The 288,358-nt window shown below is 38.0% G+C and overlaps 10 protein-coding genes and 1 pseudogene across 11 annotated transcripts; 2 read left to right on the top strand and 9 right to left on the bottom strand.

The window, feature by feature from the left end:
- Window positions 1-12,739: 12,739 nt before the first annotated feature.
- LOC100914749 lies at window positions 12,740-16,095 on the bottom strand (annotated as a pseudogene).
- A 9,184-nt stretch (window positions 16,096-25,279) lies between these two features.
- On the top strand, window positions 25,280-32,822 carry LOC100915011 (keratin, type II cuticular Hb6). The gene is made up of 9 exons (XM_003772220.3): window positions 25,280-25,696; window positions 26,568-26,776; window positions 27,573-27,633; window positions 28,365-28,460; window positions 29,321-29,485; window positions 29,734-29,859; window positions 30,192-30,412; window positions 31,686-31,717; window positions 31,864-32,822. Exons 1-9 carry the CDS (start codon window positions 25,325-25,327, stop codon window positions 32,079-32,081), a joined length of 1,500 nt encoding a protein of 499 aa, XP_003772268.1. The 5' UTR covers window positions 25,280-25,324; the 3' UTR covers window positions 32,082-32,822.
- A 17,330-nt stretch (window positions 32,823-50,152) lies between these two features.
- LOC100915269 (keratin, type II cuticular Hb3) lies at window positions 50,153-60,553 on the bottom strand. The gene is made up of 9 exons (XM_003772221.3): window positions 60,129-60,553; window positions 54,686-54,894; window positions 54,132-54,192; window positions 53,888-53,983; window positions 52,670-52,834; window positions 52,355-52,480; window positions 51,817-52,037; window positions 50,973-51,004; window positions 50,153-50,637 (listed from the first exon to the last, which is right to left on the bottom strand). The coding sequence occupies exons 1-9, from the start codon at window positions 60,510-60,512 to the stop codon at window positions 50,471-50,473; spliced, it is 1,461 nt and encodes a 486-aa protein (XP_003772269.2). The 5' UTR covers window positions 60,513-60,553; the 3' UTR covers window positions 50,153-50,470.
- A 31,100-nt stretch (window positions 60,554-91,653) lies between these two features.
- LOC100915530 (keratin, type II cuticular Hb5-like) lies at window positions 91,654-112,161 on the top strand. The gene is made up of 9 exons (XM_031937832.1): window positions 91,654-92,104; window positions 95,784-95,992; window positions 100,888-100,948; window positions 102,998-103,093; window positions 103,670-103,834; window positions 104,453-104,578; window positions 104,825-105,045; window positions 108,120-108,151; window positions 109,450-112,161. Exons 1-9 carry the CDS (start codon window positions 91,682-91,684, stop codon window positions 109,605-109,607), a joined length of 1,491 nt encoding a protein of 496 aa, XP_031793692.1. The 5' UTR covers window positions 91,654-91,681; the 3' UTR covers window positions 109,608-112,161.
- A 4,093-nt stretch (window positions 112,162-116,254) lies between these two features.
- On the bottom strand, window positions 116,255-144,934 carry LOC100932290 (keratin, type II cuticular Hb5). Its single transcript, XM_003772203.2, has 10 exons — window positions 144,753-144,934; window positions 125,939-126,490; window positions 124,389-124,597; window positions 123,449-123,509; window positions 123,209-123,304; window positions 122,331-122,495; window positions 119,978-120,103; window positions 118,486-118,706; window positions 117,992-118,023; window positions 116,255-117,351 (listed from the first exon to the last, which is right to left on the bottom strand). Exons 2-10 carry the CDS (start codon window positions 126,356-126,358, stop codon window positions 117,158-117,160), a joined length of 1,524 nt encoding a protein of 507 aa, XP_003772251.1. The 5' UTR covers window positions 126,359-126,490; window positions 144,753-144,934; the 3' UTR covers window positions 116,255-117,157.
- Window positions 144,935-146,499: 1,565 nt separating this feature from the next.
- Window positions 146,500-158,165, bottom strand: KRT84 (keratin 84). Of its 2 annotated transcripts, XM_031937831.1 has the most exons (10): window positions 157,958-158,165; window positions 157,602-157,825; window positions 155,658-155,866; window positions 154,781-154,841; window positions 154,196-154,291; window positions 153,234-153,398; window positions 151,596-151,721; window positions 150,325-150,545; window positions 149,717-149,748; window positions 146,500-148,030 (listed from the first exon to the last, which is right to left on the bottom strand). In XM_031937831.1, the coding sequence occupies exons 1-10, from the start codon at window positions 158,163-158,165 to the stop codon at window positions 147,660-147,662; spliced, it is 1,713 nt and encodes a 570-aa protein (XP_031793691.1). In that variant the 3' UTR covers window positions 146,500-147,659. The 2 variants fall into 2 exon arrangements, with proteins under 2 accessions (XP_031793691.1, XP_031793690.1); XM_031937830.1 differs by having other exon boundaries at window positions 157,602-158,165.
- Window positions 158,166-169,368: 11,203 nt separating this feature from the next.
- Window positions 169,369-181,875, bottom strand: KRT82 (keratin 82). Its single transcript, XM_023505292.2, has 9 exons — window positions 181,419-181,875; window positions 178,129-178,337; window positions 176,103-176,163; window positions 175,076-175,171; window positions 174,242-174,406; window positions 172,929-173,054; window positions 171,815-172,035; window positions 171,530-171,561; window positions 169,369-170,625 (listed from the first exon to the last, which is right to left on the bottom strand). The coding sequence occupies exons 1-9, from the start codon at window positions 181,821-181,823 to the stop codon at window positions 170,378-170,380; spliced, it is 1,563 nt and encodes a 520-aa protein (XP_023361060.2). The 5' UTR covers window positions 181,824-181,875; the 3' UTR covers window positions 169,369-170,377.
- Window positions 181,876-185,734: 3,859 nt separating this feature from the next.
- Window positions 185,735-204,235, bottom strand: LOC100916049 (keratin, type II cytoskeletal 5-like). Its single transcript, XM_003772224.2, has 9 exons — window positions 203,774-204,235; window positions 201,165-201,373; window positions 196,589-196,649; window positions 195,547-195,642; window positions 193,016-193,180; window positions 191,963-192,088; window positions 190,674-190,894; window positions 189,333-189,367; window positions 185,735-186,934 (listed from the first exon to the last, which is right to left on the bottom strand). The coding sequence occupies exons 1-9, from the start codon at window positions 204,233-204,235 to the stop codon at window positions 186,732-186,734; spliced, it is 1,578 nt and encodes a 525-aa protein (XP_003772272.1). The 3' UTR covers window positions 185,735-186,731.
- Window positions 204,236-205,863: 1,628 nt separating this feature from the next.
- Window positions 205,864-217,091, bottom strand: LOC100932549 (keratin, type II cytoskeletal 75-like). Its single transcript, XM_003772204.2, has 9 exons — window positions 216,530-217,091; window positions 215,645-215,859; window positions 213,586-213,646; window positions 213,081-213,176; window positions 211,191-211,355; window positions 209,880-210,005; window positions 208,933-209,153; window positions 207,665-207,699; window positions 205,864-206,744 (listed from the first exon to the last, which is right to left on the bottom strand). Exons 1-9 carry the CDS (start codon window positions 217,034-217,036, stop codon window positions 206,503-206,505), a joined length of 1,668 nt encoding a protein of 555 aa, XP_003772252.1. The 5' UTR covers window positions 217,037-217,091; the 3' UTR covers window positions 205,864-206,502.
- Window positions 217,092-243,988: 26,897 nt separating this feature from the next.
- Window positions 243,989-248,932, bottom strand: LOC100932812 (keratin, type II cytoskeletal 6A). Its single transcript, XM_003772205.3, is given in 9 exon segments — window positions 243,989-244,677; window positions 244,680-244,862; window positions 244,962-245,217; window positions 245,577-245,702; window positions 245,973-246,137; window positions 246,351-246,446; window positions 246,577-246,637; window positions 247,027-247,241; window positions 248,315-248,932. Coding segments are annotated over 9 exon segments (1,743 nt in total). The 5' UTR covers window positions 248,834-248,932; the 3' UTR covers window positions 243,989-244,555.
- Window positions 248,933-269,171: 20,239 nt separating this feature from the next.
- On the bottom strand, window positions 269,172-277,838 carry LOC100916313 (keratin, type II cytoskeletal 5). Its single transcript, XM_031937829.1, has 9 exons — window positions 277,177-277,838; window positions 276,278-276,492; window positions 274,288-274,348; window positions 274,091-274,186; window positions 273,245-273,409; window positions 272,611-272,736; window positions 272,192-272,412; window positions 271,201-271,235; window positions 269,172-270,317 (listed from the first exon to the last, which is right to left on the bottom strand). The coding sequence occupies exons 1-9, from the start codon at window positions 277,732-277,734 to the stop codon at window positions 270,043-270,045; spliced, it is 1,752 nt and encodes a 583-aa protein (XP_031793689.1). The 5' UTR covers window positions 277,735-277,838; the 3' UTR covers window positions 269,172-270,042.
- Window positions 277,839-288,358: the final 10,520 nt, after the last annotated feature.

Here is a 288,358-nt window from a genome sequence, read left to right as displayed (position 1 = left end):
GGCAATGCTAGGGAAGATACTTGAGAAATCCTAATCCAAAGTTAGTCAATAAACATTTATTAAGCTTCTACTATATGTGCAAAGCCTGATCTATTCAATGGTGTCCAGTAAATGACAAAAATTGGCAAATGACGATAAATGATAAAGTTTAATAGCTATGTCTCCTCCTTTTGTATTCTTACTCCCCATTCTCCTTCCATTAAAGCCTACCATAGGACCATGGAAAATGTCACAAGTATTTATGGACATGGCTAATCCTTTAAAGGTGTCACCTTAAATAAATGTTTAATAAATGTTTGTTTGGAAGTAATGTGGAATTATCTGTGCTCTACCTTCCACTCTCCCAAATGAGGGCAGAGAATTGAGAGTTGGCTATATGTAGGGCTAATGATTTAGCACAAAAACAAGCCCAAGGCATTTTAAAACACCTTCCTCTTTCTTTCTTTTTCTCTTCCTTCCTTCCTTCCTCTTCTTCATTCCTCTCTTTCTTGTTATTGTTGAGTAATTTCAGTTGTATTTAATTCTTCCATGACCTACATAGATACAAATCTGGTCTTATGTGAAAACTGTTTTATAGTGTTATATTTGTGTGGAGTTTACAAGCTTTGTGAGTCTGTATAAATTCTGAAAGCAAGAAATTTGTCATAAAAGATTCAGGAAGACTTGGAGTCATTCTTCCTTTAGAAAAGATGAAAGGGAAGGAGGAAGGAAGGAAAGGAGAAAAAGAGGGTTGTTGTTTGTCCTTCATTCTCGTAAAGGACTATGACATCAGGGAGTGATATCATGACATGCAAATGAATTGGATTTAAGTGAGAGAAGGCTGTGCAAGATCACCAGCCTTGCTTTCTCCTCCAGAGTCAGAACAACTGCAGATGATCTTGGATGCAATGGGAGACTTTGGCCTTTTTAAGCTAAGACCTCTAACAGGTCTACGTTTGCCTGGGGCAAAACCCAATCAGTGCTTGAGGATGGGTAAGAAATGAGGCAGAGAATGGTTTCTTTTACCTAATTAAAAAAAAGGGAAAAAATCAATCTGGAAGGAAAGACTCTTAGGGTTTCTTTTTTAAGGGAGAGAGGGAAGGAAGGAAAAAAGGATGGAAGGAAGAAAGGAAGGGAAGAAGGAAAGGAACAGAAGTATGGAAAAAGGAAGAAAGTGAAGGAAGGAAGGAAAGGAAAGAAGAAAGGAAAGGAATAGAAGAAAGGAAGGAAGGAAGGAAGGGGACAGAAGGATGGAAGAAAAAAGCAAAGAAGGAAGAAAGGAAAGGAATAGAAGGAAGAAAGGAAGAAAGGAAAAAAGGAAATAAGTACTATTATTATCCTTATTTTATACTTGAAGAAATGGAAGCCATTAGTGAACTTGTCCAAGGTCATGCAGATAGCAAATATATGAGACATCAGGGCCTAAATGCACTATGGCATCCCTTAGTTGGTGTAGCCTTATTTCCTCTGAGGGAGGCAACTCAGCTTGTATTTCTTGGAGGTCAATACAAAACTCTGGTTAGGGTTTTGAGCTCCAGAAAAAGACATACTGGGAAATTTAATTTCTGAAGACCTAGATTTCCCCTGGCCAGACTAATCCAGACTTTCCCTGGCCTGTTTGCTAACCTCAGCTACATTTTTTAAAAAATAGTATCTCCCCATCATTTAGAAGTTAAGACAATTTTTAGCATACATTTTTATGAGATTTTGAATTTCAAATTTTTCTCCCTTCCTCTCCTCCCCTCTTCCTAAAATGGTAGGCAATTTGATATAGGTCATACATATGGTATCATGTAAAGCATTTTTCCATATTACAGTTGTGAAAGGAGAAACAGATAAAAAGGAGGAAAACATGAAAAAGAGTAAATTAAGTGAAAAAGTATGCTTTTATTTGCATTCAGAGTTCATCAGTTCATCACTAGAGATCATTTTCCTTTGTGAGTCCTGGATCATTGTGTTCTTGAAAAGAGCTGAGTTATTCATCACACAATCTTGCTGATATTGTGTGCAATGTTTTCCTGGTTATGCTCATTTCACATTGCATCAGTTCATACAAGTCATTAGTTTATTCTAAAGACTGTTCATCATTTATTATTGAACAATAGTATTTCTTTACATTTATGTAACATGTCCTGTTCAATCATTCCCCAATTGATGGGCATCCCTTCTATTTCCAATATTTTGCCACTATGTAAAGAACTGCTCCAAATATTTTTGCACATGTAGATTCTTTTCTTTTTTTATGTTCTCTTTGGCATATAGACCTAGTGGTGGTATTGCTGGATCAAAGTATATGCACAATTTGGTTGCCCTTTGGGCATAATTTCAAACTGCCACCCAGAATGGTTGAGTCAGTTTACAATTCCACCAACAGCGTTTATCCCTATTTTCCTACATCTTCTCCAACATTTGTATTCCTCACTTCTTCATACATCAGTAGTTAGCTTTGATTTATTCATCTGAAATCTGCCTGTTTATATCCTTTGACCATTTGTCAATTGGAGAATTGCTTGAATTCTTACAAATTTTACTTAGTTCTCTCTATATTTGAGAAATGGGACCTTTAGCAGAGACATTTGCTATAAAGATTATTTCTAAGCTTTCTGTTTTCCTTCTAATATTGGTTACATTGATTTTATTTGTGCAAAAGCTTTTTAATTTAATATAATTAAAATTATCTACCTTACATTTTGTAATGTTCTCTATATGTTGTTTGATAATGATGAATCTATAACTCAATTAACTGCTCTTTTAAGGATCTGAATGCTAACAACAAAATTATACAATGATCAGTTCTGATGGACATGACTCTTTTCAACAATGAGATGATCCAGGCCAGTTCCATTGATCTTGTGATAAAGAAAGCCACCCATATACACCCCAAGAGAGGACTGTGGGAACTGAGTGTGGATCACAACATAGCATTTTCACTCTTTTTGTTGTTGTTTGCTTGCATTTTGTTTTTTCTCAATTTTTTCTTTTTGATTTGATTTTTCTTGTGCAAAAAGATAATTGTATAAAAATATGTGCATATATTGGATTTAATATATATTTTTACCCTGTTTAACATATATTGGATTACTTTCCATCTAGGAGAGGGGGTGGGAGGAAGTGAGGGAAAAATCGGAATACAGGTGTTTGCAAGGGTTAATGTTAAAATATTATCCATGCATATGTTTTGAAAATTTAAAAGATTTAATAATAAAAAAAAGAATCTGAATGCTATACCAGTTGGTACATGTATGTTTAGTATTGCTATTACTTCACTGTCTATGATACCTTTTAGCAAGATGTAATTTTCTTCCTTATCTCTTTCTATTAAGTCTATTTTTGTTTCTGCTTTGTCCGAAATAAGTATTGGTATCCCCCCCCCTTTTTTTTTTTAACTTCAACTAAAGTGTAATAGGTTCTGTTTCAGGCTTTTACCTTGACTCGGTGTGTGTGTGTGTGTGTGTGTGTGTGTGTGCGCACATACACCTCAGGTGTGTTTCTTGTAAAGAGTGTATTATAGAATTCTTCTTTTTTTTTTTTTTAATCTACCCTGGTATTCTCTTCCGTTTTATGGGAAAATCCATCCAAATAATATTCATAATGATGATTAATAACTGTGAATTTCCTCCTGTTTGTCCCCTTTTTACCTTTTCTTCCTTGACAGTGTTTTGCTTCTGGTCACTGCTTCCCCTGATCTGCCTTTTCTTCTGTCAATTCCCTATTCCTCAAACCTACCGCCAATCACACTTCCCACTCCACTTTACTCAATCTCTTCCCTTTCTAATTTCCTGTTGGTAAGATAGATTTCTATATTCAACTACTTGTGTATATTATTCCCTTTTTAAGCCAATACTGATGAGAGTAAGGTTCAAGTCATGCCCATTACCCACTCTCCTTGTAATAGGTTTTGTTTCTCTCCATAGCAATAAGTTTTTTGTGCTCTTCATATGAAATAAGGTCATTTCATTTGTTTCTCCCTTTCTTCAGCACCCAGTGCACTCCTTTTTCTCATCCCTTAATTGCTTTTTTGGGTCATTTTCTCAAATTATTGTATACTTGTACCCTTTATCTATATATGTTCCTTCTAACTATACTATTAGTGGTTGTATATAGGGTCATCTCTAATCCTGATTTATATTTTACCACGGGACCCAGATGGCTCCAGAGAAAAAGTTAGGCTGGTGACTTTGCACAGTCCTTCCTCACTTAAATCCAATTTACTTGAATATCTTGGCATCACCTCCCTTACACCATAATCTTCTTCAAGAATGAAAAGCAAACAACTCTTATTGGTACAATTTTATTTTGAATTTTTTTAGTGGTACAATTTGAAAGAATTACAAGTATCATTTTCTCATCTTCCCATGTATGTAAACAGTTCACCTCTATTGAATCCCTTATGTCTTCTTTTATCCTTTTCAGATTTCTCTTGGATCTTGATATTGGAGATCATGTTTTTATTCAATACAATTCTATTGTATTGAATTGTATACAATTTTTTGTATATAATTTTCTCCTTATGAAAGTTCCAATGAATGACCATTTGAAGTATTATGCTTAATTTTGCCAGGTAGATGATTCTTGGTTGTAGTTCTAGCTCCTTTGCCTTCCAGAATATAATGTTCCATAACTTCAGATCCTTTAGTGTTGCACCTGCTAATTGCTGGGTAAGCTGATCTTGGGTCCCCGATATCTGAATTGTTTTTGGCCATTTGCAGTATTTTTTCTTGACCTGATAGTTCTGTAATTTGACTGTAGTGTTTTTTGGGTTTTTTATTTTAGGATCTCTTTCCTGAGGTGATTGGTGAATTCTTCCAGTGCCTATTTTGCCCTATACTTCCAACATATCAAGTAAGTTTTTTTTTTTTTGACAATTTCTTGAAAGATGTTGTCCAAGTCTTTTTTTTTTTAATTGTTGCTTTCAGGTAGTCCAGTGATTTTGATGTTATATCTCTTGAATCTATTTTCCAGGTCAGTTGTTTTTCCAATGAAGTATTTCACATTTTGTTCTACTTTTTCATTTTTTAAAATTTGTTTGATTGATTCTTGATCTCTCATAGTCATTAACTTCCACTTGCCCAATTTTAGCTTTTAAGGAGTTGTTTTCCTTGGTTAGTTTTTGTACTTCCTTTTCTACTTGGCCAACTGTGTTTTTTAAGCAGTTGTTTTTTTCCCCAAACTGCTGGCTCTTTTTTCATAATTCTCTAGCACCACTCTCATTTCTTTTCCCAATTTTTCTTCTACTTCTTTTATATGATTTTTAACTTCTCTATGAATAATTTTTGGGTCTGAGACCACTTTCACTTTTTCTTTGGGTTGGTGCTTTGACATTGTTTTTGTCTTCTGAATTTGTGTCTTGATCTTCCTTCCCAACTTTCTGTGGTTAGTTTTTTTTTTTTGCTGTTTTTTGCTAATTTAAAAAATGTTTTCTCTTCTTTTAAATTTGACTTCTGCTTCTGGGGTGGAAGGGACACTATCTTAGGCTTCTTGCAAGGGACTGCTGCCCCTGAGTGCACTGATAATGATGTACTGATGTTTTCCTGGTGTCCATGGGGTACCCTTGTGCTGAGGGGATTAGGAGAGTAGTGGCTGGTGCTGATGGAGGTTGTAGAGATGTTTACAGACACTTTAACTGGTACTGAGCCTGAATCATACAGACATTTCTTATCAGTCTTCCAAGTTCATGGGCTAAAAGATTGTTTCACCCATCTTTTTGGTTCTGCTTTTCCGGATTTGTTTTGGGCACTATTTTATGGTTGTTTGGAGGTGAATGGGTGAATTATGGTAGTTTACAACTTACTCCCTCAGATAGATTGTTTCAAATCAACCAAGAGTCATAGAGTCAAGAGTCAGACATGACTAAAAGATGACTAAACAACAATAACATTGTTGTGCAGGGCAAAAAACACTCATTGGTTAAAACAGCATTTCATTACCAGAAATATGTCCTTCACAGCTCAAATTCATTGCCTCTCATATCAAATTAACATTTTTAAAAATTTCAGTTCTCTGATTTATGTTCTACATGTCTGGCTTTAGTGGAATTTGGTGTGTTGTGTACATAATTTACACATATTAATGTCAATAATATTAGTAACATTAAATATAATAATGTCAAGAATATTAATATATTTACATATATACTCTATAATTTAAGAATGTTTTTAATTGATACTTCTTGTTTCTTACATTACTATAATGTCTTTCCCTGAGAGCCACACTATATGCTAAAAAGTATTTTTTAAAGAAAAAAAAACTCAGCCTAACTGATTGATACATTGAAAAAGACTGAAAGTACATCTTTGCACTTTCTACCTTCATGAAGGGTAAGTTAGGGCCATCATCTCTTTTTATTTGATTCCTGTTTAGTCTTGATAATTTTTTACATTTAGTTTTGACTTTTGATTTGTGGCTATTTTTTTCCATTTACATTGTTTTAGTCTCTGTGTATATTGTTTTCTTGGCTCTGTCTTAGATCTTTCTAAGCTTCTCCATTTTCATCATATGCATCATTTCTTACCTCACAGTAATATTCCATCATATTTGTGTATTTCACTATTTGCTTAGCCATCCTCCAACTGATGGATGGAAATTTATGTTGTTTCTAATTTTTAGCTATCACAATAAGTACTGCTATAAATATTTTGCTGTATATAAGGACTTTTTTTTTTAATCAATGCTTTCCTTGGAATATAAACTCAATAACAGAATCTCTGTTCAAGAGATATGGACATTTTAGTAATTTTACTTACTTAATTCCAAATTGCTTTTCAAAGTAGTCTTTACCATTTCACAGTTCCACCAACAATGTATTAGTCAACCTATCTTCCTACAATTCCTCCAATTTTAACTTGCTATTTTTTCATATTTGCTAATTTGTGAAGTATGAGATAAAACCTCAACATTGTTATGATGTTCATTTTTCTTATTATTAGTGATTTAGTACTTCTTTCATATAGTTAAGAATACTTTTGAGAAGCATTTGTTCATATCCTTTGACCATTTATCTTTTGGGGAATAAGTATTATTCCCCACACATGATACATCCTAGATACTAAATCCTTTAAAATTTTTCATACAAAGTTTTTTTTTTCCATTTTATTCTATTTGCATTAGGGTTATCTGTGCAGAAGCTCTTCAGATTGAAGTTATCAAAGTTGTCTATTTTTGTTTTGAAATTGCCTGTATCTTTTATTTAGTTAAGAATATATATCCTTGCTCATAGATATGAGAGGTATATGATTTGTTTGTCTTCTAATATTAGTGTGCTCTTTAATGTTAAGGCTATGTAAACATTTAGAATGTATTGTGGAACATGATATAAGGTGTTGGTCTAAGCCTAATTTTTGCCAGGCTCCATGCTAGTTTTCCAAACAGTTTTTTTTAAACAAAGAAAGAGTTTTCCCCCAGGTAATTTATGTTTTTCACTGTTATCACACACTGGATTATTGAGTCTTCTTGTTTTTGAATCTCCCTTATCTAGCCTGTTCTACTGATCTGCCTCTCTATTCTTTAACCAACACCAGATGGTTTTAATGACTGCTATATAATATAGTTTGAGTCTGGAAATGCTATTCCCTCTTTGTCCCTATGTCTTTTTCATATCACTTGATATTCCAGATCTTTTGTTTTTCCAAATGAATTTTGTTGATGTTTTGTCAAGTTCTATGAAGTATCCCTTTGGTAAATTGATTAGCATAGCATTAAGATATAAATTAATTTTGCTAGTATTGCCATTTTTATGATTTTAGCACAGCCCAGCATGACCACTTAATATTCTTTCAGCTATTTAAATTTTTCTTTATATCTTCAAGGAACACTTTGTAATTGAATTTACATATATCATTTGTCTTCTATGGGAGGTTGATCCACAGATTTTTTTTTTTTTGCATAACTCTCCATTAGGCTAATCCCACAGGACTAGTGGGCTCCCCTCCTTTCTCTCCACTGAGAGGGCTTCTCAAATTCAGCTAAAAGCATAACAACTACAGTTACAAGACTCATGTACTTGTCCATTCAGTTACAGAAGGCTCCCTTTCCTGTATGTGGCTCCCTTTCCATTACAGCCACAAAAAGAACCATGAGGTCATTCTGATCTAATCTTGACAAGTAATGCCAAATGTTTTAGGTTTAGCCTAGCTCAGGCCAGTGCAGTGATTCAGGACAAAAAATCTTGGCTGTTAATTTTAACTATGATGGAAATATACACAATAATTACAATATAAGTGGAAAGAACTATCACACAAACTCTTCAAAAGTCAGTGTTGCAAAATCATGAAGAACCAGAAGCATGACTTATTAGGAAATCTATAAACATTGGATATTGTATATATTTGCAGACCTTTGATATATTGGTCAGTTATGCTGATTTTTCTTTTCTTTTTTGTCTTTAAAACCACTATTTTTATATGGGATGGCTCTCAGGAGGGGGAGGAATAATGGAGGAAAACTGTGGTTATATAAAAAAGCAATAAAAAGTATTTTAAAGTAACATATTTACTTATAATGAAGTTAAAATGATACAATTTCCTAATTCAAATGGACACAGCAATCCCTTTTTCAGAGCAGTAGTGCTGTATCAGGAATGCAAAGCACAGGGCAACAGGAATCTTGTTAATCCTCTGGGATGCTAGCTCCCTATAGTGCAGATATTTATAACTTTAGTGCAAGGAAAGCAATGTATTGTTCAAACTCTAGTTCCCTGGACCAACCATATTCCTGGGATATCCTCTTAGACTCCTTAAAGAGAAACCTCAGTCTATGTAAAAACAGATGCCAGTCCTACTCCAGTTTATAATAACAACAAAACAGATTGTTCCTTCTGAATTCTTCTACACTCACATGTTTCTGAATAAAGCTTCTTCTGACCCATATTGTATATTGTGAGCTATGACTTTTTCTATGACATTGGGTCACTTTGGGCAAATCTTTTTTTTTTTTTTTTGAGCCTTATCCAAATGTGGCCATATACATATGTCCATACACACACGTGTGTGTGTGTATTCATAGATTGATTAATTGACATTTATGGCTATTTAGATGTAGATATTAATAGATCTATTTATATGTATCTATACTTATATAGATCTACATCTATATAAATAGATTGATCTCTATATCTATCTAGATATAGATATCTACATATACATACATACATGTATATATTATATATGTAGTTGTAGCTCATGGTAGACATTTAATAAGTTCATGTTGATTGGTTGATTGACTATTTGGATATCTATCTATATGTATCTACATGTATGTAGATTCGTATCTATATCTATATATTAGATATAGCTATCAATCTATGTACATATATGTGTAAATACATATCACTCAATATCTAAACACATCTAGATATTATATATGTAGTTTTAGCTCATCATAGGCATTTAATAAATGCATGTTGATTGATTTGCTGATTATTTGGGTTATTTCCCCTGAAATACATTATCTTATCCACAGTGAAATCACTGACACAATTCCATTCATACCTATCCCACTCCAGACCTATTTCACAGCATTTTCCCCACATCCACATATCAATGTCCACAGGAGCTCATTGTCACTTGCAGATTGAAAATTTATTATCTTTTAAGTTCATTTATTTGAGGGGAAAAAAAGGAGAACTAAAACTTGTCCCAGGACTGATCTGTGAGTTCCTTACCCTTTATTCTTCCTTGTTCTCCCTGCCTTTTGTTTCTTGGGCACAGGTCAGTTTCCTATTCATGACAAAACATTCTTTATAAGCCAGGAATGACTCAGTTTTAGCCTTTGGTGTAAGGTACCTTGTTAAATATCCTTTGAAAGCCTAAATAAATTGTGTCCGCTTTTGTCCACATGCCTGTGTATACCCACAAAGAACTTTGTGCATTTTTCCCAAATGATTTCACCTTAGCAGGAGAAAATAGGTCATGATTGCTTAAGATTTTGATGACTCGACTTTATAACGATTCCATTAGATTATCCAAATGTGGCCAGGGCTTTCTGGATTTATCGAAAGTATTTTCCAATCTTTTCAGCCCTGCACTGGAGAGGGGAGGATTAAATATCAGGAAGAAAAAGAAAAGTAAGCTTTTTTTATGAGAAGTGTGTGTGTGTGTGTGTGTGTGTGTGTGTGTGTGTGTGTCTGTGCATGGTATTGGCAGAAAGAGTTAGGAATCTAATGCTGTTCCAAATTTAGCATAAAAAAGACCTTTCTTATTCTGGTGGCAGGGAATAAGGATATAGACAGCTGCTGTGAATAGTTACCTTAATTTATCAGAAACATAGATTGAGGGGGAAAAAATCTAAGACAGAAAAGGAAGGGAAGAAATGGGAAGGGGTCAAGGTGGAAGAGGGTGGAAGTTAGCCAACTTAACATCAATTCCTGAACTCTGGGAAGCTAAGCCTCTCTTTACCATGGGCATTGCTTTTCCCAGGCAGCCTATGCCAATCTAAAGGAGACTAGAGTTTAGGAGGAGGGAGTCTCTCATTCTTCACTGGATTCAGAATCAGAAGGAGTTTCAAAGTATGAATCAAGAGATTGTACAAAGGGTCCACACATCTGCCAGGCTTGGGAGATATTGAACAGGGGTCAGGGTCCCTGGCATCCTGGGATTCAGGGCTTATAATACACTCCTCTCCTAGAGCTGCTGACACAAGAGAGGAAAAGAAAAACAAGGAAAGTATCAATGTCTCTATAGAGCCGATTTTTTTTCTCCCACTTAATATATCTCAAAGCACCAGTATGTGCAGAGGATTATGCTAGGCAGTAAGAGAGATTTAGAGATGAATGGGCAGGAAGTGTGTGATAGAAAGAACAGAAATGGAGGTCCAAGACTTTTTGAGTTTTAACTCACCACCAATTTCCCTAGGTCTAGGTCTTTTTTCTTATATATAAAATGAGGGGCATTGGACTCAATGACCTTTAAGGTTTATTGTAGCTCTAATATTCAATCAATCATTCAATAAATAAACATTAAGCACCTACTATATGTCAGGCACTGTACTAAAGAATATTATTACAAAGCCCTTCCTTCTAACTTAAGCAGTTCATCAAGGGCCTCTTCTGTTCTAGGAACCCTTTACCTCCCAGTGAAAAAGTTCTTTCCAAAGGTTAATTTCATCTCCTTCTGTTGAGATATCAGTGAGTTTTCTAATTCTTCCATGAAGAAAGCCCTTCCTGCCATTAGACTTTTATTTTTCCTTTTAGAGCCTTGATAGTTTAGAGATACTTGTACTACTGACACCTTTACATAGCCTAGGTAGAAGGAGGAGGAGAGGGTTTTAGGTATCAGTTTCCCCTAGAGCCTTGAGAAAAGTGTCAGGGTACCAGGTTTGAAAAAAAATCTTTTGATCAGGTTGCATCCATATCCAATAGCTTAGACCAAGGGCCTGGAGTTATGGGTTTTATGGCACAATTGTGACTAACTGGAGATTTTTGGTACAACTAATTTCTAACTTTAAAATGATACAAAGAGATAGGTTTCTTTCCACTCTTTGAACTGCCTCCCCTCTCCCCTAACTCAGCTCTGAGGCATTTATTGTTTTTTGTATCTGGGCAAAGTGAGAGTTTAATTATCTTTGTGAGTTAGGCTCTCCAAATCTTATCTCCAGGTATTAATCGCCTATCACCTGATCACTTGGAGTTAGGACACTAAAGTTGCTTTCTCAATCAGATTCACTTACTGGGTAACTTTGTAACAGTCACAACTTCTGAGACTCAGTTTTTCTATCTGTGGAACAGGGTGAATCATTGTTACCCTGGAGGAATTACCTTTAAACAAAATAAGGCATTGGACTTCATCATATTTGGATCTCTTGGGACAATAGATGATTACAGAGAAGGGGTAAAATTTGAAATCAATATTGAATCTATGTGGGTTAGGGTCAAGTGGAATATGGAAATAGGAGGTTCCTACCTGTGTTCTTCACCCTTCAGCAGTCATTTATAGGTGGCAATCTCAATGTCCAACCTCAGCTTGGATTTCATGACTTCCTCCTTCAGTATCCTTCATGACACTCCTTCAGTAAACATGGCGTGTTCTGCTTGACTTTCTGCAGGATACCTTCTAGCTCAGCCAGTTCTCAGTGTACATTATTGAGGGCAGTCTCTCCTTACTCTTCAAAATAGGACACAGCAGTCTCCAGCTTGAAATTCCAGGGGCATAGGAATTGGAAAGGAGAAGAAAGTGCTATGGTTTTTATGGCCTGGATCCTTATTCTAAGTACTATCTGTGGGTCTCCTTTCATCTGTTACCTCCCCCTACTCTCCCATACCAGAGCTCAGGTATAGGTGTTATTGGAGATTTACCTAGTGAAGAAGTGATAACCAGAAGACAAGAAGTATAGTTGAGAGAAAGAACGTAATTGGGCATACATCTTTTGCTATCTTACTATAGAAACTTGAACTCCTCTTCCTAAATCCTAGAGCTCTCCCAATCCTTCATGCTAATAGAGGAGAGAGGATTCATAATAGGTGAACTATTTTCAAACATGGATAATTCAGAACTCTAGTCTTTAGGACCCAGTGAGACCAGATTAATTCTAAATTGAGTTTTGTGGAATAATAATAACAAGACTTGGTATCCTCCTTGGGGATTGTGGGTAAATATATTCTTGGAGGATTAACAGATCACATATAAGTTCATCTGGTCCAATCTTTTAACTTATTATTATTTTTTTAACAATTCAAATCCAGGCATAGGTAATTGAAGGTAAACTAGAAACTGGAGTTCCATCATGTCAAATACCAATCAAAGTTGACTTCTGACTGATGTCCATAGCATCAATAAACATTGGGGATGTTCTTATGCTTAAGTGTGCAGGGTCTTGTACCTGACTGGCATTTGGCATTCTCCACCTTGGTGGTCAACCTCTGGATCATGTGTTTCAGCTCACTGATTTCCTCAGTACCAGACAGACGATCCCCATGGCAGATCACTATGGTTTTCATTTCCTCAAACTGTAAGAGGCAAAAAAGTAGGATTGGTTACTCACACAGGCCACAGGAGAGAAAGGTGAGGAACTGAAATGAGAAAATTTCCCACAAAGTGGGACAGACTCTTACTTTGGAAACCAGGCCAGAGTTGAAATATCTGGGCACTCAGCTTTACAAAGAGGAAGCTCTCCTTTCCTCCACTGGGAGTCTGAATCTGTTGGTATTTAGCTCAGCTCCCTTGAGTTACTCAAGTTACAGGGAATCTGTATAATAGATAGTTCTAAATAAACCAAGAACTTTCATTTTAGCTATTAGCTTCCACTTTCTGTCACTACTGCAAATTTGGAAATGTAGTGGCTCATACAGACTCATTGAGCCTGGGGTGAAGATTGTAGACTAGCTCTTCCACTAGAAATCACAAATGGTTTGGAGCAGAGAGAGACAGAGATCAATGGAAACAGAAATAGATGGAAGAAAGAGACACAGAGAAACAGACAGAAAGAGAGAGAGAGAATTAGAAAGACAGATAGAGAAGCAGAGTGAGAGAGATAGAGATAAACAGACAGAAATAGAGAAAGACAGAGACACACAGACACAGAGAGACAAAGAAAGACAAGACAGAGAGACAGAGAGACAAAGGACAGAGAGACAGAGAGAAATAGAGAGAGACAGAGAGAAATATAGAGATAGACACAGAGAGACCAGAGAAAGGCACAAAGACAGAGATGCAGAGAAGAGAAAGACAAAGAAAGATACACATAAAGAGAAAGACAGAGAGACAGAAGACAAAGACACAAAGGGAGAAACAGAGAGAGTCAGGGAGACAGACAAAAAGACATAGAGACAGAGACACACAGAGACACAGAGACAGAGCACTAAGAGAGACAGAGACACACAGAAACACACACATACATACACACACACAAACACACACACACACACACACACACACACACACAGTCAGAGAAAGACCAGAGAGAAAGAGACAGAAAGACAAAAAGAGAACAGGGACAGAGATAGAGAGAAGTAGGTCTGGACAACTCATATGTAGGAACTTTAACCTCAGGTTAATAGCTTTCTGTCTGTCCAGGTCATGGTTACCACATTACAAATGCCTGTGGTATTTCTATTTCTCCAAGAACTATTCAGGTGCACAAAAACAGTTAGGGAATTCTTTCCAAGTTTCCTCTTTTCCAAGGCCCCTAGTCTAAGGTGAGCAAGCACAGGACTTACATATAGCCAGCCTGATTTAGGGGAACACTGATGACAGATATCACTGCTTTCCCTGTTCCCAGAACTCACTTCATGTAATCCTCTATCAGTTCTTGCATGCAGTCGAGCTCAGAGTTTGGGCGATCGCTTTGGACCTCCATGCTCTCCAGGACTGTATTCAGGTAGATGATATATTCCTGGAACATGGCATCCAAGTTGTTCTCGCTGAACTCCCCATTCTGGTAGAATGTCCTTGTGGTCTCCAGGAGCTTGTTCTGCTTCTTCAGGAACTGCACCTGCTTGTTAAGAAACTATACCTACAATCCAGGGAAAAAGAGGAATGGTCAGGGTAATTCCCAGGTTAATTATTCCTTTTTTCTACAGAGGGGAGCCATGAGGCAACCATTCCAGCCAAGAGTTTCAGAACTCACAAGGAAGTGAAGACTGGTGAATGCACAGCAACATCTGACCTCTCTGATCTGGAATATCAGCTAAGGTTCAGCCAAGACTTTTCAGAGAGCTACCAACCAAGTATACCATCTATTTCATCATCCAAAAAAAGTATTTAATGAACAACTGAACATGTGGATGTTCCAACCCACAGGAAATTCTGTCAGTGAAGAAATCTGGAAACTCAGTCTACATTAGTTAGTGTAACCAGATTTAAACCTGGGTGGGACCTCAGAGTCTTTAGTCTAGGTGTCTATCACACTTTTTGTGCTATAGACCCTCTTAGTAGTCTGGTAAGATCTATGGATCCCTTCTCATAATAATAGTGTTAAATATATAAAATAAAACACATAAAAGTAAAAAGAAAAATATATGTTAAAATGATTTATATCTACACACATATGGATATATATGTATATAAACATTTATACATATATACACATGTACATAGACATAACTCTGTATGTCTATTTATTAATATAAATTCATTAAAATATAATAGTATAAATTAATAATTTATCTGCTTTTCCATCTATCTATCATAAGTTCTTGGAGCCCAGATTTAGAATCACTGATTTGGTCCCCTTTCTAACTGAATAGGTTAGAAAGTGAAGCTCCAAAATTTTAAATGCTGATACTGGTGAGATGCACTCTATCTGCATAACCTTCATTCTAGGAACCTAAGTTGACAGTTGTTTGTCCCAGATGGAACAGCCTCTTCCAGAGAAGGACAAAAGTTCTGGAATCAGCTCATTTTGGGGCATTCCTAGAAGGTGAAATTTCCAAGGACTGATGCTGATAGGATATTATAAGCTTGGGAAAGAGGATGAACACCAGATTTTCCTACCCTCCCTGGTCTATTTTCTATCTAATCTTTTTTATTATTATTATTGTTAGCAAAGTGACATTGCCCTGAACTGTCCTTTGCCTTGGGCCTTGTAGGCAGAAACTCCATTTCCCCCATTTTCCCCAGGCTTCAAATAAACCTTTTTGGCAGGTCCCCTTAGCACTAAATTCTCATGGAGTATCCCTTTGCCTCTCTGTGTTGTAGGGTGTGTGTGTGTGTGAGACCTTTCCCATCAGAGTGGGCATTCCCCTAGGATAAAGCCCAGGTCTCTTTCTCCTCCAAGTAGTTGGGCAAAACTCAGGAACTGGTCAGAGAGGAATGGAACTGACCTTTGTCAATGAAGGCAGCAAACTTGCTATTGAAACACTTAATCTGTTCCTTCTCCTCATGCTTCATACACTTGGCATTTGGGTCAGTCTCCAGGTTGAGGGGGGACAGGAGACTCTCATTAACAAATAGTGATGATGCAAGAGGGGCTGGACCCTCACATCCCCCTAGAGCTATAGCCAAAGCTCTGGCTATAGGAGCCAGTCCTAAAGCCCCTGCAGGTGGTGTGGCTGCCAAAGCCAGTTAGTCCCCTGTAGCAGAACACTCCTTGGTAGGGAGCAGCACTGACACAGCAGCGGTCAGGTTGGGGTTCACAGACTGAGATGAAGCTAAATGCCTGGCTCCCCGATTCTGATCTGCAGATCATGGTGCTTGAAAATCATAGGGCTACATAATGCTGGAGGAAAAGAACTGGGGAGATTTGGGGATCCCAGAGATCAATCTGGGAAACCTCCTCAGCTCCTGGGCTCCCTATTTATTCCCCCACCTGAGGCTTGGTTATGCACATGGTGATGGACAATTTGATCCTTTATGAGCTTGTGTGGTTAGCTCCACCGCTCTCCTCTGAGAGTATGGGACCCACCCAGTGGGTGCAAATAATAGTTAGAATGTTTCATCTTCAAAGTGCTTCCCTAGCAGGGCACACCCCCAGCCATCGCTCTGAACTGGGGACAGAGGAATACTAGAGGCAGCAGAGGAGGTTGGCCATGTTTCAGAGGAGGTGCACAGATGACTATGGGGGGGGGGAAGACCCCTTGTTTCAGTCTTGGTAGAGGAAGCGAGACAGTAGAATTAAAGGGACCCCAAAGCAATTAGGGAGGAGTAAGGGGCTGCCCAGTCAATGAATGGCAGGGAAAATCAGAAGAGTGATGAATGTGACCAACCATGAGAGGACTGATCAGAAGAAAAAATAGGTTAGGTTGTCATTCTCTTGGTTATTTCAAACTACTGGCAGTCTCTGGGTTGGAAGGGAAATCTAAGTACTTTTAAGGCTGGAATTACTTCCTAGTACCTCAAGACATCTGTGATTCTCTGAGGACAAAGGTGGTAGGAAACCCAGAGCTACAGCTGAAGAGTAGAGGGGATTCTGTGGAGGATGGGAATGAAGTGAAGAGAAATAAACTCAATCCTGGGGAAGAACATACTAGATGGGGAGTACAGGTCATGAGGATGGAAAGTTAAGAATAAGAATTATATAGGTCATCTGGTGGTTGAGGAAGGGCGACATTTGCTATCATTTTATAGGTTTGGAGGTGCCAGGTTGGCATTTTGGAGTCAATTTATTTCCCCTGAACTTGCAATTCAGGGAGCTGCTGACAAGTGAACTGTGGTGGCTTGGGTAATTGAGTCAAACATACTTCAGTCAACTGAATTCTTCCTACCAATCCTTATTAAATGTTTCAATACTTCAAGGACTTATGCTTTGGTCAACGTGAATACTCTCCCAACCAATTCAAAATTACAGCCCTGCTACCACAGAATGGATGACTTCGTGACAAAGGTCAGTTGACAACTCAAGATCACCTCCATGATACAGTGAATCTATTTAAATAATAAGCATGACTAATCATTCATTACTAACATTTCCCTAATAATTTGAAAAAAAATTAAGCGCAAACTTTAAAGAAAAATAAATGTTATGGTATAAATTTAGGCCATAAGCTCTGGGAACAGCAGCAGCATCCCCATCGCCCTGCTTCCAGCTTAGCTCTTACTACCATCAGCATCACCACTACCAACACCACCCAGACCACTGGCATCCATCTAGACCATCCCCTGAAGCTATCTTCGAGGGGAGCAATTCTTATGGAAATATGACTTGGCAGTTTAGTCAGCCAGTAAACATTTATTAAGCACTATGTGCCAAGCAGTAAGTACTGGGGATATGAAAAGAGGCAAACTATAGGAATTGGCCTGAATCACCTCACTATTGAAAAGAGCCATGTCCATCAGAATTGATCATCATATAATTTTATTGTTTCTGTGTACAATGTTCCCCTGGTTTTCCAATACATCCTTGTCTTTTCCTTATTTAGGCTCCTGTCTTATATGCCAGGAGAGAGAAAACAACCACAGGGAAAAGAGACCTAAAATTCCTTGTCCCTAGGGAAGTAGGACACATATCTAAGTGATCAGAAAAACACAAACAGCAATATATTGATGTGTACAGAAGAATAGAGTAAAAATAGAGTTGTTTGTCCTTCCTTTTTGAAAAGGGCCAATGACATAACTTGATGCATTGACTCGTGAGTAAATTGTGCGAAGTAAGTCAGTAAGTACTGAATAATAAAGTTATCAAAGTTAGTTGGTTAATTAGGAAAGATGTGTGGGAAAGGCATAGATTGGAAGTGACTGGCTAAGAGATGGCAGAAGAAGTGGCCAGTGCCAAACTTGGAAGTGTTTTGCCACAGAATTATGAAATATTACAGTTGAAAAGGGAACTCAGGGGTCATCTAGTTCATTCTGCATATAAAGAAAAATCCCATCTAAAATGTTACTGATAGGCAATTAAATAGTCTTTGCTTGAAGACCTACACTAATGGGAAACTTATTACCTCTTATGGTAGCTCATAGCTCCCTAACTGTGGGTAGCTGCAATTGATATGTAGTTAAAGATAATGGTGATAATAATGATATGATAAAATGGACTGGAGTGTCTCTAGCTCACTGATCACTAGCCATTACACCCTTCACCCTGTGACTCAGTTTTATCATCTATAAAATAAGATTGGATTAAATGATATCTAAGATCCTTTTATAGCTCAGAAAAACTATGGTACATGTTTTTATAGACTTTATGGTACTAAAGTGTTTTATATTCATTATCTCATTGCATAGGTACAATAATCCTATTAGGTAAGTAGGGGAGGGCCTGTTGCTTCCTTTCCTCTTTTTATAAATTAGGTTCAGAGAGATGAATAAATCACATAGGGCAAAATGACAATCAAAATTCAATTTTTTTTGAAGATTTCTTTCTTTCTTTTTTGTATATATTCATTTACTGGCTATTTCCTCCCTTTACCTTTTTCTTTTCCATTTTACAACGTCCACTTGAGTTCTGAAAAATACTACTACTCAATAAATACAAATTGCTATTAATAATTACTCCTAAGCAAATGTTCTTGCATGAGATTTCCTTCTTTGGACTAATAGTTCTTATTTATTATTCAATAAATTTGGAAGTGGTCACTGTCGTTGATTTCCTAGTTTAGAAATTGTCAACTGAATTGCTGAATGACGGGATAATCCAATCTGTGATCCTATAATCAAGGGGGAAATAATAGCCCATGTTTCCATGTTCTTTTGTTACTTTCCTGGAAGAATTGAAGTAGGCAGTACAAATTATAGGGCCATAGATTTAGAGCTAGAATGGATTTCAGAGGCCATCTAGTTTAACTCTCATGTGTTATATGCCCCCAGTCATCTATCTTGTAAATGTCATAGCTTGAATTCAAAGCAGAGTTTCTTGATCACAAGTCCAGCTTTTCACTGTGGAATAGGTGGTGAGAGAAGAACAGGTTTGGGGGAGAACAGGAGAACAGGTATCCAGGATCAGATGTGTTTCCTGGATGAACCTAAAAGGAACATTGCTTATCCTGAAGAAAAATGAAGCAGGATTTACTTTGAGGCTCCTCCTTTTATGTAATGAAACTTCCTTTGGCCAAGGTGTAAAACAATAGTTGAGGGTGGGGTGGGCCTATCCCCAGCTATTACTGTTGCCCCAGCTTTTGTTGGGAAGTTTATGGCTTGAGTTGTGGTGATCGTGGTGCTGTTGCTACTGTGAGTGTGTTTGTGGGAGGAAGTAGGGGAAGACAAAGTTTCTGAGTTAGGGTTCTTTGCCTTAGATTCCCCACCTGTGGCCTTCAGTCCTAATCCATCCCCTTCCAACTGGCTCAGTGGGTATTCCCCTATTCTTCAAGTATCTAATTGATTGGTTGGGAGTATGTGATAAAAGACAAAGAGGGCTCCCTGGTTAGTCCCTAAAGGACGCAGAACCTCATAGACCGACTAGTCCACTGGCCAATGGGTGAGGGCTTGAAGTTTCTTGTTTAAAAGACCAAGTGGTACTTCTGATTGTGTAACAGTGCTTATCACCATTTCCTCCTCACAATGTGGACCATATTCCCCTCTTTGCCCCAACCTCCAAAAGCCATTTTCCAGCAGCTGAACTTTTGAGCTCACCAGTCACATCTCAGAGTTAGAGCAATGGCAGATCCTGTCAGTCCCTGTGTGCCTAGCATGGTGATATTTGACATCATTCAGATGGGGATGTATTGGTAGTCCTTTCCATTCTTAGCAATGGCAAATAATTCTGAGTAAAACTTATAGGTCCCCAATGACTACGTTGGCTACAAAAGTCATGGAATGGGGAAGGACCCCTCCAAAAATTGTGTCCACTATCAACCTTCCTTCCTTTGTCTTACCCAGACTTTTAACCCTTGCTGGATTATGTATTTCTGGACCCAATGCAATGGCCTTACACCCCTACCTCACCTCTGACTTTCATCATATACTCTTATTCATATAGGATGTTCTCTTTAAACCCCGTTTCCCCCTCATATCTAAAAATGTAGCCCCAGACTCCTCCAGGAAACCTTCTCTGACTACTCTCCTTGACTTGAGAGGGGGAAAAAACACATCAAATTACACAAGACTAATCACTCAGCAACCCTTCAAAACTTATGGCCAACTCTGCTTGTAAATGTTCTTCATCTTTCAACGTTTTTGGAGCATATATATGCTGTTTTCCCTATTGGACTAGGGGTTTCCCAATAACAAAAAGGCTCCCAATTTCCCTGTGTATCCCCTTCTTTCTCCAGAGTGTCCAGGAAAAGGTTCTCCATATAGTAGGATCACAAAAAATTATTGTTGAACATATTCCTTAAAACATACCTTAGCCAGGCAGGGAAATGGCTGATTGAGGTAGTTTATAATTCAGTCAAACCTCACTCTTCCATTCTTTTATGCCCCGTCTTTAGCCTTGTCATCTTTTACTCATTTTGAAGTATATCTCTTTAAAAGATGGAAAATCTTGTGCTTATAGCACAATTTTATTTTTTATTTTTTAAATAGGATTTTATTTTCCCAATTATATGTAAAGACAATTGCTAACATTAATTTTTCATAAGATTTTTAGTTCCAATTTTTCTCTCTCTTTTCCTCTCTCCCCTCTCCTCTTCCCAAGATGGCAAGCAATCTGATTATATACAACACAATTTCTTTATTGAGAGGTGCAGAGTCCTAATCCATTTTTGCCTTCAATTGTACTGAGAGTCTGTTGCTGATTATCCATGAAAAAATTACCTCTTTAAAAATTATCTTTAGCATCCTTCCTTCTACTATTCAGCTAGTTCCTGGGCTGCTGACTTCCAAGTTGAAACAGGAAGGAGAAGGGGGTGAGTGTATTTGAATATCTATGATAGAATCTCAGAATTAGATGAGACCTTTGAAGTAATTTAGTTCAATCAGTAAATGAATAAGATTCCTCGTATCCACAAAAATATTCTAAATGTGATCATCCAGTCTTAGAAGACCTCTGGTGATGGAGAACTTATTACTTCCTGATCTATTTGATTATATCTGATTATAGTGCAAAGCCAAATAAAAGTTACTTGTGAATCATGCATTGTTTGGAAATATCCAGAATGTTTTTATTATTCATGCTTTAGCTCCTTTCCAGTAATGCTATTAGCAGCATTTTCCATCTACCAGAAAGAGGTCAAATGAAGCCTTTCCTAAAATGGGGCCTATCCAAAGAATCTGGGATGGTGAGAATTTGCCTTCTGCACACTCAGGCACTTAGGTATTGCATGATAGAATTCTGGTCTTGGAGTCAGAAAGAGGCCTCAAATACTTACCTGCTGTGTGATCCAGAGCAAGTCACTTTACTGCCTCAGTTTCCTAAGTGTAAAATAGCATATATCTCATAGGAATATTGTGAGGATCAGATTAGATAATATTTGCAAAATATTTAATTATATGCATGGCATATATTATATAGTAGGCACTTAATAAATGCTTGTTTCCTTCTTATTTTTTCCAGAGAGAGAAAGAAAGAGATAGAAATAGAGAAAGAGAAAAGGGGGAGGAAGGGGAGGAGGGAGGAAGGAAGGGAGGGAACAAAGAAGGGAGGGAAGAAAGAAAGAACTCCCATCTCCTTATTTCTCAAGATTACAATGACTTTTCCAACTGCCACATCACATTGCTACCTCATAATGAGCTTCCAGTCCACTAAAATATCTTGTATCTTTTTTCAGGAAAATTGCTATCTAACCACATTTCCCCAATTTAATGCTTTTGACATTGAGTTTTGAACCCAAGTATAAGATTTTACATTTATCTCTATCATAGAGAGATAAAGAGATAAATCTTATTGGATTGAACTCAATCAATGTCAAGATTTTTCTGGATTCTAAATGTACCTATCTCTCTCCTGAGCTGCTTGCTAGACACATTTATTTGGATGTCTCAAACCCAACTGTCTAAAAATCTCTTAATTTCCTCCTAAACCCATCCTTCTCATTTAATATCTTTATTTCCTTTGAAGATTCAGTCATTCTTGAAGTTACCCAGTCTTACAATCTCTGAACCACGTTCAGACTTTACCTCAATTTCTCCCAACCTCCATATCTAATTAGTTACCAAGTTCTGTCAAATCTTCATAATATTTCTTAAAATCTGTCCTCTTGTGTCCACTCACACTATCACCATTTTAGTTGTCTCTCATCATCGTTAGCCTAAATTATTACAGCAACCTATTAATTGGTCTCCCCATATCCATTCTCTGTTCCTTCTCAGTTCTCCACATAGATACCAAAGTAATTTTCCTAAAGTATAGATATAGGTATAGTTTCACTGCTCGAGAAGCTTCATTGGCTCCTTATTGCTACCACAGCAAAATACAAACTCTTTTTTCGTCTAAAGCCTTTCACATTAATAGTATTTCATATATCTAATAGGTAAGCCAAAAGAGACTCCTGATTATTTTTTATACACGGCAATCTATGACTGGGTATGGCTGTTTCCAAACTTGAAATGATCTCTCTTTTGGAATTTCTACTTCCCTTTGAGTTTCAACTCAAGTGTTAGGTGTTTCAAGAGTCCTTTCCTGATTCCCCCAGTTGTTACTGCTGCCTCCCCCCCCACCTTATTTATTCTATCTTTATCCCCATCTCTGTCTCTGTCTCTCTGTCTGTCTCCCATTTTCCTTCCTTCCTTTCTTCCTTCCTTCCTTCCTTCCTTCCTTCCTTCCTTCCTTCCTTCCTTCCTTCCTTCCTTCCTTCCTTCCTTCCTTCCTTCCTTCCCCTTCCTTCTCCCCCCTCCATCTCTCTCCATAAATCTATATTCAGCATTTGCTTATTTTTGAACATATTATATCTTCCTAGTAGAATTTAATTTCTCAAGGGCAAGAACTATTTTCTTTTTGCATCTGTAACCCAGAGTTCCTGGCAGTTTAGCAAATGCTTATAGATTGATTGATTATCATTTAGGAATAAATCTCTCTAGGGAAGATTTTCTGGAGAAGGGGTTAGAATATCTAGAGAAGGATTTAACTATATAGTGTTTGGGGGACACTTTGTATATAGGAATAACATTCATTTTAATTGTTGATGGAAAACCAAAGGCATCAGGAGAGATCTGAGAAAAGGTAGAGAGAGACCAGGTCATAGATTGTAGGATTTTGAATTGGAGAAAGGTTTAAAGATCATCTAGTCCAGGGGTCTTGGCAAATATTTAACAACCAATTCTCCAAAAGTTTAAATTGGCATGAGTAATATTTTCTCCATCATTTTCTTAAGGCTGGACAATCAACAAAACAATAAATTAAATTCTTATTTAGAGTTTATAGTAATTTCTAAGGTGTAAATATTCAAAATGAACATTTAACAGTCAGCTCTTAAGAGTTATTTTCCAACTAATTCCTACATACCTTCATTCTACAGGTGAGGAAGACCAAAGTTCTTTTCACTGTACTCTAAGGCAAAGGAGGGACAATTTGATGACTTTTGAGGCACCTTCTTTCTTTAAATCCATGATCTTAGAATCCACACAGTCTTGGGAGAGACCTTAGCTTAAAAAGACCAAGTTCTTCCATTCTATTCACAGTCATTTCCAGTCATCTTGATCTATATCTTGCCACTGGATCTAGATAGACCTGGAGGAGAAAGTGAGGCTGGTGACTTTGCTTAGCTCTCCCTCACTTAAATCCAATTCACTTGTATGTGATGGCATCACTTCTCTGGTATCAAGGTCTTCTTTGAGAAAGGAGGACCATCAACAATTTTAAGAGGGACTTTGAAACAAAAAAGGCTGCTTTGTAGCCTTATCACCGAAAGGGGGTAGTTGTGTGTGTGTGTGTGTGTGTGTGTGTGTGTGTGTGTGTGTATGTGTGTGTGTGTGTAGCATCAGATTAAAGAATAGTTTTTTTTTTGGTTTGGTTGTATCCACAGGATCCTCCCCCCTAGACACCTTGGAATCCCCCTTTCTGCCTATAAGATAACAATTTTCAGTTCTGAGGTAATTTGGACAGCTCATTGATCCCTGGAGGAGAAGAAAGATATTTGTCTCTAAGTTCTCAGGAAGATGCCAAAGACAGAACTCTCCCGTTTCTGAAGAAATTCATAATAGGGTCTGAATGCTAGGACTCTTGAATAGGGTCTGAATTTACAATTTTTTTGGGAGAAGGTTCAGTATAAAACTTTGGGGAGCAAGAAGTATTTGGTGTAGCAGAAAGAGCACTAGATTTTTAACAGAAGACTTTGGCTTTGTTCTCAGTTCTGCATTTTAATTTCTCAGTGATTTTGGGCAACTCGACTTACTTCTTTGGATTTCTGTTTTCTCATCTGAAAAAATGAAGGGGTAGTGGATTTCTAGGTCCGTTCCAGCTTTAAATTCTGATTGAATGGGTGCATGTGGTCATGAATATATTCATAGGTATACACAGGCAATTCATAAATTTGCTTTGTGTGTATGTTGCATGTGATGTGTGGGAGTGAGTGTGTAAGGAAGTATACATGTGTGTATGTGATGCCTATATGTTGCTAAAGGACCAGTCACAGAAACATGATAAAAGATCTAACATCCTCCCCTATTCCCCCAAATAATGTCTAGTTCTTGATTCTCCCTCATTCCCAATTTAACACAGAAAACATTTCTAGAAAAGGGGACCCCTGTCTCGAGAGCTTGAAGTTCTGGATCCAGGAAGGGAGGAGAAGGGAGGGAGGGAAGATGAAACCTCAATCACATTCATTGGCCCTGTCTCAGTCCCCTGGCCTGAGTCACTGCAATCTCTCAGTTTCCACACCTGCATAATGGGAGGGGATGATGTGAGTTGGGCCCTTTGAAGATGAAAAGCGGGCATTTTGGGGTGAAGGTTCATAAACATCTATGCTGCATCTGGCCCCCAATTAAGCAAATTAAGGGAGGAGCTGAAGCAGCAAAATGTCCCAAGCCCATTAAGGCTGTTAATTGCTCTTGACCCAGTGGCAGGGACCAAGCCTGGCTCCCACAGGTATAAAAGGACCATGAGACCAGAGACTTGTCATCTTGTTAACAATTCCTCTCCTCTTCAGACAACCTTTCCCAGAAGCAGCAGCATGACTTGTGGATCTTATTGTGGAGGCTCTGTGAGAGCTTTCAGCTGTGCCTCAGCCTGTGGGCCCCGACCTGGCCGCTGCTGTGTTACAGCTGCTCCCTACCGAGGAGTGTCCTGCTACAGGGGACTGTCTGGCTTTGGCAGCCGCAGCTTCTGTGGAGGTTACAGGGCTGGCTCCTGCGGCCGTAGCTTTGGCTACCGCTCTGGCGGAGTGTGCGGACCCAGCCCCCCCTGCATTACCACTGTGTCTGTCAACGAGAGCCTCCTGACCCCCCTCAACTTGGAAATCGACCCCAATGCTCAGTGTGTGAAGCATGAGGAGAAGGAACAGATTAAGTGCCTGAATAGCAAATTCGCTGCCTTCATTGACAAGGTAAGTGATGAAGAAGTGAGCTCTCCTCTGTGGGAATGCCTTCTGGGGAGAGGAAGCAGACAAACAGAGGGAGAAGTCTTTTTGATTTCAGTGTAGGATGGTTCTTCCTTAACCTTGACAAAAGGGGAATGAAGACTGCCAGCTAGCTACCCTTTCTGTGGTGACCCACAATATCCCAATCAGCACTGGTATCCTAGAAACCCATCTTCCTCAAACCTTCTCCTAGTGGCTTATCCTTTGTGAGGTGAGCAGAGGGGAACTGTAGAGTCCCATCTGAGAATAGGAGTTTGCCTTTAGAATGAGAAAGCTGGGTCTTTGGACTAAAGCAATTTTCTCATTAAGGTTCAGAGGACCAGATATTTCTATTTGGGGACTCCAGATTTCTCATCTACAAAATAGGCTGGACTAGGTGATCTCAAAGGTGTCCCCTGGCTCTAGATTTTATATTCACTCCTTCTATTCTTAAGTCATCTCTGTGTTGGAAAAATCCAGATGTTCAATAACTCATTAGATAGTTTCTGGATTAGAAAATTATGATTTCTTTCTTATCTATCCTTGGAATTACAAAATACAGAACTTTAGCTCTTGGTGAAAATATTCAGGGATTTTTTTTGATAATTAGTTGTCCTCTGATCTGGACAGGACAGATGTTCAGAGAATCAGCCTTTTATTGCTTTTTAAAAATTATTTTTGGTTTATTTTATTATTTTTGCAACTGTCCCCTTTTGCCTTCCCTACTGTCCCCTATCTTCCTTCTCTTCTTTTCCTGTTGAATTCCTGTCTGGTCTTACTCCTTTCCGGAGCACTCTCCATGGGATATAAGAATAACTAGGAACTAGCCTGACCATTCACCTTCCTCCTTGGACAATAGGTGCGGTTCCTAGAGCAGCAGAACAAGCTTCTGGAGACCAAGTGGCAATTCTACCAGAACCGGAAATGCTGTGAGAGCAACCTGGAGCCCCTGTTCCAGGGATATATTGAGACCCTGAAGCGGGAACTGGAGTGTGTGGAGGCTGACAGTGGGCGCCTGGCTTCTGAGCTCAATCACGTGCAAGAAGTCCTGGAGGGCTACAAGAAGAAGTGAGAATTTGGCAAAAGAAAGGAAATAGGCTTCTACTATAGAACCTCCCAATAGTAAAAGGAGTTAGAGACTGGAGCACAGCGTTAGAGACTGGAGCACTCCCTTTTTTAGGGAGACTTTTAATAGGAGGGAGATTCAGGGGCATGAATGCACCTGGTAAAGGAGGAAGGAAGGGTGTTAAAACCCTCTCAGTTTTGGTGTTAGGAAGGAAATAAGGGTCTTCTGGATATTTATTATTTTTCCATTCTAGATTTGCTGTTAATTTTCTATTGAAGCTATCACTATTTCTCTTGATATTATAGTCAACTCTCAATCCCCACTGTACATTCTCATACTCCAAAGACTCTTATAGACCTTAGAAAGAAAAATTTTCTGTTACTGTTTTATTATCTCTCTGTATAGCCCAGGAAAGCTAGTCAGTTCAGAGAAAGAAGGCAGCTCAACATAGGCTGATGATTTGATGCTGTTTATCTTCCTTTTATGAAAGTACAGATGAGGAAGATGGACAGCATTTTAACTCCTCTAAAGAGAGATATACAGGGAGGCTTTCTGAAGTGCTGTGCATTCCCAGATTATGGCCAGTGTGTCTCAGGTTCAAACAAAGGATGGTTTTTAAATGATCTGCATTGCTAGTGGACCCATCATTGATATAGAGAACCAAGAGTTAGATCTCCAATTTTCGATCCTGAGTCTAATATATGGGATTTTTCCTAGTTAATATGCCCCCCCTTTTCTCAGAAGGACTTCAATCTACCTTTCACTGATCTGGGTTCCCTCTCCTTTATTCTATTTCAGGTATGAGGAGGAGGTTTCCCTGAGAGCCACAGCTGAGAATGAATTCGTTGCTTTGAAGAAGGTGAGTGACACTGGGCATGGGGTTTGATTTGAAAGAGAGAAAGAAAAGTGCTCTGAAATATGTGCCCACAAAGCTTTCTTCAGGGTATAGATATTTGTGATCTTCAAAAGGAGGATAAGATAATCTTTCCAAAGCAAATCTGATGAATTTTTAAGAAAACCAGGATACTGAGAAACACAATTAGAAACTGGGAAGTGATGTTTGATCAGGGAGTAGCATCCAGCCCCAGGGAAAGGACAGGTATGAATTGACCTCTGAGGGAGCTTTCTAGCTTCAGATTTTATGATTTACCAGCTGGAGAGTGGTGGAAGTTCTGCCAAGTCTTATAGCAAAGAAGCGTCTATACATCTGGATCTTTTCCTGTCCCGAGTTTCTTCTTTGTTTCTTGAAGGTGGAAGCTAAAATTGAATCCATAAGCAAAGATATGACTAGGAGTAATAGGACATAACTTAAATATATTGGAACTTAAGAGTCAGATGAATTCTTGGTTGGAAAGAAAAGGAGGAAGATCTCTGAGGATATTCCCCCAGATTGGGAAATGGCCTCTGGGAAATCTACAGATGGAGAAGAGCACATTTTGAAATAGAATGAAATACATTTGCCAAGAAGGAAACCCAGATTTATGTTCCACTTTTGCATCTTGCTATCTATTTGACTCTCAAGTTTCTTCATTATAAATTTGTAAGCTTTCATTTCTATGTATTCAGTGTTCCTTCTCCATTTCCCAATAGGATGTCGATTGTGCCTACCTCCGCAAATCTGACCTGGAGGCCAATACTGAAGCTCTGATAGAGGAGATCAACTTCCTGAGGGCCTTGTATGAGGAGGTGAGAAACCAAGAAGGAGCACCTGGGAAACACACAGACCATGGAGAAAGAGAAAGCCCAGGGGCAGGGAAGGAAGTTCAGGATCCATGGAGCTTATTCATGCCAGACTAGAGCAGCAGCTCCTCTCCAGATCTGAACTCTTCTGAATACATAAAAGAAACATATTCTCTCCAGGATAGGAGGCCTTGGAGTAGGGGAGCTGAGGTTCAAAAGCCAGTTGTACTCAGGAATTCAGTCCCATTGCTGGTTCAGGAGGCTAGAGTCAAAACCCTTAGTTAAAGACTTCTTATCCCCTATAGAAACTGGTAAGAAGTTTGCAAGAACATGCTTGTAGGACTAAGTCCAAATGATTGTCAAATGAAAGATAGAAAGGAAATTAAGTCTATAAAATGAGAGCAGTGGACTAGATCTCTAAAACTTCTTTCCAGATCTAAATCTTACAATTATTCTACATGTCCCCCCCCCCCTGCCCTAGTTTAGAAGATTTAGAGATAAAAGTATTTACATGTCCATGTGGATCTGGAAGAAAGGAATGAGCTAGAGCTGAAGATGATGGATCAAACTAGAAAATCAGATAGCAGGTCTGCTAGATATGTCAGGAGAAAGCAAGGAATCTATAGCTCTGAATAGAAATCAGCAAGCAGCATCAATTGAAGTGGAAACAGCCTGGATGACTCCTCCTGCCTTTCTGTTTGTCTTTCCTGGGACTGTGTATCTGAAGTGGGAGATTTGGACAGGATGGACCACAACGGGCATGTCTGAAAGGAAGATGGAATCCTGAGGAGTTGTACAGAGATAGAATTCCATTCTCCACAAATGTTTGACCATCTCTTTCTTTTCTCCTTCCCCTGACTTTGTAGGAGATCCGAGTCCTGCAGTCCCACATCTCAGACACTTCCGTTGTTGTGAAGATGGACAACAGCCGAGACCTCAACATGGACTGTGTCATTGCTGAAATCAAGTCTCAGTACGATGACATTGCCAGCCGCAGCCGGGCTGAGGCTGAATCTTGGTACCGCAGCAAGGTGAGTGAGCATGGATTCCTCACCTTTTTCTTCCACCTGAACTGCAATGGGAAGGCTGGTGGGTGGATAGCTTTGGGAAGGACTTGCCTTTTTTTCTGGAGATACTCATTTTCCAGGCCTTTATGGAGGCTCCTTTCCCATTGTGGTTTAAGGGAGGAACAGATGATTGCAGCAATTGTTGAGATAAGTTGATGATTTTTTTCTTTCTCTAGTATATAATTCCCCTCTTTCTCTTTTTCCCTTTATAGTGTGAAGAGATGAAGGCCACAGTGATCCGCCATGGGGAGACTCTACGCAGAACTAAGGAGGAGATCAATGAGCTGAACCGCATGATCCAGAGATTGACTGCTGAGGTGGAGAATGCCAAATGCCAGGTATGGACAGAGATCACATTTGGATAGAAAAGAATTAGGTTAAACCATAGCAGGAGAGATTCAATATACATATATTTCCATGGGGAACTCCCAAAGAACCAGAAAAGATAAAAGATAAAGGGGTTCTGTAGAACCTTTTCCCTTAGAGAAGCCCCTTTTTATATGAGAGAGACAGATAAGAGATAAACACAAAGGCAGACAGGCAGAGAGATGGGTGAGGGAAGAATTCTGCATAAAGGCAGGGAAAGAGTTGAGTTTGTCTCAGGAAATATGATTCCCCAAACACTTTGCTAACCTGACTTCTCCTCATGGGTTCCTGTTGCCCCTTCCAGAATTCCAAGCTGGAGGCTGCTGTGACACAGTCTGAGCAGCAGGGTGAGGCTGCCCTCAATGATGCCCGCTGCAAGCTGGCCGGTCTGGAGGAGGCTCTGCAGAAGGCTAAGCAGGACATGGCTTGTCTGCTGAAGGAGTACCAGGAGGTCATGAACTCCAAGCTGGGTCTGGACATCGAAATTGCCACCTACAAACGCCTGTTGGAAGGCGAGGAGCAAAGGTGGGTGCCTTGGGCAGTCTTTCCTTTTTCCCAATCCAGCCAGGTCTCCCAGATTGCTCTGTCCCTAACCATTCTGAACTAGGGCAGAGGAAACAGTCACTCGACTCTCCTTTACAAACTTCCCTCATCCTGCACTGGACAGGTAATTTGAACTTAGTCCTATGCATATTCTTCCCACCCCTTAGAAGCTTTTGAGTGGGGGTTCTCAGTTGGACTCACTGGCTGTGGGTATGGGTCCTCAGCTCAGGGCTTACTTGGAGCTTCCTTTTGGACCTCCTTTGCACCTGGTATCAACAATCTTTACATCCTCCCAAATCTTTTCCCCACATCCATTGGTGGCACTTACCCCCCCTCTTATTCCTAGAACTCTACCATCCCTTTAATATGATACTTAGTCCTACCCCTCCCTGATAGTTAGCACACCCCAGGCTCTTAGCTTCTCAACTCTGACATTTATTCCATTCTCATTCCATCCCCATCAATGGCACCAGTTCATCCCTCTCTCAGCCTTGACATTTAATGTCTATCCCATCACTGTCACTTTACCATTTATCTCTAGTTCTCTGGCTCCACAGGTACTTTACAAAGGCTTTAATCACATTGGTTGGATCCTGGCAAATCCAGCCATAGCTTTCTATCAATTTAATTGTGTTTTATACTTGAGGACTTTGATGGGAAGCTTTCATTGGCCTGTCCAGAGCCACTGTACTCTGTTGAGTTCCCCAAACCGGAATCAATAATGGAAGCAAGGGTTGCAGCTAAATACTAAGAAGAACTTTCTGTTGAGATACTCAAAGGTTGTGTGTGTCCCCTACTGCATAGATCTTTACAAAAAGAAATGATCACTTTTTTGGTGATGGTGAAAATACTGTCTCATTGAAAGGAGGGGAATGATTCTAATGTCTCTGGCTGGGTCATTCAGTAGTAGATGAGACAGAGAAATATAAACCAAGTTACAATCCATGTCTCTTGGGTCTTTTGGTCAGCCAGTCAACAAAGAGTATATCTCTCCCTATTGGGCATCTTCTTTCTATGAGTATTGGGAAGGAATATTGGTAGAGATTTGGCTTCTGTCTTAGCCATCTCACAGTCTAATGTAGGAGTTAGGACTCCAACATTTATAAGGAGAAGTTCTAGAATTTAAACACAGGTCTTCTGATTCCAAATTCAGTGCATAGTGAATGACTTTGAATTTTATTCCACCTTAATTGAGTGAACTGAGGGGCTTTATTGACATTAAACTGACTTTTCTTCCTTTTCTTCCCCAACACAGGTTGTGTGAGGGTGTTGGTGCTGTGAATGTCTGTAAGTAATTTCAGCTTTCCCCTTTTGCTCATACTGGGGTTGCTGGAGCGTCTCTAGTGGTGGGTGTTGCTTTCTGGATGTTCTCAAGCAGAACAAGCTGCAGCACAGACTTGACTCTGTCTTTCTCTTGCCTCTCCCCATCCTAGGTGTCAGCAGCTCCCGCGGTGGCGTCGTCTGTGGCGATCTCTGCACCAGCACCTCCGGTGCCCGTGTTGTCAGCAGCGGCAGTAGTGGCCCCTCTGGTGGCAGCGTGGTGGTCAGTGCACCCAATGCCTGTGCCCCTTGTGGGGGTGGCAGTGGTGTTGGCACCGGCTGTAGCATCCGCTCTTGTGGTACCAGCTGTTGTGGAGTCAAGAGGTGTTAGGAAGTCAGGAAGAAACAGAATTGAACTTCACCCCCAGAAATGTCACTGCAACCTCACCACATCCTTCACTGCTCTTGGACAGCAATGTATTCTTCAGTCCCATCCACTCTCCATGGCCCAGCCACAGTTTCAACAGAGCATGAGAACTTGCACATTTTATGCCTCTAAATGAAATTTCCCAAGGACTTCCATCTTCTTTTTCTTCTACTATCTGATATTAAACCAGACCTTAGTAGCTATTGGATGGCCTGATCTTAATACCCAATCGGATCTAGTTCTCTGATGGGTGGATGGCTCCCTTTTCTGAATCTGTTGCTTATATACCAGGCAGTTATTTCTTAGTAGTTATCTCACTGTATTTCTTCTCCAACTGTCTGTCTGTCTTCTGCTGGATTATTTGGCTCTGGCAGGTCTGTTACAATAGTAACATTAAGGTCTACAGAGGGTGGAGGAGAAACCCCATCTGGGAGCAAAGGGTTTCTCAGTAGCTTTAGGTAATGATCCTTGGTTGTGCCAACAGTCACTCTGCCTATGCTGTCATTATGGCTGCTGCCTCTGGAATGGGAAGATGAGAAACACTGCTGTATTTTTGTTTTCAGTTGACTCTATGGTATTCACACCCCATCTAATTTCCTTCCCCTGTCTATACCCCAAAGTTCCCAGAAAGCCAATAATTCAATTTCTTGTATGTTTGTCTTTGTTTCATTCTGCCTCTCCAATAAATTCAATGTAGTGAATCAAGTCTGATGTCTAAGAGTCTTAAATGTACCAATGATACTGATTCACAAATGTGATTTAGGGGATTCATAGAATTCCTTATAGAGTTACCAAGTATTCCAAGACTGGAGGGAGTTGGGAAATTCTCCAGTTGGTAGTCAGCTCAGTTCTAATTATCTGTCTCTGGGTGATATGATTTCAAAGATAGGATATTCTCCCTAAATAATACAGGCTGATTAGATGTGCTGCCTTCCCATAGATGAAGGATGGACACACACATAAAAATAGTAACTAATGAATATCCATGAAGATAGCCCCTACCCTCAAAGGAATTCTACCAACACCTGTGTTCTGTTATATTGGACCAGCTCAAGTTTGCTGCATTCGTGAGTCCCCAGTTACCTTTGTTTATATAACAGGGGTCAACAGGAGACTTCCTCCCACTCCATTCTGATGGGTATAATCCTCTCCATGGACCCAAATTATTCATTTGTGAATCCATTGGAGGTCCAATAAATCAAGGATTCCTGTTGGTGCCTGTTTCATGTAGTGCAAAACTGCACAGTCCCTGAAACAGGAAAGTTATCTAGATGGACATTGGATTATTTGTTATGTATAGATCTGACCTTTATGATAGATCAGACAAAAATGGAACCCAGAGAATGACAATGACATAGATATATTTCTTATAACCTTCTTGTATGAGTGTGTCCAGATGGTTTGTATACTTTCTAGAAGTTAGCTTGATCTATGTTTCTTGAAATCCCCAACACCATTAATAGGACTATCCTCAGGTTCAGGTACAGAGGGTTCTGGGACCCAGGACTTAGCTTCTCCTTTTCTTAACCCCCAACCTACAATAGAATTAAGAATCTCTGGGGTAATGGCCACACTGAAGTGAGAATCATAAGATCACAGACCTCGTTTTAAAGAGACAGAGGAAACCTGGGTTTCTGACTTTATCATTGATTCAATGGTTAGGTTAGGCAAGTCTTTTTATCCTTCTGGGGTCTTTCCAGCTCTAAGATTCTGTGTTTTAATAAGCCCACTTCACCAACCACTGAGTGATTCAGTCCACCTGAAGTTTATGTTCCTCCTAGGTTGAATCTGAATTTTCATAATTATCCACAATTTTTTAGATGTCATAGAGATCTCTTTCCTTGAAATTGAAGCACATTTCTTCTAGTGTTATGTAACACAGTTCTACACAGAAGTCGAATTTCACAGTTCTAGAATATTGAAGTCCTAGAACAATAGAATTCTATAACACTGGACAAGGCTTTTGAGGTTCTTTAGTTAGATCTCTTTATTTAATATCTGAGGAAACTGTGGTGCCAAGAGAGAGGAACTGATTCCCTCAAGGTTACACAATGGAAAAGTTAAAACTGCAACTTGGGTTGTCTGGTTCCAGATATTTGGCATAGCTAGGTGGTTCAGTGGATAACATCCTGAAGTTGGAGCTAGGAAGATTTGAGTTCAAATATTATTTTGGATCTTTACTGGGCAAGACTGCCTCAGTTTCCCCATCTGTGAAATAAAGATAATAGCACTGACCTCTCAGAACTGCTATAAGGATCAAATGTAATAATATTTGCGAACTTTAAAATGCTATAAATTCTAACTATCATTATTAGTATTACTATATGAGAGTGGGGTGGAACACAATGCTATTTGAAGTCCAAATGAAGAGTCTTTACTGGCTAGGGAATCAAAGCATTCCTAGGGAAGGTAGCTTTTAAGTTAGGTTTTAAAGAATGGGCAGAAATTCCTGATTGAAAGGGAGGAAGAGTCTTTAAGATATGGGGAATAATGTGAGCAAAGGTATAGAGATGGGAGAAAAAGATGTGTTTGGAGTGAAAGAGAATTATGACCAGGTTAGCTGGGGGCATAGAAAAAATTAGTATGAGACAAGGTTGGAAAGGTAATAGCAACTGGAAGGAAAAGGAGGATGCTGTCAGATTGGGATGGGCCATAAATTTAAGGCAAAGAAATTTGACTTTTACTCCATAAGCAACAGAGAACCAGTGAAAAGCTTTAACCAATGTAGAGACAAGACTAAATCCTTGCATAAGATAAAAAATTTATAAAGTTGTATGAAAATGGCTTATAATGGGACCATACACAAGCATACAAGCCTGCAGGGAAACTATGGGACTGGTCTAGGAAGGTGGTCCTGGCCTAAGGTAGTGGTGGCTCTAGGAATAGGAGTCAGGGGATGACATGGGGCATCTGACCCAGATCTAATAGAGATTTTATCTGCTACTAGGGACACAAACAAGATTCCAGAGAATCATTGTAGCATAGTACAAAAAAATTTGTGTATTCAGAAGACCTGGTTTCAAATTTCCCTTCTAACTATGAGATTGGGGTAAGTGAATCATGCTTGGGTTTTCAAAGACTATGCTATTAGAATACAGGCGACAGATTCTGGAAAAGCTTCGAGTATGGGCTCCTTTCAAGGGCCCTTGGTAAAGAATCCTTTGATCTTGGAAATTTTTAAAATAGAGAAAAAAACACAAAATCCTATTTTGCCCTTCTTTTGCTTTTGCAGTGATGGTGGCAGTCAAGTGGATGGCAGGTGGGGAGAGGTGCTAAGAAATGTGTTGTTGTTAAATCACATATAAATATTGTGTGAACTGTGAAGACTCTAAAGGTGACTCCTTCACCCAGTGACCAAAGAAGGAATGTTCTACTGGAGAAACTGTATTATTTTAATATGGACATTATTGCTATTAATGAAACCAGAAGACAAAAGGAAATCACAGCTAAATAGAAAGGTCTCTCAGAAGTTCTATTTTCTAAGAGAGGCAAACAAAGGAGTTGGCAGAGTTGGGTTTTATTGTGCATCCAAACACAACATGAAATATCATTTCATGGGACGCTTTGTCATTTTGTATTGTATTGCTTATAACAAGCTTTTATAAAAGGATTTCTGTGAAGATAATTATAGCTTATGTGACATTTGTTGCAGGAGATGAAAAGCAAGGGAAATGGTGGGAAGAAATGAATGAGATCTTCCAAAATAAATTGACACACACTTTAATATTCAATGAGTTCAATACAAAGACGGGCATAGAGGAAGACAGAAAGTATTTTTGAGAATACACTCAGGAAGAATGAATAAAATAGGTCATAGCCTTATACACAAGTCAGGAATTTCATTTCTCTATAGGGTATCCCAAGAGCCTTATATTTTTCAGACACCCTGTATATCATTAATCTTTTTTATTCAGGAAAAAAAAACTGAAAGACATTGAAAATGGGAACCTCTAAATAATGTTGCAAAAAAGGGAATTGTCTATATTTCAGACAAGAAATAACTGGTTACCAATGTGGGAGCTATGAATCATCAGACAATTGGCTTGTTAGAATGAGGATCAAAATCAACGCCAAATTAGAAGAACAAAAATAGAATTATATGGTGTGCAATTAAAACAGCTCCAAGCTGAAATGTTTAAATAAACTATCGATGCAAAAAATAAAAATAAAAAATAAATTGACATCAGCACAGACAATTACTATTTCCTAAGGAACTAAATTTATTACTGAAAAGAAGGGACTAGGAGAGCCCAGAATCTGCCTTAGCAAGAAAGCATCTGATTCCTGCAAATTAGTGAGTCAATAAACATTAAAAAGCACTTACTGTGTTCCAGATACTATGGTAAAGGCTGAGCTTGTAAGCTGTTGTTAAGTCATTTTTCAGTCCTGTCTAACTCTTTCTGACTCCATAGTAATTTTCTTAGTAAAGTTACTAGAGTGGCTTGCCATTCCCTTCTCCAGCTCATTTTACAAATGAGGAAACTAAGGCAAATAGGATTAAGTGACTAGCCCAGGGTCACACTAGTAAGTCATTGAGGTTGGATTTGAACTCAGGTCTACCTAACTTCAGGGTCTGCACTTTATCCACTGTAACACCTAACTTTCTAGGGATATAATGAAAAGTAAAAGACTATCCCTTTCCTCAAGAAGTTCTAACATACAACAACAATTTTGTAGAAACAAGCCATACATAGGAAATATAAGAAATAATTAGTGCACAGCAGAGAACAAAAGAAGTAAAGAAAATATGGACAGTCATGAATATATAATCTTTTCTATTATTATATATTCTTTCTTTAAATGGAAATTTATTGTTACATATTTTAAATCCTTCCTGATGTTTTGTTGTGCATGACACTGTTTTTAAATTTTTTTTTCATTTTCTGTCTTTTTCTATTTTGTTTTTTTCTCATTTTGTATTTAGTTTTAAATGTTAAAGAAATTTTGAAAAAAAAAAGAAATAATCAACAGAAGGAAGACACTAGAATTGAGAGGGATTGCAAAAGACTCCCTATAGAAGATGAGATTTTAGCTGGAAATTGAAGGAAGTCAGGGAATCCAGGAGGTGGAATGAGGAAAAAACATTCCAGGTATGAGGGATAGCTAGTAAAAATGCCTAAGTTTGGGAGATTGATTTGTTTTAGAAACATCAAAAAGAACAGTGTAAGTGAATCAAAGAGTAGGGTTAGGTTGATTGTAAATTTGATCCTGGAGGTGATGAGTCACTAGAGGTATTTCAGAAGTGGGGATGTGTATGTGTGTGTGACATAGTTGGGGAGTGTGATATAGTTGGACCTATACTTTAATTGGGTGAGTGAAAGATGGATTGGAATGGGGAGAGACTTAAGGTAGATATATATATCAATAAATCAGACTATTATAGTGGTTCAGGTGTTAGAAGAGGAAGGCTTGCACTAGGGTGATAGTGATATTGGAGGAGAGAAGCAGATATATTTGAAAGATATTAATTACAAAATTAATTACAATAATTACAAATATTAATTACAAAATGACATTGATAGGCCTTGTCAACAAATTGCAAGCCAGTACAAGCATGAAAAATTAACCTAAATTGTGAGCTTGAGAGACTGGGAAGAGGACGGTGCCCTTGATAGTACCAGGAAAATTAGAAAGAAGGAGGAATTTTTGGGAAAAGATAATGACTTGAGTTTTGTTGAATATAAAATGTTTATGGGACATCAAGTTTAAATATCTAATAAGTATTTAGAGATGCAAAAATGGAAGTTGGCAGAGATTAAAACTAGATAAACAGATCTGAGGAGCATCAACATAGAGGTGACAACTGAATCTGTAAAGTAAAAAAGAGTAGATGGAAAAGAAAAGAAGACCCAGGACTTCCCCATCTAGAATTAGTAGGCACGACCTGCATAAACATCCAGCAAAGAAGATAGAGAAAAAGTAGTCTGAAAGGTAGAAGAAGCAGAAAATATTAGTATCTTGAAAACCTAGAAAGAAAAGAATATCAAGGAGGAAAAAGTGATCAACAATGTCAAAGACTGCAGAGAGAAGGAGAAGAATGAGAACTGAAAAAAGGCAATAAATGTTTGAATATATTCAATCAATGAATCAATGAATATTCAAATATTCAAATAATTGAATATAAAGTCTGTAAAAATATAATGGTATGGGACAGGATTATAAAAGTATCTTTTAAAAGAGCAAAAAAGTGGATAAAAATTATGAAAAGTTTGGTGAGTAACAGATTAAACCAAAATATTTTAATAACATTTAAGGAAACTAGAAGGATTTATTTTATGTGTTGCTATTAATTTTAATAAATTAACTTCAGAATATTATTTTCTTTCAGGATATTACTCTGGAGAAGTAGATAGAGCTAGAGAAATTCCATTAGAAATAACAAAAAAGTTGACTGAAATATGTTGGAATTAACATACTAAGACATACTCAGAACTTAGAGAAAACAATCTTTGAAGAAATAAAGCAAGATATAATTGGAGGGATAGTCTTTGTTCATGGCTAAATTTCACCAATAATAATAACAACAATAATGGTAATAGCCTTTTTATAATGTTTTAAAGTTTGCAAAGTGCTTTACATATATTATCTCATATAATACTCAAGATAATATTGTGAGGTAGGTGCTATTATTATCCCCATTTACAGATGAGGAAATTGAAGCTGAAAGAGTCACATAGGGTCATATAGCTAGAAGGTGTCAGAGAAAGAATTTGAATTCAAGTCTTCTTGAATACAAGTCTAATGCTATCTAGCTGTCTCAATATAATAAAAATCATGATACTTCCTAAATTAATTTATAGATTTTGGATCATAGATTCAGAATTTCATTGGATCTGAGAAACCATGTAATCCAACCATTTTCTTTTACAAATGAGACATCAAGTACCCAACAGGTAAGTTGACTATAGTCACATTAGTAGTAAAAGGTCAGCACTGAGGTTACCAAGTTTTTAAATTCAATATAAAGTGACTTTGGTAGTTTGATTATTATGGCTTTGCAATGCCATAATAATCAAACTACCAAAGTCACTTTATAAACAAGGCAAAATTATAATAAAATTCATTTAGAGGAACACACAGTCAAGAATTCTGAAGGAAATAATGAGAAGAAAAAACAGTGAAGGGTTTAGCATTACCAAACCACAAACTATATGATAAAGTCATAATCATTAAAGCCATTTGGATAAAAAATATAAAAAGAAAAATTGAGCAAAACAAAGAGCAAATAATTGGAAAGCAACTGAACTGATTGTGGCACTGTGAAATGAACCATTCCTTTGGGAAAACAATTTGGAATTATACTAGAAAAGTGACTAATCCTTTGACCTGGTGATGTCCCTTTTGGGCAGATACTCTAAGAAGGTCAAAGTCAGAAGAAAAGTACAATTATTATCTCTCTTCTCCTAACACTATCATGGTTTAATAATTGTCCAAGAAAAAAATGACAAGAAGTATGTTTCCAACATACTGGGTTCGCAATGATAGCAAAATGTCTGAAGAAATTATGATCTACTAACGTATTACTAATGTAATAATAATAGTAATGGAATATTGCTATGACTTTTAAGAAATGACAAATATGAAGAATTCAGAAATGCTTGAGAATATTTTTGTGAGTTCATGCAAAGGTAAGTAAGCTAAATCAAAAGAGCAACTTACACAATTATCAACAATATAATGAAAAACAATTTTGTAAGATACGAACACTCAAGATATCAAATTCAATGACTAATTATGACTTCAGAGGACTGATGGCAAAACAGACTTCCATGTTTTTAGCAGAGAGATAATAGACTATAAATAAAGAGCTATACCTTGTCAGATATAGTCAGTATATTGACTTCTTCATACCCACATTTTTATAAGAAAAGAGGGAGATCATTATAAAGTGATGGTTACATAAAAGTCAATAAGTCATTAAAAAATAAAACTAAAGAAGCAGGAAGAAAATGAAAAGATTTTAAAAATGGAAAAGATCTCTTCAGATTTTCATTAATGATAGTGGTACCACCATGTGTTGACTCTAATTTAATGGTTACTTATATACTACATGAGGAGATAGAAATTGCAATAAAGAAAATAAATCTGAGAAAAGCAACTGGACTAGAAAAAGTATACATAGTAGAGTTTCATGCTGGAGGTAATACAATTTTGGGGGCTTTAAAGGATCAATTCTCAAATATCTGAGAGGAAAATACTAAATGCTTAGGAAAAAAAAATTGAGGACCTCATTACTACTGAAAAAAAGGATGATCCAGAAAACATCTTTATGATATTGAAAACATACAACTGGCTTCATCACTTCCTGGCAAATAGAGGGAGAAAAAAATTAAAATGATGTTAGATTTTATATTTTGAAGGCTCAAAAATCACTGCAGATGGTGTCTGTGGCATGAAATAAAAAGATACTTGCTCCTTGGAAGGAAAACTATGGCAAAACTAGACAAAGTTAAAAAACATAGACATCACTGACAAAGTTATTGCTTTTCCAGTAACAATGGATGTCTGTAAGAGTTGAACCACAAGGAAAGCTGAACACTACAAAATTGATGCTTTCAAATCATGGTGCTGGAAGAGAGCTTTTGGATAACAAAGAGGTCAAATCTATTAATACTTAAATAAATTAATCCAGACTATTCTTTGGAAGGATTAATATTAAAGTCTGGCTGTGTAAGAAGAAAACAGGACTCACTGGAAAAGACTGATGCTGCAAAAGATTGAAGGTAAAAAAGGAGAAGAGGATGAGATTGATAGTGTCACAGAAGTAATAAACATGAGCTTATATAGACATTGGAAGATATTGGAAGACAAAAAGACCTGGTATGTTGGGGTCCACAGGGTCAGAAAGAATCAGAAACAATTAAAAGGCAGAACAACAACAAAAACATAACAGATCATATATAATCATACAATTTACTGACAAACATGGTGAGTACAAAAACCTACTGTGATTATGGCTTATTGACTTAAAAAAAATCTAATTATAAAGACTATGCTGCCACTTTAAATACTTTTCTCCGGCAAGGTGCATTCCTTGCTTATGTCAAAATTATATAAGATTCAGTGAAAGATGTATCAAGTTAACAAATGCTTATTAAGCACTTTTATGCCAGGCATTATGCCAAGTACTGGGATTACAAATACAAACAAAAAAAAATAACAGGACCTCCTCTCAATAAGCAGACACCACACAGAGCAGACATTGGTAGAAAACATCACATTAAAAGAATTTGAAAGAGGAAGGAGCAAGATACTTAGTGTAAGAGATGATGGAGAAACCTGGTGAGAAATGAAGAGATTATTGGTCTTCCTCAAGGAAAAGTTCTGGGAGGAGCTCTGAGACTAAGAGTGCTTATAAGGTACAAACTCCAGAGGTGAAGGATTCTTTTAGGATGAAGAGAAGTATAAAACAGGGAGATATACACTTGCCAGAAGTTTATGCTATTGGTAGGGGACATCCAGGACTCAGACTACATGGATAAGTAGATCTGTTCCATCAGTATTACTTCATTGGAGTAATAATAACAGCTGGAATTTACACCATGACTAAGATTTGGGAAATATTTTATATGTGTTCTTTCATTTGCACATTTAAAGGATATGTGTCAAGGTTGTTGGCCTTCATTCTCAAAGAGGACCAAAATAACATCAATATGTTAGAGTTAAATTGCAGTGTGTCTGACATGGCTGATCAGACTAATATGAGCTCAGAATGTTCTGCAGCAGATCAGACACAAACAGAAGCTATGAAAATTTGGGGTGGATTCTCTGATTTTGTGTATCTCATGTTTCTTCTGAGCTACTTCAATTTTGCGTTGCTCACAGAGTATAGTACCTTCTCTGATAAAGGCACCCCATATTGGTTGGTCCTGTGTCACTGTCTCCCATGTCGCGCAATCAATTCAAAAGTTCTTCAGAGAGATTTTGAGAGTATCCTTGTATTGAGGTTTCTGACCACTATTTGAGTGGTTACGCTGTATGAGTTCTCCATAAAACAGTCTTTTTGGCAAGCATACAGCTGGCATTTGAACAATATGCCCAGCCCAATGGAGTTGTGCTCTCTGCAGGAGAGTTGGAATGCTTGGCAGTTTAGTTTGAGAAAGGAATTCAGTATTTTGTATCTTATCCATTAGGTGATCTTCAGATGCTTTCTAAGATCATTCAAATGTAAGCAATTCAATTCATGGCAGGGTGCTGATATACCCCTGTCAAGGTTCCATGGGCATGCAGCAATGAAATCAGAATGACAGCTCTGTAGACATTTAGTTTGATAGTTAGTCGAATATCTCTCCTCTCCCATATTTTCCTTCAGAGTTTCCCAAACTCTGAACTAGCTCTGGGAATGTGTATTTCAACTTCATTATCAATGTGGACACCCCTGGAAAATATACTGCCAAGATAAGTGAACTTAACCACAGTATTCAAAACTTCTCTATTTGCTGTAACTGATGGTTCCACATATGGATGATGAGGTGCTGGCTGATTTTTCTTGGCCTGTGTTTTCTTGGTGTTAATTGTTGGTCCAAAATTAGCACAAGCAGCAAGAGAATTGATCCATACATCTCAGTTTTGGAGGCTGAATTGAGCGCATGATCACTTGCAAACAAAAAAACCATCCACAAAAACTTCCTCCACTTTAGTTTTGTCTTGTAGCCCTTTCAAGTTGAAGAATTTACCATGTGGGCAGTAGCTGACCTTGAAGTCATGTTCATCCTCATTGAAGACATTTGACGACATGGCTTTAAAACATCATGTTAAAAATCATGGGAACAAGCATACAGTTTTGTTTCGCTCCATTGGTGACTGAGAAAGTATGAGACCATCATCCATTGTCCAGATTCCTGGAAAAGATACCATCATGAAATTGAAATAGATGCTGTATATGAAGAGAGAGGGAGATTGCATATATGATTTCACTAATAAAAGGATATGTGTCAGAGGTGAGACAAACCCAGATCTCCTTCAAAGCCAAGAGGCACACAGGCACACCTCATTTTATTGCACTTTGCAAATATTATACTTTTTACAAATTGAAGGTTTGTGGAAACTCTGTCAAGCAAGTCTATCAGTGCCATTTTTTTACAACAGCATGTGCTCACATCATGTCAATGTGTCACATTTTAATAAATCTAGAAGTATTTCAAAATTTTTCATCATTATATCTGTAAGGTGATCTGTAATCAATGATCTCTAATGTTACTATTATAATTATTTTGGGGTATTACAACCCATGTCCATAACTAATGGTGAATTTAATCAACAAATATATATGTGTTCTGATTGCTTCACCAACTGACTGCTTCCTTGTCTCTTTTCCTGTCCTCAGGACTTCCTGTTTCTTGAGACATAACAATATTGAAATTAGGCTAATTAATAACTCTACAATGACCCGTAAGTAATCAAGTGAAAGGAAGGGTCAATCAGTGTGACAAACTTCCTTGTCATCTTATTTTAAGAAATTGCCAAAGCCTCCCTAATTTTCAGCTACCACTACTCTGATTGATCAGCAGCCAACACTAAAGCAAGATCATACACCAGAAAATTGATTACAACTTGCTGAAAGCTCAAGTGATGGTTAGCATTTTTTAAACAATAAAGTATTTTTTAAAGACATAATAGTATTACACATTTAATAGTCTACAGTATGGTATAAACATAATTTTCATATGTACTGGGAAAGGTAAAAATTCACAAATTGCTCTGTTGTGAATTGGCTTTACTGTGATGGTCTTAAGCCAACTTTGCAATTTCTTGAAGGTATGCCTTCTTAAAAATTGAATCATAGGAGAAAATCAAGCTTGATTACATTTGGCAAATTACACAATGTTTTAATAAGCTCAAGTTTGTCTCTGAAACAAAGGGCCTCCTCTTTTAACACAAATTTTTTTACAGTGATGCTATTCAAATATGAGTCATATACCAGTCTCCAAGGAATTAAAGTTACAGATATTACCTAAAGGCCAATGCAGAAATGATATACAATTGAGGTGAGTAGCCTCCAGAATGTTGTCAGAGATTTTTGCCACAAAAGTGGCATAAAAGATGCCTTCAAACAGATTATGATCAGAAAATGAGCTATTCTGGTTATATAGAGAGAATGAGAGTATTACTGATTGATAACCTATAAGTTTCGTGGGTATCCAGGCAATGTCAAAAGATCTCCTGTCCTTTATAATGGAGTGGGTGTGTGTCAATGGATAAAGGATAAGAAGACATTGTGGATTGTGATTTTCACTATTGGAGATTCACTTTTCATTGATAAGATCATAGATAAATTAGAGCACTGATGATTGTGATTATTGGAGGTAGGAATAAATGTTGCCTAATTTAAAATGTCAGTCATAGTTGGCTCTACTTATATATATGGACACTTACCTCTAAAACCCCTTAGTCTAAGAGGGGCACAAACACATGGTCAGTAGGCAGATGTAGAAGGGACACAGAATCTCAATTAGAAGAAATAGCAAAAGTAATTTAGATCAATCTTAATCTGAACACAAATATCCTGTAATATCTCTACTTGTAGACTTCTAATTTTGAGCAACTCACTGTCCTTCAAGGCAGGCCATACCCCTAAGTTCCAGTTGTTAGCTTCCTTACTTCATGATTAAAGCTAGATTCAAAGGAGTTCCAATTATTCAGTAATGAAGCGAGTCATCTACACCCAGAGAGAAGACTATGGAAAATAAGTGTGGACCACAACATAGCATTTCCACTCTTTTTGTTATTGTTCACATGGCATTTTTATTTTCCTTCTCAGGTTTTTTCTTTCTTTCTAGATCTGATTTTTCTTGTGCAGCAAGATAACTGTATAAATATGTTGGATTTTTGATATATTTAACATGTATTGGATTACCTGGCATCTAGGAGAGGGAGTGGGGGGAAGGAGGGGAAAATTTGGAACAGAAAGTTTTGCAAGGGTCAGTATTGAAAAATTACCCATGCATATGCTTTGTAAATAAAAAGCTATAATAATAATAAAAAAAGACTAAATCTAGTTTTCTGCATCTTCTACCCTTATCTTTTGGGTTTACTCTCTAAGGAAAATCTTTCACATGATGGCTCTTCAAATATTGAAAGACATTAAGATATGCTCTGTGTCTATTTATTTTAATTTTATCATTTTTAATGTTATAAATTTAATAAATTATTTAATAATTATTTATTTGATGTTAATATTATTAGTAATTTATTATATTTAAAAAAATAAAATTAGTAAATATCAACAAACAGGAACATTTCAAAATGCAAAAAATAACAAAAAAAGGAGGGTAGAAAGTGTGAATTGCTATGTGTAGTTTTTTCCTTTTCCACTAAGAACAACTTATAGTTTTGTTTTCATTTTTTTTGGTAATATATAGATTTAGTATGATAGTTAACAACACTGTTCTGATTGTCCCCTTGTAAAGGAATTTCTATACTCTTCTGTTTATCTTTTTAATGATTCATTGATACTTCCCCTACCAAGTCTTATTTTCTGACTTGACTTCCAGAAGAACACTTCCAGAGTAGAAGTTGTGAATATTAGAATGTACCGGGAAGTACTAATCATGGAAAGACCAGGGGAAAAGGAATACTGAAGAAGGCCTACCATCATAGGTTAGGCAATGGATAGCCTGAGTCAGCATTCTTTTTAAAAAACAAATCTGTAATGATTTCCTGGAGAAAAGAGGGAGGGTGATGTTGAATTTCAGGAACTACTAGAATAGCAAAGAGCTGATGTTGCATGATATCTCATGATGGAGGTCAGAAGATGTGTCTTCTGAAGCTACCTTTACAACATTCCAATGACTTACTTCTATTCCTGAAGTCATTAATTATCTGTACAACTCACCTAAATTGTTCACCAGTAAAGAATAAAAGTACTCATATGATATGAATTGTCTCTGGAGTCTGGAGAAATGGGTTTGTGTGGTTGAACTAGGGGTAGGATTCAGAAAAAGGGAGCTGACTGTTGGCTTATGTCTTTGGTATTTGAATGCAAGATGGGTTCACTCTGGTGAAGATGGATATAAAGGTATCTAGACATCTAGAAAGACAGACAGATATGGGTGAATAGATGGATGGATGGATGGTGGGTAGGTGGGTGGATAAATAGAGCAGATAAATAGTATTAAGCACCTACATGTGCCAGCCACTGTGCTAAGTACTGGGGATATAAAAACCAAAAATCATGATAGTGTCTGCCCTCAAAAAGCTTATATTCTAAGGGTAGAAGACAAAACATGAAAGGGAACTTGAAAGGGGTGGGGGGAGGGAGGAGTCATGACCCTGTGTGGGGGAAATGTCTCAGGCAAGAAAGAGAAAGATTCTAGAGTGAGTCTAGAGAGAGTTAGAGTGGGTGGATCTTTTTAACTAACTGGTCAGGAACAGCTCTGCTTTTCCTATTACCCCTCCTCTAATTCCCAGGAAACTAGATAATTGAGGTGAGAGGACAAGAAGAAAAAGTCAACACTGCCAATTGTGGTCAGATACCTTCTTTCCATCTTCCATTCTACAATAACATTATATTCTTACATTCTCCTTTGGAGAACCTAGTAAACGACTCAGCTACAAGATGGTTCTACTCTTTCTACAATTTTTCTCTCTGTTCTTAGGGTCTACTTATCTGGCATACACAATAATGAACTAGGGTTGATCTGATTTCACCACAAATCTCAATTTAAAAAAATTTTTAAATTTATTTTTTTCTGGTTATATATGTACATTCATTTTAAAAACCACATTTTCTTATGAATTATATTGGGAGAGAAAATTCAGAACAAAAGGGAAAAACCACAAATGAAAAAGAAACAAGAAAAAGGAGGAAAAAGTGAACATAGCATATGTCGATTTATATTTAGGGTCCATAGTTCTCTCTGGATACAGATGGCATTTTTCATCCAAAGTTTATTGGGATTGCTTTGGATCACTGAACCACTAAGAGGAACTAAGTCTGTCAGAGTTATCATTCATTGTACACTATTGCTGTTACTGTGTACAATGTATTCTTGGTTCTGCTTGATTTGGTCAGCATCACTTTATGTAAGTCTTTCCAGGCCTTTCTAAAATCAGCTTGTTTATTTTTATAGAAAAATAATATTCCATTACTTTCAAATACTATAACTTATTCAGCCATTCCCCAATTAACTGACATATACACATTTTTCAGTTATTTACCACTAAAAAAGAGCTGTTAACAAACATTTTGGGGTATATGGGTCCATTTTCTTCTTTTGTGATTTCCTTTGGAGACAGATTCAATAGTGACATTGCTAGATCAAAGGGTACACACAGTTTGATAGCCCTTTGAGCATAGTTCCAAATTACTCTCCAAAATGGTTGGATTATTTCACAACTCCACCAGCAATGCATTAATGTCCTAGTTTTCTCTCCAACTTTTATCAATATCTTTTCCTATCATTTTAGCCAATCTGAAAGGTATGAGGTAGTACTTCAGAGTTGTTTTAATTTGCATTTCTTTACTCAAAGTGCCCAAATTCTAATTTTACTACTTACTAGCCATCTACCACTTATTAACTATGGAATTTGAGCAAACTTCTTTGTAAAAAACAATATAAAGAGAGTTATGTTTGTAGTCAGAAGACCTAGATTTGTGTCCCAGTTCTGCGGTATACTACCTATGTGATTTTGGAAAAGTCACTTGATCTTAGTTTCCTCATCTATAAAATGATTAGATTGAATTGCATGATCTACAAAATTCCTTTCATTTTTAGTATTCTATGATCACTTTCTTGTCTCTCTACATTCCCTGGATTATCCCAAACCATAAGGTTCAGGACAGTGGGAAATGGAAAAGTTGCTGAGGGAGTTATAATTTCTGATCCCTAACTTTATGGCCAGGTAGAGTCAAGGAAAAAAAACCCAATCCTATAATACCCATTTGAAGAGGGAGAACAGAAACTAAGACAAAGATAAAGAAAAAAGCACTGGCTGAGAAAAATGAGATAAACTAGAAGGGGAGGGGAATCTGGAAGAGGAACACCTGTCCCTGTCCTCAGAGAGTTCTCCATCTAGTAGAGGAAATGGGACATGAATTCAGGGGAAAAAAGCCAACATTTATTAAGTTCCTATTATATATAAGTCACAGAGAAACAAAGGCAGAGTAGATGGTCCTCAGTAGTGGGGGAATAAGATGAAAGTTGAACTGGGTGGGGGGTTAATAAGGGAAGGTTTCCTGGAGTTTGGATCAGAATTGGGATGGAGATTTATAAGGAGGGAAGATGGGAAGAATATCCTATGCCTGACAAGGGAAGACTAGCTTGTGTGGCGATTCAGAAGTGGGAAGTATTGTGGTGATGCTGGTGATAGGAGGAAGGGAGAAATTCCTCACAGAGTGCTCAGGATCTGTGTTGGGAAATCAAGGAGATGAGAAGAATAAATCTCAGGAAAGTAGAGAGGTTCAGAAGCCCAAGCTGAGGTGTTAATTCTAAAGATTACTAGAAATGCGTGTTATATATCTCCTTAGTATTTTTCATTTTCTTCTTTATCTTATTATTGGTGTTCACATTTTATCTCTTCATTATTCTTCACTACTTCATTATTCTGTTCACAAACATTTATTTTTGAATTCCTAGGATAATGCCATGAACATGGTAGAGTTATACAACTAGTTTAGCAATGTTAGTTAAAGCTCATGTCCTTTTGTGAGGAACTGGATCCTGGGTTTGGAGCTACTCACAACCTCATGCTGTCCAGGATTAGGGATATGACAAAGAACCTCAAAATAGTCCTATAGTTGGGAAGGGAAGAAAGAGAAATAGCCAGAGTCATAACTTTTTCCTTCTCAGAAGCTAATGAAGGGATTGCTTTACTATCTCAAAGTGTAAAAGTCCTTCAGTGCTAAGTCATGAAGTAAAATAATAAAGGGAATTCCTACAAATGTTCCCTTAAACCCCCCAGTAATATTGATTTTTGGTTGATCTGCACTAAGTTCTTCCTTCAGTTTTATCTAGGCCAAGACTTCTTTCTTTTTTTTTAAATTTCTTTTCTTTCTTTTTATTTTGAGGCAATTGAGGACTTGCTCAGGGTCATATAGGGCTAGTGCTCTATCCATTTGCCCTAAATCAGATTTCTTAAATTCCCTAAGGTGAGGGTTGTCCAGGAAGGATCCTAAATCTATTTAAGTGCAGAAAGTCCTTTAGAAGACCATTATGACCTTTCCATCAAGGGGTGAAATGTGATGAATAAAAAAAAAAATCTGGTAAACTTTGCCATTGTAGGTTGCCAATTTTTTCTTAAAATGTTTTCTTTTCCTTAAAAGGTTCTCTTTTGCACATAATAGCTCCAGAGTATTAAAACTCAAGTCATTGTATATTATAATGTGTTGGTATCTTATGCCCCTTACTCTTTTGCTCCTTGGTATCAGGGGCTGCATTTTACAGAAAATGATTTTATTTTCTTTGTACCTTACACAATCTGTATATAGTAAGCCCTTAATAAATTGTTGTTGAATAAATGAAGAGACTTTTTAAAGAGCTATGTTGCCTTTCAATAGCTGTTTGCCACCCTGAAACCACTCTCCTCTTTCCTTGACCTCCAACAAAACTTCCCAGGATCATGGTTATCTTTTCTCTGTTTTTATTTTCTAGATTTGACTTTCTGTAGCTAAATCTAAACCAGGTCAGACTGACAAGTGGTACCTAATTAGAGTTTTTTGGCCTATAAAACACCTTACTCCCTAGGAATACTAATGTCTGAGAATTTGTATGTTCCTGAGACTGGGGCAGAAGATCCTTAAAGTTTTAATTTGGTATCTAATTTGCTCTTATCCCAGAAGGAGTGTAGCAGAAATGACACTCAATATGGAGTCAGAGAACCTGAAGTTGAATCTCAGCTTTGTTCCTTGTTACATGTGATGTTGAGTAATCATTTCTGTTCTTCAGTCTCCTCTTCTTCGAGGAAGTCAGACTAGATGATCTTTTATAATCCTAAAATCCATACTAGTGCTCCTACCAGTAACATTCTCTGGTTCCAGAGAAGATTGCATTCACACTGGACATCACGTAGATGAGAAACCATAAGAAAGCCATACATTTCAATGCCAAAATTTGGCTTCCCAAGTTTATTGGATAAGCATAAGACAATATGCATTGAGAAGGATCTGGGGCAGGTTAGCTATGCCCTGTATTCAAACCCCTTTATTCCTAAGGGGTTCAGAATTCAAGAAAGGACTGTGAGATCTATTTCCCTATTTCAGATCAAGGGTGGAAAAGGATGGGAGTTTGGTGTAGTTTCAGAACATGAGGTAGGAAAACAGCTGTTTTAGAGGCTGAGATCTGGGAATAGGTGGGAGAGGGTAGGGTAGTGAATAGGGCATATCTGGAGCTGATGGAAAGGATGTTTGACTCTCTCTAGCATCTTCCACAGCTGGTGTTGAGGGTTCCACAGGGCACACAGGTTCCAGTGCTCACTACCAGGTTCCCACTGCAAGAGGCACCACAGACACTGCCAGTGATGGGTCGAGAGCCGGACTGGCAAATGTCACCACAACTGACACCACCTCGGGAGCTACTCACACCTGCAGAAGTAAGAGAGTAGAAAGAAGAGGATTCAGGGCAAGATCACAGTTTCTAGCTCTCAACTCTGAGTCAGACCAGTTATTTCTCAGCTCAGACAATTCTGGGAAGGGTTTCTCTAATTTGATCAGAACCAGTAGCTGGTTCCTTGATGTTGCTTTGTTTCAGTGTCTTTTCATTTTTCTATCTGGACAGTTCTTCCTGAGGCTAATCCTAGTCTCACCCATGACTTACTTGGTCTCCTATGGCACTTCAGAGCATCTTCCCACCCTCCCAGGTAAGAAGTCCCCCCTGCTGTCTAACCTCAACTCTTCCTTTAAGAATCAAAATTACTTACAGACATTCACAGCACCAACACCTTCACAAAGCCTGAAAAGAAAAGAATGAAGGAGAGAAGAGATGTCAGGATAGAATCTTATCTCACTAAATTTCAGTTGACAAATTTTCAGGAATGGGGAAATGAATGAATGAAGATAGAGATAGGACTGGGGTACATGGGTACACCTAGTGGAAAGAGCCCTGGATCTGTGGGTTAGGCTGAAGTCTATTTTTTATAATATCTTTTTTATTTTTCCAAATACAAAGATAGTTTTCATCAATCACTTTTGCAAAACCTTGTCTTCCAAATTTTTCTCCCTTTCTTCCCCTCAAGATATCGAGAAATCTAATATAGGTTAATTGTGTGCAATTCTTCTAAACAAATTTCCATTATGTCATGCTGCACAAGAAAAACCAGATGAAAAGGTTTAAAAAACTGAGCAAATAAACAACAACAAAAACACTATGCTGTGATCCACATTCCATCCCCATAGTTCTCTTTCTGGATGCAGAAGGCTCTTTCCATCTCAAGTCTATTAGAATTGGCTTGAATCACCTCATTATTGGAAAGAGCCAAGTCCATCACAGTTGATAATTGCATAACCTTATTGTTGCTGTGTATAATGTTCTCCTGCTTTTACTCATTTCACTTGGCATCACTTCAAGTAAGGCTTTCCAGGCTTTTCTGAAATCAGCCTAGACTCGAGTCTTGACATTGCTTTTTACTATTTGGGGGCTGTTGGGCAAATAAATCACTTAACCTTCTTAGATGTCTAAAAATTAGATTTAGAATTAGAATCCTCTCTGTCCAATACTTGGGAATTCCTTGGAATTTCTCTTGGAACTTGTCTAGGGGTGCCTACCTGTATTCCTCGCCCTCCAGCAGCCGTTTGTAGGTAGCAATCTCGATGTCCAGACCCAGCTTAGAGTTCATGACTTCCTGGTACTCTTTCAGCAGACATGCCATGTCCTGCTTGGCCTTCTGTAGGGCACCCTCCAGTTCAGCCAGCTTGCAGCGGGCATCATTGAGGGCAGTCTCTCCCTGTTGTTCAGATTGTGTCACAGCAGCCTCCAGCTTGGAATTCTGGTGGGGGTGGTCATGGTGTCATAGGTTGAGTGTGAAAAGAAAATTATTAAACTGTCTTGAACTCATGAATTACAGATTTTATAGTGCTAGCAGAGACAACCTAAGTGACCCCCCACCCCCCTGGGGTGCCTACATAGGATTCTTCCAAGAAAGAAGGTTTTTTAGGGTCTGGTGTCCTAGAACATCTGTCCATAGTAAAGTCCAGCCTTCTGTTTTTGGAGAAAGCTTTAAGGACACCTAACTTGAATTCCTCTAGTTTTAATTGAACACATTTCTGGTGGTGGAGAGACAGAAGGGCCATGTTGTGTCCTTACCTGGCACTTAGCATTCTCCACTTCTGCAGTCAGTCTCTGGATCATACGGTTCAGCTCATTGATCTCCTCCTTGGTCCTGCGCAGAGTCTCCCCATGGCGGATCACTGTGGCTTTCATTTCCTCACACTATGGGAGGCAGGGAGATTATGAGTGTCACTGCATTCATGCCCTTGCCAGAACTAGAGAAGGCATCTGTGCTACTTCAAATACCCCCAAGGAAGATTACAAGTCTGTGTCCATCCTGACATCTACTCACCATGCAGCGAATTCCTCTCACTGCACTTTCTGGAGCATGAGGGAGCCAGACTCACTCACCTTGCTGCGGTACCAGGACTCAGCCTCAGCCCGGCTGCGGCTGGCGATGTCATCGTACTGAGCCTTGATCTCAGCAATGACACAGTCCATGTTGAGGTCTCGGCTGTTGTCCATCTTCACCACCACGGAGGTGTCTGAGATGTGGGTATGGAGGATTCGGATCTCCTATAAAGTGGATAAGAAGAAGAGAGGATGAAAAATTCATCTGGACTTCGTTCTCATATCCAGACTGCTTTTGTCTGTTGGAAGCAAAAAGGACCTATATCTGGAGGTAATGTTCCCTGTGAAATAATGTAACATTCTTTGTAGAATGAAAACTTTCTTCAGGTCCAATAACATTTACTAACAATTAGCTCATTGTAGAGCTTGTATAGTTCCAATTATTCCTGGAAAAGTCTCCCTGTGAAACAATGTAATATTCTTTATAGAATGAAAACTTTTTTTTTCAGGTCAACTAACATTCGCTAGCAAGTATCTCCATTATGGATCTTGTATAATCCCAATTATTTCTAGGCTGTTTTCTAGACTTAGCCTGTTTTCCATTTGGCCCGGTATTCATGGATCCATCTTGACCTTTTCTCAGCCCCAAAGAATTAGGAAGGGCAACAAATGTCAGATGAATCACATTAGCCTTCCCTAAACACAACAGAATTGCTCTGGGGATTTTCCATGGCATGAGGTTATACATTCTACTGCTCCTATTTGCCAATACTGAGAAAGGAAAGTTAGCTCTAGCTCAAAGAAAATGTTCTGCTGGTCTCACTGCTCAATGCCACAGGGGAAGTGTTCTCAGTTGACCCCAGACTCTTCTTTGCTAGATCCAGAGAATGAAACCCTCTTGCCCTTCGCCACTTTCCATTTCCACCTATTATTTCAAACCTGCTTAACTGCCATGGCTGGGATATGAAATGTCCATAGTCAGGGGAAAGGAAACTAGAGAGGAAAGAAAGAGAAAGAAAAGAAACTAGAGAGGGAAGGAAAAAAAGAAGTGGAAGATTGAGACTTGGAGAAACAGAGAGAATAAGGATAGAGGAAGTAAAATAGGGAGGGAAAGGGGTAGAGGATCAGTAATAGTGCTGAGAAGAAGATAGTAGAGAGCACAGTAAGAAGCAGTGGGATGTCTATCACTTAAACATCAAAACATTCTCTTGGGCTGCCAAGCCCTCTACTACAATAATGCTCTAGATTCCATGACCCTTAATGCCAGGTCTTCCTCACCTCCTCATACAGGGCTCTCAAGAAGTTGATTTCTTCTATCAGTGCCTCAACATTGGCCTCCAGGTCTGACTTCCGTAGGTAGGCAGAGTCTACCTCCTGTTGAGAGATTGGAGGGGAGATCACTGAGCAAAGTCCATCTACTTTTTAGATCAGAAAGATGGATGTGGGTCACTGGCCCCTAGAGGCTGGTAGAGGATGGGTGCAGGAAGGATCAGCTTCCCAACTGTGGTTCTCAGCCACTCACCTTTTTCAGTACCACAAATTCATTCTCGGCTGTAGCCCGAAGAGCAACTTCTTCCTCGTACCTAAGATGAGAGAGAAGAGGCCCAGGCCTTGTCTGAACATATCTCAAAAAATGCCTTTAAGTCATCTAGATAGGTGAGACCAGTCTTCAGAAGACTGATGCCTCAGTCTCCCAAGACACTTCCCTTCTCTCCCAGAATTGTGGTTCATAAGGAGCTATTGAGCTTGGATGATTCCCAGTGCAGCTTTTTCTTTTGGATAAGCCATAGAACCACAGGGTAGAGAGTGGTTTGTAAGGGAGAGAGAAGCAAGAGACCAAAAAAAAAAAAAGTACATAAGGACCGTAGCCCTGGGAGTTTTTTGTCTACACCCAGTCAATCACAAAAGTTTGCTTATTTCTCCATTCCCCAGGGAGCTGCTTCTCTGGAAGCAAAATTCTATGATTCCCCCACAGGACCACAGTCCTAGTAAAATCTGGATTAAATATTTGGGAATTACAAGTTGATTTAGAATAGCATTCTCATAAGATACTAGCAAATTTTCTTAAACACTCACTTCTTCTTGTAGCCCTCCAGCACTTCCTGCACATGGTTGAGCTCAGATGCCAGGCGCCCACTGTCAGCCTCCACACACTCCAGTTCCCGCTTCAGGGTCTCAATGTATCCTTGGAACAGGGGCTCCAGGTTGCTCTCACAGCATTTCCGGTTCTGATAGAATTGCCACTTGGTCTCCAGAAGCTTGTTCTGCTGCTCTAGGAACCGCACCTATGATGTCAATGGCAAAAAGTCTGAGATCTGCTTGGGGAAGTTGCTCTGTACAATTGCATCCATGGTAAGGAAAGAGCTATTGATCTGATGTTAGAGGATCTGAGTTCAAATTGCCTCTGTAGACTAAGGTAACTCCTTAAGCATCTCAGGGCATCAGCCACTTCAGATAAGAAATGAGAAAGCTAGCTTAATGTTTCTTCTGTATATAAAGCTTATGGCATTCTTAGAAGTTATAGAATGTAATAGTAGCTAACATTTATATAGCATTTTAGATTTGCATAATGCCTTGTATCTCATTTGATTCTCAAAACAACCTATGGAGTAGTTGCTATTAGTATTTCTACTGAGGCTGAGGGGAGAAAAGTCAGTGACCCAGAGTCATCCAGCCAGAAAACTCTGAGGCAAGATTTGAATGCAAGTACAACACTTTATTCATTACACCATCTTATGGTTGTCAAGAACACTTATTAAGTACCTACTGCATACAAGGGGCAGTATGGTTGTTGGGCATCACATGGTCCTTGCTGCCTAGAAACTTGCAACTCAATGAGGGGACAAGGTAGGCACACAAATTAATATGGTACATGGCAAAATGTGACAGGCACAAAGATTCAGATAAAGGATTCAAAGGAGTTAAGGAGGGAAAGATTTTCTATTGGGAACACATGAAAAGAATTCCTAGAGAAAGTGGTAGCTGAACTGAGACTTGGAAAAAAAAAGAGAAAGATTTCAACAGGTGGAGACGTACATACATTTTTTTTTTCATGTACATCATAGGCATGAGGAATTGGTGCCCAGGACTGCTGGAGATGGAAGAAGCCAGAATAAGATTGGGGAATCATTCTGAATCTATTCTGGCTGGAGTATAGAATATATAAAACGGAATTGTGATGGAGTAAAGATCAAAAGGTGAGATAGATTGATACATCACTTAGGAATGATATAATAATAACCCCCAGGCTATCTGGCCAAGGGAATGATTTAGTACAGACCCTAGGTTATCTTAACTCAGGAATGATGTTTTTCTTGCTTTAGGCTATCTTGCTTTAGTTTACTTCGTACAACCAGGAGGCCAACTCTAAAAGATTGTTGACTGTCAGCTCTCAGTCTGTTAGCCAGTGACAATAGGATGCTTGAGCTAATGAGCATCAATAAAAAGGTACCGAAGTTATTGCAGGTGCAGAACAAAATTGTAAACCTTCCACTTGACCTTGTGATGTTTCAGACCTAAAAACATCCCCCCCCAAGATTCCCCTACTTCAAGCTCTGCCCAGGCAACTATAGGTAGGACACTTGCTCATAAAGTAAGAACTTGACCACTCTTTAACTCCAGCTGTAAACTATAAAATGAGCATATCAGTGACAGGAGGCACCTGGTTTCGCTCACCTTTTCCTATAAATTTACCTACTTGCACCTTGCTCTTTGCTGTCTTCCTCTTTTGGAATTTATCTCATTTTAATTGGCGCTGTGATTATAATAAACTTTTCTCCTTTAATTTGCAACTGAAAATTCTTTTGAGACATCGTGCAACATCAATTTGGAACCCTAACATTTTGAGGTCCCTTTTGAACTTTAAAAATTTGGGGGTATCCTTCACCCTATCAAGATAATGCCAAATTATGGCACTTCTCAAATACTGGAATATGGAGTTTGTATTTTACTCTTTAGGCAATGGGAAGTCATGGAAGGTTTTTGAACAGAAGTAATATGGTCAGACCTGTGCTGGCTGGTCTATAAAGTATGAGTTACAGACTTTATATTCCTCCAACAAGACCCTCAATCGCCTGACTCCAGGAATTTTCTCTAGCTGTTCCCATGCCTTTAATTCTCTCCTTAATCAGTCCTACCTCCCAATTTCCCTGGCTTCCTTCAATCCCCAGAGAAAAACCTATTTCCAGGGGCAGCTACGTGGTGCAATGGATAGCTCTGAAGTCAAAAGGATCTGAGTTCAAAAGTGACTTCAAACACTTAACACTTCTAGCTGTGTGACCCTGGGCAAGATACTTAATCCCAATTGCCTCAGTGCACACACACAAAAAAAGTTTATCCCTGAACCCCTTAATGCCAATGTGCTCCCTCTCAGATCATCAAGTTATCCTACATTATTTGTACTTCCTACATAGTTGTTTGCATATTGTCTCCTGTCATTAGTCTGCAAGCTTATTGAGACCAAGGACTTTTTTTTTTGCATTTCTTGCATTTCTTTTGCATTCCTAGTGCTTAGCAGAATGCCTAGCACACTGTAGGTAATTAATAAATGCTTATTGACTTGTTATTGAGAGGAAAAGAGGAGAGACGATGATAATACTAACCAGGGGCTCTCAACAAGATATGATGCAACCACATGAGTAGAAAGGCAAAAAGGAGTTTAGGAAATACTGACAAGGAAGGGGGCAGTTTAGAGTAATGAGAAGCATATTGTGGGATTAGAAGACCTGACTTTGAGAAGAAGGTCTACAAAGTCTGATTCTAACTGTCTGATCCTGAGCAGACTTCTCCCTGTGCCTTAGTTTACTCATCTGTAAAATGGTTACATTAGGGTTTGCTGCACAGATTGCCTCACTGGCTTGTTGTGAGGAAGATGATCTGTCATCTCTAAAGCTCTATTAAATGGAATTTATTATCGAGTCAGATTCAACAAAACACAACTCTCAGGGGTGGGGGTGGGGAGGAGAAGGAGCAACTCTGTTGGTTTTTTTTTTTTTCATCTTTGGGTGTCCAGAATTCAGCTCAGAGTTGACATAATGCTGTTCAATTAAACCAACAAGTAAACTTCCTCCCATGCCCATGCCAGAAAGGTGAATAATAAGGCTGAATAATGAACAAAGTGTTCGGTTGTTTCATAATAATGCAATTAGAATCAGTAGCCATTGAATGGGAGTGTTGAAAGGGACATCAAAGATAATTCTGCCCAACCCCTTCATTTGACATAGCTGGAAAGGGAGACTCAGAGGGGCTGGGCACATGCCTTAGGTCACACAGCACTTCTTGGAAGAACTGCAACCTAGTTCTCTAGACTCCCAGTCCACTACGTTTTATAACCATAGACTATAGAACCTAAAAGCAATTCAATAATACCATCTCCTCCCCTTGCTCCAGACAGAATTTCATTTAAATTGTTGAATACATAGAAATCTCAGAGAAAGGATTCACAACGACCCATTACCTCATTTAATGAACCTCCCTTCTTTCCTTTTGTCTTTTCTAAAATCTTCATGTTGCAGTTTTGGGAATGGCAGTCCTTTCCTTTCTAGCATGAAATTCAATATGATTCAGGAAAAGGCAGTCAAGGAAGACAAGGTATAAAAGAAAGAATTCTCCACAGTGGCTGAATGAGAACTGAAATGTGTAATAGAGACCTGGGTTAGAATCTCCACTCAGCTACTTAAACAACTGTGTGGGCAAGTCATTCTCAGCTAGATGGTCTGAGTGCTGGTTTGAGCAATCAACAATCTGAATTCAAGTCCCATCTCAGACAATTCCTAGCTGTGTGATCCTGAGAGCGAATCCTTTAATCTCGATCTTAGTTTCCTCAAATGTAAAATCAGGATAATAAAAGTATCTACCAGCCAGGGTTGTAGGGAAAATCAAATGAAATAATATTTCTATAGTACTTTATCAAACTTTTAAGCCTTATGTAAATGTTAACTAGTGTCTCACTTTTCTGGTACTCAATTTCCTCAGCTATAAAATGAAGGACAGATTATCCTCCCCATTCTGGTTTGGCTAAAGACACTTGGACCAAACACTTTCTTTGATACACATTTTTATGCTAGAAGGTAAGTGGTACCTTTCTTAAAGAGAGTTTTGGGGAATATCCCAAGGTCATGAATCAAAGTTCTATTCCATAGGAACACTATAGCCACTGGTTCTGTTGTTGTTTAGTCATTTCTATCTTTCCATGACTCCATGAACCATAGCATGCCTATAATGTCCATTTTTTTTTTTAGCAAAGATTTTTTTATCAAAGGTTTATCATTTCCTTCTGCCACTCATTTTATAGATGAGGAAACTGAGACAAACAGGTCCCAGTTTTTCTAGCCCTGAGGCCAGATTTTAACTCGGGTCTTTTTGCCTATCCACTGAGCCAATTTAGCTGTCTCCTAGGTTGCCACTAAACTCCACTTCCAAACTTACAGAAGATTAAAAATAGCAGGTTCCAATTCCAGGCTAAAAATGACCACCACCAGGAACCTGAAGTCCAGCAGAGTAGATAGAAAAGTAGGAGGACCATCTTGACTAGTTTATATCTGGTTCAGAATACATAGTGCTCTCTCTCTCTCTCTCTCTCTCTCTCTCTCTCTCTCTTTTCTCTGTATATATATATATATATATATATATATATATATGTATGTATATATATACACATACATATATATATAAAACACACACACACATACACACACACACACACACACACACACACATTCAACTTCTCTATGAAGAGCTCCAGAAATGGGAAACTCATTATTTCTCAAAGACCAATAACTCAGCTTTGGAATAGATTACTCCTAGAAAGTTTGTCACAGTGGAAATATGTCCCTAATCAACTTCTACCAATCACTCCTTATTCTATTTTCTGGGGTCAAAAAAAAAAAAAACAAGTTTAATCTGTCCTTCCCATATCAATCTCTATCTAGGCTCATAGGCTTATAAACCTAGTGCTGAAAGGAATTGCTAGTCTAGTCCAACCCCTTATTTTAATAGATGAAGAATCTGAGACACAGAGAGTAAAGTAACACATCCTCCCAGCTCACCCCTGTTCATTCTTTTCTTCTTCAAACTAAATATTTCTGATTCTCAACCACAAATCACAGAACAGAACATACTCTGCAGGTCTTCAGACTTCTTAGCATCCTAACTCCATTTCTCTCTTTCTTTGTCTCCACTAAGGCATTGAGATGTAGTATTCTGTCCAGTTGGGCCTAAGGCTGTTCTGGTCTTCCATCTATGTTTGTATCTTAGTATCATAGATTGATCAAATGAAGAAATGGGCACAGAAAGGGTGAGTATTTCATCTGGGAATTCTAAGTTTCTAAGCAAGGGGTTTAATTCAGGTTTTTTCTGACTTGAAGTCCAAGTCCCTATCCATTGTACCACTGTACACCACCTGCTCAATTATATTTCACTCTTTTGCAACCAGACTAAAAGATGTCCCAAGAGTAGCAAGGTCTTCCTTTAATGTCCCATACATAGGGTACTTGAGAAACCATGGGACTATGACACTCACCTTGTCGATGAAGGCTGCGAATTTGCTGTTCAGGCACTTAATCTGTTCCTTCTCCTCGTGCTTCACACACTGGGCATTGGGATCGACCTCCAAGTTGAGGGGGGTCAGGAGGCTCTCATTGACAGACACAGTGGTGATGCAGGGGGGGCTGGGTCCACACACTCCGCCAGAGCGGTAGCCAAAGCTACGGCCGCAGGAGCCAGCCCTGTAGCCCCCACAGATGCTGCGGCTGCCAAAGCCGGACAGTCCCCTGTAGCAGGACACTCCTCGGTAGGGAGCAGCGCTGATGCAGCAGCGGTCACCCATCCTGGGCACAAAGGCTGACATGCAACTAAAATTTCTGGGGCGGAATCCACAGCCCACTGTGCTGATTCCACAAGTCATAGTGAAGGTGACAGGAGGCGGTGGTGCAAGTGAATGAGATTCCAGCAGATACTTCTGGGATCTGGGTAGTGGCTCTGCCTTTTTATTTGCCAGGGGGAGCTGCATTAAAGGGGGCAGCAAAAAGCTGATGATAGGTGTATTTTATTGGCTTGGCATCATTCCTGTCTTCTTAAGAAGAGACTTAGCTTGCCTCTCTGCTATAGCTGTGTCAACAATCAGTGTTCATCGACCCACAGATCCCATTTCATCTTCAAAGCCTTTATAAGCTTCTCCCCTTCCCAGTCACACTTTCCCTTCTCAAGTGCAAAAGGCAAAAGGTTTCCTTGTAGTTGGCAGTTGTAGTTGGCTCCCCCACACCCTTCCCCCTTCTTCTCTCTTCTCTCCATTACTAGGATCAATATCCCCCTTCATCTAGGAATAAGATCCATAAGGAGGAAAAATGGATATTTTTGCTCTTCTTTTGGGTGGGAAAAAATGTAAATGGTGATTTAACCTCCTACGGAGGGACTTAGACTTCTTTGGGGAGAACATTCCTTCTTGTTTGGGTCCCATAACTAAAAAATCAAGTTTAGGCTCTTCTGCTAAATCCTTGCTCCACTGGCTCACCATAATGAGGGAGTGAACTTGGATTCTTCAGGGCTTTGGTGAAACAGAAGGGTGTCACAGGGCCTTGAGAAACTGATTATTCCTCTTTTTCCTCCCCCAGTTAAGGGAAATACAGGATAAGAGGATATAGTGAAATATACAGGAAATACACAGATAAGAGGATATAGGGAAATATATATGGAAATACACAGATAAGAGAATATAGTGATGGAAGGAATCTTAGAGATTGTTTTGCAGAGTCATTAATTTTTTTAATGGCAGCCCAGAGGACTTAAATGATTTGACTAAAGGCACATATATAGATAAGCAATAGAAGTGACCAAATATAGGTAGAGATTCTCAGAGTTATTTTCCAGGGTCACTTCAGTCAACTGGTCCTCTGAATCCAATTATCTTTATGGCCCAAGGGAGGAGCAAGCTTTGATACTCAGACAATGGAAGCGTGCCTTGAGGTTTTTCTTTTGTCATCAGAGCTTCTCTTTCTTGAGTGGCTGAGCCTATAAATTCCTCCCCAATAAACCTCCTCTGGCTTATGTCTCTTTTGCCTCCTGTACATTTTGGGTTATTGCTGACTGCTGGCTTTCCTAGACCAGTCATTGTCAAGTTCCTGTTGTCCTTTGGACCGAAAATACTTCACCATGCATCCTGTTTAGGCATTGGCAGCCATCTGGCTTTATCCCTAAACTCTGGCTCTCTCTCATCCCTCTTATGATTAGAGTTTCCCCAGATGAATGGAGGAATGAGTGGGAGGGCTTGGGAAAGAGAAACCCTTCACAATATTTTGTGAATCCTGAAAGGCTTTAGATGCAAACTTAAAGACCAGGTAAGAAACCTAAGAGGAATGGAGTCTCCCTACCTTTCTTCCTTGGGATCTCCATGTTGACTTCCCAAGGACTTTGAGTCAGGGTCCTTGAAGACCCAGGCATCATATTGTGTAGATGTAAAGATATGGAGAAGCAAAGAGAAGGATGTGTCACATGGAAATGTAGATTCATAATAATGCCTACTGAATAACTAATATGATTTTGCATCTGCCCCCATTTTGAAGAATTATTTTATGGGACAATGGGCATAAAATTTCAGCTTTCTTAAATTCCCAGATCTTTCTGGGATTGTGTTAAAAATATAAATATGCCCTAAAACTCAGGAGACAAAATCCAAGAAAACAAAAGCTTGCACAAACAAACAAGATGAACTGCAGATAACAATCCAAGGGGGTATATCTATGTCATGGATATCATTTGGTGGAATAAAATCCTTGCCAAGAATGTAGCTCAAGAATAGTATTCAAAAGCACAGGATGAATAAGAATGAGATAGATTGGGGTGGAGGTTAAATAACATTTTATTTTATTTTTTTTTGTTTTTTAATTTTATTTTATTACATATGTTTAAAGTTTTTATCATAGCTTTTTATTTTCAAAATAAATGTAAAGATAATTTTCAGCATTTATCCTTGCAAAACCTTGTCTTCCAAATTTTTCTCTCTCCTGTCCTTTCCCTACTCTAAATAGCAAGTAATCCAATATAGGTTAAACACGTAACTTCTTTGAAACATATTTCCATATTTATCATGGTGCATAAGAAAAATCAGATCAAAAAGGGAAAAAAAAGGAGAAAGAAAAAAACAAGCAAACAATAACAAAAAATGAGAGAATATTATTTTATGATCCACATTCAGTCCCCATAGTTATCTCTCTGGATGTTGATGGCTCTCTCCATCACAAGTCTATTGGAATTTACCTGAATCATCTCATTGTTGAAAAGAGCCAAGGCCATCACAGTTGATCATCACATAATTTTATTGTTGCTGTGTGTAATGTTCTCGGTTCTACTCACTTGATTTAGCGTCAGTTCATGGAAGTTTCTCCAGGCCTTTCTTTTCTTTTCTTTTCTTTTTTTTTTTTTTTTTAACAGGCTTAGTATATTTTATTGGCCTACTTATGATCATACAGCTGAAAGATTCTAACATCAGAATTAGACTCCAGCTTTTCCTCAGAATTTAATACAATTTTTTTCTACTACAATCTTTTTTTCCCCAATTATTTATTTATTTTAACACACATTGATTTATGAATCATGTTAGGAGAGAAAAATCAGAACAAAAGGGAAAAATTATGGGAGAGGTTAAAAAAAAACAGAAAAAAGAAGTGAACTAGCATGTGTTGATTTACATTCATCTCCTTAGTTCATTGTTTGGATGCAGATGGTATTTTCTGTCCAAAGTTTATTGGGATTGCTTTTAATCACTGAACCACTGAGAAGAACCACGTCTTTCATTATTGATTATTGCACATTCTTGCTGTTATTGTGTACAATGTATTCCTGGTTATGCTTTTTTCACTTAGCATCAGTTCATGCAAATCTTTCCAGGCCTTTCTAAAATCAACTTGTTCATCATTTTTAATAGAACAAATGTATTCCATTGCCTTCATGTACCACAACTTGCTCAGCCATTCCCAAATTGATGGGCATCTACTTATTTTCTAATTCTTTGCTTCCATGAAAAGAGCTGCTACAAACATTTTTGCATATGTGGGTCCTTTTCCATTCTTTATGATTTCCTTGTCTCCAGGCCTTTCTGAAATCATCCTGCTGATCATTTCTTATAGAACAATAATGTTCCATAACATTCATATGCCATAACTTATTCAGTAATTCCCCAACTATGGGCATTCACGCAGTTTCCAGTTCCTTGCCACTACAAAAAGGGCTGCTCCTAACATTTTTGTCCATGTGGGTCCTTTTCCCTTTTTTATGATCTCTTTGGGATACAGACCCAGTAGAGACATTGCTAAAAAGAAGATTTTTAAAGTTATATTGAGATATGGGGTGATATAGTGCATATATGAAGTCTCCCACTTCATCCAGGGGCATTTCCAATCATCTTGCTCTATATATCTTGCTACTAAACTCAGATGACTCTGGAGGAGAAAGTGAGGCTGGTGACTTTGTACAGCCCCCTCTCCCACCTAAATCCAATTCACTTTCATGTCATGGCATCACCAATCTGATGTCATGGTCCGCTTCAAGAACAAAGGACAAACAACAACAACAACATGTACTACATGCAAGTGTATTCACACACAGACATGAAATATGTATTTATATCTCATAAAACACACACACACACACACACACACACACACACACACACCTGTATTAGTTCCCTGATAGGGAATGATGGATTCAGAAATACTAAGATGTCCAGATTCAAAGATAATTTGATGTCAATTTGAAAGAAGATTTCTAGTGGAGTTATCCAAAAATCTGTGCTTGTTTCTCTGTTTATAACTTTTGTGCAACACCTTTTCTGGGAGTATTTCTACAACTCACTTTTCACAATTAAGCTTTGAATTCCCTAGGAGGGTAACTACTCTTAGTACTGTAGGGGTATTCTTTGTTAAAAGTGTTAAAATCTTTTTATATTATATTAATATCTCATCTTAACATAAATGACCAACTACAATTCCAGAGGACTCAAGATAAATTATGTTACATGATAGAGAGATAATAATCTCAGGGTATGAGTGAGACCCTTTTATGAGCAAGCAATTTGTTTTGTTTGTCTACACAAGTTTAGAATGAAGTTTTGTTTTTCTTGCTTTCTCTATTTTTGCTGGAGGTGAGAAGAGTGGAAGGGAGAGAATTTGAATCTGAAAACAAAATAAAATTTAATTAACTATTTCATCCTTTATGATTACATTCTGTAACTACAACAACTGAGCCAGGGACAGAGAAATGATGGGAGAAAATTAAATCTTCCCCTTTATATTTGAGTTAAAGCATAGGTGATATACAATTTTCAGATGAAAACTAAGAGAGGGCCAACACAAGGTCATGATTCAAAAAGCTCTCAACAGATTAGACTATTGGGTCAAATTTCATAAGGAATTTAATAGGGATAAATGTAAAGGTAAATATTCAACTTCATAAGAACAAGATGAGGAAGACATAATAATAGAGTAGTTCATCTGCAAAAGTACTGGGGTTTTAATAGATTGCAAGTTAAATATAAATCAAATGAGAAAATATTTGTAAGGCATTTAACACAATGCTTGGCACATGATATATACTTAAATGGAACTTCCCTTCCCTTCTCTTCTTTCCCTCTCCTCCCTTTCCTTCCCCTCCCTCCTCTTCTCATTCCCTTCCCTTCCTTCCTCTTCTCTTCCTTTCCCTTCCCTCCCCCTTCCTCTCTCTCTCACTCCCTTCTCTCCTTCCTCACTCCCTTCCTCCCTCTCCCTTTCACACAAATCCAGGAAACAGGTGCAGTCAGTCCACATAAAAGAATATACAAATTCAAGGAATCCTATACGGGGGCCATAACAGCTCTATTTAGCTACATGAAGGAGAAGCAAAAGGAATTAGACCTGTTTTTACCTGTCCCTGGAGGGCAGAATTAAAAGTGATGGGTAGCAGATAAAGAGGCAGATTGATCTTGATAAAAGGAAGCACTTCTTAACCATTAGAGTTACCTAAAAGTAGAAGAGGTTGCCTTAGGGTGTAGTGATCCTCTCCATCCCTGGAATTCTTTAAATACATACTTGATGACTCTTTCGTTGATATAGATAGGAATCTCCACATAGCCTTAGAGGCCCCATTTTGAGATAAAAAAGTAAGATAATAAGAAATGTGGATTTTCTCTCCAAATATTTAAGTTTTCCATGTTTTCTCTCTAGGGTCCTAGTGTAAAGCTTCTTAAACTGTGGATGTAGGACTGTAATTGAATGCAGAGGTTGTGAAAAAATGTTTCTCTGTGCTTTACATTCTGCAGTATCAAATATTCTGTTGAGATTTTATTCTTCATATAAAAATAAACAAGCTCATCTTTCTCATTAGCATGCAAATTTGTTTTCATCTTTATTTTTTTGAGGGAGAAATTTTATTTATTTTAATAAAATAACAAGAAATACTTTCTATTTGGAGACAAAATATTTCTCGGGATCATTACCGACATAACTCTATGGTGTATTTTCTATCTATTAGAATTAGATAATTTGTAATTTCAGAATTGTAAAAGTTATCAAAAGTCAATTAATCCAGCCCATTCCTAAATCAAAATCACAACAACTTCCCTGATATGTATTTTCTAGTAGAAGCCCTCCAGTGAATAGTAATCTATTTTCTCTTGAAGCAGTCAAATCTATTTTTAGACCTTAATATTTGTAAAGTTTTCTTTGCTCAATCAAAGGATCTGTGACATTTGTGTGCCTCCTCCAACAACCTAAATCACAATCCATCATAACAAGCCTCTTTGTGTAGCTCTTGCTTATATTGTCCCTTAAGTTCATAATGGCACTTTTACCTAACACACTGAAGGCTTCACTTTCTCTGAACTGTGTGGGGATACCATTGGATGCCCTTATCCTTTCCAGAGTTCTAGCACATCTTATTCTATCATATATTTTCTGATTCTCCTTTAAAGTTCTTCATTTGCTGCATTTTAAAGTCCATTTACAATTATTATCTTCATTGCCCTCTTCTCTGATATCATTGCTTAGCAATTATTCAGTCTGTGGAGTTGAAATATAATTATATAATAACATGGTCATCTCATAATCATAGAACAACACTGGAATAAAGTTGGTATTAAAAAGATAGATCTTTGTTTCTGAAACATTTAGTGTCCTTTTAAAAAGTTTATTCATTTTTAATACACATTGTTTTGTGAATTATGTTGGGAGAGAAAAATCAGGGCAAATGGGAAAAACCATGGAAGAGATTAAAAAAAAAACAGAAAAAAGAAATGAATTTAGCACATGTTGATTTACATTCAGTCTCCATAGAACACCTAGGCTTTTCTATAATCAGCTTGTTCATCATTTTTTATAGAACAATAATATTCTTATTTTCATCTTTAATAAATGATAAAATAATATGTATATCAAAGAATTATTTTAAAATAATTTTTTATGATTTATGATTAATAAATGTTGGATTTATATACCTACTTTATATCTCTATGTATCTGTGTTGTATAAAAATTTCTCAGGAAATCTCACATATATAAATTTTGCAACCCACACATTGTTATGTGACCCTATAAAGTCATGAGCAGAAGTTTAAAAAGTTTTTTCTACAGTGCTTGGCTAATTTATTCCCCTTCCCTTTTTCCCCACCAAAATAACAACAAAATGTAACAAACCACAATAGTGAGGCAGTACTATTCAGAGGAAACATATCTAGACTAAAGTTCTGGACACCTGCTCTAGTCTTCCATTAACTAGCTAGGTGTGAGAACTTAGGCAAGTCATTAAAATTATAGATCATTAGATTATAAGCTTTGTAAGGGCAAGATTATCTTTTGCTTTTTTTTTTTTTTTTTTGTATCTTTCAGTTTTACCAGGCATATAGTAGTCACTTAATAAATGTTTATTAATTGATTGGGAATACAATTTCCTTGAGGACAAGGACTACTTTTGAGTAACACAATGCCTAGCATATGGTGTGTAATAAGTGCTGATTGATTGATAGATTCAGTCATCTTTAGTTGCCTCATCTGTAAAATGAGATGTTTGGAATAGGTGAATTCTGAGGTGTGTTTAAGATCTAGAAATCTAAGAATTCCATGAATACCTTCCTTCTCTCCACAGATTCACCTGGGTAGGTATAATATGCACACTCATGAATGAATCCTATAATGCAGGCTTTTCTTAGCTGTGAGAACATTTATTCAATGATTTGGGCATTTTCATGTTTCAACCCTTTCCTACTTGATTACTCTATAAATGTCTTCCCCCTCCACCAGCAAAATATAAGCCCTGGACAGCTATTCCCTGTTGAACAGTTTTCTGTAGAACTCTGGTGCAGAGTTAAAATATGAGGACTGTCTCAGATAAATATGGAATTTCATCACCAGTATAGTAGATATGTGATGAAGGATTCTTTGGTCATAGCAACTCATTTAAAAAGCAAAATACAAAATGGTTCGCAGTCCTATGCAATACCCTTTTATTTCTTCAGTGATGGTGACAATATGGTAGAAAAGGGGATTGAGGATAAGAAGAATCACAGAGTTTTTAGGCCATCTAATAAACTTTTCCTAAACTATTGTTTCTCTAAATATGAGCTTCTTATCCAACAATCAATGAATGGAATATTGGATTAACTGAATCATATACATCTTAAGAATCCCACTATAAACATACAAGTAAAGTGATGGAAGGATACCTCACAGGTACTCCTTGGAAAGGCATAGAAAAGCACTGGTGCAATTAGTTTTCTCACACACCCAAGGGTAAAAAGGAAACGTCTTTTCATGAAAGATTTGGTTGTCATATTTTGCATTTAACATATATTTTAACATATTTAACATGTATTGATCTACCTGCCATCTAGGGGAGGGAATGGGGGGAAGGAGGGGAAAAGTTGGAACAGAAGGTTTTGCAAGGGTCAAGGCTGAAAAATTACCCATGCATATGTCTTGTAAATAAAAAAGGAAAGATTTGGTTGTTTATTGCAGTATTTATGATACAGATGGATAGATACACAGACTGATAGACATTTAGACAAACAGGCAGACAGGTAGATAGGTGGATATAGCAAGAATTACCAGTATTAATAATGATTGGGCGGCATTTTAGAGAAAGAAATAGAAAAAGCTATTAATCAACTCCCCAGGAAAAAATCCCCAGGACCAGATGGATTTACATGTAAATTCTACCAAACATTTAAAGAACAATTAACTCTGATACTATATGAACTATTTGAAAAAATAGGGAATGAAGGACTCCTACAAAATTCCTTTTATGACACAGAGACAGTACTGATACCTAAACCAGGTAGGATGAAAACAGAGAAAGAAAATTATAGACCAATCTCCCTAATGAATATTGATGCAAAAATCTTAAATAAAATATTAGCAAAGAGATTACAGAAAATCATGCACAGGATAATACACCACAATCAAGTAGGGTTTATACCAGGAATGCTGGGCTAGTTCAATATTAGGAAAACTATTAGCATAATTGACTATATCAATAACCAAATTAGCAAAAACCATATGATTATCTCAATAGATGCAGAAAAAGATTTGATAAAATCCAAAACCCATTCCTAATAAAAAACACTAAAGAATATAGGAATAAATGGACTTTCCCTTAAAACAGTCAGTAGCATTTATTTAAAACCATCAGCAAGTATCATATGTAATGGGGATAAACTAGAATCATTCCTAATAAGATCAGGGATGAAACAAGGTTGCCCACAATCACCATTACTATTCAATATTGTATCAGAAATGCTAGGTTTGGCAATAAGAGAAGAAAAAAGAGATTAAAGAAATTTAGGGTAGGTAATGAGGAAACCAAATTATCACTCTTTGCAGATGATATGGTGCTATACATTAGAGAATCTCAGAGAATCAACTAAAAAGCTATTAGAAATATTTCATAACTTTAGCAAAGTTACAAAATAAATCCATGTAAATCATCAGCCTTTTTATATATCACTAACATAATCCAACAGCAAGAGATACAAAGAGAAATTCCATTTAAAATAACTGTTGATAATATAAAATATTTGGGAATTTATACACCAAGGAAAAGTCAGGAAAACTGCAAAACTGCAAAACAGTTTCCACCCAAATAAAGTCATATCTAAGCAACTGGAAAAATAGCAAGTGCTCATGGATAGGTTGAGCAAATATAATAAAGATGACAATACTACCCAAACTAATCTATTTGTTTAGTGCTATACCAATCAAATCCCCAAGAAACTATTTTACTGATCTAGAAAAAATAACAACAAAATTCATCTGGAAGAACAAAAAGTCAAGAATTTCAAGGGAATTAATGGAAAAAAAGCAAATGAAAGTGACCTAGCTATACCAGATTTAAAACTATATTATCAAGCAACAGTCATCAAAACCATTTGGTATTGGCAAAGAAATAGAGCAGTTGATCAGTGGAATAGGTTAGGTTCACAGAACAAAATAGTCAATGACTATAACAATCTAGTATTTGACAAACCCAAAGGCCCCAGCTTTTGGGATAAGAATTCACTATTTGACAAGAACTGTTGGGAAAACTGGAAACTACTATGGCAGAAACTAGGCATTAACTCACATCTAACACCATATACCAAGATAAGGTCAAAATGGGTTTCATGACCTAGACAAAAAAATGATATTATAAATAAATTAGAAGAATATAGGATAGTTTATCTCTCAGATCTGTGGAGGAGAAAGGAATTTGTGACCAAAGAAGAATTAGAGATCATCATTGATCACAAAATAGATAATTTTGATTATATTAAGTTAAAAAGTTTTTGTACAAACAAAACTAATTCAGACAAGCTTAGAAGGGAAGCAATAAACTAGGAAAATTCTTTACATTCAAAGATTCTGCTAAAGGCCTCATTTCTAAAATATATGGAGAATTGACTCAAATTTATAAGAATTCAAGCCATTCTCCAAATGATAAATGGCCAAAGGATATGAATAGACAATTTTCAGATGAAGAAATTGAAATTATTTGTAGTCATGTGAAAAAGTGCTCCAAATCACTATTGATGAGAGAAATGCAAATTAAGACAATTCTGGGATAGCACTACACACTTCTCAGATTGGCTAAGATGACAGAAAAAGTTAATGACAAATATTGGAGGGGATGTGGGGAAAACTGGGACTCTGATACATTGTTGGTGATACTGTGAACGGATTCAACCATTCTGGAAAATAATTTGGAACTATCCTCAAAAAGTTATCAAACTGTGCATACCCTTTGACCCAGCAGTGTTTCTACTGGGCTTATATCACAAAGAGTTCTTAAAGGAGGGAAAAGGACCCACAAGTGCAAAAATATTTATGGCAGTCCTCTTTGTAGTGGCAAGAAACTGAAAATGAAATGGATGCCCATGAATTGGAGAATGGGTGAATAAATTATGGTATATGAATATTATGGAATATTATTGTTCTGTAAGAAAGTACCTGCAGGATGATTTCAGAGAGACCTGGAGAGACTTACATGAACTGATGCTAAGTGAAATGAGCAGAACCAGGAGATCATTATACCCGGCAACAAGACTATATGATGATCAATTCTGATGGACATGGATCTCTTCAATGAAATGATTCAAACCAATTCCAACTGATCAATGAGAAAGAGAGCCATCTACACCCAGAGAGAGGACCATGGGAGCTGAGTGTGGACCATAACATAGCATTTTCATTCTTTCTATTGTTGTTTTATTGCATTTTGTTTTCTTCATCAGTTTTTTCTTTCTTGATCCAATTTTTCTTGTGCAGCAAAATAATTGTATATGTACACATATGTTGGATTTAACATATATATTTTTAACATTTTAAACATGTATTGGACTACTTGCCATCTAGGAGGTGGGGGGAAGGAGGGGATAATTTGAAACAGGAGGCTTTGCAAGGATCAATTTTGAAAAATTTCCATTGCATATGCTTTATAAATAAAAAGCTTTAATAATTTTTAAAAATTAAATATTAAAAAAATAGATTATTGAATTTCCAATTAGTTTTAAGTGTATCTTTCCCTGTTCCTTTGAATATAATTTTTATTGCATTGTGACATAAAAAAGAAATATTTACTAAAGAAATAATGATTGGGAGAAAGGGCAAATCTAGGGCAAATTAAGGACACATCCAGCATCCAGATTAAGGTGAGGGTGAGGGAGACAGTGACAGATTAGAAGATGAAGAGGAAACATTCCTTTCCTGGAAAAATCACAAAACCTTCGTGTACATTTGAGTGTTCCTTAAATAGCAGAGATCACTTCAGCTAATAAGCTGAAATGAAAATACACTCCAGACTAGTAGAAAATGAGCTCTTTGAGGCAGATGTGAGCCAGGAATACAATAAGGGGAAAGGAGATGTCTTCTAGACATGTTATTTGTAGCCCTTTTTGGATATCTTTGTTTAGTACCTACTTGAGGTTCTCCCTATTTCTCCTTTTTAGCAAAATACTAATAAGGGAGGATATACATGGAGTGAAAGGCTCCCTATACCTGCTAGAACTTGTTTCTATCCTCCTACTTACCCATAGAGCATCTACTGCTTTATCTTTATTACATCCCTTATGAGACAGCATATTACCATGTTCCATTCATTCAGTGGGATTAATGTATAATGCCTTCCTCCGAATATATCCAGAATGCCCCTTTTCATAGATAAGTCTTATTTCCTAAGATAGCTGGTGACATATTCTAATCTCTGTTTCAATGTTTATCAATTGATCTGCCCAATTCTGTATGATGTTGTGGCATGGGAGGCCCATACAAAAAAACTGACATTATTTAAGTGGATTCAGACTGGAAGGAAGTATCTAATAGTACCCAATGTAGGTTAGTCAACATATCTGGGATGGAAGGGAGAGCTATGATGGAGCATCCTAGACTCAATCTACCAAACCCAAGGGAATGTTATTCTTTTCCTTGACAGTCTTCAATAGGAAACTAGATGCAAAGGAAATTTCTTTTTATGGGTTCAAGTAGATACAATTTTCTATAGTCAAACAAAAAGAGACAGAGAATAGTCCATATCTAGGGCTTCTAATTGCTGATTCAATTGGTTTTGCAAAAATTTATCCCCTGGCTAATAGAACTCCACATTTGAGAAAAATTCCACATTGACCCTATAAGACCATGCCCTTACCAACAGGAAGTTGGTTACACAATGTTATTTCAGTGAGTCATCAGGTCCTTCTTTAAACTTATCCCAAATTTGGTAATAAAGACTCAACTGTGGAGGAAGATCTTTGGGAGATAGTGGGGCAAATAGTAGGGAGAGCCCAACACTCTCTTACTATCTTTTTTTTTATTCTCAAGCTCATTTTTCTATTATTTTCTTCCCTTAAAGCCCTTATCTCAGCAAATCTTAAGGCATTTTCCTTCAAATTCTTCAGAGAACTTTTCACCTGTAGTCTGCTGAATTCCAAGAATATTGCTCCTTTTATAAGTTGTTACTAACTCCAAAAGTTACTATTTATCTTCAGGGCACAATATTTAGGCAACAAAAGTACATTTATATATGCTTCTACTTATTGAATGCATAGATTACTTCTATTTCTAAAATATTATTTTATTTTTTTCCAATTACATGTAAACACATTTTTAATATCCTTAAAAGATGTTTGAGTTTCATATTTTCTTTCTCTCTCTCTCACCACTCCTGCCTAAGATAGTAAGAAATTTAATATAGATTATGTATGTGCAATCATGTAAAACATTTCCATATTAGTCATGTTGTGAAAAAACTATGAAAATAAAGGAAGTGAAAATAGTATGCTTCAATTTGCATTTTGACTCCATCAGTTCTTTCTCTGGATGTGGTTACCATTTTCCATCATGAGGCCTTTGGAATTATCTTGTACTATTGTATTGCTGAAAGGAGTTAAGTTGCTTACCGTTGGTCACTGCATAATATTGCTGATACTGTGTACAATGTTCTCTTGATTTTGTTCATTTCACTTTGCATCATTTCATGCAAACTATTCCAGGTATTTTAGAAATCTTCCTACTCATCATTTTTATAGCATAATAATATTTCATTGCAGTCATATGCCACAACTTATTCAGCCATTCCCCATTGATGGGCAATCCCTCCTTTGCCACCACATAAAGAGCTGCTCTAAATATTTTTGTACATACATCCTTCTTTCCCTCCCTGGCCCTTGCCCTTTAAAAAAAATATTTTTTATATAGAAACCTAGGAGTGGTGTCAAAGTTTAGATCTGACTTTATTTATATGAAAACTGTTTTGTAATTGCATTCATATATATATATATATATATATATATATATATGTTCCTGGCCAGTTCCAATGGTCTTGTGATGAAGAGAGAGATCTGCATCCAGAGAGAAGACTGTGGAGATTGAGTGTGGATCACAACATAGTATTTTCATTTTTTGTTGTTGTTTGCTTGAATTTTGTTTTCTTTCTTATTCTTTTCCTTTTTGACCTGATAATTGTAGAAATATGTATAGAAGAATTGCACACATTTAACATTATATTGGATTATTTGCTGTCTGGGGGAAGGAAGGGAGAAAAAAATTTGGAACAGGAGGTTTTGCAAAGGTGAATGTTGAAAACTTTCTGTGCATGTGGTTTGAAAATAAAAAGCTTTTAAAAAACAGATAGTTCCTGAGTTTGTCTTGACATGTAGATGCCCAAGTAGTTTACCTTGCCCACAATGATTTTGAATAGAATTTCTATTTCTTTTTTGCTGCTGGGCTTTGTTAGTAATATAGAGAAATTCTGATGATTTCTGTGAGTTTATTTTATATTCTATTAATTACTTTAAGTTGTTTTTTAGTTTATTCTCTAGGGTTCTCTAAGTATCCCATCATATCATCTGTAAAGATAATAGTTTTTTTCCTCATTGCCTATTCTAATTCCTTCAATCTTTTTCTTCTTTTATTGCTATAGCTATCATTTACCCAGTAAAAGATTGAATAATAGTTCTTCCTTCACCCTTGATCTTCCAGCTTATCCCCATTACAGATAATGCTTATTGAAGGTTTTTAGATAGATACAGCTTATCATTTTAAGAAAGCTCTAATTATTCCTATGCTCTCTAGTATTTTAAATAGAAATGGATGCTGTGTTTTGTCAAAAGCTTTTTTTGCTTTTTATTGAGATGGTCGTATTATTTCTGTTGGTTTTATTATTGATATGATCAGTTATGCTCATGGTTTTCCTAGTATTGAACCAGTCCTGAAAAACTGATTTAAATCTTATCCAGTTATAACATATGATACTTCTGATATATTGCTATAATCTCCTTGCTAGTTTGCATCAATATTCAGGAAGAGAAATTGATCTTTAGCTTTTTAAAAATCTGTTTTAGATCTTCCTGTTTTAGGTATCAGTAAAATATTTGTGTCATAAAAGGAATTTAGTAGGACTCTTTTGCCTATGTTTTCCAAATAGTTTAAACAGCATTGGAATGAATTGTTCTTTAAACATTTAGTAAAACCTTTGTTTTACTATTTGTGAACCCACCTGTCCATAGGAATTTTTTTCTTAAGGAGTTCACTAATGGCTTCTTCAATTTCCTTTTCCAAGATGGAATTATTGAAATATTTCATTTCTTTTGTTAATCTGGGAAATTTAAATTTTTATAATAATGCATTAATTTTGTTTATATTGTCAGATTTATTGGCATATAATTGAGCAAAATATTTACTAGTAATTGCTTTAATTTCCTCCTCATTGGTGGTGAATTTGCCCTTTTCATTTTTGATAATGGAAATTTGGTTTTCTTCCTCCTGTTGCTCCAGGACTGTGGAGATCTAGCAGTGCAGTTTACTTGGTGTGGCACTGAGGCCTGAGTGGGTGACAGTGATGTCACATCATGGTGTGAGAGGTAGGGAGTGGTCTAGCCACTTTTGCCCACTGATGAAATGGGACTGTGGTCACTGACCTGTACTGGTACTCAGGGTCTTCCACTGGCTTGTTGAAGTAGGACCTGCTGTTGATTTGTCAGGATGCTTCCTGCCATGGACTTTGCTCCTCCTTACCCAAGTGAGAAAGATTTTTCTTACTGACTTCCAAGTTGTCTTTGGCTAGAAAATTGCTTCACCCTGTCTTTTTGTTGATCCTGTAATTCCAGAATTCATTTTGGAGCTCTATTTTATAGTTGTTTGAAGGTGAATATAGGAGAGTTTAGAAAATTTCCTTCTAATTCTTCTTCTTGGCTCTTGAAATCCCCTTGCATTTAAAAAAATAATATGTACTACAGCCTTTTTAGAACTATTAGCTAAAGTCTGAGATTACTTCCCCTTGCAATTTTTTTATCCTCTGTCAGACTCCTTTAAAATCCATTTTGGCTAATTCTGGTGAGATGGTTTACCAGGTATGATCACCACACAATACCACAGTTTTTTAGAGCCACATGTGAGAGTAGGGTAAATCAAATGAACAGCAAAGGTGTATGAACAGCCCTGAAAAAAGACTAGGTAAGCCAGAGGTGCCAGTCCTCTTGAACACTCTGCACATCTCTCTGGTTAAAGTAACTGACAAAGTAACTCACCTATTGGTGAATTAGAAAGATATCTACCCCAAACATGTGAAGACTTCCCCTGTGGGAATTTGTTCCAACAGTCATGAAGATGGCCAAAGCAGTTGCTATGAACTCTTATACTTTGGTTAGGTATTGAAGAAATCAAGGTAATTCACTGTAACTTGGATCATTGCCAGTTATCTTGACTTTTGTCTTGCCACTGGACTTTGATGACTCAGGAAGCTAATGAGGCTGATGGCTTTTTGCAAGTCTGCCTTACTTAAATCCAATTCATACCCAATTCAAAACATCACTTGTGATGTCATTGATCCTCTGCCAAAACAAAATATCAAATCAAATAGGCAAATGCTACAGGATCTGTAGGGACCTTTCCTCTGTTTCATTGTTAAGACTCTGTATGCAACTAGAAGGGCAGCAACAATGTTCCAGGGTCTTGTCCTGGGCCATCCAATCTCCCAAAACTCTCCTTTACCCACTTTACCCTACCCCACTTCAACCACAAGGTCATCCCAATCTAATCCTATTGACTGAACTACATGTTCTAAGTTAGTTTTAATTCAAGTTAGTCCAATAGTGCAACTTCATGATTAGAACACAATGAAACATTCATTGCCTGCATAACATGTAATAATAAGTTTATTTGACAATAAAAGGAGATATTTAGCAGAGATGCAGCACTGATGCAAATGTTTGCACTTCTTCTTTGACTCTGCATTGTCACAGTGCTGGCTTGTGGCCAGAAATATGTGTTGACTCAAATGAAGGTGGGGATTTCATCAAGCCCGAGGAGCACTGACTCCTCCTTTGTCTGGTTGGCTTGTCTAATCTCTAGGTGAGGAGGAAACCATACTAATGCCCTGGACCAATCAGATTTCAAGGATAATTTCCTTGCCCTTTTAAGGAAAGATTATTCCAGCCTAAATGAAGTAAATGTCCCACCTATCACAATGGCTCCAAGATGTCACCTTCCCAGAGCTGGGTTTATAGGCTGCCAATCTTTCCCTCTTAGTCATAGGTAGCTTGGAATAGTACTATCCCCTGTAAGCACCATACCTGGAATCAGAAAAATTTGCTTTCAAATTCTACCTTCTATACTAACTAGCTGTGTGAAGGATCACAGGAGTGCACGTAATTTAATTTCTCTCTATACCAATTTTCTCCCCATAAAAGGAGTAGGTTGGATTCCATGATCTAAAAGTACCTTTCCCTTGAAACTTATCTATAGCCTCAGCTTCTCTTCACAAATAATAGCTGCTATTTTCAAAATAATAGCCTTTTCAAAATGATAACTAATAATAATAGCTAACATTTATATAGCATTTATTATGTACTATGCACCATGTTAAGCACTTTATATATTATCTTAATTGGTCCTCACAATAACCTTGAAAGGTAGGTACTGTTATTATCCCCATTTTATAGGTGAAGAAATTTAGGCAAACAGAGGTGAAATGACTTGTTCAGAGTTACCCAGCTAATAAGTGTGTAAGGTCACATTTGAACTCACGTCTTCCTGGATTCTCTAACAACTGTGCCAGGTAGCAGTTTCTTGTACTTTTCTGTTAAATCTTGAACTCATCATCTTTTGGGAGATATGGTTCTATCAACAATAGCATCCATTGTGGCTGGATGCATTCCCTTAAAGTTTGGCACCTGCTTCATTTTGTCCTCACTTTGAACAATGTTACACAATGAACAACATTTGAACAATGTTGACTAATCCTATGTTTACTTCTTTTGGCTCCTGACTCTCCTTGACCCATAAGCACAAACCATTCCACAATATGTCTTTTACCCATATCCTTTGACTGTGTCCTGACTCACCCAGTCCAAGCTTCTGAGAGGCAGTGTGACCAAGTCAATAGGGAAGTGGACGCAGAGTCAGGAAAACCTTAGTTCAAATCTTGTCTCAGATAATTACCAGTTGTGTGATTCCACGCAAGTTGTGTCATGTCAACTTTCTATGTCTCAGATTCTTCATCTATAAAATAAAAGTTTGGACTGAGTGACCTCTAAGGTTCTCTCAGAATCCGTGATTCTGGGATTCTATACTCATTTTTTTTATATACCTCTTTTTTTTTAAAAAATTTAATAGCCTTTTATTTACAGGTTATATGCATGGGTAACTTTACAGCATTAACAATTGCCAAACCTCTTGTTCCAATTTTTCACCCCACCCCCTCCCCTAGATGGCAGGATGACCAGTAGATGTTAAATACATTAAAATATAAATTAGATACACAATAAGTATACATGACCAAAACATTATTTTGCTGTATAAAAAGAATCAGACTCTGAAATATTGTACAATTAGCTTGTGAAGGAAATCAAAAATGCAGGTGGGCATAAATATTAGGGATTGGGAATTCAATGTAATGGTTTTTAGTTATCTCCCAAAGTTCTTTCTCTGGGCATAGTTGGTTGGATTCTATACTCATTGAAGATAACTATGGTCCTAGAACCAAGAAATTCAGGATAGAACTGGAATGAAAAATATTAATTCATAAATATTTGTTAAACCCTTACTATCCAAAGCCCTTACCATACATAGCAAAGCAGCTAAGTGGTGAAGTAGATAAAATAACAGACCTGGCAGGAAGACTTACCTTCATGGATTGAAATCTGGCTTCAGACACTTATATGTGACCCTGGACAAGTCATTTAATCCCATTGCCTCAGTTTTCTCATCTGTAGCATTATCTGAAGACGGAAATAGCAAACTACTCTAGTATCTTTGCCAAAAACCCCATATGGGGTCTTAGAGAGTCAGAAATGACTGAATAACAACAATCTATATCACTATTTCAAACACTATTCCAATGGGGATGAGAAACAAAAGTAGAATTCTCAGTTCTGTCCTCAGTTAACCTAGATTCTACATGAGGAGGCCAGATATATATATATATATATATGAAAGGATTTTTAAAATGAATATATGTGTATATCTATGTACATATGAGAATCTGTATAACTTTGTACTTAATTATGTGATCTATAATTATATATAATGTACCTTACATCGTTCAATAGTTATTTCAGTAAAGTCTTTTTAAAAGTTTTATTTATATCTTTTGTTTTTATATCATGTTTCCCCTCATGTTCCTCCTCTCATATTCTTCCCCTTAAAACAAAGAATAAAAAAAGAACCAAAAAAGTTTAGAAAAAAATAACAAACATATCAACTAAGTCTGACATTGTATGCAGTGTTCTGCACCCATGGTCTCCCACCCCTGCAGAGAGGGTGGAGATATTCATTCTCACTAACTTTTTTTTGAGATACAATCTTCATGATTACAATTCCCTAGCCTTCAGTTTCTATTTGGTTGTTTCTGTTTTTTTCCATTTGCATTTTTCCTTTTACTTCTCTTTTCTTTTATTTACCAGTCTTCTCCCACTTCTCTGAATTCATCATGTTCATTGTTTCTTGCAGCACAATTCTGAATTCATAAGTAATGCAGCCATTATCTAATTGATGGGCTTCTACTGTGTTTCCAATGCTTTTAGCATAGACGGCTTTCACATGAATATTTGCTGAGAGATAATCTCTTCTCTTTTTTGGAGAAGGTAGTATGCTTATAATAATACATTAGGAAGATTACTTGGGCAGCAACATGAAGGGTTTATCACATATAAAAATTTAACAGCTAATAGAAAACAAAGACGCCACAAGGCAGTGGTGACACCAATATTGTATTGTAAACTCAGGGAAGGCAGAGAATGCTATTAGCTAGAGTGAGTTAAAACGGGAAGGGACATTTCCTAGAAAAGATGAGATTTATGTTGGCCTTTAAAGGACAAATAGACATTTGGGTAAGGGAGAGAAAGGAGAAAAGGGAAAAAGGAGGGAATTACAGGAAGGAAGAATGGGAAAAACACAAAGAAGACAGTGAATTGGGCAGGTGTTCTGGGGTGGAAGGTGTTTAAAGAGATTAAAGCTAAAAAGGAAGGTTTCTAAATAATAACTAACAAAAATAACTAATATTAGATAGTATTCACTATGTTACAGGCACTATGCTAAACATCTTACAATTAGCTCATTTGATCCTTAGAATAACTGTGGTATATAGGTGTTATTATTACCCCCATTTTACAGATGAGCAAACAAGGCAAATAGAATAAGTGACTTGCCTAGCATCCTCCTCCTCATAAGCACATAGAATTCTGGGTTAGGGAGTATAGATTTTGTTCTGTAAGCAGTGACTTGTCAATAAAGGCTGTTAAGCAGGAGAATTACTTTGTTTTAGTAAGATTAATCTGGCAATGGAGTGGCAGAGACAGAGAAATTCTATTTAGACAAAAGTAGTAATAACATGAAGCAGAATATTGGCAGTGGGAATGGAAAAATGGGGGATGGATTTAAGAGACATCATTGCACCTATGTCAAGAGAAACATAGATTAGGGGTGGAGCTGCATCACTAGAAAGGAGAATGGGTCAAAGAGAGACAGTGAGAATTTCATATCCTAGCCTCATGGGATCAAGGGAACTATCCACTCTCCTTTGATCAATCTGGGAAAGCTTCCTGGAAGAAGGAGGAATTTCAGGAGCCATTAGAATAATGGTGATATTTGGTGCCTCCTAGATGCCAGACTGGAGTGCCCTCTAGTGGACATAGAAAAAAATCTGTTGTGACTCCAGAGATTTTTTTTTTTTTCTGAAGCATTATGAGTGGGAAGATTTAATGACTCTCTCCAGCTCTATTGAATGAATTCCAGTCTTCTGGTCTGTGAAATGGGAACATTTTCCATTTATATTAGGAAACTGATTGGATGCACATGTGGATCATTGGGTCAGACAGAAGAAAAGAGAGATTGCTTGAAGAGTTTCTGAGACAAACCTGACCCTTAATGTATTACTTCACATTTATACCAACCTTTCTTTATAAAATCATAGTTTTAGGAAGGAACACTGGGCATCATCTGGTTCAAACACCCATTGAACTCAAGTTAACTGGTGTTTGAACAGGGCATGTGTAGAGTTGCTCTTCCTGAATGTAGTTGACCACATGTGAGGAAGCATTTGACTTCCTCTAAGATGCTAATCTCCTTGACTGCTTCCTATTTGATGGTGGCTCAATTCATTAGATTCTCCTCTCTCCCAAAATAGCTTTTCCACCTAACTTCCCTTTCTTCATCCAGAATGTGCTATCTCAGAATCACTTATAGATTCTTCACTCTATGTTCATTGTCAAGGCTTGTAATTTCTGTCTTCACAATCTCTTTAGCAGCAATCACTTTTTTTTTTCCAATCACAGGACTACCAACTCCTTGTTCTCCTCCCTTTTAAGAACCTCATCCACTTAGCCATCAAAATTATCTACACAGCACAGGTCTGATTGAGCTGCTCCCAGAGGGAGGGTGAGGGACACCTTTCTCCCCAGGACAAGGGGGAGAAGAAGGAGAGGAAGAAGGAGGAGAAAAGAAGTGGAAGGAGAGAAAAAGTGGGAAAGGGAGTGAAGAAGAGGAAGAAAAGAAAAGGGAGGGAGAAGGACATAGCCAGGGAGAAGGAAAGAAGAATAGAGAGGGAAGAGGGAGAGGGAGTGAAAAAGAGGAATAGAAAGGAAAAAAGAGGTGAGAGAGAAGGAGGAGAGCAAGATGGAGAGAAGATAATGAAGAGAGGGAAAAGAGGAAGGAGAAAGAAAAGGAAGGGAGAGGAAAGAAAAGAAGGGGAGGGGAGAGAAGGAAAGGTTAAGAAAAAGTAAGAGAAGAAGGATTGAAGAAGAGGGAAAGGGAAAGAAAGGAAAGGAGAGGAGAGGGAGAAGGATTGGGAAAGAGGAGGGAGAGAAGAAAAGGAGAAAAAAAAGAAAGATTAAGAAAGGAAAAGAATAAGAGAGGTGGAGAGAGGAGGGAGAAAAGAGAAAGGCAGAAAGGAGGGAGAGAAAGAGTGGGAAAGAAGAGGAAGAGGAGAGAGACTGAAGAAGAAGAGGAGCGGGATTGAAGAAGAGGGAGAGGGAAGAAAGGGAAGAAGAGGGAGAGATGGGGGTAAGGAGAAAAAAGGGGATGGTTGCCTATTGCCTCTAGGCAATAATGCTCTGTCTTTCTTGAACTTATGCTGTCTTTACTTATCTGGGGAGAGTTTATATTTTATGGCTTAAAGATTTTCTCTCCCTTTCCAAATTCTTGTGACTATTAGTTGAAAGCTTCCTAAGTGAAAATTCCAATTCCTTATCTATATCAGCCCAATTCCTCCGAAGTTCTTGTCCAACTTGGCCCTTTGTCTAATGACTCCTTATTTTCACATTCCTTCCATGTCCAAATCAGAAATCATTAACTTCCCCCAACCTGTTGTCCTTATTTCCCTGTTTCTATCAAAAATACCATCACCCTGACAGTCACTCAGGTTCACAAATCTGATTATCTTCCTTTACTCTTCATCATTCCTTGCTCCCTCCTGCACCCAATCAGTTGCTAAATCTCACAATTTCTATATAAACTCTCAATTTATCCATTTTATTAGTGGCCACCACTCTAGTTCAGACCTTTATTTCCTCTCATCTAGATGATTACAGAATCCCATTAATTGGTCTTCTTTTCTCAAGTTTCTCTCCTCTTCTATCCATCTCTGACACACCTGCCAAACACATTTCTAAAGTACAAGTATGACCAGGTCACTATTCATCTCAAAAAACTTTTGTCTCTTGGATAAAATATAGACTTTGCTGTTAATTAAAGCCCTTCACAATCTGTCTCAGATTCCTTTTTGAGACTTCACATCATTCCAAATCCTGCAAGCTACAGTCTATCCTAGATCTTGTCCAGGGTCACTGGCCAAATTTACTTATTTCTCATGCGTAATATTCAGGCTTCTAGGATTTTGCCTAGCTTGTATCCATTCTTCCTTCATCTTTGTCATTTAGAATTCCTCGTGTCCTTCAAAGCTAATCTTGAGCACTGTCTTAAATCTGAGGCTTTTCCTGGGTACTCCCCCTGTTGCTAGTATCACCCCCCTCATTATCTTGTATTTACAAACACACATGTATATAAGTATTCATGGCATCTATTTATTTATATTTTTGTAATTGATCTTTGGTCATGTCTATGGGTCACAATGATTTAAGATATTTGAGGGCAGGAACTTACATTGATTACTAAAATGGGTGAACCTAGACTCCCAAAAAGCTTCAGTAAAAGGGCTTATGGGTAGCAGAATCTGAACAGAAAGTAAGAAAAAGATACCAAGTAAGCAAGAGGCAGTTGTAGATTGATAACTCTAAGGTATGCTATCTGTGGCATCAGAAAAGAAATTTAGCTGTAGAAGAACCAGGTTCTTGAGAAGGAATTTTTTTTTTCTTTTTGAGGCAAAGAGAAGAGATCTCTCTTCTTCCCCCAATACCATGGCATCTTGCATCAGAAGTACTCATCTAGTTGTCAACCATGACTAATAAAGGGTAGGCACAATCAGTCAAGGCATGAAACCAGAAGTTTCATGAGGAGCGAAAGAAAGAGAAGAAAGAAAGGAACACACACACACACACACAGAGAGAGAGAGAGAGAGAGAGAGAGAGAGAGAGAGAGAGAGAGAGAGAGAGAGAGAGAGAGAGAGAGAGAGAGAGAGAGAGAGAGAGAGAGAGAGAGAGAGAGAAGAACTTCCTGGTTGTTGAGAGGTGAATATTGAAAAGAACAAATTCAGAAAGCACAGCTGAATGAAATGCTCAGCAGCACAATGAGTGCAGGAAAAGCAACATGAAGACACCATGAGAAAACAAAGGAAATTGGTACTCAATGGTGCCAGAAATGTGAATCATATTCTCTAAATGTGTGTCTATTCTTACAACAGGATCTGTATGCAGTTATGTAAGAATGTGCCCCAAGTTTAGGTGTGTGTGGGGAGGTAGAGATGTAATATTTTGTTACTAATATTCTTACAATACCATCTCAGTACATTCTTTACTTTGAACTAATTGTGTTTATTGGCTGACAGCTATAGGTAAATACACTAATGGGGGATTGTGAGCTATAGTTCTAGGAACACATACCTACTGAATTAGATATGACTACAGAAAGCACTTTGACAGTCTCTCTACTCACATGATATTCACTTTAGTATATAGGCTTTCATCATCTTTTGCCTGGATGACTTGACATCGTTAATAAGTCCCTCTCCAATCTGTCTCTAACACTGTTAAAGTAATTTTCCTAAAATGAAGATCTAACCATTTTATTCCTCTGCTCAATGAACTACAATGGCTCTCTACAGCCACTAGGTCCAAATATTAGGATTTTTTTGTTTAGCTTTTAAATCTCTTTACCACCTACCCTCAACTTATCTTTCCAGTCTTGGTTCATTATTCTTTTCCCACACTCAGTCAAATTAAGTTTCTTGTTCTTAACTCACCCCTACTCTACCTGAGTCTTTGTACTGACTGTTTCCTTGTTATAAGTTATAATTTCATTTCCTTCAAAATTCTGCTCATGATATCTTGCATGAGAAACCCCCCCCCCCGATTTCCCCAAGAATGGGGCACATTCTTACATAACTGCATACAGATCCTGTTGTAAGAATAGACACACATTTAAAGAATATGATTCACATTTCTGGCACCATTGAGTACCAATGTCCTTTGTTTTCTCATGGTATCTTCATGTTGCTTTTCCTGCACTCATTGTGCTGCTGAGCATTTCATTCAGCTGTGCTTTCTGAATTTGTTCTTTTCAATATTCACCTCTCAACAACCAGGAACCAGTTCCTAGAACTCCCCCCCCCCCAGTTTAATTTGTCTTAATTTTGTACATATTTCCTACATTTCCTACATATGACAATATATGTTTATGTCTCCACCACTAGAATGTAAACTCCTTGAGTTCAGGGACTATTTCACTGTTGTTTTCATATTGCTAGCACTCGGTACAATATTTGGTATTTTAATATTATTATTATTGTTGATTAGTTTGAGTCATGCCTGACTCTTTTAGGACCCCATTTGGAATTTTCTTGGCAAAGACCAGTGTCTTTGATTTTCATTTCCTCCTTGAGCTCATTTTACAGATGAGGGAACTGAGGCAAACAGGGATAATTGACTATGTTTGAGCATATTGGATTTAACATATATTTTAACATGCATAACATATATTGGATTGCTTGCCATCTAGGGGAGAGGGTGGGGAGGAAGGACAGGAAAATCTGAAGCACAAGGCTATGCAAGGGTCAATGTTGGAAAAGTATCCTTTCATATGTTTTGAAAATAAAAAGCTTTATTTAAAAAATTATCAAGGGACTTCAAGTCTCCCCTCTGCAAGAAATCTTATCCATACATTCCTCCCTTTCCCTGTAGGACCATTTGCCAGTCATTCCCTTCCTCTGTGCCTCAATCACCTCTTCTATAAATGAGGAGGTTGAGTTTGATAAACTTATCATCCATTTATCCTATTTATCTCTTTCATGTACATAGTCATTTGCATGTTGTCTTCCTATTAGATTGTGACTTCTCAAGTTCAAAGACTGAGCTTTTGTCTTTGCTTTGGTATCTCCACCATTTAGTACAGTGCCTGACACTTAATATATGCTTCTTGACTGACTATCTGACCTACAGATCTTGCAACCATGGAGGAATTTCAATCCATTCAACAACACTATTTTTTACCTCTCCTCCTCCAAGCAATCTCTCTAGGGAGAAGTTATATTTTTTGCCAGCCAATCTTATTTCCTGCTTTTCCCTTAGTCCCTGTTTGGCTGTCCTTTTTGCTTTTCCCAAGGGCACCCCAGAAAGGGCAGACTTCCTCACAGTCCCTTAGCATGTTAGTCTTGTCCCCAGAGGAAGAACTAGATAGCTTTTGCAATGCATGAGCCAATTTTTGCCAATTAACTTTCTCAAACTGGAGACTCCTGGCTTTGCTCTTGCTCTCCCTCTGGTGGGGAGACATAGGACCACAGCATGGAGAACTGGATGGGATCTTCCAAATTATGAAATCCAATCTTCTCATTTTATAAAAGAGGAAATTGATATACTGATGAAGAGAGTGACTGGCAAATGGTCACACAGGAATTAAATTGCTGAGGCAAGAGTTTGAATGAAACAACTAAAGATCAATACTAGCTAGTTTTCTTCTAGGGTAATATTCTCTAAGCTTTTTTGATTTTATACCTCATTGGTATTCTAGTTTATTTATTTATTAATTATATATTTGTATATATATTTATTAAATATATATTATATTACCTAAATATTTATATATTTATTTATTACTATATTATATATATCTCTATATATATTTATTTGCTATACACTTCGTTACATGTATTTTGGCTTATTTATAAATTCTTGACAGGTACTACTGTTTATGTTTTGATCCTTATGCAAAAGTAAAAATCAGAATAGAATGAGAATAATATTTTAATAGGGGTCTACTGGCATTTATCACATAGGCAATGATATGGTCACAGATCACTTGAAGAAAATCACTTTGAAGTTGTATGGAGGATGGATTAGAGATGGGGAATAGCAGGGTAGAGATTTGAGGCAGGGAGGCCAATTAGAAATCCATCATAATAAAGCAAGAGTTAACTGAACAAGGGTGGAGACTACGTGAGTAAATTCGGAGAGGACATGCAGGAGAAATGTAAGAAATTACACTGATCAGATGTGTGGGAGTGGGGTAAGGGAAAGATGTTTAGAAAGAAGGTGATGTCCTTGATAATAATCTGACACTTTGGAAGATAGGTGAATTTGGGAGATAGGGAAGGAAAAGTCATGTAATGTTACCTATGATCTATTAACAACTTAGTCATTCTTTGTGACTCACTCTGTCCCACCCTATGTGAAAGGCACAGATAGAGTTCTTTCTCACTTGTCATTGTCCCCCTGCTCAGAATTTATTCTCTTAGAGTCACTGGTCATAGTTGAGAGGTGATTTAGGATACAGAATTTTCCTTGAGTGGTTATTATAGGTAGTCTTGGTTTAGTTTATAACTGCCCTGAGGGCCTGATAACCAGTTCAGAAGGAGGATGGTTGGAATGTAACATGGCTTTATTTCTTCAGACACATCTTGACTTATGACATACCCCTCGGGGTCAGGTCACATCATCTTGGGATAATGTCTTGTCCCACTTTGAAAACTGAAATCTTTGAAAGCTCCGAGGAATCTTTTCTTAATACCAAATATTTCTTGTGCCTTGTGTGGAGTCCTAAAACATTATATTTCTTTTGCCTTATAATCTACAAAATACATGTCTTATAATAACCCTATGAGGTAATTATTTGAGAAATATCATAATCTCTATTTACAGATATGAAAACTGAAACTCAAAGAGATGAAATTATTTTCCTAGATTAGTGGTAGAGCCAGGAGGTGAGCCTCCCTCTTGGGAAGCTCTGAGAGCTCATGCCTATAGCTTTTGTTTCATTAACTAATTCTGTAGCACTTATCAGTATCATTAACTGATTTTTTGAGCAGATAACTTTATCTCTATGGGCCTCAGTTTCTTCATCTGTAAAATGAGGCAGTTGGACTATATGACCTTTATCATCTTTATCAGCTCTAAATTTGTAATCCCATGACCACCTGCAACCAACTATTATAGCTTCTTTTCTTTATCACCTATTCTTTTAAAAATAATATTTTATTTTCCCAAATAGTTTTCAACATTAATTTTTGTAAAACTTTGTGTTCTAAATTTTTTCTTCTTTCCTACCTATCTCCTCCCTCCTGAAGATAGCAAGAAATCTGATATAGGTTAAATATATGCAATACTTTTAAACACATTTCCATATTTGTCATGTTGTACAAGAAAAATCAGACTAAAAAACCCACTAAACAAACAAACAAACAAATAAAATGATGATAATACTATGCTTCATTTCACATTCAGTCTCCATAATTCTCTTTCTGGATGTGACTAGCAGTTTCCATCCCAAGTCTATTGGAATAACCTTGAACTACTGCATTATTGAGAAGAACCAAGTTCACCACTATAGCTTTTTAACAATTGGAGTTGTACCTGTCAGATTGGCTAAGATGACAGGAAAAAATAATGATGATTGTTGAAGGGGATGTGGGAAAACTGGGACATTGATGCATTGTTGGTGGAGTTGTGAACGAATCCAACCATTTTGGAGAGTAGTTTGGAACTATGCTCAAAAAGTTATCAAACTGTGCATATCCTTTGATCCAGCAGTGTTTCTACTGGGCTTATATCCCAAAGAGATCATAAAGAAGGGAAAGGGACCTGTATGTGCACGAATGTTTGTGGCAGCCCTCTTTGTAGTGGCTAGAAACTGGAAACTGAATGGATGTCCATCAGTTGGAGAATGGCTGAATAAATTGTGGTATATGAAAATTATGGAATATTATTGTTCTGTAAGAAATGACCAACAGGATGATTTCAGAAAGGCCTGGAGAGACTTACACGAACTGATGCTGAGTGAAATGAGCAGGACCAGGAGATCATTATATACTTCAACAACAATACTATATGATGACCAGTTCTGATGGACCAGGCCATCCTCAGCAACGAGATCAACCAAATCATTTCCAATGGAGCAGTAATGAACTGAACCAGCTACGCCCAGAGAAAGAACTCTGGGTGATAACTAAAAACCATTACATTGAACTCCCAATCCCTATATTTATGTCCACCTGCATTTTTGATTTCCTTCACAAGCTAATTGTGCAATATTTCAGAGTCTGATTCTTTTTGTACAGCAAAATAACGGTTTGGTCATGTATACTTATTGTGTATCTAATTTATATTTTAATATATTTAACATCTACTGGTCATCCTGCCATCTAGGGGAGGGGGTGGGGAGTAAGAGGTGAAAAATTGGAACAAGAGGTTTGGCAATTGTTAATGCTGTAAAGTTACCCATGCATATAACCTGTAAATTAAAGGCTATTAAATAAATTAAAAAAAAACAACAACAACAACAACAACAACAACAAAAAACAAATGGAGTTGTCCTAAAATGAAATAGGCTGTCTTGAAAGGCAGTGATAGGGAAATCACTATCACTAGTTTTTAAGAGAAAGCTGAATGACCGATTGTTGAAGATCTTTTAAAGGGTATTTCTGCTCAGATATGGATTGAATCGAGCAGTCTCTAAAGTCTTCTAATTCTGTGATTCTCTGACACATTTCTGTTATTCTAACGAAGAGTCCCTGTGTCAGACTAAAGTAGCATTGGTGTGGTATAGTGGGAAGAATATAGGCCTAGGGTTGAATGATTGCTTCAGGCACTTCTTAACTCTGTGACCTTAGGCAAGAAATTCCTTTTTCTAAGCCTGAGTTTTCTGCTGTGTAAAATATGGGAATTAGATAAATCATCTTAAGTTTCTTCCAGCTCTCAGTTCTATATTCTTGGCTTTCTTTTGTATATTTTTGTCCTCAATTTCCAGTTACCAAGACAAAACTCTAGAGATTTGTGGGTGAGGCTCAATATCAGTGATGGTCAATAGAAGGATGATTTCCCCTTTGTGTATTTGTGTGTGTTAGAGGGAAAAGAAAGAGGCAGAAAAATGCCTGTGTCTCAAATACTGGGTCTCTTCTGTTGTTTATTTGATGTTCTCCTAGGTAGCCATCTGCTGGTTATTTCCCCATTTGGTGTTTCTGACACAGACCCCTTGCTCATACAATGAACAATTCTAATGAGCTCTTTTCTTTAAAAGCCTGAGGGGTCTGGAGACACTGAAAATCAACATGATTACAGCCTTCAGACTAATTAGAACCACATCAAAAGGGAAACCACCTCCCCAACTCAAACCCCTTTCCCATGCTGACTGACCTTATGTGTTGTGCAATCAAAGCTGTTCAGGACAGACTGGAAGCAAGCATTGGAAGGACTGTGGAAGGAGATACACTAATACATTGACCACAGCATATCTCCCAACTCTTGACTCAGAGAGGGAGGCATGAAATGAAGCAGACACGGCTAATGCATCAATGTTTTCCTTAACCGTAATGTTTTGGTACAAAGGATGGTTCTATCAGGGTTGGAGATGAATCACTGGGAGTAATTATAGCTAACATTTATATAATGCCTTAAGGGTTGCAAAGCACGTTGCATGTGCTACTTTGTTTGAGTTTCACAATAATCCTTGAGCCTGGTATTATTATCCCCATTTTACAGATGAGCACAGCAAGGCTCACTGAGGGTTAAATGATTTGCACAGAATCACACAGCTATAAAATGTCAGAGGCAAGATTTGACTTCTGGACTCCAGATTTCATGTTCCATCTACTGTGCCTATAAAAGACATAATAATGGTGTAAAAATAGAGCATCAGCAAGATAGTTTAAAAATAATTTGAAAAGAACCAGAAAGGGGAACAAACTATCAGGTATGGACCAGGTAGGTAACAGTCTTTTGTAATATTAATCCTTCATTGCATTCTCTGATTTTTTTAAAATTATACAAATTTAAACATTTTCATTCCCAGACTATCCATTGAATCACCTAGATACCTCTCATTTTCTAAGCCTTTTATTTTACAAATGGAGAAACTGATTCACAAAGGGGTTACGCCTTGCCTAGAGTCACACAGAAAATAAGTGGCAGAAGTAGAACGGGAACTAAGGTCCTTTGACTTCAAATCCAAATATGATTTATTTTCATCCCTCCAGTAACTCCACCAATGTTTTCCATATAGGAAGTGCTCATTGTGTGCTGAATGACAGGCTGATGGGACGCAGTGAATAAAGAGATCTGGATTTGGAGTCATATTCAGGTGATACGGGCTTACCTCCCAGCACACCTAACTGTGAATTTGGACAAATTCCTTCTGCTCCCTGTTGTTTAGTCATTTCAGTCAGGTCTGATTCTTTGTAATGTCATTTGGGGTCTTCTAGGCAAAGATACTAGGGTGGTTTGCCATTTCCTTCTCCAGATCATTTTATAGATGAGGGAAACTAAGGCAAATGGTTAAGTGACTTTCCTAGAGTTATACATCTAATAAGTGACTGAATTCAGGAAAATGAATCTTGTCGACTCCCACACTGGGCCTCTATCCACTGTATCATCTAGCTGTCCCCTTCTCCTCCCTGGGCCTCTGTTTACTCATCTGTAAAATGAGCCTTAGATTAGATGACCTTTAAGGTCTCTTGTAGCTCTGAAGCTAAAGGTTGTTGAACTTGGTCCCCTGTTACAGAGTATGAAGGCATGCTTCTGTGTCCAACATTTGTTCCTGTATACTGGTAATCCAACATCAATGGGGACTGGGTCTCTCCCAGATTAGTACATGGGACCCTTCAACTCTTGACAATTCTCCATTTCCTAGGCCAGGTCTATACTTGCTGTGGGAAAATAACCCTCTGCCCACTCACAGGGGATGATTGTATATTAATGGTTCAATAGATATGTCAGGGCATGTGGGGTTGAAAAGGTAGGGGTAATGTTTATTGTAACCAGGGTCTTTCAGATAGGCTTATAAAAGGGGCAAGTTTCAGCTTTGCTCTTGGCCAGGTGAGTGGGAGAATCCCACGCTCATAAATTGCATGAAACAACTTTCCCTTCCCTTTTATGTTGTCTGAGCCCCCTTCCAGGGCACATAAAAGGGAGGGATGCTTTTGAGGCAGGTTACAAGTCAGATTGCCTTCTTTCCTGATTTCATTTTTCTGAGGGACTTTCACCTAAGGAGATAGCATGGCCTGTCGGTCCTCCCACATCAGCTGGAAGAATGGAACCAAGAATTTCAGTTCTTGCTCAGCTGTGGTTCCTAGACTTGGAGCTCGAGCAAGTGGCAATACCCTCTCCTACCGAGGGGGAAGCCCTGGAGGTCTGGGATCCAGGAAACTTGGGGGCTTTAGCAGCTGGAGTCTTGGTGTTGTTGGGCCCCCTCAAATTTCTGTAGGCTGTGGACGCCCTCTGCGTAGTGGGGGCAGTTTTGGCTACCGAGTTGGGGGCCTGTGTGGGCCCAGCCCCCCCTGTATTACAACTGTTACCATCAATGAAAGCCTTCTGACCCCACTCAACTTGGACATCGACCCCAATGCTCAATGTGTGAAGCATGAGGAGAAAGAGCAGATCAAGTGCCTTAACAACAAATTTGCTGCCTTCATTGATAAGGTGAGTTCAGGGTCTGGGATCACCTGGGAGCCAGGAGGATGGACAGATGGAAAGTACACACATTGATTTTCTATAATATCCCATTAACCACATTGTGTCTTTTATGTGGCAAACATTGATTTCTCCTTCTCATCGGATACTACCATCTCTTCAAACTTAATTTTTCTATGAAATTCATCATTATTTCCATAAATATTCTTAAGGAAAACTTAGGGGCACTAGGAAAGAAAGACCGTTAATGCAAAAACTCTTAATTCCTTTCTCCATACCTGTATCATGAGACATCAGACAATTGATGTGGGAAGAGGATGATAGATGACTCTACTCAGACTGGTTCTATCCATCTAAGAAGTGATGCTGTAAACCTAAGCATTCATACATTCACTCAACATTTACTAAGCAGCCTATTCTATACAATATTCTTCTGAGAAAAATATAAACTTTGAGCTGGCCTCTGGCACTGATATGGCTACAGTCTAGTAGGGGAGCCCAAGCATGCATGCAAATAGCTATAGTATAAAACAAAGCATAACTAATATGTGAGAGGTAGGAAAAATGTGTTCTGAGAAGCAGGAAGGAGCAAGCCAGCTTTTCATTGCCTCTCAAGAATAGCCCTTAGAAGATGATTTTAGTATTTGTCATGAAGGATTTTGAATTCCCACATCACACATTTATCTATTATCACCTGTACCTTTTAGGTTTCTTTGAGAATTATAGGTTAACATTTTCTTTCTGTTATGATGTGTGTGTGTGTGTTTGTGTATACATAGCTTTAGATCCCAGAAGCCTATCATTTGGGGACACTGGTAAATGCTTAGCAACCAGCTAAGGAATTTTAGATAAAAAAATGAATAACATAATAATTATAACATAACATTTAAAAATTTATCTACATAATTAAAATTTTATTTAGCATGATTAATATATATATAATTTAGTATTAGAAATGCATATTTTTCTAAAATCTAGCCAATTTTTAGAAATTCCAATAGATTAAGTCTTAGTTTGTAGGATTTGCCATTTCTAAAGTGGAAATGCTCACAATGAAAATTTAACAATCAGCTTTCATGACCCAAGCTGAAGGAGTCACAGCTGAGGAGAATTTAGAGCTAGAAGGGGCCTTAGAAGTCATCCAGTTTAAGCTCCTCAATATATAGTGAGGAAACTAAGGTGGAGGTCATATAATACTTTTCCAGGGTCATTCAGGGGGAACATAACAGAACTAGTATTTGATCCCAGTCTTGTGGCTTCATCTAGTGCTCTTCCTACTATACCATGCTGCTGAGGCAGGAGTTCCTTTTGGAGGGTATGTTCTGGTCTATATCTTTGGCATAGAGCCTACATGAGAATGCATGTCCTCACAGAGGTGGTGGGATGGGGATTGATCTGTCTGCATGTATGCCAGAAGGATAGATGAAAAGATTTCACAAAAACACATACACCAAAGCATGATACAAGGGAAAGAGCATTGGGTTTGGAGTTAGAGGCTCAGGGTTCAAGTCCTCTCACTATTATTTAATGCCTGAGAGACCTTGCCTCAGTTTTCAAATCTATAAGATGAAGTGGTTTGGATTAGATGGTCTCTAAGCTTTCTTCATATTCTATATCCACAACCTTATGATCCAAATACTTTTTATAATCTACAACAATGGCTTCCTTCTGTAACTGGGGGCTCAAGTTTATCTGTATGAGACTCCTTAGTATTGGAAAATGGTTGTCTGTTGCTCCCTGCCTACCTTGAGGAAGTGGAGTTAACAACAGCCTGAAAGTGGAGAGATACAAAGTTTTCTGGTTTCTAATTTTAAGAGAGGACACATCTGGGTCCAGGATCCTTTCAGGAAGGGGTCCCTGGAAGGAGAGAAATAAGCTATATCTTAATCCAATTGGGTACTATCAAGGGTCTTCAATCTCTTGTATTTAGAGTTAGAGAGAATTTAGAAATCATTTCGAAGATAAGAAAACCAAGGCTCAGAGAGAGAAAATGCTTCATCTAATTTTACCTAAAGTTACACAGGTAGTAAGTTTAAGAGCCAGAATTCAAATGTAGGTCCTTTAGGTACAAGCTTAGTCCTTTTCCCACTGCTATATATGTCCTTTTCCCTCTACTACATATGTCCTTTCTCAACTAAGGTGTAAATACTTAGCTCTATACACTTAAAGATCCGTTTTTTCATTTGGGAATCCACAGAATTGAATCCCCAAAGTGGCTTTCTCTTTCCCTTTTTTAATGAAAAATATCCATATACTCATAGGCACAGCTGCATCCCTTGCTCATCTCCATGTGTTGAAATCCATCTTTTCTTCAAAGTTCAGCTTAGATGACATCTCTTCCAAAAAGCCTTCTCTGATCCTTAAGAGCTTTAATTTAGAAATAAAAGGATTTTAAGTCATTTAATCAAATTCTCTTATTATACAGAAGAGAAAATTGCACCCATAGAGCTTACATAACTTGCCCAAGGACATATAGGTACTATTAGAGACAGGATGCCCTGAATTGAAAGTTGGATTTTTCTAGAGTACTTTGCCTGAATTTCTCTCTCCTCTCAACATACCCTATCTTGCAACATGCTAATTTGAGAGTATCTCCTTGAAGAATTATCCAGTTTTAGAACCATGAACCCTTGAGTAAAGCAAAAAAGAGAACAAGCATTTATTAAGCATCTAATTGCACAAGGCAATTAGCAACTACTGTGTGTCAGGCAATTATCAAGTACTGAGCTAAGTACTTCACAGATACTTCTTTTCCTACCTCCCTCCTTCCCTCCCTTCTTTCCTCCCTTCCTCTCTTCCTCCCTCCCTTCCTTTTTGCTGAGGCAATTAAGGTTAAGTGACTTGCCCAGCATCACAGTGGGAAGTGTTAAGTGTTTAAGGTCAAATTTGAACTCAGGTCCTCCTGACTTTAATGATGTTGCTCTATCCACTACACCACTTAGCTGCCCCCACAGATATTTCTTAGTCAGAGTCAGAGTAAGAGATTCTGGGTTTGGATCCTGGATGTGCTACTTTCCCAGAAATCGTCTCAACTCTCCTGGGCTTCAGTTTCTGTATCTGTAAAATGAAGGGGTGGAATATATAACTTCTAGGTTCCTTTCTAATTTTAAATCTATGATATACAGACTGCTTTTGTAGCAGATTCTGTGATTTGAAGGTTGAAGGCAAGTTTTGGCCTTTCATTCAATTAGCTCAACATGAGTTTTTTCACTCCTTATCATTGATGATATAAAAAGAAAGGGTGGTGGTTGTAGTTGAACTGTCTTAGGAAAATTCAATTCCAGTGCTCAGTGTTAAGAAATAAGGCTATTCCGGTGGAAGTGATTCATAGAACCTATAACCTAATTAAAGCCAAGGGGTGAGAGAAGCCCAGAATTCTTGTAGTCTTCCAACTACAATAAGAATAGTAGTTTACATTTGTTGTGTTGCCTATAATCAAAAGAACTAATGGGGTTCCAAGAGTACTTATTTCATTTATCAGTATGACAATGGCAATGGGGCAGGAGTCCAGAGAGTTGACCAGTTTCTAGAAATCTGAGTTTTATAGTTAGGAGTCCTTAGAGATGATTTAGGCCAAAATTTCTCATTTTACAGAAACTGAAAACCAGGGTATTAAGGTATATAAGGTATATAACTGAAATAGCTGGATACAGGCTCTCCTGTGATATCTTTCTCTCTGGTGCTACAGGTCCGTTTCTTGGAGCAGCAGAACAAGCTGCTGGAGACCAAATGGAACTTCTACCAGAACCAGAGATGCTGCCAAAGCAACATGGAGCCCCTGTTCAATGGCTACATAGAGACCCTGAAGCGGGAGCTGGAAATCGTTGAGACTGATAGTGGACGTCTGTCCTCTGAGCTCAACCACATGCAAGAGGTGTTGGAGGGCTACAGGAAGAAGTAAGTCTTGGGTGGGGAAGTTGTCAAGAGGCTTTCTTGAAATATCAATCAGGCATTTTCATGAAATATCAATCAGGCAGAGTCCACAAGGGGAATGTGAAAATCCAATTCACTGATTCCAAATTACAACTCTATGATTCCCATGTTGTTTAGTCTGAGTCTATATAGGACAAAGGAGGGGCCACCAATTTGCCTCCCCCCCCATCCACGCACCATTATTCATAAAGCCCCTTTTTGAGCATTTGGGGGGAAATGTAGAAAGAGAAGGCTATATAATTCCTATCTTTGGGGAACTTCTAGCTAGACAGAGGATAGGGGACCTGCAGTTACAAACACAGATTAATATTATAGAGGATAATCGAAACAAAACCAAATGCTTAGTAGCAGGAATAGTATATATATTAGTGTTGAAGGGTACTTAATACTTAACTATGGAAGTTTCACTTCCTTGATTAAACAAGTAGAACCAATCAGTGAAAAATTCCAAAGCAAGATGATTTGAAAATGATCTAATTAATTTAATCAATTTATATTAAAAGGATGGTTCTTTCCTTTTTTCCTTCTTTAACTCTCTCCCTTCTGTCTTCCTTCTCTTCCTCCCTCTTTTCTTTTGTTTCTTTTTCTCTCCCTCCTTCCATCCTTGCTCAGATCTCGATATCAGGCCTACCACTCTATCCATCATACTACCCAGATGCTCTAGCTCAGAGATTAAGTATTTGGTATTGTTATGTCCAAACATCATTCTTAAATTTTCATGGGTGGTTGTTATGACCAGAAAATTGGGTCTAATGATATAATAATTGTGTTTGTTATGAGACTTGGTTCTAATACAATTTGTTGTCTGTCTTCTCCAGGATATGTTGAGATTAATATGGGGAGCTGTCATTTCATTAAAAATATTGAGCTTATAATGCATTATTCTTGCCATCAAGGTATTTCTTATCAAATACAGTTATGTCATTGTTGAGTTATTTCAGTTGTGAGAGTCAAATTTAGGAGAGATAATAATAGATGTAAATTGTCTTTATAAAAAATACAATTTATTGTATCTTAATTAAATTTTATTTCTTTTCAGGCCTGAATTCTCTATACCCCAATCAAGAAAACAAATAATGACACCATCAAAACCCTGATATAAAGATGTATAATAAGGCAAAACAAATTCCCAAATTGGCCATGTTCATACACACAGAAAGAATACACACATACACACATATATATGTATCAATGTATAATATGCTTATACATTTATATCTATATATATGAAATGTCTCAATCTATAATTTGATCTTGGCATTATTATTTTGGTGGTATGTTTTAAATAGAAAAGTTCTCCATGTGGATATCAAATAACCTAGAATTCACAATCTACTTAAGTCTATTTTTATAAATTTGTGCCACATGAATAAGTCATGAATATAGAACAAAGTCAAAGGTTTGTGATAATCTCTAAAGACAGTATACATGTTATGATACCTTTGGGCAGGTGTTCAATAATTACTGAGTACTATACATAACAAGTTGTTTTTTACAACTACCCCCACACCTGCCCGGGGCTTTGGGGACATACCTTTTTTGCTTCTCAAACAATAGCTTAATTTTTTCCTGAATAGGTATAATATATATATTTCATAAGTACACATATGTTATATATGTATTATATATTATATATCTATGTATGTTGTATGTGTACATATATCTATATATAAAGAGAAGCTGTGAATGTTTTGTATAAAGTATATAACATAAAATTGATTTATATTTGGAAGGGTCTTTAGTGTTTTCATTCAATACATATGTGATGTCTTTTGCTAAGAAAGGCATGCATCTAAGAATAAGTTGGTAAAATGATGTGCTAGTAATTCATGTACTACTGTGAAGCATTTAAAATGATGAAAATTGGTCTTAAATGCCCCTTTTGCTTTAGAAGATAGAGTTGCAGTTACCTCCTTTGATTTAACTGTCCTTCGTTATATTAATGGTGGTCAAATTTTTTTCTTCTCATTTGATCTAACTTATATTGGATTTCTTGAAGTCATATGGATAACTGGAAACATTCCACATTACTGAAATGGACCTCTGATTTCATCAATAGGGAATGACCTCCCCACATTGAAGGCCTGCCACTAATCTATAATTTTCAGTCTTAGAGGATTGCTTAGGAGGAATGTAGAGGTTAAAGACAAGAATAGGGACTTTCCTGTAATTTCATTAGTATAGAGAAAACCTGGAGAAAGAAAATTCCTCTACCAATGCAGATCAATCTTAGAGAATTGTTAGGGCATTGAGAGATCGAGAGACTTGTCTATCAGCTCACATGTACCAGGGGTAGGACTTTTGCCTTTAAGGTCTGTTGTCCATCCACTAGATCAGTGGTGTTGAAATAAAATAGAAACATCTTAGGTGGCTACATATTGACTGAGAGAATCACAAATTAACATAATCTAAGTTGTATTGTATTTTTATTTTTTAAATTGTCAGTTATACTTTAATTTGGTTTAGGCAATATTCAAAATTCTTTATTTTTTGTGTGCCCAGGGTCACACAACATAAACTAAATGATCAAACTAATGGCCTAAAGGCTATATGGGACTCAGCCACACAACTATAAACTAAATGGTCAAACTAATGGCCTAAAGGCCATATGGGACTCACAAGAATCTTAAGTGTTATGGGGCAGCTAAATGTCTCAGTAGAAAGAATGATTTCCGTGAAGTCAGGAAGACCTGAGTTCAAATCCAGTCTCATACACCTATGAGCTGCGTGTCCCTAGGCAAATCATTTAATCACCGCCTGCCTCAGTTTCCTCAATTTTAGAATGGAGACAATAACAAGGCTTATTTCCCAGGATTTTGGACACAATACAATGGAGTAATATTTGCAAATTGCTTTGAAAACAACATAAGTGGTAGTTATTACTATTACCATTATGATTACTATTGTTACTATTATTTTTACTATTCCTGCTATTACTGTTACCATTATTCTGTTACTGTTACTATTACTACAGCTACTGCTGCTTCTGTTACTATCATCATCATCATCATTAAGGCTATTTGATAATAAGCTTTCTTGGTACCCCTTAAACAGAAATTAACTCCTACACCTATTCTTCTCCTGACCCTTAATGTATGTTCTCTTATCTGATAAATTCCCTGGCTCTACTTCATCAGTCTTTGGAGAACAAACAGCTTCTGCTTCCTCAGAATATTTTTCCTTTTCAAGAAGAATTTCATGTCTTTTTTAAAGTTGTAATTGAACAGCTGTCCCCTTCTTTTCTTTTCTCATCTTCGTAATGTTTTTCTATTCTCTCCCATCCTGTCAGTATAAAGTATTCCTTCCTCTATATCAGATATTTTTTTCCTGTTGAAGCCTCATTCTTGTTTCCTTCAAAAACACATTAATTTTTCATAACAATCTGGAGAGTGACAAAGTTTTCTTCAAGTTCCTAAGTCAGCCTGCACTGGGAACACAGATAACTTGACTATGGTAGAAATATAGACTTATGGGTCAAAATCTTTTAGTCTTTTTCTATTTCTTTTTGAACTACATATAAAGATTCAAACCCTAACCTCAATACCGTAACTAAAAATTTTCCATGACTTGACATTTCCACTCAACTTCTTTTTTTTAGTCTCAACAATTCCATAGTCAAATCCACCTCTTCCTCGGTCTTGCATCAACCTATCTGTTTGCCCAATTTGTTCCATCTACCAATCCACTGAATCAATTTGGCCCTCTAATAGTTATCTTTTCTTCCTCATCTTGCCTTGTCTTGCCAACTAACTTTTCCTTTATTCTTCTTTAATCTACATCTCTAGGTTCCATTCCCTAATCCTTTTGGATTTTCCTGAATCTTTTTTTTTTTTTTTGACATACTTGATTGTTCTTGATCTTTTCGACATGAAAGTAGAATCTAGACTAGTATTTGGGCCTGGAAATTGAACTTTAAATTTTCTTCACTTGAATTCAATTTTGCTCACAATTTCCAGTTCCTGGCCTCACTTTATTTTGACTCCACCCCTGGAAGCCTTGCAAAATTTTCTTTACAAAAGCTATCCCTGACCTATCTATACTATTTCCTTATTATTGTTTAGCTCATCTTTTTCTCTTCTCCTGACCCTTCTTTAATAATATTATCCTGTAGAGGATAAGATATAAAACTTGTAGAAGTTCAAAATAAAATTTCACCTATTGTTTTTTGATTGTAAACTAACTGGTCTTTCTCCTGAGATGGATGTAGATCTTTGCATGGGCCTCCTTGAGGTATCAGAGAAAGACAACAGATCCTTGTTTAGGTCATGTTACTTTTGTTATTCCCAACTTTACTAGGTTGGGAAAGATAGAATTCTAGAGCTAAGTTTTACAGCAGGAGCCAAAATTACCCAAGATATCCATATCCTGCCATTTAACTGTAGTAGACCTTCTGCCAACCTGAGAAATTTGTGGGTTTCCACATCAAGTGGAGCAGAATTAAACTCAAAGTCACCTCCATGTTTTGTGAGAAAAGGCAGCAGACTTAGTATGGAAAAATCTCTTCAGATTAGCATGGACTCATCTCTATTATGTCAGAGGACAAGAATTCAAGTCAGTGGGGACAGAATTGGGAATGAGGAAATTGAGAAAGAATAGGGTTTTTGTGCAGTTGAGACTTTTTAGATCTTAAAGACATTTTGGAGGCCATGTATATTAATCCTCTCAGAATAGGACAGAGAGGGCCAAAGAGATGATACAGAAAGCTCCTGACTCCCAGTCTGATCTTTTCACTCAGTTCTTGGCATTTTCAATTTGTAAAAATAGAAGTTAAGTGAGACTTAACCTGTTCTTTTGATTTTGAGGCAATTCAGCTTGAAATAGACCTAGGTTTTCCTACCCTTTTTGTTATCTTTCTATAGGTATGAAGAGGAGGTAGCCCTCAGAGCTACAGCTGAAAATGAGTTTGTGGTCCTGAAGAAGGTAAGTCTTCCTTCATTCAGAGAAACTAAATTTCATTATAAGGAGAAATCTGAATTCAGAGGTATGATTAAATTATCACCCTATATACAGAGCTGTTAGCAGACATTATTCAGATTGACTGAGGGAAAAATAAAAAAACCAGAAGAGATTATCTTGTTTTCTTGGCTCCATTTAGGACCTTGGATACACTCTATTTACTGAACACCAAAAATCATTGATTTCATTCCAAATGACTTTGTCATTTTGTAACAACTGAGTAAATGGCCAACATTTTCTTCTTCCACTGTATTTTGAATTGCTGTAGATATGGGTCATCTAAGTCAATAATAGTCTGTATTGTCCTTTATTTGTGGCTCTGTGAATTATAGTCCTCTAAGATGTATTTTTTGAGAAACTTGTAGTGGTTTCCTTTCCAGAATGACAGACTAGCCCCTGAGTCAAATTTAGGGCATAATTTTATACACAACCATGCACAAATTTAATTAAAATTAGCCACCTCCTTTAATATATTGTTATGCAATGGATAGATAGGCAAAGGGAAAGGCAGACAGTTGAGTAAAAAGAAAGATCTTGGTTTTTTGGTCAGAAATCTCCACTTGATCAGAGTAAGATGATTGTCTATACAGCAGCATGGATCCACATTCACTCTTGAATGACAAATGAATGATGCATCAGATTTTCCAGGGAATCAAATTCTGGTGGCTTTGTTATAGACTTTTGTGCAGGGTAGCAGCTATAGCTCTCTAGGTATGAGGAAAACAGATTTCACTAATCAGCAAGTTCTCACCATCCTGATAGTAGGTTCTGCCTCCCATCACCAGAAATTCTACTTAGGAGAGGAGCTACATTGGGGAATGTTGAAAGCAGTGTTGGCTCGGGGAGGGTGTGTGTGTGTGTGTGTGGGGGGAATGGAGGTGGAGAATAACTGAGCAGAGAATCCATGTTGGGATAGGGGCAGTCTGGTGTAATGGCCTTTAGTTGCAACTTTGGAACCTTCCTTGATTGATTTCTCCTTAAAAGGATTCAGGTTTCCAATCTATGAAATGAGAAGGTTGGACTTCACAATCTCCACAAGGGAACTTCAAATAGTCCAACCCTCTCATTTAATAGAGGAGAAAATTGAGGCCTTTCAAGGCTGATTGACTGAAGGTTAGACTGGTAATAAATATATGAACTGGGGTTAGAGTCCATGTTTCCAACTTTAAGTACAGTGTTTCATCCATTATTCAATGTTTCTCTGAGATACCTTTTATTTTTGACACCCGTGTCATTAAAACAAACAAACAAACAAAAAAACAAGGTCAGTGATCTGGGATTGATGGGTGGAGAGGCTTTGAAAGTGAGACTCAGGAACTTGAATAAAATATTCTAGAGAAGAAATATTCCAAATTAACTATAAAGGGACATATGAAAGAAGACACTATCTGCATCCTAAGAAAGAACTAATAAATAGAAATATGTATAGAATGATTTATATATATATGTGTGTGTATATATATACATATATGTAATATATTATATATTATATAATATGTTATACAATATATTACATATGTATATATACATATATAAATATACATAACTATATATATGCACATATTTTTGTCTAATATAGCCACTTCTGGGGTGAAGGAGGAAAAGGGAAGATAAAAAAGAAAAAAAAAAGAAATTTATGCAATAATTTTATTATATATTTAAAAGAAATAGCAAGTTCTACAGTTTTTAGATTTATAGTTTCATGTACAATTATCTTTTTAAAATTATGAAAATGCTTATTTTATTTCATAAATTAAAAACAAAATAAATAAATTTTTTTTAAAAGATTCTGGTTTTGGGTAAAGGAAGAGCATTGTTCTTGGAAGATAACTTTTAAGAGCTGAGTGCAAGGCTTATGAGGGGAGAAAGAGCCAGAGGTTCAGCAGGAAGGCTAACAGTAATCTGGGGGTTAGCTAACAAGGATGTTGGCTCTTGAAGTTAGAAAGAAAAGGTGAAAGCTAAGACACATGAAGGAGAAAGAATAATGACTTCCTCTATGCTCTCCCTCCCAAGGATGTAGATGGCGCTTACCTTCGGAGGGCAGACCTGGAAGCAAATACTGAGGCCCTGATGGAGGAGATTAACTTCCTTCAAGCTCTGTATGAGGAGGTAAAACAAGCTTTGTATTAGGTCTTAACATTCCTGGCCAATGGCAAGTTCCCCTGTAAGTCTCACTTGAACTCTTTCTGCCACAAGCACAGCATATTTTTATAGTTTGCTTCTTCACATATGTGTAATATGGTTATCTACTTGATCTTTAGGATAATCCTCAATGCTAACAATTAAGGTTCCATCTAGAAAGATGTGGATTATTCATTCTTAAAGTAGAAACAAACAAAATAGTAAATCCCGAACCTCAAATCTAGTCAACAGTTGATTCATTAAGGCCAGCCACAGATAGCCAATTGGAATCATCCAAGTCTCAGAGGAGGAAGCTTCCATTGGACTGTCTGTTTGGACCAAGAAATTAGGATATCTAATCATGATTCTTGGCCATGATTAGACCAAATAACTCTTTAGCAAGCTCTTCCTCAGTTTATTTGATATTTTAAGACTTATTCCCCAAAAGCTCAAGGTTTAGAGCTTGTCTTTTTGGTTCTGTATGCATCAGATGAGAGTTTAACAATTGAGAAGGGGATGGGAGAGAAGCTACAAGGGAAGAGTAATGGCTGTCCACTCTTGTAGGAGATTCGGATACTCCAGTCACAGATCTCAGACACTTCTGTGGTGGTGAAGATGGACAATAGCCGGGAGCTCAACATGGACTCTGTTGTTGCTGAGATTAAGGCTCAGTATGACGACATTGCCAGCCGCAGCAGAGCTGAGGCTGAATCTTGGTACCGAAGCAAGGTGAGAGGATCTACCTCCACTGTCTTCAGGAAACTGAGGTGGAAAGGATTCAGGGGATATTTTTGAGCAAGTGAGCCAGGTGGGAAGGCATCAGACTTTTACTGCATTATAGCCAGAGCTATAAGTAGCATTCTCAGAATCAAGGCTGGTAGGGTTCAATATCACAGATACTTTGAGAAGATGAAAGTTCACATGTTCAAACATACTGTGCTCTGAAGTTCAATTTATTGCAGGATGAAGGAAGGAGAACAACGAGATCTACCATATCTCCTATTGATTCTCCATGTTGTTGGAGAGAAGCAGTGGTTTAGCGTAGTACAAAACCCACTGTTAGGCTCAAGTTTTCTATCTCCATTGCAGAAAACCTCAGTCAAGTGATCACGGTCAAGCTCTTTGGTAGTTTCTGTGGACAAGTGTCTTGGAAGTGGGTGGGTGAAAGCTATATCTTGATGATTTGGATTACAATCGTGGCACTGTCATGTGGTGTGTTTTTGGGGATGCCACTTATTTCTTAGCCTCAGTTTTTCTTATCTGTAATTTGAGGGAGTGTGGATGAGATGAACTCTATCTACGATGCCATGTGCCTTCAACAACCTGCAATTATATTTATCCCTGCAGTGTGAGGAGATGAAGGCCACTGTGAGTCGGCAGGGAGAGAATCTCCGGAGAACCAAGGAGGAGATCAACGAGCTGAACCGCATGATCCAGAGGCTGACGGCAGAGCTGCAGAATGCCAAACAGCAGGTCAGAGGGGGAAGTGGAGAAGAGAGGTGGATAGGGGGTGCGGCACCAAAGAGTGGTCTCCCTCATCAGCTCCTGCCCCTTACATCTTCTGTTCCATATTCAGATGAAGGAGTGACTCTGTAGAGCCAGTGTGCTGCTGAGGTTGGCTTCCCCTGCGTCCATAGGGTGGTGCTATGTCCCTACTGTCCCTGTTTGATCAGAAAAAACCAAAATCATTTTAGCTTTTTCCCCTTTTTCCTCTCATAGCGCTGCAAGCTGGAGGCTGCGGTGTCAGAATCGGAACAGCAGGGTGAGGCAGCTCTGAATGATGCTAAATGCAAGCTGACAGAGCTGGAGGAAGCTCTGCAGAAAGCCAAACAGGACATGGCCTGCCAGCTGCGGGAGTACCAGGAGCTGATGAATGTCAAACTGGGACTGGATGTGGAAATTGCCACCTACAGGAAGCTGCTGGAAGGAGAAGAGAACAGGTGGGAGCACTCAGAAGTTCTAGGGATGAGAGGAGGGAGCCTCCTTCAAATGACACAAAGCCACAATTCTGCTGTAATTAACAGAATTAGAGAGTTGTCTGTGGGCACTGAGAGGGAAAGTAATTTGCCCATATGGTGTGTGTTAGAGGCAGCATTTGAACCTAAGTATTCCTGATTACAAGACTCTCTCTCTCTCTCTCTCTCTCTCTCTCTCTCTCTCTCTCTCTCTTTCTCTTTCTCTCTCTCTCTCTGTGCATTATTCTACACTACCTCTCCAGGAACCAGAATTAGCTGAAACTTTGTTCCTTTCAACTGAATGGACTGAGCAAAGCAAGGCAGGTTTACAGGAGACCAAGTACACACAAATTTCCTGGCTCTTCTTCTGAACTAATTTTTTGACCTTCTCAGATCTGGGCCTTGAGCTGTGACACCAATTGGATCTAAGGAAATATTTCCAATGTATTTGCTCCCCTGTTGAAATCAAATTCACTCTGTCCAGTCATCTTATATCCATATTCCCATTCTTTACCCTCAATCTCTCCTTATTGAGAGCTAGAATGGTAAAAGAACTCAAAGGAAAAAGCCTGAGCCTTACTTTCAGAAAACTGCCAGATTGATGTGGAGAGAGGGGAAGTAAATAAGCATTTATATACTCTGTCCCAGATAGACTGCTAAGAACCTTTACAGAAATTAGCTGATTTACTCCTCACAACAACTCTTCAAGGTAGGTTCTATTATTATTCCCATTTTACAATTGAAGAAATCAAGGCAAACAGACCTTGCCTAAAGATCTTGCAGCTAGTGTTTAAGGTCAGATTAGAACTTCCTGCCTTCAAGTGCAATGAGCCAACAGTTGCCTTTCTTTAGTAGTTTCTATGGACAAGCAGACATACATCTAGGAAATTAGACAGACTTAGGGACAGAAAATAAATGACAATGAATAGGATTTATATCAATATAGTTCAGCCTTTATTATTTGAACTTGGAAAACTCTTAAAAAGGAGTTAGAAAGTAGGAGGCATTCTAATCTCCATGGTTCAATAAAAAACAAACAAACAAACAAACAAAAAAACCACAAAGCACTAATCTTAGCCTTAGAGAGGTAAGAGTCATGGGACTTAGAGGTAGAAGGAATTTTGTCCAAACTCTTCCATTTTACAAATGAGGAAACTGAGGCTGATATAGATGATGCAACTTGCCACATAACTAAGTAATTCACAGATCAGGATTTGAATTCAGTTCCTATAATTAAATCACAATGCTAGGATTTGAACCCAGCTTCTATCACTCCCAATCCCACAAAGAATTATGATGACTCCTTTTAGGATGCTAATCCAGGTCTTGACCTTGAAGGAGTTATTCAATTACTCTGGGTTCTGTTTCCTCCTGTGTGAAAGAAGGAGGCTGGAAAAAATGATCTGTTCCTTTCTGGACTGAAGCCTTTCATGCTGTTTGGAAATAACAAGTCACTCCATAATCAGTTTCTTCTTGTTGATTTCCTGTTGTGTATTTCAGATCCTTATTTGTACTGCATCTCCCCCACCTTGGGTCCACATCAACTCCTTTCATTTAGCAGGGGTCTCTACCTAATTTTGTCCCACGCTTCAGTGCTCTGTTCCTTGCAGAAGTTATTATACCCTACCCAGCTGAATCCTCAGAATGGAACAAGGTATAGAAAAGGAGAGCAGTCTGCATTCTTTCAAGCCAGGCTTTAGGGAATGGTGTTTATTAAGAGCCCTGTAAGTTTTACTCAGCTAAGCCTTTGCCAGTGAAGCAAGGGTTATTAATCTTATGGAATCTTTTTAAATTTGGTGAAGTCTATAGATCCCCTTTCACAGTCATTTTTTTTAAAAAAAAATTCACAATAAAGGGAAATATCTAATTTCAATGAAAAGTTAGTGAAATAAGGATGTAATTCTCTCTCTCCCTTCTTCTCCCACTGTCCCCCATACCAAATGAATACCCAGATCCCATGACATCTATCTGGAGCCTGATGGTGTGGTAGCAACCACACCCCCTTGTGGGTCTATGGACCTCAAGTCTTTAAGAGTCTCTGCTTTACACCATTAAGAACAAAGTAAGGAAGCATCTATTAAGTACTTATTATGTGCCAGGCACTGTGCTAAGTGCTTTATAAATATTTATATTTATAATATAATTTGTATTATAATATTACACTAACATACTAAAATAGAATAGAATAATATAATTTAAATTAAATAAATATAAATATTTTAATTATCAAATGAGATGTATTTGACCCTTACAGCAACCCTGGGAGGTAGGTAATATCATTACCCTCATTTTACAGAGGCAGACAGAGGTGAAGTGACTCACCCACTTCACAAAGTTAGTCAAGTATTTCTGGCTCTAGATCCTGTGCTCCATTCACTGTTCCACTTAGCTGCCCAAGACAAAGGTAAAACCACTTACAGTCTTCTGCATTCACATCAAATTTTTTTCCTCCTCCCTTTCCCTTACCTAAGACTTCTAGGAAATTATTTACCCAAGGTCACACAGACAGTACATGAGAAATCCAGAATTTAGACCCAGGGCCTCTGACTCCACATCCAGAGCTTTTCCTACTATATTGTAGCTATCTCCCTAGTCTAATGTTCTCCATTTTTTAAAACTGAGACCTAGAGAAGAAAACTGATTTGTCTTAAATCACAAAGCTATATAGCTTTATGGGACTCCTCAAGTCTTACTGATAGAATGAAAACTTTTCAAAGGCAGAATTTGTTTTTCTTTTCTATCTCTCTCCCTATCACCTAATACACGTGCAATGATTATTGACTTGATTTGCAAGAAAGGCACTGGGAGAGTCAATTTTATAAAGTCTTCTCTGTCACCATTATCACTCCTTGTCTGTTAAAATGCCAGAAGAGACTATGGCACAGCAATGAAGTACAACTCCACTGAGAATAGATATCTACCCTACCTTTTCTCTCTCTCTCACACACACACCATAAATTAAACTCAAAATTTCAGAGGACATGCAGAGAATCTCCCCTGCTACTAAAAAAAATGGAAGATTCCATTTCTAACCTTATTCTGTCCCCTTTTTTGGACAGGTTGTGCGAGGGTGTTGGCTCAGTCAACATATGTAAGTATTTTATATGCCTTCCCACATCGTGGTAATGTTCTAAATGGGGCCACATTCTATAGTTGTCATCCAAGCCTCCTAGCAATGGGAAAGGGGGGAAAGGAAGGAGAAGGAAGAAAGAATGAAAGAAGAATTTTCAATTACCTTGCTTCTGTAAAGTCTAATTTATTCCAATTTCAGACCTGAAGGATCCATTTCAATCAGATTATTGCAAACCCTATTTACCTGCTTGGTGCTGGGACCCAGGCACAATATGCATAGATACATGTGAAGCTTACCAAACTTACAGCATATTTTCAAAAGAGGAAATGTTTGGTTTGGGCTTCTGGCCCAGAAACTTTGGATTTATGACATGAACTCTTAATTACCTATCACAGGGAACACACACTGTAGCCCATTGCAAAATTTTGTTTCCATTGAATAACTTACACTTATAATTTACACACTATGCTACATTGTTATAATTTTCACTTATAAATAATTTATACATGCTCTTAAGTTTACAAAGTAATTTTCATACATTCTCTTATTTGAACCCTAAAAGAACCTTGGGAATTAGGAACTACACAAGTTATGATGGCTATTTTAGAAATGAGGTAATTGAGATTCAAAAATAACTTGCCTATGGTCACAGAGCTAGTAGCGAAGGCTGAATTTGAATTCAGGTCTTCCTGACTCCAAATCTAGCTTTCTACTAATTTTGTCATGCTGGGCTTCTCTTCTCAAAGGCTCTTCCCCTCTATCTCTTTCCCTTTCCCTGATATCATCCCAGGTTACTACCCACTAAATTCTGTCAGTAAGAACATTGCTATTATGATATATGATTATGTTGACATGAAATGATAATATTATCTAATTTAAAGTCAGAGGCAGTTGTTATTTAGTGGATAAAATATGGCCAAACCAAGAAGAACTAAATTCAAGTCCAGCCAATGTGTGACCCTAACTTCTAAGGGCTTTGGGGAATTTTCTAAGGCTAGAAGTTGGAAAGAAGGTGTCAGCCTGTTTAGTGGAAGGATTTTTTCATCGGGGAATTTCTCCAGGTGTAGTACTTATTAATATCAGACTGTGCTCAGTGGAATTAGGAAGCCTAATCTTCCCCCAAATTAAGGAATTTATCTCCCTCAAATTGATTAAAAGTTGCTTTTGGTCCATTTGTTGCTTTTGACCCATCAATGTTAATTACCTATCATAGGTAATTCATCCCATTGTGAAAAGAATTGATCAGACTATAAAATCTATTGAGTGGAAATCTGTTTCAAATGGGCTAAGAAATCTGATGCTGTCTTTGTCCACAGGTGTGAGCCGTTCCCAGGGTGGTGTGGTCTGTGGAGATCTCTGCCCCACTGTCTCTCGAGGGACAGGGTCTGTGGGTGTCAGCACCAGTGCTGCTGGGATCTGCTCCCCATCAGGGGGAGTTGCCTGTTCCAGTGCAAGGTCTGTCAGGTTTGCATAGAAAGGAACCTGACTTGGACAAAAAGGGGCTTGAAGAAAAGTGTTTTTTGATTCTTTCAGATCAGAGCATCATAAAGCACCCCAATGAAGGGTTCTCAGTTATCTTTCCAATGATAAGTCCAGTGGAAAGAGTTTTGGTTTTGGAATCAGAGGGTCTGTTTTCAAACTCCTCCTGCGATGCTTCCTATTGGCAAGATCTTGGACAAATCACTTATACCTAGCATTTAAATCACTTCACCTACTTGAATATATCAATTTTCTCATCTGTAAAAGGAGGGGGTGGGACTCAATGTTCTTCAAGGAAACTTCATAGATCTGTAACCTTTTTACCTCTCTGTCATTTTATTTACTTTTGTTTATTTGATGTTTAGTTGAAGTTATCATCACCTTGGTTGACTCCCACAGGTAGGAACTTGGAAAGGAAGATCTTGGACAGAATACCACCTCTAAATTTTCTTTCCTAGGCATCTGGAGGTTGTGAATCTTGTAAAATGATGCCTTCAAGCTAAACATTCTGGTTCATCAGCCAAGCCATTCAGACTTAAGGAGTTAACTGTTCTTGGGCAGAGGGATACAATTCATTGCCTTTAACTAATTGACAGGTACTAGTGAGGATGAATAATGAATGTCTAAGAATGATCCTATAGGATTAGGGAAGATACATTCCAACCTCTTCTATGAAAAGTGCATATGTAAAGAGAGTGGGGCACAGTTCTCTGGAGATCAAATTTATTAAGCAGTTAGTTAACTAACTGCTTGGTAGAATAGGCCCTGCTTGGAATTTTTGCTTAGAGAACCCAGAATTTAAGTTTCTGTCTCTATTTAAACTCTAAGTTTTAAAGGATTGTTAGATGTTTGCCTGATATGGCTCTTCTCTGCCTCTTCTTCCTTTACCCTTCCCCTAACTTTTGCAAAGTCTCACTCCTAAATCCAATCTCTAATGACATCACCAGTTCTTGAGGTGTTCCCCCCCCCCCCAGTTCTGCCCCTTTGGCCTAAAGTGATTGGAATAGCCCTTTGGGCAGGAAAAGTGACGCCAGGTCTAGTGTTCATCCCACTATATCAGGTTGAAGATATATCTTCTGGTCATTGCTTCTCTATTTACTTGTACTTAGAGGCCTTTGTGTTCCTCTCACAGATCAATTGAAATATAGGATTTTAAAAATGATTTACCCTTTTACTCTTCCCCAAGGAGAATGTATCTCCACTAAGTATACTGGGAACAATATTTTCTTTTTATTCATAGAAAAAAAGTGGCAGTGGGTAGGTTGTCTGTAATAACAGCAGCTGTTCACATGGCCTCATTTTCCTGCTTTTGGTAACCCACAAATAGGCTATCACATAATCATTAAATTAATTGTATGTAGTACATAATTTTAGCATATAGTAGCCTATGGTATATGATATAGTAGCAAGCAGATGTAGTACATAATTTTGCAGCCATGTGATTCTACCTCGAGTCCAGTCAAATAGTTTGATCAATACTTAACCAAATGTCCATGTTCAGGCTTTCTCAAAGGCTGTAGTAGCTTCATGATCCAGCAGAGGGCTTCAAGCTAATTATTGTCCCTCTCACCTAATTGAGCTTCCAGCAATTATAGGATGGCAAAGGCCCTGGGTTCATCTTTTAAATAAAGATGCCCCAATATTACTACAATAGCAAAAAAAAATATTCACCTTTGTTCTTAAGTTTCCACCCCACATTTGTGTAATTTCTCTGAAGACAAGTCTAGCCTTTTTACTTTATAGATTAGGTCATTGAATCCCCAAGTGATGAAGTGCTTTGCCCCAAGAGACTCAGTTAATTAGTAGCTGAGCTGGAATTCTAGGGCATATTGTTTCCATTTCTGGGCTCTTTCCACAGCACGGTTTTAGCAATCATTATCTAGTCTAGGCCCCTCATTTTAGAAATGTGGAAAATAATGCTCAAAGATGGGAAATGACTTGCCTCATTTCACAGTTGTTTCTCACAGCTTGGTGATGATAGTGGGAGGGAAACTGGTAATTACTAGCTGATCACATCAATGAATCCTAAGTCTCTGTTTTTAGGATTTTTTTTCCTTATTAATTATCTCTAATTATCTAAAGCCACCTCTTTCCCCCCACCATTTTCATTGCCTAACTACTTGCTTTCCTGAATCATTGCCCCAGAACGTGGCACCCGAAGCCAAAGGCTCAAGGAGACTTCCAAAATAAGTTGTACTCAAAGTGGTCTTTAATTATTGGTCTCATTCTGAATTTGCAGTGTTCAAAGAGACTAGGAAGGAACTAAAACAGTTTAAAGTCCACTGTGTTCTGGGATTTAAAAACATGAGAAATATCATGATTCATTTCTTCCTCCAGACCATAAATCAAGCTTGATATTTAAAGAAAATTGAGGAAGGCAATTCTTTCAGCCTCTGTGTAGGTTGTCTTTAGCTCAGTTGGTCATGCTTGCTTAATATTGGAGCTTCAAAGTAAAAAAAAAAAAAAACCTTAATCATAAGTAGAGATATGCTCATCTTGTAAATAGGGGTTTATTCAAATGAAGTCTGTTTCTATTTTGTACACCTGTGTTTTCTGGGACCACTCACCTATACAATTTATTGTTTGGGGCTGTTCCTCCTGGAGTTTTTGTAAGTTACTTTTCACAATTTCTTGTTTCTGTAAATTCATCTCAATAAAACTCTATCTTTTGGTTAGCTTTGGCTCTTGGCATTTAAATCTACTTCTCTTCAAAGGAAAATGCTGTTGCCATGAGAAACTGCCCTGGAAGCAAGGAAGCATCTCAGAGGTGCCAGTTGTCTGTCACAATGGAAACTGGCTGAGAGAGTGGGGATGATTCATCACCAGCCAGTTGTAATTATTGGAAAACAGCTCGAGACACGTAGCGGCCTCATCTTGGCAACAAAGGATGGGCTTAAAAAAACAATCAAATAACAAATAATCCCCAATCCTTCCTCTTGGCCCTTGAAATGGAAGATGCAATCCTTCCCAATCAGATCTGTGCGTGATCAAGGCAGATTTATATCAACTACTTAAGACAGATTTAATGGTAGCTAGATGGTATAGTGGATGGCGCATTGTATTTGGAGTCAGAAAAACCAACCTTAGCAACTATGTGACCCTGAGCAAATCTTTACCTCTCTCAGCCTCAGTTTTCCTATTTGTAAACTAATAGTAACACTTACTTCCCAATGTTATGGAGAAAATCAAAGCATATCCTAAAATGCTACATAAATCTTATCTATTATTAGGAAATCTATAATCATAGAACTGAAAGGGAAGATTATCTAATCTAGTCTTCATTTACTAATGAGACTCAAGGAGGTCAATTGATTTGCCCAATCACCTGTTCACAACCAGCACCAGTATCCATACTTTTTCCTTCTTAATCTACTAACTTCTTTTTTTCTACCTAAGGATGTTGCCATTCCTCTATGCACAATTTTGCAATGTCACTGGAAAATGGGAACCTGAAATTAGAAATTTTCTGGGGCTGACAGTCAACTGAATTGTCATTGAAACTTATTAGATTACTGAAGCTTTTAAAACCAGAAAAAAAAAAGAAAATTTGGTATGAATTCAGAGCTCACAAAATCATAGGATCATAGCTTTTTGAGCTAGAATAAACCTTAAGGATACTGTACTGTATCCATCTCATGTTATAGAAAAGGAAACTGATGCTCAGAGAGATTCCAGAGATCTTTCTAACATAATATAGCTAATCGGCATTACACAAGGAGTATTTGAACTCAGGCTGAACTCAGTCCTGATTCCAGTCTCAGCACATAGACTATTATATCATATGAAAATATCAGAATCTTTGAGCTGAATCTTTAGCAATTACTTAATCCAATAATCCAATTTTAAAGATGAGAGAGAGGAGTGTCCACTTTCATAGAACTTGTGAGGGGCTCATTCAGTCCAACATTCCATTCCATCCTTTAAAAAACAAGGTTTAAGAGGACAGAAAGATTGTCCTTTGGACTCAGGCTTCAAAACCTTTCAGGCAAGGCAACAATTCAAGTGGTAGCTCAACCCTTTGGACTAAGGTTCAGGTTTACCAAAATGGGGTTTTGTCTTCTCTCTCCCAGGCAAAGGAAACTGGAAGGTATCCATAGGCATTTATTAAGTACTTAACTATATACCAGTCAATGTGAAGAGTGCTAGTGACACAAAGAAAAAGCACAATTTGTCCCTACTCTGAAGGTATTCTCATTTTATTAGAGGAACCATGTATATATGTGATCATAAACAAAATACAAAGAAGATGCACAGTAATCTCAGAGTGGAAGATCCCTTGTAGAAACTTGTGCTTGAGTCTTGAAGAAAGCCAGGAAGAAAAAACTGGAGAGAGAAAATTACCTGGCAAATGTTGATATCTTTTAGGAATTGAACAGTTGTGGTGGGAAAGTGGAGAACAGAGAACATCTCTTACATGTCTGTCTATCCTTAGTTGACTTCATCCAATTAGACATACTTTGGGTTGAATAATAATATTATTAATTATAATCTACTCTATGTCAGACACTATGTGAAGTATTTTACAAATATCTCATTTAATCCTCACAACAATCCTAGAGGTAGGGACTATTATTATCCTCAATGTTTAGGTGAGGAAACTGAGGCAGAGGAATTGACTTTCCTGGGATATCTAAGGCTGGATTTGAATTCTGGTTGTCTTGACTCTAATCTGATGCTCTATCCACTGTGACATCTGGCTGAACCACCTACACCCATGTTCTGGGTACTGTGGAGAGATGCAGATTCCCTTTGAGGGACCTCCCATTTGAATGGAAAAGATTGACACCAAATCTAGACCAAGAGGGAGATGGAAAGATAAGAATAGGACTCAAGGCATCTGGATAGATATCAGTGTTAAAGAAGGTGAGGGAGCAGAACTGAAATACTCTTATCAAGGAAACAGGGATGTGAAGTTGGCTTGAAAAGCAGGCACATGGAATAAATCTCAGCAGAAGAAAAGGAAAGGGATTTTAGCAGGAAGAATGGCCAACAAAGAGTCTCAAGACATGATAGCTAGTTTTGCTTGGATGGAGTACTTTCTAGGATTAGGGAATCTGTATTTATAAGGTTTAAATGGTCAGGGGAGGGGGAGAACCATATTTGGAGAGAGAAAACCCTTGAAGATTCAGCAGGGAAATTTGACTTGAGAGATAGTTTGCCCAGGCAATCATCATGGCATTTAATGCCTACTGCTCTATAGTGGGTGGATGACAGGGGAAAGAGACTACGAATAGAGAAGATGGTGGTGAGGCTCTTGTTCTCTTCCAGCAGTAAATTGATAAAGACCTAGGTTAGGGTAAGGATTATAGAAATTAATAGGAAAGGGGAAAGACAAACATTGCAGAGAAAGGATGAGTAGATAATGCATTATTGGTGGAGTTGTGAACTGATTTGGCCATTCTAGAGAATAATTTGGATCTATGCCCAAAGGGCTATAAACTGTGCATGCCCTTTGGCCCAGCAGTATTTTTATTGGGTCTGTATCCTAATGAGATCATAAAGAAGGGAAAAGGATCCATATGTGCAAAAATGTTTGTAACATCTCTTTTGTTGGTGGCAAGAAATTGGAAATTGAATGGATGCCCATCAGTTGGGGAATGGCTGAATAAGTTGTGATTATATGAATGAAATGGAATATCATTGTTCTATAAGAAATGGTGAATAGGCTGATTTCAGAAAATACTAAAAAGACTTACATGAACTAATACTAAATGAAGTTGATCAATTATGATAGACTTAGCTCTTCTCATTAATGAGGTGACCCATGACAATTCCAATACACTTAGTATAGAAAATGCCATCTTCATTCAGAGGGAAAACTATGAAGACTGAATAAAGATTGAAGCATGATATTTTCACCTTTTTTGTTAGTGTTTGCTTTTTCTTTCTCATGGTTTTTCTCCCTTTAGTTCTGATATTTCTTTCATAACATGACTAATATGGAAATATATTAAAAACAATTGTAAAAACAAAAACAAAAACATAACAACAATTGTACATGCATAACCTAAATCAAATTGCTTGCTATCTTGCCAGGGGAGGGTTAAGAGAAGGAAGGAGAAAAATATTTGGGACTTGAAATCTTACAAAAATGAATGTTAAAAACTATCTTTATATGTGATTGGAAAAATAAAATATTGTTGAGAAAAAAATAAAATAGGTGCTTTAAAAAAGGATGCATAGAGTTTGGTGACAATTGGACAATGGTAAGATGGAGGCATGAGGATGGATTGTTATTAACATTCTGGAGGGAGAAAAATCATGATCTCAGTATTGCCTTTTTTTTTTTTTTTTTTTTGAGACTGGGTTTCCCTATTTTACCCAGGTTGGAAATGCAATAACCAATCATGGCCTTGCTCCCAATACTAATTAACACAGAAACTTTAACTTGACCTTTTTCCCGCTTAGGTTAATTTCCCTTCCCTAGGCAACCAGATGGTCCTGTCTCCTGTAAGACTTATCATATTCTTGCTAGTTTAGACCCTCAGCCCACCCAGCCAGTTTTGACCTTCCTGCATTTCAGAACTCCTGAACTGGAACAATCTGCCAGCCCTTGTCTCTCATCAGAAGGGACTGCAGGCTCAGTCTCAACATGTTAATGTTCCCCAGAACACCCACCCCGTTTGTTCAAATGCACACCTCTCAAACGCTGCAACAGTTTATTGAAATCTAGAATGAGACAACCAGAAGGCAAGGCACCCACAGACATTTACAACAAAGAGGGATATACAAGAAGTGGCCTAACCTTATTCTCCACCCTATTTCATTCCATTAGTAAATCACCTTTTGTACATAGTGGGAGGAGATCTGAAGCAATAAGGATTTCCATCAAGTTTTCTTTGAAATGTATAAAGGTGCAAGATTTATGTGAAGTCCTCTTACCAAAGAGCTACAGGTAGAAGGAATTCTGTTATAACCAGCTTCTCAACTGCAAAACCACATCAGAAGGTTAGCCAGAACAGGTTAACCCAGAAGAAGGAAGACAATCATAGACAAAACCACACAAAAACAGTCAATTACTTCCCGAAAGAGATAATCCTGGATATTTAACTCTCTAGTTTCCTAGCCAGAAGAAGAAAGTATTGGAATTGTGTTTCTATTTCCATTGGATTTCCAGGCTATGGAAGTCATGTTTGTAGCCTCAAACAATCTCTATCCAAAGGGTTGGGTAAATTTCCCAGGTTGTACTGCCACTGGGGGATAATTAGTGGTATCCTAAAAGGTAATGGTAGAAGAGAGATGAGTAATACACAGATGACAATATTATGATAAGTGGGATTTAAGTGGAGTTAAAGGAATTAGAAATAACTCCTTAAATGGAAAGCAAATGGAGACCTGGGTAATTAGGAAATTAGGACCTAGCTCCCTAAGGTGGGATAGAAAGGGAGGTTTCATGCAGTGTAATTTGGAGGAGAGAAGAGAAGGATTAGTATTCAGGAATGCAGTCTCAAGGAAGCAACAACACAAACGTTCCATTCATCATCAGTTCTGAGGCAGGAAGATGGGAGGGTGGCAAGTGTGCTTTTTGCATGAGATCCCAGCTCTCTATGCAAAGCGGACAGACCGGCTGCTCCCACAGCTAAAGCCCAAGGATCGGGGCTGGCAGGGGGCACAGGAATCAGGTGCCATCACTGTGTAGCTGCCCCCAGAGGCAGAAGGACCTGAGGAAATCTGGAGTCCTGAGGTGGTGCTGCAGGTGAGACCTCCACAGGTCACTCCACCCCTGGAACTGCTGACACCTGTGGAGTCAGAGATTGAATTATGAAAGTATTTAATTGACTGATTTCACATATTTCCCCTGTTACCATCCCTTCTCCATGCTTCAGAGCATGTCATAGTCTTAGCCATGATCAAGTAGATATCAAACAGTATCTAGGTCATGGAATTTAAGAGCTGCATGGGACCTTGGAGACCAGCTTGTACAATTGCCTCATTTTGTAGATGAGGAAACCAAAATCTACAGGAATAAAGTAATTTCCCCAAAATGCAAACCTGATTGACTGCAAAAATTATACTAGAATTTAGGACTTCTAACTAAGGATCCAGTGTTCTAAAATTGCTTTTATTCTCAGTATCAGAACTGGTTATCTTAGAAAAGAAGTGGGAGGAAGAAGTCAGTTAGTATGAGGGGGCAGCCTAGAAACAATGATTGTCTTCCTCTGTTCTCAGAGTCTGTATTAATGCCACCAACAGAAAGCTATTTGCTATGCGTTAGTCCCTGAAATCTGCCCTCTCCCCAGGGATTTTCCAAGAACCCTTCTGTACACATAGTTGGAGACCCACTAAATTATGCAGATTGTGGATGCAGACTTTTAAATGGAATCGCTAACTTTGCCCAACAAGCCACATCATCAAAGGGTTTTAGTGAAGGTTACTTACAGACATTCACAGAGCCTACACCTTCACACAACCTATGGAGAAAAGAGAAGAGAGAGGTTAGTCCTGTATAACTCAAGTAACCTTCCTTGAGATAAGAGAACTCATGATGTCAATTTAGGGCACTCACAGGGATGGAGAGAATGTCTCTGGGTCCTAAACCCTTTGATGAAGAGTTGTCCTTTTTTAATTTCCCAAATCTAAGGTCTCTGTAGGATACTCAAGTTTTGCCTTCCATTTAACCAAAATTTCTCTTGTAGTAAGACCTATTGTGTTTAGAATTAGCGGAAATGTCTGCTGGTTGTAGACTCTATGACTCCTACTAGACCATCTGATCTAGCCCCTTATTCCACAACCATTCTTGGTAGAACATGCCAAAATTTCACACTAGAAAGTTCCTCATCTCTAACTTTGAGCTCTTTCACTGCAATGGTCAGAGATATAATTGCATGGGATTATCATCCCTTTTATTCCTTCATGTTTCTGGCTGGTCTCACCTGTGCTCCTCGCCTTCCAACAGTCGTTTGTAGGTGGCAATCTCAATGTCCAGACCCAATTTGGAATTCATGACTTCCTGGTATTCCTTCAGCAGACACGCCATGTCCTGTTTGGCCTTCTGCAGGGCACCCTCCAGCTCAGCCAACTTGCACTTGGCGTCATTGATGGCAGCCTCACCTTGCTGTTCAGCCTCTGCCACTGCAGCCTCCAGTTTACAGCGCTATGGAGAGGGGGAGGGTGGTACAGAGAAAATACTTTTTGGTTGTATCACATCTTGGGGAAAGAAAAGATGGAGGAAGGATTCTGGAGGGAGAAGGATATGGGCTGGGATCCCTAGCCTGAGAGAAATGAGGAAGAGAAGTAAGAACAAAATAGTTCTTGGCTTCTTGATTTTTATCCTACAGGTAATAGCTTCATCTAATTTTTTAACCTATTAGTGTCTCTGTCAGAGTTACCCCACAACAATTAGAGATCATAGGATTTAGAGGTAAAAGTTTCTAGGTAGCCCCATAGATAGAGTGTTGTGTCTGAAATCAAGGAGATCTGAATTTAAATCTGATCTCAGATACTAGCTGTGTGACTCTTGGCAAGTCACTTAACAGCTGTCTGCTTCAGTTTCCTCAACTATAAAATGGGGATAACAACAGCATCTACCTCACAGGGTAGTTGTGAGGATCAAATAATATACTAGTTGCAAAGTGCTTACACAGTGCCTGGTACATAGTGGTCATTTACTAAGTAATTGTATACAATTATCCTCCCTAAAAGACCTTCAAAAGTCATCTAGTCCAATATCTTCATCTTAAAGATGAGTTAAGCAGGCCTTAGGGAAGTTAAGTGACTAAGGCCACACAGTTGATTCTTCCCCATTTTATAGCTCTATAGGGTCATATTATACAATCCCTCTTGGCAGTCTGTGTCATAATTTCACATTAGAAAGTGCTTTATAGTGGATGGCTAGTATGGTGTAGTGGATAGAGCACCAGCTCTGAAGTCAGGAGAACCTGACAGGAGTCAGCTTCAGACACTTAACATTTGCTAGCTGTGTGACTCTGGGCAAGCCTCTTAACCCCAATTGCCTTGCCCCAAAAGTGCTTCATAATTAATAATTAATCTCTTCTTCCATTGGAAGATTGGAAATAGTTCCCTGGAATTTTTCATATGAGGTCTCCAACTTTTACATCCCCTAGAGCCAAGTCTGTTCTCCAGACTCCAGAGTCAGTAGTTGTCAATGATAACACTTTTACTTTCATCTAGCCCCCCATGATGTGTGACACTATAAAGTTTCTTATGGATCCTTTGAGTTTCCCCATTTGAAAGATGACCCCGGAGGGAATTCATCCTTGAATTCTTGAATTTCTGAAGTCTTCCCACACGGATATACTGAAGTTGGTCAGAGAATTCTGTGTATGCCATTGGATTTGGAAGGGGAAGAAGGCAAAAGGGTGTAGGAGAATTTGCATAAAAATTTTCCCGCCTCATCACTTGTACCTGACACTTGGCATTCTCGATCTCAGCTGTCAGTCTCTGAATAATGCGGTTCAACTCATTCATCTCCTCCTTAGTCCTTCGAAGGCTCTCACCATGGCGGATCACTGTGGCCTTCATCTCCTCACACTATAGGGGCATGACAAATGGAAGTGATTAAAAAGCCAATCCCACTGTTAGGGACAAGGACACAGATCTTTTCTGTGCAGGTCTAAATGGATCTTATTACTTCTAGCCATATTCTTCATATTGGGTTTCAATACATTTCTAACCACTGCAGAACTCTAAATGGATATTATCACTTTTAGTCATATTCTTCATTTTGGGTTTCAAATATTTCTATCCACTGCCACATCTCATTTTACTTCTTCCTCTCTATCACTTACACTTTCACCCAACCAAGCAAACTAAATCCTTATCTTCCTCATCCCTGTGTCTCTCCCCACCTCAGTTTAACTTCTCACACTTCTGAACCTTCACTGCAGGTATTCCCAACTTTGGTCACCCAAGACCCTTTTATCATTTTATTTTCTTCCCTTCAAATTCTCCTCCTCCACTCTATTTTCCTCAATGAGTATGCTCACCATACTCCTACTCTCTCAGCTACACTCTACTCAATCATGGGACAATAGACATAAAACTGGCATCAACTAGATCTTCCATTTACTTTTATAGATAAAGGAAGAGGAGTTAGCTGCTGATTGACCATAATCAAATGTAGCAAATGTCAGGGCTTGGTTCAGAAACCAGGTGCTGACTTCAATTTTGATTCTCTTTCTCTGCATCAGGTTATAGGTGTGCAGTCATTTGACTATCTGCTCCTGCCTATTATTTTCTCTCTGAAGCTGAATCTCTTTCATGGCCCTCTGTATCATACATCGCAGATAGCTATCTCATCTTTTCCAATAAACTGAGAATTCCCCCACTAGAGGGCACATTCTTTTAGAAAGCTAGTCCCTAGAGGATAGGAACTGTTTTTAATTTTATTTTTGAATTCTTAGTACCTTGAACATAGTAGTTGCTTAATAAATACATGTTGGATTGGACTGGCTTGAAGTGTCTTGCCTCTTCCTTCTGGCTTTTCCCCCAGGATATAGCTTTATTATTTTTTAGGGGTTAGAGGAATGCCAATGAGGCAAAGAATGCCAATGCATGTAGGAAGAATGACCAACTGGTATTGAATTAATCAGGGATGTAAGTAGAAGGTAAATGGGTACTTGGAAATATATGGATTTCCATGAGTATTTAGAATCAGAGATTTATGAAATATTAAAGCTGGAAGGCATTTTAGAGATTTAGTCCAATGTTCTTATTTTGTAGATGAGAAAATCATCACCATGATGGATTAATCTATGGTTTTATTTCATCTAAAAACCTAGGATAGTGGGACTGTTTGAGGCTCTGAAAGGTTGGATGGGTTACCAGAGGTCACACCACTATTATAATTAGAAAACTAGACTAGGAAAAACCCATTTACTGGGAAATTGGGACTAGAAAAAAATAACACTCCTTCATTTACTGGGATGCATTAAATATAACTTTCCTGATGAGTTTTCTTTGCTTTGTGCTCACTGAAAGGCAGTTTTCTGACATTCATTCCCTGGCTTAGCATATTCGTTTGAATACCATTTTGTGAGTTAAAGAATAAGATCTGGCATAAAGCTGGGAACACAACACTTTATGGTGAGGCTCATAGATTGATGTCTCTAACATGCAGTCTGCCCCTTTGTTCTTTCATTTCTGACTTCACCCCTGTGGGTGGATTGGAAATTCCATTTGGAAATGTTTCTCACATAGCTGTGAGAATCTATCCATTTTGAAGAGCTCTTCCTGGGCCCTAGAGAGTGGCTGTCTGATTGTGGACATATTGCCCACACGTGATAGAACCTGTAGTGTGTGTGTGTGTGTGTGTGTGTGTGTGTGTGTGTTTACCATGTGATATTGGCATGAGAAGGACAGAAGTGGAGTGGAACAAGAAAACAGACATAGGTATAACTTCTTCCTTGAGAGTGCAGGCTTGAAGGCTGTGGGAGAAGCAGGGGACTGTTCTCCCTTTGAAACATGGCTGAAAGACAGAAATCCCCTTTACAAACAAGCTCAGCATGGTATGGTGAAAAGATTGAACTGTGTGTCCAAGTCCTAGCTCCAACACTTATCAGCCATGTGACAATGAACAAGAAATATACATTCTTGGGGATTCTTATTTTTTGGAGCTGTGAAATGGATATAACAGTATATATAATGTCTACCTCACAAAGTTGTTGGGATAAAAGAATTCTTTCACTCTCAAAGTAGAAAAGTGAGTAGTATACCATATCTGACCCAAGTGCCAAAGCATCTGAAGCTACTGTAATACCTTGGTACGGTACCAGGATTCAGCCTCAGCCCGGCTGCGGCTAGCAATGTCATCATATTGAGCCTTGATCTCAGCCACGATGCAGTCCATGTTCAGATCACGGCTATTATCCATCTTGACAATGACTGAAGTGTCTGAGATTTGTGATTGGAGGACACGGATCTCCTGTGGGGGCCAACATGCAACATATTCAGGCCAGAACCTTCCTCCTCTAGAGGACCATGGGGCAGACAGGGACTCAAGCCACAGATGTTCTGCACGTGCATTTACATATACATGTATACCCAATAAGAAAACGTGTACAGATGTTTACTTCACATATAGTCAAGCACATGTACCCCCCCCCACATATATATATACACACACAGTTATACCACAAGAGATCCACATGCTAGTATAAAGAATAATAAAGGCACAAGCTTACATATGCACACAAACACTGTTACTCATGGACATTACATGTAAATTCTTTTCTAGCTTGAAATTCTGTATTTATATTAATAATTATATTATTTTATTATATTACTTGTTATATATAATTAGATTGCTTTATTATATCATATTACACACATAATATATAATATAATAATATATATTAATAATAGAGAGCTATTCTTAAAGTCAGGAAGACCTGAATTCATGTTCAGACTGACACATACAGACCATAAGACCCTGTAGTGGTCCCCTGACACCAAATGAAATCACTGGTCCACTAGACTAACATTCATAGCACAGACAAACATGGAAATGGCACATATCTATTAAGGCTTACATTCACACATCCATGTGCAAGCATCTTCACAGGTACATACACACATGCCCATCTACTCTGACTCTGCCCCAGGGCTGGCTGCCCATTCCTTCCTCATTCCTCTCACCTCCTCATACAGGGCTTTCAAGAAGTTGATCTCCTCTGTCAGAGCCTCAGCATTGGCCTCTAGGTCAGATTTCCTCAGGTAGGCACAATCTACATCCTGAAAGTGAAGAAAAAAGGAAGAATGGAAGTGTGTGATGGTGGACCTCCATGGAAGTCCCTTCCGGCTAATGGCTGGGGGAACCCACCCCAAAGAGACTGCTGGAAGGACAGATGGATTTGCCATTTCTCTTGACCTACTCACCTTCTTTAGCACCACAAATTCATTCTCAGCTGTGGCCCTAAGGGCCACCTCTTCTTCATACCTGGGTATAGGGAGGAGAAGATCAGAAGCTGAGTAGTGGGGACCATGTTGTAAGCTGAACCTCAAAGCCCAGGTCCAACAATCAAAACAAAGGTTCCTCTATAATCTTACTGTTCTGTCCCATATCTGTTCTGTGTATTATTTACAGGCCAATCAAAAGAAGTAGCTTGGAAATAGATTATGCTTCCTGACTGAGACCTGAGTTCTGAGCTGTATAAGTCACTTAAACAGTCAGTATTAGTCACTTAATAGCTGTAAGTAAGAGGTTAAGTAGATAGCTGGATGAGTCACTTAATCTCTTAAGGTTTCTTCTTCTATAAAATGAGGGGATTGAATTCCATATTTTCTAAGGTCCCTTTCAATTTTGAATCTATATTTCTGCGATCCACTTCAGGTTGGAGCCTCTGTCAACCCCAATGTTCCCATTTTTCTTGGCCAAGCCAGCTTGGCTTGGGAAATATAAACTCAGTTATGGGAGTCTCATTGCAGTGGAAAGTTCACAATTCTATCAAAGTATCACAATTCTATTGTATCAGCTGTAGCACTTCAGAACTATATAGAAATAGGTTTTATATTATCCAGTGCTTGGGACAAACCATTCCTTAGGGAATATAGAAGGACCAGGAGATTGTTTTCATAAAATTGACTTGGGAATTGTTAGGAAATTAACTGTTAAAATTATTCCATATACTATATTACTATTTTGTTAACTCAAACCATGTGTTTTCTCATAATTGAGATAAAATTGTTGGTCTCAGATCACTCTCATAATGAACCTCTCTGCCCTCACTAATATCCCTTGCCAATTTCTCTAAGTTGTTAGAAATGCTTCAGTCACCTCCCATGAAAATCTCTTGGCTCCCTTCCCTCCAACACTCACTTCTTCTTGTAGCCCTCCAACACCTCCTGCATGTGATTGAGCTCAGAGGACAGACGTCCACTGTCAGCCTCCACACACTCCAGCTCCCGCTTCAGGGTCTCAATGTAGCCATTGAACAGAGGTTCCATGTTGCTTTGGCAGCATCTCTGATTCTGGTAGAAGTTCCATTTGGTTTCTAGAAGCTTGTTCTGCTGCTCTAGGAATCGGACCTGCAGTATCAGAGAAAGAGATATAATGGGAGAGCCTGTAGCCAGCCACTGCCCACAAGACAGCAAGCCATCCTCATCTCTAGGAGGCCATCCTTGCCAGAGAGAAGTTATTTCTTAACTGTTCTCTGTTTTCTTGTGAAGGAAAACACAAAAGAGCAGGCTCCATTCTACATCTTGGGTGAGTTTTGCCCTTCTTAGGGAAGACTCCACATGGTTGCCTGAAACATTGAAGCCAACTGAAGATACATGTATGGGAAGAAACCATTATTGCCTTTATGTATCCTTAGAGAGCATCATTGCACAAAGTAGATACTTAAGAAATGTCTGTCTGCTGAATATATCATTGGATACCTTAGTATTAGTGAGGCTGTTAGGGTCAATACTGCAGAAGGGGCACCCAGATAGCCACCAGGAAGAAGGACAGAAGCTTATCATTTGGTTCTCCCTAGTCTCCTTTCTTCCACTGGCTATTGAACAATTAACAAAATACATCTCTTTCCATGATTTCCTGTCCTCTAATCAAATATGGAAATGCATCCCCAAGAAAAGCAAGAAGAAATTTGACTAGAGAAACAATCTGGATCTATCACTGGCAAGTTGGAGGACTGTGGAAAAGTAAGCTCACCTATCTGACCTTTATTGAAAAGAGCATTTCCATCTTTGACATTACATTTGGAATCAAAAAGTCTAACCCTAGATCTTTGCTCTTTCAGCTTACTATCTCTGACTTTGGACTATTTGCTCCAGGTAATTGTTTCCTTTTTAAATTAATTTTTTAAATAGAACGATGGGGTTGCACTGGCTGATTTCTACTATACCTTCTAGTTCTAAATATATGAAAAGCTGTTAAGCCATTTCCTATACCACCCACCCAGACTCTCATCTTTAGAACAGAAACAGTCAGATCTATTCTTCTCTTATTGAACTATTGTGAGGATTGAATGAGATAAAACACAAGATTATATTTTTGAAAAGTATAAATGTTATGGCCGTTTGTGGTATTATTGTAATTTTTCTACTTTCTGAGTGTGTCCCATTCTCCTTATCAGACTGGAAGTTCCCAGAGACCTTCTCTCCCCCTGTATTATTACTTAATGCTCAGCAAGGCATGAAAGATGGGAGATAGCATGGTGCAGCAGATGGATGCCCCCATAACAGAATGGGACAGTGATTTGGAGATAGAGCACTTAGGCAAAAATTCTATCTCTGCTATTCCTGAGCTGCCATTTTTTTTCATTTGTAAAACAGGCCAATTTGATGGCATCTAAAGTGTCTTCTATCTTTCTAAATCTATGATCCTAGTTTCCAATTATTTAGAAGAGGCTAGGAGATGACACTGACCTTGTCAATGAAGGCAGCAAACTTGCTGTTCAGGCACTTTATCTGCTCCTTCTCCTCATGCTTCACACACTGGGCATTCGGGTCGATCTCCAGGTTAAGGGGGGTCAGGAGGCTCTCGTTGACAGACACAGTGGTGATGCAGGGAGGGCTGGGTCCACACACTCCTCCAGAGCGGTAGCCAAAACTCCGTCCACAACCAATGGAACGATATCCTCCCATGGAGATCCGGGGGCCACAGGACCCCACATTACATAGGCTGCGACTGCCAAAGCCAGTAATACCCCTGTAGCAGGACACTCCACGGTATGGAGCTGCACTGATACAACAGCGGTTACCCGTCTTGGGGGCCACAGCTGAGCAGGAGCTGAAATTTCTTGTGATACCACATCCTGAGCTGATACGATATGAACGGCAAGACATGTTGCTGGTAGAGTTTGAGTGATGGAGTATGGAGAATAGATGGGTACCAGCAGCAAGAGAGTGGGGCTCAGATTCCTGCTATTTTCTCTGATCCGGCTAGGTCCTTTTATTAGTGGGCAGAGGTGGGGTTGGCTGCATAAAAGGAGTGAAAAGGCATTTTATCTTGTTTATTAGCTTGGGGAGTTTGCCAGCAACTCCCCAAGGACTCATCTTAAAGGTGAGCTCAGAGGCGGCTCTGGGACGATGTAAGAGTATTGAAGATGTTATTAGGAACACTGTATGTTTGCACTTTTCATCTTCAAAGCTCGTTTACATACATTAAGTAATTAATTTTCACAGTCTCCCTGTGAGGTATCCCCAACCCACACCCAGAAACTGAGCTGAACTCCTAAACATACCAGAAACAAGGTGATCAGAACATGAATTGTAGGGGACATGGAAGATATTGGATGTCTCAAAGTTTCAAGCAGTTGGACTTCTAGAGCTGACTTAAACTTTGGAGAAGTCATAACATTTTTCTTCAGTCTTCATTTGGGATTTATCAGCCTCCTATCACTTCTCCTTATTCTTGAATTAAATATACTACCATTGGCATAAGCCTGGAGAGTACCAGACCTATACCCTGGTACTTGGAAAAGTAACTCTGAGAAGTCACTTTGATTATTCTTCCTGCCTCCCACAATATCTATAGATAATAGAAGACAAAGGAGAGAATTTATTTGCTCCCTCCTAGATTATAGAAAGCCTGCTTCTAGCTACTCTTCCCTTTCCCAGTGAAATCCCAAACCACCTTCACTATATTATCTGTGGTCAGAAGAAAATAACCATCAGAAAATCTTTAAAGATTGTTTCTATTTCTTCTCCCACAAAACACTTTCTTGGACCATTCAAAAGACTTGGTTGTCCTTAACAAGAACATATGAAATGGCTGAAAGGAGAAATTAGAGTCTAGAAAAACCACAAGTTGGAGAACCAGTCTCTGGACATCAGAGTGCCCTGTTAGGACGTGCTCTGGGCATCTTTCTCCAGTTGTTTAAAAGAAACACCCCTTTTAATTTACCAAATTAAATATCCAAAAGATGCCAGTTAGATGGATAATCCAGTTCCCTCTCCAGTTTAGGAATTGTTCAGCCATCCAAGAAAATTTAAGGACAGGAAGATGAAGAGGATGCATTTTTGTGGTTCCTTCAATCCCAGGAACTCTAAATTTCTTGCTCCATAAGGCTCTGAAAGCTCTTCGGGCTGACCCCTAGCATCTCATGTGTCCTTGGGCCATTTCTTAGCATAATTATTGCTATTACCCTAATGTTTACTAAGCAGCGGCTACTTACAGGGATTCCGTGAAACTAAGAGGATATATTCTCTTCCTCCCAGGCAATGGGAGACAGTTCATATAGTTGAACCCTCAAAACTTTAAGAAGAGTACAATAATTAAACTTCCTTCATTCTCTGTCAGCTTATTCTAATGGTCTTTCTTGTATAATCATTTATATTCACCTTTCCTTTAAATCCTCAGTAGGATGTCTTACTCTATTTATTTGTACCTAGGTGTTGTCTCTCTTTGTCTTTGTCTGTCTCTGTCTCTCTTTCAGGTATGAGTAAATTTGGTATTTGGTGGAGAGAAGGGTAGGCTTTGTCTATCTGTGAATGGGTAATGATTCAGAAGATAACCAGAAGAAAAGGAGGGCAGACTTAATCAGCTAATTCATAAATTTCCCATCTTTTAGAAGAATCAAAAGGCATGGGAAATCTTTTTCTTCATAATATCTTCAATAATTATGATCTTTTTTTCTCTTCAAGGTCACCCTTTGTGTTCATTACTTATTATATGTCTATTGGTAACTTGTCTTGAGTTCCTGTATTTTTAAAATTGTGACAATAATAGATTTTGGAGTTAAAAGATTCTTTAGAGCTCATTTAGTCCAGGTGTTTCTATTCTGGGGTCCATGAATCTGTAAGGGGTTCAGTGAATAAATTTTGGAAGGGTTCATGAATATGAATAGGAAAATCATATCTTTATTTCAATATAATTGGTTTTCTTTCTAATGCTATCTTATTTTGCTTATTTAAAATCATTATTTTGAGAAAAAATATATTGACCTCACCAGAAAGCCAAATTGATCCATGACTTAAATAGGATTAGGAGATCTCAACCCCCATATTTCATAGATGAGAGAGGATAGGACACATAGCTAGTGCCATGACATCTCATGACATAGTAAATTGGTTAGAAGCCAGGCTTTATGATTTTCAGAATAGTGCTCTTTTCATATCTATCTATCTATCTATGTATATCTACATCTATATATAAATCTTAGAGTTGTATAAATGTCAACTCTACTTGGATGCCAATAAGACAAAGGGTACACACTGTGATATTCATTGAACTCCCACACTTCCTTCATCAAAATTAACATCAACAAGCATCTATTAAGTGCTTACAATGTGCCACATACAGTGCTAAGTGCTGGAGATATAAAAAAATGAAAAAAAAATTAGTCCTTATCCTCAAGGAGCTTATAGAGCATGCAAACAACTATGTGCACTCAAGAGGTATAAATGTAAGGTAATATAAGTGAGGAGGTACAGGGGAGAAAGAATTGGAAAAGGACTCTTGCAGAAAGTGAGATTTGAATTGTTTAGAAAGAAGTCAGTTAAGCTAGGAGGTGAGGAGAGGTGCCATTCTAGCTTCAGAGGACACAGCCAGGAAAAAGCCCAGGAAGATCCAAGTTTCTCTCATTCTTGTGTCCACATTTTGGTACTCAGCAAACTGCTGACTGACTGATTGCTGTGGGACAGGAAGGAAGAGACAAGGTTGGGGGTGTGGGATTTAAGGCAACTTTGAAGTCAGGAAGTAAGGAGTGGCCCCAGATGGGAAGAGAAGAAGGGGGTGGGAATGTTGGAGACATTGAAGGTTTCACTTATGCTGCCCATGTTCATAAAAACCACACCCTCCTAGACACCTCTCTTATAATTCTCCTCCCCACCTTCTTTGACTTTTGTTGGAACTTTTAGAAGCTATATTCTATCCTTGCCTATCCTTGTGATAGTGGGGTAAGAGAGTAGAATCCTGAAGAGAAGTTCAAACTAGGAGAAACCCAATTTGACCGCTTTCCCATCTGTTTGGATTGCCCTTCTGTGTGAAAAGTCCAGTGCTGTGTGCAGGGGGTTTGATGGGAGTATACTAGAGAAACCAAAAAAAGGAGCAGTCCCCACTCTAAAGAGTTTTTATAGTGGAGGTAGGGCCCTAAACCCAGAAAGACATCATAATCTACTCTAATGGAAATAGAGTGTTCTCTGTGTGGAGGATGATCTTTGGTGGTGGTGGTGGGGCAAGTCAGGAAGGAAACATCATTGTTAATCAGGGAAAGCTTCTTTAGGAGAGCTTCTCCCTAGAAGAAGGGGAGAGACTGGGCTATTTCAGGGACAGGCTGCTGTCTCTGAATCAAATATATTGGTGAATGTTTAACAGCAAGCTCTGAAAAAAGAAATATCCTTGATACACTCTCCATCATCAACATTTTTCCCAATCATTATCTTATGTCTAGACAATCATCAAAAAAAAATAAAGCAGATCCTGATGGGTGACGTTTGCTGATTTCCAAGTTGCAAATAATGCTTATGCTGAAAATTTAACAATCAAGACCTCAAAGCCATTTTGAGCTGGTTCCAGGACACTCCTCCCCTGAATTTGCTGAAGAAGAGAAAAATATCTGGATTACAATTGTTTTATAGGCTCATTCAGGTTCTCTAGAAGCTCTGCTTTTCAGATATTCCACTCTTGAAGAAGGCAAACCTTCCTCTTACCCTGTGGGTCTTTGACTTCAGCTGAAAGACCACCATGAACTATGTAATCTTGGCAGGTCATTTTCCCTCTGTGGTTCAGATTTACCATATGTAAATTAAGTTGGATGAAGTTAGGTCTCTTCTGATGATGGTACTATGTTTTCTATCTTCCAAAGGAAATACCAGGTGACCTCATGTTTCCTGGGTCTCAGCCCTCACACTTGGCCCCTCTCTTCCCCAACTTCTATATACCTTTTTCACTCTTTTCTTTCCATAGGCTTTCTTCTAGACTATCCACTGTGCCTTGAAAACCCTTTCCTAGTGACTGTCTCTTTTCCATCATTCAAAAAAGCCCTATCAAACTACTTCTTCCAGAAAGACTTCCTGGATTCATTAGGTGAGCCATCATGAGCCAGCTATCTCTGTGGCAACAAGCAACTTTAATGACTCTTTTCTTGCTTCTTCCAAGCTTTCTAGCCTCGTTTTAATTGTCTCCTCCTACACCTAACCCTTCTTCTTGTCTCAAGGTAATTTGTCATATCTTCTTTGTGGAATTGCCCCCTCTTGCCCTCAAGCCCTCATTCTCCCAGGTACACCCTATATCTGGAATGCCCTTTCCAACAAAGCCCATGGAACCATCTTCCTCCAATATTGAAAAAGAATTGAAAATGACACTTTTTTTTAGGAAAGTTTCCTGGTAGGGTTGGGGACAGGGGTAGCCAAGGTAGAGAGCAGCCTAAGGCGGTGCTTACATGAAGGAACACAAAGAAGATTTTAAATATTACTCCACACAGATGAATGTATTTAAAATTTTTAAACTGCATTTTAAAAAAATTAAGTATTGAACATCATACAACCCACCAAGCTTGTATGATAGGAATTGTAAATAAATTTATTATTAATTTCAATGCATAAAATATTATAAACAGTTGTTTTAAGTCTCTTTTTAAATCATTTTAAAATTCTATTTCTAAAAGCCAGCATTTTTGATGCCAGAAAATTCCTGTTCTCCATACCTCATAGGAATTTGTCTTGTGGCAAGCCAAGTCCCATGTTTCACTTACACATGTGTATATATACACATATACACACACACATATATATATAGGTATATATGCTTTTATACACACACATACATATGGATATACATACATATACACATGTACAATAAACATATGTGTATATATCTTTATGTATACATATATGCATATATTCAAGGCAAAGGGCTTAGTGATAGAATCATGATGTTTGGGCCTTTAAGGCAACAGGGTTGATCTGCTCCAACCTCTTCAATTTACATGTGAGGAAATCAAACTTCATGAAAAGGAAGTGTTCAAGGTTACCCAGCTGTCCCATTCCCCACCCCCACCTTCTCTTGTCAACTTGTCTCTGCTTCAGCATCCAAAATTTTTTTCTTTTTTCTTTCTTAATAGTATTTTTCCAATTAAATGTAGTTTTCCACATTCATTTTATAAGATTTTGGGTTCAAAATTTTCTCCTTTTTTCTTTTTCTTCCCTCTTACTATGTAAGTTTTAAGACTCCCTTTAAATCCATTTCACAAAATATTATAGGCTCCCTGAGATAACTATCCTCACTCCCATCCTCTCCACCTTTTCCTTCTTTCCTTCATCTCCTTTCGCTTTTCAGTTTTCTTTTAAGGTCTGCTAAAGTCCCAGACACTCTTCTTTACTCTCTCACTCACCAAACTGCTCTTTGTCATCTTTCATGCTGAATTCAAAATTCCCTTTTCTTCTGGGAAGTCTGCCAAGGCAGATCAGAGGAGAGTTGGAGGCTTTCCTAAGCCAGTCATATGATCGGATCCCTCCCCCATTCCAATTCCCTCATTCCCCCCCTCCCCAATCCAATGAACATTTTAAAAGTGCCTATTATGTGCAAAGCACTGTATTATGTGTCATGGGGATAAATACAAATTTTATGAAAGGTAAAGTCCTTGCATGAAATGTGTAGTTTTATGAATTTATTTTATTCTGCTTATATTGTACTATGATCTCAAGGTAGTCTCAAATGTGGAGCCCCAAGAAATCATCTGCAGGTTTTCATCGAGGAGCTTAAATTAATTAAATCCAACAAACATTCATTAAGCATCCACTAAACAGAAAGTACTGAATGTGACATGGGAGATGGGGATTTCAAATAGGCTTCATACGTAGTTGGACATCAAAACAAAATATCTTAATGAAGAAAGATAACTCTTGTCCCCTATGATTTTAATTTTGTAAGAGGATGAGACAGACAGAAAAATTGTAATATAAACTAACACAAGATGAGTTATCTATATAGAAAACACAAGGAGGGAGATTCAAGGAGGAAGGACTCACTCTACCTGAAGAGATTATGTGTGAGGAGCTGGTACCTGAGATCAGCTTTGAAGAACAGGAAAAAAGTCAACAGGATGATGGAGGTAGAAGTTTGTTCTGATTCAACCATTCTGTAGAGCAATCTGGAACTATGCCCAAAGAGGTATAAAAATGTGGATAAGCTTTATTTATATCCCAAGGATAGGAAGGAAAAGGACATCCATATGCAAAAATGCTTGTAGCAGCTCTTTTTGTAATGGCAAAGAATTAGAAAATGAGTAAATGCCTATCAATTGGGGAATTGCTAAATAAGTTATAGTATATGAAAGGAATGGAATAATATTATTATTCTTTAAAAATTAGGAATAAGCTGATTTTAGGAAAGCCTGGAAACATTTACATGAACTGATGCTGATTGAAACAAGCAGAAATAGAAATACATTGTACACAGCAAGATTGTGTGATAAAAGACTATGAAAGATTTGGTTCTTCTCAGTGGTTCAAAGATCTAAGGCAATCCCAATAAACTTTGGAATAAAATCTGCATCCAGAGAGAGAACTATGGAGACTAAATGTAAACTAAAAATGCTAATGTTCACTTTTTTTCTTTTCTTCTCTCTTGGTTTTTTCCCACTTTGTCCTGATTTTTCTCTCCCAACATAATTCATTTTAAAAAAAAAAAAGTGAATGTATATGTATAACCAGAAAAAAAATTAAACAAAAAATAGTTTGTTCCAGGAAGGCTCACATGAATCACTAGCTAGGGCAGCCTGAAACTGGGGAAGTTCAATTGGTCTGGAGCAGAGAATAGATGTGAGGAGAAAAGGGAGAGAAACTGAAAAGGCAGGGTGCAGTCTGACTAAATAAGAGCACCATAGAGTGCAGCGTGCCACGCCTGGAGTCAGACTCATCTTCATGAGTTCAAATATAGCCTCAGATACTTATTAGCTATGTGATCCTAGGCAAGTCACTTAACCCTGTTTAGTTTCAGTTTCCTCATCTGTAAAATAGGCTGGAAAAGGAAATAGCAAACCACTCTAATATCTTTGCTAAAAATGGAGTCACCCTGATCCAATCATTCTGAGAGGAAATTATAACTATGCCCAAAGGGCTATCAAACTGTGCATACTCTTTGATCCACAGTTTTTCTACTGGATCTGTTTCCCAAAGAGCTTTTTAAAAAGGGACCAGGAAGCACATGTATAAAAATGTTTGTAGCAGTCCTTTTTTTGTAGTGGCAAGAACCTGGAAACTGAATGGATGCCCAACAGTTGAAAAATGTCTGAATAAGTTATGGTACATGAGTGTTATGGAATATTATTGTTTTATAAGAAACAATCAGCAGGATGATTTCAGAAAGACCTGGAGACACTTAGATGAATTGATGCTAAGGGAAGTGAGTAGAACTAAGAGAACATTGTACACAGCAACAGCAAGATCAATTCTTGACTCTTCAATAATGAGGTGATTCAGGACAATTCCAGTGGACTTGTGATAGAGAGAGCCATTTGCATCCAGAGAGAGGACTATGGGGACTGCATGTGGATTGCAACACCTGTTTCACCTCTTTTTTGTGGTTGTTTGCTTGTTTTTTGTTTTCTTTCTCATTTCTTTCTTTTTTGATCTGTTTTTCTTGTGCAGCAGGATAATTTTATAGAATCATTACACATATGGAAGAATTAGCATATGTTGGATTACTTGCTGTCTAGGAGGGGGTTGGGAGAAGGAAAGAGAAAAACATTTTGAACACAAGGTTTCACAAGAGTAAATGTTGAAAACTATTTTTGTACATATTTTGAAAATAAAGTTATTTTTAAAAAAGGTTCTACTCTGGATATCCTCCTTCACAATGACAAACATATTTGGTGAATATACATATTCCTATATTATGCTTTAATGATTAAAGTCTTAACATAAAGTTTCATCTTTCAAGGAATCTTGTTTTATCTTAATATATAAAAGGGAACCAGTTAATTTGAAGAGAACTTTATGGCAGAATTTGCCCTATGTAATGATTTTCATTTCAGCTATGTAATATTAATGAAATGCTTTTCAAAAACAGCAAATAATAAATGTATTTTTCCTAAAAAACAATGGAGTCACAAAGAGTCTGAAATGACTGAACAACTACAAGTCTGATTACAGCAGGTCTTGAATGGCGGGTTAGAGATTTGACTCTTATGCAATAAGAAGCTGTTGAAGATCTTTAAGGAAAGGAATGAGTATCCCAGTAAGAGTTTTAGAAAGCAATAATATCAATCTAGTTAATTTATGCACTAACAGAGAGGCAGTTGAAAAGAGCTGGAAAGAGATTCAGAGAGTCGGGGAACCCCTGGACCAGACAGTGACCAAAGAAGCATATTTGGGATTATAGAAAGTAGAAAATATATCAAAATCTATGTCATGTGAAGTTGTGTAGAAAGAATTAGAGATATTTGACAAGGACAAGAGGAATCTTGTAGAGTAGAGAAAAACATGACTCCAGTCTTTAAATATTTGAGACTGTCATGTAAAAGATAAATTGTTTATTTTGCCTGGCCTCTGATGAGAAAACTAAATGCAAGGGATGGTTGTACTAAAAAGGCAAATTTTGACTTTGTATTAGGAAAAACTTTCTTACAATTTGAGATACCCAAAAGTTTAATAGACTGCCTCAAGAGAGTGTGGGTTGCCACTCTATGAAGATTATCAGGAAGGATGACAAGCTTTAAAGGATGTAGAAGAAGGCTTTCTTTTTTAGACTAGATTGGACTAGATGGTTATTCTCTGATCTTGGGGAAGCCACTTTACAATCATTGGGCTTCAGTTTTCTTATTGATAAAATGAAGGGAGTGAGACTATTTGACCGCATTTCCTTCCAGTTGAAACTCCCATGATCCAGAGAATCAACTGGGATTTTTCCATTTGTCACCCATTTGTCTAAGCCACTCTCATCCATTTGAAGTAGGGAATGCCTTGTTACTTAAAATTTAATTAGCTTCTTTCAGGGCCCAGAATTGAATCATTGCCATTATGGAATAGCAGTGATGGTCAGAGTGGCAGGAATGAACTAAGAGGCTGTAAAGAGTAACTGTTCACCCTGCCTCAATGACTCCTCAGATGGACTCTCAATGCCCAGCAGACTGATATGCTCTCTTCTTCCTATTCTGCCATTTCCCTGTCCTGGGAAATTTACTCACCTCCTCCCCCACCAGTGCAGGCTTCCTCTCTATGGAGAAAGGCCATGGGATCTATAGGCAAGAACTTTCAATTTTGGGAGTTAGGGGGTGGGGGTGGGGAAGTAGGTCAGGAAACATGTTCATTCACTTATTATGGGGGTAACCTTTAGTGAATCATTTCCCCCCTGTGGGGCCCAGTTTTCTTGTTTGTAAGAAGAAGGGATTTCATTCCATAGTTCTTTTAAACTCTAAACTTTAGGACTCTTTAGCTCTAAACCTTGTTTCACCTGCACCTCTTCCAGAAAATCTTCTATAACCATCCCCTCCCTCACATTTTCCTTTATATACCTCTTGTAAAAACAAAACAATGAAAAAACCAAATTTCCTTTTTTTCCTCATTTCACCCTTCCCACAATCTATATTTCCCCTCCATAATATCATATGTTCTAGAGCTGAGAGAGATAAAACAGATTTAACTCTCATTTTATAGATGAGGAAACTCACTTTGCAAAGGAGAGAGTAACTGTTCAATCTCACATAGTTAGGAATTAGCAAAACTATTTATCCCTTAACTCTAATCCCAGGATTCTCTCTTTGCTGTAAGATGTTTGTTTTTCCTTTCTTTCTCCTTCCCTTCTCCCTTTCTTCTTTCTCTCTCTCCCTCCCTCTCCCCTCACTCTTCCTTCCTTCCTTTTTTTGTTTCTTTCTTTGTTTTGTGCCTTTCTTTTTCTCTCTCTTCTTTCCTTCTTTCTTGCCTTCATTTTCTCTTCCTTCGTTTTTCTTCCTCCTTTCTCTCTTTCCTTCTTCCTCTCCTTTTGTCTCTTTCTATTTCTATTTCTTTCTCTTCCCTTCTCTCTCTTCTTCTCTCTTCCCTTCCTTTTTCCTTTCTTTTTTCTTACTCTTCCTTTTTTCTTTCTTGCTTTTTTCTCTCCCTCCCTCCCTTTTTTCTTCCTTCCTCTTGATTTCTTTTTCTCTCTTTCTTCTCTTCCTCCCTCCTTCCTTCCTTTCCTCTCATCTTCTTCCTTTCCTCCCTACTTCCTCCTTTCCATCCTCCCTTCCTCCTTCCCTTCTTCCCTCTCTTCTTTTCCTTGCTTCCTTCCTTGTTTCCTTCCTTCCTTCCTTTGCCTACCCACTTTTGGTCCTGACCTTGCTTCTCTGCATCGTACATTCTCCATGTAACTCAGAATTCCCCAGGGACTCTTGTCTCACCTCTTCTCTTCCATAATAAAAACAGAGCTCTGCTTTGAGAGAGGGGAAAGAAGAAAAGAGTAAAACTGAGGACCAGGAAGGGCTCTGAGAGTTAAAAATCCATATCTGCTCCTCCAGATACTATACTCTCAGTTTCTCTTCAGAATCTGAAGTCATGGTTAGGATGCTTCTCAGAGACTTATTAACTTGAAATAAGCTGTCAGCTCCCTGTGGTCAGAGCTCGTATCTCATTTAGCTTTGTATTTCACTTAGTTCTTAGCCCATTGCAAACAAGCAGCAAGGCTTGTTTGTAATGGGGAGGGTTCTAGAGAGTCAGATGTGAGAAGGGGCTGAGATGGGATGAATCTAGGTTTATTCCAGCATTCAAAGGTAGTGGTCTCTCAGGCTCCTCTGGGCACTGTTCGGTCCACTATCCTGTTTCTATTATCAGTGACGTGGAGACTGTGACCAGCAGAGGGCACCCAAGCCTTATAATTACAGGTGTTGTGGAGCCCATACCTGATGGATTCTGCCCAGAGAGTTGGGCTTAGGCTGCCGAGTGTAGATTTAAAACAAAAGAAAAACAAATCCAAACTTTGCACGGAACTATAGAATGTGGGGCTCGGAAGGGACTCCAGATATAATGTCATTCAACTCCTTCATTTTTACAGGTGAGGAAACTGAGACCTGGAGAAATGAAATAAATCAGGAGTTAAATAGCTATGAGGAGCCAGACCATTGACTGGTAGAACTAAGATTTAGCAACACTAGTCTGCCTCAACACCCCTGATACTCTCTGGCTCTCTTGTAGTTACATTGTAGCTTAATGGTGCAAGGTATATTGAGCACTAAACTTGAAATCAGGAAGACCTTGCTTCAAATACTATCTCAGATATATATGAGTTTTGGGACCACTGGCAAGTTGCTTTATTTCTGCCTGCCTCAGTTTCCTCATTTATAAAATGGGAGGAATAATAGCATCAGCCTCTCAGAATTGTTGTTACAGTCAGATGAGTTATTTGTAATGTGCTCTATAAACTTAAGATTGCTATTTGTTGAATCCTTTTCGTTGTGGCTAAATCTCTGTGACCCCATTTGGGATTTTCTTGGCAAAGATACTATAGGGATTTGCCATTTCCTTCTCTAGATCATTTTATAGATTAGGAAATTGAGGCAAACAGGGTTAAGTGACTTGCTTAGGGTCACACACAGCTATTAAGTGCCCGAATTCACATTTGAACTCAAGATGTCTTGACACCTAAGCTAATGCTCCTAACGCTCCTAACTGTGCCATATAGCTGCCCCAAGTGCTATATGCATGTTAGCTATTATTATAGGCAAACCTGGGAGATATTGTGGGTTCAGTTCCAGACCACCACAATAAAGTGAATCTCGCAATAAAATGAATCATTCGAATTTTTTGGTTTTCCAGTGCAGTTAAAGGTTATGTTTATACTAAATTGTAGTCAATTAAGTGTGCAATAATATTATGCTTAAAAATTCCATTGTACATAACTTAATTAAAATACTTTATTGCTTAAAATGCTATCATCTGGGACTTTGATGATATAATATTTTTGCTAGTTGAAGGTCTTGCCTCATTGGTGGTGGCTGCTGACTGATTATGGTGGTGATTGCTGAAACTTGGGGTGATTGTGGCAATTTCTTAAAATGAGACAATGAAGCTTGACACATTGATTAACTCTTTCACTTAAACATTTAGAGGATATTGTAGGATTATTAAATGAACTAATTCCAATACTTTATTTCTCAGAAATTGAGGAAACTGAAGAGAAGGAGATGAGAAATGCAATCAGAACACAAGCAATACAATACTTATCAGTTCTTTATTCATTGCTCAGACCAAGGAGTTCTAAATTTGTCAAGCCAATAATTTCCAACTTGTGAGTTGACTGTCCCTTGGAAAGCGGTGATGATGGCATTGATGAGTTATTTCAATAGCAAGGCATTTGAGAATTTATTTATATTTGTATAACATCAATGTCTGCTCATCTCTGGGAATAGTAACAAAAAGTATGAGGAAAAGGAAGGGCCTGGGGCAACAGAGAGTATCTGTCAAATTCAAAATAGATTCCATTCTCTTTATTTCCTGGGATTGTGGGGATAATTCTGAAGGCTGGAAAAATGATTAGTATCTTCTGTCCATTCCCCAACATTTAGCAGTAAAGACTCTTGAAATGGATTCTTACCTGGTAAATATTACTTCTCTGCCACTAAAACACAAAAGCCAAACCCAATATACAATTCAATTGTATTCAAAGTTGTCATTTTAAAAGGACTTGGATTATAGGCAATAGGATTTTAGATCAAAAGCAAGTGTAGAAAGTTAAAAGCTGCCAAGGGATGCCATATTTCTAGATTCAGGGCATGCTTCTCTGGTCCTGGATAGAGGACCTGTTATTCTGTTGTTCCACTAGCTTCCTCCATGGAGAGGGTCACAGACTGACTCTTTAGCATCTTTGCAAAGGGCTGGATTGTCCTTGCTTATTATATAGAGAGCTGTGTATCTTAAAGACTTATTTCTTTTTAGGATTTGTGTGCTTTAATTGACCAGAGCACATATGTCTGACTTCATGGAAAGACTTCCCATGATTTCTCTTTGGAAGAAAGAGGATTTCCTACAAAATCAAGATCTTCAACAGTCTCAGAGGATATTGGGGAAAGGGAAAAAGTAGTTGTGGGAGGACCAATAATAGAAAAGCTTATAAATAATTCAAGGATGATAATCAGCCAAAGACAGTGGGAAATAGAGATTATCTCAAGGCAGACATTAAAGTATTCAATTTAGGTACTAATACTAATGATTAGTCAAAGTACAGTTTTGAGAAAAGAGACAATTATCTTAATGTGGGGGTAAAGCCTATTACAAGGAGGAAGAAAATGAGACTTGACTAACCTTTAATATAAACTTATAAGGATACAAGTTGTAATATTTCAAAGAAAGCTAACTCACTATGTGAACAAATATTTTTTGTTCATGCTTAATAAAAAATTCTTCTACTTAGGAATCTCTCAAATTGAGGGTTGCATTTACAGTCTTGTATAAATAAAAATAATTATTATTATCATTAATAATATTAATAAATAGTGGCAGCACTATTAATGGTAGTAGTAATAATGGTGGTAGTAATAGTGGTGGTGATAGGAGGAGAAGGAGGAGTGACTGACAACAATGATAATAATATTGGCTTGATTCATCATTAAGCCTCACTTTCTCAAGCACAAATTCATTTGTCAATAGCATCCTGTGCTCACAAATTTTAAAAAACCTCCTCTTTCAGTTTTTCTAAAAATATTAAGAAATAATACTTTTCCAGCCTAAAGCCTTTTCTAAACTTTTTTTTTTTAAAGAAAGGAAGGAAAACAAAGGCTGGGGCTTTCTGTGAAATGGAGTAAGGGCTAAAACCAAACTTAACTATTATTTAGATGATATAATTGCTTCCCTACCCTCTGGAGAGATTGAAAAAAAGCATGTCACTTGTCTTTTTTTTGGAATCTGAAATAGTTTAAAAATCTCATATTTTCGTATGCGGTAGAGATTGTGTGTGTGTGTGTGGTGTGTGTGTGTGTGTGTGTGTGTGTGTACAGAGAGAGAGAATATGAACATATGCATATGTATGTATTCATGTATGTGAGTGTAGATACTGTACACATACACTTTATGGAAGCAAAAAACTAGGAATAAATTGAATACTCATCAATTAGGGATCAGCTGAAGAAATTGTGTCATATAAATGTAATGGAATATTATTGTGCCATATAAAGCAATGAATAGGAGGAATTCAAGGGGAACAAGTGAAGACTTGTGTGAAGTGATGAAGAGTGAAGAAAGCAGAGCCAAGAAAGTAACATTCATGTGTATAATGATAGAAATAATCATATTTAAAGTCAATTGCATTCTGATGAATACTGTAAAAAATCCCAGTCTTATAAAACTGAATGAAATGAACATCAAGCTTCTCCATATATAGAAAGATAGGGAATTGCAAATGTGGAATAGGCAACTCACTACCAGATAAAGTCATTAGTTGGTTTTACTTAACCTTTAAAAGCAAATTATGATTTTGGATTGAATGGGGTTGTGAGGGAGGGGAGGAAGGTTAAAAGAATCAATGAAAGGTTCACAGGGATTCAATGAAAGGATTACAGAGAAATGGTTGTAGTATAAAAATTAAAGGCTGTAAGTCAAATGGAAAATAACAGTAGAACAAATTTAAGGCCATTCTGGGGTCTTTGGATCTCATATATTGAGCCATTCTTATAATCCTCAGGTTCACTTTTAGATAATTTAGAAATCTTTTAATGTCATGACAGACTCATGCTGTGCACTGAACAGGAAGGGAAAGATGGTAATAGAATGAGTTCTGGATTTGAAACTAAGAGACTTAGGATCAAGTCCTGTCTGGCCCACATCTAATTCTGTATTTGATTTCTTCTGACAGATTGTTTTAACTGAAATATGTACATGCAAAGATTGTTGAATGAGCCAAGGAGAATTATTTTAATAGGTAAATAATATCTTAGTATTATTGTGAAGATAGTTTTGACTTTATAGATGCTCTGAAATAGTCTTGGAGACTCCCAGGAGTTCACAGACCACATTTTAAGAACTGATGGTTTATAGACCTAAATTTTCTCCTAAAGACAGCTTTGGTTCAGACAGTGAGATTTATATCTGTAGTCTCTGTTGTTGGTTGGTCCTTTGTTCTCAAAAAGGACCAGGACATCAGGGAAGGGATGCTATGACATAAATTGGATTTAAGTGAAAGAGGGCTGTGCAAAGACACAAGCCTCATGTTCTACTCCAGAGCCATCCAGAGACCTGGAGATGGCTTTAGACGCAGTGGAGGCCTTGACCTTTTTAAGCTAAGGTCTTTAACAGATCTCACTTTGCAGCAATTTCCATTCAGTGATTAAGACTAGGTAAGAAATAAGGCATTATATCTAGGGGAGAGGGTGGAGGGAAGGAGGAGAAAATTTGGAAAAGAAATTTTGGCAAGGGTCAATATTGAAAAATTACCCATGTATATGTTTTGTTAATAAAAAGCTATAATAACAAAGAAATAAGGCATAAAATGGCCCCTTTTACCTAGTAAAACATGTGTGTGCATATATATATGTGTGTAGATATACAGATCTACACATACCTACATGCATGCCCATGTAAATATCTGTTTGTCTGTCTATCTATCCCTCTATCTATATCTCAGTAGCAATCTAGGAAGGAAAGACCTTAAGAGTTTCTGGCTAAAACAGAAACCATTAATATTTACATTCACTCTGAGCCTATTACCGCCCAAAGACCAAGTGGGGTTTGGCCTGGAATCTATTACTCATCAATCAATGAAAGCCAGAGAGATTTGGTTCCCTGCTATCAGGGAGGTTAGGAATTTTGAGTTGTAGTGGACTAACCAGATTGGATATCTACATCCTAAGCTTGGTACAATATAGTGAACCCTCAGGAATGGGAGAGGAGCACTCAGCTGCCTAAGGAGGGAAGAATCAGCCTCTCTCAGAAACAGAACAATTCTTAGTTCCCATGCCATTCAGCAGTAGAATCAATTTTGTGAAAGGCTGACATGCTTCCAGCTTGGGCGACATAAGAAAACTCAGAGAGAGAGAGAGAGAAAGAGAGAGAGAGAGAGAGAGAGAGAGAGAGAGAGAGAGAGAGAAAGTACTTTGATTATATCCTTAAATTTTGATATGATATTTCATCATTGTTATTTTATTTGATGAAATTATCTGTTATTTCTACTCTTCTATATACCAAATTCTTTAGAATTTAGCTATTTAATCTTCATTCAAATTTAAAATTTTCTTTGTTCTTTTATTACATTATTTTAAAATGCTATGTGGTCAAAAAGAAAAAGGTTGAATATTTTTGCTTTCTCAATGTGTTTCTAAAGTTTTTTTTTAATTTCCTAAGACATATGGTCGTCACTTTTCTCCTTTACTTCTATATCTCTTACCTTGCCTTCCCATTCCTTAACATACCCTACTCCCTTATCCTCTCTTCCTGCTCTATCCCCTTGCCCTCTTATTTCTTTCTGAATTGACATTTTTACACATACATACATATTATATAATATATACATATGTATACACACATATGTGTGTATGTGTATTTCCCTCTTCCACCCATTCCTGATAAGAGTAAGGCTCTAGTACTTCCCACTTTCCCTCCTATTAGCTTTTATTCCTCATTTGTAAGAGATAATTTGCTCCTTTTTTCTCTCTCCTTATATGGCTTTATTTTATTTTATTTTTTAGAATCACTCCATCATACTCAACTCAGCCTTTATTTCAACTACCCAAATAATGATAATAGTCATCATCTTTTGTACTTCACTCAGCCTGAACCTCCACCCATGGAAGTCAGGTCTTTGCTGGGGGGTCTTCTCAAATTGTCTTAGGATAGCAACTGTTTTACTCTGACTTTTGTTTATTTCTATCGCTCTATGTTCCCTCTGGGATGATGTTCTGTCTTTTTCTTTGTAGAGGAAATTTGGAAAGCCAAAACTTTTCTGACCTACTCCACCCTTTCCAAGAATCATTCCTTACCTTCAGATTTTTTTATATTCTTCTGTTCCAGAGAACCAATTATGAGAAATCATAAATATCTTTTCCTCCTTCTACATCTCTTCACAATATATTCCCTTTCCCTTCCCTTTTCTTTCCTTCTTTAAGATCATCAAAAAGAATAAAAACACTTTCAGACCTTGTGTTTGTTTCATTTAATATTCTCCTGATTGCTCAAAACATTAGTATTCTGAAAGGACATTTTTCTCTTTTTCCTTTATTTCAGAGTAACTCCTTAATTACTGTTTAACTTCTTTCAAGTGCTCAAATGTATTATCCTTCTAAATTTTTTTTGATTACTATATATGCATTCCAAAATTTCTATTGAACTATGATCATTTTATTGGAAATATTTGGAAGTTTCCTGTTAAGATTCTATTTTTTTTTTTACCTCAGGCTTTTACTCAGTTTCACAGGATAAATAATTCTTTACCATAAATCTTTATTTTTTGCATATCCCAAGATTTTCTCTCCTTTATACTGAGAGACAATATAGTATAGTAACTTGAGTGCTTACTTGAAACTATGAAGATATGGGTTTAGTTCTCCCTCTAAAATATATTGGCTGTGATGAGGTTAGAGGCAGTCAGAGAGTTATGGGAATCCCCTTTTGGTCGGAGGCACAGGTTCTTCATAAAAGAATTCACAAATCCCAAAATATTAATGGCAAAAATGGAAGTTTATTGTTAGATAGAAAGCCAGTTTTGTTAAGAGACTGACTTCTTCAGTGGCAAAGTCCTATTAGGGAAATGGAAGCTGGCACTGAGAAGAGAATGCCTTCTCAGAGAGCAGGGTCCTGCTTTGGACCTTCTGCAAAAGAATGAATGAGTTCAGAAATTGAATCTTGGGAATCTTGAGGCTCAAGTTTCAGGTTACAAAGAAAGCCAAAGTCCCCAGACTTATAGGCTTATCAATATCCAGCTCAGATCTCCAATTGGAATTTCCTGAAAGGGCCTGCCATCCCTAAAAGATCCATGGGATGCTTTCAACAACACTTAACTTGTCTGGGGAGATATGTTTTCCCAGAAGGGCCTGAGACTCCAAAATCGAAAGGGAATACAGTTTCAGTGTTGATTTTACAAATCAAAAGGGAACACAATTTCACACCCCCATCAGCTGCATGACCCTGAGCCCCCTCACTGCAGTGAGCTAGACAACTATCTAAGTTAAAGTACATAAATTACAGATAACATGTCTATCTTCATTGGTATAGGGAGTTTCCTTACTTGGGAATTTCTGTACAAATGAAGTCACAGGTTTAGATCATGTCCTCATCTATCTTTAATAATAGTTACTGACAAGTCTTGTATGTCAAAACATTGTCAGATTTATGAACGATTTACCTGAACTCGTACTGGCATGCATGGCCAAATCCCTTTCTCAGGCCTCTAGCTGAAGGCATTTTCTATCATTTTTCTTTGGACTCCTTGATCCTTATTTGGATTAGTTGTGAGATTTAGATCTTTTCTGGAGTAAATGTGAGAGAACTGGGCTTCTCTGTGACTTTTGCTGTTGGTAGTTGGATTAGAATTCAATTTCTATGGTTTGAACCTGGTATGTGAAACTCAGTTCTGACTCTAGAACCCAAGGCAAATCATTTAACCTCTATAAGATGGTTAATTTCTGAGTTGCTCAGGGGCCTTAAAATTTCCAAAATAGAATTAGGCACTAAAACTAGGCTGAAATCCTTGCCTGGGAGAATATGCTGTGAGGTATAAAGTACCCTCCCTTCAGTAGTTTCTAGTATAAGGGAGAGGTGGGACAGACACCCAGTACATTGATGCACTGGCGGAAATTGAGAAAACCCAAAAGGCATGCATGGACAGTCCTAGAAACAGCTGAACAGAACTGCAGACCAAGGACTTCCACAAACTAAACTAAATTTCAGTCTATGACCCAGGATTCTCCCATACTGTATTGCCTATGCATTGATGATGTGCAATGAAATAAACATGGTGGGAAGGGAATACTGCTGGAGAATTATGATTCACATTTCAAGACTGACAGATAATTTTCCTGGGAATACATAGCCTAAAGAAAAGCCAAGAAAATGGTCAATCCTGTCAACACTAGAATACAGTGTTTAGAGACCAAGTCTCAACTTAAGTACCCTACTCATGGCCAAGAAGAAATTCATAAAGGCCACAAGTGTCAGAAAGTCTGTCTCCAGTTCAAGAGCTGCCTTGTTTTGTTTTTTTATTTATTTATTACCATAATCCTGTATTTCATTCAGGGGGATCTATTCCTTGTCTTTGGTCCATGACTCGCTCTTTGTGGTCTTTGGATTGATTATTATTCTTAATAACTCTTAATCATAATTCTTAATGATCCAATTCTTAATTGGATTAATTATTATTTTTAACTCTATTTCTCTTTACCATTTTAGGCCTTTCTCTTTGAAAAAATAGGTCCTCCATTTTTCCATTACTTACCTCACCCAGAAACTTTCTCAGATGAACTCTGACTTGCTTTCCCTTTCCCCAACTGGCCCAATTTGTGTTTATTTATATCTAGAGAATAATAGTGCTAAAAAAGTCATGTAGCCCAATAATCTTATTTTATATATGTGGAAGCTCAGAGGAGAAAACTGTTTTATTCAGGATCAATTATTGATTACACTTAGGGGCTTTATAAGTCTTCTCAAAACCTTTGCTACTTGTTTTCTCTCCTTGGTTTAATGACAAGTTCTGTCTGGGATTAGAGCAGAGTCTTCCCCTATATTCTCAAGATTGGCTTCTCTTTGTTGTCATTTTTTAGTCACATCTGACTCTTTGCAATCTCATTTGGGATGGTCTTGGCAAAGATACTTGAGTAGTTTGCCATTTCCTTTTCCAGATAATTTTACAGTAGAGTTAAATGATTTTCTCAGGGTCACACAGCTAGTAAGTATCTGAGGCTAGATTTAAATTCAGTAATATGCGTCTTCCTGACTCCAGGCTTAATACTCTATTCATTGTACCACCTAGCTGCCTAAGGTTTTCTAAAAATTGAATAATTGAGAGGCGTCTGATTTGCAAGTCTAGTGTCTGCTTTGCATTCCCATAAAGAATCCCCAAAGCAAAGAGACAAAGTCCTTTTAGTCATCTTGGCAAGTTTATTGGAAACACCAGAAAACACAAAGAACAATATATATGTGCATACAAACACTTTCCCTCCCTTCTCTCCTCCCTTCACAACTTGATATATTCCTGGTGCCCGCAAGCAGCCAGCATCTCTAACCACCTCTGAGAAGGAAGATAAAGCATCATCTTTGACTTCCCACCCGTCAGATGGTCCAGAGAGGACCACCCTAAGATCTATCCTTCCCGGAGATAATGAGCACAGCCTTAAAAGAACGCAGTTGTAGCCTTTAGGTCCTGCAATGCCAGACAAACAACCCAGCAACAGAAATATGGTATCTAGCAGTTAGCATTCATACACATAGTGGACAGACACAGTTCCTAAGAGATTCAGCTGGGGACAGACAACCCCAACCCTCCAAACCGAGGGACTCTCTTGGAGAGAGAGATCCGGCCCAAAGGGATCTAAAATAGCAGAGACTTTTGAATACAAGAAAGGTCAAAATTATTTCCTTTTTGCCTAAGAAAGAGAAAGGGAGCAGGGGGAGTATGGACAAGAGAAACTTGTATTAAGAACAATTACTCTGCTTCAAATAGAGGGAGGCAGGGGCAGGGATAGCTAAAAATAAATGCCAACAATAATAGGCTTAAAGATTTGGAATGAGAAATGTCTCTGATTGAGAGAAAACCAGGGGTCATTTAGTCCAAACTTCACATTAAAGCAACTGAGACTCAAAGAAATAAAGGATTTTAGCTGAGTTTACAGCTAGTAAATTGGCAGAGTCAGCATTTAAACCCAGGATCTCCGAGTTCAGTTTAGCTACTGCTCTACTGTACTGTCTACCACCCTGTCTTCTCCATTTCTTTGGCTTTGAAAGACCGTGTAAACATTGGTTGGCAGCAGATTGATCTTTTTAAAACTATGTCTCATGGGTAAATTAACTTTAATTTTCCATTCTGAGTATACACTGATAGGAGCTGCCAGGGTTCACAGAGAGAGCTAACCTGGGACAAACTGTGGCTTCCAGATAACTCACAAGATAGATAGCTCCTCTACAGAAGAAAAATTTGGGGGATTCATTTAGGGGCAGCTCATCCACAAAGTCCATATTTAGGCATTTCTGGGTTTCAGTATAGTTTTCTCTCTCTCTTTCTCTCTCTCAGGCAGTAAAAGCATCCTGGATTCTTCATTCAGTACTTGTTCCTGCGGGATGAGGTAGTGGATCCAAAGTGGACAGTGGAGCTGCTCCGGCTGCCGCTGCTGCTGCTGAAGCCCTGAGTGGGGAGACAGGGACTGCAGGGGGCACAGGTCTCACCAGGGATCCCAGAGCTCCCTCCACTAGTGACTGCCACATCCCCACCTCTGGCAGAAATCCTAGATCCCTGGCTCAGGCCGGTGCCACAGGAGCCACCAGAGCTCCAGGCACCCCCAGAACTCTGGAGCCCGCTCGTAGTGCACATGTTGCCACCTGCAGGGAAGCCAGAGCCACCTCGGGCATGGGAGGAGCTGAAGACAAAGGGTTCTGGGCCACATATCACACCACCTCTAGAACTGCTCACAGCTGCACAAGGAAAGGAAACATCAGGGAAAGGGTCCAAGGGAAATGACAAGTTCTAGAACACTGGACTGTTTCCCAGGCCTATTCATATGATCAAGGGACACCTGCCAGACCAAATTACAGCCTCAACACTGTCAATTGGCTATTTAACATCTCCCCAAGCAAGTGAGAGTTTCACTCCACATAGCCATATATGCTCACTCCCTCAAGGTCCATTTTAGTCAAGGTAGGATGGGAGTCATATGACTAAAATTCTATTGTCTGTTCAGCCATAATCATTTTCTTACCCAACCAGATGATTCAGGTCAGGTCTAAAGACAGATCAAAGACAAGAGCAAAAATCCAGATAAAAGTCAAAGAAGAAAATTTGGCTGTTACAAATATACAGACATTTGGAGTTATTTCAATTTAGCCCAAAGCAAAGTGTATAAGAGAATTGGGGAGAGATGAGGTTCTAAACTACACAGATTATAGAAGCAGTATAGATGTACACGTCACCCTGGATTTTGAAACTTGTGGCACTTATGTCTTTTCAGATACTCCTGATATCCTCTCTTCATCACTAATTTCTATTTATTGTTGTTCAGCCATTCAGGGTCATGTCTGATTCTTATTGACCCCATTTAGGATTTTGTTTTTTTTTTTTTTGGCAAAGATACTGGAATGATTTGTCCCCATTTGTGATTATATGGCAAAGATACTGGAGTGGTGTGCCATTTCCTTCTCTAGTTCATTGTACAGATAAGGAAATTGAGGCAAACAAGGTTAAGGGATTTACAAACAGGATTAAGGCATACAGGTCACATAGGTAGTGAGTATCTGAGATAGATTTGAGCTCAGGAAAATGAATCTTCCTGACTCCAGGCCCAGATCTTTATCCATTGCATTATCTAGCTGCCCAATAGTTCCTATATATAGCCATCAAAAACCATTCAGATACCTTCCCCTTCCACATGCTTTTACGAATCCTTTCCAGCCTTCAACTCCAGGTTCAATTTGCCATTTCCTTCATGAAGCCCACTACTAATACTCCAGACCCCCTTAAAGATGTCCCTCTCTGAACTCCTATAGCATTTATCCTGTGTATTGATTATAACACAATAACATCTTATTACAATAACAGCACATTATTGTAGCAATAACGGTAAACTCTTGACAAATTGATGAGATCCTGGACCAACATATGGGTTCTCAATCATTTCTTTAACTATGTCTAGTATTCTTTAACCTAAAGTGTTACAGTACACTGAGCATTTAAGTTGGCAACAATAAGGAGAGTCCTATTGAGGAAGGTTAGATTTCAACTCAGCCTTTACCTCTTGCCAGCTATTAGGGAGGGTGAGCAGACCGAAGTCCCAATAGATTTCCTGTAATTCTCCGGGTTTTTGCTCATGGAGGGTAAGGTCTGTGACTTGTTTGAACAAGCCAGCTATTTCTAAGCCCTTCAAATGCTTTCCAAAAAGGCTTGGAAGCCTCTTTGGGAAATCCTGGCCAGCTATGAGAAGACCCCTATCCTTAGCCAAGTACTTAGCTCATCCTAGCACTAACCTCAGTCTTGGCAGGTTCCTTTACTGGTTCAAATGTGATTTTTGTGCAAAAACATAGTAACTACCTTCACCATACCCATTCCTGCATCACTCTTTCTCCCACCCCTCTCAGAAACAAAACAAAACAAAACAATTTTCTTACATATGTTCACTGGTCCAACACCTTCACATATCCTAAGGGGAAAGAGATGAAAAAGATAAGTCAAGTAGAAGAGATAGTGTTAGGGGACTGAGTTCTAATTTTGACTTGGATACTAGTGAGCTGGGTGACTTGGGTAGATGACTATCTTCTGGACCTCAGTTTACTCATTACTAAAATGAGGCAGTTGTCCCTAGATGACTTCCCAAATTCCTAAAACATGTATGAGTTGACAAGTTGGGCAATATTATTCTCAAAATCACCAACTCTGATCCAGAGGGACACTCCCCAAAGGGATTTCATGGCTCAGTGATGTGGAAGGCCCTTTAAAAGTAGAATTTTACAATTGGAAGGAATCTCCAAGCTCTCCCAATGCAATTAGAGATGAAGAAAATGTATTTCAGAGAGGGGCAATAACTTGCCTTTGATCAAGAGCTAATTAGTGGCCTCATTGGGTCAAAAAACATGCTTTCCTGCTGAAGTTAGTCTACTTGTCCCTTTCTGAAGAGGTAAATTGTTTCATAGCTCTCCTATTGCTCATCCTTTTCTCTGCCCACGGTCTTACCTCCTTCCCAAGGTCTAACCTCAGTCCTTCTGCACCAGTCACTCACCTGTTCTCTTCACCTTCTAGGAGTTTCCTGTAGGCAGTGATCTCTACATCCAAGGCCAATTTGACATTCATCAGCTCCTGGTACTCACGCAGCTGACAGGCCATGTCCTGCTTGGTTTGCTGCAAAGCCCCTTCTAGTTCAGCCAGCTTGACCTTGGCGTCATTGAGAGCAGTCTCTCCCTTCTGCTCAGCCTCGGCAACAGCAGCTTCCATCTTGGCACGCTATGGGTTGCAAATTGAGCATTTATTTGTCCCTATTCTTTAGGAAGAGTCAAGCAGACTCCCAAAGATGTTGGGGACATGTTGATGGGCTGAGGATGGACTTTCTCAACTCAAAGGATGGAGTTAATCCCTTCTTCAGACTTCTTATCTCACCACTCAAGCCAAGATCTGTGTCTCTGCCAGTTGGGCTGAATATTCTCTGTCCTACTTACACAAAGCAGTTCCCTGTCCCTTATCCTGTTCTGCCCCCTCTACGTCTCATTCATTTTGTCCTTCCTATCTGGGATGCAATCTTATTTCCTCAAGCATCTCTATCTCCTATACAAATCAATCATTAAACAATCAACCAAGCTTTATGTTAGGTGCCAGAGAAATAAACCAAAAATGAAATATGATGGCCCCTCTCTCCTTCCCAACCATTTTTTTCTCTCCTTTTATTTATGTCCTTTCCTAGCTTTTTTTCCCCCTGAGGCAGTTGGGGTTAAGTGACTTGCCCAGGGTCACACAGACAGGAAATGTTAAGTGTCTGAGGCCAGATTTGAACTCGGGTCCTCCTGACTTCAGGGCTGGTGCTCTATCCACTGCACCACCTACCTGCCCCATTTCCTAACCTTTCTAAGGCAATCCCCTAGGTCCCTAGTCCCTCCTTTCATTCTCCCTATTATTGAACTTCAGAGCCCTAGCTAGCAATCTTTAATTCGATATTTGTGTGCAGATATATGCAAATCATTCTGTGTCTATGACCTGTTGCATGGGGCATCTCCTTCCATCCTAATAGGAGTTCCTACTGGGTTGGACTGGGCAGGGCAGAATAAGGCAAGACAGAGCAAGACTGAGCAGGGAAAGACCTGTTTCTTGCTTCCTGGGCTTAATCCTCAGTTTGCAGGAAGACTCTGCAGGAAGAATCATACACATATAATTCCAAGGAGGGTGGGGCTAAAATCAGGTGGCTCACCTGATTTTAGAAAGTCTACCCTACAGGAGGAAACTCTTGGGTCTAGCCACCCTCTCCCTTTCCTTGATGACTGACAGTTTAAAGGCTGTGCTCACCTGCCCTTTGGCATGATCAATCTCAGTCTTCAGCCTCTGGATCAGACGATTTAGTTCATTAATCTCATCACGTGTGCTCCGAAGGTTATCAGAGTGTACACCTGCTGTTACTCGCATTTCTTCATACTGTAAGAGCAAAGTCAGATGGAAGGCATAGGAGTCAAGAGTCATCCTCCTCAAGGTGTTTTGTCAGCCACCCCCCTCACTCACTCAATGCCCTCAGAGTCTATTAGGAACCCACGCAACTAGACCTAAAAGGAGAAGCTGGGGAAATTCCATTTCCCTTAAACCTACTAGCTACTAGCTAATAACCTTAGTAATAATAGCTAGCACTTATACAGCACCTATTATATACCAGAAACTGTGCTAAACTCTGTAAATATCTCATTTGGTCTTCACAACCACTCTGAAAAATAGAGGCTATTATAATTCCTATTTTACAGATGATGAAATTGAGATAGACAGAGATTTGAGTGAATTACATGAAGTTATACAGATAGTGGATGATTGAGGCTGGATTTGAACTCAGTTCATTTCTTTTGTATCCCAAATTTCATCCACTACCTACCCTTTACACACAGCTGAACTAAATTATATTCTAGTGACTTTCAGTGTCTTCAGTGTAATTAAGTAGTAATCAGCTCTAACTTTTCATCCTTGAATTTAACAAGTTGCTTTAAAGCTCCCCTATCTCTCTTACCCACCATTGCTAAGTCATTCCCTGTGGGGAGGGAAAACAGCTTGTTTTATTGAAACTCAAGCCTTGCTACTTTCTCTTAAATCTCCTTGGAATTTACTTCCTAACTAGAATGTGATGTTTTCCTTTTGGACCCCTCCTCTCCTCAAGGGACCAGGCCATGAAAGAGTATTGGAATTCTAGCTCTGACAGTTATCGCCTGAAAAGTGCATGCCTTTGACCCTTTATAAACTTGTCTATTGGGATGAATGGATCTGATTGATAGGTGAAACTGTCTTATTCCAGTTAATTTGTTTTATTTTCTGTTGATTAAGAGTACACAGTCAACTAGCTAGATAAATGGTTGCCTAATTTAAAAGAAGCTAGGTGATAACAGGGGTTGGAGTTCTGAATCCTGAGTCAGGAAGAACTGAGTTCAAATTTTGCTTTATATATTTTTCTAGATATGGGACCCTAAGCAAATCATTTAATTTCTCTCAGCCTGTTATCTCTCCCCATCTGTAAGATGGGGACAATAATAATGCTTTTGCTGTTATGAGCATCAAAGCAGATTATTTCTGATACCTTAAAGTTTTATATCAACAATAATAATTAATTACTATTACTATCTTGAACACAAGTTATACTGATGCCAGGCCTATCACTCTATCCATCATACCACACTGCCTCTTATAAGTATTCATTTATAAGAATTCAGAGAACTCAACCAGCTCAGAGGTCCAGATGTAAGAAGCTGATATCAGGACCTAGAGGTTCAGGGATCAATTTTTATCTTGTAGAGTAGGGAAAAACTTTAAGGGACAATGGCAAAGGTCCAGATTTAGGGAGCTCTCTGGTCTGGTCCATAGTAGTATTTTTTACCCTTCCCTCCATTTATTCCCCACTCCCTCCTCCAAGACACATGTAACACTGCTTCTGAGGGAGGATCTTGTGAGGCTCACCTTAGTCTGATACCAGGCCTCAGCATCAGCCCGGCTTCGCCTGGCAATCTCCTCATACTGAGCCTTAATTTCAGTAATTATACCATCCAAGTCCAGGTCCCTGCTGTTGTCCATTTTTACAATGACAGATGTATCTGAGATGTGGGAATTGAGCAACTCGATCTCCTACATAAATCAAATTATCAATTGATCAACCAACATTTATCAAACCCCCTACTATGTCCTAGGTGCTGGAGATATAAACCAAAATGAGATAAATCTCTATTCTCAAGACAAGAAGTCAGCAAGAGGAGCATGACCAGGGACAACCTTGCCTTTTGGCCTGCTACCTTGTTAGGGGATTAAAAGATGAGATCTCCTCAAGAACAAAGAAAATAACAGCCAACTCTTAGTTATTTTCCCCAGGGAAAGGCATAAGTAACCACAGATAATTCAAGAGTAGAATAGACTAATTAAAATCTCTTCTATTAGAATTTGCCATTATTTGGTTAATTTGAGGGATCAGAAATCTATTTGCCTTTCTGAATTGTGTAGGCAAAAAATAAAATCATCATATGAGTTCATTATCCTTGAGCCCCAAAACTAGCTGAGCAATAGCAGATAGTCTATGTACATCTTAGAAGCTAGAGAGAAGCCCTCTTTCATTCAAATGTGTTTTGTACATAATCCACCCATCAATATTTGAGAGCTGGTTATATTTTAAAGAAAGAAAAATCTCTAAACCATAGGGAATCTACAAAGTATAAGAAAACAAATAGTAGCTCTAGAGGGGAAACTCTGTGTATTCTTCAGTCAGTTCCATTTGCTTGATTTTGATGACATCTATGCCATATCAGATAGTAGGTAAAGGCAGAGAAAGCTAGTTTAATGGCTTGACATTAGCCATTTGGTTGGGGAAAATTTTCCAGTTGGTTATTGAGAAATAGGGTTTACAATTCTAAGATTATAAAAAAGACAATTACCTTCTCATACAGAGTTTTCAGGAATTGGATCTCATCGATTAAGCTTTCCATATTGGTCTCCAGGTCAGACTTGTTTAAGTAAGCTATATCCACATCCTGCAAGAAAAGAGAGGTAAGGAAACCTGTGTTTGCCATTCCCCAGAACTAGGACCAAGGCTACAGAAAGTAGACCAACCTGGGACTAAGGAGGCCACTGGGTAATACTGAATGGGTGAGTGTAATGAAAGTATGGGATGGAGATGGAGTAGCTGCTACTGCTGCTATTATTATTACCACCACCACCACCACCACCACCACCACTACTACTACTACTTTTATTACTACTCTTTCTCTTAATGCTCAGAAAATGCAAGAGGAGCACTTTTCCAAGATGCATTTTTTGGTCCTAATAGCTATATAAATACCAGGGATAATCTTGAAAGTCCAGATTTAGAAGGCCAATTTATCTAATCCCTGTCTCTCCAGAGGTTCTGATGTCTGGGTAAGATAGCTCTGAAATCCATCTCAAGAGTACCTGAGACTTGATCCATTATACAAAACATTTGTCTGTTCTGTTGAGAGTTGTCTTATAGCTGTAGTTCTTACCTTCTTCAGAGCCACAAACTCATTCTCTGCATTGGCCCGGAATACCAATTCCTCTTCATATCTGGGATGGCAAGCACAAAGAAACTGAGTTACAGATCCTGAACCAAACCAAGGCCAGTTACCCATGATTGTCCAGAATTACTCCTTTGGTCCAGTCAGGTGATTTCACCCATATTAGTTACAAAACCTATAAAAATTTATACTCCCGTTTTGAGACATTGTTTCCCCATCTCTTTTACCCCTAATGTCTCTTTCTCTTTTGTCAGCCCCACTCTATACTCTTGGGTTTTTTTTCCAGGAAGTCTTTCCTGATTGACCCTATCCAGGATAAAATGCTCTTTAAACCTATCTATCTCCCCTCCTCTCCCCAGTGCTGGTTGCTCAGTTTGCATCAAATTCATTTGCACAAACAAATTCCCTTTACTAATATAGTATTGAGTTTTGTCCTCACCCCCACCTCAGAGATGAGACCATTTTTCCTTTCTCTATTCCTCCTATTCTTTTACTTCTTCCAAATGCCCAGGACAAAACTCTATTCTGGAGGAAAATGGTGATGTGCAAGTGAGGGAAATTATCACAAACTAAAAAACAGAACCAAGTTTCAGAAAAGTTTCCTTGATCAGATTCCTACAATCTCAGAATATTTAATGTAAAAAGAAACTTGAGAGATCACTGTTATCACCAGCAGCAAAGAATCCAGCATCACCTTTTCTTCCCGTACTAAGTCATGGACAATACTTCTCATTTCCCTTGGTACCAATTATCCTTTCAAAAAGTCCTCACCTGCTCTGGCCCTAGACCCTCCAGCTGCTGTGTCACACTTGCTCTCTTGTCAAAGATTTCCCACTTGGGATAAATATGCCCCTTTCAGACTCACTTCTTCTTGAAGCCCTCCAGGACATCTTGCATGTGGTTCCTCTCAGCTTCTAGCCTGGCCCGATCATTGGCAACCACATCCAGCTGCCTCCTCAGGTTGCTGATGTAGTTATCAAAGAGTGGCTCCAGGTTGCTCCTGACACATTTCTGGTCTTGGAGGAAGCTCCACTTAGTCTCTAGGAGCTTATTTTGCTGTTCCAGGAACCTCACCTAAACCCCACCAGGAAGAGGAACTAAGGTGAAAAGTTGGTTTGATCTCACCTCTTCACTTCAGTTGTCCATGATACATTCTTGCTTTCATTTCCTTGCTGTCATTGCTACCTCTTTAGCTCTTTCTACTCCATCCCCTACCTCCTAGCTCAATAAGAGATGGATGGACATAGTTTCCTTATAAATAAGCTCAGTTGAAAAGAAGGGCCCTTACTCAAACATTAAAGAATTGCATTCATAGGAAAGGACAGCCAGGAGCTTAAAGAGAAGGGGACCAATGGTGGTGATGATTCTACTTGGGTTCTTTGACATTGATCTAGAAGGTAATGGAGCCCTTCCCCAGAATAAAGTATCCACATAAAGTAGAATCAGTGGAACATTTTTCTGAAAGTTCAAAAACATCCCAGAATCACAGAGAGATGGTTTGGAGGATTATCTGATATTGGAGGCTATCCTTGACCCAGAAATTACTCCCTTTGACTGCATTTGCCCTTGGATATATTTAATATACTAGGCACAATTCCCCACCTCCTCCAGAAATTCAGGATGAATTTGTTTCACTAAGTGAAACAAAACTGTACCTTCTCTCTTTTTCATGGTCCAAAGTGACTTTTATTCAGGGCACAAAGAATATATTTTTACTTGTTTGTTTATATTTCTTTTGAATGATCTAGTTTGGCCACTTAGATGACTCCAAACTGGCTGATCAGATTAATTAATCTTTATGGGCCCTGGTTTCCTCATCTTTAAAATAAGGGGGCTTGGGATGATAACCCCTTAGGTTTCTTCTAATTCTATAGCCTCATGCTACAGAAATGTTGCTTATATTCTCTTTTGGGGAAGGGGAAGTACAGATTCTCTGAACCTTGTAGAAGGAGAAAGCTAGATATGATGATCTGGATCATTCAGATCTTGAAAGATTTCTTCCAAATCCAGACTAAAGTTAAAGCTAGAGTTTGTTTTCTATACTAAGACACACACACACACACACACACACACACACACACACATATATATATATATATATATATATATATATATATATATATAAAATGTATGGAATTATTTAAATCTCTACCTCAATTCTCCACATACTAGCTTCAGAAAAACAAGAAATCTTCAATAACTTCCATGGAATTAAGAAGAGACAGAACCCTCAAGGTTATTTCATGAGTCTGAGGCAGTTTTCCCAAGCTCCTCAAAGTCTTGTGCCTTGCTGTACAAATGATTTTGGATAGATGGGGAGTAGGAGGCAAGAGCCAAGGGCTAGATGGTTCTTTGGAAATGACCACCACATGCATCTCAAATCATCTATACCAGTTTTCTGCTTTTTACATTCAAGTGTAGCCAGCAGAAAACCTCTCAGGCTTCAAATAGCTTTATACAAGAGAAATCAGTGACCAAGAATACTTCCCATATCCGGCTGATGGGCCCTGCATTGCCTAAATATTTTCGTATTTGATTAACTTTTCTAGTTTTCCTCTGGATGTGTGATGTTGTACAGAAGAGACCTTGGTCTTTTTCTACCTCACACCTTGTTTAACTAAGACTCCATTCAATCTGTATCCTATATTACAGAACTTTGACCCCCAAAACAAAAAAAAAAGCCTCCAAAGCAGACCCAGAGAGTGCAAATGACTTGGTCAATTCTATGACTTCTTGCATTAAAGAGAAAACCATCCATTCATTTGGTAATCCTGACCCAAGAGAATCAGCTGGATGGATGTGTAGATACCTTGTCAATGAATGAAGCAAATTTGTTGTTCAGAGTCTTGATCTGTTCTTTCTCATCTTTCTTCACCCTCTGGACATTAGGGTCAATCTCCAGGTTGAGAGGTGTCAGTAGACTCGGGTTGACAGTTACAGCTGTGATGGAAGAAGCAGCTGGGCCTCCAATTCCACCAATTCTATACCCAAAACCAGGTCTTCCGAACCCATAGCCAATACTGCCACTGGGCCCTAAACCAATGCTACTTCCAGCTCCAAAGCCAATGCTGCTACCAGGCCCAAATCCAAAGCCCATACCACTGCCAGTCCCAAAACCAATCCTGCCACCAGATCTAAAACCAACTCCGGAATGGATAGGATAACAGCCTACTGCCATCCTTCGGGATGAATGGGATCCAAAATTACACAGACTCCGGCTCCCAAAACCACCCAAGCCCTGCAAGCTGACACCACTTCGGCAGGAGACAGAGTTGGTCTGATAACGGTTCAGATTCTGGGGCATCATGGCTGAGCAGGAGCTGAAGTTGCCAACTCGGTAGCCAGAGCTAACCCGAAAGGAACGACAGGACATGGTGGCTTCTAAGTTGGAAGCAGAGAGTAACCAAGGAGAATGGAGTTGACTGGTGCTAGGAGTCCCTTTGGAGGTAGTGGGTCCTACTCATCCCTTTTATGCAATTGGGGATCTGAGGTTTGGCCCCATAAAAATGGAGAAAAAGCCATTTAGTAGTTTTTATGAGCTTGGGTTGTTAGCAGAAACTCCTCATGTCTAGAACCTCTTTAACAGTGAGCTAATCAGAGGCACACCTATTGCCATCTTCATTAGGAATTATAACATCAAACTAATAAACATTAAGAACACATAAACATACAATTCTATCTGCTCTATAAGTCTACCACAATTGCCCTTATGGGGACATTAATGGGCTATACAATAGAGTTGTTTTCTGTGAGTGTGGCTAACCACTGAAAAGTTAGAATGGTAACTGGTCCAAAAGACAGGCAGTAAGGAAAGGGAATATATACCCTATAGAGAAAGGGATGTTACTAGTTTACTTTAATACTTCTCTGGAGGATAGACCAATTATTCATTCAAGTCTCAAAAGTATCTTTTGGATGGTCGAGTTTGGGGGAAATGGAATTTAGCCTCTATGTACTCCATATATTCAATGAGTTTGATTATTGATAAATCTTTAAGTCACTAGGTTTGTGTAGACACTCAAAAGATATTCATTCATTCATTCATTCATGCATCCATCTATCCATCCATTCACTCATTCATCTACCCATCCCTTTAGTTCAACAAACGTTTGATATACATAAGCTGCCATACTGGCTATTGTGGGGGAGGCAAAGTTCATATGATGTCTACCCTTGGTGAGCTTACAGTCTAGTTGGTAAAAAAAATTTCTTTTGAGAAAAATTTCTTTATTGGTGTCATCTACATGCCCCAAGGTAAAGGGGAGAAATGAGGTAATAATGAAATTCTTGAATCTATGTAGTTCGCTGGACCAGACAGTTCTGGCCTTTTCTGTCTGCCCTTACATCTCCCCTCCACAGCTTTTTGGATCCTGAATTACTGACTTTTCTACAAGGATTAATTGAACTGACAAGGGTAAAAACCCAAAAACTTTTGGATGTGAAGTAAAATATTCAATAAGTCATATATGTGTTTCCAAACTTAAAGATGTTTAGCGTCATATTGAATAAACATTTGGATGACTAATTTTTTTTAAACTTTCTGTTCTGCTAACATGAAGATGAAATGTTGAATTCAATTAAATTCTTTTTTTATTGAATTCAATTAAATTCAACAATTATTTGTTGAAAATAAAACTCTATCCAAAGTATTGCAAGGATGTTTTATTTCAGATCCAGGAATTTACTCTCATGAATACAAATCAGCTAACTGTAAATGGAAGAGGGACAAGTATGTGGGGGGAGTCAATGATGAAGAAAAATCAAAGGATAGGAGAAAGAGGAGCTAGAGGGAAAAGAAGATAGGAAAAATATAGGGATAGGAAGAATCCAGAGACCTAGCTAGATTTGTAGACTCTATGTGCTTCTAGAATGATAGAACTTAGAAGTTGAAGGGACCTCAGAGATTTAATTCCTTGTATACATATATAAATTGTATAAATAAGTGAAATGAAGAAGAGAAGGTATTGGTGATAATGAGTCGACTGGAATACTCAAGAACCTAGAAGATATCTGTATTCTTCATATTTGGGTGGGGGGAGATTGTAAGCCTGACTCACCTGAGAAAGTACCTGTATTGCTGAGGGGAAAGGCTTCTATGCCTCCCTTACATTCTCTGGAAGAAAGTCGTAAATCATTCAAAGAAACTGGACCTCCTTGGGGATTATGCAACAGTTCTTGAGTAAGGGGGTGGAGATGGGAAATTTTAAGATGGTTATTCTTGTCTTTGAGAGGTGTAGTGGATACAGAACTCATTTTGGAGCCAAGACATGGACAAGATGGCTGGAGTTGAAGGTCTACTTCTGACATATACTAGCTGTTTAATCCTGGGCAAGTTATGATCTCTCTAACATTTCTGAAATTATAAATTACATGAAAGTGCTGACTTACATTAGTATTCTTCTCTGGGATAAAACAATGAAATAGAAGTTCAGTACCTATCTATACCTGAGTCTCTACACATTTAAGGTTACCCTCAAAGGTGAGGGAGAGGAATAGTGGTAACACCTTCCTACTTTCCTTCTTTCCTTCCTTCCTTCCTTCCTTCCTTCCTTCCTTCCTTCCTTCCTTCCTTCCTTCCTTCCTTCCTTCCTTCCTTCTTTCCTTCTTTTTTCCTTCCTTCCTTCCTTCTTTTTTTCCTTCCTTTCTTCCTTCTTTCTTTCCTTCAATTCTTTTTATCTTCTCTCTCACTTCCCCAGTCTCTCACTTTTGGATAAGCCACTCACATCTAAAATCCTTCCCCTACTACAATGGATTGAGTTCCTTCATTTCCTGGGTCCATAATCCTCTTGTTTTATAAGATCTATCTCTGCTTATTTGTTACAACATTTGTGAGGCTGTCCCACCCTGAGGTCCTTCACTAGTTTAAAGGTGGGAGGAGAAGTAATTGGGTTCCAGTCAAGCAAATCCCACTTCCCACTTCCTGATGAGCTGTCCCAAGCGTTTATAGGTCTGAGACATCATTTCTCCCAACTTTGCACAACACAATCTGCTACTGCTTTGGGAGAGGGAGGGGACGATATACTGATTTTGCTGCTGTGACAATTTCTTCTGACTGTTGGCAGCCTATAATCCCAGATATCTAATAGTAGAAGCCCATCCTCAGCACCTAACAGGACTTACTATCAAGTGATTGACTGATGGTTTATTATGATGCTACCTCAGGGCTCTTGGGATGATGGTGAAATCTTGATACACAGAAGAGGAGATTGAGAAGGGGCCCCAGAGAAACACAAGGTAGAGGTAGGTAAAGGCGGGTGGAGAAGGAAATGAGGCTTTTTACTAGTTGGATTCCCAATGGCTGTAGTAAGTGATTGAGGAGGAGGATGTGGAAAAGTTGCAATAGCAGGAATGCCTTTCATTTGACTATGCACTCATTTCTGCTGAATGGACAGAAATTGATCTGGTGAGGTTTACTTGTCACAGCATGCCTGGGCTTGTTTGTAAAAGACGTTTTATACTCTCCACCTGGGAAAGACCTTCAGAGGTCAAAAAGGACATAGCCCAGTCTGGACCTCAGGTAGTACTGACTCCTAAATCTTTGAGAATCTCTCCTGGACTTAAAGTCCAGGTGTGTGTGTGTGTGTGTGTGTGTGTGTAAAAGCATAGGAGAGCATCTCCTGTTCTTTCTATTTATGCTTAGCTTCTATTATTCCTTACCTCCCAACTCCATACCATACCTCTAGCTGTATCCCCCGGTGCCTCCTTACACAATCTATCTCTTTCCCCTAATGATTCTTGACCTTACTCTAGTATTTTTATCATTTTATTTCCTAACCTTTATTTCTCCTCCCTATTTCTTACTTAGAGAAGAGATTCTTCCAATCCCCTACCTGTCAAAATATCCATTCACTTTCATTAAAATCTCATATAAAATATGTCAATCTCTTAAATAAATATATATAATTATTATATATAATGTATATGTTTATGTATAAATATATATTATACATAATTATTAAATAAATACAAAATATGTAAAATCTCATATAAATACAAACAAAAAATATTTTTTATTCTTTTTTGAATGATGACAGAGACCAGATCTTTCCAGTTAGGACTATCTCTCATTTCTAATTATCTTTAATTTATTTTTGAAAGCATGTGTGTGTGTGTGTGTGTAGGTTTCTATTCTAAGTCTCTTGGGGGAAGTATACTGGCTTTCAGGATCTCCAAGTTCAAAGTCCTCAGCTCCACACTGAAGCACTTCAAAACCTGGCTCCTTCCTTGTTTTACACTTCCAGTTTTACACTTTATTCTCCTTGACTCATTCTAAGATCCATTTATACTAATCTACTTTCTACCCCTTGCAATAAGGAAACTACTTTTTTAATAAGATGAAATCAGAGGAGTCTGATTACAAGGCTGGTATGCCATCTTCTCAATTGTGTGAGGCTCATGATGGGTGAAACTTGCAAAACTGGGTCTGGGCATCAATCTACTATGATAAGTTTATAATGAAGCATACATGTCACTTTGATGGGCATGAAATGTTGGAAGTGGTGATAGGAGAAGGGAATAAGATACACAATGGGAGGCTGAGAAACAAGCACTTGTTAAGCACCTCTATGTACCAGGGTATTTATTGTACTAAGTGCTTTAGAATTATCTCATTTGATCCTCACAACTATCCTTAGAGATAGGTACTATTCTAAATTTTTTATAGTATTTTATTTTTTCAATTACATGTAATGACTTTTCAATATTCAAATTTTTGAAAGATTTTGGGTTCCAGATTTTTCTCCCTTCTTCTTCTCTTTCTCCAAGATGACAAGCAGTACATGTGCAATCATGGAAAACATATTTCCATACCAGTCATGTTGTGAAAGAAGAAACAGAACAAAAGGAAAAAAATTTAAATGAAATTCATATACTTCAATCTGCATTCAGATTCCATCAATTCTTTCTCTGGATGTGGATAGCATTTTCCATCATGAATCTTTTAGAATTATCTTAGACTATTATATTGCTGAGAAGAACTAAGTCTATCAAAATTGATCATCAAATAATCTTGCTGTTATTGTGTACAATGTTCTCCTGGTTCTGCTCACTTCACTCAGCATCAGTTCATGTAAGTCTATTCAGGTTTTTCTGAAATATGCCTGCTCATCATAGTATTCCATCACATTCATATACCACAACTTATTTAACAATTCCCCAACTTGCTAAGAACTTTACTATCCCTATTTTACAGACAAGAAAACTAAGGCAGAAAAAATAGGTTAGTATTTTACTCTATTAATATTAATTATTTCCCATCTCTTGGCCTTTGCCAATGGCAGTTTGCCATATCTGATATGTTCTCTTCCTTCGCCTCTTAGCTTCCTTGCCTTCCTTCAAAACATCTCAAGTTCTAATCTTCTGCAGGAGATATCCCCCAGTCCATCTTAACTGTTAATGCCTTCTCCTCTGGGATTACTTTTCTATTCTCTCTCTCTCTCTCTCTCTCTCTCTCTCTCTCTCTCTATATATATATACCAACCAGAGAAATAAGACATACAGTCTGAATGCAGAGCCAAGTATATATATATATATATATATGTTTGTATGTATAATCATATGTACTTGCTTATTTTACATGTTATCTTACCATTAGAGTGTGAGTTTTTTTTTGAGGGCAGAGACCTATAGCAGCAATTAGCATTGTGCTTAAATGACATTGTCCTTAAATTAAAGGACCCAAGTCCTTAATAAATGTTTTTTGCCTGTCTGACTGCATTTCTCAGAAGCATGTATGAGACTTAGTAGCTTTCAGCACATCAATTTCAGAAGGGAAAAGGAAGGAATGTCTTGTGATGGGATGGATAGTAGAGCCAGAAAGAGAGATGGAAGGAAGTGGCAGCTGAGGTCTGATCTTGATTTCCCAATTTGTCTCTTTAGTGTAATAGGAAAGCCACATTCCCCTCTTGGAAGACCTCCCTATTAGAGTGCTAGGACCTACTGTAAATGTTTTTAGCCACAATCTATATTGTGATTCCCAGTACAAACAATGCTGCTATTGCTACAGACACTCACTGGCCATCTTGTCATGGGGAACTTGATGTTATGCAATGTTGTGAAACTGGGAGGAGGGTTTGAGAATTGAGCAGTTTTTGTCAAATAGTGAATTCTTATACCAAAAGCTGAGGTTGTTGGGTTTGGCAACACCAAATTACTATAGTCTTTGACCATTTTGTCCTGTGACCCTAACCTTTTCCACTGATTAACTAGCTTATAATCTTATCCAATACCAAATGGTTTTGATGACTGCTGCTTTATAATATAGTTTTAGGTCTGGTATAGCTAGGCCTCCTTCATTTGCCTTTTTTTTTTTCATTAATTCTCTTGAATTCCAGATGAATTTTGTTGTTATTTTTTCTAGGTCAGTAAGATAGTTTCTTGGGAGTTTGATTGGTATAACACTAAATAAATAGATTAGTTTAGGTAGTATTGTCATCTGTATTATATTTGCTCAACCTATCCAAGAGCACTGATATTTTCCCAATTGTTCAGAACTGACTTTATTTTGTGTGGAAAATTTTTTGTAGTTTTGTTCATATAGTTTCCGACTTTCCTTTGGCAGACAGATTCCTAGATATTTTATGCTATTGACAATTATTTTATGTAGAATTTCTCTTTGTATCTTTTGCTGTTGGATTTTGTTAGTAATGTATAAAAATGCTGATGATTTATGTAGATTTATTTTGTATCCTGCAACTTTGCTGAAGTTGTGAATCGTTTCTAATAGTTTGTTAGTTGATTCTCTATAGTTCTGTAAATATACCATCATAATATCTGCAAAGATTGATAATTTGATTTCCTCATGACCTACTCTAATTCCTTTAAATTCTTTTTCTTCTCTTGTTGCCAGAGCTAACATTTCTAAAAGAATATTGAATAGTAATGGTGATGGTGGGCAGCTTTGTTTCACTCTTGATCTTATTGGGAATGGTTCCAGTTTATCCCCATTACATATGATGCTTACTGATTGTTTTAAATAGACGCTCCTGATTATTTTAAGGAAAAGTCCATTTATTTCTTTGCTCTCTACTGTTTTTAATAGGAATGGGTCTTGGATTTTATCAAATGCTTTTTCTGCATCTATTGAGATAATCATATGATTTTTGTTAGTTTGGTTATTGATATAGCCAATTATGTTAATAGTTTTCCTAATATTGAACCAGCCCTGCATTCCTGGTATAAATCCTACTTTGTCATAGTGTATTATCCTGAGCATGACTTTCTGTAATCTCATTGCTAATGTTTTATTTAATGTTTTTGCATCAATATTCATTAGGGAAATTGGTCTATAATTTTCTTCCTCTGTTTTCATAATAGGGATCTTTAAGTAATTATATTTAAAACATTTAGCATAATTTTTGGCACATAGTAGCTACTTAAAAGATTCTTCTTCCCCTTTCTTTCTCCCTTTCCCCCCTTCCTCTGTCTCTCTCTGTCTCTCTGTCTCTGTCTCTCTCTGTGTCTCTGTCTCTATTTCTCTCTCTGTCTCTATTTCTCTCCCCTTTTCCTCTCTCTCTCTGCTTCTATTTATCTGTCTCTTTCCATTATATATACTCATATATGTGTGTATATATATATATATATATACACACACATATATATGTATCTATATATAGATGTAGATAGATAGATAATCAACCACATTCTCTTTAGAAAGTTAGATCCTTAAACATCCTAAATTCTTAGGAAGCTTGCCCATTTAGTTTAAGACTCACAATCCCAGGAACTCATCTAAGCTCCCATAATGGGAACAGGAGGCATATTCATTGTTATTTGTTCCTAACTTATATAGCCTCATAGCCTCAGCGGGTTATCAGATAAGAATCTCCCAGGAAGGAGGCAAATATGATCCCTGATTTATTTCTTCTGGTTTTCTCCTGGCAACTTTTCACCCTTCTATATATGATTAGTGTCCAGAATCACAGAGAAAGAAGCATTGCCTGGAATGTTCTCTTTTCTTCATATCCATCTCCTGGCTTTCCCAACTTCCTTCAAGACAATGGAAATCCCCCCCTTTTGAAAGATGTCTTTCCAACTGTTTGTATCTTTCTTTGAAATCATCTCCAATTTACCTTGTATTTCTTGTATATACATAGTTATCTTTCCTGTTGTTTTCTCCATTAAAATATGAGCTTCATGAAATCAGAAGTCATGATTTGTTGTCATTGTTGTTTTGGTTCTTAGACATTTTTTGTATCCCTAGGATTTAGTGCACTTCCTGGTACATAGTAATGTAATGTAATGCCAGAAAAACTGAAGCAAAATAGAGATTAGAGAGTTTTTAATATTTTATTTGAGAGGGAGAGATTGTGCTGGGGGCATGTTGCCCCCAGGGCTGATGTCTCAAAGCATCCAGCAGGGAATGTGAGGTTCCTGTGAAATATATACATGTCGTTCCAAGCTCAGGTAGACAAAGGTGGGGTGGAGTCCAAACTCTGGTAAGAGGGAATCTCCAAGAAGGGGACCATCAATCCAGTTCTGACAGGTTGGGGGTAAGACCATAAATTCTTACAAATTGGGAAGACTTAGGAGGTGTCCAGCTAGAGCCAGAAAGTCTGAAATTTAGAGATATAGACAATGCCAATTAGGTATCTGAGATAGGACATCTAGAGTCTTATCTTTTGGAATGCCAGATCTCCACAACCCTAATTATCTCTAATATCTGTTCTAATGAGCAGAAAAGAGGGATTGCTATCAGAGAGATTGAGGCACAACAATTCAAGGAACTAAGGCAGAACAATTTAGGGAAAGTGAGGTGGAACAATTTATGGAAACTGATACAGGACCATTAGGGAAACTGAGGCAGGACAATTCAGGGAAACTGAGGAGGACAATAAAAGGGAATTGTGACACAACAATAAATATATATTGATTTGACTTGGCCCAATATATGTTTTATAGGTACAGAGTCATTTTATGTTGTCTCCCCCATTAGAATTGGGTTCCATGAGATAAGGGACTATGACTTTACTATTCTTTTTATCCTCAGAAATTAGCTCAATGCCTGGTATATAGTAAATGCTTAATAAATATTTGTTGACTTGATACTGTATATATCTCATATCTACAGAATTGTTTGTATGTTGTCTCCCCCATTAGAATGGGGGGATAGGGCTTTTCTCTGTATCTTCTGCATTTAGCACAATGCCAGGTACATAGTGAGAGCTTCAAAAATGCTTGCTGATTGCTTCCAGAATGCAAACTTGGCTTTATCATTCCATATCCATGCTCACCAATCAGACAACCACTGAATATCATTCATTGCTCTTGTGACTCTGACTAGGTGGACACTACTCTGTGTTGAGTAAGCTGCCTGGTGAGATGAACTCATTTAGCAATGACATAAGGGAAAGAGCTCTGAATTTGGAGCCTGAATACCCAAATTCCTATTAGCATTACTTCTTATTAGCTGTGCAAATTTAAGCATTGTGCTTCAGTTCTCTGGGCCTCTATTTCCTTATTTAGTCAACAAGAGAATTAGATTAGATGACTTTTACAATCCCTTCCAATTCTTCGATCTTCTAAGGCATACAGGGATCATGAACTTGGATTTAGAACTGGAAGGGTCCTTAGAGGTTACTGAGCCCTACTCCTTTGTATCTCAAATGGAGAAACAGAAACAAGTGATTTGCCAAAGTCACACAGCTGGGGAGTATCTGAGGTGGGATTGGAATCCATGTTTTCTTGATTCTAAATCCAGTGCTCCATCTTCTAGGATAGGTCAGGTCACTGTAGAGGAACTGCTATAGATTAAGGGCTCCCATCCCTCAGTGCTCTCCTCTAGAAGGAACATCTATTGTGTCCTAAGCTCTTTATGAATATTATTTCATTTGATCCTCACAATAGCTTCAAGAATTATCTCCATTTTGCCAGAGAGGAAAACAAAGGTAAGTAACAGGATCAGGATCAACAAAAGCAGTAAATGCTTAAGACTGTGTTTGAAGTGAAATATTCCTGACTCCAGGCTCAGTCCTCAATCCACCATACCACCTAGCTGCCTAGGTATTTCCAACAGAGAAGTCTCTGAGATGAACTAGATCTGGGCTCTGGCTCTCTTGCACAATCTATCTTCTCCATTTTCTTCTCCCAGGATGAACACTTTAATCCCACAAAGAAAACTGGTGATGAGAGGTAAGAAGGAAGAGCTGAAGAGCCAGGGGCTGGACAGCTCCCAGGCAAGGCCATGTCACACACTTGGGGATTTCATAAAGTTTTTCCCCATACAGATGAAAAGTAAAATATCAGCCCACAGAAGTTTCCATGGCACATGTTCATGGATTGCAAACAACTGAGGTATTATTTACACATTTTATATAAGTTCTGCATAGATCTATAAATATTGCCCATGCAGGATGGTTGATCAAGTGATCCCTTTTATACTCTCAGTTCACTTGATGAAATTAAATGGATCTTTGTTAGAAAGAGCTGATACTGACCTCTTATCCTGTCATCTTTCTGACAATCAATGCTCCACTTCCTTTATTCAGTTCTTTTATCATGTCCAACTCTTTTGTGTGACCTCATTTGTGGTTTTCTCAGCAAAGATACTGGAATGAGTTGCCAAGTCCTTCTCCAGCTCAAATTTTTTTTTTTTTTACAGATGAAGCAAACTGAGGCAAACAAGGTCAAATCCCACAGGATCACACTGTCAGTAAATAAGTATCTAAGGCCAGATTTGAATCCAGGAAGATAAGTCTTCTTGATTCTGCTCTATCTCTATTCACTGCCATATCACTCGTTAGGAGATTTATATATCACTAATTATCCTTCATACATCTTTAAAAATACTTCTTCATCCACCAAAACAAAAAAGTTCCCCCCTTACTTTATTTTTTGGATGAATGACCCTGATCCCTGGATCCTTTGATCAAGAGTTCATTTAATGGCTTATCTATGTCGTAGGTCAGAGTACCTTTGCACCAGAGTCTGTGCTCCAGAGACCTGGTAATGTAGGCAATTACTGGAGGCAGAACTCTTGCTCCAGACCTCCCTCAAGGGCTCATGGGAATATATTTTAAACTAGTCTGCTGGGGACATTCTGTTGGAGGAGGGATGGCCACAGGCAGAGATGAAGCATGAAGAAAGAATGGAAAGATTTAGTGTAATGTCCTTGGATATGCTATTCTACAGATTATCCACTTTGTCACCACAGAAACTATTTGTTAGGTACTGATCAGGCTTTCCCTAGCTTTTCCTGAATGCTTCAATAATCCCCTTACCATTAGTCAGTGTGTACTTAAAGACCATACATGTAGGAATAACAGAAGTAATTGCTCTAAACCTTCATCAAAGCTAACAACATCGTGTAGAGTCAACGCTAAGTTTTATAAACCATCAGTAGGGAGAAAATATTCCTAAAGCCCCTTTTATAACCCAATGCTTCTCCTAAACCTCCATTCCTTATTTTGACTTAACTTGATACCATTGAGTTCACTTTCCTTGGGCCATTTAAAAGATAAGGTGTTGGGGAGCCATTTGGTTACAATAGGGTGGAGATGGGGCAAGAATAAATAGTTGTATGGATAAAGAATTGAGCAAAATATATACTTCATTGTTTAGTGAAATGATCCTGTTTTGTGATAAGATTGAAGAGTCTATTTGCTATTTTTACACCATCTTTTGTTTATTTAACTAGTTGTCTGGTTAGTGTCAGCTCTTTGAAAGTTGAGTCTGTGCCTTAATGTTCTTCAGATATCATCAATCCTCTCTTTTCACCCTTATTCCTACAACAATATCTAGCACAATACAGAGAAATAAATACACAGCATTATATGGAGAATTGGAAATTTTCGTTACAATGAAGAGTAGTTTCAAATGAAAATACACTATTGTACCACCAAAAATATGTTATGAAATGGTCGGTTTCAGAGAAACTTGGGAAAATTTGTATCAACTGTATAAAATGAAGGGAGAAAAAGCAGGAGAACAACTCGTTCAATTGCAATTACAGGTGGGGACAAAGTGAATGGAGTACTGGGACTGAAGTAAAAAAGACCTCTCTTTGTGAATTCAAATATGGCCACTAGCTGTGTGAATCTGGACAAGTCACTTAACTCTGTCTCAGTTTCTTCATCTATAAAATGAACTGGAGAAGGAAATGGCAAAGCACCCCAGGATCTTTGCCAAGAAAATCCCAAAGAGGGTCATGACGCATCATATGTAATTGAGCAACAGCAATCACATTGTTTAAAAAAAATGGCTTTGAGAGACTAAGGAACAATCTTATTAAAGAAACGACCAGCTGTGACTCCAGAAAATCAATGAGAAGTATGCTACCCACTTCCTGATGCAGAGAAAATGGACTCAAGAATGAAATGCATTTTGGACAGATCTAGTGTTGGAATAGGTTTTGTTTGACTATGCATATTTGTTAAGAGAATTTTCTTTTTCTTTTGTGGTATTGGTGGTGATAGTGCAAAAGAGAAAAAAATGCTTGTTGATTAAAAAAAAAGACACGTTTACAATAAAAAAATAAAACACACAAGGGCAATGCAGAAAGGTGTTTAGGAGCTTGTAATTATGCTGGAAGCTGATTGGGAATGCAGGGCTGAGAAGACCCGAGGAGTTTCCTAGCCAGATCACAGTATGTTAGCATTTATGGTTAGATGAGCCACCAGACACCAGCTTGATGTTTGAGTTCCGCCCACTCCCACAACTGAACCCACCCTGAGGGGCACAGGGAACATAGAGCTCGCCAGTGCCCACCACAATGCTACTCCCCATGGCGCCTGAGCTGCAGCCCCCACTGCTCCGAATGCCGCTTGAGCTCCCAGGGCAGAACTCTGTTCTCACCATGCAGGGTTCATACAGGATGGCACCTTTAGAACTGCTGACAGCTGTGAGGAAGAAAAGGAGGGAAAGAATAGAAAATATTTATCCAGAACAGAAAGTAGTTCTAGTAACCTCCAATGTTAATTAAAAGGCTTTAGTTAGAGCTACAGTTCTTTTCTTCCACAGTCTCCATTCCTCTGACTTCTAATGGTCCTCTAGTCAAGTACATTTGCTCCTGTTCATCACCCATATCTTTTCTTCCTACCCCCTAAATTGTGAAAAGATCATTTTCCCCAGCCTGGAGCAGTCTCCCTCCATCTCTATTTAGCTCTGATTCTCCTCTCCTTCCCAACATTCTTTCACATTCCTCTCCACAAATTAGATCCACTGGCACTGCACGCCCAAATCTCTTCCCATCCCACCAGCACTGAAGAAAAGAGCTCTGACAAATGCATTCCCAGCCCTAACCTTCTCGATGTTTCTGCCTGTTGCTGTCTATATCCCATCTCCTTTGTCAGAGTGGGTAAACTTGAAGGCAAAGGCAATGTTTTCTCTTCCTTCAGTATCCCTTCTGAAAATTCAGAAAGTGACTCCATCCAAAGGAGTGCTAGAACAATGGGGCTATTTTTAAATATAAATAATATATAAAATATATTAAAAACATATAATATATTGAAAAATATATTGTCTAAAATTAAAATATTAAAAATATAAAATATATATGGATCACATTTAATTCTTCCTATTTTCTGCAGTTGGGTTTAAGTGACATGCAGAGGTCCACACAGTCAGTAAGTTTTAAGTGTCTGAAGCTGAATTTGAATTCAGGTACTCCTAACTTCAGGACTGGTGCTCTGTCTACTTTTTTGATGGGCAAATATAGTAGATCTTGGGCAGAGGTTCCTGGACTCCAGTCAATACTTCAATTCCACAAAATCTCATAGTTACTTAGGACACTTGACTACTTACATATATTCACGGGTCCAACACCTTCACATAGCCTGGGAATAAGGGAGAGTAGGAAGGATGAAAAGACAAGCAAGTGTCACAATGGAAGAAGATGAAGAAGATAAAAAACGTTACAATCCCATATCTATGTTCCCTTCAGATTGAAAAGATAATACAAAAAAATCTACAGTTGACTGACAATGAAAATGGCTAAAATGATAGACGGAAGGAAGGAAAGTCCAAAACAGAAACCCTGGAAAATCTACAAGCTGGGTCTTTAACTAACTACTAATCCCCTCTGCTCACCTGTGCTCCTCTCCTTCTAGCAGCCTCCTATAGGTGGCGATCTCGATATCCAGTCCCAACTTGGAATTCATCACCTGCTGATACTCCTTCAGCAGGCACGCCATGTCCTGTTTGGCCTTTTGCAGAGCCTCCTCCAGCCCTGCCAGCTTGCACTTGGCATCGTTCAGGGCAGCCTCACCCTGCTGCTCAGCATCAGTTATGGCACCTTCGAGTTTGCAGCGCTGCAGCAGGACACAGAGAAGCTCTATTGGGGGTCACCAGCATCACCAGCAAAAATGGATAGGGTTTTCTGGATCCTAGAGAGAGCCTGGCAGTCTCTAAACTTCTCACTGAACTACTCCAAGAGCATGCTAAGATTTCCTTCCAAAGATACTGCTTTGGAGGAAATGGAATATGTCTAGTGGTTGGTCTTCATTGGCTTGTAAGAATGAAGTTCATTTGATTTCACAACTTGTTGGAAAATCCCTACCAAACCTATAATCATAAGATCAAAGAATCTTAGCATTGAAAGAAAACCTAGAGCCCATCTATTCTCCTCCACCACTCCCATTCAGTGTAACAATCTCATTTATAGCAACCTTAACCAACAACCATCCAGACTGTTTGAATATTTCTAATAATAGGGAACTCACTTTCATGGCAGTGCATCACATTTTTTAAGCCAGTTCTTTTTTATATTGCTCTAAAAATCTGCCTCCTAGCAAATTTTGCTTCTTAGTTCTAGTTCTACCTTCTGAAACAACCCAGAATAAGTTTTTTACTCTCTCTGTGACAGTCCTTCTAATATTCCTATAGACTGTTGGCCTAGATTTCAAAAGAATGGAGTCAGAATATAGATTAATAATTCAAAATAGAACTGCAGTCAGAGATATATTAGAGCCAGTAGATGTTAAATTTTCATTATGGTGTGAGTATTTATACTTTGGACATCAGCAAACACTATAAATAATATGTGCTTTGTTGTTTTATTGTCTAGACTTAAGAAAGTGTTAATAATAGAGATTAAGTTTAATATTAACTTATACATTTATTTTTCATGGAGAGCTGGCTGTAGAGCACTTTCCTATTTATAATATAAATAGTTTAGAGTCATGGTGTCTCCCCAGAGCCTCACCTGAGCTTTAGCATTCTCAATTTCTTGCTGTAGTCTTTGGATTAGTCGATTCATTTCCAGGATCTCATTCTTGCTGTTCCGTAGGTTTTCACAGTGGTTTCCAGCTGTCAGTCTTAGTTCTTCATACTGCCAGAGTGCAGAAGAAGTCAGATTCTCCAGGGCCCTAACCTGGGCTAATCCCAGTAGTGTTATCTACCTTATCTTGCATCCTTCTCTTTAAATATTTGTATATTCAATGCTTGCCCCAACTCAAGAGTATCTACTCCATCCATGTAAACCTGGCTTCTTTCTATCTTTCACCTCAGATCATTTAATCATTTCTTTTAAAAAAACAAAAACTCTACAATTCTTCTTTTAATTTCTTAACAATTAAAATATCTTTGTTTTCTGGATCTAATTTTTGAATCATAACTTTAATAGAAAGTAGTTTTCTAAATTCACATTAACCAACTTGAAATTCAGGCCACTCTAAATTTCCTGAATTTAATGGAAGCACAGAAGATATGATAGCACAGTAGCATAGATGATATCAGATAATCCTAAAGGCAATTTCTCTCTGATTCTGAAACTCAGTGCTTTCCTCTAGGATAATTATTTACTTTTTCAAAAAGTATTTTTGAATGATTTACTTTTTAATTTTGTTTAGCTGAGGAGAGAATGAGCACAGAAGTGTTTGTATCCCATAAATACATCCTGACAAAGGGAAGCCTAAGGGAATAAGGAGGACCCAAATTGGAATGAAACTTAGGCTAGTATGAACCACAGAATGGATAACTGAGATGACTTTTAAGACGTTTCTCAATATCTAAACCTCCCCCTCCAATATGCTACAGGCCTCTCTGCAAATGTTTATCTCACCTCCTACCCTCTTGGTGTCTAATTACCTGATTGCACAAATTGGTAGCCATATTAATCATTATTTCTGCTTGGCCATTAGTAACCATTCTATTCTGCCAGTCTCTCCCACGCCCAGTAAGTAGCCCACTAGCAAAAGCCAAATAGCATCACTATCATTGTCAAGTGGTATTTATTGAGGGCAATTTAGAAGCGGAAACTGAACTGGGAACAACTAATGAGTCTCAAGGTAAATAGTGGGTCTAGTCTGTTGAGCCAGTCTTCCTCCCACATGTCTCTCTTGGACTCAGTCCTCTAACAGCCAAAACCAACATTGTCTGGCATTTACAGAGTACCCTGTCACTTCATGGGGGCCTTGACACCTCATCAGCAAGCTTTATAGTGCTGTTAGGGGAAGTTTGCCCTCTGTTTTGCTTCCTTTCTCCCAAAAAAAACAGAGGAACCCCTGGCTCTCTCACCCGGCATTGGTACCAGGCTTCAGCCTCAGCCTTGCTCCGGCTAGCAATGTCATCATATTGAGCCTTAATCTCGCCAATGATGCCTTCCACATCCAGGTTCCGGCTGTTGTCCATCTTCACAATGACTGAGGTTTCAGAGATCTGAGATTGGAGCAGGCAGATCTCCTGGAAAATAAGAGAGAGAATTGTAAAGTTAATGAAGTCTTCAACGAAAGGGAGTTGGGAAAGGAAGAGAATGAACTTTGAAAACTATACTGGGAAAAAATGTTTCCTTGAATGTTTCAATGGCTATATTTTTGTTGTCTTCTCAATTATTTTACTGAATCATCTTCTCTATTCTTCATAAATAAGTATCAACTTTGCTTACATTTAAATAGCAAAAAAAACCCTAACCCTAACCCTAACCCTAATCTTAACCCTCAGAGATCCCCTGACCTCTGGTTGAAACCAATATTGATGCTGAGAGAAAGACTCAGGAAGAGTTTGTTTGGTTTTTTTTTTCCCTAGGAGGCTTATTGCTAATATCCATTGGTTCTAATATCAATGAGATAAAAATTTTAGAACTCTATGCATGGAAATGTCCTCACTGGCTAGAGCAAGGATTCTTAACCTTTTTGTGTGTATCATGTCCCCCTTTGACAAACTGGTAATTCTAAGGACCCCCTCTCAAAATCATATTTTAAAATGCATAAAATGTATAGATTTACAAAGGAAATCAAAAATTAGTGACATGCCTTTTCCCCATACAAGTTCATAGATCTCCTGAAAATTTTCCATGGCAAACTCTTGAACTAGATGATGAAATCATAATCAGCATAATATGGGCTTATTTACCTCCTCATATAAGTTTCTCAGAAAGTTGATCTCCTGAAGCAGGGCTTCAACATTGGTCTCCAAGTCAGCTTTAATCAGAAAGGCTGTATCTACATCCTGAAGGAAGATAAGACATGTGAAATCCTAAAGCAAGGGCACTCCCAAGAATTGCTGAGTGGCTTCAAACCTTCTCAAAACTGAAGTCCCTCCTTCACTAATCAGAGGAGGTTTTTTTTCATACTGTTAAGCAGAGGAAGGAAAGGGTCCTATGGTTCCTTTGTTTAGTAGATGGAGGAATGAAGGGAATAATATAAATGGAGGAGGAAGAATCATTATCATTAGGGATTCCATATATCACAGTTTGTTGGCATTAAGGAGGGGAGTAAGGACACATTATACCCTGATTAGGAAAAGCTTTGGCAGGAGAGGGATTTGTGTTTGTTTTGTTTCTAAAGGATACTTATACTATAGTTCCCTGAAGCTTTGATTACTCTGACCTAATTGGAACTTCCTTGCTTAAAGTGTCTCTCTGCATTGTTGAAAAAGTATTAAGACACTTTTTATATCTACACGTCAACCTTCAATTATCTAAGTATCTCAGACAAAATGGGTTTGGGGTGGAGGAAGGGGCCTTTAAATTGACCCTAACATTAACTCAATTGTTAGCCTTACTTTGTAGGTGGCTTAAAAACTGCTTAACGAATTGAGGAAGTTAAGACATCAGAAAACCTTAATACTTTATATCAAGCTGTAAATTCTTCATTGCTTCTCTCCATCATCCATCACAGTACTCCAAACATAGTAACTGCCTAATACATATTTTCAATTTAAAGGAATTTTGTGAATGGATACTGTCCAGCCCCTCCTTCATTGTAGAATGCTCACAGGAAGCAAAGGAGCATTTGTTCAGCAACTTACTTTTGCTTTTGGGTGGTAGGAAAGGAGAGAAGTAATGACATTATTACTGGACACTATCCAGGGTTCTGGTATTTTGGGGAAATCTACCTGAAGGGTTCTAGGAAATTTTCTATGCTCCACCTTTCCTCACCTTTTTCAAGGCTACAAATTCATTCTCTGCACAGGGTCGCAGGGATAGTTCTTCCTCATATCTGAAAGAGAAGGGAAAGAAAATTGTTTTCTTCTGGTTTGTCCCATTTGAAAGAGATTTCTTAGGATTGTGGAATTCAGAATGGGAAGAGTCCTTAGTGATTAATTCTACTTTTTTGCTTTACACATGAAGAACCTGAAACTCAGAGAGATAAAGTGATTCCTTTGAGGTCACTGAGATAGTGCCAGCATGAAGACTCAAACACAATTCCAAATCTAATTCTCCTTCCTCCTCTTCTCTCATTTCCTCCCTTTCCTCCCTCTTCCTCCCAAATGCAACATCTTTTAGTTCTAGGGAGATGGATTTCTTGATACAAGAAATCTACCTCTTACCAATGGAAGCATTTAATAAAAATATTCTCTTAGTCCAGAGCCTTGCAAATAGAATGTGTTTCATAAGTGTTGATGGAATTGAATATCTTAAGGGGCATTCCATTTCCCTCTTACCTGGAATGCTCTCCGTGCTTTCCTCTATCTTAGAATCTTTAGCTTTCTTTATCACTCAGCTCAGTATTTATTTCTTTATGGAGTCAGCACCCTTCCATTAATATCCTTAGACTCTTTAGGAAGTATTTCCCTATATGAACTCTAAGTACTGGGCTGAGGAAGGTCTTTTCATTCTATTCTTTCTACTAAAGAGTTGAGTGGTTGCTATTGAGGAGGGGAAATGTGGTGAATGTAATCCTCTGTGTTGAAATTAATTATATAATTCCTGATTCTTACCAGCTGCCTCTCTCTACACACAGAGGAGAGTTGAGGGATGTCACTTACTGGACACATGTAATAACAGGTATCATCGTTGTTTTCGTTTAATTGAAGATTACAGTTTGCAAAATATGTGCGTCACAACAACTCAGTGGGTAGGAAACATTGCTCCCATTTTATAGATGAGGGGACTCAGGTTTTCAAAGGTTAAGGGATTTTCCAAGTCCAGTGCTGTTTCTACTGATCCAGTAGGAGATTTGAGACCTACTCACCTTCACCTGATTTATACTGGAATAGAGTGGTTGAATTTGACTTCCATGTGGCTCTGAAGATTAAAACAACTTCCTATCAAAATCTTTTCTCCCCAAACCAGTCCATAAGAAACTTCAAACATTGCTTCCTGATCAAGCGTCAATTGTGACTCTCTCCCTCTCATACATAACATCTAATCCAAGCTTTATTCAAGCTTAATAATGTTCTCTTCACTACTTCTCCCTTACCTAACTAATATGATTTCTTGTGGTTCTTTTTTCAGGATGCTTATCCCCATCCCCACACAATGTTTGGTGTACATTACACACAGTATTCCTTCCCACTTGGCAAACTGACCTCTCCTTTGAACCATCAACTCTCTCTCTCTTTCCACAATCTGTGATAGCCTCTCTCTTTTCTCCATTTCCCTTCCTTTCCTAATCCCACTTGATATCATTACTTCCTGCATCCTTAGTACTGATCTACTCAATGTTATACCCTTCTTTGGCTCTTCTTTCTGTCTTTAAGCTTAGTCTGTGAGTATCCTTTCACTTTCAGCAGCCAAGTGGCATCGTGGATAGAATATAAGCTTGGAATTAGAGAGCTGAGTTTGAATCCTGCATCAGATACTTCTCTAGGCAACTCAGCAGCCCTCTCCTCATCTATAAAATGGATATAATAATGGAATCATAGAGCTACTGTGAAACTCATATGGGATAATGGTGTTTCACAAATCTTTAAATAATTTATTAGTAGTATAGTAGTATAAATTCTCACAGGAGAGGAATTAGGTTTTTTCTTACCCTCCTTGCCCCTCCACTCCATACACAAAACAGGACATTCCCTACACACAAAGGGTATTCAGGACTGACTAGACAGCTAGAGGATCTAGTTTACAGTAAACATGGCATCCTTTCCATCTTTTTTTTTTTTTTTTTTTTTTTTTTTTTGCACAATGTCCTGGCTTCTATTTTTTCCTTGCCTGGAATAAATAAGGAAGGCAAACTCACTTTCTCTTGTAGCTTTCCAGCACATCCTGCAAACCATTGAGCTCTGCCTCTAGTCGCACCCGGTCACCTGCCACACAATCCAACTGCTTCTGCAAAGTGCTGATGTAGGTATCAAAGATGGGCTCGATGTTGCTTTTGCAACATTTCTGTTGCTGCAGAAAGTTCCATTTGGTCTCCAACAGCTTGTTCTGTTGTTCTAGGAAGCGCACCTATTAACCAAAAAGCCAGGATAGTCATCTGGGGATCAGGGAGGCCCTGGAGGACTATACCTATGAGATATAACTTTGTGCTAGGAGTTAAAGAAGATAAAAAATTTAGATCAGACTCATCATGGAGCTTACAGTCTAGAAGGAGAGTCTATCAGCATAGATAACTATAATACACACTATTATACAGCAAGAATAGTTATGATTATAACATTTAATGGGGAAATCTTCAAGCAGGTCTTCAGTTCTGATCTCCCAATGTATCTTCAAACCAATGGAGGAGGATTTTAGAAGTATCCTCAACACTTATCCTGGGTTAAGGGGCATCCAGAGAAGTTTAGATCAGATGAGTTCCTCCTGAGCTACTCCTCCTGAGTGGCCTCCTGGGCCACTATAGGCATCCTAGATCCACAAATATCAAGTATAGATTAGGATGTTATAGGGTGTAGAGATTAGGGATCATTTAATATAATTCCCTCATAAGAAAACATGGAAGTTACTAATGTCTGAAATGATCTCCCACCTTGTCTCATTCTTGTAGAAACCTGAACATCTTTAAAAGTGCAACCCAAAGCATGCACAACCTCCTATACCAGGCCTTTCTCAGTCCTTCTATTCCCCACTCTCTTCTTTACTCCCATTATTTATTATTGTCAAATTAAATAACTTGACCAACATTCAACTAAAGTAGAGTAAGAACCAGAACCCATATCTCAAACTTCCAGTCCAGTGCTCTTCCTAATATGTCTTGCTTCTTTTTGGTGTAGTGAGGATGATGATAAAAGCTGATCTGTAGATAGTACTTTGAGTTTAGAATTTTGTTCTCACCCCGTTCTGGGCCAAGGATTATTATCTCCACCTTACAGATAGGTAGATAGTTAGAGAGATGAATAGATAGAACTAGTTAGTTAGATGTATAGATAATTTATTAAGCCCTTATTTACATGTCCAGATACCTGAAGAGTTAGAAGTTTTTTCCTAGGATTAGAACCAATTTTTCTAAGATTCTTTTTATGAAGCCATGATAGCTCCAGAAATACAGAGGCAATGTGGCACAAGGTCATGGCTAGAATTGTGGATTGAAAAGTGAGAAATCTGTCAAAATCTTGCCTTTTACAGCTGCTAGTTGAATGAGTTTCCCCATCTATAAAATGACCTGGTTGGATTCAATGTTTTCAAAAGTTTCAGGAAGTTCAAATTCAAGAGGGAGAAGGAAAAGTAACTTGATAACCCACTGACTGGAATGCCATTTATTTGTCCAACTGAGAAAGAAAGAGTCATTTCTCTTGTCTATAGCATTTCATTAATTTATTCATTTATACATTCATTCATTTTTCAGTATTTATCCCTTCTTGTCTTATTCTTGTCGAAACATCTTTAAAAGCACAACCCAAAGCATACATAACTTCCTCTTCGAGGTCTTTTCTTAATCCTTCTGTTCCCTACCCCCTTCTCTACTCCCATTGTTTATTATTGTAAAATTAAATAATTTAACCAACATTTAACTAAAGAAAAGTCAGAACCAGAACCAGAGTAGTTATTATATATGTTCATGGCACTAAGCTACGTGCTTAAAAATGTCTGTTAGGAAAAAAATCTTCCCCAAATATCTGAAAATAATCGTAAAAGTTTACATAAATTTAGAGCTAGTCACTTCACGTCCAAATGAGTGGGAAATACTGACATTACCTAGTCTAATCTGATTTTGCAACTGAAGTAACAGATTCAGAGAGGGTGATTTGCCCAAACTCACTTCAGTCAGTCAGTAAACAATTTTAAGTACCTACTATATGCTAAGTGTTAAGGATATAAAGAAAGGCAAAAACAATCCCTGTCCTTGAAGAACTCACAGTCTAATGGGGGTAACAATATACAAACAATTCTAGGCAAACAAGCTAGATACAGAAGGAAGGCACTAAAAGTGAGAGGAGTTGGTAAAGGTTTTTTGTAGAAGGTAGGACTTTAGCTGGGACTTTGAGATTCAGGAGGCAGAGATAAAAAGGGAGACCATTCCCTTAGAGTCAGAGGAAGGATTAGTATTGTGTGAAAGTGAGAGTAGTGAAGGCAGTTTTAGGCTAACATACCCAAATAAATTATTCTTGTGAACAGTTCTTAAGGTTAGGTTGAAGACATTTAATACATTTGATTATTTGTAGAGATTTTCTTTTGTCAGATGGAAATAACAGTTCCTATCTGTCTCCTAGGATTGTGATACTCACATAAGAGACATTATATACAAGTGTTTTGTCAACGAAAAATACAAGTGTGACATAATATTATCACTTTCCTAGTCTTTCCTAGACTGTGGTCTTGGTTTTTCAAGCCTTGCTTGGTCTACTGTCAATTTGCCAATTTGAATACATTTAGGACTAGAAAGAAGTTTAAAGACAACTCAGTCCAAACCCATCATTTATAGACCTGAAAACTGTTTCAGAGGGGATGAATAAACCAGAAATCAAGGAAATAGTAAATGACAATTAAATTCAACTAATATCTTCAATATGAGATCTTTCTTGAATCCTTCCATTGTCAGTCCTTTTTCTCCTCCTTGAAATTTTGGAGGAGTATAGTTTGTATATACTTACTTGTATATGTTATCTCCCCCTCAATAGAATATAAACTCCCATTATCTCTTTTCTGTACATTTGTACATTTTATATATTTCCTTATTTTTTAACTTGTTTCTACAACTTGACTGGCATGTAGTAGGCATTTAAATGTCTTTTGAATGAAAAAGGAGCCAGGTTGAATTTAGATCCTCTGATTTTAAACGTTAGTATTTCTATCACTGAACTATAAAATATTTTAATGACCACCTTTGTCTTCCCAAAGGTCTCTGTTTTCCATAGCACCCATGGAAAGTGCTTGGCACATAGTAGGTGCTCAACATATTCTGTCTGGAGCTCTGCCCTGGTTTCCTTAGGAGTTGATGGGGTTAAGAGAAGAGCAACCATTGGTATGTTTATCTGAGGATCAATTTGGATTTTTAGTCAGTCAGGCTTCCTCTAGGACCATAGCTAAGGTAGACCCTAATGGGGATTCCCCACCCATGATATGTAGCCAGTCCTACCTCAATTTTCTCACCTTATTGATGAATGAAGCAAACCGATTATTGAGACATTTGATCTGTTCCTTCTCATTCCTCTTCAGTTGCTGCACACTAGGGTCTATATCCAGCTCCAGAGGGATTAGCAGGCTCTCGTTGACCGTGACTGGGGTGATGCAGGGGGGAGGTCCACAGGCTGCCCCAACCCGGTAGCCAAAGCTGGGCAAGCTGCACCTGGAGGCAATCCGGGGCTTCCCACAGCCCACGTTGCACAGGCTTCTGGAGCCAAAGCAGCCCAGCCATCGGAGGGTGCCTGTGCCCCCTACCTTGTATGGCCCCTTATTCATGGAGGAATAAGTCACTGTTCGAGGAATAACAGCAGAACAGGAACTGAAACTCCGGTTGCCACATCTGGAGCCCATCTGAAAGGAGCGGCAAGACATGGCAAGAGAGATACAAATGACCAGGTCTAAGGTAGGAACAGTGGGGACCAGATATCGGGTCAATTCAAAATCAAGTCACTGTGGAGTTTCCCCCCCTTTTTATCTGAATGTGGGTTGGATCGTTGGACTAGATTAAACCCTAAATAGCCATTAAATGACTTTTATGAGCTTGGGACATTGGTAACTGCTAAATCCCAAGCTAGATAATTAAGAATGGAGAGAAGAAGCCAATGGCCAGGGTGGATGAACCTCTTCCCTGTTTATGAGAATGATGAAGGGAGCTGACGAGACAAGTGTGTTTGATGTGTGGATGCAAAGCCCCAAGGAAAGTGAGAGTTGCAGGTTTACCCCCAATTTATAGGAGGTGAAGAAGTAGGAAACTAGCTCTTTACCTGGATGATTATATGCCTCAGCTCTTTGAGACCTCAGGGAAATTAAATATGCTCCAAAGTGCCCTATCCATTTCCCTAATGAAATTGCTGAGGTCTTCTCTGTGTTTTCCCAGATCCAGGTGGTCCCAAAGAAAGTGACTTTTATCTGAATTGAATAACTTTCCCCAAACATTCTGGTATATCCCCAGGAAACCAGTTGTCACTAAACAGTTGAGACCCAAAATATCTCTGCTAATATTACAAAGAGAACAGGTTACCCAAGAGGTCCAAGGTACAGATGAGGGATATCTACCCAACTTATCTGAGGGTAGGCTGGCTAGGAATGTTCTTAGAATGAGGAGTATAAAAAGAACATTCAGGGATGTGCATAGACCTTCGGCCTATATGTCTAAAAAATAAAAATAATTTTGGACCATGAGCTAAATGGAAAACAAATACATATGCATACACATACATACATACAAAAACACATATATATGTATATACATTTTATATATGTGTGTGTGTGAGTGTGTGTGTGTATATCACACACAGTTTCTCTTCTCAGGATTCCCCAAATTAGGATCAACATTTGTCTATGCTTAATGATAATAATAGCTAATATTTTCTTATTAGGTGACAGAGACTAAGCTAAGCACCTTACAATTATTATCTCGACCCTCACATCAACTCTGGGAAGTGGGTGCTATTATTATCCCCATTTTACAGATGAGGAAACTGAGACAGAGATTAAAAAATTTGTCTAGCATCACACAGCTAGAAAGTATGTGAGGCTACATTTGAACTCAGATCTTCCTAATTGTAGGTCCAGAGTTCTATCTACCATGCCAGCAGCTGCTTTTACTTTGTAACTGCCATGTACTTCATAAGAGTTTCAGCTGGAAATAGAGTATCCAATTCTCCAGTTTATAGATAAGGAAACTGTTTCAAAGAGGAAAGAGAGTTATTTCTTCAAAGCAACTGGGAATGCTACTGCTGTTGTTGAGATATTTCAATCATTTCTGACTCTGACCCCATTTGGGGTTTTCTTGGCAAAAATGCTGGAGTGGTCTGTCATTTCCTTTTCCAGCTTATTTTATAGATAAAGAAACCAAAACAAAGAAGATTGACTTTCCGAGGCTCACACAGTAAATCAGTGTCTGAGGATGAATTTGAATTTTTTTTTCTCCATATAGTGACAATATGAATCAGAGAATCTGAGAGTTCAGGCCATAGTTGCTCCTTCCCTTGAAAGGTATAGCTCTCTCTGAAAGCCCTGGTCCTAAGGACTTCTAGGGAAGCCTCACTCTACTTATGCAGCTCAGAAATTTGGGGAGACTCTGGAACTTCCTTCAAATTTATTCTGACTAGGGACCAGGCCTGGCCATTTTGCTTAAGCATCTAAGGAGTGTCCTGGGCCAAGTCAATCTCTCCTAAAACTGCCTCAGGGCCTTGGAAGCTCCTGGTTTCACCTAGAGACCAGGAAAGCAAATTGAGAGATTTCTCTATATCTTTATTTGAAAACGAGCCCTGAACCTTATAATTATTGGAACTTGTAGTCATAAACTCCAGGTTTGAATTCCTCCTTCAATTGTTAATTGTTCTGTGATCTTGGGAAAGTTAATCTTTCCATATAGAACTCAGTTCACTAATCTGTTAGTAAAAAGATTGAGTCAGTGGATTCAACTTACTTGCTTTATGAGGAAGAAATTAAGTCATTTTCTAAGTTTCTTCCCCGTATTCTTAGTATTTTTTAAAAGAAAAAAAAAGCCTTCCCTGAACTCCAGGGAAAAAACTAAAGAGGAAAGAAATGGAATTGATGCCTGTCCTCATGAGTTTCCACTCTAATAGGGGAGAGGAAATCAACCTTTTGTGGTCCCACATAGCTAATTTTGAGTTTTGAGTTGACTGAGTAAATGGTGCAAACAATAACAAAACAATAATAGCATTCTCTCCCAAGGTAGTTCCGTAGAAGGAGTCCTGCGTTTGAAGTCAGGATATGCAGCTCCTAGTCCTGGATCTGCTAATAACTAGATTTGTGGCTTGGATCAGGTTCTTAATATTTTTGGCTTAAGCTTCAGTTTTCTTATATGTTAAATGAGGAGAATTATCATTCATTCAGGTCAAGACTCCTGAGATTTGTTGGCTCATTTGTTGGCGTAATTTGTGTGACTTTTGGACAAGTATCTATATCTCTGGGCCTCAGTTTGCCCATAGCATTGGTTTATTCCATATTTCTTAATAGCTAAAACAGGTCACATATTTCTTAAAACTTTGAATACCCAGCCATTGTTGGTGGTGAGAGATGTGTCAGTCAGTCTTAGAAGTATCAGTGGAATTGTGATAGTGATCAGGAGACATACAAGATGAGGGATCATTCTTCTATAGTCTAGGAAAGAATCTACTTCTGAAGGGGCCTAGTAAACCAGGAATAGTGTGATAAGCCCACTCAGAGGACCTTAGTGTTCTGGCAAGTTCTGAGACATTAAAAGATTTTTTAATTAGATAAGATCCTTTCACAACAGGTGGAAATATACTAGAAGAAGTTAGGTACTGGAAGAAAATGCAAAGATGAGAATTACCAGAAATCTTGAGTAATAAAAAAAAAAACTTATATTAACTAACAAAGGAAAGTGTCCTCACAAACAGGGAAACCCAGTCCCAAATTGGCAAATATATGGAGATGGGATAGCAGAAATGGTAGAAGGTATGGTCTAGAGGCTGACTTAGGAGATGGACTACAGATTGTGTGTTTATCATTAGAGCACATGAAACAAAAATCAGTCTTGACCAGACAGTTTGACTGCCTTTTATTCAAGCTCTTTGAGCAAATGGATGGGGGAGTACAGGAGAAGGACCTGAAACAAGGTAGGTCTTTTTTTTCTGTTAACAGTTACCTCTGGAATCTATACTAGTGGAAGAACAGTAAATATGCAAAAATACTCATTCTTTCTGCTAGTTTTGAGAATTACATCCATCTTGTTTTGGTGTTAGACATAGACATTATAGGAATTCACAATGCAAACCAACACAATTTCACTATGAGCACCAATCACAGAAAGGTTCCATTTTCCCAACCTTCTCTTTTCTGTTCTTCCTAGATTCCAATTTCTTGTGAAGAATGAGAAGCAAACAGCATCATCTTTCAGTGATTCCTAGCACCAGCCTATGCTGCATCCTGTTTGTTGTCCTTGTTGGACCACACCTTCCTTGTGGGGTGAGTGAGTTGATGTATTTATTTCAAAGTCCTTCTCGTCTGGCCAGGAATGAGTTGCAGGTTGCATCTCAAAGTCCAAGTCATTGAAAACAGTGGTGATACCAACAAGAGTTAAGCAAAAAATAAGTCATTTAGGAACAAACTAGAGAGGAAGAAACAAATAAGACGCCGAAGGAGATAGGATTTGAACTTTCAAGCAGAGTGAGAAAGAGGATGGAAGAGGATATACATAAGTAGAGAAGAAGAGAAAGGAAAGCAAAGATCCAGATAGAGGTTGAGTTAGAGAAAGAATAGGAAGAAAAGATGAAAGAAAGAAATAAAAGGACACAGAGACAGAACAGAGAAATAGAGAAAAGGAAATAAAACTGTACAAGCAACAACAGAAATCACTAGTCCCAGACCTTATATCTGTAGGATCAGATGGTAAGGTGAAGGGAGATGATGATGTTGAACAGAAAGACCTCTAACACATGACAAATTTGATTCTCTATTTATGTCTTATCAAATGTTTCATACCAGGCTGACTCTCATCAATTAATATTTCATAAGGTAAAACATTTTTAATATTGGTTTAAGGATAAACAAAAATAGAATATGGAATCTGCTTTGAAATATTATTTACTGCCTTCCAAACATTCAGGCAGAATTGTCCAATTATCTTCTTATTAATGTGGATAATTGAAAACTGACTATATTACAAAATCCTGATTTTTTTAGGTGAAAAAACTAGTGAAACAGAGGAACCTGAGGAGCTGAAGTTTATTATGGAGATTGTGTTGGGCTAATGGACATTGATGGTGATGGACGTGGGGCAAAGGAGACAATGTTTAGTGATGAATTTTTTGCTAAGGCCCCCTGCCATCTATTTTTTCCTTCTGTTTTTCCCTGCTCTGAGAGAATCTGCTGGAATTTTGTTTACTTTATAATGAAAATCAAATAGATTAAAAGCCCTAGTCCAGAGATATCAATGCTTGCTGGGGCTCAGAAATGGAGAAACCAGGAAAGAAAGAGAAATGATTTAAGGAAATGCAACATGACAACTTGGGTGTAGATAGAATTTCTTAGCCATTAAGAGTAGTAAGCACTAGGAGAGGCACTTACATACCCTGGAGGACTTTGTGAACAAGCACCACTCTTCAACTAAGGAAAGGTCTGCTTGGAAGCTGAAGGATGGACAAGATGGCCCTGGAAGACCTATGCACCCTTTGTTACTATGTCTGACTATACAAATGAAATTGTTTTCTGGGTTTTTATCAGAGTATCAGGCCTTAGGGTAGGGAAGCTGGGTTGGGAAAGGGTGGGCAGTCAAGTAGAGAAGTTTTAGCTCCGATAACTTTTCTTAGTGGATGATGTCTTGGAGATGATGCGCATGCTGGAGCTGCTGCCCCCCATGCTGCGCCCGCTGGTGGAGCTGAAGCCTCCAACCCCACTTCCATAGCAGAGACTGCTGCTGAGACCACCTCCACCCATACAGACGCCACCACTGCCTCCATATCCAGTGCTCCCTGCAGAAGTAACCACAGCTGTGGGGAGAAAAAAGAATTATGACGGATAATATGGATTTACAGCTCTTTTTCAGAACAAATACAACAGCATCTCAGCTTTTGTTTCATGCCTTTAAGTGTCTCCTAGTCGTTAATTTTTTTCCTCCCTATCCCAAATCCTTTTCCCTGGTACTTCTCTCCCAAGTATCTCAATAGATCATTCAAGTTTTCCCTGTTTCACTGGGAAAGACAGAAGAAAACACATTGAAAGAAAGTGGATATGGCCAGCTGATGCTAATACCTGATCTCAGTATGGTGATTTACGATTATCAACCTGCTTTCATGTTGGACATGCATCTCATTTTATACAATAACTTCATTAGGTAGACAGAGCAATATCATATTCCCATTTTAAAGGTTGAGAGAGATTAACAATACTAACAAGAACAATAATAGCATTTATATATTTAAGTTTTTATATACATTTTATGTTTATCATATGTTAATTATATAATATATGATGTGATTATATTTTATCCACCATATTATATCAATGTTATTGTACAGTACATTAATATTATATTATAGTTATTAATACTATTTTAATTATTATATTTATACACATTAATTTTATTTTTATTATTAATATTATATTTATACATATCATATATATTTATATATTTGAGCTTTACAAAGTGTTTTATATACATTACCATATTTGATGCTCACAACAAGCTCTCTATTTTATAGATGAAGAAACAGGCAAAGGTTAAATAACTTGCCTACACAGCTAGTAAGTATCTGAAATTAGATATCTTCCTGACTCCAAAGCTGGATTTTTAATACACTATACCATGCTAGATGTTTATTTTATTGAGCTGAAATCAGTCTCCCAACTTCCCTTTCGAGGTCACAGTTCTCCCTTCTAGAACAAACTAGAATACATCTTCTCCTTCTTCAACATGAAAAATTCTTTAAAAAAGAAATTGGGTCTTTCTCGAAGGCTTGTCTTCTTGAGGCAAAATGCCAATATTCTTTCAACTATTCCTCATAGCAACAAGATGACCATATTCCTCACTAACTTACTTTGCCACTGTCCCTCATAAAGAATGACAGCCAGAAGTGAATGCAACCTATTTACAGAATACTGTAGACATGATCTGATCTAGGAAAAACATGAATCACAACAAGTGACACATTAGAATTCCAATTCTGACCCTCACTAGCAGTTTAGCACTAACAAATCATTGAATCTCTCTGGGGTTTAGAGTATAAAATAATCTATAAAAATACTACATAATTCTCATGTCACAGGCTTAATGTGATGATCACATTGAATGAGGATAATAAAATAATTGATGGACTTTAAAGTGCTGTTATCATCTATTAGTGTGATTATAATACAACCTAAAATTATGTTGACTTCTGGATTTTTTTCTGTTTCTTTTTTGTTTTGTTTTATTCTTAGTAGTTGTATTATATTCTTGGGCAGCTAGGTGCTACAGTACATAGAGTGCTGGGAATGGAGTCAGGAAGACTCATCTCCTTAGTTTAAACCTGATTTCAGACATGCTACTAGACACAAGTCACTTAACCCTGTTTGCCTCATCTGTAAAGTAAGCTCTAGAAGGAAATGGCAAACCACTCTAATACTTTTGCAAAGAAAACACCAAATGAGTTCATGAAGAGTCAGTCGCAATTGAATAAATGACTGAACAACAAGAAGAAATATACTTTTGATTCCTGTTTGGCCATAGTTGATCATTCTAAGCTGCCATCTTTTTCACATGTTAGGTTACCAAGTCAAGTGTCTGCTTCTTATCCTATACATTCTGACTGATTTGGACTCAGGTTTTCAGACAGAGTTGGGATGAAGGATTGATCATCCAGGTTCTAGTCACACTTATCATATATATTATTATAATCATGTGCTTTCAGCTTAATCTCTCACCTATTGACTTGCCAAAATTCACAATTTGAGGGTGAATTCATGATTGTAAGGACTTCTTCATTAGGTGGTAGGATTTATTCTTAGAAGCTTGAAAATAACCTGAGCCTTTGAGGATATTTTTCTACCTGTGGAAAAATCCACACTCCACTTCCAACCCATCCCTTGTTGTTATTCAGTCATGTTTGACTCTTGATAGCCTCATTACTAGTGTGGGATGTCACTCTTCAGGAATTTGATTTTCCTCATCATCTCCCGAAAATTCACTTTTTTACTGGGCCTAGAATCCTTAACATATCTTTGTTTGATTAGGAAGAAAGGTCCAAAGAAATGGGGACTTTGCAGGAAATTATTTTCAGAGGGATATCCATCACACCGTGCTGATAACTATTGACAAAGATACTTCTTCAAACCATCAAGTACTACATAAACTACATTCTTCTTCCCATATCACCCACTGTTCAATAGTATCTTAGAGATATTACTCACATATATTCACAGGTCCAACACCTTCTCCAGTGAGTCTATAGGGAAAAGAAATAAGACATTCTAATTGAGAAACTGAATAATTTTCTTGGCTTCCTTTTTCTTTCATATTATATATATATATATATATATATATACATACATACATACATACATATATATATATATATGTGTGTGTGTGTGTGTGTGTGTGTGTGTATTTATAAAGAGACAGAGACAGAAAGAGGAGAGAGACAGAGACAGATACAGAGACAAAGACAGATGCAGAGAGACACAGAAACAGAGACAGAAATAGAAGCAGAGAGACAGAGAGGAAAGGAGGGAGGGAAGGACGGAGTAAGGCTGAAGCAAATAGATTTTTCTACATAAAAAGAAACAGATGGTAAAGAGGGAAAAATAGAGAAACCGAGGAAGTGGAGAGAAAGAAGGAAGGAAAAGATAATGAGAAAGGGACAGATAGAAATAAGAGAAAAAATAAAAGAGGGAATGAAACCAAGCTAGAGAAAGGTGACAGAGACAAAGACCAAAACGGAGACTGACTGAGAAAGGAAATAGCCCTTAATGATACATATAGGCATTGAGAATTATAAATAGTGAGGTAGCTCCAGGTATTATAGCTCCTTTCCCTGAAGGGATAGTTAGAATAATGATCCTCCAAAGTTAGGCACCATTTTAAAGAGCTCCCTTTTTAATGTGCATTCCCTTGAACATGGCTTTTTCTTGAGGGCTAGTGTAAAAATGTCTGAGGCAAGCAATTGTATCTGGGATATCATGAATGATCAAGAGCAAGCAATTCTTTTGACAATGGTTTTAGGGCCCTTTTATCAAAAGAACCCAATGGTTTGTCAGCCAAGCCAGGACTATTCACTTTCCCAGGGAATGGTGGATATTTCGGAGCTATCCTGCATGCCTGAAACACTCTCTCCCCTCTTGTCTAACTACAGACTTCCTGAGCTTCCTAAGTAAAATCCCACTTTCTATAGGAAGCCTTCCCCAACACCCCTTAATTCTAATGTCTTCCTTCTGCTAAATATTTCCTATTTATTCTGTATAGAGTTTATTTTGTATCTATTTATTTGCATGTTCTCTCCCCTATTAGATTGTAAGTATGCGTTGAGGGCAGGACTATCTTTTGCCTCTTTTTGTATCCCCAGTTCTTAGCCCAGTGCCTGCCACATTAAAGGTACCTAATAAATATTTGTTGATTAATTGATTGATTTAGTTTCTGGAAATTCAAATAATTGGTTTAATGCTGTTAGGGGATACCTAGCCTTATTGTGAAATGATCATACTACTATGAGGCTGCTGTTTAGGTTATGGGATAGGGAGGAGCTGATTACCCACCTGCACTCCTCGCCCTCCAGCAGCTTCCTGTAGGTGGCAATCTCAATGTCCAGGGCCAGCTTGACATTCATCAGTTCCTGGTACTCACGCAGCTGCCGAGCCATGTCCTGTTTGGCCTTCTGCAGAGCATCTTCCAGCTCAGCCAGTTTGGCTCGAGCATCCTTAAGAGCCAGTTCCCCACGCTGCTCAGCATCAGCTATGGCAGCCTGAAGAGTGGCACACTGTGGGAGAAGGTGATGTGATTTTTTAAAAAATGCCTAACTTCACAGAAGATTATCAAATTTTAACTCTGCCTCTAATTAGTCATGTAGTCTTACAAATGTTTTTATTTTCCATGTTTTATTTCCTGAATTTATAAAATGAGTAGTCTAGATTAAATAATCTTTTAAAATCTAATTTTAAAATTATATGATATTATACTATAAAATAAAATTATAATGAGACATTTAAGTTAGACCTCAGGAAGCAAGTCCTAACAATGGGCATCAATCCAAGGGAAGTCATGGCTTCTCCAATCCTGATAACCTTTGAGAATCAGAATGACAATATCAACCTGAATGTTTAAGTATTGACCTGTTTTTGAACATCCTTTTCTCCTCTAGAAGCAACCAATCTATGACATATACTGTCAAGGGTCCTCAAACTCTGGCCCGCGGGTCAGATGCTGCAGCTGAGGATGATTATTCCCCTCACCCAGGGCTATGAAGTTTCTTTATTTAAAGGCCCACAAAACAAAGTTTTTGTTTTTACTATAGTCCTGCCCTCCGACAATCTGAGGGACAGTGAACTGGCCCCCTATTTAAAAAGTTTGAGGACCCCTGTGGCACGTAACTTGTTTAACCTGAAATAGTGGTCCGTTTTCTCTGTATAGCAGCAGGAATGGAGGTTAATAACAATAAAAATTAGCTAGCATTTATAGAGTCCTTTAAGAGTTGCAGTGTTTTATTCAATATTTTATTTACTCACAAGAACTCTGGAATTTATTGTTCTTATTTCAGATGGAGAAACAGAGACACTGAGCCTTGCTCAAAGTCACAAAGCAAGTTAGTGTCTGAAGTATGTTTGAATTCGGTCCTTCTTGATTAAAATTCCAGCATTCCAAACATTGACCCACCTACTTATTTAATTTCAAGAAGATTATTTTGATACCCTAGGTTTGGGAGGGAAAGTATGGAATTGAAATTATTGGATCTTATTTCTGGGAAGCTTTTAAGTTCTGTTTTGGTTAGGTATAGGTGGTTTAGAAGTCGAGATAATGGCTAAGGTGACTCCTGTGAGCCTTACTATACCTGCTTCTTTAAATTATCAATCTCAGAACGCAGCCTTTGGATCATCCGATTCAATTCTGAGATCTCCATTCTGGTGGTACGGAGGTCATCTCCATGTCTACCAGCAGAAAGCTGCAGTTCCTCATACTGTGAAGAAAAAAAAAAGCACTAAATATTGGTTAGCATTAAAGGAACAGGGACAACGAGACTAGAAATAAAAAGCCTGAAATTTTCTGGTACCCTAAAAGTTTGTGAATTGTTATATTGGTAACTAGATCATTTATATTTCCTTCACCCAAAACATTATCAAATCCTGTTGATACACTATTTCTTAGCCCTTTCCCATTCTGTCTCTTTCTATACCATCACTCTAATCTTGTCATCCTCACCACATTCTACATGGCCATGGTGACATTTTCACTTATTTCCTGATGACCAATCTTTCATTCCGGAATTATAGCTTCTATCATCTTCTGCAAGCACCATCTTAATCCCATTCCTTCCAAGTTCACAGCTATGCAGCTGCTTCCTATTGTCTATGACAGCAGATTCAAAGTCATGTCCCTCATTTTTACTGAATCATCTCATATCTGCCCATATTATCTCCTAAGACTCCCTGGTTTAGAATTTCTGCTCTAATTGGTCAATTCTTGTCCTTGTTCTATCACATCAAAAATATGATTATGCTATTCTCTTTTCCTTATTGAATGCACATTTGCTTTTTCCATTTAGTCTTGTCTCCCTCTTACGTTAAAATCTTGTTCCACATTAGTTTTATCTTTGGAAAACCTAACTCTTTCACTTGTTTCTCCCACCAACACTGACATATTCGTTCAGTCACTTCTCATCTCCTTGACCTCTAGGCTCTGTCTCTTTGTTATCAGTGTATAACCCATCTCTTTTAACAGATTGAAAGATCCCCTAGGGATTGACTGACTACTTTTTACATTCCTTCTGTTTCTTCCCCAAGTTCCCAGAACTAGATTCTACGACATACAAGGCTAATTTAAAACCAAGGAGTGAATTAGAGAGTGAATATTTTCTGGCTCCAACCATTTTTCTTTAACTCCTCACCTTTGACTGGTACCAGGACTCTGCTTCAGCCCGACTTCGGTTGGCGATGTCCTCATATTGAGCTTTGACCTCAGCAATGATGCTATCCAGGTCTAACTTACGATTGTTATCCATGGACAGAACCACTGAGGTTTCTGAGATCTGAGCTTGAAGCTGAGCCAGCTCCTGAAATTAGACACAAGTATAGAAATATAGGAATTGAGAAATGTGTGTGAGTGTGTGTAAAAGAGAATCAGAAAGAGATAGAAACAAGAAAATGAAAGAAAAAGAGAGGAGAGAAATGAAAGGAGGAAGGGAAAGAAAAGAGAGAAAGACAGAGATGGAAATTTTCTCAAATTCCTTTAGGAATTAAGAGACTGTAGGACTATATTTTAGCATCTAAAATAGCATCTATCACTGAATGAGTGCTATCAATATTTTGTATCTGAGAGATGCCTCTTTAGTTGAAAGGAATGAGAAGGACTATGTTTTAAGCCCCGACTGCCATTTTACAGTATGACCTTGGAGAAGTCACTTTGCAATAAATTTACTTCTATAAAATGAAAGGATTGGATTAGAAAATCTATATTTATCCTTTTCAACTTAAATCCATGATTCTACATGAATAGAATTATAACTGATTCTTTTATCTGTGCTAATGAGAAGGGACAATGGCATGCATAATCTTAAATGAATTTTCTAAAAGAAATTCCTATGTTTTTGAAATGTCCTTCTGTCCTTACACATAAGCTATATTTTTGCTAGTCATTGATCTAAATAACATTTTCTGGGTAAATGCCCAAAGCCTTAGTTTCTTCAAAATGAATAGGACAAAGAATGTCAAGGATTATATCATTTAGCAAGAGAGAGAAAGCTCACAAGTAATTCAACCATAAAGTGGGAATATGATAAATGCTTTAAGAGAGACTTAAACAAGAGTGATTCAAAGGTAGGAAAAGTCATCTCTCACTTAGATGCAAAATACCAGTCTAAGTAAAGCAACCTTTTCCCTCTCTACTTTTGAAAATTATGTATTGCCTCTACATCTAAAATTAAATATTTTGTTTGATCGTTTCTGTTTCCTGATGTAAGCTGACTTGCCAGACCATGGCTCTATTCACAATAAGTGGCAGCAGAAAGCTGAAAAACCATTGAGCAGAGAAAGGTAACAAAAAACAGCTTAACCAACTTCTACTGGGAGTCACACTTTTATCTCCTTTTGTTGAGCCATATCACAAAGTAGTAGAAAGAATACTAGACTAATAGTAACTTCAATTTGTGTTCCATTTAAGTACTACTTACTTAAAACACTTCTTTCAGCGTCATTTAGCCACTCTGAGATTATCTCTTTATCTGCAGTAATATTTATACTACCCAACTCATGATGCTTTGATAAATGAGATAATGTAAAAAGGCATTTTGCAACCCCAAATTCTATATAAATGTATGTTATTATTATGTCACCTAAATTTTTTTGAGTAATTGGTTTTTTTAAATTGATTACTGGCCCTAATCGTCTACAGGTAGAACTAAGCAATAAGCATGTTGCTTATATCTAGTAGAATGAATTATTAATTATTTTCCAGTTGATGTACTTGGATTGCCCTGCAGATTCAGGAAACACTATCCTTTCTGGGTTTAAATGAATTAGATAACATCATTTATGAAACTATCTGCTCTCACAAAAACAATTAAAAACACAACTGGAAATTGAATGACGTGAAATTATAATATCAAAATTTGGTCCCAAAGAAGAGATGTAAGAATGTACTCTCTCCATTTGTTACATAAGGGAAGGGCTATGGGTGTGAAATACTACACACAATTTTATTTGGATTGCTTTTGATTAACATTTTTATTCTTGTTTTTAATTTTTGTTCTAAGGGATGGCTTTCTTGGAATGAGGGGAGATATTAGAAAATGAAAGTTATATAAAATAAAAATTATTAGTTAAAATTTAAATTAAAAAGAAGTAATTTGTTCTCAGTGGTAAACATCTATCCCTCATCTCAGATTTCTCTATGCTTATAAGGAGACTAGAAGTACATAAACTATAATAGTTTGGGATAAAAGGAAATGGCAGCTTTGGTCCTGGTAATTTTCCAGATTCCTCACCCTCAATCTGACATGCTCTCTTCCCTTGGTACCTTCATTCTTCATTATAGATTGATACCAATGATTATCTGTGACTTCCCACTCTCAATTTGTTGAATCACAGCCATGGAGGGCAGAGGGAATGAAATTACCATATGAGGGGACAGAGGTTGGCTTTCCCAGACCTTGCAATATTCTCCATGTTAAAAGAAGAATTATAAACTTAGGAGAATGACAGATAGCCTCTCCTCTCCTCTCTGCCTTTTAAAAAGACCTTCTCTGAAAAGAAGAATGAATCTGTGAATGCAGGTTCTCATGATCTCCAAGTTCAAAGGTGAAGGAAAAGAGATGGTATCTTCCATACTCCACGAATCAAGTCAGCAAGGAATTCCAAGAGATAGACAAGAGTGAAATAAAAAGGGAGAGAGAAGGAGAGGAAGGACTAAAGCTCTCCTTACCGCCTCATAGAAAGCCCTCAGAAAGTTGATTTCATCTGTCAGGGCATCAACTTTAGCCTCCAGTTCCACTTTGTTCATGTAAGCTGCATCCACATCCTGCAATGCAAAATCGGAAACTATTATTCTAATTCTTGTCCTTCCCAGAGTTAATTCCGCCTCAGGCCCACAAGTCTGGTTGAACTACTTATAATCAGCTGGGTTAGGAAATTTTCAAATGCCAGGCAACAGAGTATAGTTTAGCGATGGGAATTCTGAGGGTGAGGCTTGGTGATTATTTGGGTGATATTATTTTGGGGTCCCTGAAGAAATCTAGAATTCCCTTCTCTGTTAAACCTCAAAATAATTCAAGCTTATTTATCAGTTGTGCTGTTCTCTTTAGATTAAGAGGTTCTTAACTTGGGAATCAGGATATCCATGATCTTGGATAAGAAAAAAAAATCTTTATTTTCACTAACCTCTAATTGAAATTTAGCATTTCCTTCAATTATTTAACTACTTGATCTTGAGAAGGGTATGAAGCCTTCACAAAACTATCCAAGGGATCTATGGCACAAGTTAAGATTAAGAACCTCTCTGTTCCAGAGAAGTCCTCTTCATGATTGCACTAAAATCCTCATTCCCCAAATATCATTCCCTATTTGGTCTCTGAGACTTCCCATAGTCTCTTCCTTCTTCCTCTATTTCCTTCTTCACAATGCTGTGCAACAACCTCCTAAGCCCCTAGCCTTTGCTTCTTCACAACCCATTTTGGTCCTCCCAGCATTGCTGTACAAAACACTATCCATATACTTTTGCTTCTGATTTTCCTCCTCCCTTGCTCTATTTATGTCCTGGACAGGTGGTCTCTTCCCCCCATCAGAATAGAAGCCTCTCTCCTCTCCTTGTTCCCATCACCCAGCAGCCCAGCACTGGGGAGTCAGATCTAGAGTTTCCTTGCTTATTCCATCTTAGAAAACTCTGAGCTAATTGGGCATTTCCCCCTATGAGAATGATGTTGGGCAGATCAGAGTTGGTCTTAGAGCCTCTTTTTTCCCCCTTTCACCTTCTTGAGCACCACAAATTCATTCTCTGCTGCTGTGCGCCTGTTGATTTCATCTTCATATCTGTTGTAATGAACCAAATGTTGTCACATTAAGATCAAAGAATCTGAGCATTAAAAAATGAAATTTTCTTTTATTTGTTTAAAACATTTCTATAACGTAATATAATAAAATATGATTGTACATAAAACTACAAATCTGTTGTGTACAACTTGCTGTTCCTTTAAAATACGTAATAAATTTATCAGCCACTAGATAGAGAGTAATATTAAGGAAGACCTGAGGCCTTAGGCAACATTATCCATAACTCAGGATTAAAACTTGATTATAATAATAAGCTATTAAAATAAAATCAAATAAAAATGAGTAAACAAAAGAAAAAGAACCCAATCATAGATAGCTACTTTGGTGTAAAAGAATATACGGTTTAATATTCAGAAGAAGATAATGAAGTTAAAAAAAAAAAAAAGGTACTCCTACCCCAAAAAGAAATAATGACAAATAGTCACAAGCCCCAAAAAACTTTCTGAAGAACTTGAAAAGGAATCCAAAAGTCAAGTAAGAAGGATCAAGGAAGAATTAGGGGGGGGGAATAAAAGCAATCCAAGAAAACTGAATAGAAAATTAACTAAATAGAAAAGAGATACAAAATCTTAAGGAAGAATTAACTCCTTGAACTCTAGAAATGGACAAGTGGAATCAGATGACATTATAAGATACAAAGAAATATAGAAAAAAACTAGAAGAAAATCTGAAACATCTTAGAAAAACAAAATTCTGAAGGACAAATCGAGGAGAGGCAACAAGAATTGTTGGCTACCTGAAAAGGAAGCTTTTCAGGTGAGCAGGATAAGATGGCTGCTCTAAAACAATTTGGCCAAGTTTCATGATATTAACCACTGTGCAGTGGAGACTTCTTGTTAAGATTAAAAAAAAAAAAAAAAGGCAGAGGGGGTGGGGAGGAGATTACACCACAGCCAACGAACCCCATTGTTCTGGACCAGAGAAACCAGACTTTAATTCCCACTCCACCCTGATTTTCTGTGACATCAGACAAAGCATGTAATGTCTCTGAATTACTTTCCTTACCTCTAACAGGGGAGGCAGCAGATCCCCCCCCCTTTCTGTTCCCTCTTACTGGGAGATGTCAGAAAGGCTAATTATATTGTTTTTCTTACTGAAATGTCTCTCTGGGCAGCCTTCCAGTATCCCACAGAATGAATAGTCTGTCCCCTGACTCCCAGTCTCTTTACCACATCTTTGTGGAATGAGTCCAGGGACCAAGCCTTCCCATCCCCCTCTCCACCTGAGGCAATAAAGGGGAACAGCAGAGAGCTAAGAAGCATTATAGGCTTCCTTTCTTAGATATTCCCAGAGATCCACAGAAAGATCTTGTGAGTTCCTGGCTCTTCTCCAGGCAAGGTGGAGGATTCCTTTGAGTTCATTCACTTCCCTCAAATCATAGAGTGGAATTAAGAAGGGAAAGTTATGCAGCCAAAAAGAAGTGGTAGATGTAGAGATAGGGGGGAAAAAAATCTCAAGCTCAAATCTCAGCGACTTATGACCTGTGTAACTTTAGGCAAATCATTTAACTTCTCTGAATCTCAATTTCTTCATATGTTACAAGAATGACTAGTTAACCTACCTGTAAGGTCTCTTTAACTCTGACTCTAGGGTGATTAAATACATTACCCTAAAGGTTAATCATCTGGGCTGTTCCATAGGCACTTCTCCTAACTCAGGGATTAATAGAAAGCTTGTCAATTATTCTGAATCTTAAGGAAAGAAATTTCCAATTACTCTACTGTGTCCTAACATCCTTGTCTAGGATACCCACCCCCTCCCCACTCCAGTCCGATTTTTTCTTGGTGTATGTTCAGCAAACAGTTCACACTATCTCAGACTTAAGGTCTTAATGAAGCACTTCCCAGTATTTTCTTCTCTGGGTTCACCGATTCACATTTTCTCTTAATTTCCTCATGAAATCCCTATCAATTCCAAATTCCTCATTAAAGTTTCAAGGTTCCTCTACCCAACACCTTTCTTCCAGTGACTCTTGTCTTCCATCATATTTCAGTTTAAACTCAGAATCACTGTGTCACCTTGCTGCCCCTATACGTGTTATTTTTAATATATCTCACAGAAAAAGAAAAAGTCTCTTTCAAGCTCTGGCTCTGACAATTGTGGAATTTAAGGCAAGTCATTTCATTTTGCTGTTTCTCAGTTTCTTCCACTGTAAAATCAGTGGGTTGGACTGATTCTGAACTTCTTTAATTTTGGGTTGCAACTCCATATGGAATCTCATGATTGAATTGTGGGGGGGGGTACAAAATTATGATTTATTATCAGTAAATGTTTGATATGTACCTATTTTATATATCTATATACTTGGGGTCACATAAAAATTTCTCAGTTGAAAAGGTATCACAAATGGAAAAACTTTAAGAAGCGCTGGACTAGGCAACGGCCCAAAATGCTTTCTAGATCTAACATCAGTGAGGCTAAAGTAAGCAAAATTAGGAAGATAAATCTGTGATTTATGCCAAAGGTCAACAGAAAGGACTTTCGGATAACCCTCTTTTTGGGGATTATCTATGGCTTGCTTCGCACAGAGGATTTTCAAGGATCACAGAATGAAAAGTTGGAAGCACCCTTAAAGATCATCTACTCTACATCCCTCATTTTATGATAAGGAAACCAAGGTCCTGAAGGGATGAAAACTCATACAGAGAGTGAGGGGCAGGACTGGAATTCAGATCCAGATCTTAAATCTAAATGTAGTAATCTTTCCACAACATTAAATTCCTCCCTCTTCACTGCCCCTATGATAATCTGCTCCCAATTTATGCATAAACCTCTTATTCCCTTTAGGGCATTCTACTAAGTCTGTCTAGATTGAACTCTGTCTGCTGCACCTGTATTAATTCATTGATCCAAAATACTTTCCTCACCTTTCCCCATTTAACCCTGTCTTTTCCCTTAACCCTACTTTGACTTATAAGCAGGACCCATCCAGGAAAATGACTCTGTCCACCCCATTATTTAGCATCTTCTTAGCACAAATCTGTTTCTGTCTGTTTCTCTCTTTGTCTCTATCTTGCTCTCTCCTTTTCTCCCCCTCTTTGCCTCACATTCCTTACTTATAAAATAGGAATATTAACCTCTGCCCATCCACCTCATAGGCTATTGTCAAAATCAGAGAATAACTGTCTCTGAGAATCAGAAGGCCCTTAGCAGTCCCTGAAACCAATTGAAAGCTTAAAAGGAATTCCTACTTTAAATATTAAACAGCAGGTTCTGCTTGAAGACCTCCCCAAAGAGGGAATCCATCACTTCTCAAAGAAACTCATTCTGCTTTTGAACACATTTAATTGTTGAGAGGGTTCCTCCCCCCCCCCCAACAAGCCTAAATTATTACAGCAATTAATTGCTCCTGATTGTTTTCCCTGAGGCCAAACATAACAAATCTAATCTTTCCTCTTTATGATATACCTTCAAATACTTGAAAACAACTATCAAATGATGATAATATTTTCAAAGAGTTTTGTAATCATGAGATGATATATATGTGGATGTATATTATTCCAAAATAATTAAGCAATAATTACTTTATTAAATAATTTATTAATATTAAATAATATTAAATTTAATTATTAAATAATTAAACAAGCATTTGCTTGTTTGGTAAATTTGTTGAATGAAAAATATCATTAGCTATTTTATGCATTCTATATATTAGCTATGGGCCATAGATTAAAAAAAAAAACTTTTAATAGTAGCTCACATTATATATATATATATATATATATATATATATATATATATATATATAAATATGTGTGTGTGTGTGTGTGTGTATTTCATAGTTCCAAAATTATTATATCACCACTCAAAGAATCTGATACATAGAGACTAAATGACTTGTCTAGGGTCATATAACTAATTAATGCACAAGGTGAGTTGAACCCCAGTCTTTTCTGTTTTCAGACCCAAAACCATAACATCCTTTCTTCAAATATCACTATCCATAAAAGAGAGAATTTAAGCAAAATCAGATAATTCTTTTTTTAATAGTCATGAATATATTGGGATCCCCTGTACTGTGCTCTGTGTGTGCTGTGCATATGTACATTGTAGGTATTTGTTACTTTCTTCATTATATTGAGAATTGGCCAAGATAACATCTTCTTCTAGATTTATTTTCACATGCTCTTATTCCATGCTCCCCAAAGCTGTATTCTATGAACAGTAGCTATATTACCAATGCAAAAAATCCAGTTTTATAAGACATTTAAGGTTGGGGCAGATATATGGAAATAGCATAAACACATTTTTCTGAAGCAATTTCAATTCCTTTCCTCTCCCTAATGACATCTGTCTAGACCTCTGCCCAGCTTCTTGAATCTGTTCTATTCTTTTTCTAAAGTGTCTCTGGCCTCTCCCATCTGGCTGGGTAGTTCCTAGGTTCAGTAGTTATATCTTCTAGTTCTGGGTCTCCTCTGAAATTGTGTTGGGCATGAAAGGTGCTCAGGACAAAGAAATAAATGAGATTGTCGCTTGTATTCCTTTCACACTTACTTGTTCTTAAAGTCTTCCACCACATCCTGCATGCTCTTTAGTTCAGTTTCTAACCTCCCTCTTTCTCCACCTAGGCATTCCAACTGTCTCCTCAGGCTGCTGATATAGGTTTCAAACAAGGGATCAATGTTGGCTTTGGTTGTCTTATGGTCCTGGAGAATGCTCCATTTGGTCTCCAAGACCTTGTTCTGCTGCTCTAGAAAGCGAACCTATATTCCCCAGAGAGAAGAGAACTGTAAGCATTCAAAACAAATTCCTTTTGATAGAACACATGAAAAAATTGTCTAATGTTAACAGCAAAGTAGAAATGGTAAAGATCAAAAAACAGATCTCATGCTCTGCTCCATTTCTGAAAAGAAGTTAGTATTAAACAGTTTTTTGGTAATGGTTCTGCATGGGAGATGAAATAAGAGAACTCTTTGTTTAAATGAAGCAATGAATGAAGCAGAAACTGAATAAATCAAAGCTATTTGGAATGTCCAAGAGAAGAGAAACTTTTGTCTAATCCCCAAAATATTTGTCTCTCTTCACCAAATAAATACTTGACAGGAAAGAAGAATATGCCAAGTTTACTCCTAAAATTCTATCTAATTCATATTACATATCCAAATTTACATGGAATTCCTGTTATTCAGGAAATTGAAAGGAGAAAGTGAGATGCAGAGCTAAAACTAGGGTTGAGCAGCTGAGACATTGCTCCAACTGTTAGAATTGTAGAGGTTGGGATGTGAGCTTTCTCCCTACTATGTGTGTGTGGGAGGAACATCTTATACTTTTCTGATGTTGACCCCCATGGGATTGTATGGGAGGAAGGCGGTCCCTTTAAGGAAGTATAAGAATGCAGTCTCAGGTTAAGGAGGGAAAGGACACGAATAATCCTTTCTCTCACGATTCCATCTTCAGTTAGGTCATCTTACAGAAGTCCATTGGCTTTCTATTTCAACCCCCATAGGGAAACAATCTTAGACTCTTTGGGATTCTCTTTAACCCAAACTCAAATTTGTTCCAGTCATCAACATTCCCAGTTGCAACGTTGGTGAAATAAAGTGGAAATTCCACCGAACTCTGAGACAGAAGAACTGAGTTTCAGTACCTGTTTTCCTTCTTAAACTAGATGGATATGGAGTTACTCCACATTATGTCTAGATTTCCATATCTGTCAAATACTGGATTAGACATTCTAACTCTAGATCTAGCATTCTAGAATTTTTTTAGCTTTCTAGATTTAGTCAAGATCTTGACTAATATCTTGAACCAATGTAATCAGTAGCTTCTAACATCAATCAATCTTTGGGGACTTGTCCTGAGAGATTTTGAAGATAGGTTTTAATTATCCCTATGTCTCAAGAACATTTCTCAAACCAAGCATGGTGGGAGTGAGAATGGGTCAGAAAACAAAAGTGGCTGAGGCTCCATGAGTTTTTGGTAGTTATGGCCATGGCTCCTTTCCTCCATTTAAACTCATAAATGATTTTAGAAGATTAAAAAGGTCTTAGAAGTCATTTCTTCTGAGTAACTCATTTTATAGATGAGTGAACTGAGGCACAAATATGGACAAATGATTTATGCTTAAATTCATTATGAAAAGCAGAAGACAGAATGTGGTTCTACTGATCAAGGGTTTCTTTATTATAATTTATTGCTAATCATTAATAGCATGACATCTGACATGCCCCATTTTCCATTTGTTATCAAATAATGATAGAATCACATGACCACACCCTGATTTTTCCTCAGACCAACTAAACTTCTAACACCCTCTTTTCGACTTCCATGGACGTCTGGAAGTAAAAGCAAAAGGAAAAATGCAGGATGGGATGAGCTCTGTTATAAGATGAAAAAGTGACATAGCTTATCCAGACAAGGCCCTGGGCAAATGACACAAACATTTTATAGAATTACTGACTTCTAGACTTGAAAGAATTCTTAGCAATCATGTAAGTGTCACATGGGTAATTAGAGAGGCAGATTGAAGAATAGAACCAGAGTTCTTAAATTTTAGTTTCTGCCACATCACAGATTTAGAAGAACTTAATTATTCAGATATTTTTCTGTCATTTCTTGAATAAACAACCCAGATATTAAATGGAGATTGAGGAAGATAGAAAGTATAAAAGGTGAGATGATCATAAATTGAAATTAGAAGAAATGTCCAAGGAACTAACAAGTATGTACTGGGACAGCTATCCCATCGTGAAAGAAGGACTAAAAATGTAGATTATCTCTATTCTCCACATCCTTCTTGAACCCCTGGAGAGATGCCCCATTGTCCTTAGGCAGACATTCACCCTAGTCCAAGTTTATAATTATTTCATTTTATTTTTTAGCTTTGTCTGGTCTAGGTTTCTGTCAGCCAAAAATCCATTTCATTCTCAGTCATCATACATTGAGAAAGAAATGACCTGATTATGGGTTAGGGAGCCTTCTGAACATGTTGCCAAACTAACAGCAATGATCATGAATATGAAAGTTCAAAGAATACTGAAAAAAATATTTTTGGAGTAGAGCTCACTCTCTCTTCCCAGCTTTTACCCCCAATAAAAGTATAAAAATTACAGACTGACCAATACAACACCATGGAGTTTCATACTCCATGAAGGAGTTCTTACCTTGTCTATGAAGGAGGCAAATTTGTTATTGAGAGTCTTGATCTGCTCTTTCTCTTCCTTCCGAACCTTCTGGAGGGATGGGTCAATCTCCAGGTTGAGGGGAGCCAGTAGGCTCTGATTGACTGTAACTTCATGGATGCCTCCAGATCCTGCCATCATTCCCCCTCCAAATCCATATCCCCCAGCTCTGTATCCTATGCCCCCATATCCCAAACCACAGGCACCCCCATAGCCAGCTCTGCCAGAGCGGTATGCCCCACTGACAGAGATCCTTTTGCCGCCTACAAGGTTGTGGAGACTCCTGGTCCCAAAACCACCCCCCAGACGACTCCCACTCTTCCCTCCCTGGGATACAGACACAGAGCTGAAGCTGGTCCGGCAGCCTGGGAGCAGTGATGCCGAAGAGGCGCTGAAGCTCCGGCCGCCACCAGAGGACTTGATGCTGACCGATCGTTGAGCCATCAGGAAAGTGGATGCAGAAAGATTAGAGAATTGGGACCGTCAAAGAAAGGAACAGAGATCCTTCTCAATCTCGCTCTCTGGAATTCTAGGTTTATATTCTCTTTGAAAACTGGGCTTGGCCAGAGAAGATCACAGACCACTGCATTGAATTCATCTCCTTGGCATTTCTGGCTTCAGTCCATTTTTCATGTCCCACTAATAATCACTGAGGGAATCATGCACACACCTACTAGAGGCAGGACCAGACCTGGGGATTTCTGACACTCAACGTTATCCTGTTCCATGTCCAGTAAATTTCTTCCCTATTCCTTGTTCTTGTAACTGTAATTCTTCATCTTCATGATGCAAACAGATCCTTCCCATTTTGGATGTTTATCTCTCACATCTCTCATTCTTTTAAAAAAATTTTTTATTGTTATCTTTTTTAACATTCGTTTTTCAACAATATCTCTTCCCTGTCCCCTGCAGAGAACCATCTCTTATTACATTAAATACAAAACAAAGAAAAATAGTCCAATAAAACTGACCAACAAAGTCACCAAATCTGACATCATTTGCAGTGTTCTACATCTATAATTACCCACCTCTACAAAGAAAGGAAGGATGTGCATTCTTACATCCCTTATTTAGAGCCAAGGTTGGCCATTACCATTTCATAGTATTTGGTTTTGACTGTTTTCTTGATGTTCTATCTTTTTGTTCTTACTCCTTTATTTGTTACCCATAGGGATTGAAAGAATATTTGAAAATTTTCCTTAGGGGTGTATGAATTATATCTCACCTCATTTCCAACAAAACACACACACACTTTTGTCCTTGGTCATTTAATATTTTCCTCATATCAATTATTTTCCTGTCCCCTAGTTTTAGAAATATCCCTCTCATTCTGCAGCCCCTCAAGATGAGAAGCCCTTGATGATTTTGACTCCAGCCCTCTGTCCATCACTACAACCACTATCCTGGAGGTTATTCCATTTTAACCACACCCATGACCAAACCCTAATGAAAGGGTCTGGGAAGCTTGTAAAATAAGGAATTTGCTGGATTCCCGGATATATCTAACAATTACGGACCTAAACTCTTTTGCAAAAACTTTGCCCCTGGGGTTGGCTTTTAACTCTTCTCCCTGGTCTATTATTTCTCCATTCCTGTTGACATGTTGGAAGTTGTCTTGAAACAATCTGTCCCTTTGCTGTTTCTCTAAAGCAGAGGGCTGGGCCACCCCACATCAGCTGTTATGGAACATATTTTCTGTTTGGGAGGGGAATAGAATCCTGCCCTTAACCTGGAATGCTTTGTGAGATAGGAGATGTTTCTGTTCTAGGACAATGCCATCTTCAGTGAGATATGGGGAATCAGGAAGATAGAAAGGGTGGGATAAGAAATATGTGAATAAGAGGGAAGACTTGCAGAGATGGGTCTTTATACCAATCATTCCTTTTCCCTGAAATAACTTCCCACTTCTCTGTCCATCCACATCTCTCTCCTCCTCCTCTGAACCCTTCATGTCTTGGAAGAACAAGTAGGATATCGCTTATCTAGCCAGGTTTTGCACCTTAGAATGAGAATTGACCCACCATAGTTTCCCTTAGTGATGCCTTTCACCTTCCAAACAGAATCCACGAGCCTCTATTTAGACGTTATACATGCATTTTAATAGACAATTTCCTAGAAGTTAAAGGAAGGAGGGGATACCCTCAGAGAGCAGCTCATATACACCACAGGATGGAGCAACCAATAAAATAACATTTGTGGAATCAGCAAGACAGACTTCCTAGAAGAGGAAGTCATCTGGAAACACTTGTGGAAATGTAACATTGAAGAAATGGTATCAGAACTCAAATTCCCCTTAACTTCTTACATATAGAGAAAACTTAAGTGAATCTTCTGAAACTGAATTAGAACTTGGACATCCCAGGAATCAGCGCTCTTTCTTACATATGTCAAAGGCTTGTTGAACTGAATTACCTTGAACGAGAGAAGCTTTGGCACTGTATCTTGGACAGCAGAACTAAGCATCTATGAGTACAATTAGATTTATCTGAGAAGCAAAGCCTGGACTAGGGGTAGGAGGCCTAGGTGTGATTGTGGCTCCCAGCTCCTCAGCAACACCAAAAATACATCAAAATGGATAAATGGATGGCTTAGCTGACCACCAAGGGAGAGATAAGAATACCCAAAAAACCTAGGCATCTGGGCATCTAGTGAAAAGGCTAGGTCCAGATCCAGGATGAAGTAAAATTGGGAGAGATATTGATGGAGAACATCTAATGCTTATAGCTCTTTCTAGAGGAGGTGGTGGAGATAAACTTAACACTGGAATTACTGCCACTGCCTCCCAGCCCTCGGCCACTGCTAGCGCTGAAACCAGTACTCCCCAGCCCCCCACCCAGGCTGTGCCCACCACTGGTGGTATAGGAATAGCTGGTACTCCCACCCAAACCCAGGCCAGTGCCGCCAACACCACTGCCACTGCCATAGCCGCTGGAGAGGGTGGAAGTGACCACAGCTGTCAAAGAGAAAAGAGACAATCAGAAGTGGAGTCAGCTTAAAATTTAAGGACATTTGGACAAGTATCCAGAGGCTAAGATGTCTCTTGTTTTAGAACTCCTTGAACTCTGCTTTGAGTTCTATGGGAAGAAAATCCAAATGGAATTGAATCTTATTCTGATTTGAGGTAGAATCAGATTAGCTCTAAACTAGGACCCCATGGCAATAAAAAGGGTTCCAAGAAGAAAATATCTTGGTGCTAAAGAATTCCACTTTCCAGAAAGTGTGGAGGTAAAAGAATTAGTTACTTTTTAAATAATAATAATAATATTAATTAGTATAATAGGGATTTGGATAATATTTTAAATCTTGAAAATTATCTAATACCTACATAGATTATTTGACATTAATCTCACAACAGTTTTGTGGGATTAGATCCTAGATGTATTGCTATTCCTATTTTATCATTGAAGTAAAGAATTTGAATCTGGATCTATTAAATTCTAATTATAGCACTCTTTCCACTTCGCCATAATGCCTCAGATAGATGGCATTAAATAAAAGATAGGGAGTATTTACTTAGTATTTTCCCATTTACAAGCCTTTTATAAACAGTTTATCTTATGTAATCCTCACAGTACCCCTAAAGCAAGTGTGATTAATTCCATTTTATAGGTGACAAAAGTAAAGTTCACTATGGTTAGAACAGGGATTGAACCAGGAACAGAATCCAGGTTTTTGGATTCCAAAGACTATATTCTTTCCACCTCTCTGCATGACACATACTGATTTTTTCCAAAATTTTCTAACCTTCAAGGCATCAACAAAAATTGCAAGAAGAAAACCCTGTGCAAATTAATTAACTGGCTAATATCCTTCACTACCAACTCTTAAAGAGGTGCACAGGATTGGAACTTAATGAAAGGAGAGTATACTCACAGATATTAACTGGTGCAACTCCCTCTCCACTCAATCTGAGAAGAACAAAAATGAGAAATGTTATAGCTTGTGTTCAGCAAATGGTGGCCTCTTAGAATGATCCAAATAATAGCAATTAAAATAACAATAATAATCATACAATAATTGAAATAATATGTGGATTGGAGACATAAAAGGAAAGGCAATAGTTTGGGCAATGGAATTTTATTTTCATATAAACTTGTCAAACACCTCATGGAATGGGTCATTAGTCATATGTTGGCATCCAGGCAGAAGGTGAGACTTCTGGAAACCTGTCACATAAGGAGGGAACTTTTTGTCTTAATAATGAGCTATTGTCAGGTACTAGACTAATGTTCAGACTGGTATAATAAATTAGGAGAATACTCTGAGCAACAACAAAATCCAGAAGTAAATTACAATGCCACCTATATAATGGAGTCCATTTTTCCTTTTGAAAAAAGAGCTTGTGATTTCTTTGATTATATGAAAGGATATTGATAAAATACTTAGCATAGTGCTTGATCTATAAATGCTATTCCCTCCCTCCTCCCTTACCCTTTATAAACAAAGATTTCCCTTATGTCCCTTCATTTAACTGATCACCCTTTTGTATCATTATTTCTTTGAGTTGACTGCACATTCATTTCTGCACCTATCACTAGACTCTTATCAGACCAAATAGGCCCCCTACAACTCCTTTTTCTTCTAATTCATGGCTTATTTTAGCCATGAAATGGTTCTACATGAGAACATTAAGGAGATCCTTTGCATCTCTAAAGAAAGAGAGACCAAATAAGGGAGAGGGACTTGCTCAATGCCACACAGGGAGCCATGGCAGGAGCTGAGCCTTGTACCCATGTTTCTTGACTTATCTCAGTATTTTTTCCACAGTCGCTGCCTCCCACATCTGGAAACTTCTCAGGCAACTAGGAAATTTTTTTCCTTTTATAAGAGCCAGCGATTAGGCCCAAGGTGAGGTCTGGATTCTTTGCCAGTAGAAACCAGATTTGAAGTGCTAATAAGAAATCAGCTTGGCAGCCAGGACAGAACTCAGCCCCAGCTTTTTCCCTTAGAAGGGACTTAGGGAGTAAAAAAAAGCATACTATTGTTGTTAGTCATTCTGTGGGATTTTCCAGATCTTTAGGATCTGTGGGATTTTATACTGTCAGTGACCTGAATCCTTGAAAACTCTGCTTTGTCACCAGGCATTAGCAGGTAATGGCCAGTCTGCCTTGGGGGCAAATATGGTTAATAAGTTTGCCTACCTGCATTCTTCTCCTTCCAGCAACTTCCTGTAGGTGGCAATCTCGATATCCAGGGCCAACTTGACATTCATTAGTTCTTGGTACTCCCGAAGCTGACGTGCCATATCTTGTTTGGCTTTCTGCAGGGCATCTTCAAGGTCCACCAGCTTGGCTCGGGCATCCTTGAGAGCCATCTCACCACGTTGTTCAGCATCAGCAATGGCTGTCTGCAAAGTGGCACACTGTGAGGAGAACAGAGGGCACATATTATGAAATTTCAGAACTACTTTAAAAAGATCTTTAAAAAAAAAAAGGCAGCCTAACCCATTTGATCTGCAATTAGGGAAAATTTACCTCTAGGAAAAAAAAATGACTTAACCAAGATATCAGAACAAGAAATGGATGAGCTGAGATAGAAGCCCCACTCCTGTTTCCCAGATTAGCACTCATTTCACCAGAGCACACTGATTTACTTTGTACATAACTCACAAGGGCTTTCATGCTTCTTGAATGGAAATCCCATAAATAGTCAAGGTTAACTCCAGAAGGAAAACAACCTTTTCATAGGAGCTTATAAAAATATTAAATCTACCCTTTTTGTGATTTTCCTGTAGATACCCAAAGGTAATGATTTTTTATTTAGTGTACCAGGTGCTCAATTATTGTTTTCTTTTGAATTGAATTGCATTTGCCTAAAAAAGAAAGACTAACTATTACTTGAGTCTATTGATATCATCTCCATTATTCTGGAGATTTTCCCCTGACCTATTTGAGAACCTTGTACAATTCAAAGGGGAGGAGAAACAGTGACCAAGAGTGAGCTCTACCCATCCTCACTTGGTCCTTGAGGCATGATATATGGCATAGACCATACCAGTCCTGGAGATCCAGCCTGAAAAGACTGCACTGAGGTTTAATTTGTACATAGTATTGTTCCAGGAGTTCTTTTAGAGCAGCTAAGACTTTACCTGCTTCTTGGCGCTGTCAATCTCAGCTCTCAACCTCTGGATCATTCTATTCATCTCAGCAATCTCATGCTTGGTGTTGCGGAGGTCATCTCCATGACGTCCAGCTGTGACCTGAAGCTCCTCATACTAGAACCACAAAAGCAGACTCAGTTTGTCAACTAACATCCCTGTCCTGAGCACTCTCTGGATGATGAATTTTATTTGAGGCATTGATAAGATCATAGAATAGTAGATTTAAAGCTTGGAGGAATCTTAGGTGTTTTCTAGACCAGTGGTTCTCAAAAGGTGTCCCAGAGAATACTGGGGGCCTCTGAAACCTTTTAAGAGGGCCTACAAATTCAATATTCATTTTTATTTCTAATATGAAAATATCTATAAGTATAACCCACATAAAATAAAAGTCTTTGGACATATCCTCCATAATTTTTAATAGTATAAAGATACTGAGAACACAACTTTGAGAAACACTGCTCTAGACCAATCCTTTCACTTTAAGTTGAGTTATCTGAAGCCCAGGGTCACGCAGGTAGTAAATGACAGAACCTTTCATTAGACATCCAGCACCTTTTCCTTTGTAGTATGCTTCCTTCGAGACTCAATAAAACTATAATATACAGCCTTTCCCCCTAAAAATGAGGATAATTAGTTTAATGGAGGAGCTGGGCTACATAACCAAGTTGTGGACAGAGTGACATGTCCAGAATCAGAAATGACAAGAGACCCATGAACACCATTGAAAGAAGTCCAGAAAGAATGGATGTAGAGAAAGCTCCTATTTTCTCTGGTTATCTCTCCTCATCTTTCCCCTTGCCTTATTATAACTGTTCATTTATCATATCTCTACTTTTATACTCTTTTTCAAGTGGGTCTTTTAAAAATACCCTCATATTCTTCCTACTTTGCATGATGTCTGGCACACAGTAGGGGTAGAAGTCTTAAGCATTTCTTGAGTTGTTGTTTGATTCATATTTCTTTTTCTTCCTTACCTTTAATCCAGATTGTTAGCAGGCCATGAGCTCTGTCCTTTTCCCCATTATAACATAGTGCCCTCACCCACAAGGTCTAGTTCCCAATAACCTTAAAAACAATCTACTGTCACCATGGACAGTTAGGTTCTGAATTATGAAGACGGCTCATTTGGTTGCCTTTGGTGAGGATGTTTTCAAACATTTTTATAAAAATCAGAGGTGCCAAATTTCAAATTAATTGGTACAACTGTCTATGTATTGTGACTTTATTATTGTGATGATTGTGTGAGAATTTGGGGGAAGATAATTCACTGAATCCATTGCTGAAGCATCCACTACTCACCTTGGTCTGATACCAAGACTCTGCCTCTGCCCGGCTGCGATTAGCGATGTCCTCATACTGAGCTCTAACCTCAGCAATGATGCTATCCAGGTCTAAGCTTCGATTGTTGTCCATAGAAAGCACCACAGAAGTGTCTGAAATCTGATTTTGCATCTGGGACAGCTCCTGCCAAATCAAAAAATCCAGCATCTTAGCACCTCATAATGGAAGACTACCCCCAAACCCAGTATAATATTCCATTTTATAACATTCCTAACAGATGGTCATGTGGTCTTGACTAGAGGTTCTAATGACAAATGTCTAGGAACACATGTTTCTCCTTTAGATTATTTTTTTAGATTTTAATTTTTTTCCAGTGAACAAAATTCTGTTTTTCTTTTCTTTTCACCACCCCTTATTTTAAAAAAAAGAAGAAAAAAAGATAATGAAATCCTCATAGCAAATATACATAATCATGCAAATTCCTACTTTGACCATATACAAAAAACTAGCCGTCTCATTCTGCACACTGAGTCCAAGACTTTTCTATAAGGAGGTCATCCTTTTAAATTTCTAGTCCAGAGGAAGAATTGATAAATAGAAGTATGTAAAGAACACTTTTTTACATGATCTATGCTCATTTGTATCTAATGGTAGCCATCTCTAGGGTAAGAGCCCTCTCTTACCTCTCTTAGGGAAAAAAGGAAAAAAATCATGAAATTTACATGATAACTATTATGTATTTAAAAGAAATATAGGTTGCACAAAATAGATTTGCAGTTTCATGTGCAATTCTTTTTTTTATTATACTATGGAAATACTTGTTTTATTCTACAAATTAAAAACAAAACACATTTTAAAAAAATATATTTGTGTTTTCTTCATTGTCCCCCCAAAATTGCCAGAGAAACTTTCTCAGGCCTTGGCTAAAATTAGATAAAAAATGCTTGATAGTTTAAAGTAATAAATGTCAGTTGTCATTCTTATTGTTTTTGATATTATTATTAATACTATTATTATAATTGTTAGGAGGAGACAGACTTCATATGTTCTTGGGATTAAAACAAAAGTGCTCATCCTTCCCTTCCTAGGGGTCATTTCTATATACAAATGCTGAGATTCAGAAGGAAATATGATTTGCATTAATTTATAGTGATTTCCACATATTCTTTGCTCTTACCTTGAAGGTTTCCTTTCTTCTTAGACAATATTCAGAATAAGATCCTCTACACCCTGCATCTCTCTTCCCTCTCACTGACTCAAGTCCCTAACCACAGAAAGGGGCTTAGAGCAGAGTTTCTTCAGAGACCAATGACTGGAAGAATCAGTAATGACCTAAGTTCTCCAAAATAATGCCCGGTACTGTGGCATTTGGGGAGCTGTCCTTCTTGCCTGATGGAAGTTATCCTACTTCAAAGGAAAGACATTCAGAACACATTCAGAAAGACTCAAAGTATCCTCCCAGGGGTATCTCCAACGTCTGCTTGGAGAGTGCTACATAATCTGTGCTGTGCAAGATGCCCCCTGGATATTTATTTAGCATATAGCCTTATTGATTAGGATCTCAAACTTGAATGGTTCCAATCTCTATTTTAGAGAAGTAGAAAATGCAGCTGTCCAATGTAATTATTTAAAGTCATACAAGTAATAAAGGGATAGATAGGATTTGAATCCAACTCACCTGACTCCAAAGTCAGTACTTTTTTCTCTGAATCATGCTCGCTTCCTCTTCTTTATCTCCAGGTAGGAAATATGTGTGTATATATATTCATATAACTACATTCATACATATTATGTATACATCATACACATATATATACACACTAATGATTTTTTCTACCTGAAATATATATTGTGTGTATTACATATATGCAATATATATACATACACACATAAAAAAATGTTCCTTACCATTTCAAACATTGACTGGAGAAAGTTTATCTCATCCATCAAGTTATTGCTGTTGACCTCCAACTCCTTCTTCTTCATATAGGCAGAATCAACATCCTGAAAAGTTACCATTGAATGCTTAGTCACTGACCTGTGTCCATATTCTCAAGGGAAATTGTAAGCCTCCATTTTCTGGTTCTTTTATGGGGATTTCCAGTGTGTGTGTGTGTGTGTGTGTATGTGTGTGTGTGTTTAGAGGGTAGAGGGAGAAAGTACAAAAGATACAATTTGAAAACTATCATCCTTTGAACTGAGAGAGGGGAAGAGCTGAAGGAGTATAATTGTGACCAAGTCAATCTGATATGGCCTTCTGGGCAGATCAGGTGCTTTTCTTGTTTGTTTAAGAACTAGTTTTAGAAGTGGCTATACAATTTGTTGACTTGTCAAGTATTGAGAGTTGAATGGAGATGCCCAGAGCCAAAGCACAATGTTTTTTCCTTTTTTAAGATTAGATTCTGAGTCTCACCTTTTTCAGAGTCACAAACTCATTCTCAGCAGCAGTACGTTTGTTGATTTCATCTTCAAACCTGTTGGGAAAGAGGAGAGATGGATGGGCAAGTGGACCTATCTGACTCGAGGATGTTACAATTCATTAAGTTGGATGTTATGATGGGTTAAGATTCAGGTCAGGTATCAAGCTCATTCCTTTTACCAAATCAATATGAGACTCTGGAGGAGTTACACATTCCTAGCTTCTTCCTTTATAAAAGGAGAACAAGTTCTTTAATCAGAAAGTTTTATAAGAACAGAAGATATCCGATGAAGTTCATTGGATTAAAAGTACAGGTATGATTTCTCCCCTTTCTAAAATTTGGCCTCCCTGCCCAATTTTTACTTTGGACTACCTCTCCTCCTAGTGCCTGCTGCATCTGGGGAAGGAACTGAGACTTCTGTTGAGTATCTATTGAAGGAACTGAAGCAAAGATCTTTAGCTTTAATGGAGAGAAAACTTATATAGAAAGTTGATTTGACTTCCACTCTATTTTATACAGCAGGACTAGGAACAATGAAGGAAAAATGCTGAAAGGCAGGTTTCTGTTTTGTATTAGCCAAATAAACAATAAGAACACTCTCAAAGAGTTGGTTTAAAAGTGGAGGAAGAGAAAAACATTAATTTATTAAGTACCTACCATGTATCAGGCACTATGCTAGGTGCTTTACAAATATTATCTCATTTGATCTTCACAACAACCCTGGAAGTAGGCGCTTATATTGTCCCTGTTTTGTGGGTGAAAAAACTGAGACAGACAGAGATTAGGTGGCTTACCCAGGGTCACTCCAGGATCTACTGTAGTACTCAAGTGCCTCTGGAAGAGGTCCTCTAGTCTACCTTTCAATTTTACAGATGAAAAAACTGAGGCTCAAAGAAATTAACTTTCCTTGCCAAAAGCCATACAAATAGTGACCTCCCTGTTACTCAAAATTCAAAAATTCTGGATGATGACTTGTTGAGGTTGAGGTACAGGCCATTTCTATAGATCAAACAAAACAGCCTCCTAAACTCAGATGACCTGACTTTACAACATGTAGACAATCCTTGGTTAGGGCAAACCAAGGGTCCTGTCTCCATTAGACTTGAATATACTGTTGTTGTAATGCACAGTGGTTGCTGGATACCTTAAAATAATCTTCTATAGTGTTTGTAACATAGACAAAATAAAACTGGCTGGAAAGCTTCCTTTTTAATCTCAGTAATTTCATACCACACAGCTAGGTGCCACAATGGAGTGCTGAATCTGGAGTCAGGAAAACCCAAGTTCAAATCTGACCCCAGATTTTCTAGCAGTTTGACCCTAAGCAAATCATTTTACCTAGCTTGCTTCAGTTTCCTCACCTGTAAAATGGGAGTAATGAAGGTACAGTGAGAATGATCTTGTGAAGCACTTTGTAATCTTAGAACACTATCTAAATGTGGTTGTTGTTATTGTCATCCATAGGGGATAAGCACTGCCTCCTCATTGACTTCTGTATATTCATAAGCTTGAGAGTCAGAAAAGATTTGCTCATCTGAACCCCTAATTTTACAGATGAGAATACTGAGTTGTGAGTAAGTGACTTTTATAAAGTCTTAGAGTTTTCAAGATACAAAACAAGATCAGAACCTGTAAGAATCCAAAACCAACACTTCCCACTGTACCTTTAAAAAGGTCTTTCCCACTGCACTGCAAAAGTTCATTTAATAGTATAACCTGTGTCTCACAAAAGCACAAAGTCACGGCTATAATCAGTAAATCCTCTTGTGAATCCCAAAATCAGGATACAGTGGTGATAAGAGTATCTTATTTTGGAAAATAGTAGTAGTAGCAATACACTTTTCTGGTCATGACTAACAATCAATGTTGGCCAGCAGAAAAGGGCTCCAGAATTGGGCCACCATTGTTGCTGTCCCAAACCTGGTAGTTTCCAACTTATCTGGAAAAGCTCCACAAGACCTCATGTTATCATCTTGCAGTGATGTAGTTCTCCTCTCCCCCAGAAGAAGGATAGTGTTTGGGTAGCTGGTTGTGGGTATCCTTTCTACTTACTTGACTTTATAATCTTCCACAACATCCTGCATGTTTCTCAGTTCAGAGTCAAGCCTTCCTCTTTCAGACTTGACGACATCTAATTGTCTGCGGAGATTACTAATATAGGTTTCAAATAATGGTTCTAGATTCTGTTTCACAGTCTTCATACCCTGCTCCTGAAGCAGTGTCCACTTTGTATCCAGCACCTTGTTCTGCTGTTCAAGGAACCGCACCTGGAGGTTGTACAAACAAGATGAAGTATGGAGAAGTGAGAGAGTGTTTCTATGTTCTCTATCCACTGAGATGGACAGTTTCCACCTAAAACCTTCTGGAGAAAATATATTAGTCACAACCCCAACTCAAATCAGAGAAGATCCTGAAGAAACTCTCCAAAACTTTGTCAGAGCCAGTATGAAAGTATTAGTGTGAAACCCAGTGGCTTATGGGAGAAACTATTGTTTGGATGCTTTGAGGGCATTCTCCTCAATGGGCAAAGGTCCTGAGAGAATTCTACATTGTGAAGTTTTCTTACTCTATATACAACAAACACCTCCATTCATCCTTCCCCAATCTTATCATCTGGATCATATGGTTTTCATCCAGAAATAGTTGAAACCAAGTTCCATAAACTCATCAAATGGTAAGATAGAGACATGGGATTAGAAGATAATGGAGTATTTCCCCAGGGGCATATAAGGTAAGTATATAGTAAGTGCTCCATTACTACTTATAGAATGAGTGAATCTGAATTTTTGTACCTTTCCAAGAAAAGAAAGTAGCATTAGTAGCTTGAATCAATTAGAAGTTTGCCCAGTACCATGGCCAAGTATGATGGAGATATGGCTGGTCTTTTTAGTAGCGTACACTGAGCTTTTCTGAACAGAAGCAAATCTTGTATCTCACCTTGTCAATGAAAGAGGCAAACTTGTTGTTGAGGGACTTGATTTGCTCTCGTTCCTCCTTCCTCACTCTCTGGATGGTGGGGTCAATTTGCAGGTTGAGAGGAGCCAGTAGACTCTGGTTCACAGTGACCTCTTGAATTCCACCAGGGGGGCAAACAGGGAACCCAGTACCCCCATAACCACTTCCAACCCCAGCTCCAAAACCTAGTCCATTTTTAATGCCACCACTAAAGCCATATCTACCTGCTATCCCACCAAATCCACTCCGGAAGACATTATTGGCCCCACTGATGGAGATTCTCTTTGACCCATCCAGATTGTAGAGACTTCGACTACCAAAGCCAGTCCCCACACCACTGATCCTCCCTAATCCTCCATGGACTCCTGATGAGCGAACCATGGAGACAGAGCTGAAGCAGGAACGTCCCGCAGCAGGGGTGGTGGCTGAGGCAGCACTGAAGCCCCTTCGGCTCCCCGACTTAAAGGAGACAGTGGACTGACGAGACATGGTAGGATGAAATAGGATGGCAGAAGAAATGCTGAGTGTGAAAGCAGAAAGAGAGGAGACACTGTGGTTGAGAAACTGGAGGTCTCCTTGGTTTTTATGGATAAGTAGGAGGAGGCGGGGTATTACTAAATGAAGGAGAGATTGCTGATGGCATCTTCTTGGTATTTGCCAATATTGAGCTCACACTCAACTCCTGGTTAGAAATGGTGCAAAAAACACTGGTATCTTGGCAATCTGCCCTTATGTGGAAACTGACTTCCAGTCTCGACATGATCTGCAGATAAATAAGAGGCATGCTAATTGCTTTCAGCCATGTCCCAGTCATGCACTCTATAATGAAGACAACAAATACAACTCTTAACACAACTAAGATGCCTTATTGCTGAGCTGCTTTCTTAGGTCTGAGACTGACTCCCTTCTGTTCAAACAAACTATGTCAATACAAGCCATTATTACTGGTTATTTCCTGTTTGCTCTACTCCTCATTTCTGAAGATTCTTCTGACTTTTCCTGTTTAGTTCCTCTGATCTGGGAAAGAGGAGGTCATCCACTTTCCCATCCACCTCAACCCTTTGCTTCAATTTATTCTATATTTAAAAAAACAAAACAAAAAATATCCTTCCTTGCAGACTATAATCTACACTCAGTTTCCATAGGAAACCGCTGATCTCTTCTGATGCTTTAATATTGCAAACTCCCAATATTTAGCTTACTTTGTCTGCCATATTTGCATCTATTCCTCTTTTAAATAGTTTTGGAAGATTATAGATTGCACCTATATGCAAATGCATGCACATGAACATCTTTCAAATACTGGATTGGGAATCAGAAGACATGAAGTTGTATGTTTATTCTTCCACTGATTACCTATATGACTGTGCAATTCTTTTCCTTCTTCTGAACCCGTTTTTCCTAAAATGGAAATGTTAATATATGTTCCACCAGTCTCAATGTCATTATGAAGATAAAGTGTAATAAAGTATATAAAGTATTTTGTAAACCACAAAGTTTTACATATATTTATATGTGTTTGTATGTGTGAGCTATAATGATCTCATTATTGTAGCATAGAATGACTTCAAGAATAAAAACCAAGCTTTCTCTTTCCAAACCAGCTTTCAGAAATGTATCTCCTGAATGCTATATTCCATTGATCAGGGATCTGGAGAACATCAAAGAAGTCTTAGATGTGGTCTCTGTCTCCAAGAAGCTAATAATCTCCTTAAGGAAGACTTAAAGAGGACAGAGAAATGATCAAATACACGCTTCTAATCTTTTCTAGTCTTCTCTTCCTATAAATCATAGTACCATTAAGGGCTGCAAGGGACTTCAAAGGCCATTAAGTCCAACCTGGTCTTCAACTAATTATTAATAAGCATTTATTAAGCACCTACTATGTGCCAGAAACTGTGCTAAACTGCACTAGAACAAAGACAAAAAAGAGATAATCATTGAGCTTAAATGAGGAAGAAAACAAATACATATAAAAATATATTTCATGATGACTTACAGCCAAGATGGTGGAGAGGAGGCACACATCTGTTTAATCTCCACGTTTTCTCTCAGAATTCATTTCATGACAAGCCTCGGAACTAATGCTTGACTGAAAAAAAAAAACAACAACAGATAATTACCAAGAGAAGACATCCTTGAAATTCTCCAGGAAAGGTCTGTTTTTACTTGAGGGCAGGGACCATTTTACATCAGGCCACAGGCTGAGGGCAGGCAGTGGCTACGAGAGCACAGCAGGCAGCTCACACTGAGCAGACCTGAGGGGAGTGAGGTGTGATCTCAGCCATCTCTGCAGGGAGAGCTTTATTATATTATTGGATACTTTGCCCTGGCAGCAAGCTAGTAGATAAGCAGAGAAGCTGAAAACACAGGGGGTGAAGAATACAACCCTGAAAAGCTAGGGTCTCTTGAGACCTGGCCACACCCACCCTCAGTGTCTCAGTATGCTCTCAGAGTCTCAGAGCGCAGGTGAAGCACAGCCATTGCTGTCCTGCTAGTGCCTTGCTGCTGACCCCCGCAATCTGTAGAAGAAGCTCAGTAACACTACCCAGTCCCCCCCAAAAAAAGCAGATTATATTTGGTTTTTTTTTTGTTGTTTTTTTTTGCTAGTTTGTCTTTGATTCTTCTCTGACAAAATGAGCAAAAAATTTAAACAGACCTTAACCACTGATAGCTTCTATATGGATAGAGAGCAGACTTTAAACCCTGAGGAGACTAAAAACAGACTGTCTCCAGATCAATCCCCAAATGAGTACATGATCTGGTCCTCAACACAGATGAATCTCATAGAAGAAATTTAAAAGGCTCCCACAAGAGAGCTAGAAGAAAAATGGGAAAAGGAAAAGGAAGCTTGGAAAAAGAGTCTGGATAAGTCATCCCACTCATTTAAAGATAGAGTGGATAAAGAAATCAAATCCTTGAAAAACAGGATTAGTGAACTCTAAAAAATAAAATTGGTGAAATGGAAAAAAATTCCATAGAACAAAACAACTTACTTAAAAACTCAATTGGATAATTAGAAAAAAATATTTTAAAAGTGAGTGAAGAAAATACTTCATTGAAAATCAGAATCGAATAAATGGAATTGAATGACTCAAGGAGACACCAAGAATCAGTCATGCAAAACCAAAAAAAATGAAACAATGGAAAAAATGGCAAATATCTTCTTGGGAAAACAACAGACCTGGAAAATAGATCCAGGAGAGACAATCTGAGAATTATTGGATTCCTTGAAAAATATGATGAAAAAAAGATCCTGGACACTATTTTCCAGGAAATTATCAAAGAGAACTGCCCAGAAGTTATAGAAATAGAGGGTAAAATAGAAATTGAAAGAATTCATCAATCACCTACTAAAAGGGACCCTAAAATCAAAACACCAAGAAATATAGTGGCCAAATGCCAGAACTATCAGATGAAGGAAAAAATACTGCAAGCTGCTAGAAAAAATCAATTCAAATATAGAGGAGCCACAATAAGGATTACCCAGGATCTAGCAGCATCCACATTAAAGGATCAAAGGGCCTGGAATATGATATTCTGAAAGGTTAAGGAACTTGGTATGCAACCAAAAATAACTTACCCAGCCAAAATGAGCATCTTTTTCCAGGGAAGAAGATGAACATTCAATGAAATAAGCAAATTTCACCTATTTTTGATGAATAAAACAGAACTTAACAAAAAGTTTGATCTACAAATATAGAACTCAAGAGAAACCTAAAAAGGTAAAAAGAAATCTTGGGAACTATATTTCTCTTATAAAGATATATAAAGAATACATGTATACCTTGTTCTAGAAACTAGAGGTTGAAAGGAAATTGTACCAGGAAAAGGTTAAAGTGGGGTACTACATCTCATGAAGAGGCAAAGGAAACCTCTTATATCTGAGAGAAAGAATGGAAGGGGATGAACATAGTGTGTATATTACTGCAATCAGAATTGGCTTAAAGAGAAAAATTTTAGACACATTCAATTTATGGTGAAACTTCTCCCACCTCATTGAAAAGTGGGAGGGGGAAAGTGAAAAGGGGAGGAATAAGCTAAGCGGAGGGAATACAGAAATTGTGAGGAAAAGCAATAAAATAGGGGGAGGGAACTTCAAGGTGGGGAGAGGGATACTAAAAAGGGAGGCCTGTGAGAAGCAAGTGGTGCTCACAAGTTTAATACTGGGGAAGGAGGTAAGGGGGAAGGAAGGGAGAAAAGCATTAACAGGGGTTAACAAGATGGCAAGTAATATAGAATTGATAATTTTAACCATAAATGTGAATGGGGTAAACTCCCCCATAAAGAGGAAGTGGTTAGCAGAATGGATTAAAAGCCAGAATCCTACAATATGTTGTTTACAGGAAACACACCTAAAGCAGGGAGATACATACAGAGTAAAGGTAAAAGGTTGGATCAGAATCTACTATGCTTCAAGTGAAGTAAAAATAACAGGGGTCGCCATCCTGATCTCAGATCAAGCAAAAGCAAAATTGATCTAATTAAAAGAGAAGGAAGGGCACTATATCTTGCTAAAGGGTAACATAGATAATGAATAATATCAATATTAAACATATATGCACCAAGTGGTATAGCATCTAAATTCTTAAAAGAGAAATTAAGAGAGCTGCAAGAAGAAATAGACAGCAAAACTATAATAGTGGGAGATCTCAACCTTGCACTCTCAGAATTAGATAAATCAAACCACAAAATAAATAAGAAAGAAGTCAAAGAGGTAAATAGAATACTAGGAAAGTTAGATATGATAGATCTCTGGAGAAAACTAAATGGAGATAGAAAGGAGTACACTTTCTTCTCAGCAGTTCATGGAACCTAAAATTGACCATATATTCGGATATAAAAACCTCAAACTCGAATGCAGTAAGGCAGAAATAGTAAATGCATCCTTTTCAGACCATGATGCAATGAAAATTACATTCAATAAAGAGCCAGGAGAAAATAGACCAAAAAATAATTAGAAACTAAATAATCTCATACTAAAGAATGATTGGGTGAAACAGAAAATCATAGACATAATTAATAATGTCACCCAAGAAAATTACAATAATGAGATGCCATGCCAAAATGTGTGGGATGCAGCCAAAGTGGCAATAAGGGGACATTTCATATCTCTAGAGGCCTACTTGCATAAAATAGAGAAAGAGAAGGTCAATGAATTGGGCTTACAACTAAAAATGCTAGAAAAGGAGCAAATTAAAAAACCCCCAGTCAAACACTAAACTTGAAATTCTAAAAATAAAAGGAGAGATCAATAAAATTGAAAGTAAAAAAAAAAACTATTGAATTAATTAATAAAACTAAGAGTTGGTTCTATGGAAAAACCAACAAAATAGACAAATCCTTAGTAAAGCTGATTAAAAAAAGGAAAGAGGAAAATCAAATTGTTAGTCTTAAAAATAAAAAGGGAGAACTCGCCACTAATGAGGAAATTAGAGTGATAATTAGGAGAACTTTATGGCAATAATTTTTTTTATGCCCAACTTTATGGCAATAAATTCGACAACTTAAATGAAATGGAAGAATACCTTCAAAAATATAGCTTGACCAGATTAACAGAGGAAGAAGTAAATAGACGAAACAGTCCCATTTTAGAAAAAGAAATAGAGCAAGCTCAATAAGAAATGACCAACAAGATGATTTCAGAAAGGCCTGGAGAGACTTACATGAACTGATGCTGAGTGAAACAAGCAAGGCCAGGAGATCATTATCTTCAACTTCAACAACAATACTATATGATGATCAATTCTGATGGACCTGTCCATCTTCAGCAATGAGATGAACCAAAATCAGTTTCAATGGAGCAGTAATGAACTGAACCAATTATACCCAGTGAAAGAACTCTGGGAAATGACTAAGAACCATTACATTGAATTCCCAATCCCTATATTTTTGCCTGCCTGCATTTTGGATTTCCTTCACAGGCTAATTGTACAATATTTCAGAGTCTGATTCTTTTTGTACAGCAAAATAACTGTTTGGTCATGTATACTTATTGTGTACCTAATTTATACTTTAATATATTTAACATCTACTAGTCATCCTGCCATCTAGGGGAGGGGGTGGGGGGGAAAGAGGGGAAAAATTGGAACAAAAGGTTTGGCAATTGTCAATGCTGTAAAACTACCCATACATATAACTTGTAAATAAAAAGCTATATAAAAAAAGAAAGAAACAGAATAAACTATTAACTAACTCCCTTAGAAAAAATCCCTAGGACCAGATGGATTTACATGTGAATTCTACCAAACATTTAAAGAACAATTAACTCCAATTCTATATAAACTATTTGAAAAAATAGGGATTGAAGGAGTCCTATCAAATTCCTTTTATGACACAGACATGGTACTGATACCTAAATCAGGTAGGTTGAAAACAGAGAAAGAAAATTATAGACCAATCTCCCTAATGAATATTGATGCTAAAATCTTAAATAAAATATTAGCAAAAAGATTACAGAAAATCATCCCCAGGATAATATATTATGACCAAGTAGGTTTTATACCAGGAATGCAGGGTTGGTTCAATATTAGGAAAATTGACTATATCAATAACCAAATTAACAAAAATCATATGATCATCTCAATAGATGCAGAAAAAGCATTTGATAAAATCCAACATCCATTCCTAATAAAAGCACTTGAGGGTATAGGAATAAATATTTGGACTTTTCCTTAAAATAGTCAGGAGCATATATTTTAAAACCGTCAGTAAACATCATATGCAAAGGGGAAAACTGGAATCTTTCCCAGTAAGATCAGGAGTGAAACAAGGTTGCCCACTATCACCATTATTATTCAATATTGTATTAGAAATGCTATCCTCGGCAATAAGAGTCAAGAAAGAGATCAAAGGAATTAGAGTATGTAATGAGGAAACCAAACTATCACTCTTTGCAGATGATATTATGGTATCTTAGAGAACCCCAGAGATTCTACTAAAAAGCTATTAGAAATAATTAATTACTTCAGCAAAGTTGCAGGATACAAAATAAATCCACATAAATCCTCAGCATTGTTACACATCACCAACAAAATCCAACAGGAAGAGATACAAAGAGAAATTTCATTCAAAATAATTGTCGATAGCATAAAATATTTGGGAATCTATCTACCAAAGGAAAGTCAGGAATTAATGAACAAAATTACAAAACACTTTCTACACAAATAAAGTCAGATTTAAATAATTGGAAAAATATTAAGTGCTCTTGGATAGGTTGAGCAAATATAATAAAGATGACAATACTCCCTAAACTAATCTATTTATTTAGTGCTATAGCAATCAGACTCCCAAGAAACTATTTTAATGATCTAGAAAAAATAACAACAAAATTCATACGGAAGAACAAAAGGTCGAGAATCTCAAGGGAATTAATGAAAAAAAAAAATCAAATGAAAGTGGCCTAGCTGTACCTGATCTAAAACTATATTATAAAGCAGTGGTCACTAAAACCATTGGCTGAGAAATAGATTAGTTGATCAGTGGAAGAGGTTAAATTCACAAAACAAAATAGTCAAGTATGGCAATCTAGTGTTTGACAAACCCAAAGATCCTAATTTTTGGGATAAGAATTAATTATTTGACAAAAACTTCGGGGAAAACTGGAAATTAGTATGGCAGAAATTAGGCATGGATCCACACTTAACAACATACACCAAGAGAAGATCAAAACAGGTCCATGATTTAGATATAAAGAACAAGATTATAAATAAATTAGAGGAACATAAGATAGTTTACCTCTCATACTTGTGGAAGAGGAGGGAATTTGTGACCAAAGATGAACTAGAGATCATTATTGATCACAAAATAGGAAATTTTGATTACATCAAATTAAAAAGCCTTTGTATAAACAAAACTAATGCAAACAAGATTAGAAGGAAAGCAACAAATTGGGAAAACATCTTCATAGTTAAAGGTTCTGATAAAGGCCTCATTTCCAAAATATATAGCGAATTGGCTCTAATTTATAAGAAATCAAGCCATTCTCCAATTGATAAATGGTCAAAGGATATGAACAGACAATTTCCAGATGATGAAATTCAAACTATTTCCACTCATATGAAAGAGTATTCCAAATCACTATTAATCAGAGAAATGCAAATTAAGACAACTCTAAGATACCACTACACACTTGTCAGATTGGCTAAGATGAAAGGAAAAAATAATGATGAATGTTGGAGGGCTTGCGGGAAAACTGGGACACTGATGCATTGTTGGTGGAGTTATGAACAAATCCAGCCATTCTGGAGAGCAATCTGGAATTATGCCCCAAAAGTTGTCAAACTGTGCATACCCTTTGATCCAGCAGTGCTACTACTGGGCTTATACCCCAAAGAGATACTAAAGAAGGGAAAGGGACCTGTATGTGCCAAAATGTTTGTGACAGCCCTTTTTGTAGTGTCTAGAAACTGGAAAATGAATGGATGCCCATCAAATGGAGAATGGTTGGGTAAATTGTGGTATAAGAATGTTATGGAATATTATTGTTCTGTAAGAAATGACCAGCAGGATAAATACAGAGAGGCTTGGAAAGACTTATATGAACTGATGCTAAGTGAAATGAGCAGAACCAGGAGATCATTATATACTTCAACAACAATACTGTATGAGGATGTATTCTAATAGAAGTGGATTTCTTCGACAAAGAGAAGATCTAACTCAGCTTCAATTGATCAATGATGGACAGAAGCAGCTACACCTAAAGAAAGAATAATGGGAAATGAATGTAAACTCTTTGCAGTTTTGTTTTTCTTCCCGGGTTATTTTTACCTTCTGAATCCAATTCTCCCTGTGCAACAAGAGAACTGTTTGGTTCTGCACACATATATTTTATCTAGGATATACTGTGACATATTTAACATGTATAGGACTGACTTCCATCGAGGGGAGGAAGTGGAGGGAGGGAGGGGGAAAATCGGAACAGAAGTGAGTGCAAGGGATAATGTTGTAAAAAATTACCTAGGCATGGGTTCTGTCAATAAAAAGTTATAACTAAAAAAATACATTTCGCATTAATATAAAATTAACAAATAGACATGTGTATATACATATACATACACACAAAGTAGTTAGATACAAGCCATTTTGGAAGAAAAGATATACACTGTTGGGGGTAGGGGGTGGGAATCAGGAAAGGCTTTATACAGAATATGGTACCTAAGTATATCTTAAGGGAAGACTCTATAAGGTGGAGGTAGAGAGTCAGTGCTTGCCAGGTATGGTGGATAACCAGTGCAGAGGCACTTATTACACAGAGGAGGAAACTGAGGTTAAGGGAAGCTAAATGACTTGTTCTAGATTACTCATTGAATAAAATTTCAGGCAGTATTAAATTCAGTTTCTTGGATATCAATTAAAATTTAACTGTGTCAAGAAGCATTCTCTGTTAAACTCCATTCTTTTCTCTTTACCATCCTGGAGGCCTCCCTTATTATTTCCTTATGCAAGTTCCCTAGATTTAGCATAGGCAGGGACCTTAGAAGTCCTAGAAGACCTTAGAAGTCTAGTCTAAACCACTTATATAAAAGATAAAGAAAAGTCACAGAGTAAATAGTAAAACAAGATTATTGCAGTTTAACACAATTTCTGTCACACAGTAGAGGTTTAAGGCCAGGTTGCTCCCCATTCTAACCTTGTCTCTTCCAAAATTCTGTGTCCTGTACCTTAAGGTTCATTTTTCCCCTTTCTACTCCACTAATTAAAGTGGAAGCTGCCTGCGAGTAAAAGGCCTTACACTTATTTCCCCAGGAACCTGCCCTAGGGCAGAGGGAACAGGCCTTTTCTGATGCTGACCTTTTGGTACTCTCTCCTTAGGAAATATGGCCTAGCAGAAGGGTGTTGGCAAAAGATGATCTGGTAGGATTCTCCATCAATCAGTAGAATAATGAGACATCCTTATGGATGGTTTTCTCCTCAGGGATGAGACCAAGGGGGATTTTCTCCTCCATACTGCTTTGTGAAATCCTCTCCTGCCACAGGGAACCTATGAATCATAGCATCTGTTGATACAGGCCATAAAGAACACAGAGCATCTCTCATCTTGTTAATGCATCTGAGTCTCACCAAGCCACCATAAAGGGGGCGGTGTGTGTTGCTTGAGTGGAAATAATAATTGTCTTTGTTTTCTATAGGCCTCGTTATCAGGGTTAATCTTTCTCCCAGAAGAAGGAACATTTGTTTCCTGAGAGGTGCTGACTGGCTACATGAAGAAATTTCCATGGAACAAACACAGGTAGAGGGTTAAAAGCAGAAAGTAGCTCAGCTTAATTATCTCATCTTATCTGGCATGCCTATCAGATGGGAGACAGCTACAGTATTCTCCCAACTGATTCTTCCCTTGTGAGAATCTGGCTGAGATTGGGCCTCTTTCTGGGTTATCCTGCTTCTTTCCTGGACCTTGTCCTAAGATCTTTGTTCCCAAGCATTGTATCCTGATTTTTCCTCAAGTGTCACCTTCAAGGTGGGGTGAGATCTCTGCCTCCTTTTAGTAATATGGAAAGATTTTCCACCAAGAATGTCATTTGCCCATTTCAATCTTATTTCACTCACCAATGGAAATAGACAAGCTTTTTACCTATCCTCATTTTTAATGGCATTTAATTTTTAATTACACCTAAAGACAATTTCTTTTTTTTTAATTTTTTTTTAATTTAATAGCCTTTTATTTACAGGTTATATGCATGGGTAACTTTACAGCATTAACAATTGCCAAACCTCTTGTTCCAATTTTTCACCTCTTACCCCCCACCCTCTCCCCCAGATAGCAAGATGACCAGTAGATATTAAATATATTAAAATATAAATTAGATATACAATAAGTATACATGACCAAACCGTTATTTTGCTGTACAAAAAGAATCAGACTCTGAAATATTGTACAATTAGCTTGTGAAGGAAATCAAAAATGCAGCTGGGCATAAATATAGGGATTGGGAGTTCAATGTAAAGGTTTTTAGTCATCACCCAGAGTTCTTTCTCTGGGTGTAGCTGGTTCAGTTCATTACTGCTCCATTGGAAATGATTTGGTTGATCTCCTTGCTGAGGATGGCCAGGTCCATCAGAACTGGTCATCATATAGTATTGTTGTTGAAGTATATAATGATCTCCTGGTCCTGCTCATTTCACTCAGAATATAATGATCTCCTGGCCCTGCTCATTTCACTCAGCATCAGTTCGTGTAAGTCTCTCCAGGCCTTTCTGAAATCATCCTGTTGGTCATTAAAGACAATTTCTAACATTCATTTCGTTTTTTATTTTACTTTTCTTTTTTCAATAATAGCTTTTTATTTTTCAAAATATATGCAAAGATAGTTTTTAACATTCACCCTTGCAAACCCTTGGGTTCCAAATTTTTCTTCCTTCCTCCCTTATCCCCCAGAGAGCAAGTAATCCAATATAGATTAAACATATGCAATTCTTCTAAACATATTTCTCCAATTATTGTGCTGCACACACACACACAAAAATCAGATCCAAAAGGATAAAAAATAAGAAAGAAAAAAAACAACCAAGTAATCAAACAACAACAACAAAAAGATAAAAATACTATGTTGTGATCCACATTCAGTCCTTGCTCAGGATGCAGATGTCACAAGTCTATTGGAATTGTCCTGAATCACCTCATTGTCAAAAAGAGTCAAGTCCATCAGAATTGATCATCATATAATCTTGTTGTTCCTGTGTATAGTATTCTCTTGATTCTACTCACTTCACTTAGCATCAGTTCATGTAAGTCTTTATGGCTTTTCTGAAATTATCTTGCTGATTATTGCTTATGGAACAATAATTTTCCATTACATTCATAAGCTGTAACTTTTTCAGCTATTCCTCCACTGATAGGCATTCACTCAGTTTCCAGTTCCTTACCAATACAAAAAGAGCTGCTGCAAACATTTTTGCATGTGTGGGTCCTTTTCCCTTTTTTATGATCTCTTTGGGACACAGACCTACTAGATATACTCCTGGATCAAAGGGTTATACCTTTTATAAGGGTATTTCTTTATAAGATTTTAAGTTCCAATTTTTCTCCCTCTCTCCCTTCTATGCCCTTCTCAAGTTATATTTATTATCTATTATTTCTCTGCTCTCTGCTCTCTCTCTCTCTCTCTCTCTCTCTCTCTCTCTCTCTCTCTTTCTCTCTCTCTCTCCCCATGTGTGTGTGCCTTAGATCTTTGTTTTATCTTCATAGCACAAGACTTTCCTTTTTCTTCTGGAAAGTAAGCACCTTGGATAGGGTTCTGAGCTGGGAGAGGGAAGAATTCAATCTAGGTCAAAACTTCTTAATCTTTTTAAGTGTTAGTGACCCTTCTATCATCAGTCTGATGGAGCCTATAATTCCTTTTAAGAATAATATTTTTAATAAGATGAGATATTAGTAAGGACAACAATAATAATAACAGGCTAGCATCTATAGAGCACTAAAAAGTTCACATTCTACAGACATTTCATTTGATACACATACATATACATATACACCCATATATATCTATATCTAGATATATAGATCTATAATCCTTATTTTACAGATAGGAAAACTAAAGCAGACAGATTTAGAGACTTGGCCGGAGTCACGTAATCAGTAAATATCTGAAGCTGTATTTGGACTCAAGCCCTTTTTACTGTAGGTCCAGTGCTGTACCCACTGAGCTACTTAGATATAAAGCACTTTGCAAACCTTAAAGGACTGTATAAATATAAATGATTACAAAGAAAATCAGTTGTATAGTAACACCTACCTCCCAGAATTGTTGTGAGGATCAAATGAGATACGATTTAAAAAAAAATTAGGTCAGTGTCTGGCATATAGTAGACACTCAAGAAATACCTGTTTCTTTTCTTCCTTGTATGAAACTATAATTTTCAAAATATATTTCCCATCCAACTTCATGGGTGCTCTAAAATCTATCCACAAATTCCTTGTATATCTATCTATAAACCCCAGGCTAAGAATCACTGATCTAAATTATTGACTATATAACAAGACAAGCTCCAAATTCTGACAACTATAATCTTCTTGAGAGTCAAAACTCATTCTTTTCTTCTATATCTCATTACTATCTAGTCTATTGTAGAGATGTATCTGGGATTACTTATCTACACAGACTGATTTTATTGAATGGATTTGAAGTTGGAGGAATATTTTATATGCCCTGGGAGTGCCACATTAAGAGAGTCATATTCTCTTCTCATCTCCTCCCACTCAAAAGATTTTAAGTATCCCAAGTAGTTTGGAGAGCTCTATCAGGCCACCATGGAGCTTGGGAAAGAGGGCAAAAGAAGATAAGAATTCAACTGGGCTGCCCTCCTAGAGGGTTGAGTGGGTGGGAGGAAGTGGTAGGTATTCTGAAATAGTAACCATGACTTTATGATCTAGGTGAGTGGGAACACTGAACTGAAGATAATGTGCATTGAAAATTTCTTCCAGGCTCATAAGCTCTTATAAGCTTCCCTACTCTCTGAAAGAAGTTCTAGCTTCCAGAAAACTTATACATTTTGCTCAACTCCCTGTGAAAAAAGGAAAAATGGGAAATGCAGAGATGGCAAAGCCTAGTGACAGTTGTGGGATAATTTCCTAGTTTCCACCTATACAACTAAGAGCCAAGGAAATTGATTCTAAATTGAAAAAGCAGGACTATTCCAACCAAAGATAGCTTCTTCCTCTTGAACTCACTGTGTAGAAGAACCATGTCCCATAACACCTGACATCTCCAAATAGATAAATCCTGAACATCCTATCTATGAGCTTATCATTATCTAAATTCTGTCTTTGAACATGAAACTTAACGAACAGATAGACTTACAGATATACAAGGGGAAGGCTCAGTTGAGTCATTTTTTCCATTTATAATCTGACCTTCCCAAGGACCCACATATGCAAAAATGTTTGTGGCAGCCCTTTTGTAGTGGCAAGAAACTGGAAACTGAGTGATTGCCCATCATTTGGGGAATGACTGAACAGGTTGATTTCAGAGAAGCTTGGAAAGACTTATATGAACTGATGCTGAGTGAAGTGAGTAGAACCAAGAAAACATTGTATACAGCAATAACAAGATTATATGATGATCAATTATGATGGATGTGGCTCTTTTCAACAATGAGGTGATTCAGGTCTATTCCAATGGTGAGAGCCATCTGCACCTAGAGAGAGAACTGTGAGGACAGAGTGTGGGTCACAACATAGTATTTTCACCTTTTCATTGTGTTTGCCTGCATTTTGTTTTCTTTCTCTGCTTTCTTTTTTGATCTGATTTTTCTTGTGTAGCATAATTGTGGAAATATATATGGAATGGCTCCCTATTACTTCAAAGATAAAATATAGATTATTCTATCTGATGCTTAAAATTCTCTGCTATCTGGCTCCAACTAATCCTTCTAACCCTATTTCATAGTTCCCCCCTTTATAACCTCTATGTTCCAATAAAATTATCCTGGACAAACAAAGCCATTAGTCAAACTTGGCATTCCATTTGCCAACACTATGCCCCTATGTGAACTAATGCACTCACTCCTAACTCCAGCCTCCCAAAAGGCTCTGTTTGGATATAACCTCTTATATGAAGCAGTCACTGGTCTCTCTCTGCTCAAATTATCTTGTATTTACTAACTTTTGGTCAGTCATGTTACACTCTTTTATACCAGGCGTTCTTAATCTTTTTCTGTGTCTTGGATCCCTTCAACAAACTGGTGACTTTTCTCAAACCAATGCTTTTAAATGAATAAAATAAAATGCATAGAATTACAAAGTAAACCTAGATTTACTTTTTACTTAATCTTAAGATGTAGTTATCAAAAGTTTGTAAAAGTCACTGTCTGGATATAGCGGCATTCTACCTGTAATCCCTGCTACTGGAGGAAGCTGAGGTTGGTCAATGGTTTGAGTTATAGAGTTCTGAACTACTATTTGCCTATAGTTAATTGATGTTCACACTGATTCTGGCAGAATAGAGTTGGGATTTAGATTAAAAAAAAAAGAATCGACTACTTTATTAGCAAAAGTAGCTAGGTGATGCAATGGATGAAGTACTGGGCCTGGAATCAGAAAGACTCATTTTTCTGAGTTAAAATTTGATCTCATCAACCAAATCATTTCTAATGGAGCAGTAATGAACTGAACTAGCTATACCCAGAAAAAGAACTCTGGGAGATGACTAAAAACCATTACATTGAATTCCCAGTCCCTATATTTATGCACACCTGCATCTTTGATTTCCTTCACAAGCTAATTGTACAATAATTCAGAGTCTGATTCTTTTTGTACAGCAAAATAATGTTTTGGTCATGTATACTTATTGTGTATCTAAGTTATATTTTAATATATTTAACATCTACTGGTCATCCTGCCATTTAGGGGGGGGGGGGGGGGGGTAAGAGGTGAAAAATTGGAACAAGAGGTTTGGCAATTGTTAATGCTGTAAAGTTACCCATGTATATATCCTGTAAATTAAAGGCTATTAAATAAAAAAAAAATAAAATAAAATAAAATTTGATCTCAGACACTTAATAGCTATGGTTTCCTGGGCAAGTCACCTAATCCTGTATGCCTCAGTTCCTCATTTGTAAAATGGACTGGAAGAGGAAATGGCAAACTACTTCAGTATCTTTGCCAAAAAAAAAATCCCAAATCTGGACATGTCTGAAACAAGTGAAGAACAGTGATAACTAACACTTATACTAGAGCATCAAGATGGCACAGTGGATAGAGAGTATTGAGTCCAGACTCAATACTCTGGAATCAAGAAGACGTTTACTATGTGACTCTGGGTATGTCATGTAACCCTGTTTGCCTCAGTTTCCTCCACTTTAAAATGAGCTAAAGAAGAAAATGGCAAACCATTTCAGTATCTTTTTCAATCCCAAATGGAGTCATGAATAACTAGACATGATTGAAAGGACTAAATAACAACAACTTTACTTGTGTTCTTGATTTTTGCATCTTTCAACCAATTTGTTAGAATAGCAGTATAAATAATAAAACAAAGGGACCCCTTAGGAGCACAGGGCTATCTGGCAGCCTTGAGAGATGCAATTCAGACCAGGTCAGAACTGGAGTGGGTACAACTTCCCTATTGGATAGCACTGTGACTGAGTGAGTCTGTAGCCCTGGTGAGATAGGGAGACCAAGTCTCAGGGGGAAAAAGTTTTTGGTATGTATCCAAGTTACCAAGTATGGTAACTCTCCCATCTAGGGAGAGTTAGCTGTCTCTGGGTTTGGGGTATGTGTCACTGTATGAAGAAATCATCATTGAAGGAGGTATTCTCCTTCCCATACCTAAGTATAGGTCTGGGACTTTCTCAGACAGTATTTCATGAACTTTGACAACCCCTGTAACTTATCTCCTTCTTGACTATCTAATAATCACTGTCATTTAAACAGAACTACAAAGTTTACAAAATTCTTCACATATAATTTAGAGTGTGAATTCCTTAGAAACAGGTACCATTTTGATTTTTCTTTTTCTTTTCTCCAATACACAGTGTCTTGCACACAGTTATCAAATACTGTTTGTTAAATTAATTGAATTTGTTATGGAGTCATATATTTTTTAGCCAAACATTTTCTAAAAGTCAAATATGCTGGGAAGGGGAACAATTCTCTAGGCCAAGTATTTTTTACATCAGTTTTCAAGAATATTAATATATATATTTGTTATAGTCAGAATTTTGAGTCAGTTTGGAGAGAAAGAGAAATACAAAATACTAGGAGTCAGTCCTTGCTCCTAAGTAGTTTACAATTTTTTTGTAGAGAAAGATTACAGATACATAGGTACATATCATATATATCTGCACAAAAAAAATCTTTTTTTCAAAATTTTAGAACATTTATTTTTATTTTCTTTTTAAATTTTTAATACCATTTTATTTTTCCAGATATATATAGATAGTTTTTTAGCATCTACCTTTGCAAAACCTTGTGTTTTAAATTTTCCTCCCTTTTTTCCCCTTTAGCTCCTCCCCAAGACAGCAAGCAATCCAATATAGGTTAAACAGTACAATTCTTCTACATTATTTTCATATTCATCATTCTGTGCAAGAAAAATCAAATCAAAAGGGCAAAAAAAGAAAAAACCAAAAAACAACAAAAAGTTGAAAAATATGCTTTGATTCACATTAGTCTCCATAGTTATCTAACAGAAAAAAATATTTTACAAAAACTCAGATATTCTAGCAATGTCTACAGAGAGCTTAAATGCTAAGGGAAGGTGGAGTCGCAGGAATTCTTCTTCGCCTATATGACATTATTGAGGCTCTATATAAAGACAGAAGATTGAAGGAAATTACTTTGACATTTTCTGCATTATATCATGAGTGAAAAGAGTTGGATTTAAACAAGAAAGAATTAAAAGCATCATTGGAGGCAGAGCAAACAAATCCTTGTCACTCAGCTTAATCTTTCAATTGATTCCAGGGTTTGGGATGCTCCAGTCTTTTTGAAAAGAAGCAGCCAAACATAGAGTCTATTGAGAAAGAAGTGGTACCTCCTCTTTTGGGAACAAATGGAAAGCTTTTTTTCCTGGTCTTATTTTCTGGGTGGGTATGGAGAGGCTGTCTGTTAAGAGTTGTAACATAATCCTTAGAAATCTCTGCATGGTAAATGCAGAAATGTAGCAGCAACAGCCTGTGGATAGTTCCAATTAGGTGGGCTGGGTGATACTGCTGTAGCCTGGGGTCACTGCTGACACCATCCTATTGGCTTGTTATCATGTAAGGAGTTAGCTGTCTCTGGGGGTTGAGGTATGTGTCACTGTATGAAGAAATCACTACTGAAGGAGGTATTCTCATCCCCATACCTATGTATAGTATAGCTCTGGGACTTTCTCAGACAGTATTTCATGAACTTTGACAACCCCTGTATCTTATCTCCTTCTTGACAATCTAATAATAAGTGTCATTTATAATGAACTCCAAAGTTTACAAAATTCTTTACATATATTATCTCATTTGTGCCTCACCTCATCTCTGAGACAGGTACTTACAGGTTTATTTTCACTTCACAGATAAGAGAATTGAAGTTCAAAAAGGTTAAGGGATTTGTTTATGGTCACATAGCTATTAAATGTAAAAGGCAAGTTTTATCTGACTCTTCCTGACTCCAGGTCCAGCAGGATTCTATCCACTGTACCAAAAATTGGTTTACCTGCTCCAACCTTCACCTTCAAATCAGATAAAGGCTTCTACTATGGGCCTTCAAACCAGATGAAATGATCCCTTCCAAAAAGGTGGAAAAATGAACATGATGATACACCATAGGGCAGTATATCTACTAAGGTTATGGATCATTATTGTTCTATCTACCTCCATGATCCTCTGGAAAAGTATACAAAGGGAAATTAATCTCACCTAAGTACTGGGGAAATGTCCTATATTTTTCTGAAAGGGTGGAAGAATTCATCTTTTCTTAAAATCTTCTATCAGTCAGCCTGACCTATCTGTTAAATTTTGGGCTCTTCCCAAATCTGCTTTTCATTCCAGATAATTTTTTGGCCTACTTCTTCTTCTTCCTATGACTACTGATTGCTTTCTTGTGCCTTACTCAAACTATCTCAAAATTCAGAAAGGGCTCCATCAATCACAACCCCTCCTTTATATCCTCTATACTGTTTTCTATGGCTCTTACTCTCATTAGAGAATACTGTCTTTCATTTTTCCAAGAAAAGTGAGATGATATATTAAGATCTATATGCACTCTTACTCCATGCCTGAGAACCCAGTCACCAATGGGTGTTTTCTCGTGTTCCAGTTATTAATTAAGAAGTGGTCCAGAATTTTTAATAAAGCCAAATACTATGTTGGTGTCCTTGATTTTAAAGTCTTTTACAGATGACTAAGATCAGTTAGAACAACAGTTTTTGAAGATGGAAGGTAATGAGAAGTATTGCCCCACAAAACAGAGGGAAGTAGTGAAGAATAATTTTTAAAAAGTTTGGTAAGAAATCTAATTAAGAAAATCCCAAAGATATTATAAAAATTCAAAGGAGAATGACAAAAAGGAGGAAAATGTCTAAAATTGTTTTTAGTTTCAGACTATTCTTTTCAAGAAGAGCAGCAGAGTTAGTACTTTTAGACTTTAACATCACAAAGCCAGGTGTGCTATAGAGAAGCCATAAATAGCACCTAAGAGAACAAAGATGAGAAGATCAATTAGATGACAGTGGGCATACATAAAGGACATTGTTGAAAGTAAAATTCAACAAAGGTAGACTGAAGAGCATTTTCTCTGAGCAAAATAGCATTTTATTAATAGGGTATACATCTATCAATAAAATAGGTCTAATGACTGATTCAGTTAGCCAAAAGACTCCAAAAAACTCAGTTCCTTTTTATAAGATCAGAACAAAGAATAGAGCAGGGAGGTAGGGAAATAATACAGTTTGCTTTATGGTTGGTAACAAAGGGTTGAAGACAACATGATTGGTTACATAGCTGAGGCATGGGGAAACAATATGACTGATTGGAAGTTAAGAATGAGGTTTATCAACAAATCTCTCTTTCCCTCTTGTGACTATTCAGTATTCATTGTTTGAGTCCACTTATAAGGATAGTGGTCTGGACTTCTTTGCATAGCAAACAAACATCTTTGAAGGATAGTTTGGTGATATAAAGTTATTAGAACATTCTTCTTAGTGTGTACCTGCATTGCCCAAGGATAACAGATTTCTTCAAGGCAAAACCATAATAGAGATTAGCAAGAGAACTGGATTTCTAAGTTTCACTCATTATAAACCAGCTGAATTTCTAAACTAAATTCAGGAACCAAAAAAAAAAAATGACAGTTACAGGACAAAACTAATTAACTATAAGTAGAATGAATTTAAAAATTATATAGAATCAACTTAATCTTCTCAATATCTATGCTAGAGGCATCATGGTTGTGAGGCTACTGAAGGATCTAAAGGAGAGAAATGTGAATGCAATCATAGGATGGGGGGAATCTTGTATCAACTTATGAAATAGTATATAGTGGGAAAAGATAAGAAGGCCCAGGACAGAACCCTGTGGGATAACCAATGGTTAGGTTATGCTAAAAATGTAGAAAAGGAGATTATGGGATGACCATATAGGGAGGAGAACCAGGAGGGAGTAGTGTCTCAAAACCTACATTGAAGAGAATGTGAAAAAGAATCTGCCTTGGTGGTGGAGAGTTTAGAACATGATATTCTGGAGGGCAAAGAAACTGGTATTACAACCAACAATCACCTTCTCAGCAAAATTGACTATAATCCTTCAACAGGAAAATGGATATTAAGTGAAATAGAGGACTTTCAAGCATTGTTGATGAAAAGAGCAGAGCCAACTAGAAAATTTGACTTTCAAATCCAATTCTCAAGAGAAGCATAAAAAGGAAAACTATAAGGGATTTAATAAGATTTAAGTATTTACATTCCTACATAAGAATATGATGTTTTCAACTCTTAAGAACTTTCTCATTATTAGGGCATTTAGAAGTATATGTAGACAGATGACACAGGTGTGAGTTAAATATGAAGGATTAGTATCTAAAAATATATAATTAAAGTGAGGAATGTACTTGGGGAAAGGGAAAGGGAGAGGTAGAATAAGGCACATTATTTCACATAAATGAGTTACAGTGGAGGGAAGGAAAGGGAAGGCATATCATTTGACTTAGCAATACCTTTACCGGCTCTGTGTCCCAAAATAGATTTTAAAAAATGAAAGGAATCTATATGCACAAAAGTATTTATAGCAGCTCTTTTCTTAGGGCAAATAATTGGGAATTGAGGGGATGCTCATCAATATGATTATGGTGGAATACTACTCTGCTAAAAGAATTATAAGTAGGGTGCTCTCAAAAATAATCTGGAAAGACTTACATGAGCTGATGCAAAGTGAAATGTACTATGTACAAAATAAAAGCAATATTGTAAGATAATCAGCTGTGAATAACTTAACTATTCTCAGCAATGCAATGATCCAAGACAATTTTAAAGGGCTTACGATGAAAAATGCTACCCATCCCCAAAGAAAGAACTGGTGGTGTCTGAAAACAAGTTAAAGCATACTTTTTTAAACCTTTATTTTTCTTGAGGTGTTTTTGTCTATATTTTCTTTTACAACATAACTATTATGGAAATATTTTGTATGTTTGCACATGTACAACCTATATGAATTGCTTGCTTTCTCAGTAGTAGGGATGAGTAGATGAGGAAGAAAAGAGGGAGAGAATTTGAAACTCAAAGTTTCTAAAAATGAAAGTTAAAAATTATTTTTATATGTAACTGGGGGAGAATAAAAAACAAAATAAAATTTAAAAGATTAAAAAGAAGGAAGTATCAAGGAAGATAGAGTGAACAATAGTAACAAAGATCACAGAGAGGTCATTATAGGACAAAGATTAAGAAGATGTCATTATCCTCTATCTGTAATGTCTGTAAAGCACTTAGCACAGTGCCTGGTATATAGTAGGTGCTTAATAGGTGCTTATTTCCTTCCACTTCCCTTTGAATATCAGAAGAAATTGAGTAAGGTCTTCAGCACATTTGGTGGATTTCTTATAATCTAAGCTATGGGGAAACATGAACAAGATTAATGCAGGGCAAGATGGTATATATGAGCAGGAACATGCAAATGAAGTAACACATTCCTTTGAATATTTGATTTTAATGATTAGGTCTATCTATGCTAGATGTCCAAGGGGTCAGAAAAGGATTATTTGCCACAGTCCTTGTCTCTTGATTTGCTAAATAACTTTGGAAGCAAACAGAAGTGCCATACAGAAACAATTTGAGAACATCTGGGTATAATCAAAAATGCACGGGTGACTGGAAAAGGGTAAAAGGAATATAGTATAGAATCATAGATTTAGAACTAGAAAATATTTCTGAAGATTAAGTTCATTTCTCTTGCTTGGAACAGGAGGGTACTTAGATCCAAAAATTAAGAGATTTGCTCAGGAATATCATAGCAAAGTTAAAATCAGAAACCAAGCTATCTAAATACAAAGAACCTTGCGTCTTGTTTCATTTTGGGTTTGGGGGATTTTTTTCAGTGTGTGATTGAATTTTTTAGATTCTAGAAGTGCTTCCTTATTTTTACCTACCAACTGGACATATTCCAGATGTCAGGATAGGAGGGAACAGATCTGGATTATTGCATTTTCCATAGAGAATTTTCAAAATGAAAAATCAAGACCTATTTGTTCCTTGAATCCACTATCCACATTGATTTCTAAGTTGTGTTGACTCAAAAATGTGCCAGGTGAAAAGCAAAAAATGACCTCGTATAAATGTTTCTAAATGTTTCTGAATGTTGATTCTCCTGGGGATTGAATATCAAGTAAAGTTGAGTTTTTTCCATTTCCCTAATACTGTTGGATATCAGGCAAGAGTGTAGTTTGCCAAAGCTCTGGCTCCCTTGCTCTGGAACATATCCAATTCAGAACTATAGATCATAATAAAATCATCAAGTTTGTGTAATGATGCTGGGGATCTTGACAATCTGACAATGGCCAAGACAATGACAATGATAATGACAATGATAATATGGGAGAAATTGAGTGTATTTTAGGGAGTAAGACCCAAGATCACAAAAGACTCTTGGTCAGGGTCTGAAAACCTTTGTGCCTGTTTTATAGAAATTAATGCAGCTAAATTCCTTTAGGCAGCTTCTAGGCTGATACTATTTTGTTTTTGTATCTTTGTATCTCCGTAGCTACCTCACTACCCTGCATAGAATATGTAATGGATGATTTGTTGAATTGACTTAAATTTCAATTATAAATTAAAATCTGATTTTTTATTTTACAAAGCCCAAGAATTTCCCTAGTTAGTTCACTCTTCTAAGGCATTTAAATAATGGGTTAATTTATAAACATTTTTTACAGAGCAGGCAAAAATCATAGACTCTTAGAAGAGGTAGAAAGTATCTCAGAAGCCAATAAGTGTAGTCCCTAGTTATATGTATTGCTTAAAACAAATTATGCCTGCAGAATGGGATACACAGCAAGATAGGGTCTGAAAGCTGGGTATCTGGAGGGATGGATCATTGTTGGTCTCTCCTATCTTAAAAAAAATGTAAAATACTCTATGGTCACATGTCTGTCTGAGACTTAAGTTATTTGTCCTGCTGTTCCTTAGGGAAACCAACTAATTGTCTTGAGATATGTTCAAAGGGAAATCCCTTTTAAAGGAAATGTTTAAAAGTCCTTTTAAATTCTGCCCTTGATCATGAGTTTGTTAAGCAAGGCTTAGAAAATTTGGAGGAGGTCCAAAGCAACAAAGAAATTAACGAAAGGGTTGAGAAAGTTGCACCATGAGCAAAGGTATAAAGAATTAGATTGAATAGATTTAGAGGAGACTGGATGTGGGAGGAAGTGATGACAAAAGGTAGGAGGGAATCAATGAATAATCACCTTCAAGTCTATAAAAGTCTAACCTTCTGAACTTTTCTTCATTTTTACCAGGGAGTGGCTCTATCTTCCTCAGGTTAGAAAATAAGAAAAGCTTTCCAGTTTGAAGTATCTGTGAGACAGGGGAATAGGGGAGGTCATATGGGAGAATATCATCTTGTGTTCCTAAGATAGGAACAACTAAAGTGCTTCACTCTGTGATGGCCATTTTGTTGCCTCATTGAAAAAATCCTCAATGTACTGATTTAAGGAGCAATCCAAAAATCCAGGCCTATTTATCAGGCTTTCATTTTAAGAAGGGTGTGAATAAATTCCCTAGTAAGAACAAAACTGAAGAAAGGTAAAATAATTGATAAGGCTGTCTCAATAGCAATTTGACTTGGATGGTAGGACAATCAAATAATGGTAGGAGAGGATATTAAAACAGAGCAGAACAAAGCAGAGGAGCGACAAGAAGAAAAGAATGGAGAGGAGCTGTTTGATTAAAAACTGACTCAAAATTTCCATCTTCTCTTTCAGGTAGTGTTTCCTGCTTTACTCCACCCAACTCTGATTGCCTCTGGTTCTTTTATTCATTCTGAATTCTTTCACTCTTTTTCCAGCTGGACTTAAGAGTTTTCCATGCTTTTGCACCTGCTCTGAGTCATAAGCTGAGTATTTTATCTTCTTCATCAAACTAGTATCCTTCCAAGGGCAGAGACTTTTACTTAATTCAACACATATTTTTGAGTACTTAGCACCTTCTGGGTCTCCCCCTATTGTTCAGACAGGGCTCTACATGCAGGAAGCCTTATGCCATGGTACTGACCAAATGACTTTCAGGATGCATTGAGAAGTATTTATTAACTATCTGAATAAAATAACTTGAATAATGGCAAACATTTCAAAACAAATATCTGGATTTTAAAATTATGTCCTTTTGGAGCTAGTGTGTACCTATGCCAAACTCAATCAGACGTCCATCCTCTAAACTAAGTGAAGGTCCCTGAGAAATGGGAACAATCTAGACTGAAAAAGGAAGTCAGGAAAGTCTCCCTATAAAAGTAAAGAATGAAGTAGGATATCCCAGAAACAGAACTGACCTATAAAGAGAAGAAAGAGCAGATTATTCTAGACCCAGAGAAGAGTACTGACTTATCCTTCTTTTCCTGTGGCCCAAACCCCTTCATCTCAAATTCTAAAACAGTGCCTTATGACCAAAATAGACACTTAATAAATTGTTTAATGTTCAAAAAAACTGAATTACTGACTGTATTTTCCCAAGGTAGGTAATGAGATCACTTGTTGATGCTATAGTCAACTCTATCTGACTCAAGATAGATGATCCTGTTAGGTCATATATCCTCTTTTCTAGGTCTCTTTTGGCATTCCTCTACATTGAAAGCTCCACAAGAGGGCAAACTAAGGAAGAAAGAGATTGAAGAAAAGTCAATTCAGATTTTTCTCCTCCACATCAGCAACTACAATGAAAACTAGAGGGAGGTAGTCATTGGATTATTGGATTTCATGCTGAAAGGGATGCTTGGTGGTCATAGAATCTAACCTAGGTCTTCTCTTTCTAAGTCCATTTGGTAGACTTTTCCTATTTTATTGTTGTCTTTTAAATCTAAGTCTCTTTCTCATCTATGACCCCCTGGAACAGATGGGAGTTAAACTGGAAAACATTCCTAGATTCCAAATGTAGGAAATTGAACAGAATCCCCATGGGAATCCAACATTAGATTTTTTTTCCATTTTTAAAATTTCTATTGACTTAAAGATCAGTAAACATGAACATTTAAATAAATGAAGAAAAACAGGAAAGTGAATTGTACATGAAACTGTGAGCTTCTGTTACATTCATTCCTGAAGGATGTTAGAGGCCAGAGATAGGAATAGTAAACTTTTAGCTATGTTAACAAACTTCAAGACATAAGATCAGGGTAATCAAACCAACTCCTTCTTTGGCTTTTAGCCCTTGAAGACTGATTTTGATTATGTGAATGAAAGATCCAAATTCCTGGGTATCATAATGCTATAAAATGACCTGAGGGTGATTTTGTTACTAAAGGCAGGAGTAAGACAGAGATAGAATTATAAATACTTTCACCTGGGGAAAAAAATGAGCTGAAATTGGAAGATTAAAAAAGATGTGTAATTTGCTCAAGATCACAACTAGTAAGTGGAGGAGTTAGGGTGAGAATTCTTACAACTTCAAATCCAGAGTTCTTTTTAGATTAGAATATTATTTTTTTAAGATGTGGAAACTGAGGTTTAAAGAGGTAATATCATTTAATCAAGGTCACATAGCTAGGAAGTAATAGATCTAACTGTGAAGATGATCTTCAAATATTTGAATTTAAATTCAAATTTTAAGTTTAAATATTGAAAATGTTGAAAAAAATTAAATCTATCATGAGGGAAAAGTATCTCTTGGGAAGAGAACCAGAAACAATCAGTATAAGTTTCAGAGACGCATTTTTGGGGTTGAAGTAAGAAAAATTTTTTCTGATTAGAGCTATGCAAAGTGGAATGAACTGTAATGAAAGTTCATCGGTCAGAATTTAGACTTTATATGGCACCTTAGAGATAACGGAATATAATCCCTCATTTTACAATTGAGAAAACTGAAGGTCACATGAGTGGTCTTTATATAGCAGAGCTGAGATTCAAATGCAAGTTCTCTGACTCCAAACTTAATGTTCTTTTCATAGTAACATACTATTGGCTTTTTCATTCTGAAGGTCTCTAATCAAAGACTGGAATACTACTTATTAGATACGTCATAGAGAAGATTCCCATCCATGTGAATTGGAATTGGCATTGGAATTGATATTCATATTGAATTTGAAATTGATAGCTTTAAAGTGCCTTCCAAACTTGACATCTTGTGGTAACCTCTATTTCATGTTGAAAAGAACTTTAGAAAAGAAAGGATGGAGACTTATAAAATGAAGTGAGAGATTTTATTCAACTGCTCAGTGCTCCAGGCAAATCTTTAGAATTATAACTTGTAGAACAAGTGTCTATCAATACTGATAGAGATGTTTTCTTCACTAGGAGTTCTCTACACCCCAATAAAATCACAGCTCTGGGTGAGGGGAAGAAAATAATCCTAGCTACAAGAAGCCCAAGTGGTAGGGAAAAGCAAAGTGGAAATGTTCTGGTTGAGAGATCAGTAGAATCATCACCCTCTCCAATTTCAGTGAATGTGATTCACAACTGGGCATCATGTTCGCAGCAATCTAAAGTGGGGTGACTAGGTACAGCAGTTGCTCTATATGTTGGAACATATCCATCATGTTAGGCAAATTGTAAGGGAGAGAAGTCATTCTTTGGATGTCTTCGCTTGTGGAGGAAACCCCACTCTCTGAATGTAAAAGAAATCCATCCCCTAACTCCATTAATTCTATGCTGGTAACAACTCTGACGGAAAGTTAGATTAGACCAGGGATTCATAACTTTTTGTATGGCTTTCTGAGTAAATCCTCCTCACAATGTTAAATACTCTTTATAATGATGTTTTTAAATAAATAACTTTTAAATGCATAGGATTGCAGAAGAAATCAATTATGTTGAAACACAATTATTAAAATTTTTAAATTCATGGACCTCTAAAATCTGTCAATGAATCTAGATTTCCTGGATTAGAATTTTCTTTGAGCAAGAGGGAGATTACAGTGTAGAGGGCTGAAACTCTTGAGTCGATGCACTGAGGTCAGGACAACTGAGCACTTGAGGCTAACTACTGATAGGACAATACTCTATGGACATATGCTTGGAAAATGGCCCTTCCCACTATCCTGTGCTGGCTCAATGATTGGTGTATACAGAGAATTGTAGGAGGGACTAGGGGGTGGAGTAAGACTAGCCAGGGTCACTTTTGCAGTGGATGAGGAAGAAGGAGGTTGTGGAGATTCTGCTTCCATCCCCTTCACTTCTACTCCTAAAGACCAAGAATAAAGACTAAGGACTTTTGCTTATCCTGACTCTGGCTGATTCTAAGGTATCCTGGGTGCTAGTGCAGTCATCACATTAGAGGACTAAAAAATTTGACAACCAACAATCTAGTATAAAGACAACTCCAAACAATACCAATATATATTATAAATCTGCTTTATTTGGACAAGTATAAGAGATGGAAGGGACCAAAGAAATGTCATAAGGATACAGTTCCTGTAGTCTTTCTACTTATATCATTTCCATTTTCAGGTACACTGCAAGAAAACATAAGCACCACTGTTTTTTTTTTTGTTTGTTTTTTTTAGCACAAGGAGATTCAGTAGACATGTAGCTTCAAATGGCTAGCTGAAGGTGGTCAAGTACAAGCTTCTTTCAAATCCAAGTCAGTGTCTGTGCTGAGGAAGGACACTTGAGTATTTTCCCAAGGTCCCAGACTTAGGAACTTAAAGACAATAAGTAGATATTCTCATAGATGGATGGGAGGGTCAGATAGAACTTGTGTGACCATGCTCACTGATATTCTCAACAATCTTATGACTGGAAGTTCATACTCAATGAGAAGTAATCCAGCTGGTAAGCATATGGCATTTAAACTTTGGCCCCAATCCTGGGTGCAAGAAAAGATCAAAGGTGGGGGAGAGGGGTCTGGAAACCAACCCCAACATCTGCAGCAGCCAAAAGGACAGCAGCATTGATGCTAAGGGTTAGGAACAAGAAGCAGGGGCTTGAGGCATTCCGGAGCCAGTAATCTGGTAGACACATGTTAGTGCTTGTAGCTCTTCCTGCTGGAAGATGTGGTCGTGGTGTACTTCACACTGGTGCTGCTGCCTCCCAGGGACCCTCTCCCACTGCCGGAGCTGAAGCCGCCTCCAACGCTGAGTCCTCCTCCCACGTTGTAGCCGCTGCCGCTACCATAGGAATAGCCACTTCCTCCACCCATACCAAAACCGCCTCCAACACCACTGCCACTGCCACTGCCATATCCACTGGAGACTGAGGAGCTCACAACAGCTGTGGAAGGAATAAAAAATTACATGTTGAGACCCCACTAAACTAGAAAGCTATGGAGAAATTAAAGCAAAAGTGAGGAGAACAATCAAAGATACTCACAGATATTGACTTGTCCCACACCTTCTCCACTCATTCTGCACTCCTCTCCCTCCAGCAGCTTCCTGTAGGTGGCAATCTCAATGTCCAGGGACAGCTTGACATTCATCAGCTCCTGGTATTCACGCAGTTGGCGGGCCATGTCCTGTTTGGCCCTCTGAAGAGCAGCTTCTAGATCTTCTAATTTGGCCTTGGCATCCTTGAGGGCCATCTCGCCCTTCTGCTCAGCTTCAGCAATGGAATTCTGCAGGTTAGCACACTTTGGGGAAAAAGAAAGAGATCTTATTCTTTCTTCCTTTCCATAGGAACTCAGATTTATGACACAAAACAATTAGGAAAGCAGTTGGAACTCATTCCCAGCCCTTCTCCCTCCCATGAGACCTTGTTGTCAGCAAGTCCCAATTTAATATATTTGTGTTAGCTATGTCAAATGTGGAAATGAATGGAAACTGGTGGGAGAGGAGCCAGACATAGTAAGGACTGGGCTTTAAATAAAGAGGCTGTCATGGGGATCGATTAGTTGTGCTACATGGACTGAGTTACATAGTAGCAATGATGAAGATATTCAGAAAGGAAGATACTCGGAAACATTGGTGCAGAAAACTGGCTATAGCCTACCTGCTTCTTGACGCTATCAATCTCAGCTCTCAGTCTCTGAATCATTCGGTTCATTTCAGAGATCTCATGCTTGGTATTGCGGAGGTCATCCCCATGGCGGCCAGCTGTGATCCTCAGCTCCTCATACTTATGGGACAGAAAAAGGCAGAGAAAGAGAGAGACAGCATTAGTATCACAGTGAAATGCCTCCCAAATTGTCTCAGTGTTTCTTCATGAGATTCACTCCAGCACACTTGAACTTATTCATTAGCCAGCTGTTAGCTGTTAAGTGTCATATCACAATGTCCTATTTCCCAAATAAAGAAGAGGATGAGACAGAAGTGTAACCTGCCCTTGGCTCTCTGGCAGGTTAGAATGGTAATCACAGACAGCCCATTTATTTCCTCCTTATCTCACCTTGGTCTGGTACCAGGACTCAGCCTCAGCCCTGCTCCTCTGGGCAATCTCTTCATACTGTGCCTTGACTTCAGCAATGATGCTGTTCAGATCCAGAGAGCGGTTGTTGTCCATGGACAGAACAACAGAGGTATCAGAGATGTGGGTCTGCATCTGGGCCAGCTCCTACAGGACAGAGACAATCAATTGTGCCATCTCTAGACAGCAGGAAGCATTCCCAGGGAATCTGGGAATTCCCTCATAGGTCCCCCAGCCCAAACCATCATTAAATAATATTTCAGGGCCTGATATATTTGAGATACATGGCTTTTACATATTGAATATTAGGCACCCATTCCTTTAAGAAATAACTTTTTTGAAGAACATAGGGATTCTTACTGCTTCATAGAAAGCTCTTAAGAAGTTGATATCTTCTAGGAGAGAGTCTGCCTTGGCTTGCAGTTCCACCTTATTCATGTAGGCAGCATCGACATCCTGGTTGGGGAAAACATACAACAAGAAATCAGCTAATGAGAGTTCCTTTCTCTTATAGCCAAACCCAGAACGTTGCTTGGACCCATGTTCTCTCTTTCTGCAGCTTGTTCTCTAGAATCAATCAACTCACCTTCTTCAGTGTCACAAATTCATTCTCTGCTGCTGTGCGCTTGTTGATTTCATCTTCGAACCTGGATAGAAGCAAAAAAAGAAAGATGGTTGAGCCAACGGCCAATAGGATTGGGAAAAATCAGCCTGAAATCCAAGGTCTCCTCAAAAATGGACTGTTCCCATGTGGATTATGAATCTCCTTTCACTGACATGGAGATGTGAACTAACACAGGGCACACTAGGAAATTTGAGAGATGGAGTTATGATCTTTAAACTTTTTTTGCTTTTCTATCACCCTCATTTTGTCCTCTTAGGGATACTATGGAATAATGTAAGGTATTTCCTTCCTTTATGAATATTTTGTAGTGTTCCCCAATTTCTTCTGGTCTTTGTCCTTTAGGAAACTGGTTCCCACGCTTTCTCTCTTGGCTAATCTAGCTTTTGTCTTTTCCAGTCCTCTCTCACTTACTTGTTCTTGAAGTCTTCCACTTGATCTTGCATATTTCTCAACTCAGAATCCAGAGAACCTTTCTCACGTGTGATTCTGTCCAATTGCCCTCTGAGTTGGTTAATATAGGCTTCAAACATAGGCTCCAAATTTTGTTTCACAGTCTTGGTGCCCTGTTCCTGCAGCAGTGTCCATTTGGTATCCAAAACCTTGTTTTGTTGTTCAAGAAATCGTACCTGGGAAACAGAACCGAAAGTCAATTCCATAAAGCATTCCTTTGGTTGATAGAAAGTCATTGACAGAAGACAATAATATCATTAATGATTTCATGATCTCCAAATCCTAGTAGAGCAGCAAATCCTTATGATGTTTGGACCATGGCAATTCTCTACTCAAATTATACTACAGCCTCTCATTTTTATATGGGGGCCCAGTCACCATCTCTAACAACAGATTTAAATAAAATCTACCTACTTCTGCCTCTCTCTTATCATGTCACTCTATTTTTTTTTCATTCTTATTGGATTTAAGAAGACAATTTATACACTCTAGAAAACAAAGTAGGTACTAGAATTTTAATATTGGAAGTGACTTTAGAGGACACCTAGTCACACCTACCCCCAATACAGGAATCCCTTATACAGAACACTTTTAAGCCTCTGTTTGACAGTAATAACTATTCTAATTGATTTCTGTATTTTTTAAGTCCAAGAATTCATTGCTCTTTCCATTATGATGATTCTTGAGTGAACCAATAAATCTTTTGTTTGCTTTTGTCTTCCCATAGCCTTGAATCTTAACCAGTTCAATCCTCTCTATTTACAGCTGGAGATCAATATTGACATTCTGAAAGGATGACTTGCCTAACATCACATGGATTATAATTAGTAGATCTGGGATGCAAATTCTGGTATCCTGATGCCTAATTGGATAGAATTTTCTTTGTACCATGCTGCCTTACTATGTCATGGGAGCTTAATTAATATTGGCTGACAACAAAAATTCTCACCACTCCCTTATGCATTTCAGCAATGAAAGAATAACCCATCACATGGGTGAACTCTTTTCACATGCCATAAAATTATTGACACTAAGAATTCTCTTTTTCTATGGAGAAGAGGTAAAGTTCCTAATAAATTAAACAACTTAGGTATATTGTTATCCCTTTCAATAATCATCAGCCAATCATGAGTTGGACAAAATTTCTCAATGCATAGAGAATTTGAATCTCTCTTTTCTTTCATCCCCAAGTCCATCAAGTTAAGTATAGATATACACCTCATGATGGCTATATATCTTAATGACTTACCTTGTCAATGAAGGAAGCAAATTTGTTGTTGAGGGTCTTGATCTGCTCCCGCTCTTCAGTCTTCACCCTCTGGATGGTGGGGTCAATTTGTAGGTTGAGGGGAGTCAGAAGACTCTGGTTGATAGTGACTTCTTGGATTCCACCAGGGGGGCAGACAGGAAACCCAGCTCCTCCATAGCCACCACCAAAGCCAGCTCCACCACCATATCCGAAGCCACCACTGACTCCACTGCCGAAACCAAATCCACCTCCCATTCTTCCACCATATCCACTCTGGAAGCCACTGCTGCTCCCTGCGATGGCGATCCTCTTGGACCCCCCTAGGTTGTAAAGGCTTCGGCTGCCGAAACCAGCTCCCCCAGAGATTCCACAAGACCTTCCAAAGCCACCACTGCCCCCTGTACGGCACACAGATACAGAGCTGAAGCCTGACCGGTTGATGCCGGGAGTGATGGCAGAGTTAGCACTGAAGCCACTCCGGCCACTTCTTTGAAACCTGACTGTAGATTGGCAAGACATGATAGCTTGGTTTTGCTGAGGAAGTTGAAGAGAAGAAGTAAAAGTCAAAGAAGACCAGAAGGCTAGAGAAGGACTGTGTGAAGCTGAGATGCCAGCAAGGGCTTTATATACTGAGAAAAATAGGGTTGGGTCCAGTGTATGAAGATGAGCTTGCAGGTGGGGAAGGGCTGGGCTTTACAAATAGTGAGATCACTCCCACCTTGCTGGAAAAGGTATGAAAGACCAAGATTGCTTTTTTGGCTTCCGTTAGTCATAGAGAAATTCTCCTGCCTTCCAGCCTTAATTTGATCTCTAGACAATAAAGGCAGTATGCAAATTCACTGAAGTCATCTACTAGTCATGTTTCCAAACAAAAGAGACAAGGAGCTGAGCTGTGGTAATTGTTCTCTCCTCTGCTTACTCAGATGTGTCCCCCCAAGTCTCTCCCTCCACTGGCACCACCCTCCACCCAGATAGGGTGGAATTTTGCCATAGGGCAGTTAACCTACTCAATGGTTAATGTGTGTGTGTGTGTGTGTGTGTGTGTGTGTGTGTGTGTGTGTGTGTTTCTAGGGAGGCAAAGAAAGCCACAATCTCATCTGTTCCTATAACTTCTTCCTAACATACTGGCAGTTTTATTTTGGTAGAGATGGGGAGAGGGAAAGAAGAAACAGTTTGATGATGGTTGGCAGCAATGGAGTCTGGTGGTGCCCTTCATCCACTGTCAGCAGGTCTTTAAGGAACTTTCCTGAGAGAAAAAGCAGTCATAGTTTGAACCAGAACTCTGCCTACTGAGCTGGCATTTATTAACCACCATTTATTAAGCATTATCATGTGCAGTACATTCTGCCTTAATATTTCCCTGGGATATATCATATATACTCCTAGATAAATACTAGGTAATTCAGGGAGGAAAATGTTTTGATCATTAATGTATTTTCTCAAGTTTAATGTGGGCCCTTTAAGAAAAAGGTATTTTTCATTCATTTTGTCTGAGGGTCTCCAGTGCTTACTATAGTTCCGGACTTGTTCCTCCTACTTCCTAAGCTTAGCTTCTCTGCTAAACTCTTATAGAACATTTTCCTCTCCATTTTCTGCTTCCTTGGAGTAAAAGATGATGAACAAAACACAAAATAAATTAATAAAGCAATGATATAATTAAAGAAACCACTAGTGGATAGCATATCTTCAGAATAGCATATGAAGGCATCTAATGAAAAGTATGTAAAGGGCAAAAGGGTGTTCAGCCGTTAATCATAGGTATTTGTTCTTACAAGTAAAGTGACATATTAACCAGATATTTCAGTTCTTGCTTGCAAACTCAGATTCTAGCAGAGCTGCTCAGGGGAGTGTAGGAGGGAGGGGGAGTACTATAATTTGAGATTTGACAATTCATTTGCTGAGGAAAGGAATTACACTTTATTATCTCTTTCCCAATAGTATTAGCCTTCAGTGCAAGTTTTTGAGAAATGTTCAGGAGATGCCTATAATCCAGAGGCAAATGACAGAAGGGAAAGAGAAAGGAAAGTAAGAGATAAGGAAATTTAAGAGATCTTGTTTCTCTCAGCATGGTGAATTTTTCTGCTGCCACCCTCAGCTTTGGACCAAGCAGTTGGATCTTTCCAGCTCTTTTGAGTGGTCACCATCCTCTCCCCCCACCATGGGTGGAACAATCTCTGCCACCAAAGAAGATGCCAACTCAGCGTCTGTTGGAAGCAGCATTCCTCCCTCCACCCTAGTTGCCCAACGGGATTCCAAGCATGCACTTCCACCCAGTTCTGGGAAAGAAATGTTCCTTCTCAGGGCAGAATGTCCCTGACTAAGATCGGTGGAAAGGGAATCCAGAGACAATCTAGCCCAACACCCTCCTTTTGCAGAAGAAAAAACAAAAATGTAAAGAATTTTAATAAGTTGGCTAAGGTCACAGAAATAGTAAGTGGCAGAGATAGAATTTGAATTCAGATCCTCTACCCTAAGTTGTGAATCAATCTAGCACTTACCACTCCACCATATAAACTCTACCTCTATTGCTTGGGGATCAATGCTTTAGACTTAACTTCAGTATCAGAAAGAAAGTAGAAAGACCTCATAAGAAGGATGATACACTGTCAGATAGCCATGAGATACTGGCCAACACTGTGGAATAAACTTAGGAAGAGATTTTTCTCTGGGTGATGGTGGAATGGGGGTGAACAAAGGGGAAGAGGAGCAACCAATACAATTTTTTCTCTAGCATACTGGCATTTGAATGGCCCTAACTTGCTTGTCAAAGATCCTATGTCCCTGTTGATTGCATTTTCACATTAACACCCTGCTTCCCTTTTCTTTCATTTAAAAATATCATATTGATAATATATAACTTTTTTATAATTATTTTTAGCATCATTGTCACTTTCCATTGACTATCCTTTCCTCCCTAAAATATAGCATTCTCTTATAATAAATAAATACAATCAATCAAAACTGCTCAAAAATGTTTGCTTCACTGCTCATTTCTAATTCACTACCCATCTGCTGAGAGGGGAAGACATATGTCAGGATTCTGTTAATGTTAGGATTCTTACAAGGTGCCAAGTCAGTGGATTTGATGAGATAATGATTCTCTAATTTACATGTACTTAGTACTTACTATAATTCCACAAAATTCACACCTTTAAGAGAGCAAATATAAGGAGGAGCTGTCAGGGCCAGAGAGGATAAGCCCACTAAAGGAGAAGCCCACTAGAGGACAAGCCCACTAAGAGCTCTGGGAGCCTCAGCCAGGATTCAGTCAAGGAGATTCACAAGCCAGAGAAGGCAGCTTAAGCTCTGGGAACCAATCTTACAGAAGGCCTCCAGAAAACTAGCTGAGCCCCAAGTGGAGGAGATAAGACTTTGAAGAAGAAAATAAAGGATTTGGACTTTAACTCCTGGATGTATTTAGGGTGATTTACTGAACTGAAATGAAGGTACCTCCAGAGCCCCCCCCCAAGAAACTTGCTCCCAGAGAACATTATATTTTAGTGAAGAACATTACAATTTAAAATCACAAGTAACCACTGCATTAGATATGACCCAGAAAATTTTCAGTTTCATTTTCCTATAAATCATTGTGCTCATCATGTATTCTGTTCTACAGGTTCTGCTTATTTGATTTTGCATCAGTTCAGAAAATCTTTCCAGATCCTCCTTATTTCTAGTGCCTTCATTTCCTCAGTTGATTATCCCCAAATTATTCTATATGTAGTTTATTGCACATAGTTCTTTTCAAATTAACTCCCCATTACACTGTGAGCTTCTTGAGAGCAAAGGCTGGTTTTTACCTTTTTTTTATATCCTCAACATTTAGCATGTGCCTGACTTAATAAATCCCCAGCAATTAATATGTTTATTAATCATCTGATGTTCTCTGAATTTTTTCTGAATCCTTTGTAATTGTCATTTCTTAAAGTATAACATTCTATTATATATGAATAGTATGATTTATCTACTTATCCATTTACTGATGGACACTCATTTTGTTTTGAGTTCTTAGACATTCTGAAAAGTGCTTTTATGAATAATTTTTATACATAGAGGGTGTCCCAAAAGTTTTAGTGCAGTTTTAAGCTTTAATAGCTTTAGAAGCATAAATGTTATATACCTACAAACAGACTTGATAGTTTAATTCTTAGGGGAGCAGAGAGGAGACAATTTTTTTTAAATCAATGTCAAAAATTATTTTTATATGTAAATGGAAAAAGTAAAATATTAAAAAATGAAAAAGAATGTTTATTTTAATTTCTTGTACTCTTACTTAGTTTTGTGGCTTTTGAATAATATGTTTTCATGCTACTTTAACCAGTATGGCACATTGTATATGAAACAGTTTCTGGTTAATATAGTCCCAGACTGGTGAATTGGTAGCAGAGAGCCTCTTGCTTAGTCCAACCACTCTATAAAGAAATTTGGTGCTATACCAAAGACATCATTACTAGGCATGTACCTTCAAAGGTCAAAATTGAAGGGAAATTACTTGGATGTACAAAAATATTTAGAGCAGGACTTTTAGTTATAATTCAGAATTAAATACAACATTTAGATCAATTAAAAATTTTCCCAAGAAGGGAAAATGTCCAAGTCTGCGTATAGCTTCTATAATATTTCTTGTCCTAATTTTTCCCAGGCTTTATTTACATAACCAGGTCCATGGTAAATGAAGAGGTTTTTTAAAATTCATATATAACTAATATAGCTAATAATTTTAATCCAACAAACACTAACGTGCCTGTTACATGTAAAATTATTAGGCTATGTGCTGGAAGATAGAAAGATAAATAGAATGCTGTCCCTATTCTCCCAGAGCTAGTCCTGGGGATACAAAATGAGGCAAAAAACAGTCCCTACCCTCAAATAGTTCATAATCTAATGAGGGAGCCAACATGCAAACAAATAGCTATAAAGTAAGCTATATATAGGATAAATAGAAAATAATTAAAATAGGGAAGGAGCTAAAATTAAGAAGACTTCCTGTAGAAGATCGGATTTTAGATGGGAATTAAAGAAAGTCGGTGTGAAGGTGGGAAAAATGGAGAAGATGCAGGTTTATTCCCATCTAGAAACGTTCATTTATCCCCAGTCATCCCTGGCAGAATTGTGCCCTTAAGTCAATCCAAACTCCTATTGAGGAGGGAAGAGGTAGTTTTCATAAAAGAGCCTATCCTTTACCTTCTACCCCTTGTCATTACTCCCAGTCCAATTTGTCGCATTGCTTAGATGATAGTCTGTATTTGATTTCATTCCCACTGCTAATGCTCACTGGTAACAAATTTTTGTAACAAAACCCTAACCATAAAGGTCAAATGTTAGCAAAATTACCTGCATAAAATAAGGATTCATTAAGATATTTTTTTAATGAATGGATGGACAGATGGTATAGTACATCTAAAATCTTTCTTACCTGAAGATTAAATCCAGGGAATCTAATTAGTAATATTTTAGGTGGAGGGGGAAAGACAGGAAGCATAAACTTCTTTCCTGCCCTGATCCCTACTCCTTAGTGACATCAGGGAAATAATAATCTTTCCTGAAACCCCACCCCTGAAAATCTCACTAAGTGGCTTAAAATCATGGGAATGTGCCCATCTTGTTGGAGATGAGTTTGTTATTCCATCCCAACAGCTACAGTATTCTGGGTGTGCGACCTATACTGCCACCCCCTTTCATCATTGCTATTTCCACCATTCTGCATTTTTAATATACTGTTACTTATCGGCTGTAGTACCAATTCCTCCCTCCCCCCAACCCTTGAGTTATTTAGAATTGGGAAGGGACTTGAGAAAGAGTTTGGCACATAGTAGGTGCTTAATAAATGTTTAGTGATTGATTCATTCTCCAGGTTTCCCAACTGGACCACAAGAGTAGGGCCACAACACTGCTAGATTAGTCCCACTTCACAAGAACATAGCAGTCTATGCCAATGTAAACACTGATCCTGAACCTTCTAATCACTTGCCTCCATCAACAGACCCCTCATTTATCCCCCAGTGAGCTCTAGCTGAGTTGTGCCATTGAATCAATCCAGAGTCCTACTAAGGAGGCAGGAAGTAGTTTTCATAAGAGAACCTATCCTCTACCTTTTACCCCTTGTCATTACTCCCAATCCAATTTGTCACATTACTTAGATGATGGTCTATATATGACTTCATTCCCACTGCTAACACTCACTGTAACAAATTTTGTAATAAAACACTGGCTCTAAAAGTCAAATGTTGGCAAACTTGCCTGCATAAAATAAGGATTCATTAAGATTTTTTTAATGAATGGATGGATGGATGATATGGTACACCTAAAATCTTTCTTACCTGAAGATTAAATCCAGGGAATCTAATTAGTGATATTTTAGGTGGAGGGGGAAAGGCAGGAAGCATAAATTTCTTCCCTGCCCTGATCCCTACTGCTTAGTGACGGAAATAATCATCTTTCCTGAAACCCCACCCCTGAAAATCTCACTAATGGCTTAAAATCATGGAAATGTGCCTATTTTGCTGGAGATGAATTTGTTATTCCGCACCAATAGCTACTGTATTCTGAGTGTGCTACCTATACTGCCACCCCCCTTTCATTATTATTTCCACCATTCTGCATTAATAGCATATTAAAATATGCTATTAATTATCAGTTCTAATTCACAAGAACATAGCAGTCTGTTCCAATATAAACATTTACCCTAAACTTTCTAATCACTTGCCTACATCAACAGATCCCTCTGTTATTCTGACTAAATGAGAGAGCAGACAACTGGGGTTGGGGAATAAGGTTTATTTGGGGAGTGAAATTTATTTTTTAGGCAGCTGGAAATTCGATATCATAGGGGTGGGAAAAGTAGAAAGAAGTGGCCATATATATGCTAACTACTGAGGAATGAATTTAGTCAGAGTTGTCTGCTCTCTCATTCCAAATTCCCTTAAACCTATGGGACCCCAAATTGTCACACTCCAAATCTGCCTGCCCCCTCCACTATGCTTCCTTAGAATAACTGTCTCCATTTAACCTTTTTCCCTTCTCATTCCTTCCATATTTGGGCACTCACTGAAACCTGATTCCTTCTCCCGATACTGCTGTCCTTGCTACTTTTTTCAGCACTTTCACTCATACCCCTGACTCACTAGTTGTGATGGTGTTGTCAGAGTACTTTGACATTTCCAGACTTTCCCTTTACCCTCTTCATTCACCAACTTCTCTTCCTTTAAAAATCTTTCAATCTAAATTTACCATCCAATTAAGATTCTGGTAGTTATTACTTACCACACTTTCTCCCACCCCTTTTCCCTCAGATGTGGTTCTTTCCTTTTCAATAATTTCAGTGCTTGGTTCATGATTTTACTCCCCCACCCCAATATATTGCTTTATTCTAGGGGACTTCAGCAAACAATCTGATTGTTCCTTCAAATAATCAACCTTTCCCTTTCCTCCTTATTCATACTTCTCCACTCCCTCTCATACAATATTCCACTTTTATGTTCATTAACTCAGAAATTCCTTTATCTGATCATGATCCTATGTCTTTCCATTTTTACTTCATTCATCCTAAACCTAATCTTCTTACCTTCAAATTCTCCAATCTAGCATCTCTCAGGGCTCAACCAGGGCATCATTTCTGTTTTGACTATGCTCTTCTCCCTTTCCAATTTTAATCTTGCCAAACCACTTCAAATTTACTATATTTTACTCTTACTTTTGGAGTTCAACTTTTTATTTGAATAAGATCAAAATATGTGCAACATATATAATTAAATGAATACATTGAACAATTGCTAAATGTGACGAAGTTTAATCTTTAATTTTAGCAAATTTAAATCCAGGCAAACTGAATGGATGTCCATCAGTTGGAGAATGGCTGAATAAATTGTGGTATATGAATATTATGTAATATTACTGTTCTGTAAGAAATGACCAACAGGATGATTTCAGAAAGGCCTGGAGAGACTTACATGAACTGATGCTGAGTGAAATGAGCAGGACCAGGAGATCATTATATACTTCAACAACAATACTATATGATGACCAGTTCTGATGGACCTGGCCATCCTCAGCAACGAGATCAACCAAATCATTTCCAATGGAGCAGTAATGAACTGAACCAGCTACGCCCAGAGAAAGAACTCTGGGAGATGACTAAAAACCATTACATTGAATTCCCAATCCCTATATTTATGCCCACCTGCATTTTTGATTTCCTTCACAGGCTAATTGTACAATATTTCAGAGTCTGATTCTTTTTATACAGCAAAATAATGGTTTGGTCATGTATACTTATTGTGTATCTAATTTATATTTTAATGTATTTAACATCTACTGGTCATCCTGCCATCTAGGGGATGGGGGTGGGGGATAAGAGGTGAAAAATTGGAACAAGAGGTTTGGCAATTGTTAACGCTGTAAAGTTACCCATGCATATAACCTGTAAATAAAAGGCTATTAAATAAAAAAAATTTAAATCCAGGCTTACCCATATTTTTTCAATCATTATTTATAAATTTATAAATGATTTACAAGTCACACTGAAAGTACAATGCCAATACAAGAGAGATAACCATAATTCTGAGGTTTGTAATGTGCCAAACATTCAGGAGAGAAGAAAATGTTTCCTCTCAGACCACACAAGTAAATAAAATTCACACAACCAACATCTGAGAATGTCAGTGTTTTAAAGTATTTAATACACACATTTGCCAAAACTTTAATAAGTTCAGTTTTCTACTTGGAAACCCTGGCTCCCTTGTCCTATGAACAGTCCTGCCTTACTCATCCCAACCTTAGATCACTTCTACCATCTACCTCCTTCACTATTACTCTGATGGTTCTGAATGAAAGCAAGGAAATCACAGAACTTAGTGGCTGCACTCTCAATTCATTCTAGTTCATCTCAGTTAGGCCCTCTCTTATCTTCTCACATCTTGCAGTGCATTATAATTCAACTTTATTTGTTTTATCTGCTATTCTTTATATGGCTCTTCATCTCCCACCTCTCTGCTTTTGTGGTTGTTCCTTATACTTACAATACTTTCCATCTCCACCTCTGATTTTTAGGCTCAATCAATCCCTGGCTTCCTATAAGACTCAGCTGAAGTCCATATCTCCAGGAGACCTCTTCTGGTCTCCCCAACCTGATAGCACCACTGCCTCTAAGCTTATTTTCCATTTTCTTTGAATTTGTCCTATATACTCTAATGTATATATGCTATCTCCCCAGTGATTAGCATACTATCTGTCACATAGTAACCTTTTAATAAATACTTGTTAATTTATTGATTTTTGCAATGGCCTTATTTTGTCCTATATGTTGTCCATTATACTACCTGGATCTGATAACTTCTTACCTTGGTTTCCCTACTCCAAATGTGCTAAGTACTGTAGGAGATAAAAAAAAATAAAATATAGCTTCTGCTCTTTTAGGCAGAGGAACACAGGTGTGGTCCCAGATTAGTGATAAATTTCAGAGATTCTACCTATTCCTGGATCAGAAAAGAAAAGGCAATTAAGCTGGGCATATACCAAATTCAGGTCTGGCCCATAATCATCAAACTAGCTCACAGTATGCAAACATATATATATCAATGGCTAAAATGATTCCAAGAAGCTTGAAGTTGCCCAGTTAGAGGAAGCTTAAGTGCCTTCTGCTTTATTTGCACTAGTTTTGTTAAATATTTTTTATTACATTTTTTGTTGGTATACATACAAGCTTTTTAAAGAAATTATTTTGTGTTTAATTTATGGAATAAAATAAGCATTTCCATAATATAGTATAATAAAAAAGATAATTGCACTAGAAACTGCAAATCTATTATGTGCAACTTGCAATTCCTTTAAAATGTATAATAAAGTTATCATGTCAATTTCTTCCCCTTTTTTTCTAGCCCCATCCTACCCTAAAGATGGCTACAAATAGACACAAATAACTGTTATATACATATGTGTGTACACACATAACACATGCATATATACATACATATATGTGTTTATATATATGGTTAACTTTGGATAGGTTAAGATTCAAGATCAGGAATCACAAAGACCATCACATCTCATCAGCAAAGTGACACCGGGAATAGAGAACTGAACATGAGTCAAAAAGGCTTGCATTCAAATCCTGCCTCAGACACTTACCAGCTGTGTCACCCTAGGTAAGTGAATTAACCTCCCTCAATCTGAGTTTCCCCATCTGTAAAATGGGGATAATGATAACTACCTACTTTCTAGGATTGTTGTGAAGGTCAAATGAGATAAAGAAAGTAAAGTGCCTTGCAAACTTTAAATTGATATACAAATTATATTGCTGTTGTTTTTATTCTTCTATATGCCAAAGCAACAACTAATTGGTTCTTTCAATTATTATACCTCATCCTTTCATTTATCAGCCAAATCTTGCAGATTATCTTTATTAATGTAATATCCTATTAGGGTAATCAGCTAAGTGATGTTCTAGTGGAAGATCCATGTATTTCTCCATTGAATAAATTGAATTGTAAAGCACCAAAAAAGAATTTAAGTAATAAGGTTTAAGTGTACTGCAAACCTAAAGTCTTATCCACCCATCTGACCCTTTGAGAAGGAAATCAGACTGGTCCCTGTATTTCCCCAAACACCTTCCTGGGGGTAGGGTTGGGGGGGGTCCCATACCTAGGGTTTACATTTCTAGGAGACAGAGTACATCAAAGAAAAGGAATTTTGTGAGGAAGAAATGTACTGCAGATTCTTTGATCTCAAAACTGAACATCTGGTCCTCTGCCATTGAAGACAGCCTAGTAGTAAACTCCACATCTAACAGCTCGTAGTCTGGGAGGAGAGAAAAAGACATGTATACCCATGACTAGAATATAAGGATCACTGGAAAGAATAGTAAAAGAGATGCCACAGGACTACAGAGCAGGAAGAAATGACCACATTCAGACTGATGAATTGGCTGCTAATGAGGTTCACCTTCCCTACATTTCTGACAGTTGAGTCACAATCATATTCATCCCATTAACTCTGCCCTTTGTTATCATTGGATTGAGTCTTTAGCTTAGGGTTGGGTGTAATTTGGCACTACCTGGTACAAACCTAGTAGCCATGGTGCCAAGTATCATCATCTTGAAACATACTTTTGATCCCCTGCATTCCCTGCAGGGACTCCATCATCCACAGTAGTCAGGCAATCAACAAACATTTATTAGGTGCTCACTATGTACCAGGTACTGTCCTAAGCATTGGAATACAAAGATCGTCCACAATATGGATATCTCCTCTCAAAGAGATCACATTCTAATAAGGAAAACAATACAACACATACACACGCAGAATGAAGGGAAGGTATTCTCAGAGGGAAGGTACTAGTAGTGGGAAGGAAGAGATAAGGAGAGGTAAACAGAAAAATATCAGGGAAATGCCTCCTGAAAGTTGAGCTAAATCACAGAAATTAAGTGGAAGTGGAAGTGAAGAGAGAGAGTATTCTAAGGGGAGCAAGCTGTGAAAAAACACAGCAGATTGAGTGCCTTTTGAGAGGAAGACTTGTGTGGCTAAATGTTCAAAAACAAGGAGGAATAAAGTATAAGAAAACTTGAAAAGTTAAAAGGGCTCAGATTGTGAAGGATTTTTGGCATCAAAACATTTTATATTTGATCCTGGAGATAATAGAGAACTGGTAGAATTTACTAAGAAGGTAACATATTTAGATTAAAAGTTGAGGAATAAATTCCAAACACTTGGAGTGTTTAAAAGTGTTTAAGTCTTTCTATCTAATTAGCACTGGGGTCGATGATACTCCAACTAAGACTATATTCCAGTTATACAAACTTGCTCCCTTACTACCAGTATCTTCTTCTTCTCTACTTTTCATCCTTTAAATATCCTGTCTATGATGCCTTATCTGCTTACCACTATCCTTTATTTTCTACAAATTTTAACTTATCCAAGAAAATGCCCCAATTCATTCCTGCTGATTCCAGGATTTGTCTGTCTAAATAGTTTGGGAGGAGAGAAAAAGACTCCTATGTTCTGCTCATCTTCTGGATCTGTGTTCCATCTCATCTCCCAAATCTTTCTCTCCAATCCCATCAGAATGAGAGTTCCCAAGGATGGAGAGCATATTTCCTCTCCCTTCTTTCATCTTCCTCCTTCTATCCACCACTCAGGCCAGTACTTGGCTTAAAAAGACTTCTCTGGACAATTAAAGCTGCCCTTTTAGTACACTCGAGATGGTTATTGATTGTTGCATCCTAGAATATTGTTCCCATAAGACTGTGTGTAAGAAAGGCCAGGCTTGTCTTAAACAGAGGAGAACAAAGGGCTGACAGTTAAGGCAGCTATGCAAAACAGCCTGAAACAAGCAGTTCTTAATGACTCTTAATGACATTTGAGCCACCTCCCCAGGCAGATTGTCCAAATGGAAATTATTCTTGATCCTGGTAGAACCTCAGGGAGCCACCTGCTCTCAAGTAGTAGGATACTAACGCCTCCTTCCCTAAGGAGGTCTAGATCTTTTTCCCAGTGGCTTATGGATTAGACCGTGTGCTTCTTACTTTTCCAGGGAGGAAAGACATTGAGCAATTGTAGCCTGAGTCATTCATCATCATGACGATTTTCTCAGATGGCTGCTCCATTGGGTTGGGTTAGGGGATGAGGAAAAGGAGCAAACTATCATAATCATCAGAAAGCCCTGATTTAGTGTCTGTCTGCATAGACTCGGTCTCTGCCCATGAAAGGCATGCAATCTGTGGAAATTTGATTGTGCAAACCTATAATAGAATGCAGACATTATCAAACTAAGACATAAATGAAGGCTTAAAGTCAGGGGACCCAGTTTTAAGACTTTGTCTTGAGACTTATTAAATATATGTCTTAAGTCAGTCATTTTACCTCCTTCCCTGGGCCTGAGTTTTGAATTAGAAAATTTCTGAGCCTCCTTCCAGATCTAAGTTCTATGAAAAGGGTACAGTAACACTTTCATCCTACTCTAGGGTTTATACAGTCATAAATTTCAAATTAAAAGAGGCCTTAGAATTCATGCAGTCTAACACCCTAATTTTACAGATCAGTAAATGAAGGCACAGAAAGATGGAATGACTCACAAGAGATAAAATAGGGATCCAAATTTGTTTTCTATGTTTTGTAAATCACAAAGTGCTAGAAGGGTAAAAGATGATTTTTTTTCATTATTTTCCCTATAAATAAAGGCTAAGTGTATATTGAAGGCTGGAAAGGTAAAATGGGAAAAATTCTAGATTTAAAGTCAGAAATTCTGGATTCAAGTTCCTGTTTGCTGCTTATCTCCTCTGTAATCTTGGATAAATCACTTAATCTTGACCTCCATTTCCTTACCAATAAGAGCATTTGTATAAAAAGGGATTTCTAATGTCTGTTCCAGTTCTAAATCTATGATCCTTAATATATAATTTGTCTATAGAGAGAATTGGGCGGCGGGGGGGGGGGGGGGGAACATGTCCAGTTTGTGCTGTCAATCTTGGAAAATTTTCTGGAAAAAGAACTTGTTAGAAGACATTTTGTTTAGTAGACTGGGACTAAAAAATATTCCCTAGACACAATGGCCTGATAGAGAAGACTCAGAGATAGGAAAGGAATAAGCTGGTGATGAGTATGCCTGAGATGGTTGTATCTTTAGCTGGGTAGAGAAGATGACTACTTCTTCTCCTGACAATTATTAACTTAGCTATTTACCTAGTACTTAAAATTTTATGGTGCATGTTTCACAGCTAATTTTATGAGACAGGCAGTGCATCATTATCCCCATTTCACAGATGAGGAAACTGAGATTCAGAAAGGCTAAAGCCAGTTTGCCTATATCTACACAACTAGTCAGTGCCAACCAACTAAATGATCAACATGCTTTTATGTGTCACTTATGCACCAAGAAAAAAAAGTGAAACAATCCCTATTCAAAAAGGCTTCCATTTAGTAATAGAAATACAACCACATTTTATTTATGTGTGTGTGTATATATGTATGTATATATATATATATATATATATATATACATATGGAGAGAGAGAGAGAGAGAGAATGCATGTGAGAGAGAGAGAGAGAGAGAAAAAGACAGAGACAGAGAGACAAAGAGAGAGACACACAGAGAGAAAGAGATACAAAGAGAGAGACAGAGAAAGAGCAAGAGCAAGAGAGTGAGAGAGCGAGAGAGAGAGAGAGAGAGAGAGAGAGAGAGAGAGAGAGAGAGAAAGAGACAAAGAGAGACAGAGAGAGAACAGCTAATGGAACATGTATGTGATGCCATGTGGAAGAGGTTGAGGAGCCTATTTCTAGGAGAGTTATGATTGCTTGTGATGAAAAGTGCATCTGCAGACATATGTAACTAATTCTCAACTTCTAAGCAGCTAACTTCATTGAAGTTACAGAACCCAAGCTGGAGGTATTTTCAAAAGAGTTTTATTTGGTCTCGATCTCATTCCCTTCCCTTCATGTTTCTTGGATCACTGCTCTCTAGTGAGGTACAATATTGTAAGGAGAAAGCCCTTAGACCTTTTCCCTTTTGAGGCAAACATATGGAGTCAGTTCAACAGTTTTTGCTTTTTTGCTTGTTGCAGTATTGGTTTTTTTATTTAGGTAAAAAAAAAAAAAGTTAACTTGAAGGCTCTGATCTTGTGAGATTAAAAAGTTATGCAGGACAGTGAGCCTCTAGGAGTCTAGGAAACCAGGAGTTGACACCCATGCCAGGTTTTGCAATAATATTTGTACTGATGATCCAAGGAGTATGCAGTGACCTTTAGAACTTATCCATCAATAGATAAGAAGAGAATCCATAGATAGTCATGCCCTTTATGGAGATGAATTTGACAAGATGAATGTTATATAAAAACTATGTAGTCTGACTGCATTGTTTTCAGAGACTGAGATGGTATATCAAAGAGGCTGTCCCCAAAGTGTTGAAGGAAAATGTTTGCACTTATATAGTCAAAGTAAAAATCTTTTTGAAAAAATTAACTGATATTAAATAGTTAAATGGAACTGGATCATCAGTTAATTTGTTTTGTACAGTAGGAAGAACATAATTTGTAGGAGCTAGAGATGACAGCAATAGAGCAGAGACACTTCAACTTCCTAGAGAATCCTAGAATCTTAATGGGAACATGTAATTGATGTGACTGGAATATAGCCAAAGGTACTTAAGAGAAAATAAATAAAAAGTAATGAAGGAAAGAAAACACTGACAGAATCAAAAATACTGTGTTTAAGTTAAGTTTTGAAGGAAGTTAAGAGCTTTTATGAGGCAGAGATTAGGAGGTACAGGTATAGAAATATAAAATAGAATGCAAGAAGAACAAAAAACTGAATTAGACATAGAGAGCAAGATGGGAAACAATGTATAAAGAGACTAGGGAGATAAATATAGGCCAAGTTGTGAAGAGTTTTAAAAATCAGAGAAATTTTTATTTTATGCTAAAGAAAATAGGAAAATATTGGCATTTATTGAGTAAGGAGAGTGACATGGTCAAATTTTTGCTTAAGGCGAGTTACTTTAGTATTAGAAATGTTGGTTTTAGCAATAAGATAAGAAAAGGAAATTAAAGGAATTAGAATAGATAATGAGGAGATAAAACTATCACTTTGCATATGATGATATACTTAGAGAATCCTAGAAAATCATTTTAAAACCTAATTGAAATAATTAACAGCTTTAGAAAAGTTGCAGGACATAAAATAAATCCACACAAATCATTAACATTTCTATATGTTATTAATAAAGCCCACCAAGCAAGAGATAGAAACAGAAAATTCATTTAAAATAACTGTAGACAAAATAAAATATTTGAGTGTCTACCTGCCAAGAGAAACCCAAGAACTATATGAACACAATTATAAAATGCTTTGCAAGCAAATAAAGTCATATCCAAACAATTGGAAAAATAAAATTCGCGCTTAATAGCCAATATAATAAAAATGGCAATTTTATGTAAGTTGAGCTACTTATTCAGTGCCATACCAATCAAACTGCCAAAAATTATTTTATAGAACTAGAAAAAATATTAGCAAAATTCATCTGAAAGAACAGAGTCAAGAACATCAAGGGAATTAATGGAAAAAAAATTCAAAGTTAGATGGCCTAGCAATATCAGGCCTAAAATGTTATTATAAAACCACAGTCAGCAAAAATATACAGTACTGATTAAGAAAGAGTGCTGGATCAATGGAATAGATTAGATACACATGACACAATAATCAATGACTAGAGTAATCCAGTATTTGATAAACCCCAAAATCCCAGTTTGGGAAAACTGGAAAATAATATTTCAGAAACTCAGCATGGACCTACATCTCATATCCCATACCAAAATAAGATCAAAATGGATACATGACTGAGGTGTACAGGGTGATACTATTAGCAAATTAAGAGAACAAGAGATAGTTTACCTATCAGATCTTTGAAGAAAGAAGAAATTTATGGCCAAAGAAGAACTAGAGAACATAATGAAATGAAATGGATAACTTTAATTACATTAAATTTAAAAAAGTTTTGCACAAGCAAAACCAGCACAGCCAAGGTTAGAAGGGAAACACAGAGGTGGGAAAAAAATTAGTCAGTGTTTCTGATAAAAGCCTTATTTCTAAAATATATAAAGAATTGTATCAAATTTATAAGAACATAAGTCATTCCTCAATTGACAAATGGTAAAAGGAAGTGAATAGACAATTTTCAGATGAAAAAATTAAAGTCATCCATAGTCATATAAAAAAATGTTCCAAATCACTATAGATTAGAAAAATGCAAATTAATACAACTCTGAGGTACCATGTTGTACTTCTCAGATTGGCTAAGATGACAGGAAAAGATAGTGATAAATGTTTAAGGTAATGTGGGACAACTGGGACACTAAAACATTGTTGATGGAGTTGTGAAATGATCCAACCAATCTGGAGAACAATCTGGAACTATGCCCAAAGGGCTATCAAACTGTGTGTACTCCTTGATCCAGCAGAGTCACTACTGGGCCTATATCCCAAAGCAATCATTAACTAGGGAAAAGGATCCACATGTGCAAAAACGTTGTAAGCAGCTCTTTTTGTGGTGGCAAAGAATTAGAAAATGAATAGATGCCCATTGATTGGGGAATGGCTGAATATATATGGTATATGAAAGCAATGAAATATTATCTTTCTATTAAAAATGATAACAAGCTGATTTTAGAAAAGCCTGGGACAAACTGATGCTGAACAAAACAAGCAGAATCAGGAATACACTATACATACAACAGCAAGATTGTGCAATGATTAACTATGACAGACTTGATCTTCTCAGCGGTTCAGTGAGTCAAGGCAATCCCAAAAATTCTGGGATGAAAATAACTGGGGGAATTTTTTTTTTAAAAAAAAAAGGAAAGTCACTTTTGCTGCTATATGAAAAGTAGATTTCATTGTTGAGACATTTGAGGTAGAAAGCTGTTGCAACATTCCAGGCAAGAGGTGATGAATACTGGAGCTAAGGAGGTGGTTATAAGTGAAGAGAAGAAGTCAGATGAAAGATGTTGTCATAGAAATCAAAATGAAAAGCAGAGAACATGCCAGAGTGAAGGTAGTATTAGAGTCTGATGTCCTCCACAACTCTTCAATCAAACTCTACAGAAATAGATTTGTGATTAGGAATATCAAGAAAATGGCACAATGCCTTATTTTTCCAACCAACAGAAGTTTGGACAGAAAAGTCTGTGAACACTGGAGACAGGAGTCAGCAGGAGTGGGCAGTGACTATAACATAAAGAATTCTTGTACCCAGGATTGGCAAAGGTCCATAACAGAACAATAGAAAGTGGACTTGGTCTCAAAGCCTTTTTTGCCAATGAAACACTCTTGGGACCGCTGTCTCTTCTTCTATAAAATGAAGTTGTATTTCATAACTTCTATAAAACAAAAAAAGAGTTGTATCCGAAGAGTGACAATTACCACCAAGGATGGCAGCTATGAGAAGACAGATGCTAGTGAGGGATAGCATAGGATAATTTCCCCTTCCTATCTCCCTGCACATAAGCTTTCCCCAGTTCCTTGGGCAGGCTACTGATTCATACATGTAACAAGATGTACATTGTAACCCAAAGCCCTGAGCCTTTCAAAATTCAAACTTATATAGCCTTGTGGACAAGGAGTTGACATGGCACTAATAGGAAACTGGCTGATCACCTGAGAGGCAAGGTAGTGGGAGAGTTTAGATAAGCAGTGTCAACTCAAGTGGAAATGGGGGCCACAAAACTATATGTAAGGACCCTTGTCGTATATGTATATGTACATGTATATGTATAGCTATATATACATAGATATATATAGATACACATACATATACACACATTGTGTATATATATAATTTATATACCTAATCTCATTATATAATAATTTTATATATATATTGCAATATTGTATTTGTATTTGTATTTACATTGTATGGGGGGTTAGGGTTAGATATATAGATATAGCTATAGATATTTATAGATATCGCTAGTTAGTTATTATTTCCCAAATGCATTTTAATCCAGTTTAGGGTTACTTGGGATTATGACAAAGTATTTTGTCATTTCTAGTCCAGGTCCACTCAGATGATGCTATTTTCTGAGTTACCTAATAAGGAATGAAAAGTAGAGGACAGGAATTCAGGAAACTAAAATCTTAACTGTGCCATAAACAAGCAAGCAGCTGGGGAAAGAGGCAATGCCTGATCTCCAGTTTAGTTAAACCTTGTCCTTCATTAGTCCTGGGGATTAGGGCCATACTCAGCAAACTGGTTTTCACTGGTTCACAAGTTCTTGCTCTCTGTGTCAGTGATCTCTTTGGCAGTCTGGTGAAGCCTACATAGCTCTTCTAAGAATAATGTTTTCAAATGCATAAAATTATATTGAGATGTGGTAATCTCTCTATCTATCTGCACTGTCTATTCATTTATTTAGCTGGGTTTCCAAGTTAAGAATTTAGAGATCTTAACTCTCTCTTCCAATTCTAGATGTTGTGGTCCTCTTTCAGGTCATTATTTTTTAACAAATAGTTTTTTATTTTCAAAACACATGCAAAGATAGTTTTCAACATTCACTCTTGTAAAACCTTGTGTTCCAAAATTTTCTCCCTCACTTCCCCCCTCCCCTAGACAGCAAGTAATCCAATATAAGTTAAACATGCACAATTCTTCTATACACATTTCTGTATTTCTCATGTTACACAAGAAAAAGCAAATAAAAAAGGAAAAAATAAGAAAAAAAGCAAGAAATAACAAAAAAGGTGAAAATGCTAAATTGGGACCACCTTCAGACCCTACAGTATTTTTTCTGGATGCACTTGGTTTCTTGATTATTTTAAATGTTTTAAATCATTTAAATGATTCTCTCAACTCTTAAGTTATAGACCCAGTATTCAACCCCAAATCTTTTGGCTCTAGAGATCTTTTCCTTACATCACTTAGTGTACTTTAGAGAAGTAAAAATCCTACAAAGAATGAAAACTGGTTAGGTTTTCTAATAGTTCCTTCCTCTTCTTATTTCAAACTATAACTACAATAAGTGATAGGCAATGGCTCTCATCCAATGTCATTCATGTATGAGGGTCCCCTTGTACTTTGCCACTTCTAATCTACCTACATGTTTCTTCCTGGAGATCTTCTGGGTTTCATCCTAGAGACAGAGAGGAATCCAACCCACAGACACCTAGAGGGATAATGTGCATGAGAAGCCTCTCCTCAAACATCCACAGACGGACAGAAACAAGGGAATAAACATTTTTCTTGTCTTTGGAAAATCTGGAAATCTTTGAGGTTTCAATTTAATGACTCATCAAAGGTTTACTATGTGCCACATTGTGCTAACAAAGATTCATTAGCTCCTTAGTAACTCCAAGATAAAATGCCAATTCCTCAAATGCTTCATGTTAAAGCTTCCATAATCTGACACTAACGAGTCTTTTCTAATATTACTCCCTTTTGTGTAACCCATACCGCAGATGTGTGAATCTGTTACCTGTCCCTTGAACTCTACATTCAATGTCTCATGCCTTTTGAAGCTGCCTCTAAGCTTGAAATGTTCCCTCCCTGCCTATTAGAATTCCAGAGACAGTTCCCTTATTTGGTCAGCTCAGTTGTTACCTACTCAAAGATACGTTGCCAGATTTCCTCAATTGTTACTGATTTCTTCCCTCCTCAAACTGTCTCAAAATCATTTACCTGCAAACATGTTATCTCCACATAGTATTGAGTTCCTGGAGAGCAAAGATTATTTCATTTTGTCAGTTTTAGGATAGTATCTGGCGCATGGGCATGTAATAAATGCTTATAAAGTTGAATAGAAACAATTTAAAAATATAGTCCTTGACCTATATGGTTCATTCATTTCTGTAAACAAGGGCAGGTGCCTCTATAGGCACCTAAAGTTTTATAATTCTCTCTTGCCTTTTCAAAGTGTTTTCTCATTTTATCCTCACTACAAGTATCATCTCCATTTTATAGATGAGGACACTGAAGCACAAATATAAGTGATTTGTCTTGTCTTAGCAATTAGTAAGCTGTTGAACAGGAACTTTGAATCTAGATTTGGTTTGCTGGACTACTAGCCCCAGGTTCTTTTCACTATACATCTGACCCTGTTTTCCAAGATCTTTCCAGGAAATAGCAATCTCCTTACAACAGTCCAAGGAAATCCTCAGTGACTATCCTAGTCACTAATTAGTGTTTCCAGGGACTACTCTCCATCTCCCCAGGCTCCTACTCTTTACTCTGAATAAGTAGTAAATGTTCACTTCTCAGACTAGCAGACTAATGCACATTGGTCCTTTTCTGTTATCAATGATTCCATTCTACTTAAAAATTATCCAGTTAACAACTCTTAATGTTGATTATAGATATGGGAGAAAAATTCTGCTCAGAAACTTAAATTATAAATGAACTTTATTGAACAAACACCAAAAAGTGGTCAGAATCAAGAACAAACAATGGGGGGTGGAGTTCTGTTGACATTCAAGGTACAACTTTTGCTTCCAGTACAACCAAATGCCTCCTCCTAAGGAATGAAAAACTGTCTCCCAGGAGACACCAGAATTGCTTACAAAACAAATGGTTAAATCCCACCCTCAATCCCCATGACTAGGCCAGACACCTTTCCGTTAGACAGAGCTTGGACTGAACCACTCTTTCTGAAGTGACAACATCGCTCTAGGGTGCCCCAGCAAGAGACTTGGGGACTGCCATTCCCCAAGAGTTGAGGAGCCCAGATTCTGACTGAACCAAAGCCTTCCTTCAGTTGTTTCTGGTTTTCTGGTCCTTAGTTTCCTCAATTTTAAGGTTTCCTAAGAAAATACGTCTTTGGACCCTGCTTCTCACATCTTTGGTCAAGTAGTGAGGAGGGAGTGGTCCTAGCTTTGGGCTAAGTGCTTAAGTGACTGGGGAACACTGGAATGAGTGGAGTCTCGGAAAGGAGAAAAGGGATTACTTATAAGGCCTCCAAGGTTCATTGGACAGCATTTTCTGATGGCCTCTGGCCAGGTTGGGAGCTAAGTAAGAACCAGAGATGAGGGTGCTAAGTGCTGGAGGTGACCTGGAAGGCTCATGAACACAAATCACCCCCTTAGTCTGGTCTAGACTAAACACCTGTGAAAAGGAAAGGAGAGGGAGAGAGGGAGGCGGAGACAGGAAAGCGGAGAACAGCGAGGTTATCAACCAAGCTAAAGAGGGTCCGTCAGGTAGTGACCAAGGGACGGGGAGAGCAGATACTCAAGTGAATGGACACTTAGGGAGAGGAGATTTAGCTTTTGAAGCTCTTCCGGGAGGAGGAAGTGGTGGACACGAACTTAACGCTGGAGCTGCTGCCCCCGCCGCCTCCCAGGCTAACCCCCATTCCCCGTCCACTGCCGGAGCTGAAGCCAGAACCCCCCACGCTGAGGCCGCCGCCGCCGCTGCTGCTGGAGTATGAATAACTGCCGCCGCCGCCGCTGCCGAAGCCGCCGCCGCTGCCGAAGCCCCCGCCGCTGCCGAAGCCGCCGCCGCCGTAACCTCCGGACACGCTGGATGTGACCACAGCTACGATAAAGGGAGAGAAGAGATCATTGGAGAGAAGAGATCATTGCCCACCCATCCTGAGGACAAGAGTCCCGGTCAAGGGATGGGAGAGAGAAGGAAGCCTGCTTTCTAAGACTGGTCCCAGCCCCCCACCCCACTTTTGATGACCTTGAGGTTGAGAAGCATATCCTCCAACCTCCCCGATTGCCTTTCCTAGTAAAAAACCATGAACATTACAATCGCAGCCATTCCGTGGGTGAGTCTATTCACCGAAAAAAAACAAAAATTTAAAAACTAAAAATAAAAAATACCTCTCCAGAACTTCTAAATGGCATCATAGATTCTGAACTGCAGCAATTGAACATCATTCAGTTCATCTCTTGCATATAAGCAAAGTGAGACTCATTTTGTAGTTGAGAAAAAAGACCAGATCATTGTGTACAAGGGATCATTACGGATTCTATTTCTAATCCTCCTATGCATCTTCTGTTAATTCAACTAAGCAAGTATGCATTGTGTCAGGCTACAGATTAAGCCATATGATCACAATTTTCAAGGATCACAAATTTCATTAACACATGAGTTATACACCTTCTAAAGGATTCATATCAATTTATCGGTTGCTCAGGTTTGAAAGGCAAATATCATTATTCTCATTTTGCAGATGGGGAAATCTAAGGTACTGGGCAGCACAGTTTGGCCAATGTCCCTCAATAATCAGTGACCAGAAAGAATCTAGGCCTCTTCCTTCCTCATCTGAGCTCTTTTTCACTTTATCACATTTCTTCTAGACTTCTGATCATAAAGAATTTCCAGGTGATGTGACTACTATCTAGAGAACCCCACCTTCAAAACAAGAACCCTTTAATAATGTTATTATTACTATTCTGAGAAAGGTACTTACAGACACTGACTGGTCCAACTCCTTCTCCGCTCAGTCTATAAAGAACAAAGAAAAGGAGATGAGATTGGAACTAGATAGTGAAACAAGAACCATCTTTGTGCCCATTGAAATTACTCCACAGCTTTATAACTAACTGATAAGATATCTTTCTGTCTAACAATACAGCAAAGATTTTCAAAACAATTTATACATATTATCTCAATTATATGACTTTGGGGAGGAGGAGGCATCATTTGATGCTCACAATAACTCTGAAAGATAGATGCCATTATTATTCCCATTTTACAGACAAATAAATGGGGACTCAAAGAGTTTAAGTGTAAAAATTCTGAACCCAGGCTTTCCTGACTCCAGATCCAGAACTCTAGGCACTAAGTTCTGATCTAGTCATTACACACTGAAATGGGTTTAAATTGCAGTAAGAAAAGAATTGGTTAAATCTCAATAGAACATTTTCTGACTACTACAAATCATTTTCTTTTAGAATAGGTAACCTAAGGAAATCATGGCAACTCCCTCCTTGGACATCTTCCAGACTGCCTATTTTGGTATCTGGTTTACTGGAGGCAGAATATTGAAGACCAGAATTCCAATTCTGAAATTCTCTATTTCAATATGGGAGGTAGTGATGGAAAATAACTAATCAAGTTTCGGCCAAAACAAACTCTCTCTACCAGTGATGCTCTTAATCCTTCAATGTATGAAATTTGAAAATATAATCATCTTTGCAGTTATCTGCACCAAAGGAGTAAGATAGTTAAAGGGATAATCTGAAACATGTATAGCTGAAAACAAAAATCTAAAACTCTCAGACTTTTTATCTGAAAAAATGCATGCCATTTTTTTCAAAAGCTGGTTTATATTTAAAAGGCCTTGTGAATGTTAAACACAAGCAAAGTCAATGTAGGTTCATCCAGAATGAATTATTTATAGATAAGATTTGGGGATTTAGAATGGAAGTAGGGTAAGAGGGGAGAGGTCAGTTTCCCACCTGCACTCCTCGCCCTCCAGCAGCTTCCTGTAGGTAGCAATCTCAATGTCCAGGGACAGTTTGACATTCATCAGCTCCTGGTATTCACGCAGCTGGCGAGCCATGTCCTGTTTGGCCTTCTGCAGAGCATCCTCCAACTCAGCCAGCTTGGCCCGGGCATCCTTGAGAGCCAATTCCCCACGCTGCTCAGCATCAGCGATGGAGGCCTGAAGATTGGCACACTAGAGGGAAAGGAAAGGAGAGAGAGAAGTGTTCAGGGTGGAGCCTTTTTTTTCCTTCCAGAAGAGCCTTAAGTCACACAAACAAGAACAGTTTATATAATAGTAAGAAGCACTCTATATGATTCTCAAGCATGAATGAATGTGACCATATATTTGAGTATACATATACATGGTTGAGGTATGTTGCCCTTGACCTACCTGCTTCTTGACATTGTCAATCTCGGCTCTCAGTCTCTGGATCATCCGATTCATCTCAGAGATCTCATGTTTGGTATTGCGGAGGTCATCTCCATGGCGTCCTGCTGTCTGCTGCAGCTCTTCATACTGAGGTCCCCAGAGAAGAGGAAACAGTTTAGTATAAGCATGGAGGAAAATCTTGGTAGAAGGAAAACTTGCTATCTATAGCAAGTCTCTGGAGCACTAGAATTTAGGATGTTGAAAACAAAAAAAAGCTTGTGAGGACTAGAAAAATAACCCCAATTTCTATATCCTTCAAGCTTTACAACATGTTGTACTCATGGTGAACTTGTTATTTAAGGATGCCATTTAGGGATGAAATTATTAATTTCATTTTATAAAGAAACTAGGGCAAGGGAGGTCATGTTCTAAAATCACAATCTGTAAAAGACAGAACCAGAACTCTTATGGAGTAGGCCAATCCCATTTGTGACCTGATTCTCCCATGAGAAACACCAATGCTTAGAAATTCCTCCATTAGGTCCACCCTATGCTTCTCCTTCACATCTCTCCAGTCCTTTAAGCAGCAATTATTCAGTTCTTTTAGGCTGAGTCCCAGACCTTGGATTCCCATTAAAAATCAGCACTAGCTCACCTTTGTCTGGTACCAGGATTCAGCTTCTGTTCGGCTACGGTTGGCAATGTCTTCATACTGAGCTTTGACCTCAGCAATGATACTGTTCAGGTCAAGGTTACGGTTATTGTCCATAGACAGCACAACATTGGTGTCAGAGACGTGAACCTGCATCTGAGAGAGTTCCTGTGGAGAGATTTGCAGTCATGTAACCTGGGTCTGTCATTAATCTCTTTTGTACCTTCCTCTCAGAGGAAACAATTATAGCCTACATTCAGATGCTGAAGACAGTTAAGAGAGCAACTGAAATCTTTGCTGTAACAGCTCTAAAAAACTGCAGGATTCCAAACATTTTCCAACATAGTGGTTTTCAAATGTTTATATCTAATGATTTTTCCCCCACCACTCTCTCACCAAGGGTTTCCATAATTTCTCAGGTTTTAATCTTGCTGCTTCTCCTCCCTAACTAAAATATAGCTTCCTATTTTGAAAAAGGACTAGAAAGTAATTCATGAAGTCACTAAACCTCATGAAAGGAAGGTTTGGGACAATGCTCAAAGATGTTTTCCAGCTCAAACATTCTATGTACCTATGAGACTCATTTCCAAGTCTCTTTACAAAACATAGTTACTAAGAATGAATGAAGAAGTCCTTTCAGGAATATAAATATCCAGGAAATCAAAGCTGAGGAAATGCAAGAAGAAGGAACAAAGCTTAGGAATATTTGAACCTGGGACAGGTAGTCTCAGGATCTGAGGATCCTGTTATCACTTAAGTTAGAAGTCCTTTGTCCCCAGAGATCTTAGGTGGTAGCAGAGTCACCCACTGCTACCATCTGTACTTAGTTCAAAGGAAGTGGTTCATTACCATTTCATAGAGGGTTCTCAGGAAGTTGACCTCATCATTAAGGCTGTCTGCCTTGGCTTCCAGTTCCACCTTGTTCATGTAGGCACCATCTACATCCTAGAAAAACCAGACCAAAATTTCCATCCAAACTCCAATGAGCCACACCCTATACCCAAAATGTAACTTCAGGCTACGGGTCCAAATCAACCCACACCTACTTTCTTGAGCATCACAAAGTCATTCTCAGCTGCTGTACGCTTGTTGATTTCATCTTCATACCTAATAAAAAAAGGGAACAGGATCAATTGGTAGGTAATCGAAGATAGTTAATTTTGAGGGACATAATCACACCTATAACTCAGCTAAGCACACACTAGTCTTCATATTGACTACAAGGAAATTCTTCTCTGCTCTTGCAGGATGGCTATTTTCATTTCTTCTTTTCTATAGATTAGGAATCTCCATTTGGGGAGAGAAAAGAAGAGAGTATATGGCACTTGCTATGATGGGCTTTTTGATAGAAAGGGAAGAAGTAGTTATGACTTGAGTCCCTAGGGACTGGCTATTGTGGAAACCTGTCTCCCCTGTCTGATTGAGAAGAATCTCCTATCTTCATTGCCCCTTCAGTCTATTTGTTACTAATCCAATTACTTTAAGAATATACTAATAGATCCTCTAGCTTATTTTTCTCATATCAATGAAGGCATTTATACTGAACATTGAAGTCCTGAGCCTATCAAATAGTTGTTTGTAGGATCCTAAGATCATAAATATAGAGTTGGAAATGACCTAGAGAAGATTATCTAGTCCAGTTCTCATTATAGAAAAGAAAGCTGAGGAAGGCAGGTAATTTGCTAGAAGTCATGACATTATTATGGTGTAGAGATAGGTGGGATTTGAACCCAATTCACGGAGACTCCAAATCCAGACCACTATTTACTAAATCAGGCTGACTTCCTTAAATGGAATTAAAAGGAACTGTATTCAAGCAGAACCAAGAGTCCAACTCTGGGAGCTGAAAGAATAGCTTTGGATGTAGATGTTTTGTGTGCTTTGCTTTGTTCACCATCATTCTCCCTCTCCTAGGATACAGGGGAGATTTTTACTGTGTGAAAAATAGGGATAAAAGTATCAAGGAGCAAGGAATATATAGTATGTCTGTGCCAGAAGGGTGTAATCATTGCCATAAGTTAAGCTCTAAACTGGCTTGTTGGTTTTCTTTTTTTTTTTTCCCCATAACTGAGCAAGGATTTTTTAATTGTTATGTAGTACTGACAAGGGAATTATCTCCTAGCTCAAGGGGTAGAAAGCTTAAAATTAAGAATTGGGTGGGCAGGAGCAATAAGATGGGGAGGGAGAAACCAAGTAGGAGGACTCAGAAACAAAGGCACTCCTGTCATCGGTTCAAAAGGAGACAAACACATTGTGATGCTCTGTACAGTGCCCAAAGCATTATACATGTACACAATATATGTCACAGTTCTATCAAAGTCTGGATCCTCATTTGTTGACAGTGTTGGAGGAGGAGACGAATTGTTAGGTGCTTTCCAATTCATCGAGTCTATGGCTTAGTGATTTTATGGCTAAGCTATATAACTCCTGTTGTGAGGAACATGGGGCAGGGGTGGGGGGAGTTGGACTGGAAAAACTAGAAATTCCTAGACAAGACTGTATTTTGTGTTCTAAGGTAGAATAGAGAAAAGGCAGCATAAAGAAAGCTAAGGGCTATGGATTCCCTCATTTGCCAATTATCCCAAACCTCATATAGTAGAAAGTCAAGGTTTGGGATTTGTCTTAAGACAAAATAAACCATAATCACACTCCTCATCCTTTCTATTCTTTTGGCTCACTCAACCATACTTCACCCCATTTCTCAGTCCTTGCCCACAGATTGATAAAATTATGTCAGGCAGAGAGAAAGCCTTCCTCACTATACCTCTTAAGTTCCCTCTTTCTTCTTTCTGCTTACTCCCATTTTCCCACTCCCTATCAGTAACTGGACCTTCAATGCCTAGAATAGAAAAACCACAATGCTTTCCTAGGTATTCAGAAGAAATTCCTGAACATGATTTTCTCTGTATCTATCTCTGTCTTTGTCTCTCAAGCGTCCCTCTGCCTCTTCCCCATTCCTCTCCCTACCTCTCCATCATGGAAAACAAGACAATTCCTTCTCCCCTTCCCCCAACCCTATGGACTCTTTCAACTCACTTGTTTTTGAAATCCTCCACTGCATCCTGCATGTTTCTCAGTTCATTCTCCAAGCGACCCCTGTCAGCCAGAGAATTCTCTAGCTGCCTCCTGAGATTGTTGATGTAGGTTTCAAAAAGTGGTTCCAAATTCTGCCTCACAGTCTTGTGACCCTGCTCCTGGAGCAGTGTCCATTTTGTGTCTAATACCTTATTCTGCTGCTCAAGGAATCGCACCTGGAAACCAGAAGAAGAGAGTTATTCAAGAGGAATATCCAATATTTATATTATTCCATGGAATATCTCAGGCTTGCTGCTTTCAAGTCATCTTCATCAATTATTTCTCCCCCACCCATTCTTTGCCCCTCCCTCTTTCTTTCTCTCTCCCTTCATACCCCTTTTTCTCCTTGCCCTCACTCCCTGGAGAAAATCTAGAGGGAAGATTAAAAGTGGTCCTCCATTTCAAAAGCTTCAGTATAATGAAGATACAGAAACATGAGTTAGAGAAATACAAAAACAAAGTGAAGAACAGCTGGAGAGAACTCTAGATATCTCATCAAAAGGGAAAATGAATGCATTGATATTGTCTTGAGAATAACCTGCAAACACTTTCATGCAGCCTGCCCAACATTTAAAGTTTTGCCCACACTTTCTCTCCATAACATAAGACTATCCAACAAAGTCTGGTGCTGGGCTCTGGAAGGAGCAGATTGAGAAAGATGAGAGATTATTCCATTCTTCAGGTTCCTAATCTAGCAGAGAAGGTAGACCACACAGACGCACAGTGGAGAGACAGGCAGATATGAAGGTGTTGCACACTCTGTACATGTCTGACTAAGAAATGAAATCTCCTTCCTATCCCTTCTTGCTTTGGCCTTTGGCCCAGATTTGCAGCAGTTTAGCAAGCATTTCTTGTCTCACCTTGTCGATGAAGGAGGCAAACTTGTTGTTGAGGGTCTTGATCTGCTCCCGCTCTTCAGTCTTCACCCTCTGGATGGTGGGATCGATTTGGAGGTTGAGGGGAGCCAGGAGACTCTGGTTAACAGTGACCTCTTGGATGCCACCAGGAGGGCAGACAGGAAAGCCAGGTCCCCCAAAGCCTCCACCGAAGCCTCCTCCACCACCGAGCCCAAAGCCACCACCAGCCCCACCGCCGATACCGAATCCGCTACCAGCTCCTCCACCAAAGCCATAACCCCCTCCTACTCTGCCACCATAGCCACTCCTGAAGCCCCCACCACCTCCCATGGAAATCCTCTTGGACATTCCGACGTTGTAAAGGCTCCGGCTGCCGAAGCCGCCTCCGCCTCCGGCACCACCGACACTGATGCGGCCATAGCCGCCGCCGCCACCACCTCCTGCCCGGGACATGGAGACAGAGCTGAAGCTAGTGCGGCTGACGTTCGGGGTGATTGCTGAGGAGGCACTGAAGCCTCGACGGCCCCCACTCTGGAATGATACGCTTGATTGCCGAGACATGGCTGCTTGGAGAGCAGAAGGACCAAGAACCGGAGGAGTGTTAGGAAGCAAAGAACAGAGCTAGGTGAGAGGAAGACAGAGGCTCTGTTATCCTAGGACTCAGATCTTCCCCCTCCTCTTTATACCCTTCTAAGGGCTGGGCTGGGCTGAAGAATCTCTTGCTGATCTGAATGATTAAGTGGGTTGGGCATGCCTGGGGGGCAGCTGTGAGCTCACCTCTCTCACACCTGCATAGTACTAGGGGATACAAAAGACTCCTTCCTGGCAGACTTGGCTCATTTAGAAACAACCCTGCCTTGCAGCACCCATATGTCAGTGGCATCCCACCAGGCTTGCCAAGCCCTCCTTTCCCCCACCAGAGGCTGGGAGGAGGTTAAAGAAGATAATCCCAGGGGGCAAATGGACATTCATCCAATTTTGAAGGGGGGGGCACTTTTCAGGGCATGGGTTACTGTCTCCAATTTGCTGTATATAGTGGCCTAGCATAATGAGTACTGATTTTTCTTATCTGGGGCAGTTATCCAGTCCTGATCTGAGGGTGGTGATCTGACCTTCTCTACTAGGATGAGAAACAAATTTGCAGTGATATGTGTAATAACCAGCTCTTGGCATTTTCTTGAGGAAAGGGGCAACAGGGACCTGAATCCCTACAAACTCTGTCTAGGAGCCTAAAATAATTTTTTGCCCATCTTAAGGTAAGTTTTTTTTTTTTATCTTGGAGTATTAGAAAGATTGCCTGATCTCCATCTGGGTTCCCATTTTTACACTACGTGTGGAATGTATAGTAAAACAGATTAGTTTTCTGCTTCAGTCTCTTCATTTATAAAATAACAGGGAGAATCCTTTCAAATTGTAGACAATATAACATCTCTGAAGCAAGTTGTACCAAATCCCATGCAGGGACTCAATTTCCTTCTTAATTTTCTTCTCCCATTTCCAGAAAAGTCCAACTTGCCCAAAGACCCCCTGTATGTCCTCATTTGTTGTCCATCTGGCCTTGACTCAGTTCTCCCCAAAGTAACCTATTCCATTATTCCTGCTTAACCAAGACAGAATGGAGATGTCTCCTATCTCCTCATCCCACTTTCTAATAGCAGGGAGGCACCAAGAACCAGAATCATACATCTCATTCTTTTCCTTCAGAGGGGGGCTCTTTTGCCCCCCTTTCCCCTCAAGTGTGTTCCAGCAAGTACTCATTCCACAAAAGGAAGAAATGAATCATCATATCTGTTGATACAGGCTGAAGACTGCCGCAAACACATACCTGCAGGAGCTTTCTAATCTCGCCAAAAACATGTTGAGAATCTGTCTACCTGTTATAACGGCATGCTGCATTGTTCTGAATAGCAGCAACTGACTGCAGTCTTCATGTTCAATCCAAATGAAAAGAATGATTTCCTACCAAAGGAATCAAGGAACGCACGTAGAATGTTTGTCAAGGCAAGGGAGTGTTTATTGCTTTTGCTATTGCATTCTCAGTACACCACACACTCTATGTTTCTTATCTAAGAGGATAAAGAGGGGCTTTCTTGAGGCTCAAAAAAGAGGACATTTAAGATGGCTTTTAAAAATTATGTTCAGTTATCTTATCTTGTCTTTTATTTACTTTTCTCCATTGGTGCCGTAGTTTCTGGCTCTTCTTTGCCCACCCTATCTCCTCCACCCAGAGAAAATCTGAGCTAGCTAAAGATGTGGCCATAGGTGAAGTGTTAGTGGGATTACAGGATTTAAACTTGTGTTGGGGTAAGGAGGGGGGGGGCAATGCAGCAAAGAAGCTTTGGAATTCAACTTTCAGGGCAGAGGAGGAGGTGTAAATAATTGGGATCTGAGTCCATACTAGAGTCCTCAGAGAGACTGAGGAAAACAGTTCAACCCCAGGCTCCAGCATTCCTAAGCAGCTGGCCACAGAGTAGCCAAACCCCTGTGAAATGATTCAATAGTTAGTTGGAAGCTGGTCTTGGTAGCTCTCTCTGCCCCTTACTCAAGAGCTGTGGTGAGAAAGGAGCTGACAGAGTAAGTTAGAGAGACAGATAGAATTGCAGTTACAAGTCTTAAGTCATAAGGCTTGGGCCACCTCCCTGAAGAGCTGTTGAATTTCCCAGGTGTGAAGTGTGCTGAGTATGCTTTTTTTCCAGTGATTCGGAGAACCAGAATGCTGTTTGTTAAAGGTTGTGGCTACAGGATCAGAGTCAGGACGGAGAAGAAAGACCCCACCACCATCATCAAAATCCCTTCCCAAAGCAAAATCATTCTTAGAAGATTAGCTCACAAGTGTCCAAGAATCTTTGGTCAGGGTGACTGGGTGCCCATCTGAAAAAAACACAGCCCATGAAGTTCTTCTCTCACCCCAGCATCCCATGCATGCTCACTATTGTCCAGGAAAGAACACTGGGACATTCTCTTCTCCACATCCTCCTCCCAGATGTATGGTTCAAAGGCACAGGAGGTGCTGAAAAAGGAATGCATCCTAGCCTGCTTGGGAATCACAAGAGCTTGCCAAGATTTTGATCCAGGTGCCACTACCAGAGTCTGAGTGGGTGGTGGGTAAACTGCTTGATATTGTTTTGTGCTCTAAGAGAAAAAGATAGCTGCTTTTCTGTCCTCAGAGCAGACTTGGCAGATCAGAACTGAGCCAGGGTCTTGAGAGAGAACAGAGCAAAATGACCTGGACAAATAATAAAGATCTTACCATAGGCACTGGCATTGATACCTTCTGGGGAGTTCCCACCAAGGTCTGGAAGCTAATTCAGAGGAACTGGGGTTTCAAGGAATCTTAATCCAATGACCTCCTCTTTTAGACAAGAGAACTAAGATCGGGAGACACAGATAGTAAATTGAAGAACTGGGAAGTAAGCTGAGGCTGAATTTCAAATCCCATGTTCTTTTCACTGATATGTGCTGCCTAAGACATCCCATTTGTATCAGGAATAAAGGGACTATTGCCACTATTCATAAACTTATATTCTGTGTCTATTTTTGATATTTTTGAAGCTTGCTATGTGCCAGCTAAGAACTGGAGATACAGAGAAAAGCAAAAACAGTCCCTACCCTCAAGGAACTTACAATTTAATGGGGGAGAGACAATGTGAAAACAATTATATTTACACAAGATTAATAATAATAATGCTAACCCATATAGTTCTTATTATGTGCCTAGCATTTTGCTAAGCACTTTACTACAGGACAATTTAGAAGTAATCTCAGAGGGAGTGGCAGCTAGGTGGCCCAGCGGCTAGACCACTGGATCTGGAGTCAGGAAAACTCATCTTTTTTAGTGCAAACCTGGCCTCAGATACTTGCTAGCTGAGTGATCCTGGGCAAGTCACTTTACCTGTTTTCCTCAATTTCCTTATTTGTAAAACAGATTAGAGAAGGAAATGGCAAATACTACCGTATTTTTGCCAGAAAGCCCCAAAGTGGGATTACAGAGAGTAGAACGGGTCTGAAATTATTGAACAACAATTCGCTTCTGCTAGAGGTGGGATTTTAACTGAGACTCAAAGGAAGCTACAGAAGTCAAGAGATAGAAATGAGGAGAAAGAGAATTCCAGGAATGGGGAGGATGGCCTGCCAGTATGAATGCATGGAGGATGGGAAATGGAGCATCTTGTTCAAAGAACAGCAAGGAAGCCAGGGACACTGGGCTGAAAAATACCTTCTATGTACAATATGAGGGACTGGAAATTCAAAATGAGAAAGGAATCATTCTCCCATGTCCCTGAATCTCAAGATACCAATAAAACAACACTGCAGTCTAAATCCATGATTTTGATGCTTACTAGTTGTGTGATCTCAGACACATCCCATAAACCCTTGTGAGTCTGATTTTCTCAGCTGGAAATCCCTGCTTTCCACATTCTTGTGGGAAAGCTCTTCATTCTAGATCTCTTGAAAAAATAAGAAAATACAAGCTAGAGCTGGGAACATGGGCAGACATGCAAAGGGTATAGAGAAGGATGAGCTCTGCATCCCGCAATGTTCTACACTCTCCTTTGCAGTTACAATATTTTGTGATGATTCTTGTAAAGCTTTGCTGACTAACAACCAGCCTTGCTCCACCCAGTTCCTTCCCATCCCCCAATCTAGATGACTAGAGAGTGCTCTGTGGCACCTCCTGGTTTTCTCTGCGCCTGTCTTGCTATTTGTATCCACTATATCTTTTGTATGCTCTTCTTCCCTCCTCTTAAAGCCAGGAATCCTTGCATCTATGATGTTTCCTGCTCCTTCTCAATCTCTGTACCCCGACCTCCATTCCCCAACCTCCTACATCCAGGGTAGATCCCGGTACTAAGGGGAACCCATTCAATATATCAGTACGCGCACAAGCTCTGGCACGCGAGTGCGCGCACACGCACATCCCAAAACAAAACAAAACAAAAAACACAACAGTTAGGTTAAAAAAAAAGAACAATTGGATTGACTTTTTCTCTTTACCAATGGCCACACCCCCGACTGATCTCCACCCCTAGGAATCCTATCAGGAAAAGTCAGGATTCCCCCCCTCCCCCAAATCTGAGTCCGTTGTTTTTGCAAAGCTTCTATTCCGTTGGAACTTCGCTTGTAAGCTGACTTTAGTTTGGTGAGTCAGACTATTCATTGAAATAGTGGCTGGGTGCCCAAGCCAAAGGCAGCAGGATGGGGAGAGGCAGGTACAGCCACTTGCCAGTCAGAGACAACTGCTAACAAAGCTCTAGCCTCAGGGGGGAATGTGAGTGAATAGTTTTCTCTGACTCCACCTAAAATTTGGGGGTCCCCCATCCCCATCCCAAGTCTCAAGTTTGGCCTTAGCAAGAATTCTTAGAGCTCTCAAGCCTTTGGTGGATGAGAATAAATTTGGAGATGTCAAGAGAAGCAAGAGGAAGCATGTATGATGCATGGAAAGGATCGCCGAACTTGGGAGTCACAAGAACGCAGTTCAAGTTTTGACTATCTATTAGGCAAGTCATTTTACTCCTTTGGGAATTTGGTTTCCATATCTATAAAATGGACTCAAGAATTCTTCAAATTCTAATATTCTCTCATATCGTCTATTTTCTGCAAACTGAAGTGAGGGAAGCTCCATGATGTGATTCTAGGAAAATCATCCAATCTCAGTGGGTTTCAGCTGCACAAAAGCTATGTGCTTTGCCATCACATAAAGAAAAACGTTGGTGTGAATGTAATATAAAGGGAGACTGCAAGGTCTCCGAGAAAGGATTGGATAGGAATGATTTCAATAAAAACAAAAGGGACAACATTTGGGGTTTAATCTAGACCTAGCTAGGTTGTGGGGGAAATTTGCTAATGGGATTATTATTACTAAATTTGATTATTTGATTACTCTCCCAACCCTTGGTCTCTGCTGGTAGAAAAGAAGCAGCCCTGAGAAATATTCTTGAATTTGATCAATTCTGGTCTAGATTTGGCCCCAGTTGCTGTGTGACCTCGAATAATCTGTTTAGCTTCTCTGGTCTGTGTTTCCCCTGGGAGTTTCCTGAAGAGTATAATGTTTGAAATCACAAAAGAGATGTAGCATAACACACAAAGTCACCAAGGGAATGAGGTTTTGAGCTTTCTTAGGGGGGGGGTTCCCTAAAATCCTCTAATTTCAAAGATAGGGAGGTGGAAGAAGGGAGAAAAGGACAGGGGAAAGTGTGCCTAAGGAAATCAGGATCAATCTTAACGCTTCTTATTTAGACATAACCTTTGAAGGGAGCTAGCTGGTTGAGGGTTTAAAACTGAGTGCTTATGCCTGTCTTCCAACAGGCCCCCACAAGTCTGAGGAATGTTCTTCCATCATTTGGAAGGATGTTGTGCCAATGGTGTATTAAGCCCTCAGAAACCCCCTTCTGGCTTTGGCTGATGAAAGGTATGGCCTGAAAATTGAAAAGAGTGAATTGGTCTATAACAAAAACATAATAAAGTCAGTTCTCAGTTCTCTTCATTATTGGGAAAAACACGGGGATATAAATAATCTGAAATCAGTAAATCAGTCAGAAAAAAACTTCTAATTGTATCTGAAAGTTGTTTTGTCTTTAAATAGGAATGTAGGTGTGTTTGAGTCCTAGGGAATTTACAACTCTTAACACTAAATGATGAAATCCCCTAGTGAGAACATAATTCCCAGGTTATCCTAAAAGCTGTCTTGCTTCTCCATCCTGACCCTATCAAGTGACTTCTTTCACCACTGTCCATGTTAGAGATGGATATTACCTTTCAGAATGATGAGAAATTGCCTTCTTTCTCTAAGCTTTGGCCTGTATAACTCACAATTTCCCTATAAGGTAAATCATGAGGTACAAGTGTATCCTAACAAATGCTATGTATTTTGTTTCCAGTGTATTTGCCTTTTACTTCTTGCTGTCCTCCAAGCTACATTCAGGAAGAAGAGTCCACAGAAGTAGTTCATTTAACAGACAGACAGATTAGAATAGAGGCTTGTGGAAAAGAAAAGGGATAAACAGAGAGAGAGAACTGAGTACCTGTGTTAGTAGGAGAGGATTTGGGGTAGGAGAAGGAGAAGACTGCTTCTGTATGCAGCTCCCCTATACCCATTCCTACCCTGGAAATCTCTATGCCCCAGAAAGAGCAGCTATGGAGATGAACTGTTAAAATAGTTCTGGAAGGAGGAACCCTCCAAGAAAGAAGATATTGGACCCAGCTTCCCAGAGTAAAAAGGAGAAATAAACTTCTTGTGCTAAATTCCCAAATTTTGTAAGCAATGTATGGAGGCCCAGGAGCAACAAGAAAAAGAAAAGAGATATAGATGTACATTTTATTCTTCATTAATACTAGACCCGATCTGAGCAATATTCTGGTTTTCTCAGAGGAAAACCAGGTAGAGCACTAGTTAAAGTCAGTGAATTCCCTCATCCACCCACATCCTAACCAAGTCAAACCTGGTTTGTGTAAACTTAGAGCTAGTTCTGTGCCTTGGCTTACTACTAGTATTATTTATAATAGTTTAGTTATAATATTTACAATAAATAATTATTGACAACAATTGATAATAAATACTACATTCAAATTAGTCTTTGTAATCTTCAAAATCCCTTCATATTTATGATCTCAATGGTTATTAGTACTCTTTCCTCACATCAAATTACATTTACTTTTAAGTGTGATTGTATTTCTAAACAGTAATAGTACCATATTATTATGGAATAATAAATATTTGTAGAATTAAATTGAATTGGATTGAATTTTTTATTATATCACCAGATGACTTAAATAAAATGAGCTTCTGATATTGCTATTGAAAAGTTATGAACTTTCCTGTAGAAAGATTCAAAAGTGAATTAATGACAGTTTTGAAATAGTGCTTCCATCTTCTCTTCAAGTGATAGCATTGATTTATAAAGTTATTAAGGTAAACTGACACTGGATGACCTGCCCTATCCCACCCTGATACTATTAACTCCTTCACCTCTGATTACTCCCACAAGATCTTTTAATTCTTCATCCCCTCCATTTGCTCACTCCTTGTTCCCTTTTCCAGAGTGTGTGGTTTATGAGATTAGTAAATAACATCAAAGCTGGATGCTGCTTCTTGGATGGACTGGAAGGTGGAGTGATATCTCTGTGATGTACAGAGGAAACAGGACAGTTTTAGACCTTTGAGCTTGACCTGGTGTTAGCAGAGACCTAGAGAAGTTGGAGCTCAGAGGTACTTGAGCCTCAGAAATAGTGGAACCTCTGTGCTTATGGAGGAGTATCAATTCATTCTCATTTGTTAATGTGCCCATTTGTATTCTGGGTATTTTCTTATTCAGCTTTCACTTCTCACCCACCCCATCAAATGCTTCATGAGATTGGGATTGGTCCCCTCTCTTCTTCTAGTGCCTGGAAGAGACTTGGTTGGCTGTAAAGGGAATATAGATGTTGAAAGCAAGAAGTGAAGTGAAGGCTTGGGATAGGGGGAAATTATTTCACTTCAGTGAAAACTTAATCCCAACAAAAATAACTCTGCAATTCTGGGCAAATCATTTAATCTCTGTTAACCTCTGTTTCATCTATAAAATGGGGGTAATAATAACACTTATTTTCCAGTATTCTTTTAAGGATAAAATGAGAGATCACATTTGTAAATCACTTTGCAAACGTTAAAGCACTACTTAAATGCCTGCTATTATAGTTGCCGTCTTGGTTGTTGATGGATTTTCACCCTGGAGCTAATTCTGAAACCAAATCAAAGTTGCCACTAAGGACTTCTTCACTTTTGTTGTATTCTTCTCTCCAACTGAAACTGGCCACCATGGCTGTGGAAAAGAATGAAAATCTTTCAGAATGCCTTTTCCATTCTCATTTATCTTACTCAAGGCTGTCTGAACCCTCAAACTGACTCTATTCCATGGTTCAGAAATCTAGAGGGGCTCCCTGTTGCCTCTTCAATACACACTCCCTAGGATGGCTTTTAAGAAACTCTCTTCTCCTTCCTCTTTTTCACTTCCCTCTCACCAGTGAGTCACTGGCCCAGAGTCTCCATTGTAGAAATTTGTTCCAAAGTCAGCCATTTGGTTCCTGTCCTGAGCTCTTCCCTTTCATATCATCTTCTCAGCAGACTATTGTGCACATACCTGTTAGAGAGATGCCTTACTGTCCCAATACCATCATCTCTCTCAAGTTGTTCCTCATTCTCATTGGTAGCTGAAACCTTCACATAGGGTGCTATGCCCTTTGCCAGTGTTTTCCCAGCCTGGCTTTTCTCTCTTGTCCCACTATATTTCTTTGGAATTTGAGATTCTTCATCTGGGAAATGTGTGTGTTGTGTGTGTGTGTGTGTGTGTGTGTGTGTGTGTGTAATACATATATAAATAAGTATGTATATTGCCTCCAATTACATGTAAAGACAATTTTTAACTTTAATTTTTTTTTAAACTTTGAGTTTCACATTTTCTCTCTCCTTTCTTTGCCTCTCTCCTCCTTGAGACAATAAGCAATTTGATGAAGGTTATTCATGTGCAATCATGAAAAACATATTCTCATATTATTAGTCACATGGTGAAAGAAGAGAGTCCCAAAATGGGGAAAAAACACCCAAAAAAGTGAAAAACAGTGCACTCAGAAAATCTTATTTAACTAATCTCCCTTCCATTTGTGCATTCTGAAACTCCTCTTTTTTTCCCTACATGAAAACCTAGAATTTTGACCAATCAATCAACAAGCATTGGTTAACTATTCGCTATTTCCAGGAGCTGAGGTAAGTATTGGGCATATAGATACAAAAAAAAAAAAACAAAAAAACAAAAAACAATAATAAAATCTACTTTCAAGGAGCTTATATTCTAATGGGGTAGACAATGATAAGTATGTGCATGTAAACATCTATGTGTAAATATGTGTGTATATGCTTATAAATGTAATAAATAAATACAACAAAAATAAATACAGAATAGTTAAATACAAGGCAATTTGGAAGGGAAGGCACTAACATTTAAGGGAATCAGGATTCTCTGAGACAGAGCTAAGGAAGGAATCCAAATCCAATTCTTTATAGAACTACCAATGCAGAAGCACAGAAGTCAGTGGCTGGGATGATGTTTAATGATTCTAGGAATATAGATTGGAGCAGATTGCAAAAGGCTTAAAAAAGAATTTTTCTTTTGTCCTTGAAGGCAACAGGTATGGTTTCTGTCTTTGTCTCTTTATGAGTTATACATCCTTCCTCCATCAAATTAGGAGCTCACCACAATCCATATCTCTTCCTCTTGTTGAATTTCACTTCCTTTTACCCCTTAATCCCATTTTCCAGGACTGTGCTCAGAGAACAGAATGGGTATGGAGTTTGGTTTGAATTTTTATAAGGTGGATGAGTGATAGAATGGAAAACTCAGAATCTGCTCATTCATCTTTATTATAAAGCCAGATGAGTTACTCACAGATGCTTCCTAGTGTGATTCTTTTTTCAATCAACCCAACAGAGCCACAAACATTCAGCCTTAGATTCACTGAACATGTCAGAAGTTATTAGCACTCCTAAGAATGGGGCAAATCTCTCTGTCCCTGAGAGAATATTACCTCTATAGAATGCAAAGGAGGTAGCAGAACCAAGACCCAGATTGTCCCACCAATAGGATAGGCACATTTCCAGAATGTCAGGACCCTGGATAAAAATTGGACTTAGTAGGGAGAGAGCCTAAAAGGATTAATCAGCTTCCTAAAGATTGGGGAACCTTCTCCCTCTGTGCCTAACATAGTGATCTGAACACAAGAGGTGCTTCATAAATGTTTGCTCAAAAGATAACATAAAATTAGAAAGAACTTTAGACATCAACCAGTTCAAAACCTTTATTTTATTGAGGCCTAATGATTTGTCCAAAGTTACACATAGTAAATAGTGAAATTCAGTTGAATTGATAATATTCTATGTTATTGTCAAAAAAAACCCAGAAAATGGAAATTAATCACTGATTACTGGTGCTCTCTCCTTATCTTTCCCTTAGGAAAGACTAAGATTTCAATAGCACTCCTGGAAAATTATTTTCTCCAGGTAGTATTATTTTGAAATAATAAGATTTAAATTCTCAACGAAGTTTTCACAATTGGTCCAACTTTCATGGTCTATAAACTTTTCATAACTATTACCTCTTCTCTTCATTCACCTATTTGTTCTCATTTAGGCAGCTCTCATGGAGTTAGAAGACCC

The sequence above is a fragment of the Sarcophilus harrisii genome, chromosome 5 (assembly GCF_902635505.1).
Source record: "Sarcophilus harrisii chromosome 5, mSarHar1.11, whole genome shotgun sequence".
Classification (NCBI taxonomy): Eukaryota; Metazoa; Chordata; class Mammalia; order Dasyuromorphia; family Dasyuridae; genus Sarcophilus; species Sarcophilus harrisii.
This window is presented reverse-complemented; position numbering and strand designations above follow the sequence as displayed.

Excerpts from the sequence above, each read along its gene's own strand:
- LOC100916313 (XM_031937829.1), bottom strand. The coding sequence starts at position 277,734 with ATGTCTCGGCAATCAAGCGTATCATTCCAGAGTGGGGGCCGTCGAGGC. Across the intron at positions 272,737-273,244 it reads AATCCTGGTACCAGACAAAG|TATGAAGAGCTGCAGCAGAC; the intron begins GTGAGCTAGTGC and ends TGGGGACCTCAG. Across the intron at positions 270,318-271,200 it reads AGTTGGACCAGTCAGTGTCT|CTGTGGTCACATCCAGCGTG; the intron begins GTAAGTACCTTT and ends CCTTTATCGTAG.
- LOC100932549 (XM_003772204.2), bottom strand. The coding sequence starts at position 217,036 with ATGTCTCGTCAGTCCACTGTCTCCTTTAAGTCGGGGAGCCGAAGGGGC. Across the intron at positions 211,356-213,080 it reads TCCAGTCAATGTTTGAAATG|GAGCTGTCCCAGATGCAAAA; the intron begins GTAAGGAACATT and ends TTGATTTGGCAG. Across the intron at positions 209,154-209,879 it reads TTGACAGCGCCAAGAAGCAG|TGTGCCACTTTGCAGACAGC; the intron begins GTAAAGTCTTAG and ends TTCTCCTCACAG.
- KRT84 (XM_031937830.1), bottom strand. The coding sequence starts at position 158,165 with ATGTCCTGTCGTTCCTTTCGGGTTAGCTCTGGCTACCGAGTTGGCAAC. Across the intron at positions 153,399-154,195 it reads TGAAAACTCTGTATGAGAAG|GAGATCGAGTTGCTCAATTC; the intron begins GTAATTGTCTTT and ends TGATTTATGTAG. Across the intron at positions 151,722-153,233 it reads AGGCCTGGTATCAGACTAAG|TATGAAGAAATGCGAGTAAC; the intron begins GTGAGCCTCACA and ends TTGCTCTTACAG.
- LOC100932290 (XM_003772203.2), bottom strand. The coding sequence starts at position 126,358 with ATGTCTTGCCGTTCATATCGTATCAGCTCAGGATGTGGTATCACAAGA. Across the intron at positions 122,496-123,208 it reads TGAAAGCCCTGTATGAGGAG|GAGATCCGTGTCCTCCAATC; the intron begins GTGAGAGGAATG and ends TGGCCCCCACAG. Across the intron at positions 118,707-119,977 it reads TCGAGAATGCCAAGTGTCAG|CGCTGTAAACTGGAGGCTGC; the intron begins GTACAAGTGATG and ends CCCTCTCCATAG.
- LOC100915269 (XM_003772221.3), bottom strand. The coding sequence starts at position 60,512 with ATGACTTGTGGAATCAGCACAGTGGGCTGTGGATTCCGCCCCAGAAAT. Across the intron at positions 54,193-54,685 it reads CTGGAGGGCTACAAGAAGAA|GTACGAGGAAGAAGTTGCTC; the intron begins GTGAGTGTTTAA and ends CTCTCATCTTAG. Across the intron at positions 51,005-51,816 it reads CTGGAGGGCGAGGAATACAG|GCTTTGTGAAGGTGTTGGTG; the intron begins GTAGGCACCCCT and ends TTTTCTTTTCAG.
- KRT82 (XM_023505292.2), bottom strand. The coding sequence starts at position 181,823 with ATGTCTTGCCGCTCCTTTCAGATGGGCTCCAGATGTGGCAACCGGAGT. Across the intron at positions 176,164-178,128 it reads CTGGAAAGCTACAAGAGAAA|ATATGAGGAAGAACTATCCC; the intron begins GTGAGTTTGCCT and ends CTTCTCTTTCAG. Across the intron at positions 175,172-176,102 it reads AATTTGTAGCCTTGAAAAAG|GATGTAGATACAGCCTTTCT; the intron begins GTGAGGAAAGGT and ends ATCTTCCTTCAG.
- LOC100916049 (XM_003772224.2), bottom strand. The coding sequence starts at position 204,235 with ATGGCTCAACGATCGGTCAGCATCAAGTCCTCTGGTGGCGGCCGGAGC. Across the intron at positions 195,643-196,588 it reads AATTTGTGGTGCTCAAGAAG|GATGTGGATGCAGCTTACAT; the intron begins GTGAAAGGGGGA and ends TTTGCATTGCAG. Across the intron at positions 189,368-190,673 it reads CTGGAGGGCGAGGAGTGCAG|ACTCACTGGAGAAGGTGTTG; the intron begins GTGGGTAATCAG and ends TTTTCCCTATAG.
- LOC100915011 (XM_003772220.3), top strand. The coding sequence starts at position 25,325 with ATGACTTGTGGATCTTATTGTGGAGGCTCTGTGAGAGCTTTCAGCTGT. Across the intron at positions 28,461-29,320 it reads TGAGGGCCTTGTATGAGGAG|GAGATCCGAGTCCTGCAGTC; the intron begins GTGAGAAACCAA and ends CTGACTTTGTAG. Across the intron at positions 29,486-29,733 it reads AATCTTGGTACCGCAGCAAG|TGTGAAGAGATGAAGGCCAC; the intron begins GTGAGTGAGCAT and ends TTCCCTTTATAG.
- LOC100915530 (XM_031937832.1), top strand. The coding sequence starts at position 91,682 with ATGGCCTGTCGGTCCTCCCACATCAGCTGGAAGAATGGAACCAAGAAT. Across the intron at positions 104,579-104,824 it reads TGCAGAATGCCAAACAGCAG|CGCTGCAAGCTGGAGGCTGC; the intron begins GTCAGAGGGGGA and ends TTCCTCTCATAG. Across the intron at positions 105,046-108,119 it reads CTGGAAGGAGAAGAGAACAG|GTTGTGCGAGGGTGTTGGCT; the intron begins GTGGGAGCACTC and ends TTTTTTGGACAG.